This window comes from Strix aluco, chromosome 1, assembly GCF_031877795.1.
Source record: "Strix aluco isolate bStrAlu1 chromosome 1, bStrAlu1.hap1, whole genome shotgun sequence".
In the NCBI taxonomy this organism is placed as follows: domain Eukaryota; kingdom Metazoa; phylum Chordata; class Aves; order Strigiformes; family Strigidae; genus Strix; species Strix aluco.
Genome location: NC_133931.1, coordinates 34,836,621 through 35,084,441, shown reverse-complemented (window position 1 = coordinate 35,084,441; position 247,821 = coordinate 34,836,621). Strand labels below are relative to the sequence as shown.

Here is a 247,821-nt window from a genome sequence, read left to right as displayed (position 1 = left end):
TTAACACATTGGAATAGTCTTGACTTGTGCAATAAAAGTGCAATAAGGAACAGGAGAAGATACAGAGGTTTCCCCTTGTGTCTGTCTGTCTAAGCCACCAGGGGGGACTCATTCCTCATCTATATCATTTACTGCAGCAAGTATCTGAAAAAAACACCTATTCTTGAAGAGGGTGAGAAAGTCACAGAGTTCAGCAGGGAGCTTGTCTTCATTTCTGTTAAAAAAACTTTTATATAAAATCTTGTAAATCTGCAGTGCTCTTTCCAGTCTGCCCATAAGTACATCAGCCACACAACACTGTGCAGCAAAGCAAGTGCAAGTCCGGCCGCAGAGGGACAGACCCACTTTCAGATGGGTAATCGTATATATCAATAGGGTACAGTCAGTGCCATCTCATGCCTACTACTTCAAACTGACCTATGACTTTCGCTAAATCTATTGGACTGACAGAAACTCAGTGGGGAGCCTGGCTTGGCTTCTTGCTGATTAGACTTGCTCCATCCACATCAGTGGCCATGGCTTTGTGGTTGAAAGTAACCTTTTTTTGACTGTACATACACAAGGTAGCTCTTCTTTCAGTGGCTGATTCATCACTCCTTAGTGACTATCTCATTACTCCATTTCTTTTTTCCAACTATTACAGCCTTCCCAATTTATCTCAATTTCTCTACATATTTCAATATTTTTAAGCAAAACTTGGCCATTTGGAAACAGAACTTATCGCTATGACCACAGAGGGTTTGTATGTTTTATAGCATCCTATTAAACAACAGCAAAAATTTGTGTGATGTATGTACTCTGGAGATCTGTCAGGACAGTTGTATCATTTTGATTTCCCACTTAAAAGCCAAATGTTAGAAGTTTCTTTCAGTCTTGAACTCTGTCAGGCCAGTGGGACGCTTCTTGTGGTCTGTAGAAAGATTTGGAAATACTGAAAATAATTCTTTAGCCATATTAAATTTTCAAATTTCTATCTTATTTTGTGAATTATTACATGTATTAGCTCATTAGTTGGTACTTCTAGATACTTTTAATTGAATTCTCATCTTCTTTAACTAGTCTGTGAACTCTTCCCATCTTCTGGGCACAATCAGTCATGTTTTTGTGCATGTCGCTACTCTTAAATTATGTTTTGTGTTACATATTCAGACTTATGAAAGCCAATTTCTTAATCTTTTGCTACTTTACATTTATAATATGTAAAATATTACCCTGACATGCACAGAATTTGTGAGAATAAAAGCTTTTAGACATTGTGATGGGGAGTAGGAAGAGTCAGAACAATTGATTAAGTTATATTTATTGTAAGTAATTTTTATTGAGTTTCCTGCTTAGCACAAAACCGAACACCTGTCTCTACTGCTTATTTTTTGTAAAAAATACAATTTCTGATCTAAGAGGAGCCTGCAAGCATACATGCAAATCAAGAAGGTAACTCATGAGGAAATAATTTGATTAAGTTCTGTAAATCATTCTTCCATAAATTCAGTAAGTTTCCATATTTTACTATATTCAGAAGAAAAAATGTAATTGTGTTTCCTGTCAGTTAGATGGTGTTCTCTTAAATGAGGTATTAGACTTTTTTGGATTTGTTTCTGTAGTTGGGACTAGCAATACTGATGGGGTTTGTACAGTAAAAGCTGACCCAGTATAATCCACAGAATTGATATAGCAGATACAGGCAAAATATATTCTTTATGAATTGCACTAACAGAACTAATGGGGTGTATAATACCAAAAGTCCTTTAAGAGCTTTCATTTCAGTGTTTCAAACCTGACCACCAAAATCTGCAACCTGGACTGTTTTCAACATCCCAGGTTAAAATCTTCAATTGTGACACTGAAATAGCGTGGCCAGCAGGGACAGGGAAGTGGTCTTACCCCTGTACACGGCACTGGTAAGGCCGCACCTCGATTACTGTGTTCAGTTTTGGGCCCCTCACTACAAAAAGGACATTGAATTACTCGAGCGTGTCCAGAGAAGGGCAACGAAGCTGGTGAAGGGTCTGGAGCACATGTCGTATGAGGAGCGGCTGAGGGAACTGGGGTTGTTTAGTCTGGAGAAGAGGAGGCTGAGGGGAGACCTCATCACCCTCTACAACTACCTGAAAGGAGGTTGCAGAGAGCTGGGGATGAGCCTCTTTAACCAAGTAATAAGCAATAGGACAAGAGGGAATGGCCTCAAGTTGCACCAGGGAAGGTTTAGACTGGATATTAGGAAGCATTTCTTTACAGAACGAGTTGTTAGGTGTTGGAATGGGCTGCCCAGGGAGGTGGTGGAGTCCCCATCCCTGGAGGTGTTTAAGAGTAGGGTTGACATAGCGCTGAGGGATATGGTGTAGTTGGGAACTGTCAGTGCTAGGTTAACAGTTGGACTAGATGATCTTCAAGGTCCTTTCCAACATAGATGATTCTGTGATTCTGTGATTCTGTGACACGTAGATTCTGTGTTCTTATAGAAACATCTCAGTCAAAATTTGACACCTTTCGTTGTTTATTGTCTTCTGTTTGGTGTCCGCCTGGACCCATGCCTGTGCACTGTACTGGCACATCAGTCAGGGGTTGGGCTCTATGCTCTTGGGCAAATTGTGCACCGCAGCTTCTCCAGCAGAGACTGTGGGAAAGAGCACCAGAGAAGGTCACAGAGGGAGACTGGGAGGCGGACATGGGACTTCTCAGTTCTGATTTTATGGATTTTTAAGATTGCTTTCACTAAGAATTGTAACTGTGATGGATACAGCTTTGAAGATGGTAGCCGACATCATGCAGGACATCAGTGGTTCTACTCAATAGCATGTTAGAGGATTGCATTCAGCTGTCCCTTTGGAAATACATCACCTAATTACACTCCTCCAGAATGCCTGTGTGTTCTTAAAGCACTGTGAGCTTTGTAAGAAATTAATTCTGAAAACTTGTCGGAGTTATTGACTACCATATAAATAAAAGAGTGGACTTGTTTTTCATCATTTGTGGATTTTTCTCTTCTTTAGGATGTACAGGAAACTCTGTGAGTGTTTGAAATTATGCCTTAACAAATGTTACATCTGATGAGTCAAATAAACTTGCCCTTTACATGCTTCTGGTAATCATCATTTTACTTCTCCCCACTTCCCCATTTCACACAGTTTTTTCTTTCATTTTTCATTCATGGTTTGAGCTGCGTTGTCTGGGGAAAATGTAACAATAAAGGCAGAAATTATTTTTCTTCACAAAATTTATTGTGATGATAACTGATAGTGTTGTGGTAGGATTAATTAAGATTGCAGAGAATTTGACAAAATAACCAAATATTCCCTGAAGACATGTGACTGAGGATGACTGTGCTGAATTTTTGTTCCTCTTTCCACAAAAGAAGGTTTTATTCCATCGAATACTGAGCAAAATAAGTGACTATGTTTGGACTTTTGTTTTTCATTTTATTCACCCCTGGAGTCAGTGAATTTCTTTGTACGTCATCAGATCTAGAACTGTCATATACTTTCTGTGGTAAGTAAAAATAGCTTATTCTTTTCTTACTGGTGTTTGCACAGCAATTACTGTAGTCTGAGGAAATGTGAACTTTCTTTCAAATTTGTTTCTTTGATTAATACAGAAAAAAAAAGTTCAGCTGGAGTATATTTCTGTTATTAATTACCCTATTATAAAAATTATACTGCATAGGCATAAATATTACCACAATGCTGGTAAGAGAGAAGTTTACTCCCAAGTAAACAAGGTATGTTTTGATTCAGGAAATATTAGAAGATAAGGGTTTTAAATTTGTTTTGCAAGTACTGTATTGTATAAATTATCCACATTGATTTAACTGATATATTAAAATGAAAAGCTTGAAGTATATGGAATAAAAGAGGGAATGTGATATTCTTCCAGGCTGGAGGATCAGTCAGGCTCTGGGAGAACATGACATGTCTCTTCTTGCTGTGTCTGTGTTATAGGCCACTGGATCTATGTAGTTCACTGAGTTTTTTGGTCAATTCTGCAAGAACTTGGCACCTCCCTGATGTCCATGTTGAACAGGCTCAGTGTGCCCATGCAGACTGAGTGGCCAGAAGGTGGGCTTTTGAGGAGATATTTTGCAAGGAAAGACCCATGTCTTTTGAAAGTCTGTGCGCATTACTAGGCTATATCACCCGTAAAATAAATTGAGGCTCAGGATTTTTATTTTGGGTGATCTGCTTGACGTTAATACTTACATTAAAAATTTAACAAGGGTAAAGGTGATGGTACTTAAGCTCACAAACCAAACCTTCGAGATCATGGTGAGTTTTGTTTGCCCTTTTCCCTGTCGTAATTTCCTGTGCGTGATTGTATCCGAGATCAGAAGCTGACTGCTGGTTCTCGACAGTCAGACACTTTCTTTTTGCACGCCCCTTGCTTCAATCCCTGAAACACAAGACGGAACCCTTCACTGCAAATCACTCTGCCATCCTGTTTGCTGGCTGGGTTAGGAGGGGGAGCACCCCTGCTCTACCCTGCCACCGGGTCTGCGGAGAGCAGGGCACTTCTTCAGCCTGAGCACAGTAGGGAGAGCAGAAGCAAGCTGAATTGGACAGACTTCTTTCCTAAAATTAAACTAAAAATCAAAATACTGACTGGAAATCCTTTCAAAGACTATCACTGAATGATTTTTTAAAAAATTAAAGTATCAGCTAATGGACTCTAAATTTGCTTAGGTACAGGTTGTATGATGCTTTATCACACTGCATCTGACACAGTGCATTGTACAATGATAGGTGGGTCATTCACAAAGCAAATCCACTCAAAGGCTCATTTACACTATCCTGGAAAATACACTGGTATGTTAAAAACATTTTTAGCTGTTGTCAGCAACTTTATATAGATTCCATGATTAGCATAAGTAGGGATATTTTCAGCAGAGGACCATGCTGGCTTAATGCTAATAAAAAGTTTGTGTAACTTCAAAAGAGAATTAAAGATACTGTTGCCTCTGAGTTTTGTGTGCAAAATACCACCAACCAAACAATTGACTTTTCTTGCTATTTAAAGAAATATGATTTTTTTCCCTATAAGTATATAAAAAACATAATTTAAAATACATATTTAATATTTACTGTGGATATTCATAGTAGACAATTTTATAGTATATACCTTATATTAAATACATTTTCAAATGTGTATGTGTTTATTGTGAGTGTGTGTATGTATATTTTTATTATTTTCCTAGAGAAGCCTATTCACACTACCAATATGCAATACTTTTTTCCTGTAGATTCTACAGCTCATACTTTCAAGTTTAATGTGACACCTTGCAGCATGAACAAATCTGTCTGGAAGGCTTCTCTTACCTGGATTCCAAGTGAGTCTCTCTTGACTAGACAATTATATTCTGCAAATGCAAAAAAATGAATACAAGCAAAAAGCTGACACTTTATACTAAATGCCAAATGATTTAAGAGATCAGTTACTGTGATTAAAAATGGAATAGATAAACTATACTGATGGACAGAAATGATGATTTCTGGAAATAAGCGTGTTTGAGTTTTCCTTGTTGGAGTACAGTTGGAGTAGCTCTGCATGCTAACTGGCACTGTACATGCAAATCTGAGACTGTTTAGGTGCATGTGCATTTGTCTGGAAGAAGCAAACAAGATTTGCAGCACACAAGCTCTTCTGGCCTGAAAAAGATGCAAGTCTTTTTAAAGAGAGAGAATATCATTAGGCTATCCAAGTATGGCAGGACTTCTACTGAGAATAAGCATGTTCCAGAAGCTGGAAATGGTACTGGACTGTTTATGCAGGCCCAACTTTAATCTTTAACGCAGGTTTAAGCTGACAAGCTGAGTTACTCATGAAATAGCTGTATCATAAACTTCACCTTCTGAGTAAAAACACTGGAGCTGGACTAAGTTTGCTTCCCTAGAAAGATCTTTATGAAGACTACCAGCATTCAGGACAGCTTGTTTGCAATGCTTACTTAAAACTAGAGAGTCCTCAACTGAGTATTTATTTCGGAGAGCTGTGGAGCTGAGTGAACTTTGTTATCTCTGTTGAAGAAATTAAAAAAGATTTTTAAACTGTTCACTCAAATATTTTTTAAGGCTGTTCTTTTTGTTGAAAACCAGCTTTTTGTTTTTCTGGAAGTAGCAGTTTTCAAGATATGTATTTTTGTTAGTTTTGGGGGGAGTCTTTAAAAAATATTGTATTTCAGCGAAAACTAGATTTATCTAAATAGCATGTCTGCATATATGTTTTTCCTTCCCACCAGCTGCCATTTTCTTACATGCAATGTCTTAACTAGGAAGTGACATCACCTTTTTGAAGATTGTCTTCAACGTCTGGTACGAAGGTGCCAAAGCATTATACTGGAAAGAAGTCCTTTGCAGTGGATCCGATGATGAATACTCAGTGTGCGGAACACTGAAAGGAGGTTGGTGGGGAAAATATATGGTGCCTTTCCCTTGCTTGTCAGGTTCCTTCAACAAGAGCACGATATCCTGCCAGCCCTTTTTCACCACTAAGCAGATTTCTTAAAAGACTAATTGATCAACCCATGCAGAGAGACTTTGCTCTCCACAATCTAGAGTGATTCACCTTGCTGAGCAGGCAGCAGACTTCAGAGCAGGCAGTTCTCCAGTGCCAGAACCCCACTAAAATAGAGAATTCCAAATTCTGTGCTTTAAAATCCTTGTGCTGCAGTTTCCATCTCTATAAATTAGGATTACTAATATCCTTCATCTCATTATGACAGTTTTGTTGTTAATATCTCTAAAATGACATGGAAAGATTACATTTGACTGGACTGAACAGAAAACTTGAGAGGAGCTAGGGGCACTACTAGTATCCAGAACAGAGTTTATTTAGATAAGTGTCTGGATGGGTTTTTAAAGAGATTCTCTGCATCTGTGTATAATGCTCTTTTTATTACAGACGAATCAGTCCTGTTGTAGGGACTAACCAACATTAACATGACACAGGCTCAGATCCAGAGAATTCTGGCAGGATATCAGACTAAAGCCCAAAAAGACCTGTAAGGAAGTCAAAATACGCAATCCATGTTTTCTTTTCTTTAAAAAATGAATATCAGCTCTCTTTATCATTCATCTGAATTACTATTACAAGTTAAATTATTGGTGTTATTACAGTAGTATGGGTCTGTAGGAGATCTTACAGAAGCATTGTGGTTAATTTCTATTTTCTAACGTGGTTTAGACAAATAGGCAGAGCTCTGGGAGAAGAAACAGGTGAGGGTTTTATCACTGGAAAAGTAAATGACATTGGCACTGCTGCTGAGAGATATGCCATATTGCTTTGAAGTTATTTAGGAAGTTTGATGGCATTATGATTAAGTATCCATTTATATTATAATTATCTCTGTTTTACAGAAACATTTGCAACAGAATTTGACATTAAAGGTTTAAGAACACCGTTTCCAAAGGTACTTTTCAGTATTTTATATAAAGAAATAACAATAGTAAAATCACATACTTACGGTGTATATATTTTCTGAAAAGAGATGTTTACCCAAACTATAGAAAACAGCAAAAGGAAATGTCAGAAAACTTTCTCATGCTTGAAGTGATGATTGCAGAATGGTAACATCTCTGAAATGCTAGATGTCCTCAGATTATTCTTCTATTATTCTTCCTTTATTTTATAAAAGACCAAAGATAATAGCTAATATCACCTTAATCATTCCATTTTGTTTGGTAAATTGTTGTCTTTCCTTTTACCTGTTTGAGTAAATCCATCCATATTCTTTCTGCTCATTTTGTTCTTTATTTTATGTTCTCTTCACACACTTGTCTGTTCCTCCCTGAAACCCTCTTCAAAGATTTGAAGAGGGATAACAGTATCCAAAAATGAAAGCAATGTTCCAGTGTTAAACCAGGAGCAGCACCGGTCCTCATGTTAGCCCACTCTCATCCAACATCTGCCTCATCAGCTGCCTGAGCCTTCCCAAGACCCTCATTGAACGTATTAATCCCACAAATGTCACTAAGTAGCTCCTACTGGTACAAAATCTCCAGCCTCCCCTTAAATCAAAGCTCATGGGCCAATAACAGTGTTTAACTCCATCTGGCCCAGCATCTCTTCTAGCCCCACACCTGGTAGTAGACAAGAACGTCCTCTGCCATAAGGAGTCTTCCTATAGATGAGGTGCTTATGGCAGGCCTGACACTTCCCAATGGGACTCTGCCAGACCAGGAACTAACCCTAATCATAGCCTTTGCTGTAAACTAGAAACTCTTGCAAGCCTCCCAGTCTTTAGATTAGTCCTGAGAGCCCTTCAGCTCCCAAGTGTGCATCCCTAGTTTGCCATGCTAGAAGAAGAAGATGACAGATGTCAAAGAAGGTGGAGTAACACCTGGATTCAGTAGGGGCCACCAAGCTGTCTTCTGTCCTGGTGCCTACAAAAGTCTGTGCAAGGGTGTGAAGATGGGTAGCTAGACAACAGCTAAACATGGGGTGATGCTGCTTTATGGATCACACTGCTGGATGTGGATGAGCAAAGCAGTGGGTCTGGAAGGAATGCTGAGCTGACACGAGGACCGGTATTGCTTAGAGCTGGGCTTATGGCTAAGGTTCAGGCAAGCAGTATCCTGCTAGTCGAGGAACAGATGCTCCATGCAGGGAGGTGAGCTGGACACTGACGGAGCGGTTTAAGCAGGTGGCTTGAGACCTCACAGTAGGAGAAGTGCTGGCTATACTTCGATTAGGGAACTAAAGAATGACTACAGCACTCTTCTCACATGAGTCCTTCCTCCTACTCTCTTCTCTTTAGTGTACTTCATTCTAATCTTGCCATCATGTCCAAACTCAGGACAAACTTTTTGCCACCAATAATAGTATGAGGTTGCTTTAGATTTCATCAAGCAGACATTTGATGTCACATTGTATATTCAATATAAGTTGATGAATTTTGGTAAACACCACTGAGGCTGAATAACAGTTAAATATCCAATACGTGATTATAGTTGAAAGCAAAAAGATGGACTGTCCAGTACAACAAACTCTATTAAAAGACTGGTCACAAGGTGTGTGGTATGGACTGCCTGTAAAATACAGAGGCTGTTGTTGCAACTACCTACGGTGTGTGTATGGGTACTGGGGCAAGAAGGTGGCAGAATGTCAACAGAAAATGGAAGCGTTGATAGGACTGAATCCTTGCTGGATGTAAGCTACAAGAGCTAATAAGGTTACTGCCTCGTGGTGGGGACAAAAAAGACCATTGCTGCTGAATGCAGCCTGGTGTATCAACTCATTTAATTCCTGTTTGTGGAATCAGAAACATTGCTCAAGAGAACAGCTCTGGAAGGGGGAGCAGGTGCCCTCAGGAGCACAGGACTCTGATTTGAGAGAGAACCCTGAGAAGTGCAAGCTGGATCACAGCCTACTGCTAATCCTTAGTACCCTGGTCATGAGAAGAAAGTTGAGCACAATTTTTTTTATGTACACATATATCTGAATATACCTATGATAACAGTCCCTGATAGGAATCTTTCTTTTTTTCAGTCCTAACAGAAATCACCCTAACCATTCCAAACAGCTACTTAGACAAGAGCGGGCAGCATCATGCACTAATTTTCTTTTTTCTTTTTTTTCTTACTTGGTTTAGGGCAATTATAACATTATTTTCGAAGGTTTCTCTGATGACTCTGACAATAATATACTCATGTGCTTGAATTTCACAATGATAGTAAAACAAGACCCTTTCTGAATGCAACAAATGTTTCAAATGATTCTAGAACACGGAGGTCACTTCTACAAGCAACTGGAATCCGAGCTGTGAAATAATAAGCACACTAATTTTCCTGAGGTAGAATACATCATGTACTGTCTGGAAAGCTACATGATGGATGGTCTTACCCATTTATAGCACTGCTGTAATCAGATGCTCAGCCAATGTGCACAAAATCTCTGGGAATCAGGAATCCTGATTAATCCACGGAATAACCCAGACGGGCTGCCAGGCCGAGGACTGCATTTTGGTTCTGAGCCTTGAGTTATAAAAAAGCTGAGTCCTTCAGACTGTGCTAAACTAATACAAGAAGTTTTGAAGTTTTGAAGTGCAAGAATCAGAAGTTTGCCAGTACTCAATTTAAAATAAACCATCAGTTGAATCTGAGAACCCTGTCGTGGATTTTTTTTTCTTTTAACAATAAAACTTGTTTGTACAATCAATTTGAGAAATGTTTTTTATTCTGAGTTATCAAAAGCATGTCTAAAGCTTTTGCTGTGGCTTCTGCCTCTTGGGCAGCCTGACATTCAGTATCCACCTTCTGTCTCTGCTGTGCCTCCATACCTAAGACCTTCAGTAAGATTTGGATGGAGTATAAGATTTGGTCCCCCGGAAGAGAGTTGGCATCCTTTCAGGCTTCATGGTGCTTTGGTGCTACTGCATGGTGAAAGACAGCTGACTGGTGCAGTGTACGTATTCTTCCTGCCCTCAGGCAGATACCCTCCTTATGACATAAGGATGCCATGTCCTCTTTTGCCCTCAGCCCCCAGCCAGTTGTTGCTTAGTGGGTTCAGACACTTTTCCCTAATGAATGGGCTGGTGTTGAAGCTGCACATTGAGCTGGCCGCTAGGCCATGATGTGTCTAGCAGATTGCTTCCAAGTGCCTGAAAAAAATGAAAAAACAGAATAAACCAACCCTTTTTCAGGCTGCTAAATGCCAAGCATGAAAATTAGCAGAAGTGAAGCTTTTAATTGCACTTTGCATGTAAAGATATTTTTCAAATTGGGTGTTAGAAAACTCAACCCCCCCCCCCCCCACACCCAAGTATGTAGATACTCCATTTAAAAATTGGTTTCAGTATAGTTAGTTTGGCAATCTAAAGCAAAATCATCAAGAGTCAATAAAAATATAAGAAGTAGAACTACATCATGGCTGGAGACAAGAAGCCATGATTACATCCAAGTGGCAATGACAAAGCATCTGTTCTTGTGCTCAGCTCACAAACCATTCCAGTAGCAGTCCATGATGGAGTTGCACAGCAGCTCCTGATTAAATTTGAACCAAGTTACTAGAGTCCCAGTCAGTTTCCTCTTAATCTAAAATGTCAGTCAAAATATCAGCTGGAGAGACTGATAACCAATACCTGCTTTTTGCTCGTTTCAAATAGTATTACTGCTCTAGGGAACAGTCTTACTGTAAGATGTCCCTGTGTACCCATTTCACAGTGACCAGCAACCACTATGTGAATCCTCAAAACAGTTTTTAGTGGTAAAGTGTTTTTTGCTGCCCTGAATTTTTTGGGGTGTTAGAAGAAATGTTTTGTTTATTAAGCAGCAAGTACCACAGGTAGGAGAGAATAAGATCTCCTGGAAATCAAGGACATTCACATACTGTATTTTTCATAAGCACACATTTTAATGCCTTATAGATGTCACAGAAAATTTACAGTGTATGTAAAGGTAGAAATAGAATTTCTGTATCTAAATAGGGACATTTACAGATAAACATATGTATTTAGTAACTTGCATTGCAGACTTTTATAGTGTAGATCTTCAGCTGAAGGGTTATGATTACACATGCCAGCAGATAGGATTGCGAGGCAGAACGCAGGAGCCACAACTTTATAAAGCAAAGACCTTTCAAAGGCCTCAAGCTCTCTCCTGCGCATGACAGAAGGTTTCCACTTATTGCAGTGCTGGTGGCTGTTGTGCCATGTTCCCCCATGGACAAGGAGAGGAGACAGATTTTTGTAAGGCATAAGATCACGCAAAGACCTTACCCTGAAATTGCCGTGATACCGTAGGGTGAAGGGCACAGCTGAAGGCAGAGTTTTGCTCTGCATGTCTTGTTCCCTGGATAGAGCTTGTAACAGGCTTTCCTTTCTTCTGCTGTTGTCCAGAATTGACAACAGTCATCATTTAACTTTTTTCCTTTCCAAACTTTCCTGAGCCCATACTCAGGGCTCTACAGCAAAGAAGAGTCTACTTAGGATGAGTACTTGGACTTGGTAAAGACTGATCTGAATATTTCCCTTTTCTTCAATTTATTGGGTCAGTAAACTTTGATCCATTTTTTACCTTCATTTCCTGGCTCTGTCCAGAGTTTGAATGGTGTGAATGCTGTGAAGTAAACCATTCACTAAGTATGTCTTGCTTAAAATGTTCAGCGAGACCTACACGTCCTGAGATACCTGTATCTTGCCAAGAATTCCAGTGGGCAGTGCAAAGCCCCCTCCCCTGCAAACTGAAATAAATCAAGGCAGGCCTTGCATGTGGCATACTTATCTGAAACTAATAGCTAAAGCCTTCACAAATATCTCTTTCGCTCTCCCTCATTACTGTTGTTTTTAAGTGGCTGTCAGGATTTGCTGCAGATGGGAAAATAGCTTTTCTTCACCCCCTCACCCTCTGTCGCCAAATACGTAATTATCAGAAGAAGCAGTTCCTGTAAAATGTGTTTTCCAATAAGAGCGCACACTTTTTGAGCTGTGTTATTACAGTTTCATTTGATAAAAACAGTAAAGCATGCATAATTTCAAATGAGAGAAACCCTGCTGATTGCAATAACATATACATTTGCTGGCTGAAATTGTAACATCATTTGAGATAGTCACACAAAGAAAATTCCACATAATTCAGGTATTATGACAGCATATCTTGTTTCCAGAGATGTACTGGCAGGCATAAGCAATCCCTCAGTCACCAGTTAGCTTAGCTGGTAAAAAGCACACATACTCATACTGAACAAATAAACTACATGGTGCCTGCAGCAAGAAAGAGTTGGGCTTGATGATGCTGGAGATGCATCCTGATCTGTGTAACAGGCATCAAAAGAGAAACATAGCAGCATTAATTCCTTTTGCACCGTATTTTTCTCAGCAGAAAATGCTAGTAATTGCTTTTGAAGTGTCGATGTAGCACATTATGCTGAATGACTTCAGCTGCTTCGTTCTGCCTGTGTGTTCCTGCCAGCACAGGGAGTTCAGGGGCAGCAGATGGGGATAGTGACATTTCTAACGGGAAGAGATGGGGAGGGAGGGAAGGGAGGGCAGATCATGCCTGCAGAGATCAGGAGAGAGAGGACAGGAGAAAGGAAATTCGGAAACTCTCCTTGCCGGCGTTAGAAATGGCTGGACTTTGGAAATCCCAGAAAATAGTCACTGTGCACACGTACTTTTCTGTTGGATCCCAGACACAGGGGCCTTGCTTCATGGCTGCTCTAGATGGGTATGTCCATAACCTCTTTTCTTCAAGATACATTTTACTACTGGCAAAGAGAGACCTTTTATATATATATATTAATATATATATATAAATATATATATATTTAAAATATATGCATATACATATATATATGGATTTGGCCAGATAATTTTTAACAGCTTCCCAAAGCTTCTGTCTGCAAAAAAAGCCATTTTTTCCCCCCCAGGCTTTAGCCTAAATATCTGCCTTACCTGCAGGTGTTGTGTTTTTAAATTTCAATTTCTTACTAACATAATTTCTTACTGACATAACTAAGAAAGAAAAACTTTTAATAGCAAACCTGGCTCTTTGATCGCAGGAGGGAATGGTCACTCATTCTGAGTATTAAGGTCCCTGTCTGCACATTTTCCTGCCCTGCACAAAACCTTCACGTACTACAGAGTAGCTGATAATTTTTTCTTAAATTGTAACTTCTGCTAACTGGGCGCATCCACTCTGTTTTTATTCCCCAGGAGGTTTGGCATCTCTCCTGAAGGACTACCTCAATATTGATTATGAAGTTGGACTAATTCTTATATACATTCTGTTCAGTCAGATTTGATTTAGACTTTTTACTGTATTACCCATATTTGTTGTATTTTTAATATGGTAGCATAGTTTAACAATTTCAGTAACGTAAATTAAAAAAAAACAAACCCACAACCCTACAGTAAATAAAGGTAAATAAGATAAATACAGACAAGCAAAATTTTAACATTAGTCCTCTGAAAACAGTAGAATTGAAAAATCTGCCCTTCACTTATGTGATGCATAAAAGAGGAAATAATCAAACAAGAAATAATGCATACAAGAGTGAGCTATTGTTCACTTTGACCCTAAATTAATTTGACTTTATTTCACATCTGAATATCAGCTGAACAGACTGGTAGTTATCTTTTGTAATCATATATTGCACTGAAGCAATCTGCCCTGTGTCAGTGGACATTGCATGTAGTGGAATTTTCCTTATATCTTTAAAGCATTAATGATGCTTTAATAACATAGGTATAACATACGTAGAACAATGAACATCATTAATGAAAGTTTCACATATGACTGTCAGAAAAACAGACTGTCAGCATCAATATGTCTTTCTTGTTCCTCAAACTACCTTTCTAGATATACAGTTTCTCTAATGTGTAAAAGTTCTAGCAATTTTAATATTCTAATTATGGAGGAAAGGGGTTCCTAAAAAATTCTAAATTAATTGCTTATCTAGGACAATCCAAAATAGTAAACTAAAGTATTCTCGGGTGAGTAATAAGGAAAAAAAAAGTCATTGAACGAAAGAAATAATTTCAGAATGTTGTGTATTTGTTTTGACCAAGTAACTTAAAAATCACAGTCTTCAACTCACTTAAATTTGAGATGCTTCAGCAAATAAGAAATATTTTTCTGCTTTTTGATTTTGACAAATTGGCATTATTCATGGAAAGACCATGATGCCACAAAATCATTGTGATTCTGCTGATAAGCCAGGAGTCAAGTTGCAACAGTCAGTTGCTTTTATGGTAACAGTACTCATATTAGTATCTACTTGACAATCTGAGTTGTCCTATAGGGTACAAGTCCACAGCCCAGTTCTAAATGACTTTATATACCTTCTTCTGGAATTGATATACAAAGGGCAACATTAAGACTTTACAAATAATACAACAGGAAGCAAGATGTTGGGGGAAGCTGATCAAACCATATGTTTTAACTTTGTAAGTTATATTTTTCTTTTAGTAGTTTTGGTTTTATAAAAAGCAAATGCTATAACAAATAGAACAAATAAACAGAACAATATGACTCCTCCTTATGCACCTTTAGGAGTATATGGCTAGGGTAACCAAAATTTAGAATAGAATAGAATAGAATAGAATAGAATAGAATAGAATAGAATAGAATAGAATAGAATAGAATAGAATAGAATAGAATAGAATAGTTGGAAGGGACCCTACAATGGTCATCTAGTCCAACTGCCTGATCACATCAGGGCTTACTAAAAGCATATTTTAGTGACATCCTGGACCTGACTGGGCAACTTCTGATAAGCCCTACTAGAGGTGTTGAGTGTCTCCAAATCTTACTGAAGCTGAGAGCTGGACATATTCAGCAACATATATTTTCATATATTGCAATCTTAGCATAGTCATAATGCAAATAATTATACTTAAGTGTAGATGAGAAGTCTGTGATAAAATAAAGAAACAATATTTCCTTCCAGACTGGTATTGGTTCTACAGCAAATGTTTTATGCAAAAATTACTTGGTTCAAGATGCCGAGCCTGGATGTCTGCGAGTGGGACAAGGGAGCAGCACAGGAGGGAATGCTTTCTTCTGGCCTCACTGGAGGGGCAGTGCTCTGCAAAGTCCACAGTCTCTGTCACTGCTGGTGATGGGAGCGGAAACACAGCTGCTCCCTGTTTTACTGCTGCTCTATCTATAGGTCAACCAATCCTTGTGATAGTCCACTTTTTCACCCCAAAATCACAGTGTTCTAGGGAGAAAATGTGGAATAAAATGATAAATATAATTTCAGTTTTGAAAATGTGGAAAAAAACAAGGAAGAAAGTATAGGTGGCGTAAACAGTTACATAAAATATACAATCAAACGCAAGAGGTTTGAAATATTTATAGAAAAAACATTGCAATATCAGTGAGTCAGGCACTAATATTACATTTATTTGAAAGAGAAGACTTTCTCCAAACCTTCTGTCAATACAACAAGGATGACTAAGACACCATAATTCTGTGAGAAGAGCTAAAATTCACCATAAGCTCAAGGTATTCAGCAATTACAATTATAACAATCTGTTTTTTTTAATACTTGGATTGCAGTGGTGCCTTCTGTAAGTAGCTTGTAATCAGGAATGTTGCTTCCCTGCTGCGTACTGTATAAATATTTGTGAAATTAGTGAAATAATATTTTAAGGGTCCTTTGAAATGTGAATCACGGCCAGATCCAAAACACCTACTAGTCATCTAGCCCCAAGAGGGTGACCCAGAATCCCTTTATTCTGCAGTGAGATTGTTTGACATCTCCAAAGGCAACCCATAAATCCTATGCAATGAGGGGACTGATTCGGTGCAGTGCAAGATAGTTTTTTGCTGAGGATGGCAGACAAACTGAATAAATTCTTATTTTCCAATGCAATTCATATTTCAAAACATTAAGAGCCTGAAAAGCATGTATTATGACACAGTAAAGTATATACCAGAATCTAAGCACAAGGGTTTTGCTGGAATACCAAGCTGAAAATAGAGCCAGATACCTAACTGTGATTGGTCTTGACCATATGCATTATTTGAAGGTTTAAATTGATGTTACATGGATTTGACATCAAATTCAGCATTTTTTGCAATGATTTCACATGTTTCCAAAGGACATCACATTGACCACAGTTCTGTGAAATATAAGATGGTAGGCAAATTAAACTACCTTGTTTTCCACCACAATAAATTATGTGGCTGTGTTATCAGAAAGGTCCTAACACAAGAAGAACATTGTTCCAATCTCTAGAACAAATCACTGATCTTTTCTGTGATTGGTTCTCTATTATTAGGTTCTATCTGAAGATTGAGAAACTAAGAAAAAAGCAATATATTTTGAGGCGCATTGCCCTGATGTTCTCTGTAGTCAGGTGGAAACCTTTCAGTCTGTTGTCTCTTTCTGGGACTAAATGGTTTTCCAGTTTCCCAGAGGTCATTCACAGGAGCCACAGTAGATTTGTGGACCTGAGGAACAACAGTGTCACTCCTCAGTGGACTGGAATGGCTACTGCCAGCCAACACCAAGCACCTTCTTCTCTGGAGGGTTGTGAGTCTTCACCACGGTATGGGTCTGAAGTAGTCTGGTCTTGTAAATCAATCTGATTTCCCTAAACTCACCATGGAATTGGTTCATCATGTGCACAGTAACACATAGGGAATCTAGCAGTTCCATGGTCACCTCAACTTTCTACACATGATAAATTTTTCTATCAAGAAGATATAAATATCAAAGGGTTAAACCCCAAGATGACTCTCATCTTGCTAGGCTACTACATTTTCTAAGTTCTTGATCTTAAATCTACTACATGAAGTGTGAGTATTTCCTCCTTCCCTTAAAACTGTGAAGCAATTTGCACACTTGGAGTGAAGGCCTCCCCATTGGGTGAGGTTTCTGCCCTGTTACTGGAGGTGCATTTTAATTACTGCAGAACAGCAGGGTTTTTCACACAAGCCAGGAACCTCTACATTATAAAGGCATATATGCTAAATAATGAAATCTATCATATCCTACAGGGTACATTTTTTGAGTTGTCAAGAGATCGTTATTCCCTTTAGGATATCTTGATGCACATGAAAGCAAACTGCATAATGTTGCCTGCATGCTTCATATTGGTTTTACTCTGTTCTTTTCTGCTGGAAAATTTGACTCTTTAAATGGGTGAGATAAATACTAAAATGTTCAGGAAATAAATGGAATATGTGCTGTTTAGGCTTTAAATTCTTAATAACTTTTCCAAAGTTGGTATCAAGCCCAGAATAAAGGAGGAGGTTGTCTGCAAGTTAGTGCCTCACTTTATAAAATCAACAACTGCTCTCTGAATTACAGTGCTAGGAGAGCTTATTCTTGCTGATGACTGACAGGCTATTATCTTGCTGAATAAAAAATGAGCAATCAAATGTGAAAGGAAGCTCTGTACTTGGAACCAAATTCTACACATCCTTAAGCATGACACAAGCTTGCTTAAGTCAATGAAGCCATTTTTTAGAAGGATTTTTATGGCTTGGCCCTTGATAAGATAAGTGCCTACACATAATATGCACTTGTCACTATGCTCGTGAATTAATCAAAAGACTAGTAACGTGGCAGAAAGCCTTTCACCTGTAGACTGTCAGTTTGAATCTGTCAAGCAACCAAAAGACCCTGCTGCAGGAAATTTTATGCAAAAATTCCAAGTAGTGCTAGGAGAATATTAAGGCTGCACATATAGTTATATACTCAAATTGGGAAGAGTTGTCACTCATTTTTAATGTGCCCCTTTCTGCTACAGCCTTACAATTCAGTCTTTAATAACCCAAACACATATGACGTTTTGAGCAGTGCAGTACAGGCATTTTCCCCAAATCTGAAGAAATCTTTGCTTTGATGAACAGAAATCTGTATTCAGTTTCTGAACACCCAGTAAGCTTATCACAGTTTAAGTGAAGGAACACAAAAATAAGCACACATTTGAGTGGCAGGACACATCACGGTCACTGTCATCATCAAAGTTTAGTTGTACTGAAAATGTCTTTCCTGAAAATTGATTGAGTTAAAATACCAAAGCTAAACGGAGGAATACATGTTTCAACTAAGTGGAAATGGGTCCCTTAAATGATCAGGAATATTAGTGATTGCTAGTTATAGATTAAATAATTTTTGTCTTCTGGGATATCATTTCATTTCATCAAATGATATTCAAGAGATCTAAATGCTCCTTCAGATTTTCCATAGGAAAATCTGACTCCTTTCAGCTTTACACCTGAAAGAATCTCTCCTAAAGACAAGTGCTGTTACCTTAATTTCTCCAAGAACCTCACCCTTTGAAGGCCTCCTGTTTCTTGAAGATCTCTCCACGTATTAGTGAATTTCCCTACCTTCCCTTACTAAAAGACCTACTGCATAAAAATCTCCCACAACACGGAGGGGTTTTTGTTAGTCAAGTGACTCAGGGTCACTCAACTCCATGCACAGGCTACAGTTTTGAAGAAGGTTTTGTTGGAGGATTGGCCACTGGCTGAATCAGCATCTTTCTACCCTCTCTATGAAAAGAAACCTAAATGAAGATCATAATTCACGTAGTGGTCACTTGTGTTTCTTCTGCTGCAGCAGGCAGAGTTTTTCTCTGAATGGTTGCATAGTGAAACTGCCTGCAATGTCATGGGTATACTTTGAGGAAAATATGGGTTGAGAGCCCTGAAAAATCCTGTGAAGCCTGGAATAGACAAAGCTGGGAAGTCTTTATAGCATTATGATTTGTTGGGATTCTAACTCCTGGTCAACACTTGCAGCAGATTCACTATCAGGTCAAGTGTTTTGGGAGCTGTTGGGCTGGAGGCAAAACTCAGATATAGTCATACAGTAGTGAAATTAAGAGAACTATTTTTTTTTGCTTAAAATGAGGTATTAATTGTCCTACTAATTGAAAGCAGACTAATTAACTCAGAGAGTGACTGACATCACACAAGTAGAGTTGTAAAAAAGAGCAGTAGCAGTGATGCTGAGCCACTGAAGAAACATGCAGCAGAGTGCGGCCAAGGATCCCTTGTCCACAGAAGGGTACTTGGTTTGTATGCTAACTAACTGTGGCAAAAACTGCCCGTGATTGCTCAAGCACCTCCACAGCTTGATGCTGAGCCTTCCAGGGAGCTGACTAACTTGGCTACAATGGTGTGTCTTGCCACGGAGGTCAGAGAAGTCCTATGCTGCATGCCCCACTGGCATGCTGGAGGTGACCCTGAGCTTCTTCTGCACCCACCGGATTTGGTCTGGTCTCCCTAACACCTCTCTCCTTCTCCCCATTCCGTTTGCACTGAAGGAGGAAGAGAAGTCTGTCTCATCCGTTGTCTGTATGGAAATGGAGAGTCATGTGGATCTAGCAACAGCTGTGAGCACCTCTACCCATAATTCAGCATCAGCCTGAAAGTAAGGCTGGGAAATATTATTATTCAGTGGAAGGGAAGTGAACAGCTTCTGTTGCCTTGGAGCTATTGTTTCTCTCTCTATCAGGGCTGCTTTGAATATTAAAGAAACTAATAGCGATTCAAATTAAATACTGTGATTAACATTATGTACCAGCCTAGTGTGCTTATGCTGTGAGAAAGCAAGAGATAATAGAAAACGATCCAAAGCCTGTCTTGCAAAAGCGAACAAGTTCATTAAGTTGTACGGTGGCTGCTTCAATAAAGGTATTTTATAGGGTAAAGTGACTCCTATGTCGGCATTTGGCATAAAGCTACTGTTCTGGTGAAAGCAGAAGACATATCTTCTTTAATTTTAATTAATAATTTAATTTAACAGGAAGCACATTTTCTTTAATTTTTCGGCTTGTGGTTTTTTGTTGTTGCTGTTGTTGTTGTTGCCTGGAACACTACTGTGAATATATCCTGCAATGGCATGTCCATGAATATTATTTTTAGATGCATCTTTGCCATTCTTTTTTACAGGTCTAGCAGTAATTTTAAACATTTTTTCTTGCTTCTGCTGCTATCTTCAGTTGCCACCCCCATACCAGCCACATGCCCTCATGAATTCTTTCAATTTTTCTTTTCAAGACATGCTCTGGCTATTCTATTTAAATGTCTTCTTTAAATTTTATTTAAAACAGCTAAACTAAATTTATTCTGCATACAGCTTTTGCATATGATACATATGGCTAAGAATGATAGTTCTTCTCATCAACAGATGCTAGAAATGTTTATTCATAATGAAAAACAGAAATAAAGACAATAGCTGATTGAAGAAATAATGTGTGTGTTAGTATGAGTATATATATGTATATATAAAAGCTTTAGCAGCAGACGTAGCAAAGGGGTTGGAACTTCTTTCTAGCACTAGCTGAAGCAGCTCAAGCTCCTACACAGCCTAATATATTCACCTTGCTGCACGTGTTTCCTTCACTCTCCCCGTTTGTGTCAGGGCTGCAACTACCCTTACAGCGTGAATAAGTTGAGTATTATTAGGGTGGAAGCCATTTTTGTGCTAAAGACCCTCAATAGATCTTTCCATTTCCCTTCTGTACATGTATGGATCTCACTCACAATGATAAAAGGTCACCTGAATCTTTTCTGAATTCCATAAAAAGCAGACACACAAAAAAATCCCGAACACCTCTGACCTGGGGAAATTGGGCACAAGTTATTTCTCCTTGCAAGCTGTACCTTGTGTTAAGACGTGTTAAGCAGCCACAGCTTAGAGTATTACAACATTCAAAGTGCTAAAAAGTCCAGTGATAATATGAAGTCAGTTTATCTGAACTGGCTCTTTAGAGGTTCTCAGAGTTGGCTCCTGCCTCAGGTTTTATTGGTCACGGTCTGTTCAAAACTGAAGCAAGCACCCTTCTTCTATTGTTTTACAACTATTGGATGAATTCCACGTGGTGAAATTGATACCAACCCACTAACTTTATTTAGAGCCAGAAAGTCTTTGCAACAGTTATGGCGAGGCCATTTGACACAGTGCAGTTTGAACAGGTTTTTTTAAGTATTAAAAATTAATCTAAACTTATGCTTCTAATAGCAGTCCTACAGCAATAGGACTTTTCATCTCCTAGCTTTGAAATACACTCACTAATAGGCTATGTAATTGCTGATGAGCAGGTATGGGACCTCAAGAATATTTCTATTAGAGTTGTAGAGTGTATATCCCATGCAATGAGAAGGAAACATCCCCATATTTGTCACTGAAGTGCTGAGAATAGCTAAATGTTTATTCAAATCTGAAACAAGAAGATCCATAAACTCAAACAGTGATTTTCCAAAGGTGATGTCTTCGGTTTTGGGATGATAACTTTCTGCTGTCACCGCTGTCAGTTGTGACTGAGAGTGGTCCTTCAGATTTGCTGATAAAGGCACCCTGTGCTACTGACGGAATTTGGCTGCCAAGTGTAGGTCTGCGGTAGGACATGACAGGAGAACAGAGGGGCGGTGCTCCTGCTAGAGCTGAAGTGTCCACAAATGCAGAATTCTTCTACTAGGTCTCCAGTCATGTTGTCCTGAAATGGGTTTCACTGGAAACCTGGCTCCGTATGATGGCCATGCAAAGAGAGCTGCAGAACGTGGAGATCTCAATTTCATTTCCCAGCTGGCTGAACTGAGGAGTCACTGATCTCAAGCATGTTTGGCAGACCAGAATGCTGTGCCTGGGAGAGGACTCTGACCATACCAGGCCAGGCACAGAAACTAAACTCTGCCCCTGACTAGCTGGATAAAAGCACGTGTGGTTGAGTCTCCTCCTAACAGAATAACAGGTAACCCAGCAAGACTGGATATTCATTTAAATTTAGAGACTTCAATACCTTGTCGTCCTCCACTTTCTTTTAACGGAAGTTTTATATCTCCAGGGGTCAGCGTTAAAACTGAATGTAATATTTATTCTCACTTGTATGCCAAGAAATAAAGAATTACTGTCCTGTGGGTTGAATGTGTCTTCAAATTTGGAGACTGTTCAGCAAATAGGAAATCCTTATTCTACAAAATGTAAAGTAGTCTTTTCACTGGGTTCAGAAAATACTGCACAGCAGTGTTAGTGACACAAAGTTAAGTGTTTAATGATGAAGGTGTTGATGCTAGCAAATATAATAAAGAGAGAAAGTGGTTTATTAGACTTAACAGGTTAGCACTTCATTTACAGAACATTGATTTAATAGCCAGCAGTGATGAGACTGTTGATTTCATATCTTACTAAAGTGTTTTGCCTTTTTCTGGCTACTCCATGGAATGTGAATTTAGGTCTAACCTGAAGAAAGATGTTCCACACAGTAATATTTTGCTATCACTTATGGATAAAAACATTCGCTTAGGTTTATGCACACATGAGAGGAGGAGAGTGTTTTGACTCGAATGGACTATTTAATGACTGATGAAAGCTTAGGGACAAAAGTAGAATGTAGTGAAATCTACAGCCTTAGGGTGGACTCAAGTCCAGATTACCCCATCCAGCTGTTACCTTCTAGAGTAGCTTTGCAGCTCCCTCATGGGTTAAGATAAGGACAGGGAGATCACTCAGCACTTATTGAGGGCAAAATAGACTTGACTTATGGAAATTAGTTTAATTTATTACCAATCAAATCAGAGTAAGGAAATGAGGAATAAAACCAAATCTTAAAAACATCTTTCCCACACCCCTCCCTTCTTCCCAGGCTTAACTTTACTCCCAATTTTCTCTACCTCCTTCGCCCCGAGTAGCGCAGGGGGACAGGGAATAGGGGTTGCGGTCAGTTCATCACATATTGTCTCTGCCACTCCTTCCTCCTCAGGAAGAGAGCTCCTCACACTCTTCCCGTACTCCAGTGTGGGTCCTCCACGGGGTTACAAGTCCTGCCAGTAAACCTGCTCCAGTGTGGGCTCCTCTCTCTATGGGGCCACAGGTCCTGTCAGGACCCTGCTCCAGTGCAGGCTTCCCACGGGGACACAGCCTCCTTCGGGCATCCACCTGCTCTGGCGTGGGGTCCTCCACAGGCTGCAGGTGGAGATCTGCTCCACCGTTAACCTCCCTGGGCTGCAGGGGCACAGCCTGCCTCACCATGGGCTGCACCACAGGCTGCAGGGGAATCTCTGCTCTGGCACCTGGAGCGCTGCCTTTCCCTCCTTCTTCACTGACCTTGGTGTCTGCAGAGTTGCTTCTCTCACATATTCTCACTCCTCTCTCTCACTGCTCTTTTGTGCCAAAGTTTTTTTCCCCTTTCTTAAATATGTTATCACAGAGGTGCTATCACCGTCGCTGATGGGCTTGGCCTTGGTCAGTGATGGGTCCATCTTGGAGCTGGCTGGCATTGGCTCTGTCGGACATAGGAGAAGATTCTAGCAGCTTCTCACAAGAAGCCACCCCTGTAGCAACCCCGCTACCAAAACCTTGCCATGCAAACCCAGTACAGCAGTCAATCACACAAGTGATACTCAGATAATGTGTGACGTTTTAAAAATAAAATAGTCCAAGAATGATATCTCAAGCATGGAGTTAAGCACACTTCCACTTACTTTATCAACCTTTGAGTAATGGTATAGTAGAAAGATGGAATGGGTTGCTTAAATAAGAACTCAAATTGGCAAAATGGTGATGCTGACTGGGAAAGAAACTTATGGCAGGATGTGTGAGCACTGAAATCCTAACAGACTCCTACCAGTAGTCCACTATACAGAAGTTTTGAAGAATCCCCTGTGATGAATCAACACCAGCAGGATGCTTTGAACACCTGGTTGTGGTATGTAGGAGATCAGGTAAGAGTTCAACACTCATCACTTGGAAGACACCGTTACTTTGCAGCATTTCTGAGGGAAAGGAATATGGAAAACTGTTGATACTGTGGGAGTGAAATTAATCATTGCTGAGGCTTGGATATGATCCAAGACCTAAGACTTCTTTCTCCCTCCCTAGGAACTGCTGACCTCCTGGATGAATAGGCAAAAGTCATTGTTCAACCCACATACTATAGAAAGTGTCCATCTAGAGAGTACACGACGTGTGCTCTGAACTTTGTTATGGAACAACTAGAATAAAACATATAATTTCTGTCCGAGAGTGCTGGTGCAATGTAATGTCACTAGAGACCTGTGGACAACTTTGCAGAGACCATAAAGCTAACCTCACATCAGTGCTGGTTGAATACTAGACTATAACTTGCACCCAACTGGTCCCTTAGGATCAATATGGGACATAGTATATTCTCAAATTGAGGAACTGGAAACTTTAATTACCAAATATAAAAAGGCTATTATTTGTCAAAAACAGGTGACCATTGCTATCAAACATGATACTGGCTGGATTGTCAGAATTGCAACAGAAATAGAACAAACTGCTGGACATCATTGGTATGACTTTTTTATGAGATATGCGCCATCTGCAAATGGCATATCGCATCTTATGTTACATCCTATGATCATTGTATTATTGTGCTGTATTTTATTAGTTTTGCTATTAATATGTTTTTATATCTATGTTTATCACTTATCTCACCGTGTTGAAAGCATGCATCACCAGTTGTTACCTGATTTGGGCTTAAGTGAGTGCCCAAATCTTCACCCTGCTCTCACCCCCAGCGAGGCAAGAGGTGTAACAGTACCTCCACTTGCTGCGGTGTTTGGTCTACACCAAGGGGCAAGTGTGACTGTTCACTCAGCTTCTGTTTTAGCCCAACACACAGCTCGTGCCATGGCCTGACATGTGCTGGAGCTGCCATCGGGGCACAGCGAGAGCAGTGCATGGACAGGACACAGTGGGAAGGAGAGATAAGGGCACTCTGCAGCCATTGTCACCTGCAGCCTGCTGTCCCCTGCAGCTCCCACCTCCCGCAGAGGAACCGTCTGTCGGTTTCTTCAGAATCCACTAACCTATGGAAATTTATAAACCAGCCTCCCAAGCTGGAAGGTAGAAATACGCCAGTTTACCCAGACAGCCTCTGGGATGGCTCTGTCAGCAGCCGAACCACTGCTGGCACAAGGATCCCTGCACTGCGAGGGAGGAGGAAGGGTGAGCATGCTCACCATCAGCCGGTAGCTGCTTTGCCTGTAGGTTTGCAAGCTAGAGAGTTTGTGAGCTAGAGAATTTGTGAGTTAATGAAGTGATTAATTAGAGAACTCATGTGTTACACTAGTCTGCACAAAGGGCATTGAGCCTACACTTGTTTTTTTTTTTTTAACTTAATGAACTCCTGAAATAAAGTTTAACTTCCTGAGTATGTTGCCCTGTACATTTTAGAGATCCAAACAGACAGTGACATTTTGACGTGCAGCAGAGGTAAAAAACTGTCAGAGAAAGTGAAAACTGGCAGATTCCTTCTTTGAATTGATGTGTCGCTCTGATGACTAAAGTTTATTCAGTTTAGACGTGGGATGGATACACCATGTGTAGTGTAAGATACCTGTAAATCATTGGGGATTTAGACATTTCTTAAGTAACAATACTGTTTATCTTTTAAAAAGAGAGAGAGCTCTGTTCTGATCTCTCAGAATGAGAAAAATCTTTGCTGAATCATCTAAGTCTTTCAGATAAGAGTTAAAGATTCTCCCTTTTCTTTGTCTGTCACTATTTCTGTAGGTGTTAGAAGATCTGCCTCGAGACATGCCTTGATCTAGAAAGACTGGGGTGAAGTAGGGTTGTTTGCATTTGTGTTTGTGAGGGTTTACTTTAGGCACAATTATCCAAGTTCAGATGCTTAAACGTTTCCTCTTTCTCTTGTTTTAGCTTAAAGAGAATTATTCTTACCCATAAAAGAGAAGACCTTAGCTTTCTCTAAGACCTTTGCTGCAGTAAGATTTTTTAGTCAGTTCCTCCTTCTCTTCCCTACCGTTGTTCTTATCTAGGGAATTTTCCTTTGCCAGAGGAGACTACAAAGCTTACAGCATGCCATGCATATCTTACATACTGTCCTGGGAGTCAGCTGCAGAGTCACCACTTCTGTCTGTTGTCCAGTCAATGAAAATAGATTCTCCGTCCTACAATTACAAATCACAACACAGGCCCTGGCTGCTTTGCCTGACTTTGCTTTATATGAACAAAAAGGAAGATGGAAGGGGCAAGGTTTTCAAAGAAAAAGGCTATGCCATTAGCTAGTTACTGAGTCAAATAATCTAATTCCGAAGCCACTCAGTGGATTTCAGTGGAAAACTTTCTTTCCCTTCTAAAAAGAAACTGTACGATCCTTTGGTGTTCGGCAAGAAAACAGACTGGCTCAAAGTGTTCTGGAAAAGCTGCTTCTCAGCTCTCTGACAGCAAGTGTTTGCTCATTAGTAGGTGGTGTTTGCTAGAACTGACTCCACCAGCCTCTCAACTACTGTCAGTCAGCGACTTTGATTGCTGGGGATTTCTCAAAGCAAGCGACAAATGCTTCCTTTCACCTGATGCGGCTGAGAAAACTGGCAATTACCAAAACATTACATCTTGCTGTTTAAGCCTCTTGGCTTCTGTGTGTAAGGCCAATTGCCACTCTCTGAGATTAAGAGTGGTTCACTTTGATGTATAGGGGTGTACAAGCATTCATGTTCCACTGTTACTCCTGTATTTGTATCAGGATTACATCAGCCACAGTTTAGAGTGGGCATGGGGGAAAGCTCAGGGAACTTGCAAAATTGTAACCTCTGTTACACAAAACTAGAGGTTTGATTCAAAGGCATGTTGAGCCCAACACTTCTTTGATGTCTGACACTGGTATATTGCCCATAATAACGTCACTGTTGAGGGTAAATGAATGTGGAATTCACCTGCATTTCCCTCTTACATTTTATTGCCTGTTCCTTTAGAAGTTCAGTAATTATTTGTCAGAGAGCCTGGCAGCTTGAACAGAAAGTGTATATTGAAAGTTTGGTCACTATATTCAGTTTCTTTGCTCATGAGTAAACAGCATATATAAGAAGCAATTTGTAGTCCAGTGAGAAAATGGCATTTTTAATAGCAAACAAGTAGTCAATTAAGTAAACCCAGTTCTGCAAAGACGTGGCAAAAGAATAACAACAATATCTGCTGTGGAGACATCTTTGAGGTCTTTAAGGTCTGTCCATTCCAAGGCCTGACAGCCCTTTGCACCCTGCAATGCTGCATTGGCACTGACTGCAGAAGCTGAGGCTGGGCACATCTCTTTTGCTGACTCTGCCATGGGATGGTTATCTCTGACAGAGAAAGCTGCTGAGGTCAGAAATCCTGGAATGGCTCAGGGACACTTGCCAGGTTTCATCTCTCAACGCTGTTGCTTTTCTATTGCATGGCTCCACCATGAAGATCCATGGGAAGTGGCTAATGAAAGTCTTCAAGTTTCAATTAGCAGTCTGGCAAGAGAAGAGAAATACCTGGACACAACTGTTCTCATCCGCTTGCAAAAAAAAAAAAAAAAAAAAAAAATGGGGACCACTCTGTGGTCCTTGTGAGGAGTAACGAAAGTGTGGGGAGGGTCTGTTCTAACATGTGGTTTGCATTGCTGCAAGCCACGTCTGTACATCCTTCCCAGTGGGCTGAGGTGACCTGAGGGTGTTCAGAGCTTTGGCTGTGGTTTGTCACAGCTTTAAGTGACAGTTCTTTTAAGTTTTGTTTTTTTTCTTGTTGCTGGTGTCACAAATAGTTTACATAATAGTCATCAGTGAGCAAGTGTGAAGTACAAAAGTATAATTTATTATCCTCGGGAAAGATAGGCTAATGTTGAGGCACTTTCTCAGGGCTCAGGAGGAGCAGATTCAATTCCTTTGCTCTGCCCAGAGCTTCCACAAGAGTGACTCTACCTGGGCTGTTTTACACACAGAAATCCTAGACAAGCTGGTGAATGTCACTTCCCATCTCATGTCTATAGCACCGCAGATGTGTTTGGCTGGTCGGGCAGCCCCAGGGCAGTGGGTCCTGTTCATCCCATATGTGATGGATGCACTGTGCACGTGCTACATAGTGGATGTATGTCTGGTTCTTCTGGGGGCTGCACACCCTGGGCGGAAGCAGACTTCTGGGTTCACGGGCAGATGTGATGGTCTCGATAAGGAGACAAAGGATTTGAGACTGAGTGTGAAATGACCTTGGACACTCTCATTTGATTTTTGTTGTGTTCAAGAAAAAGGATTTTGTAGTGTCTTGGCAAAGAAATGGACTGCAACAACAGAACAGCAGACACCATCCTCAGTCTGAACAAAAAAGGGTGCAAAATTCTGATTTTTTTTGGTCATTTACATTAAAATGTAGCAAAACACAAGAATTAATCAAGTGCGGGTAGTGATGATGTAAATATTTAAGCTTTATTATCTCATCTGTATAGCACTCACCAAGGCCAGTTAGCTGACCAGTCTGCATAGGACTGAGTCAGAGAGGAGTCCCCAAACACATATCAACTACATCTTAACCGAGTACACAATGTTGATATTTCAGCAAGTATCTGTTTGAGGAGAACATTTAACTGCCAGTAAAACTCTTTTCATGAATGTCACACAGAGGAACTAAGCTGAATGAATAATTCACAACACTGGAGATTTGCTGTGAATTTAGCTTGGGCTCATGAGCTTTTTACAAGTAACACGCAACTTTCTATGCATTATTTGTTATTCAATCTGAATCAAGTAGGGCCTTAACTTCTCCTTAACTCCTTAACTCCTATGGCAGAATCTGACCCTGTATTAATCTCTATGTTGTTTTCTCTCCCCAAGCAATGGAATTATAAATAGTCCAAGAAGAAGCATTGACTACTGAGTGTATGACTGCAAGTAGACCATGTGTGTTGCATTTTGGTACATGATGTACCTGGTAGATGTCTTGAACTCTGGTAGTCGGAGAGAGCCTCAAGTCTTCCCTTGTGATTTTGCATTTTCTCAAGAGGCAGGGAGCATGTTAGGGTGAGAAGACAGATGGTAAAATTCATAGTGGTTCAGAAAATGTTAAATGTGTATTTTCTGGGCTAAGGACATCTTGCCCAAGTGATATTCTTGAGTAAAATTCTAATAAGAGGTGTTAAGTGGCTTCAGTTTCTCTCAAGTCAATATAGTTTCAGATGTAAAATATTTCACAATGTTTTTGTCTGACAAATTACATTTCTTCTGTGCTGGGATGCTGCTGATACCTTTTGGGAGTTCTGTCTCTCCACTTTCTGGAAAAAAAAAAAGACTTAAGTTGCTTAGGAACACAGGTTTCATTGATTTTCCAAGAACATTAATGGAAGGCATATGTCACAGGCTCAGGCAGAGTTCACTGGTTGTCATGCCATAGAAGAAATTTCTCTGGGGCTTTTATATTGCTTCCTACCTAAGCACTTCAAAGGGTTTGGTTGATTAGTTGGTTTGGGGTTTGTTTTGTTTTCTTTTTCTTTTTTTTTTTTTTTTCCTAAATAGGCAAATTTGAATGGTGCTGCAGGGGTATGACAAGCTGGGGCTGGAAAAATACAAAAATGCTGATGCAGAACTGTGCAGAGCTGTTATGTCAAAAGGATATCTGCTTCTGGATTCTAGCGGGGCAGCTAGTATTTGCTTTGCTTCTTTGCTGCTTCTCCTTCCAGGCCTAGAGGGGCCCCAGAGAAAGTGGAGAGGGTTTGTATGTCTTCAACCTCTTAATACAGACATATCCAAAGAGATTTGCTTAGTGTTCATGGCACTGCAGTGGAGTGAACCCAAACTGCCCTGCTTGCACCCTCAACATTTTCTGCCTGGACAAGAAGAGAGAAAGCCATCAGCAGTGACAGTACATTCAGTTTCAAGTTCTGCCTTGGAGACACTGGGGTCATAAATGGGATATGTGCTCTGCTTCAGAAAAGACAGCACCTAGTAGAAAGCTGAGATTCTTTTTCTTCAGCCTGCCCAGGTAGGAATTTGGGCTTGGATCTTGCACTCAATCCCTCTTCTCTACCCAGGCGGCTTTGCAGTGGTATTTGTCACGCCTCAGGGTAACAGAGAAACTTGTTTATCTGCTGCAAAGAGCCCTGCTGAGTCTTCAGAGGAGTGGAATTACATTCTGGATGGTAATTTGGGCTGCAGCCACATTACTGAACATTGTCTAAAATTTCTCCTGGTTGTTGCCCTCACTTTAGCCCCCATCAGTGGTAACAATGTTGGGAGTAATAACACAGAAAAATCTGCAGAAGCTGTTGGCATTTTATCCACTGTGTCATCTTGTTGTCTTCAGCTGGATGACACGGTGCTGCAAATATTGTAAATATTAACCTGTGCTCATGTTACTTTCCCTGTTGTTGTCCTGGTAAAGCTTGGGTTCATTTTTATTGAAAGTGTGGGTAGGACAACAAACCCTTCTACTCCTATCCAGCAGCAGGTGACTGCCATTTATTTAAAATTTATCTTAAAAAAGAAATCAAACACAGTGTCTGGATTATTGGAGTTTTCAGTGTTTCGTTTTGGAGGCTAGTGAGGAAGACCACCATGTTACTAGTTTAATAGTAGCTGCAACTTTTGCTGGTGCAGCTCTGAGCAGGGTAGCTCAGACTAGGGGTGTGCAGGGTGAAGAGCAGCTACAGAGAACAGAGAGGGGCTGCCTACCTGCAGACAAGGATGTGGTGGATTTTAGTCTTGTTTTCATAATGTGAGTTGGAAAACTTCTGTTTAACCAGGTTTAGGGACTGGGAGTTGGGTGTACTGTCTGTAAACGTAGTAATAACTTCGCATGTCCCCTCTGTGGTGTTCCCATGGTCTTCAGGAGATTACACAGTCTGATGTCCTGCCATTCATGCCATGTGTAATTTGTCTCATCAGGCTAATCGTTTGGACAGAGGAAGAGATTTTAATTAGGAGGATAGAATTCCTTCAGGATAAAAATGGCTATATATTAGTGTCACACTGTTTCTTCTCAGCACTGCAAAAGAGAGGATGTGGATTAAATATTTAATGTGAAATAAGAGAGATTATTTAGCTAAATAAAAATAGATATATTTCTGTTGGTACATTGAAGTCAATCACTTTCTGGGAATTTGCAAACCCACACCTCTCTCACTCACACATGCACAACGCCCACCCTCCTGCCTCCAGTGAGTCCTCACAAGTCCTGGAACTTGCAAGAATGGACCCTGGAAGTGGGCATGTCGGGTGAGAACAGTTCCTTTCAGTCACTAGCCTACTGTATAACAACTGCTGTGGACACTCACTAAACCTTGTCCATCACACCATGGCCCTGGATTTTTTAAAGCAGGTGCTAAAAAAAGACACAAGGGTGGAATATGGAACATGATCCCCTATGCCATCCATTCCCTTGGAGATGGTAAGAGACACTCGGGGAACTAAAGTGTAAATAGAGCTTCTTTGCATTGCCACAGTTAATGAGTCTGTACAATAAAAGGGGGATGAAAAAGGGGAAGGAGGTATGCAAAGCTGATACTGATGGAAACCCTGTTACTTAGGCAATGTTATTCAAGAACAATTTATCTGTGAGAAAATATGACACTTGTAATTTAGCCAAGTCCTTTGCAAGCTGTAGAGCCAGCTGCATGGGCTTGCCTGAGGCACTGAGTATGCCATCTGAGCAAGTTACAAGGAAATCTCTATTTAAATAAAAAGGAAAAAAAGTAGTTCATGAATATTAGGCACTCTGTGTCCTGCCAGAATGTTCTCATCTCATATCAAGGGTCTGATTCTTCAGAAGAAGTAGTGTTTTGTCCTCTTTCAGACTGCTGGCCGATTCAGTGGAGAGGTAGTGTAGGAAGTAAAAATCATACTCATCCACGAAGTGTCTCTGAAACAGAGCTTTCTGGATTGTCCTGTATTCAAAGACTCATTCATGGGTACATGGTGTGTGATTCAGCCACAAGCAGAATGAGATTCCTCTTGTCAAACTGCAGACATCTGCAATGTCTCCATCTGAACAATCTGTCAACCCACCATATAATAATCAATGGAGAGAAATAAGTAGCTACACGGAACTGCTACTTCTAAAGTGTTTTGGATATCAATGTAATATAAGGTGATTCATGCCTGAGGAGTGCCTACTTCTTTCCCCTGACAGTAGAGACATATTTGGATGCCCACTGTAAAGTTAAGGGAAATGAATCCCCGCATGAGAGTATGCATCATTTAAAAAAGATTAGCTCAGGTTTTCTGGATTACTACAAGGCATCCACATCTTGCCTTATCAGCTTTTCTCTTTTACACTGTCTGTGAGAGATTCTCAGTTTCCACTTAAATCCCTCCTTTCCATCAAAGCACCATCATCTTTTATCAAACTTTTCTCTCATACTACCTGCAGGCTGCAGACAGCACAACACCCCTTGATAGTACTCAGCAGCCTCCTAAACTACAGGCATCCTACATACCATGAGGTGAGCTCTTCTGTGAAGTCTCAGTGTGTTGGGTGTTGATAAATTGGGATAACAGTGCAGCTGGTTGGGATTTTTGGATGAATATTTGTTGTTAGAAAATGACAGTTCACAGAAGCAAAAAGGACCAGTAGGGGCACACTGGTTCCAAACAAATTTTCCCAGTGCAGCCTTTTGCTTTGTGATACTGCAAGGCACAGAGCAAGCTTGATAGGCTACTAGGAATAACCTGGGTTCATGTCCTGGGAGTACTCTAGTTACATTTGGAGGTTGAACTTCTCCCTCCCACACATGAAGTATCCACTATCAGCTCTCTAGTGAGCGTGGAAAAAGGAAGAGAGATGTCTTGCATTTTGTGGAAAACTTTGAGAGGTGTCAGCATAATTTGGATCCGATATGAGAACACATGTTTCCTCTAAAAATGTGAAAGAGAAAACTATTCTTGCCTAGGAGAGCTCAGGAAAGAGACTAACAAATATAAATGCGTCTCATGCTTGTTAATAAAAGAGATGAGCAGTGGATTTTTAACTGACTTATATGAACCAATCACCTTTAAAAAGTCCAGTTGTTTTAATAAAAAATTATGATGGGATCCAGACAGATTCAATTTTAGGTGAAATACAGTTTGCACTGTTACTTTCCTTGCAGCAAATGCATGCTGCTCAATTATTCTCTGAAAGCTTTCATGAATGCAACAGAAATGACACTGGAAAAGTAAAGTAAAGACTGAAATAATTTCAAAGCTTTTTTATTTTCCAAGGTGAGGATGCATACTGTGTCTAGCACACACTAAGCCTTGCAGCAAGTTCCTGCTTAGCTGGAGGTGCACACAAATGCTGGCAATGCTTCCCGTTGCTAGAGGTGTGCCCAACTGTAGATGACAGGGACAACTGAGTTTGTATTTAAAACACTGCCTTGCCACAAGTAATCCAAGTGTTGTGCCTTGCCTTTGAACTAGATGAGGTGAAATACTATAACAATGCAAGATTTAGAGTTGTTTGGAATTTTTTTGTAAACGTGCTAGTGACCTTATTGTGAGTGGTAGGTAGACAATAGCCACTTCAGTGAGCATTCAGTGCTATAATTAGCTATAAAGAGTTTTGACAGGATCAATAATTCACCCATTGATCTTTTACATTCATTATTTTGCATCTGAAGGGTGCCTAAGAATTAACTGGCAAGTTATTTACTTAGATGGTATCCTGTGAGACAACTGCCTGCTTCCTAAAAGGTGAGGGAAGGAGATATTGCATGGATTTTAGGTGAGTTACTTGTCACGCCTTGTCTGTGGCTGGCAGGTCCTGGTGGCAGGGAAATGCATGCTACCCTCATCACCATTGATTGCAGCCAGTGCTGTGCTCTCTTTAGGCACCCGCTGATCTGTATAAATCTCCAGGGTTGACCTACACCGTTCTCTGCTTAAAGGCTTTTGGCAAGATCACATATGTCTTTCAGAGAGCTTTGTTTGCAGGACGGTGTGGGAGAACGGGGGGTGCAGGAGAACAGTGTCTGTTGCACCACGTGCGTAAATAGTCCAGATGAAGGACAAAAGGCAGGTGGCAAATTAGGACATGAACTTTTGTCTGTGGGAGCAGCAGCCAGTTCCCTGTATGGCCAAATGACACAGATAATCATCAGGAATTTGTACCCTCTCCATCCTCTCTCCTTGGCTGGCACCCACCCACAGTCTGCCTGCATGTTTGCAAGGCATTCACACCATTTCTCCTGGTCCATCTCTAACATAGTCAGTGCCATTAAGTATAGAAATGTCTGAATGCAATGACAAAAGGCCTGTGAAGAGAGATGAACAGCAAAGCAGCTAGGAGTGCAGCAGGGGCTGCAGCCTCCTGCCACCTTCAATACACAGGCTGATCCCAGCCTGGGGAATGGCAGCTGCTGCCAGTAACCCCAGAGCTGGACTGTCTGAAGGCACCCCACCCCAATCTAGATTTTATCTACCTTGCTGCATGCTTGATTAAGGAAAGCAGCTTCCACGCTACTATCTCCGTGCCAGTTCATGCTGTACAGTGATTTTCTCCAGCTAAGAAAGATGGCTGTGTTCTTCTGAACCAACTTTTAGTCACCGTGAAAACCCTTGTTTCCCCACACCCCTTCCTTCTCCAAGCTTAAATAAGTAGGAAGGTAGTTAATAAGAAAAAATAAATACGAAGCTAGGAAATACGTTAAGGAAAAATAACTGAACAGCAATTCCAACTGTAGCATGTCTGTATTTCTGTCCTGCCTTCTTTCCAAACACTTTTGGAAACATGCCTGCTTCATGCAAGCTGGATTTGTATTTCAGGGAATGCATGTACGCTACTACTATGCTATAAATAAACATCTGCTGTACCAGGTCCTCTGGCTAAGTTCATCCAACTTCTCTGAAGCCTCCTACCTATACTGTTTGCCTTTGGCTTTACACTGTCTGACCAGAGCAAAGAGCCCAACCAGAGCTAAACTTACCTGCCCTGCGTCTCAGAGATAACAAGATTGAAGTCTTGCCATATTTTTGTTGTTTAAGTAATGCTGTAATCTGGTGCCAATTAAAATGGAAAGAGTTTTTTGTGGGTTTTAGACTGATTTACATCACTTCAGGTTGTGTCTGTAATTAATCTGAAACACGCTTGCACACTTGCAAGTTGTTGGCTTAAGTAGATCAGTTTCAGGAAAGCTGATGTGACTTCTGTGTGTAGACATGGCCTAAAGCTCTGAGGGGACATAAGAGGGAAGAGATTGCAGAGACACAAGCTGACAATACTGTGTCATGGCTCCTTTCCCACCTCCTCTTTCTAGTCTCACACTGCAGATTAACAGCATAAACATCTAATGTGTGGCATCCTGCACCTATGCCTAACAAAGCTACTCTGATTATACTTCCCCAGCTTTTCATAGGAATCAAATGTTTGTTCTGGGGTTGATGGTGAAAATCTCTTTTCAGGGCAGATCAAAGCCAGCCTTGGAAAAAACATCCTGGTTTTGTTGCAAGGATGAATTCAGTTTTATTACTGCAACAAATTTATTGTCAGTTTTTTAACTGAAATTTAAATGATGTTTAAAGGGAGTAGCACAAGTAAACTTCATGTTTTCCTGGAATTTTTTTAAGCATTTTTATTGTCCAGGTTGGGTTCCCTTTTGTGCTCCCTCATCTTGAATATTTTTGTATTGTTGTAATATTCAGGTACATTCTTTATATTTGAAAGTAGAAATATTCACTTAGGTGGCCATTCCTGAATTGTCAGTAAAAAAGTTCAAACTCATTTTGTTGACTACCCTACAGTCTGGAGACTGGATTTGATAATCACAAGATCTTGCATTAGAAACCTAATTCTTGAGCCATGCAAAGCATGCTGCTTCAGATATCTTCTCTCCAAATCTGCAGCTTTGGACAGAAGTTGTACTGAAACTTGGCTGAAGGTGAAGACAGATTCAGGCAAATATGTGCTCCATTAAAATTTGCACAGTCTGATTATATGGCATGGCAAAAAATGTTTACATTAAAGTTAAGCTACGTATATTTTGATCCAATACTCATATATTTTTTAACTTCCTTGGGGATGTTATGCAGCAATTATTTCTGTAAATCTACAGAGATTAAGAAGTTCAGTTTCATTAATTTAAACTTCTCCAAACTTTGAGAGACTTAGATTTTGAATCGGAATCGTGTGCTTTGGACCCATTTCTGTTCTACATAATTAATACCATGATTAATTCCCAGGGAATGTAATGCCAACGTAGCAGGCTCTTGTATTACCATCGCCATAATCTCAGTGCAGGGGATGTACAAAGAAGTCACTGAGAAGCAACTATTCTGAGTGCCCTTCCCTGGTAGTCAGGCTTTTGTAACGTTACTTGTTGAGAAATCCTGAATCAGCTGCCCCGCAGCTGTAAACTTTTCCTGAGCAAAGACTACAGCTCTGACTACTTCCTTGTCTTTATTTCTAACTTTATTCAAGGAAAATAATGAGATATTTAGCTGAGGCAAAAACTCTCATATGCTTCTTCTATTGTTCTAGAAGAAATAGTTTGAGTGGGTGTTTTGGAGACCAGAATATTTCCTCCTTTTCCCAATCTCCCCAAAACAATCTAACAGGTCTCCTCTTGCAGTGGACAAGGAGAAGAACTGTGTGTCAACCCTCTCTTTTACTCTCTGTTCCAATGTCCACTCAGATCCTGGGGCAAATATTTGCTTCACCAACCCTATTTTATTTCCGAATTCCAGGGTAGACACTAATGCTGGTGCAGAGGCAGTAAGGTTTCTTAGGTTTTTTCTGAGCTATTCTGCAATTGTTAAATAATATCTAGTTCTTTTTTTCCTGTTAAGAGCAGAAATTCTGTATTATTACAGCTAAATTTCTGTATCCTGAGCTGTTTCAAGAAGTCATTATTTCAAGAGTCAAGAGATATTTCATCTCCATGTTATGTTTTGGATCATGAACAAGATGATTTGTGATTTGATGGGAATGCTTCCTCTCTTCAAAGATGGTTTTGAGGATGTTAATGCTTGGAGTGGCAGAAAAATTGAATTTATCACTGATGTCAACTTGTGTTTGCACTGAACTTTGGAAAACAATGGGGCTTATTTTCTGGCTCTTGCGTTCAGCATGGAGCAGCAGCACAGCAAAAAATGTGGGGTTTAACAGCTTGCGCTACTCTCTGTGCATTAAGTTTTCCAGTTTGTGATGGTTTAGTCCCTGCTGCGGTCTGAGACCACGCGGCTGCTGCCCCTCCCCCACAAAGGGAGTGAAATACAAAGCCCCGGGGCTGAGATAAGGAGAGGTTTAATAGAACAGTGTGACAGCAACACAACAAACGACAACAATAACAATAAGAATAACAGTGATAACAATGAACAGAGCAAAATATCTACCAATACAGCAGTGAGAACCGAGCAATGGCATAACACACGTGTTAACCCATCCTCTCGCTTCGACGCCAGGATGTGACGTCCGCATGGTATCTGAATAACCCAGCTAGAGCTCCCCCACTACTGCTGGGGAAACTTAACCCTATCCTGGCTAAACCAGGACACAGTTTCAAGAAGAAAATCAAGTCTAGCTGTTCTCCAGACAAATAATATTTCACAGTTCTTACTTTTGTAATCAGCAGTTGTTTGTAGGGTGGAATATGAATAAAAGGTAAGAGTTAATTTAGTCACATGCTTGTATTATGTGCAAAGGCAGAATGGTGTCCATGCATGACAGATCTGTTAAATATCCAAGAGAAGTTGCATCATGCCAGTTTTGAGCCAAAGTTTAGATGTTTAGCCTGTAAAATCCTCAAGATAGGGGGTTTTCAAGATTTTCTTTGAAATCGTGTTTAAATAGTTTATTTCAAAATGATCCCTCTAAGTATTTACAACACAAGAACTGCAATGTAGGTTTACTGCCTGACAACAGAACTGACTGAAGTACAAATGAAACTGTCACCATTCAAGTTGAGCGAAACATAAAAAGGAAGAAAATGACACAAATGATGAAAACTAGTTTATCATTTAAAGAGGTTCCATTATTGTTAATCTAAGATGCTGTTAATCCAGGCAGTTTACAGCACCTTGCATTCTCCATCTTTCCGTACATATTTGATGCTTCTTATCTTTAAAATCCTTGTTTCAATGATCACCTTTCTGCATTTATGTAGCACCCTGCACAGCTGGGTCCTGGTCCAGGTCTGATGTTATTGCAAATTGTAGTGATGTATCTAACAGTAATAATTACTTGTGCAAGACATAGTGGGAAGCGTGTTCTCATGTGCATTTTATAAAAAAAAACCCCTCTTATCCTCAATCAGTTTATGATAGTACTTGTGAAAACTATTCACAGAGAAGATAGCAATGAGGTAATTTCAGTGACAAATCCCTTCAAAGACAAGTAGGTTTTAAGGCAGGAAATAAAAAGAGAAACGTGGCACATATGAGCCCAGTACAAAAAGCGGTGTAAATCCAGAATGAAAAAGGAAAAAGTCATTGCTAACTAGCAACAAAAGGCACACTGAAGAAAGCTGTCTGAGTGATAGGGGTTACAAGATGAAAACTGAGCATGCAGGCAAGCAGGAGCAACACTGTGTGAATCGTTTGCTCTTAAATTTACTTTGGTTTACCACTGTTGGAAGTAGTAATGGTGACAACAGCAACAACTCTGAAGTTTCACTTTATGGTGTACCAGAGGAGGCAATCAGCTCTTCAGGCAGTGCTTGCAGCTTGATGTACTCTAGCAAACATCACACATACATGAACCACAATTTGGTGAAGCTTGGTGCTTTAATTTTGGGAATAACATACCAATCTAAGTGAGGGGGGATGAAGGACTAGAGAAGGGATATTAGAAGTAGTTATTATAGTCCTGGAAGGAGTTGAAGCACACAAAAAAATTGTTCTAGGTAACTACAGAGTTGCTACTCTGACCTTACAGTGTACAAGGAGTTGTGCAAGATGATAGCAGATGCAGTCTTCTGGGAGTTATGCTTAAAAGCTTCAACTTCTGAGCAGAATAACAGAGTTATTCACCAATATGATTTTGATCCGATAAAAGGGAATGCTGTTTCTGTTTGCTTTCGTGACCAGCAAGGAAATTATAGAGAAGCTCTTTTTGCTCAACCAACAAGCCTTGATATCAACTGGGGAAAGGAACTCAAAGACTTCAGCATGGAGGAGACTTGGAATTTCATTACATCAACAACTGTCTTGAGAAAATGCTTTGGGAGGACCCATGTTAGCCCTTCTGAAGGGTAGGGAGAAAGGGCACAAGGAGCCTTGATGAGCTCCTTGCCATCAGTGCAGGCAGAAGTGAGTTTTCCACGATGTGGTAGAGAGGTTAGTTACATCCATGAGGCTGGTTTGATGAATCTCTCAGGCACTTTTTCTACCAAGTCACTGGAAAACAGCTGAAGCCCTTACTCTTAGGACAGACTGGAGGTCTCTTTGAAGTGGGGCTCCAAAGGGGCTGCAGCCCCACTCCTGTAGGAGCTTTACTGTTTTTCTTTCCTAAACCTCACCCTTACCATCACCTAGATTATGCTACTCTGTTTTCAAGTTATGCAAGGATTTAACAGACATTTTGAAGGAAATATTTAAATAAAGGGATGAAAACAAATTCTAAAGGGATAAAATTCAGTGATAGACATGGGCAAATTTAGCTAGATATCTGCCTTTGATAACCTTTGTTAGATAAGACAGTACCTAGCCCCTATTGCCTGCACTGAAGCCTTTGATATAGGACCACAGGAGAAGTCATTTCAGTTGGAGAAAAGGGCTGAAGGACCCGCTACAGGGAGACAACTGTGGGTTGTGCTGAAAGGGTCCCTGTCAGACTGGGAAGAGGTCATGATTGTAGCTCTGGCTCCAGTCCTGTTTTATGTGTTTGTTAATGACCTTGTCACAGAGAGTACTTGTTTTCTAATGGAATTTGCTGACAACATGGTTTTAGGACAGAGAGGATTCCTACAAGAAAAAAGGGAATGAATGTGATAAATAAATAAATAATAGAAACAGGATTAGATCTAACACTACAAAGTGCAAGCTCATGTGTTTAGGGAAGAATAACAGCACTTTCCTGCAATATGACAGGAGTTATCTGTCAAAAATTACAGAGAAAAAAAGTCAGAAACATCTATAGTAGTAATGGAGAAAAAAATCACTTAGGATACTAAAATACATCAAAGGTTTCACTTCCATTTCATTTCCATAGGGATTAGCTCCACTATAGGGATAAATTCCACTATATACACTCCTCTGCAAGGCACTGGTGAGACCTATCCTGGGTGTTGTCTTGGTCGTGCATAATCAAGTATTATGAACTCACATGATAATATTTGCAGAAAACAGTATTACCATGACATCAATGATGCTTTAGAACATACTAAAAATATATTACTTTGCCCAGCAAAATGAATTGCTTTCTAGGAATGCCTCAAGGGTACAAAGGCCAGGGAGGGAAGGAACTACTTAAACTAAAGACCAATGCTGTCATTGTAATAAATGTATGTCTAGAATAGAAAGAAGTTCCTAGCAGAGAAATGAGGATTCAGATCTTCTAGTTAGAGTGGTAGGGCCAAAAAATCTTACCTCTTCCTCCTCAATAGCAGTGTTTGACAGAGATGGGCGAAAAGCTGCAATGATTAAAAAGCAGACTGATCTGCACAGAATAAAGATTTAGTCACGAAATATCAAATGTGATTTCATTATGGTTCTATTGCAATAGCTGTCCTGTCAGTTCATGGCTGGTTTTGCCACTGAACTATCACCTGAATGGGATGTCTCAGAGAGGTCTAAGAAGGGTGGTCTTCCCAACACTATAACCCACTGGAATTTCATGACGAAAACAGGGACAGGAGTGACGTTCATATGCCAAAACTCAAATGCAGTGCCCAATTACATGAATAAGTGATGTGTTGATGGAGCTACACCCACCTAAACCAGCTGGGAACTTCTGTTAGCTGTTAGCAGCACAATGCCCAGGACACGGAGCATGCTGGGATGTGATTCTGCCCAGTAAAGGGCAATACAGTGTGGGGATACACAGCACACCTTGCCTCACAGAAGTGTTTTCAGGAGTCTTTTGCTGGAAACTGAGGCATGAGCTATTAGCTATCTTCAAGGTTTCAACAGGATCTAGGTTTTTAATCTAGCCAGCTTGTCTCCTCTTTACTAAGAAAACAAGCAAAAAGGATCTCTTCATCATGTCTAAGGTTGGACCCCTCCAGACATCCTGCCTTTCTTAAAATAACTCTTGTTGTACCCTGATTAAGGAAGTTTATCTTCTCCAGATCCTATTACACATGGTGCTTGTGTAACCCAAAGCACAAAGGTGTATTATTCTTTATTTTTGTGTACACACCGGAGTGTGAGTATGTGTGCATACTAACCTTTTCAACAATTTTGTTTGATTTACAAAGTCTTTACTAGTAATTAATTATATACATGATATATCAGTAGCTGAATTCAGCCAAGTAAGCAGGCTTGAGAAAACGATGGAAAGGTAGAAAGGCCATACATTCAGATGTCTTTTGACTCAATGGATTCACTGAATTCCCCATTTCTGGTCAACAAGTACTAATCTACCTACATGAATCTACCTAAATGAAGACATAGCCTTCATTTCCAACCAGAAGCTGTTAGGGAATAGCAGAAACAAATACCTGTTTCAATATTGCTCGGTTTTCTTGGGGTCAGAGGTAGGGTTATCAGTGTGACTGAAGGAGTACATGCACGCTATGTGGTTGTGTGTTGGAAAGAAAAGGGAAGTTATTATGGTGCAGAAATTGCTCTATTTTTGAGTGTTTTGAGGTTTGGCTGGCATGAGTTATGAATTGAGATACTTCCTACAAGTAGTCTCCTCAATATATTTTTCTTACATTTTTATTTTGATAGAAAAAGTTTAAGCAACTTTACCTTCATGAAGAATGCCACCTGGGAGAAGTAATGGAAATACTTTTATTTTTGGATGTTATTATGAACTTACATGAACTTACAGGTACATAGATAATTTAACAGTTTAGGATGAATAATTATTCTGATTAATTTAGATATTAAAATGAACTTGTACAAGATAGATGGCATTATTAATTGCTAGATCAAGGGCTTTGAGGAAGATTCATTTATGTAGTCCATTGACATAGATTTACTGGATGATTCTTGAAGTATTTTAGGAACTCTGTGTTAGCATTTCAGCTTATAAAACTTATATGTAAGGAGATATGCTTTATGGAAATACTGCAAGACAATGTTTACAAAGTATTGTGTGCTTTTTGTTGGTTTTGTTTTTGTTTTTTTTTTTTCTACAGAGAAGTTGTTCTGGAAGTAAAAAGCAAAATAATAAATCTAATTTCAAGCTCTTTGAAATTACAGGATTTCTTTCAAGGCTTGTTCACTGCTTTTTGTTTTCTTTTCCTTGTCTCTTCTTTTATGTTTTATAGTAAAAAAAAAGAAGTTTAAAAACTTGAATAGAGTGAAGAAGATATATAGCAATTTCATTTCAATTATTACACTTTTTTCCAAGACTAAAGGGTAAAAATTTGTACTGGGAAATGTCACATTTACTAAAATTATTAGCTCTGAAGTATTTATTTGCCTCAATTGTTAACTCATGATTACTGGAGGGGTGACTGTGTAAGTACAGTTTGCTCCATCTACCGCAATGTAATACTACTCAATCTGTTTCACAGTTCCTAAGAAGTCACTAATAAAAATATGCAGCTGCCTCAAATTTTACTATTTTCAAATAGCAAATTTAGCCCTCAGAGTTTTTGCAAGCAAACAGAAGGCGTATCTATTCTAAGGGAGTCAACAGTCTAGCACTAATGTGTTTGAAAATGCTTTACATCTGCATGGCTGTGTTTGCCATTTGCTGTGATGCAGCAGGAATAAAACTTCTTTTGCAGAGCTGCGATGCTGGGTGCTGGTCACTTGCTATATGCTACCATTCGCAGCTGTGCTGCCTGAGAACGGGGGAAGAATTCTCCTCATTTTATACCTTATACATCACTTGCTTATTTAGCCTAAAGTACCCCTCCTTCCCATCTGGGAGGTTGCATATGTCTAAGGTCAGTTAAGGGAATTCTGTTCCTTATTAACGAAAGCTGTTTTAAAATAAACCCACCACGTGTAAAAAAAAAGAGAGTTAGGCAAGGCTATAAAATCTCAAAATGGATATTCATTCCTTTTTTCCACCCTAGAGTGAAAAAAATGTTTTGTAAAGAGGGTTTTTTCTTCCTGGGACTTTGTTGCTCACATCATAAAGCCCAAATTAAGATTGCACTTTGCTGTATAGGTGAAAAGCTGTATCTTCAGATGACGTAGATTATGAAGCAACTCAGCACTCTCCAGATTTAATTCTGACAGGCAGGAGCAGGTGGATGTCATGCAGTGTAACCTTGGAAAGATGACCCCACACGACTATTAATTTACATTTGATAGTTGTAAGATAAAGTAAGGGTTAATTAAGGAACTTCTAGAAAGGGCACAGGATGTTCAGGTGAAAGGTGGAGCAAGGAATGTGCTGACCCAGAAATAGGCTGGCTGGTTTATGTTATTATTTTATTTTTTCCTAAGACCTTCAAGTGATTGTAAATCTCTACAGTAAAATGTTCTCTGTGATAACCCGAGTATAATGTGTCTTTCAAACTCCTGAGTGACTGAGGCACTGGTTTACCATAGCATGCTGTAAGAGTACTGGAGGCTAGGATGGTGCCATGTAGACAGAGAGCAAAGCAGGCACACTTTGCAGTATTTTGTTATGAACCTTTGAAAAAAATTCTTTTCACTGCAGGCAAGCTTGAAAAAATGGGCAGGACCCAAAAAACCTTTAATGACACTTTTCTTCCATTCTTTTTCTGCCATTTTGTTTTCTGCTAGAGATCATCCACATTTCTCAGTACCAGGGTAAAGAAGACTAAACATTCTTGCTCTTAGTAAGAATCTTGCTGTTGCAGCTTGTCTGTTGTACATCATATCTGTTAGTTTAATTTGCTGTTAGCAGTAATACTGTATTAATGTATTTTATCTTTTCCTGTCCCCTTGCTTTCTCTTTGTCAGACTGTTGATTTTGCGTTGCTAAAGTCTGGTGCCAAAATTAAATGCAGATGCAGATGAGTTATTGTATCATCAGCCAAAGATCCTATATTGGGAAAGGAAGAGTTTGCTTTGACCCCATCTACTTTTTCTGGCTGATGAATTAAGTTAGCAAGAATGTAAAAAAGCAGTAAGCCCTGGTGCAGAAGAGACATTTCTGTTTGCAATATTTTGTGGCTGTGTGGTTTTATTGTTTTCTGTTAAGAATCCAAACTAACTGCACCTTCCCAGGAAGTGGGAAAGACTGTTCTCATTAGCCAGTGAGTAGGACAGCTCTTTTATTGAGAACAAGCCTTGGATCTTCCAGGCTGTGGTTTCCTCCTTTCTGATAAATATCTCCTACCCTTTCTCATTAGTTCTCAGGCATTGCAGCCCTCCACATTGCACCATCTGTGCTGCAGACACTGATTCATGTCATTGGAAGTAAGAGAGACCCTTGCTGTTATGGGGAGAACTACATTTTATAGCCCTTTCAGTCATCTCTGAGTGCATCTCTCAGGTGACATCTCTGCTCCTCTGTTTCACCTCCCTGGTGGAAGTTCATAATCCATCCAGTAAGATGGATTGGTTGGCTCGGTTTTGATCTTCTAGCCATGGTATTGTAACAGGCACAGCACAGTTTTGCACTTGAAAATCTTCATTCCCTGGGGATCTTTGAAGGTGCTGGGAGTGGCTCAAATCCCATCTGAATCACAGTTAAAAGGAAGCTTATAATTATACTTCCTCTCATTTAAACCTACATCTTTCCACACAGGCTTTATTAAGAAAGCCAGACCTGTTACCTCCGCCTCTGGACCAGAGGCAGCAGACTGCTCTGCTGCACTTCCTCCTTCCCCTTTCTCCTCCCAGGGGACCACTGATTGCCACTGTATTTACTCCCAGCCTGACCACTGTTCACCTACCTCGGTCACTCGCACGCCTCTTCAAAGCTCTTTGCAATAATTAACGAAACAGTAATTTCCTGTCCCCTTGCTCTCTCTTTGTCAGACTGTTGATTTTGCATTGTAAAAGTTTGGTGCCAAAACTAAATTAATGTATTTATGTGTATGTTTTCATTATCTCCATGTTGCTCACATTCAGGTAGTGAGGCAGGCTGATGGGTACTCTGAGTATCCAGACACCCAGACCAGATAGCCCATACCTCCAAAGAATTTGAGAGAGCAGGAACATCAGCACTTCATCAGTTCCCCAGTTATCTGTATTGTCTTCTTCTCTGGGACATGGTGGGCAACGACATTCATCTTACTTATGCTGAGTACTGAAGTAAAAACATTGCATTGGAATCATACTAACCAACATTTCTCTATGTCATTGTCCTCCACAGCAGACAGTACTTAGTACTGAAGCATTATGGATCTCCAACTCATGTATGATACATTGGACGTATATGGGACTTTTTCAGTCTTTTGATATCTCCAGATTTGCTTAGTTATAAAGTAACTAACCATGAAAATTCACAGCCATGAAAATTCATCATGTGACTGAACTTCCCTACCTGCCAATAATACAACATTATATAGCACCAAATTTTTCTAGCATTCTTTTATCATCCTTAACTCATGAATGACAAACACCTTTGTTACAAAGTGACACAGTTCAGTAAAGTTCCTTAATGACAGGTCTGTTTTTCTATCTATAAAAAGTTCCCATAATACAAGACTTAAATATTCAGGCCTGTTTATTAATTCAAGGCGTGGATCTAGTGGATGCCTTTGCATCAGCTACTGGTAAAAGGTTACACTCTAATTTTGTGTTTGGTTGTTTTGGAATTATTCAAAGATTTAAAGTAACTTCTTTTTTTTTTTTTTTTTTTTTAAATATAAATAATAAATAAAAAAATCTGTGTGCCAGAACAGCAGGCTTGAAACTATATGACTCCTATATGTTGGAGAAGTGGCATTCTGGAATAGTCTTACAAACAGATTTTAGAGACAGAAATAAGAATGTTAGCATGGAGTTCCCTCAGCTGATGAAAGGGATTATGTGATGTGATTGCCTGTGATATCCTGGGACTGAAGAGATCCCTTCTGGTCTTATGCTTAGTGAAGAGGAAAAGGAAAAATACCTTTAGTTGCGGTTAACCATCGTATCTAGACACCTTCATCAGGAGTTTATTTTATGCAGGAAGATGCAGTGATAGATTTTGAAACATCGGTCCAAAAAATCCAGTGTTCATATAACACAGTCAAAGAAAAATGGCTCAGTCAGGTCGGGGGGAATCGTCCCTGTAGAAGTGAATGAAACACAAGGACACTTGGTTGGCTTGAGGAACCCCTTGGCATCCAGGTGAGCAAAGTTCAGAGAGTCTCTGTGCCTGGGCTTGTAGGTAAAGATTAGCAGTCACAGATCTTCCCCCTGTGCACGTCATGTGGTATGTTCGTGTAAGACGCCCAGGCTTCAGCCCTCACCACCTTGGCAGCCCCCTGAAAGGCTGATGGAGTACAGGACAGGGGAGCACAGGGGCCTCTGTGCACACCACCCTCCACCAGGCTAGGGGGAAATTTCCTGATGCGGATTTTTTAGGAACGGAACTCTTTTTCTCATTCGCATACGACATTTCACCCTGCGGCATGAAACCCAAGGAAGACTCAGGAGCGAAACATAAGCCTTTCCTAGACCTGGTGGAGGGAGGGGTAGCATCGGGACTGCAATTTCCATCTGTCCTAGCATCAGTATTGTACAAATGAGCATTTTCATGGTATATTTTTAGCCAGTATTGAAAAGTGTCATAACTTTTGATACCATATGGAGTCAGTGAGTTATTTCTAGAGAAATTGGCTTTTCTGATCTTTGAAATTATTTTATTTTTCTTATTTATTGGGTGGGTTTTTTGCTTTTTTTTGTTTTTGTTTTTTAATCTTTAGATCCTTAATCCTGAGATTAAGATCCTTAATCCTGAGATTATTAATTATTAAACCTGAGAAACAACTCAACCAGATAAATAAATCCAATGGTAAAGCAGAATTTGACTCTGAGAATGCAAGTCCACAAAGTAATCGGCCTGCAGGTAACTTAAAACACTACTGTCTGGATATGTCTGTCTTGCAGTGGATGAACTGCAGTAAATCTGACAGGAAAGAGAGAGGCAATATTAATATTTTGCCAGCAATATATTTAAAGATGAAACCTAGCTGTATGAAAAAAGCAATGTATTTGCAGGAACAAGAAAAGATATTACCACTATATCTTTTAACTTTAAAAAGAGTGGTTTTAATTATCAGATGTTGAATTTGATGATATATTTTGGAAGTAATTTAAATTGGCATTTAAATTATCAATGATTTTCTCTATTTCAGAATTTGTCTTAAAATTCCTAAATTCTAGTAACTGATATGAGTCTTTTAAAACATTAAAAGAATTATAATCAGCTAACAAAATCTTTGAAATATTTCAAAAATCCTGGAAAGATGTGGAATAATGTAATAATTTAGGAAGAGATTGGTTTTAGTCTTCATAATCCAGACAAGGCATGGAAAGCTTCTCCTTTTTGATCTCAAGCTAACAAAGAATTTAAGCATATATGAAGAGGATTAAGCTGAGTATAAAATGAACACATGAATATGAACATAAATATAATTGTATAAATACAACATTATAAATATATGAGTATAGACTTTACGCATTGGAAAAAATCTGAAATTGAAAAAAGATATTTTAATAAGGATAAAAACTATAGTAATCTGAACATGCAGGGAAATGTCCAAAGAAAGAAAGATTTAACTTAATAAAGACTAAAAATAGCCTCATAAATTATTGTTTTGATCCTGGAGAAAATTAAGAATGTTTAAAAATTATGTTTATCGAACAGTTGTATCATAGAATCAAGGTACTAATTTTTTGTTGAAAAATATCTTCAAAGTGTATAGAAGAGCAAGGTCTTAAATTCAGTGACAAGTGAATTAGGAAAGCCTTGGCATGCTATTTGTTTGAGGAATATCAATAGTGTAAGCTAGAAGTGGGCAAACAGTGCAATAACAAAAAGCGTCTCAAGGGAGACAGGATGTTTGTCTTTGATGGGAAAAGAAAAAGGAAAAAGAGATTTGGGCACATAACAGAAAAAGGAGATCTTTTAAAAGTCTTCCTGGAAAGCAAACACATTCTTTCATTTTCTCTGCAACTTTGTCAAACATGTGAAAGGTTTGATACCCTGAGAGTTTGAAAGTCCTGCTCTCTTTGGTGCTCCTGAGCCCAGGGAATTTTGTGGCCCCTTGTGCATCCCTTAATGTCAGGTTACAGATGAAGGCAATCAAAGTAATACTGATTTATGTGGTGGGAGAAAGTAATGAAGGCAGCAATACGTGCATGGATTCCTGCAAAGCAGCGTCAGAGAAGCCAGAGAGAGCTGGTGCCAGTGGTTATTGATTCAGGAATAGGATATCTCAAGGACAGGGCTTGTCATGTGGGAACTGCAATGGGATAGCAAAATGCACTGTCCGGCCCTGACAAAAATGGGCTTAGCTAGAGAGGTCAGCATGCTTAAACAAGGTTTTTGCTACTTGATATTATTCTCTGTGGTGCTATCCCCTGTCATTCTTCAATTGTGTGTAATGCTTAATTTCCTCTCTAAAATAAAAGATGGATTTACCGAAATGCCCTCTCCAGCTGAGCAGGCCATTGCCCCAGCACTGACATCTCCACCTGTCTGCACCTTGCACACAGACACATCCACGGACTCACCTGGGTCACAAGGATTCACAAAAGATTTATGTGAGAAGCTACACAGAAGTGGTCACTGCACAGGAGAACTGCGTTACTTGGATCTCCTTAAGGTAAATTTAATCTGACCTGTTGAAAGCAGAATCAGTGGAAAACAACCTTCACAATCTTTAATTATTTTGCATGTACATTTTTCTGAAATTCAGTTATTACCATGACTACTACCACTCAGCTAGAACAAGCCAAACTGCAATGAGTGGTGCTTTGTGAACAAAACAGAAACAGCACAGAAGTGACTGATAGCAGACTGCCAGAGTCCCTTTCTGAAGATTCACAGAGGAGCTGGAATAGAGGATGTCCTGTACCCCAGTGGCTTCCTGGACTTCATGGTGACCTGCAGGCTGGCTTCTCTGTGGGGATGTGAGTGCCTAGTGCACAGGTTCCGTTGTAGGGTGTCTCAGACTCAGGCACCCCCACTGAAGGGAAAGTTGATGAAAGTGCTCAAGAGACTCTCCAAATTCCTCTTTGTTGCAGTTTGTCCTGCTTAGCTGAGTGAAAATTTGCCACTCTTGGAAAATAAACTGCTTAGGTACCTGTCATCTTAACATGTCCTTTTTCAGGAGTTAGAAATAGCCCCGGTAACCACCTGAAAGACCTGGACCTTAATTAAAGAAATGGCTTTGGATGGAAGGTAGACAATTGTTTTTATACTTGTAAGACCAGCAGCAGATCATTTGCAGCATTGCTACTGAGCTACAGGTAGAGAAAGTTTCATGCAGAAGACCTGAGAAATATGATTTAGTGAGGTTTTAGACTTCCACATTCATAGACTTGAGCAAGGCATGGAAAGAAAGCCTGGTTTTGGTTATTTGTCCAGCTTTCTTGGAACATAGCTGCTGGTAATGACTCTGCAGCTGGAGGAGATGGTGGAAGAGTGTTCATGAGGAGTGCTGCAAATTCATCCCTCTTAGCTTTTACAGAGGGGATAAAGTGTCGGTAAGATGAGCTTTCAAATTGCAAGCTCACAGTTTTTCATGCTGTCAGTATTATGATACTACAACTCCCCAGAGCACGTGGAGGTTTGAGTGAGAAGTTTCAAAAGCTAGGCTGGGTATCGCTGAGTGTCCTGAGAGTGCCAAGGCTCCTGCGCACGTGGGAGAGAGGTGCTGGATGAGCATGTCAAGGTTTTCTGGCTCTCCCTCCGCAGCCAGCTGCTTCATTTGCTCACAGATATTCAAAAGATGTTATTTTTATGCAAAGTAAATAAGACCATAATTCTTGATGTGCTGTGAGAGCAAGTGTATTGTTTCTGTTATTGACCAAGAGCTGCAGCTCTAGGGCAGGACTGGGCTCTGCCAGGAGCTGTACATTGGACAGGAGCTTCCACCCTGTCTGGATGATGAAAAAATGGGTGGCTTCGGGTGGAGGAGGATGAGGAAGCTTGGAGTCAGTGGTGACATCTTCACACACTGTGAACTGAGCATATTAGTGTTTTTCCTTACATCATGTTCTTACTCTTCTTATCACGTGAATGAAAAATACAGGACTTGGATGACATTTAAGCCAGCAACTTAACCATCCACTCACATAAAACCAGCCTGTATTTCCACAGGAGGTGTCAGTGTAGTGCCCCAATTAATTTAATTTTTCATCATTAAAATGTAAATAAAGGTAATACAGCAAGCATAACATAACATGACAGAAGTAGGAAATAGGGCAAAATAGATCATATTAATCTCAACTCATGTGATCCTTCTATGCCCTGAGTCAGAGGGACAGCAATGGTTCATTAATTGTGTGAGGGGCTGTGGCCTGGAGAGAGATGGTCAACAGACATGTTCTTGTCCTGGCAGTCCCTTTATTTGGACTTATATATATTTTCAAAATATATATATTTTGAGAATATATGTGATTACTGGGTAAAATCAGAGTTGTCTAGAAATACTAGCACTGTAGGAATTGCCTTCTTCTTCCATTAAAATAAATGCAGGAAAGATGTTTAAGCATTTGCATGGTAGTGATGAGTGATTTAGCATCATTATGTATGAATTAATGTGGTTTTGCTACTCCTTAATGGATTTCTCTGCTGCCCAGACTATCCTTCTCTGTGTCTGGAGACTTACCCTTCAGCAGGCAGCCTCAACCTGTGGGCTACGGCTGGTCTTCCTCTAAGAGGTCAGTCAAAGGCAACTGTGAGGCTATTGTGGGTACGTTTAAATCTGTGAGACTGGAAACCATAACAAAACCACTGGGCACATATTAACATCTTGCAAATCAAACCAGCTTGAGTATTGCTGTTGCCAGTCTAAATAACTACTCAGGTAGGTACAAGAACGAGCATTAAGCACAGATGTCAGCTGTATTTTGATGCAACCAAGGCTCTGTTTCTCAGATTTGCCCTCCTGTACATCAGCCTCACTTGCTTGAAGCTGAAAATATCTTGTAATTAGCCTAGACCTGCAGACTATTAAAATGTGTTTCCTCCTCCTTTTTCTCTGCCATTTGCTCAGTGTCTTTTCCTGATTTAGCTAGCTTTGTGCAGGTATTTACTTTATAAATATATACTTCATAAAGTATATATGTAAATATATACTTTATAAGTATATATTCCAGAGAGATCTTACAGCAGCCTTCCAGTACTTGAAGGGGGCCTACAGGAAAGGTGGGGAGGGACTCTTTATCAGGGAGTGTAGTGATAGGAGGAGGGGTAATGGTTTTAAACTGAGAGAGGGTAGATTTAGATTAGGTGTAAGGAAGAAATTCTTTACTGTGAGGATGGTGAGGCACTGGAACAGGTTTCCCAGAGAAGCTGTGGCTGCCCCCTCGCTGGAAGTGTTCAAGGCCAGGTTGGACGGGGCTTTGAGCAACCTGGTCTAGTGGAAGGTGTCCCTGCCCGTGGCACGGGGGTTGGAACTAGATGATCTTTAAAGTCCCTTCCAACACAAACCATTCTATGATTCTATACAACTGAAATTTCTATAAACTTGGGGAGTTTTAAACCTCCTTTTTTTTCCTTCCTCCTTGCCCAGTGCTTTTTGTGGACTCTCTGCCTTTGTTGCTTGTGTTTTTTCTGGCTGTCATTAATTTAGCTGTCCACACTTCCTCCAAATCCATGTCAGGATGTAAACCTGTCAAGTTTAAGCTCTTTGGATTGATCTCAGAATACTCTATATATGGATTTTAAGGAATTTCCTTTGACACATATACAAATATATACACTTTGGAGCTGACAAGGTGATCCTCTCACAGAATAGACTGAAACAGTGCTACTGGCTTGGAAAAGGAGATATCATCTTCCTAGATCTCATTACTTGGTTCAAAAAAAAAAAAAAATCCCACCAGAGACAATTTTGTCTTTGCTGTTTCTCTGTACTTTTTCTGGAACCACTGTTAGGAATATGTTTTAATTTTACTGGTTAGGAGTAGTGTTATAATAAATCCTGATTTATAATATAGCACATTTTTCCTTATCTTAAATTTAAATACAGTTAAAACCAAATGTTAGTGTCTGGTCCAAGTTAGAAGTTACAGTAAAGGGTGTTAACTAACATCTACTAAAGCATGGCCAGCCTCTCTGTGTGACTGCATCCACCACAGTGAAAAGGTTATGCTCTTGGAAAAAACAGGCTTTGAAATGAAAACTAAGAAAGGAGCATAGGCCTGAGCAATGTGGGAAAAGGCAATGAGCTCAGGAACTGTCTTTAAGAAGCTCTGTGCTCTGGGAAGCTCTTAAAATGGTCCAGCTGAGTGCTTTTAAACATAAAAGCTGCAAAATTTACTTTTGGAAAAGGCACTTCTTAGAAAATATGTATGGACCTTGTCCTCACTACTCTCTCCCCTTCTATTTTTTGGCAAAAAAAGAAAAAGAAAACCCACACTTTTTTAAAATGTCAGTTTTGAAGTATCAGTCATGAAGTTTTAAGCTGTACTCCCTATGGTCTCCTAAGGAATAGCTTTCAAGGTCATGAAATTAGTAAAAAGTCTCCACTTCTCAAAATGAAGCTTTTATGCTTGCCTTTCAGATTTAGAAACTGCCCCTCCATGTGTCCAGGATTTGTGGGCTGAAGCTTGATAGCTGCTGTTCTAGAGGACAAACAAAGCCTCTATTACAAAAAAAAAACCCGTGCAGAGTGTGGTCCTGCCTGTCAGTCACCTGTAATTTCTTTTGTTGGCAACCCAAAGAGATAAGAACAGAGCAGCCTTAGCCCAGCAACTGTTCCCAAGCAAAGGACCCTGCAAAAGATGGGTGATGGGAGAAGGTTTGTTGTGACTAATGCAAACTGATAGTCCTTGCAAGGGGATGGCAGCGCCCGGGGGCTGTTCGCCTCCTGTTGTTTCAAGGGAGCCTGTGGAAAGCAGCCGGGGTCAGGAAGAGCTGTTAATATTCCCTCTCTGGAAAAGCAAATGAGTGCTGGCATTAATGAGCGTGGAAAAATTCTGTGATAGTGCCCCTGTGTATTTCAAAGGCGTAGATCAGGGTTGAAAGTAATCTTTGCTTTTTTAATCTTTTCTTTTTGAATTTAAGGCAGCTAAATAATAAATATGCAGAGATAAGAACTTTTGTATTAGGATGTACAGGGTGTTTTCAGTGACACTGCTTGCTAGAAGGGGCTGAAATAGGGGAAATTTCCCTTTTGGTGTATATTTTTTATATATTCATATTTTTTAAGACGGTTATTTATTTACCACCATCTCCCTTATTTCCCTAGCTTTTCCTGTGACTGGCCCTTGATGTTCCTTCTGACGCATTTTTTTGCTCTCTTTATATTGTTTCTCAAAAAGAACTTATAACGCTGTAAATGAACCATTACCAAACATATTACCTTCTTCTGAATTAAAAAACTCTTTATCAGATGCTGGCCACAGTTTTTGGGTCCTTTGTCCTGCATTGTTTTGAATGCTGTCTTGAGATTCCCAGTTGGGAAGAGAAGACAGAGCTTTTCCTTTGCTTTCTCCCCAGCCCGTTCCTTCTTCTCTGGCTGTCAAATGTCAGATGCGATTATGCTGTCCTAAAGAGAGAGATCTTTGCTCTGGCACCATAAGAAACCATGTAATTGACAGTCATGTGGGGGTAGTGGGAAGCAGGATTGGCCGGTCTTGGGCACGAGTGATAATCTAGCCTGGTTTTACACGCCCAGAGCCCTAGCCAGACTCACAGTTTAAACTGCAAATGATGGTAAGAGGATGATAATAATAATAAGGCATCAGCGTGGGTGATGCCACTCCTGCTGTGAATAGCCAGGAAGCCGGCGGTGCTCCTCGAGGGCCGGGGTGACCTCAGGTGCCCTTCAGCGGCAAGATGCTTTGATGGCAAAGCGAAGCCAACTCTTCATGAGCCTGCTAGCACAATTTAGAGAATAGGAGGATGTGTGAGCTTGAGGAGGGAGGGGAGGAAGCTGCAGAGAACCTTTTAGGCTCCTTTTAATGAGGCTTTGCAGGAATAATTATGAATAAGGATGGCTAATAAAAACTTGGTACGCAGCATGGGTTTTCAGCAGAGTGGGGAAACTATAGGGTACTGAAATATTTCTGCTGTATTTCGATAACAAACTGGTAATAAACCAAGAGAAAACCTTTATGGAGCCATAATAGGAAACCCACCTCCAATTAAAGTCTCAGCATGATGGATAGCAAGTCCTTGTGCAAAAAGGGGAATTGTGGTTCAAACACGTTTCCCATCATGCAGCAAAACAACTGGATGAAGAAAGGTAGGTGGGTACAGCAGGTTATTGCCAGGTTGGACCTCCTGGCCAGGCAGAAAATGGCCACAGCTGGGGTAGCTGGCACTGCCCGGGGCACAGTGACATTGAGGAGCAGCCTGTGAAAAGGAGCATTGGAGAAATGGGAGAGATGAGATCCAGTGCCCTGTGCCACTGTTCAGCAAGGGGACTTGTGTTGCTGCTGCTGCTTTGCACTTGCTACTGCTATTTCTGTTCAAGTACACAAGTACCTGTGAATGAAGTGGTCTGGGAGTTCAGGCAGTGGTGAAATGGCTGAAATGGCTCTTAAATGGAGGAGTTTGAATTTAGTCAGCCAAATGCATTTATTTAAATGCAAATAAGAAGCCAATATAAATTAAATCTGCAGCCAGAATGGTGGCTGTTGGGAAAATTTTATATAAAAATAATAAATTAACTCTGCAATAAATTTCATATCCTCAATTCCTTCAAAATATAGTCTAGTTTTTCAGAAATTTTTCTCACGAGTGTTGGTAAAATCAGTGGAAGAGGAAGATACTCCATGCTTTTGGAAATAGATCTGTATGGATATAACAAAAAATAAGTTCAATGAATATTGATGATCTACATCCTTTGTCATTTTCCTGACTACCTTTGCTGTTCAGAAGTCTTGATTGTTTTGCTTGAAGTGAACAACCCCAAGCCCCATGGGCCTTCATTGCTGCAAGAGAAGCTGACTTGATGATTTGAAAAGCCTGAAATGATGAAATAATAATATGTGGTTAGGAGATAACTAGTCTAGGAGGTAAATGTACAGATGGAATAACCTAAGTTAGAATGAAATGTGTATGTAAAGAGATTATTTCTTTAGAGATCTTAGTAAAATAATTCATCAATTAAAATTAGTGGGCAGGGCTAGCTAATGTTTGGCTTTGTTTTAAATCAATTTACTAAATTAGTGAGCATACTGTTTGGAAGCAGGACTTTATGAATAACTGGAAAAAAGATTGCAGATTAAAGGATTTGGGCTAGAGAAAGGTATGTAACTGATTACTTCAATGTATAAAACTCAGGAATAGCAACAGCTATTTTATATAAGTGTCTTTAAAAATCTTTCTTTGGTAAATGACTTCAGAGAGAAGCAGTGCTTTTCAGAAACGTGTATCTGAAATTGTCAGTGGAAAAGTTAGATTCTTAGGCCAAAAAAAAAAAAAAAAAGAAAAAAAGAGAGAGAGCCTAAAATTTAGAGCTTCAGATAAAGAGAAGATCTGGCAACGCTGCCATGACACTACCATTATGGCAGACCCATCATCTCTGTGATGAATCACCAGTTTCCTATATTTTCTTTCAAGAAAAGTTTTGCCACTTATTTTTGAATCACACCTACTGATTCTTTTTTTTTAAGATATATAGTTTGGTATTTTGATAAAGAAGTTATTTATCAAAAGTGTTTTGGTAAGACTGTATACATTGCAAATGTTAAAAATAATTCAAGTTGATCAAATTATAGAATTATTGCTACCATACTGTAAATGTCACTGTGACAGAATAACAAATTTTAAAATACTGAGCCATAGACATCTGTTAGTTTCTGAACTGTTACCATTATTTTGCTGCAGTGAATATGATTCTCATTTTTCTGTACCATTTTTAGGTTGTTTTTGTGCCATATGGGCATTTTTTGATATTTGGGAAAAACTTAGAATAGAGTCACTTTGATGCACAAAACCTGAATTTGAATGAATTCTTTGTTCTCCCTTTATTCCTAATTTGCATGGAGTATGGTCCATGCATGCAGAGGGAGGACAGAAAGTAGGCAGTGCCTTTGTCTGTTCTATATAAGGCACTGGCTTCTGTTGCACCCTTGTGAAATATTTTTAAGATCTCCCTCCAAATTTCATTCATTTGCAACCTGTCAGTACTGCTGCCTTCAGACATGATAGAGATTGTATTTTGGTGCCAGGTCACAGTCCCTCCTGTAGACTGCCTACTGCTCCTTCAACAGAGGAGAAAAAAGAAATTCCACAAAATAATCAAGAATCTCTGTTGCCCTGGCAGTAGTGCAAAAAGGTCTTTCTCTGAGCTGTACTGCTACAAGGAGTGCTCCTCCTGCTATCGTCATCTCCAGTGCCTAGCAGCACACCAGAACAGGTTTAAATAATGTCACTTCTCCTGGTGCCATGAAGTGATGACTAGAAAAAGCTCCTTCTTTCTTGACTGACAGAAAATGTTAGACAAGAAGCTCCCAGCCAGATCCTGGGCTGGTATTAGTCAGCACATATACATCAGCTGAAATATACACATCTTCCTTCTTGTCCTCAGCAATTAGCTCTTCTTATGGAAATACCTTATCATAAATACAAATAGTTGGTTCATTCTCACCTCTGCCATGAAAGAATCAGCAGAAGTTGTGTGTGGGGAGAAATTGAGAAGGATCTTGGACCCCGAGGCGTCTTCTGCAACAATCACTCACACTCGTGTCAGCCCATGTGAACAGGGGGCATCAAACGTTGGGGACTGGTGTCATGGGGATGACCACTGGTTGCCCAGCTCTTGTGAGGAGGTCAAGCCAATGGCCTGATGGACATGTGTGCTGTGCATTGGTCTTGCCGGGGTTGGAGGGCAAGGGTAGGACTTGTGCACACAGTGCTGCCCAAAACAAGCTCTGGCCCCTCAGTACCATGTCTCAGTTTTTCTCCCCTGCTGTGTGCTTGTTGTGTGTGTCGCACAGGTCAGGCTTACAACTGGAGCGCCATGATCAGAGGTGCATAAGCCACATCATCTAATAGCTACTAAATTGCAGTGTTTACTTTCAAAAATAGTGGTAATGTTCAGGAGTGACTGAAAGGACAATTTGTTCTTCCAAAGACTCAGTGCAACTCTTTGGTTAAATCTAGTTTGTTTTTCTAGAATTTATAGTGTTAAATTCTCAGGAAGACATTTTCTCCTATATTTTAAGCCTAAGCAGAGAGCTCTGGCTTATTTTTTCACACAGAAATGTGCTTGCTAGAATGCTAATTTAATGCACTCAGTTCATCAATGATTTCCAGTTCTCTGATTCATATGATGGAATCAAATTCCACTGGAGTAAGTGAACTGCAAAGCGTAGCCTTCTTCCTACAACATGTATCTCCAGGCATTAGAAATGTACTGATACTGAAACAAAAATAAGTGTAAGCCCATTGTGAATGGGGAAGAAGCCAAGCATGTTTTTGTTCAACTGACAAGCTTGGGAAGTCAAGAGACAACTTAATTGAACAATTGGTTCATCGACTGGATGAAGTCTTAAGTTACATGAATGACAACACTATCAATTATTTTAAAAAAAGTACATGGTATTTCTTGCAGCAGAAACAGCATGTAGTAATTAGGGGTTGGGTTTTCTTGCTTTTACAGCTCAAGAGAAGGACTAGACTCCAATTCCAACTGACACAGCATAAATTAATTGTACTTTCTCATAATGTAGCTTTAGAAATTTTTTGCATTTCACGTGTCACTTTATATTTTTCATAGTTTATAAAGAACAGTTTCAAAAGAATAGCTGTCTTACACCTGACAGAAAAAATATCTCAGTCCTCCCCTCCATCCCCCCTTTCCTCCTTATCTTTCTTCTTTGCTTGGTTTTCTCTATGGCTGGTGGGCAGGTTGCTGGTGAACATATCAGGTAAATCCCGAGCAGAGCTAGCAGACAGCAGCTGAAGTCCAGCAATGGGTTGTTACAAGAGTGATGCTTTCTGAATTCCTATGTGCTGCCTTGAAAAACAAGACTCCCAGACTTTACAGAAAAACCCAGGAAAAGAAGGATTGGGAAGGTACTGAGAAGGAGACTGGAAGTGTGACATCTGCTCTCAGCTCTGTCACCGACCTTCTGAGCTTCTGCAAGTTACTGTAGAGCTCCATCCCTCCCATGTGTTTATTTGTCCCTAGTGCTTCTGACAGTTCAAACACCGTAATCCCAGAGATGAGTTTTAAACCAAATGAGAACTTTTCTTTCATTCTGCAGGTTTCTCCTTATCTACCTAAACTTATCTCCTCTGTCTACTCAGTGCTACCACTAGCTATTTTTAAGGGTGAATAGAAATCCTAGCCCTTTATTCTGTCTTTTGATTTATGCTGTACAAGGGCCCTCAAATAGGCCTATTATATTTAGCTTTTTATCCCCTTGATATTTCCCAGTGTTGGGTCAGACTTCATAAAGTAAACACTACTGAAAATAATCCTTTCAGACCCCTTGGCAGCAGTCTTTGAGCTCCCAGGTGTTGGTGGACAGCAAGTTAAGAACCACCAACTATGTTCAGTGAGCTCTTGGTCTTGTTAATGCTATGAGCCCCATGGTAAAGGAAATTCCAACATTTTTCTCTTTAAATCTTGCCATAAATACAGGGAGACCTGTCTCTCATCTCTTGGCATGCTCTGTATTCTGGTGATAATATCTAAAGAAGAGCATTTGCAAGTTTGTGAACATAAATGAGACAGAGCAGAAAAGCATTTTTTTGTGAACAGGAAAAACCTTGAAATTTACAGCAACCTCCCATTTGCTTCCTAGTCTTATATTCTTCTCAGTTTCAAAACTTCACCAGTTGTGGTGGGTTGACCCTGGCGGGACGCCAGGTGCCCACCAAAGCCGCTCTATCACTCCCCTCCCCAGCTAGACAGGGGAGAGAAAATATAATGAAAGGCTCATGGGTTGGGATAAGGACAGGGAGATCACTCAGCAATTACTGTCATGGGCAAAACAGACTTGTCTTGGGGAATTTGGTTTAATTTATTGCCAATCAAATCAGAGTAGGATAATGAGAAATAACCAAAAAAACCCCCAAATCTTGAAACACCTTCCTCCCACCCCTCCCTTCTTCCCGGGATTAACTTCACTCCTGATTTTCTCTACCTCCTCCCCCTGAGAGGCGCAGGGGGATGGGGAATGGGGGTTGCGGTCAGTTCATCACATATTGTCTCTGCCACTCTTTCCTCCTCAGGGAGAGAACTCCTCACACCCTTCCCCTGCTCCAGCATGGGGTCCCTCCCACAGGAGACAGTCCTCCACAAACTTCCTCCATCATGAGTCCTTCCCACAGGCTGCAGTTCTTCACAAACTGCTCCGGTGTGGTTCGCTTCCACAGGGCGCAGTCCTTCAGGAACAGACTGCTCCAGTGTGGGTCCCGCATGGGGTCACAAGTCCTGCCAGGAACCTGCGCCAGCATGGGCTTCCCATGGGATCACAGCCTCCTTCAAGCATCCACCTGCTCTGGCATGGGGTCCTCCACTGGCTGCAGGTGGAGATCTGCTCCACCGTTAACCTCCCTGGGCTTCAGGGGCACAGCCTGCCTCACCATGGGCTGCACCACGGGCTGCAGGGGAATCTCTGCTCTGGCACCTGGAGCGCTGCCTTTCCCTCCTTCTTCACCGACCTTGGTGTCTGCAGAGTTGCTTCTCTCACATATTCTCACTCCTCTCTTCAGCTGCAAATGGTTAGGGCTTTTTTCCTCCTTCGTAAACGTGTTATCCCAGAGGCGTTACCACCATCGCTGGTCGGCCTTGGCCAGTGGAAGGTCCATCTAGAAGCCGGCTGGCATTGGCTCTGTCAGACATAGGGGAAATTTTTAGCAGCTTCTCACAGAAGCCACCCCTGTAGCCTCCCCGCTACCAAAATCTTGTATGCAAACCCAATACACCAGTTATCATGGATTTGGGGAACAGACAGACAGACCAAAGAGAGCACCACATCTTTATCAGTTTACTAGCAAGTAACTTCTGATTCTCTCTTTGGTGAAAAAAAAAAATTAAATTTAGGATGCAGAGACTATGTAGACAACCACTTTATACAGTGAAGGCAGCTCACCGGTGGGACACCACTAGGACCTCAATATATTCTTAAATTTATGAGAAAATGGAGACAATAGCAGTGATAATGGTTGGAAAAGATACAAAACTATCCAGAATATTCTAAAAAATTTATTATGAAGAACTCCAGCAAGATCTCACAGCAAGAAGTCAGAAAAGGCAGATGAAATTCAGTGCTGACAAGAGCAAAATATGGACATGGGGAAAAGGAAGTTAAACTACATCCATACATCATATTTGCATAACCTACTAGAAAGAGATTTTTGGGGAAGCTGCTATGATCTTGCAAAGTGTCAGCTCAGGCCTCAGCGGTGATGCAAAAGATAAGAGAGATTATCAGGAATCTTGAAAGTACTATTGAAAGACAGGCTTCTTTCTTTATTATTAAGTTGCAGAACTCTGTTTTGTACTGCTGGGGATGCAAATAAAGTGCAGGACATTTGTGTATTCTGAAGCTCAGGAGCTCTGAAATAAGAAGACCAAAGTAAAGCAGTATCATTTTTGCTCTTTGAAATGTTAATAGAAATCTGATTTTGTTGACATACTGACTCTGAAATCTCCAGATAAAATATAATTTTATGTCAAAGTTCTGGGAAATTGTAATACAGAAAAAAAATTTCTCTTTTTGGAATAAAGAGGTAGGGGCTTTTAGTATTTTAAGTGTTAAGTTCTCAAGAAAGACCGCAGTCCTCTAAAAAAAAGGAAAACGGGGGATTTAAACACTTGAGCTCAGTTGTGAAACCACTTTGGTTTTTTGCTGGTCTTATTGACATCTTTGGGAGTTCTACATCAGCCTTAAAAACAATAAGTCAGTGGAATTAAGAAATAAATACAGTATTTGACATTTTAATTACTGGTAGGAAGTTATGAGACATGAACATAATGTATTACGAAGTGAAAGCTGAATTCAGGATGCACTCCTTGTTTAGGTCAGAGTTGCACTGGTCTGACAGCAAAATATGAACAGAGACACTGTTTCCACATTTTTTAAAGAAACATATTAAGTGTTCTTTTTAGTTGATTAAATTGGTTTCTTTTCAGATGTACAGCCTGCGAGCTAGAAGTCTGTATTTACATTAGAGAATTGCCATCCCTAGACATTCAAAATGCGTGAATCAGAACATTAAAATGACATTTCGAAATACACTAAAATCCTGGATTTTTTTCTTTCCTGGATTTTGAGCTTAAAAATGCCATGTTTTCTGTCTGTTCTTTGTAACCACAAGAGAGAAACAACTTTTCTTTTTTTTTTTTAGATGCAATTGAGTGGCTTCAGGAGTTGAATTCTCACTGTCTAGTGTCTAGTCCTAGCAGATATGAATAAAATAGCTGTGAATATGAAATATTCCAAGACCTGTAACAGGAAAATGCTAACTGACAGCTGGATGGTTGACGTATAGGTAGTGCAAAAAAGCTGGAGTCTAAAGCCTTATTCTCAGGGCTGTGCCTGTGAGGTTGATGTGGGGTTTGATGGCTGGATTTCTTCAGCCACCTCCAGGCAAGGCGCAGGGTACCAAGCTCCCAAAGACACAGTGCTGAGCGCTCCATTAGCAGCCATGACCTCAGCATGCTGCCCTAGCCGTTCTCCTACAAGCTTCTCCTAAAAGTTCATATTTAATTCCAGAAAATTGTGCCTACAATAGTAATCAAGGATGAGAATTTGTATTCTAAATGTTGGGTTTGTTTCAACCTCTGCAGTCAGGAGATGGTTTACATTTTGCTGTGGATGGATGCTTCCAGAGAGATTAACTGTGTTTAAGCACAAACTTATGGGAGAGACGCATCCAGAGTGTTTCACGCCATCCTGAGGAAGGTGGTTTGAATTCTTAGAATGAGTTGTCTGATGGAGAGTCCTCTCTTTTCTCCTTTGTGTCTACGGAAGGACCACTGACACCTCGCTCGGCCATGTTTGCTTGGGCTGTGGTGCCGTGGACAGCTGACCAGACCTGGAGAGGGGAGGAACTGCTTTCCCCCATAAATTCTGTTACTTTTCCTTGAGCCTAAAATAAAGCTGGTCCTGTTCTTCTCTAGTATTTGGGATTCAAAGATGAACACATTGCGCTATCATCAGGAGATTCTGCCTCTCGGAATTAGATTGAGAAAAATCTCCCCTTTCTGTTGAATTGTTCCTATTAGTTTCCAGAAAGCCAGTAATGTAAATACTTTTGTAGAAAGCTGGCAGTGTGCACCTAGAAATCAATCTGACATTAATTTACTTTGCCAAACAATATTCACTCTCTATTCTTTTTTGGTTGATGGGTGTTATTTTTGAGTTATTTCAAGAGAGTTATGAAAATCCTGCAACTCCCCACATATCAGCAAATGATCATGTCTCAGATCATTAAAGTGACCTGTAAATCTGATCACATTGCCATAAAGTGGGGGCATGCCTACATGCTGTCTCACTCAGAGAGTTAATTTAGTTCACCAATGCAATTTTCAAAGCGACTGTGGAAGGTGCTGTAGTAAAATGGGTTGTTTAATGGTTGTGTGCACACTGACAGGCCTGGGGTATGTATGCGTTTTCTCTAGAATGCCTGCTTAGTAGATGTGATTTTTGTAGAGGTTTCTATTCTAGATGTGGAGGTAAATTTCTATTTTAAAACATAGCATTTGTGAAGGAGACTAAAAATATATAGCTTTGAGGAACTGCTTTATTTCGTGGATACACTCTATCTTACTAAAAAAAATTGTACTACCGAAGATGGGCCTAGAAAAGTTTCAGTATAAATACTCAATACAAGTCTGCCAAAGAGGCTAGTTTGCTGATGCCAGTTAGCAACGCTGGCATTGAATTAATTTCTCTGGTACTGTTTTGAGCATGAAAGCATCAGCCTGGCAATACTGGGATTTTGATTCTTCTTGGTTCAGTGATCAACTACTTGTGCCCCCCGGTGTGCCGTTGAACGAGGACTACACATTTTCATCTGGATTGGTCGTAAAGTGACAATGTGCTGCACTTTGTGGGAAGAGCATGCCTGTGATTTGGGTGTACAGAAAGGTTTCACAGTGGGCATTCGGCACCGCCCAGTTATGAGACTGATTCATTCAGATTTCTGCCTTTATTTGTCTATCCCTTATGCCTATCACTTAAATACACCCACTTCCAGAAAGAAATGCATCAACAGATTGAAAGCTCACAGCATCCTACGTAACAGTCTCTGTCAGAAAGCAACAAATATCATATTAAGTCAAAACCACTGCTAGAATATCACTAATGTTACGTACAGAAAAATTTCAGCTAACATGTTTACACTCCATTTTGGGAGCAGCATCATGAGATCTATATTGATGACAACTGTCAGACGTCAGTTAGGAGTGATTGAGACTTTGTATCTTCAGCATCTGTTCCCCTTTCTTCCTATGAAGTATTTTCATTTAAAATAAGACATGAAGCTCTGAAATATTTTATTAAGTAGTTCGCTTTTTGCATTCTATAGAATAACTCTATGAATATAGAAAGAAAATGTTAAGAAGTTGAAGTCCTTAGGGGAAAATAAATTTCTCAAAGTGCAGGTCCGGAATAAATCTGGATCAACATTTTGCCAAATTTCTCAGTCAGGGTTCTGTCACAAGGTACAGAATAGATAATACATGTGACCTTTCTCTAAGAACCTCCTGTTCACTGTACCATGCAACCTGCTGGCAATGCATCATCCTCAGACAGGCATTTTTTACCCATCTTTAGCACATGCCTGCTTATGAGAATGTATCTAAACCATCTTTCATCTTGGACTGGTCATGGATTTTCTGAAATTTACTCTGCTTTAGTGTTCGCTCCGGTGAATTTGAAGTAATCTCATCTGAAATGTGTGAACATCATGCATTTAGACATTACAAACAGTTTTTTTCCACATAGGACTTTCTGAGCAGGCTGCCTAATGAGGTAGGGGAATTTGCATCCCTGGAGAGGTTTGGGACCAGGCTGAGCAGACGGCCTGAGAGCAGCGTAGGCCCTGCTGGTGCCATGTAGCTGTAGCTGCCAGACAGGGGCATGAACCTCTTGAGCTTACCCCTTGAGATCCTTTGCAAACTGGTTTTCTGTAGGCACCTTGACGGCATGACTTGATGAGCTAAGAGATAGTAGCTTTCCGTTGAACCTGTCCTGGGTTCCTGGCAGAAATCTCCATGTTGTACAGGGAAAGGCACCTGTGATGGCTGTAAGTCTAATTATGTTTCATGCTAGACTGATTTGAAACAGAGTTCAAACCACAAAACTCATAGTTCTTTAAGATAATAGCATCTACCATGGATGAACCATAACATCAGGAAGAGTTTATCTAGGACCTGGTCATTTCTATAGCTACAATAAAAATCTGTTATTTAATTCATATAGCAGCACTTTTATTTGCTGCAGCTCAATACATACTACTTCTTAAATAATTAATGCATAGACAGATTGCATTTTTTGAGCTGAGACTGAAGAACACACTAAAATATGTTCAGATTGATTAGCTGACTCTCATTTAGGAGAAGATCACATAGATATTAACTTAGATGTGAATATATGTTTGATGAGATGGTCACTGTCAAAATGATAAGGGGTTTTACATTCATTCAGTCTTAGGATGTACGTGACAGTCAACAGTCAATCAATAGGGAAAGATTTGGTAGGTTTTGAAGGGATTGAAAATTTATGTAGCTGTTGCAGAGTAATTCTTTGCACTTTTTGCTTTCATGGCATAACTTGCTAAATATTATTTTAAAAATGGGCTGATCTCCATTCTCTCTTCTGCTAGCAATGTGAGCTATGTGCTTTTTTTCTGCTGAATATATATCTGAAATGGTTTATGCATATCTCATTTTAAATTATGCTGATATGTTGGAAATATTCAGAGACACCAGAAAATAGCTTCTACTTTAATCACTTCTGTAGCCATTGCCAGGACGACTCAAACCTATTCAGGTATATTTAAAAATCCGGGATGTAGAATATATAATGTGGTCTTTGAATGATAAACTTGGCCCTTTTTTGCATGATAAACTTAGCCCAGTACTTACAGTTCCTTTATGGGTTCAAAAGCTTTTATTGTTAATTTGCAAGTAGGTCTTTTCAGATCTCTTAGGATTCTCTTTTCACAGCTAGATGGAGATTTACTATGAAAAGAAGAGACCATGTCCAATCATATCAACCAGATCAGCTAACAATTCAATTTCTCATCTCAGTAATGGGGATGCAACTTCTCTGAAGTCTTTTGAGATGAAGAATTGGCTTAACAGACCTGCCTGTGGTTTGGTTTTTTTCCTGAACAGTGCTATGCTATGTCTGGCCCTCAGGATGGCTTGAAGTTAACAAGCAGTATCAATAAAGTAATGATAATTGTAATAGTTATTTAAATTCACTAATTATTCCCGGTTCTAAGTAATTATTTTGCTGAATCTATGTAAACCAGAATGTAATTGGACAACGCCAATTATTTTTTTCCTTCCTACTGTAGGCTGTATTGATACTAATGTAATTCCAAGCAACCATGACTCTGGACAAGCAGAAACAATGGTCAGAACATACAAGTTGTGAACATACAACTCTGGAATGGATATCCTCTCATCTTGTAGAGCCTAAGGTGGAAGATACTTTTCATATTCCCACCATGCCTGCACAAGAATTGAATTCAATTCAATTCAGACAGGTCCTCAAATGGGACTAGAGTCTGTTTCTGAGCTGGATGATCACTGACCAGCACCCTCATGGGTGCACCAGGGAAGCTGTCAACAGGGGACCTGCCAGGGACACGTGTGTGCTCCCAGCTGGGAGCTCCTACAGGGTGTTTTGGATATGCTAAGTACATTTTTTCCGGACAGATAAATCTTATGACAAAAATCTCCTACAAGGTTCCATTATTTCTAAGATGGGAAGTTGTGCTTCCAGACCCCTCAGTGGGAACCCTGAGTGCAGAGATTTCAGAACACCAAAGAGCTCAGATGCTAATTGCAATCTGTAATCTTTCCGGTAGAAGAGCTTCTTGGGTTTGGAAACAATGGTGCCCATTTGCTTAGATCACCAGTTTTGCACTCTCCCCTCTCACTGTCTCACGGCTCCATCTGTTTCCCCAATTTCCTGCTTGCGTGCTCTTCTGGGCTGATCACTAGACCTGCCCCAACCATCCCCACTGGGGAGAGCTCCTTCGGATGTTTCTCTACCTTGGCCTTGCTTTGCAGTAGTGTAGGTTTTGGAGCCATTTCCTGACAGCTTTGCATCCTTCTTGCTCTTGAGGAGTTTCTAAAAGTAGGTAGACTGACAGTCTGCTAACAAAAACATGAATCCTTTGTTTCTCAACTGGAAAAGAATAAAGTAAAATTACACAGGAAAGAAAAAATTGCATCTCCAAATAGACTCTAAATGATGACAACAAAGAAGACAGTATTATTTACTTGTAAGTTCTATGAGTGAAATATACACTGTACAAAATAAAAGTATAAGTCAGTCCCACCTAGTCCCAGCCCAGGAGTTAAAGTACAAAACAATGTGAATTTCTATCTTTCAGTATTTGTCTTTCTCTTTTTAAAATTTATTTTAGAGCACAAGGGGAAAATTTACTGTTGTTTAGCTGGTTAGTAACAGCTGGTGATACTTTATTTTAGTTGTCCTATCATTATTAATATAGCAGATAGTCACTGTAATAACATTCATCAAAATAAATTCATGAAATGTTCCCATCTTATATGCTTTAACTGGAATTTCATTGTAATTTAGCACAACTGACATGTTCATTTGAGTCAAAGTACTGTTAATACCTGAGTTAAACAAAATAATTCTCTTTACACCTGAACTCTGGGATTTTATTTGCACTGGTTGCTCTAAAGTTGCATGGTCCTGAACTAAATATCCCAAAATGTAGAAGAACTTCAAAGGATCATAATGCTCAAGTAATCCAACAAGTATTAACAGTCTCTCCTCCCTAAAAAGAGAATCATTATGTAACTAATTAATTTGCCATAGTAAATAATCTGCTGACATTTATAATAAGCATCCCTATTGGACGTTGAAATAAATATTAAGTTGCACATAAAACTATAAATAGTAAGAATTTTGATGCCAGGCAGTTTCAAAATACTATGGAAAATAGATGAGTGCTGGCTACGTGAAATAAATTTGTGGGTCTCAGCAACATGAGCATGCAAAGAGTGCAGCTATCTGTGAAAATAACCACAAACCAGCCCTGCCCAGCACTCTCCTGTCATGCCAGCGGGGGGCATTGGTCAGTATATCCTATGTCTGACTGAAGTGAAGTGTCCCAAGTTTGTTTTTAATAGCTTTAGCTTGTCTCAGCTGGAGGAAGTCTCTGCATGAAGTCTCCATTTAAAGGCTGAAGCACAGTGTGTGTGGGGCGGAGTCTCCCCCTGCACTGCCATGGATGGCACGGACAACCCCTTGGAGGACAGAGACAGAGATGAGTACTTGGGATAGTGTGAGACCTTCTAGGTAGGGGTGTTGTGCAATTTTGGTTGCTGTCACAGCTGCTGATCTTAGCTGGCCTGTGAGGTTGCTGGCCAAAGCTGCCCATCATGGCCCCTTACCTCAGTGGAGGTTACGAAACCCTTTGGCTGGTTCCATTGCATGGATGGCCTTGTTTTGTTAATGTGCTCTGGGTGCTGGAAGCAGCAGCCTCTTCGCTCAGCTGCAGGGGAGGTGGCAGGACTCACAAAGTGGTTGAAAGTGCCAAGTGTCAAAGCTGCAAGCAGAGAGTGTTTCTGAGCGTGGGGGGATGCCGTGCAAACTCCAGCGCTTTGAGGTGTTGAGTAGTATCGTGCCTTGATCACAAATTACTGTAGGCCCTGTGTAAGTCTGTGTTGATGTGCCTCCTGACTTGTGTGTCTTGCACTTTCAAAACACAGCGAGTCCCAGATTTCTGGAGCACCGAGGATGAGCACCATTTCCTGTGTCACACAAGAAACCCTCTGATTGCTCTTTCACCTCGTCCTAATGCAGAATGACACTGTGTGCTGTCTCAATTTCCAGCTGCCACCATAAACCTATTTTTGTTTTGGGCAGAAGATGGGGACTAGGCAGGCCCAAGGCTTGACTTCCACATACCAGATCCTGAGCAGCACATGGACCTAGATGAAGGTCTGCAACAGGGATCCACCTTGACCAAATCTCAACTTGTCATCCTTTTTCTCACAAAAAAAATAGCATTTTTGTAAGCCTTGTTGCATATTATTTTCTTATGGTTCATAATTATGCCTCATATATACAGATGTAAAGATAAGTGAGAGAGAGCATTATTATACTTATTTTTTTCACAGACTTTTGATGAACATTCCCTGTGATCCCTGTTCTTGGCAGAACGACCAAAGACCAAAATCAGGACATGTAACTGGACTCTGGTCCCACAGAGGTTTGAAAATGGAGCCCTGCAGTCCTGCAGCTCAGAATGGTTTAATCGACCCAGAATGGTTTAATTGACCCAGAATGGTGTCAATTAACAGACTAAAAGAGGAAAGGCAGGAATCAGAAGATGCAGCTAAATCAGCATGATGTAACTGGAGGAGGCTTTGGGGGTACGGGGAGCTAAGCAAGCTGTGTAGTGAGCAGCATGTGTGAAAGGAATGTTTTGGCTGAGAAATGAAAGCTGGAGGCTGACATTAGAATAAGTCAGATCCCTGGGAGGTGTAGCACAGGTCACAAAGGAGAAGGTTGTATCGCAACAGGAAGGGGATAGAGAATAGTTTTGAACATACTGGTGTTTAATACTGGTCAGCAGTGATAATACTAAGTAAAAAAAGATACTGTAGCTTTGAATGGAAGTGGTACATGGAGTTCCTCTGGGAAGGACCATTTCTATAGGTACTTTGTTAATATACAGGATGATGAAGGATCCCAGGCAGAAGCAGACGCCGACATAGTGTTAGAAAATCGGGATACTGCTTTGAAGTTTCATGTTTGACTACACTGACATTGGCACAGACCCTATTACTATGAAAAGGTGTAAAATCTGCAAAAGTACCTACTCAGGAATTGAAATATCATCAGTATTACATATTTTTAAATGACACAAACATGTAAAAGCTCATGTTCCTCTCCCTTCAGTGAAATATAGGTCCCTTTGCAAATGCTATCCCAAATTTGTTAGCAGAAAGGCTTCTGTTTCTACTTCAAGGATGAGCATCCCAATGTTTACCACAGTGTCTGTCCAGAGTTGTGGATTCTGCAAAGCCCTACTTGAATTCTACTGAATGTTTAGGAGCAGATTTCTTAAGGATTTATTTTCCAAAGGTAGTGAAATAATAAAATTTGAGAGATTTAATTTAATTTCATTGTTTAATCTTGATTGAGATAATCTTTAAGCAAACAAGCTGAAAATGTCATGCATATGTCCCTTCCTTCCCAAAAGAGAGCATTCCTACATTTGGATGAATGTTTGTTTATTCATTTGTTGTGGTAACACTATGATTAAGCAGATGTTAATTACATCCTTAGTGCAATTGAATTAATGTAATAAATGATCATCTATCTTTTTATTAGATTCTAAGTGGTTATTTACACCCTCATCATACTCTGATTTTGTTTACATGGTATGAAAGCTTAAATTTCCTATTATTTCTGGTGAAAACTCTAAATTTGTCAGTGGAAGAAGGTAAGTCACCTAATGTTTTCGTCTACATGAACTTTTCATGTGAATGGGTATTCATTTTGAAGTCATATGATCCTGACAAGAATAGTGTCTCTGAAGTCAAGGAGAAACAACGTCTAGCATCTCGGTGTCCTTAAACAAGCTGTACATTTCGGTAAATATGAGAGATTTATTGGTGAGCCAGAGGGAGATGAAGGAAAGGCTAAGGTTAAGACTACCATTTGTAACTTTCAAATCACTAATGAGCAGGATGAAAATTTAGCCCTTTGAAGTCTCCCAGGCTGAATGGTGTGAATGTTTACTATCAACCCCTTCTGCTGCTTCTCTTTGGAGCTGTGCCAGCGAAGCACAGTTTGCACCCATGTCCTAAGTGAAATTTGTCTCTCAGTAGTTAAAAGGAAAATGGGTGCAGAGTGGAACCTCTTGCATATTCAGTAATAAAATGTTACATTTTGCATTGCTGATTCACATTAATTTTAAAGACTAAAAGGTCAAATGTGTGAATCTCTGAAGAATATGGAAAAACTCAGGAAACTGAGGTGAGACAGGTAGACCTTAACGTGTCAGGAGGAAATAGGTAGCTCGTGTTTCTGGTCTGGCTTTTCTACTTGTGCCATTCACCCAAAGTCACTAGTCAACATTCTTTCAAAATCAAATAATTTTTCCTTGTAGAAAGCAAATCACCTTGTAAGAGCTCCTATGTAGCTATAGAGTAACTCTTGTTTACTGCAACTGCATCTTCTACAGTTTATAAAAGGAACTGGTTAATCACTGTTACCACTGAATTAGAATATTAACTTTCTCTCTTATGTGATTTGAATAATGCAACAGAGTTAGGTAAAAATGGGCTCTCTAATGCGGATGCACCATGAGCAGCACCTGTATCTCCCAGGAACAAAGTCTCTTCTTCAGGAAAGACTCAAGTGTCTTCCTTAAGAGACACAGATCACTAAGGATTTAAAGGTCATTCTGGAGCAATGTGTGCCAGACTGCTGCATTAGATCTGATCTTATGCTTGACTTCGATTACTTCTGCCATGGTGAGTATTAAGGTTAGACATACTGGAGTGGCATTTAAGAAAAGCAAGAAGGAACTGTTAAGGGTGGAGGAGAGCAGGGCTTATCCCATTCCTAGTTAAAGCAGCTCTCTAAACAACAGTGGTAGCTCAGGTTTGCAAAATTCATTCATGTTTCATAAATTCTGGAAATAACAGAGTTATATCAAATGGGTTCAAGGATTCCTGTTATGAAAAGTGAATAATACATTTTACTTGTTAGGCTCTGAGCACTGAGAGAAATGCAGGAGGATGCAATCATACAGCCACTATGGACAGCAGAATGACAGTTTTCACATTTTCTTACCCTAGCTTTTCTCAGCTTTTCCTAGTGTCTCCACAGTGTGTATTCCAGAAGTATTTCAGGTCTCCACTGCTGTTATTATTTGGGATAATACCCTATATGTAATTCTACTCATTAAATATGTTAATAAAATAAATATACTGTAAATACATCTGTAACTATCCCCCTTGGAATATTTGATGTGCTCTGAAACAAGCTTGTGTTTAGTCCCCTGATACAATGACAAGGTCTAGAAGAATAGGAAATAACAACACAGCCTGCAAACTCATGTCATGCCAGCTATTTTGTGCCAAATGTTGTTCTCAAGCACCTGGCAAGCACAATTCATTCATTTTCCAAATGTCAGTGGCCAGCCAGCTCCTCAGGACATTCCCTCCCAACACAGGGACACTCGACAGGCGCAATCGGGCAGCTTTTGGCTGCCAGCCTTGTTCTCGAGTCATGTGCGCAAACTGTAAGGACGGAAGCGCCTCTGTTTCTGTTTTTGTCTTGCAAGTGGCAACTTTTTCTGTTATCCTTCCTGCTTATTTTACTCCACCATCATATTCCACAGTATTTCAACAGGGCTTTGATAGACGCGTAGTTGGAATACTGAAAATACCCCATAGGTGCCTAGAGGAAACAACTGGTTTCTGCTGTAATATGCAAAATATTAATGGTATGCTCCAAGCACCTAGCTTTCGGGGGCCGGCACAGCTGTGGGAGTTGGGCACGTGTGGGGATCTGCTGTATGTGCCATTATTCATCACTGCCCTCTCCAGGATACAGTACTCCAGACCCAGCACTGGTGGGGCAAAAGTAGGTGTTAGGAAGCCTCTGCCCGCCAGCAGCTGAGCCCAGGGCGCTGCTCCACTACCTCCTGCTTTCCAGCTATAGGTCACATAGCAAGTCCTCTACCCTAAAGCTCGTACCTACAGTCAGCTAGCAGATGTAATGTCATCTGAATAGCAAACTGAAAGCAGCCTTGTCACCACACAGAGGATGTCCTCAGTAGGGTATTCGTGTACAGCCTGACTAGCCAGCCTCTGAGACCCAGGCTTGACTTCAGTGCCCACAATCGGACTGTGTACAAATGGTCTTTGAGGTTCTCTGACTCATAAATATAACCTAAAAGCACTTGTCATTTCCATCCAAAATAAATTCAAATACTGTTTCTTCCTATGCCTGAAAATACATTTTCTTCAATGTTTTCAATATCTCTCATTTTATTGTGAAGAATGTGAGATGGATGAACACAGGGTTTTGAAATGTCAACCAATTGGCTAGTAGTCATAAGGCAAATTGAAAATGTTTTTCCTTCTTTTTTTTTTCTTCATAAAACAGCATCTCACATATCTAAACACATAGCAGTCCATATCTCTGGCAGCTGAAGCTATCCTTTTATTTTTTGCATCAATCACTACAGACTTGCAATTTAAAGAGCTATTAAAAACACTTTGATGCTTAAAGTAAAAAAATATTCGTAAAAGTGGCCAGAAGCATTAATGATAGACTTTACAGCTAGCTATATGCTCTACACATCCAGTATTTTTACCTATCTGGCAGCAATGGACTATAGAAGTGCTCAGTCTCCTGAGTAAAGGATGAAGCTCACATGTCCACGCTGAGTCTCTGAAATGTCTTTGCTGCCTTCAGGCTGCTCGATCAAGAGAAACGGCCACAGTTACTGGCAGGAAATAGTAAAACTGCTGTTTCTTGCTGTCTGAGAGGAAAGGACACTGTGTGCGTGTGTGTGTGTAAACAAAACCCCAAACCCCAACACTGCTTCCCTCCCTCACCTTCCATGAAGAGGTGGTGATTGGATGAAGCCCTAAATCCTCAAAGGCATGCAGGTGTCCACACAGCCTTTTGGGGACCTGGCATAAACTAATTAGCACTCAGGTAAATCAGAGGAGATTGAGTGAAGTCTTGTTTACTGGAAGGAGTCCCTGGCTAAAAGTTGTCCTCAATCCTGCTTTTGCTCACCTTTAGGGAAAAGCTCATCTTTCCTCTCAGCATGGTCAGGAGGAGACGGGCTGAAAGGTACATGGTCAGAGAGGGAATGCTGATACTTTGGAGAACTGACATTTGTTTGGAAGGAGGGCTGTATTTATGATCGTGCCTTTTACTGGTCATGTTTTGTAGCCATTCACTCTGTTCATGTTAACATTTGCACTAGTATGTAGCGTGGAGTAGTACTCTGGGTGCAATTAAAACCCCATGCAATAGACAGCTTTGATAAAGATGAGGGGGCAGCAGTACCTGACCACCAGCTCATATGGCCATTGGTGCCAATGGAGCATTATAGTTTACCCTCCAGCTGAGTCATCTCCCCCTGAGGAAGTTGCATGAAAATGACACTTAACAAGGGTGATAAAGACTGTAAAGATAAAAGAGTGAAGAATCTGTTAGCAACATTTCTGTAGCAAGCAGATGACTGAATGTATTTCCAAATGTTACGTAATTTCTTGCGTGACTCACAACAACAACCTATAGAGCATATGCAACATTTGGTACAGCAGCGAATCAGTGTAAATACCAACATTTTTGTAGTCTTAGGAGATGCTCACAGAGAAGTAAATCTGAAAATCTGCATTAATGTTCTTTCAAATGGGGAGCTTGTATGTTTATATAGTGGTTTATTTTTTCTTGTTTTATTACATCTTTATTAATAGCAGGAAAATCCCATTGTATAAAGTATTCTTCTTGTTTTATACAAAGTGTCAATAAAATGTACCGCTACCATGTCTGCATTATTGACTTCTTTCAGTGGAACTCAAGTCAGCCTGAGTAACAGCAAGCTGTTGTTTCCTGCAGGTTTTGGACACAGATGTTTTCCTGAACATTTAATAAAAGGAGGCCTCCTGATAACTTCAATTATTCCCACAATTTAAAAATTGTATGAAAATACACTGAATGTCTTCTGCTGAGAAAATGAAGGAGATGGACACCTGTGCTGTCATTTGAAAACCTGATGCTTCCTTGGTGTTGCTGCTTGGGCCTTCTTTGTGCTCCTAAGCCATCTTTGCTGTGCTTCAGTGTGGTGTTCTTGCAGGACTACCTGAAGCTTCCCTGACCACTCTTGCTTGTACTCCTTCCTGTATCACACACCCTCTTCAGTTTAGCATTTATAGATTGTGGCCAATTATCCCTTCCACTCATGTGTGCATTCAGTCAAAATCCTCACATTCTTCTTGATTCTCTATCACTCACGTTTTCTTCTTCCTACCATCTGTCTTGTCCTTACATCCTCCTACCTTATTTTTGCAGTACACCCTCCTTTTAAGTTTCTCTTCCCCCTGTATAATTTATGTGTTCCTGTAAAGAAGGGCTCATTCTCCAGTTCCCCAGCTCTTTCCCCTCACTACCTAACACCCAGATTCCATCACAATTAGTACAGAATCACATAAAATAGATCACAAGGGACACTCAGCACTCCTTCAATCTGTAACCTTGTCCACAGTAAAAATATACCACATCTGAAATCCTACTGTTTCTGTAGTAATCTAATTCAGATACATCATTCTTTCTATCAGAACATTTTTCTTCATGCCTAACTTGGATCTCAATTTTCATGCAATTTAAGTCCATCTAGTTTTGTCTTAATCCTCATGGTCATGGAAAGCAGCTTTCTAGAGCAGCTGTTTGTGTACTGAGGATGGTCACTTCTCAGTCTTCTACCCTCTTCGTATTGCTATTTAACAAACTGCAGTTTCTTCTGTGTTTTATATAATTCATTTTCTTCACATTTCTTCTCTCCATAAACAGCCCTTTTCCCTCTCTTTAACACATATGGATCACCCATGGCTTCTCCTTTCCCTTCACCTTCTTCCCTTTCCCCATACCTCCTACTCTCTTCTGCTTTCAATGTGTCTATACCTCCTTGCTCCTAAATATTAATTCCCAATCCTTCTGACAATGCCTGTTCTGCTGTATATCCTGGGTGCATGTGGAGGCTTGTTGCAATCTATGCCAGGAATGTGTTGCCTTGGTATGGCGGGAATGCATGGAAGCCATCCGCTGTGATGTAAATGTCTTTCAATTACCTTTCCTTTGCAAAATGTCTTTTCTAGTTCTAGCCCCTGTGAAATGCTGCTGGTGCTCTTCTGCCTTCACTGTTTCCATGGTAGCTGATCCTATCCTTTCCTGACTTTCTCATCAGTGGCCTAAACAAAATCTAGAACTGTCATAATTAAAATGGAACGCAGTTTACAACATTTCTGAAGACTGGGTGGTATTACATGATAAAAGTACTTTGCAGCTAAAAATGGGTACGTAATTAAGCACCATTATCTTATAATACTTTCAGAGGTATTCTGTGGAACATGTCGCAAATATAGTAAAATTGCAATGTTAAATACAGTTAATGACACTGTTCCAGAAGTACAGAACGTAATGGTTTAATTAACCCAGAGTTACTGCAGCCTGATTTTAACTAACTTTCCCCCTCCCCTTCCTTAAAAGCATTCCCAGTTCAAGCATTTCAGCTGTGTGCTCTCAGAATCAGACCTGGATTCGGATTCTGACTGAAATTCCTAAATTAGAGCCTGTAGCTGCAATAGCTGATCCAAAATCCAGATCTAAATACTTTCAACCTTTGGCATATTTGTAGGCCAGATTCAACATTTTCACAGGCTGCAGTTTTCAGTGTAATACCTGATTTCTTCCTGCTTCCCCCCTTCCCCTCCCCGCAAATGTCTTTGAATAATAACTGTGAGGTATGCAGGAGCTGGAAAATTTTTAAATGTAGGTCATTAAGTGTAGAGTAAGAACTTTAAATATAGGCAGCCATTCTCAAAAACCTTGGTCGAGATCTGTCTTTTGTGCTCTAATAGTGTCTGCCAAGCTGCCATTCAGTGAACCACAATTTTGAAATTTGAGAAAGACGTCTCCTCTCTCAAATTCATGTATTGATCTCAAAGGAGTTCAGGTACTGTCATGGATTAACACACACATTATTATTGTGAAAGACAACACCTGGAATTTTACTTTGACTATATTCTGTATTTTCTTCTAACTTGGATAAATCAGCATTAAAAAAAGCAGAGTTCAAAACCTATGGCTTAAAGCTCAAAATTCACCTGTCATTTATTGCCCTCTACTTAATTCACATTGAAGCCACTTATGAAAGTAAAACCGAGTCCTTGTCTAAATGTGTTGCTCCAATTTCCAGAGAGCTGTCTGATTAATCAGTATAAGACATGGATGGAGACAAATGAAAGCTCAGGTAAGTGAGCAAAACCAAATTTTCAACAGAAGTTGTATTTTATTCCATCTAATAACACACAGGTTTGTATATCAAGTCCAGAAATCATCCTACCACACTGTCCCAGTAAATCACAACCCTCAGTGGGACTCCTTGGTCTTCTGGGTTGGGAATCAACTTCAGCTGTATGGCCAGTCTTTTTCAGTCTTACTGTGGACATTTGTAGTGGAGTTCGTAACCCAGTTGATACCAGATTTTCTTCTCAACGATGACAGCATTATGTTGGTTTCTATGAATTACGAAGAGCCATTAGAAATCTCTGTGTATAGTGTTTTCAGTCTTTTTCTTTTCTCTTCAATTCCCACATACCGTGTTTAAATCACTGTCCTGATACTGGAGACGCTGAGTGTAGATTTGAAATTAAAATACAGTTGCATAAACCAGCATCAATAGTATGCAGAAAACTGGACCAAATGAAAATTGTGACATGACACATGCGGTCTGGTGTAGGACCAACTGCAAGAGAGATGGCTTCCACAGCCATAGAGAGCTAAACTCGCTGCTTAAACAAGTGTGCCCAATAGAAAAAGTATGAGTTACTGGAGTAAGTGGCTGAAATGGGGGGGCAAAGGGCTGTGTGTGGGGAAAAGGAGAGTAAGTTGAATTTGCTAGAGTTGGGGGGTGGGTGGGCAGTGAAGGATAAAAGATCATTAAAAAAATAGTGGAAGCACAGAAAAAATACAACCAAACCCATTTCAAGCTTGATAAGGAAAATCCATTCCATCACTGAAAAAAAATCAAAACCTTCCTCTCAGAGAAATGGCACTCAATATACTGCCAGTTTGCACTTAAGGTCTCCTAGATAACCAGTCCCAAGTGATTGTGAAGAACATTAGCTGAAACAAACACATATTGACATGAAGAAATTTAGATTATCGGGTTAAAAAAAGTTGTTTGTTTCCTGATTTTTTCCCCACTCTTTCTAACAAACAAAAGGAAGAAACATAAGATATTTCAACAAATCCTGTTACCAGTTTCATTTTTGCTATTGGTTTTATGGGGGAGGAGGATTTGTTCAGCTGTTACAGTGATGTTCATAACATAAACTGTTTAGATAGATGAAGTTTTTACTTTTTCCTCCTAGTCTAAAAGCCATTGACATTATAGACAGTTTTGCTTAAAGATATTGTGTATGGAAATTATATTTACCTCCTACAATGGTAGGAGGTGTAATGTCTCTTATTTTGCAGTTTCTGCATCCAGCAGAAAAAAAAATTGGTGGATACTGTAGATGGCTCAGCTACAGCATGTTGGCATACGCAACTTCTTCCTTAGACTTAACATAATTTCTATTTTCTCCTGTTTCTGTGAATATTAAATGAGAGAATGAGAAGACTACTTCATTTGAAAGGCTTATTTAATTTCCCTTCTCTTCATTTGCCTTTATTTACTGAATTACATTTCCATAGGAAAACGGTATGTAGAACTGTCTCCCCTGACTAAACAGTTCAAATGAGCTATGAGTAAAATCATTTAGATAAAAGTCACAGCCACAATTTATTAAAAACAACTAAGAATGTCACTGTAGCTCAATATGTAGTGAATTTCTGCAGGCTCTTATCGTTGCATCCACAGTATCGTCAGAATCTTTTAATATTGTGTAACTGTATCTTAACAGAGCTTTTAATGTAACGTGTCATCAAAATTTATGTAAATAACTATTTCAAGACTTTTAATCAAACGCTCATAAAGAGGCATTTACTCCTTTTAAAGTCGGCACTCAGTTATATTAATGATTTATTTAACATACGTCTGTATCTGAAAGGCAAGTTGTAGTTGTATGTCATGAAATTTCTGCTTTCAAACCGAATCCCCCCTTTTGGAAAGCAAATGCAAAAGATTCCACACTCTTTGTGTTCCTTAGCTTTTCTGATAGTAAGGACTACATATACAAAGTAAAGAAAGGACTAGATACACTAAAAAGCAATTATAACAGATGACGTTTTTTCTTCAGCCTTTGGCACCTCAACATCATTCATTTGCTGTTTTTCTGTGTACACTATATATATTGTTTAATCAGACAAATGGAGTTGCCCAAGAAACCAGATCTCAAATTCAAAGGTGAGAGCTCACTGCCTATTGGCATCTGTGGGCAAACACACAACTGTGCCAGGAGAAACTACTTTGCCTGGGAAAAAATTTCCTTGCACTGAAGTGGGGTAAAATTTTCCATGCCAGAGCAAATCTTGGAGAATTAAGTTGCACTGTGTGTCCATGGGGATTTTTTTCCCTTAGGCATAGCAGATGGCTATTTGTAAACCCATGTGTAAGTTTACAACTGATATAAACAACTGGTAGAAACATCCCAGAGGAAAAATGTCCATCTGCTTTCAGATACCACAGGAAAAATATTGTTGTATTTCTACATACACATTGACTTTTGAGAATTACGAACACTGATGGGCAGGGAAAGATGTCATATTTCTCAGCTGATTATGAAAACGTTTTTTTTATTTCTGGGCAAATCCCTTGCTTGTTGCTGTTAAGATTTATATATGCTTGACTATATTATCACATTCATAGAACTTAAGAAATATTTCATGTCAACTTTACTTTCATTATTGAAGATATTATACAATTAGATCACAAAATGTCAGAGAAGAGATGCCTCAGTGAACTCTACTTTTAAATTTTCTGGCATTATAGTTATTTCTGTTTATTTTTCTTGAGAATGTATTTTTCTGTGCTTGAAGAGCCCAAACTTTCTTTAGGAACTGGGTTATTGTGTAGAAAATACAAATTCTTAAAGTTATGCTGGTAGAATTATTTTAAAGAATAAGACAGTAACAATTACTTCCTAAAAATATGTTTCTATTGAATAGGAACTATTAAGAAAACCTGTTCTCCTTTTCAATTAAAAATTACAATTTCAGTACAGTTGGCTAGTAATCTGAACTGGAATCACAGAAAATAAAATTCTCAGCTGATTTACTAGTTCAGCAAATGTGGTGACTTTAAGACGGTTCTAATTGTGAATTTTCTCTGTGTAAAATATTAGCTCATAAACTTCATGTTAATTTTGAACCTATGAAGACCTCGAGAAGGAGGGAAGTCTAAAAAAGTTGTTGATTCACTTACAGCTGTTAATGGACCAGTCACTCACTGATTAAAACAAGGCTGATTAAACCATCCCTGTAGTGGGAATATAATTTAAGATACTAAATTTATCAAGATACAAAAATCTTCTATCAGAAGATAAAAGAAGACACATAAGGAAACTTGACTTTTTTTTTTTTTTTTAAACTTTTAATTGTTTCCCAGAATAATTTTGTTGAAAACTGTAACTCACAATGATTTCAAAGGGGCCAGGACTTCAACCATTTTCCTGCTTCACTCCTCGTTTATTGAATTTGTTAGAAAAATTGTTTCCAGAGAGTTAACAAAGTAATTCATAAACAGGAAAAACTAGTCTGAAACTATTAATAACCAACTTATTTTTATTAGAGCAAATACAGTTGTGAAAACTGTACATTGTACATTTTGGGTCAAGAATTATAAATAGAGAAACTCATAGATAAAGAGTTCATTCTTTGACAGCAAGAAACTTTAAATAGACAAAATGACATTATTAAGTACATTGGCAGGCTCTGTTGTGCTGTCCAAAATGTAGTGTACAGTATAACAACCAATTATAAATAGCCTTTCATGTAAAATACAGCTGTGCACATTTTAGAAAAATACCAACAATTTGTTTGAGCTTTGTTTTAAAAAAGCTTATAAATCATACATATTTATAAATGGTACTAACATGCTTACTTAAATTTATAAACATTTTCATAAGCTTTGTTACCCATTATTTCCAGAGCATAAAGTATTTTAAATAAACATTTAATAGGAATTAAATACGTCAGTTACAAAATTACCTCTCCATGTAAGGAGACAGGGGGTGATTTCACTGTTGGATGGAACGTTTTGTCCATTATGTCAAGGCTTACACAGTAACTTTTAAAATTTTATTCTTATTTAAAAATTACTTTCCTAAATTTAAAACACAATTTAAACTTTTTTAAAAAATAAATATACAAGTTTTATTTTCATTTGCTCTCTTTCTGCTTTCTTCTTTATCCATACTGGTCAATAAACAGGATTCTCAACATACTTCTGTAAAAAACACCACGGTGTTACTGCCCTGCTCGGAGCTGCTTCGCTGTACAATATTCAGTCCATACCTACATTACTTTAATATGCTGCATCAAAAGATAGCTAATGTACTTTGTAAGAATGTTGCCCATTAAACCATGCAAACACTTAGAAAGTTTACAAACAGGTTCAAAAACTATACTGTATGAAAGATTTTCTAATAGAGATAAAATAAACCATAATACAAGCCCTTTGCTTTTTATAGCTTTAAATTAAAATATTTACTTGCCAAATGATCACACCACATATTTTCAGTAAATAAGCATGCTTTTGATTAATATAGGGTACAATAATTACAGTATAATGGCACATAAAAAGAAACATGATCACATCATTTGAACAAAGGGCTGTGAAACTACTTAAGACAAAATTTCCAAATGAAAAATTTTGAGGCTTTTTTAATGCTGAGGTAAAATTATAAATGGACTTTAAAGACACTGAAGGCATCAAATCGATAAACAATCACTTAACATCTCTAAATGCTCTACCTGAATGTATTCAACACAAATCTAGTATTTTAAAATTATGATAATTTATTATGAGCATTAGCTAGCTTAACTGTCATTGGTATTAATGTGCACTCAGACAAGACTTTATTTTAACCGCTGGCAAAATACCTCAGTGTTGAAACATAATAATTCAAATCACCAATTACCACAGCACCAGAATAAAAAAAAAAAAAAAGGAAAAAAGTTAACATGCAAACCCTGTATCTCGTCTTTCTTGACTTATTCTGATATTCCACATCCTGTTTAGAATGTGCTGATATCAACTTAAGATTCTTAATCTTTTAGTATTAAAAATTTTGCTTGCTATTGGCATAAGCATTTGAGCACTTTTCGGAGTTGCTCAACATTAAATTTTGCAGTCATGGTATGTTACTTACTAAACCTTAAAGCAAAACAGCTCTTCAGGTTTAGGGAAATGAATTTAAGAATTTTGTCTTCGGATCAGAAAAAGAGATTTCATTTTCTGCTTCTGCTGCTAGGCAGAACTGGTAGCTTTCTCCAGGTTGGACTAGACACTATGTTATGGCTATACATCAAATTTCATAAACAACGAATGAACAGAATCATGCACAGGCAAATGAAATTCGATCTCCCAGAACACTGCAGGAGATGTTAAAAGCAGCAGGTAATGGAATAAGACTGGTGACTGATGCTGCTAACTATTTCTTCTAATGAGATAGGAGTGAACGCTGGAATCACTTCCACAGCAACAGAATCCTCTGACCACATTCCTCTGGCAGTCGTTTTCCCATCTCCCCACTAAAAACATCAGACGTAAAATAGTAAGGCAGCTGTTAGCTTCCATCAACAAAAAGTGCAGCTCCGTACATTTCCAGTTTAGTCACACTCTGCTGGAACAGATGGAGAAGCCAACGCACTTCACTGGCGGGGCTGCTTCAGCAGATTATTTTGTTTGTTTTCCAACATGGCTGCTTGCTTCAGCTTTCAGAGGACCCCAAAGCCACGAGCCATCAGCAGAGAAACTGATCTGGGCCCCTGGCTGAATTTTCCAAGTTTCATCTCTCTTGCGTCCCATCCTAATTCCAAGCCTCCTTCCCTGTGTCTGAGTATGACAGGTGCCATTTAAAAGGCTGATGACACAACTGCAGAGAACTGTGGGCTAACACCACTAGTTGTCATGACTTCACTGAAGGGTCAAAACAGTTACATTATTAAATAACTATGTTGAATCACATTCAGGCATAGCTAAAATTAAGTAGGGAACATTAAAAGTATGCAAAGAAATTAAATCTTTATTGTTTGAGGTGGGGAGGATATGGTGATTTTATATGAAAACAAGACCTTTCTTACCTTTCCTAATTCCAATCAAGTTAGAAAATGGACAAAAAGAATGGCTAAACCAATATTCAACAGCATTACCAAGGCGATCATGACTGAGTTAGGGCCCTGAAAATAAAATAAAGATATCAGAATTAATGTAACCTTCCACATAGTGCACAGCAATGAACATGACCCGACTTTATAGTTTCTATTGTTTTTGACCTTGCTCTGAAGGATTACCTAAATATTAAAGATACAGATTCTGCTCCTGAAACGTAGCCATTACCCTTGGTATTCACATGAGCTAAATATCATCTGTGTGAAAATGAGCTGGATAAATACAGGTGAGAGCATATTATTACACTGTTCTCAATCACACTGAGATTAAACCATCTGAAAAATATGACTGCATAAACAATGAAAATAAACCCATCAACACAAAACCAATATCAGCTTAAAATAGAGCAAAACAAAGAACTTGAACTATTTTAGGAAAGCCGGAATGCTGCTCTTCATCCATACAGTAGGTTCCTTCTCTAATTCCAACCCATTTCAAAACAGACATGTTTTATGAAAAGAATAACATTTTTTTGATAACCAAAGGGAGAAAAAGTTACTTACCATTGCACTCACATACCTAGCAATGTTTCCATTACAAATTAAAAAACAATTTTACACCTGCAAAATTAAACTTGTTTTGATTTACATTGACGCTTATCTTACAGAGCGATGTACGGAATAAACGAAAAGTCAAAATACTCCTTCCCTTCCTAGCTAGAGCTTAACTTGGTTAGAAAACTTAATCATTACATAAAGTTAGTATTTCTGTGAACCCAGAGAACAAAGTTTTTAATTCTTTTCAGCTATTGTGGATAAATTTTTTTAAACATGGATGCTTTCTAATGAGCAACTTGAAATAAGGTCCTGATGGAAAGAATTTCCAGATGAAAATTCTCAGTTCTTCTGTTCTCCTCTTAACATATTTGGTTTACTACAACATGTTTTCACAAAAAATTGTATGCCTTATATTTTAAGGTTGCACATTTACTGTAAGTAGAAACAGAAAAACTCTTCACTGAGACAATACCTTACTAAATCACAAAAAACCTCACCAAAAAATCTCTGCAGAAAACTATCTTCTGAGCTACAGAAGGTTCACTGGCTTGCATGAGAAGGTGTATATTTCATTAAAAAGGACATTTTTTTTTTTTCACTTTTCACATGAGGCATGCCTTGCAGAGTTCATTATGCTTCATATGACAATGCTAACATTAGCTATATAATTTCTGGAATGCTAAGGTGTAAGAGCTTGCTATTATTAATTTGCTGCAGCAGTGTAACTGGGAAGCTATTGAACAATACTTGTGTCATTATATCACATGGTTTCATCCTGAAACAGTCTTATTAAACACTTTTTACCAGAACACACCTTTACACAGTAGTTAAGATGGCAGGCCATCAGTTAGATGTACTCCTTAAATCTCTGGGAAGTCTACTCCCAATCAGCACCTCTATCCATAACAGCCATAAAGTTTCTGTTGCACATATTCAGAGGTATCTGTTCACATGCTGAGGAACTAGGTGTCCAAGTTCAAACAACGACTGAGACTATCAGGATGCTAGTTAAATGTTGCCATAAGGGTAATGGTTATTGGCAGCAACATTAAGCTTTTGTTTGATGTCAGAATGTCTAAAATATTCACTAGGAAATCGAAGATTAGGTTTAAGGTCACCTTAGTTAAAGGTATTTTGAATAACAAGTTCCCACTTACCAGTGGTATGTTTTAACCATAGGGTCACAGAACAGAAGTGGAACCATGTTCCTTCCTTCTTACTGGAAGTGAGCCACTATGTGCCAAAGAATATGAGACACTTGGTGACAGAGAACAGGCATAAAAGGAAAGCATGACTCCAGATATGGTTACATTTCTGACCACAGCACTGTAAGCAGCCTCGCTGTAGTAGCATGTAACTCAAGGTTAATTTCTTTTTTCTCTTTCTGGCATGGTCACAATTGTGCTAGCTTGGGTACTTCTATGCTTTTCTGCTGTGAAGTAAATCCAAGTTCCCATCAGGATTCCCACCAAACGCATTTGGCAATTGTGAGATTCATGCATGAAAGCCATACTGGAAGACTTTGAGCAATAAAACATATTTTACTGGAAACAACAGCTACTTTGAGAATCTCAGTTTTGTTGTCTTGGAATGTCAGTGACAACACCCTTAGAGTGAACCTTCCATGTAATGAGTTCTTTAGAAAAAAAAAATTCCCAGAATCTCATGGACAAACAAGAATAGTACATACATACTAATGTTACATATCTCACTACAGGAAATGTGATTACACTATTAATCTCCACTAAGATTTGGATGTAGCATCCTTCTCTCTGGTGCAGAGACACTGGAACAGTTGCCCAGAGAAGTTGTGGATGCCTCATCATTGGAAGCGTTCAAAGTCAGGTTGCATGGGGCTTTGAGCAACCTGCTCTAGTGAAAGATGTCCCTGCCCATGGCAGGGGGAATGGACTAGATGATCTTTAAATGTCCCTTCCAACCCAAACTATTCCATGATTCTATGTTTATAACAGGGACTTCCTGTGTGATCAAAATGAGGTCAATAGTTCCTTTATAGTTTGGGATCCCACCTAAAGATTTTAGAGTTATGTTGCACCAGGAATTGCAAGGGACTGAAGGGATTGTTGTCTAATACCATTAAAATTCACCAGGATTTGTCCGTCTAATGCTCTGCATATTTGAAAATAACATCCATGGAAATAAAGTTGATTTACTACTATTGAAGAAAAATTTGGACCTATGGGGACTTCACAGGAGCCAGGAACTCACTCATTACCTGAAATATATCCTGAAACGGCATCCTGATAGCCGCAAGACAGCTTTTGACTGAATGACAAGTTGGGACTGCAGCTCAAACAGCAACTCGGTATTGTCAGTGCATAGTCTTACAGAATTCAGCTTGGTGGAGGGGACTTCTCTATTGATGCATCAGTCAGTCAGGTTAGGTATAACAATCTCACCATCATAACATTAGATAAATTAGGCTAAAAAAAACTAAGGGCTATGGTTTGAATCAAGAAATCTCATCTACAAAGACAGAAGAAAGTGACACCTTAAGAACTGGGTTGTTGATTTTATATGAAGATCAAAGAAAAATGTGTTATCTATTTATGATAATAAGTCTATGCTTTATATAAAGAAGTAAATCTCATCTTCTTTGGTCTGCTGTATGTATTTTGTTTCCTCTTCTGATAACTACAACTTTCAGCCCAAAGAAGAATTTCCTGATATACTAAAAAATGATCGAACAATATTTGTGGAGCACATGGTTATTATGCAATATGCTACCTGTTTCGACTACACCTATGAAATAAGCATTTAATGCTTTAAGACAAATGCCATAAATAAGACTTTAGTGTCCTGCAAGGGCTTAAAATAGCAAAAGCCAAAATTAGCCTGCACAATCCAAGAGTGACTAGAACAGGTGCACTAAAGAAGCTGTAGTAGAAAAACTCCAGTCCTGCTTAAAAACTGCCCTTTCAGCTTCTACCAAGTCAGAGACTTATGCAGTTAAAAATATAATTATACGATTAGTTTTCATTTGAGGAGGGAAGAAAGTTATTTTCCTAAAATGTAGTGCCAGGAAGTATTAATATTAAAACCAGTCTTGTAATCCCATTGCATCAGGAATGTCCATTAAATTTAGCATAAAGTTCTTGCTCAGAGGTTTTTTTAGGATCAGGCAAATACTGATCTATTTTTCTAACATCATGGTAGTTCTATCCCTTACTAACTGGGTGTTAAGTGAACAAAGAGATTAGAGTAGAAGCACACTGGGTAACATTCAGCAAAATGTAATGATTTTAGATACAGGTAAAAACCAGGCTAAACACTCTGTGTGGCTTAAAACCTACAAAACAAAAAAATTACAATAGAGTAGAACACTTGTGCCTGGGCTTGTACTTGACCTAGGACAACACATGGACACATATCAGGCAAATAAAATGTGTACTGATGAATGTACACTACAATAGTATTTTTTGCAATTCAACCCCACTTTTTACCCAAATCCAAACCAATCTCAAATTAGCTCATATTCAAGGTGGGATAGCAGCATACAAGCTGATATTGGGGCTAGAGGCTGCTAATGAGCAATTAGAAACAACAGTACCGGTTTGTGCTCAAGTGTCTCTGTGCACACTTCACACTTGTGGTAAATACAAGTTACTCTGAAGGTGCCTAATTCTCAGTTGAAAAAGGATGATGTACCTCTCATTTAGGGTAAACGCCTGGAAACAGACAGCTCCTTTGGAGCAGCTGACGAACAATGACTTTGTCATCGTGCCTTATTCATGTTTTCACCTTGATAAAACTGTGACTCTTTCTTATGAGCTCTGAAATGATTTTAAACTTTGATTTTTGAACACTGGAAAATAATTACATAGGGAAACAGATTCATACGTATGGCATAAGAAGTACGTGCTGATATTTTTCAAGTATAATGCCAGAACTGGGTATGTCTAGAGAATCAATACTGTTTCTACAACTAACTTATTGCAGAGATGATATTCAATGGCATTCTTAAGGATGTGACAGATTCACAGAAAATAAGAAACATGAATTTGATTACTAAAACAGCTGCTGCAGACTCTTCTGTAAATAAAGTTGTTTAAAGTTCTTAATCCAAATTAAAGTTTGTGTTTCATTCAGATGTAAGAAATGGCTTTAATTTAGATACATGGAAGGAAGAACTTAAAATCTTACATTTTGTATCTATGTTCTTAATGCATTATCACTGGAACTTAGAAAAAGCACAGCCTAATTTTATATAGCACTTTTGAATAATCTAATGAAAGTACTCAATAAATGTTATAGATTCGTTTTTGCATTCCACAACCATGTTTTTTCTTCTCTTTTCATGAGTGTTATTTTCTCTTTATATTCTTTAACAAATATATTTTTAAACTTTTATGAAGTATCTAAAGCAGATTTACTTTCAAATCCCAACAAAATCATTTGTCAAGATGACCATAAAGCAATTCCAATTACTGACTAAAACAAAATAATTCCCCAATGCAGCCCTAAAATTCTGAAATCTCTCAACATTCTGAAGTGTTTGGGATAAAGAGAAGTACACTAATCTGGCTTCTCCTCAGTAACTGTGCACTCTTGGGTTAGCCACTGTGTAACTCCAGCACATGACTGAGCTCAGTCCAGGAACACTGCAGAACAGGTTACTGTTTTTCTGAAGTTGAAAGGTGATAGAAAAAATTAAAAAGAAAAGTCTCCAGGCAATGTTAGCAGTCACTCCGTACTAAGTCTCTCCCTCAGTCTGGCAGGCCAGCAGGCTACTCCTTTCTGCTTAAATTTTTTAAGAATTTTTACTCATTTCAGCATTTTAAAGAAATAAGCATGTAGGAATTCTATTTTATAAGGGAAAATTTATAGATATATATGGAAGACATCTTTGAAAAAACACATCTACATATGTATTAAATGCTGTTACATTAAAAATGAGTTCCTAAACTCTACCCTCCTTCCTTATTAAAATGCTGATAATAAGAATAATGCAATTAGATTGCTCCAAATGAAGCAGAGGGACAGTTCCCAGATGACCTGTAATATCAGTAAACAAACAGTAGCTAATGTACAATATCTGATACAATTTGCTGATAACAAGCTATAGGTTCATAGTCCTTATCCTGATTATTCTAGACGGTCAATAAACTGCTGTTTAGGTGCCCTACTTGGTTTCTTAAGGTGAAGACTCCCTCAGCTCCAAACCATTATTTGGTTTGGATGGAATGTAGGAAAAATAAGGACTATTTCTAGCCACTTATTTTCCCCAGAGCTAAACAAAAAAGTCCAATTCAGGCTAAAATTCTGTGCCTGCTCACTCAACATTTACAAGCCTGACAGCTTTGTGCTACCCTACATAGGAGTCATATCTGTGAGATTTGAAAGGTTAAAGGGTTGATATCAGCTGTAATACAGATTTTCAGATTACAAAACCACTGTGAACATCTACTTTGATCCGCACAAAATAGAATATAAACTCCCTGCTGAACTAGAGGATATCATCTTGGCAAAATGCTCATTATTGAACTATTCAGTGACAGCTCCAAAAACTCAGCATCTGAAAACTGATGTTACATTTAATTAATACCATTAAAAGCAACTTAAAACAAGACTTTTATCTAAATCTGTCCATCTGTTGGATCTTCTTACACATTTGCCTGTTAGCTTGGGGAACTATTTTATAAAGTGTACTTACAGTGTACTTACTTAAGTGACTTATTGTGTCAGATTTTTTTGCCTTGAAACTTTGATTGTAAGATATGTTTTAATCATTCTTGCAGCTCTTTGTGCGACTTTCCCTTAAGGTTTTTTTCATTTTAAATCCCTGATTTATGGACGCTGTATTTTATTTCAGAAGTGGTTGCACCAGTGCCAAAAAAAGATAAAACAGACTCCCATGTACTCTTGCTTAATCTTTCCTGTTGATAAATCTAAGGATTACATTAACTTCTCTGAACAACAGCAGGAGACTGGGAGCTTCATGCTCAGTTGCCTCTCTTGCTCCTGATCCACCAACCTTTTCCAGTTCCATTCCTGCATGACCAGGCTCTATTAACTGTTGTTCAATATACAATCTTATATTTTGCTGCTGCACATGGATAATTATACTTGCAAAGTACAAGAAAGATCCTAGCAGGTGATTTGGATCAGCTTGTATTACTGATCCGTTGTCTTCATTATCAGTTTCCTGATCACTGTGTCTTCTGTAAATTTCATGGGTAATACTTTTATGTCCTCTTCCATGTCATTAATAAGAATGTTCATAAAATAGGGCAGCAGAATTAATCCAAGAATGACCTCACCAGAATAGTACTAAATTACCAATGTTTTTCTAATTACTTTTTGAGAACCAGCAGTCAGTTTTTTAAAAATTATTTTGATGTGACATTTAGCCTTTGCATTACTCTGGCTTCCTTGTCAGAATACATAACTGTGTAAAAGCAAATCAAATGACCTTCTTGATTGAGGATATGATTCCTCTGTCACTTCTGAAGATGTCAAACTTGTTTGACAAGATCTTTTACAATGCATGTTAGTTGTAAATTCTTACACCTCTTTATTTTTAAATTCTTTATTAACAAAGTCTGGTTCAATTATTCAACTGTTTTGCCTGAGATCAGTGCTAGGCTATCTGGATCTCATTAAATGGGTCATTCTGTTTATCCCATCAATAATGACACACTGTTTTTTTTCAACTGGAGTATCAGAAACAATTCAAAGAAACAATGCTTATAAAAAAGAAATATTATGACAATTATCTAGATCTCTTCATTCGCTAAAGGTTAACTTTAGGATCTACAACTAACATTTTCCTGAGTTTCTCTTGGCCCAGATACAATTTTATCATCATCATAGATTCTGAATTTGATAACCTGGCTGCTTCTTCTAACATGAAATAGAAATGCTATTAGTCATCTCTCCTTTTCTGCATAACTATTGATAGTTCTATTATTTCTAAATAATAATGAGATTCAGATTCACACTGATCTGAATGTATAGTTTTAAAACTCCTTCTCCATTTCCTGACAAAAAAGAAAGTACAAATTTTCACATCACTGTAAAACACAAGCATTGCTAGAAGTATTAATTTTAAAACAGTTAATATTTTTAAGCAAATTGCCTGTTTTTAGAGCCTACCATCAACACAGAGAAGAAAATGAAAATAGGAGGTGGTCTGGACTGGGTCAGATCACAGGCCAGCATCCTGCCTCCAACAGCAGTCAAAAGTAGACCTTGGGGGAAGAGCTAGAGTGTAAGTCCCAGTACTGCCCAATTAGCCACTGAAGTACAACAAACATTGGTTTTTGGAGGGGGGGAATATATATATATGTATATCTGCAAACATGTATCTAAACGCACGTATATATACACATACATACACTAATACACTTTTGTGTTTATGGATGCAATAGCGATTCATGTTTCAGAAGTCTGTCAGTAGCTGGCTATCAACTATCCCTTCCTAGTTTTCAAAAAGGATAATATAAAGGACTGGAATATTTGTTCCTCGCTCCAGTCTGGTGTACTGAGTTCTAGCTAGCAGATTGTATCCAGATGAAGATTTGACAGAAGTGAGCTTTGCGTGTCTTTAGGTTGCAAAACTCAGTACCAGGAGGCAAAAGGGCAGTGAAAGTGAAAAGGTTTCTTGCAGTACTCACCGAGCTGTTTTCTACTTCTTTTTCCACAGCTGAATGTGACTCATTATTAGCTGGGTTCTTTGGTGCAGCAAATTCTGATTTCTTAATTTTTGTGTCAGGTTTGTTTTCTTTGGCATCTGGCTTACCCCCAGATCTAGCAGGACTTGGCTTCTGTGAGGGTGGTATCCGTGCAAGTGTTGACGGTGAGGGGTTGACATATTCATCTTCTTCCCTGAGCTCCTGTGGAAGCACTGTTGGATTCATTTTTACATAATAGCCATGGTAGTGACCATGAAGCTCCCCATTCTCTGTGCTGATGGGATTGTGATGGGCTGAAAACTTTGTCTGGTGTTTCACAGCTACTTCCTCCTTCATTGGTGCTTTTGAATATAAAGGCTTGTTAATTGTGGGTGTTATATTCTCACTGGCTAAAAGCTTTTTTTCTTGACTGAGTCTTGCCCCAGAAGTGGAGTTTTGCTTTTTCAGTTGTTTTGAAGGAGAAGGCTCAGAAGAAAGAGGAGGACTATGCCTTGGACTTGCTTCTGGGGTTCGAGGGGGTGTAGTACCTTTTCGATAAAAGTGAGGTGACTCTTTTGGGGTAGTTGGCTTTTCCTGAACTTTTTCTTCAGATTTTTCTTTCACCTCCATTCCTTCTTGAAATTTTTGTTTGATATAATCAGGGCCTGAAAAATAGTGTAATAGAAATATTATGATTAAAACAAAAATAAAACTTCACAGTAAAACTATTGCATTGGGATGCCAGACTGGACTGCCTTGCTAAAATGATGGCAGGGGCTGGTGTTACCAAAAATTCACTGACATCCACAGTGAGTTACTCTAAATCGCTCAGTAGCTGAAGTTACTGTACTTTCTGGTAACTGTTGGGACTACTTACTAATTTGGTTCACTTTATGTCTTCAGCTTTGCAAAGGGTCATAGGACATAAATTGTTTCTGAGTGAAGTCTGAGGGACTGAAGATGGACTTAACTTACATAACCATCATTCTTTCTTTTTCTGAGGCATGTTTTGAGGTATGTTTTGCTTAATTACCCAAATCTGTTTAACTTCAACCCTCATCATCATAGTATCTGTTTGACATGGAAGTAATTAACCATCATAATGAAACGTCTCTTCTGCCCTTATAACCTACAGTAAATAGGGCTTGAATCACTTTTTTTCCCTTTGTGCATGTTAGCTTGTTTTATATACATATATATGTGCCTTGAACTCTCACACACTGGCTTTGTCTTCCTAATCCGATCACTTACCATATGAAGAACCATCTTAACCACTCTAGCCGGTAACACAATTCCTGTTTAGAAGCTAGGGAGACAAATTCACATTCACTAGGGAAATACAGAGCAGCCAGTATGAAGAATATCCTCCCCCCAAATCCTAGCTAAACACCCATGAGCACATTCACCACTAAGACTCACTTATCAAGGCGCATTTCTATGCAGCTGTTTACATAAAGACAAGCCGGCTGAGATGCTTTGCTCCAGGTTTTGGTTGTCTGATTTAACAAATCAATGCTAAGACTTGAGGAAACACTCTGTTGAAGAAACAAAATTGCTGTAAATCTGTATTGTGGGCAGCATTTTCTATTTTTCTTCCTAAAGGCCACATCCCAGATTCCAGGATCAGGTCCCGTAAGAAGTCAGAAGCTGGGGAGCTCTGTGAACAAAGAACTGTAACGACCTTTCTGTATGTTTAATAATGGCTTCTGCCAAACACATAGCAACTGTTTCTCCACTTCTATCTTTGCTAGCACCACTACTTTCCTTTGATTTTTTAATCTTCTGTAAGTGAGGTTTATCTGCGCTTTATGTCATAGAGAATTTCTGTGCCCAGAGAAGCATGTCTGCACACATTTTTCTGCCTTTGAGTTTAAAGGAGGCTCTAGCTGTGTTAGGCAGATACAGTGTTTTTACAGATGCCAGAAGCATATGCATCACTACACAGCGCTAAGATGAGAGGAAGGAAGAGCAGCATGAAGTTTTTGGAAGTTACTGAGTCATCTGGTAAGTAAGCATTGCTGAGAAGAAGAATTACTGGGCATGCAACATCTTTTGAGCAGGAAAATCACAACATTTTTGGCACATCTGAAAACCAGGGGTGGAAATAGGGAGCTGTTGAGAAAGAAGGCTGGACGCAGACAAGTCAGGATTTGTTCTCAAATGACATTTGAGGAGGAAGCTTTGAGGAGTTAAGCCTGCACAGAAGGAGAGGACTAGAGGCTTGGTTCTTATGGCTTTTTATAATCTTCCTGGTAAAAGGGAAAGGCAGCGCAACACAAATTAAAAGTTGCCATATATAAAGTTACAATGATGATCACCATTCACAAAATTGTCTGTCATGTAGGGGATTTCCTTCCATCTTTGCTGAGATGCATAAGGTCATGCTGAGGGTTTTAACATGCATAAACTTCAGTTTTCTTCTCTTTTCACATGGGATACAACTAGGGGTGTAAAAAGAAAAGGATAGCTAAAAGAGCTCTTCCTAACCTTTAAGCCCAAGCCATGGAGCTGTCAAATTGCAGTGACTGTTTATTATGGACACATCCACATTCACATCAGCTTGCTCCTTATGACTGCTGTGGTGAAAGCATCCTGACTGGAATACTATCTCTTCAGCCTTACAATGCTGCTCAAATGGTACCTGACTTGTTCCTCACCTATCTAGAAAATTCACATCCTGTGACAGCTCTCCATTGCCCAATATCTGTAAAGATAATGACTTTTACTACTATCTGATGGCGCTTGACGGACTGAAGGGACTTTCATAAGGAACACATCTGGGCCTCAGAAATGTCACCCTTCTCCACTGTTTCCTGTGATCAACTAAAAGCCTCCCAAGGCTGGCCAGAGGCACTCTCTCTCCTCCCGAGACCTCCAACTGTGTTGGAATTTCTGAAACAAGAGAGAAGCCAGGTCTTGGCTGCCAATGTCTCCATGAGAGACTGGTAGAGTGAAAAACAAAAAACTTAAACCAAAACAAAAGTCTCATCTTTAACTGGAGCTTCCCAAAGAAGTTAAGTGTCAACAGGCTAACAATGCTGTATTTTTATTGGGCATCTGGCAATACTGGATGCTGAGTGACACTGAGACCCACCAGAGAAAGCTGTAGCCATCTGCGTCCAAGTAACATCTGAGAGTGTCTGACCAGACATTCAGCAATTGCCTTTACGTAACACAGCAGCCCTCTGTCCCACCCCCCAGTACATCACATATGGCTATCAGAGATATATCCCTTGCCTCCCATCTTGCCAGGCAGGTCTTTCCAACACTCAAATTCTTGGCTCTACACTGAAATTAGCTTTGGAGATTGTCCAAGGACTTTTTTTACATCTGTTCACTGTATTCAGTACAATCAGATTATGCACCTGTCTGAACCACTGACACCAAGCAGCCAGAACACAGTTCCCACTCCCTTCTGAGGACTAAGAATACTTGTCAGGACTTACCTGTCCCCTTTCTTAAAAGGCATTAACTATCACTACAGACATGGGCAACAGCATCCTTTTTCTTCAACGTAAGAGCACTCTACAGCACAACTTTAAAGGAACCAGGACCACAGGAATTTGGAAAGGGAGTCACTAACATCTGATCCTACAAGATTTCTCAGCTGCCTGATCTTAATGAGGAAGAGAACAGGATTTGAGGGTGGAAAGAAGGTAAAGTGGGACTATCTGTCTAGGAAATAAACACAGAGTCTGTTCTTCAGTTTGTGGTTCAAGCAACCAGTAGATATATTCCTAGACATGATATGTCTGAGTGCCGAAGGAGAACCTGCTCTAGAAAGCAGAACCAAGAAATGTTTTCTAACCAAGTAAAGATAAGTTTTCTTTGAGGATAAACCTGTGTGTTTTCTTATGGTGACATACTGGCCCTGCTACTGTTGGTTCAGAATTGATGTACCTTTGCTGGCTGAAGGTCAGCCATGGGGCGGTTTTGGCTCACACAGCTGTTTTGATGCTAGCAGCTGGATGGCACCATTAAAGTGTGAGTTAGACAGTATCTGGGGGGAATAGCCTCTGAAAGCCAAAGGACTGTGTGGATGTGTGTGATGTCTCATACTGTCTGCTGGTCAGCTTGAACAGCATTTCATTGATGGCTGTGGGGTGAAGGAAGCTTTGGTTTGGTTGCAGACACATTCATAGTTGCTCTAAATCTAGAATTTCTTGTGGAGTTCTTGTGCAACATGTTCTTCCTCCTGGAAGGGCTCCAGTAAGTGACGTGACAGCATGGCCAGTGCTATAAATGAGAAGAGAAGGGTGCCCTGGTTCTGCCACAGCATTTTTAGAGAGGTGACGGCTGCATGCTTTCTCCCATGGCCTAGTGAGGTATACATATTGGCAGCATGGGGCTGTTTCAGGATGGTGACTCAAGCAGTATCTGAAAATGTCATCTTGCAGAACACTGTAAATGCAGCCAGTGTTTCCCAAGAAGGCTAAGAAGAGACCTTGTACCTCATTAACTAAGGATGAAATCTGAAGCTTGAGAAGTATTGCAGATGCATCTAGGATAGTGAGGAAAAAGGTGGAGATATGTATTTATATATACAATCTTCAGGTCATACTCCTGCCTATTCAATCTAGCCAGTTTCAGGTATTATGGACTCGTTGTGAAAGAGAAAAGATGAGGATATGGGAAAAGGGTGGGACTGAATGAGGATGAGCTCAGGAAGTGCCAAAGGCACTGAGATTCCTTACAGGAGGGCTGGTGATTCTTCGAGGAGCAATTCTGAATTCCACAGTTAATATGCATAACTGAGTAACCTGCAATAAATCTCATTTCCATAATTTAATGAGCTTTTTCCTCATTTTAGTATAACGATTTCTATATTCCCAAAATTATTAAGTTAATACTTCTTTTAACTGGCAAAAAGGACTTCTGTAGTAACACTGATGTTTTGTGGCAGGACTGCAGGAAAATGCATTTTCAAGTAATACAAGAACAATTCTGTAGTATTCTAATATTATTAAGTAACAGTAATTAGTAATTTACACAATTAAAATATACTAGAATATTTAATTAAAAATAGTACTATGTAAACTAAAATATATTCTAGTACATTTTAGTTCTGTATGGCACTATTTTCTTTAAGAGTTAATTCACTGCATCCTACTCTTTTGCAACTTTCCATGTACTCTTGCATAACCTTGGACATCTTACTTGTTATAACATTATAACTTGTTAAAACTTGTTATAACATGTAAAAAGAAAGTATTCAGTGGACACTCATGTTTAAAAGCTTTTCCCTGAACCAAAATTGTTTAAAACAGGGAATTCTGTTGATATCAACAAACAGTTCCCACAGGGAACATTTTCACAGTGCCAGACACATTCCTTTGTAGAGGGAATGTTGTAAGAAAATCCACTAGGACTCTGCTAGAAACTCCACTCTCTGGGAGCAGCAAAAAAGTTTTGGGAAGGTAGGTTTCTCTGAGCTAAGCTTGAGACACAAAGTATTACAGATGAGGGCCTCTCACCATACATGACAGAAAACGCCTATTCTGCAGCCCTGGACTCATATGTGACTGAAGTAGGTTCCTGTAAGACCCTATAGGTAAGCACAGGTTATAGGAATGTAGCAGCCTTGTCACCTGCGTGACTGCGGTTCCCATGATGGATTGGTACGCCCAGTTGTAAACTGGTTGGCTGATGCACAAGAAGTGAGGATCCTCCTTCCCCTTCCCCCCTTCCAATTTGTGAAGGCCCACCCACAACCTTTAAATCAGTTAAAAGTGATTTGGATGGAAGGTGCTGTACATATATACCCTGTGCATAAATGCTAATTTGGGAATTATGTTGCATTACCAATGAGACTGTGCTTAATTAGGTCATCATAACTTGCAAAACTGTATTTAAAACCTAGAAGTTGATGTGTTCTTTACTGTAGAGACCAATTTTGATCTTCAGACATGTCCTCTCTATTTGCTTTTCAGAGGAAGATGAAAAACACAGCAAAACTACCTTCTTAATATATGGAAATGGCATTTAGACTCTTACTCTGTTCAATTTTACAGTAACAAAGAAAAAAAAAAGAAAAAAAAGACAGCTTCTCCTGAAGAAAAAAACCCCAACTTATCAATACTTTTATAAAGATCTTACAATTTCTTCATGATACTTCTTCCACTCTTTTGTCCCCACAGCCTTACCATTCTTACAATTCAGGAAAAAACAAGCACTTCATATTACAATTTTATAGTCTTCTGAAAGCAAATAAAAGATTGCAATGCCACTAATGCAGGCTCTAGAATATAATATTTACAGAATATAATATTTAAAGTACTGTTGATGCTGAAATGATGGGATTCAATTTCAAGGTATATTAGAAGTCATTATTAGGTAATCTTGGGCTTATTTCTGCTTTTAAACTAGAGTACACACTATGTGATGTAACCTATCTATCTTTAGTGCTACATAAAGAGTATATAGTGCTATATAAAGAGTAATCCAGGGAACAAATGACATTATAATTTCATGATTACAAGAAAATTTATGTTGCACTTAATAGACAAATTCCACCCATGAAGCAGATACTTCACTCCCTAGTTTTGTTTACACATATGAATCGTTAGCGGAAAGACTCTCAATCTTCACTGCAAGGTTTACTGATTGTCTGTGGGGTAATGGTGACACGATCAAAGCTATTTGCTCAGTCAGGACACTGCAGTCTATATGCAAAGCTTCCAAGAACAGAGGCCCCCTTTTCACTAAACTACTGAACTCTTCCATAAAAGAGAGAATTCCTGCTCTCAAAAGTTCACAAGCTCTAAGTACAATACAGAAGACAGCAAAAAGGTTATACCAATAGCCCATTTTACAGATGGGGGAGCTAAACCAAAGGGAAATCATGACCCAAAGCACATGCTTCATCTAAATAATCTCTCTGAATTCAGTAGTCTGTTGTCAATAAAGCACTGTCATGGCCAAAGCTTTGCTAAATCTTTGGTAAAGCGATAGCCTAAAGCTGCACAGGAAGCCTTTGTCAAAACTAGGAATGGAGTACAAGTCTTCTGAGTAATCAAAAGCCAACACAACATTCTAGCCACAAGTTTGTCACATATCTTCATAAATGTCACCTTCCTGGAGAAGCTGAGAACTGTCCATTGAATCAGAATTCAAAAATCGGGAGAAGGAAATAGTAAATAATGAGTAAGTTTCTTACTGCACATTATATCCTAGTACAAATACAGAGCATGATATTGTTGAAGCAAAAGCTGAAGTCTTTTGTGTTTAAATGCACCGTACTAAAAAAAGAAAATAGATAGTTTGGTGTTGGTACTACAGGTTGCTATATACTGTTCGAGAAATGAGCCAGTGAAAACCATCTGGTTTGTTAACTTCTGATGTAATCAATGGCTTTCTGTATCACCGTTGGCAACAATATCTATGCTTTCATAATAAGATTTATTATCAACATTAATAAAACTTGGAAAGCCTGGTGACCCGTTAGAGGATCAATTAATATAGGATCTTTTTTCCTGCAAGCATCAAAACTGCTCTTATGTTAGGATTTCTCAGGATAGGACATCTATTTTATAATAATTCCTCAGCATTCAGGATGGTAACTGTAGGTGAAGGAAATAAAAATAATAATTTATCAGTCTGCTAAAAGAAGTGATTCAATGAGTCATTACGAATGTGCAAATAACTATACTCAGTAAATTTTAGAAAGATAGGGTTTATTATTATTGCTTCATTGTGAAGTTGTGTAGGGGGGGAAGAACTGTAATTAATGTCATTAGTACTTCCTCTGTTTTATTCTTATTTTTCTGAAGGTTACACTGGTAACAGGGAAAAAAGGCTTTTAACTGCTACGCTGCTGGCTTGAATTCAGCCCAAATGAATGGAGGGCTGTGCTATGTCATGTGTAGAATGTGTTGGTGAACTCAGCAGAGCAGAGATATGGTTATGGTTTTAGTAATGTTTGGCAGTCCTGTCTGCCATCTTGGCAGACTGAACTGGGACTGAATAGGGCTGGAAATTAAGGGGTGAGGATTACAGCCATAGAGAAATTGACAGATATAAGGCAAGGTGCTTAAAGAGGCATAGGGCTCTGAGAGATCACTTCTGCGAATAGAATAGAATAGAATAGAATAGAATAGAATAGAATAGAATAGAATAGAATAGAATAGAATAGAATAGAATAGAATAGAATAGAATAGAATATTTCAGTTGGAAGGGACCTACAATGATCATCTTGTCCAACTGACCGCTTCAGGGCTGACCAAAAGTTAAATCATCTCATCAAGGGCATTGTCCAAATGCCATTTAAGCACTGACAGGCTTGGGCACTGACCACTTTCTAGGAAGCCTGTTCCAGGGTTTCACCACCCTCTTGGTAAAGAAATGCTTCCTAATGGTGGTTTAAGAGGTTATCACCCCAGGTGTCTGAAGTACCCTTCTGATGGATACAGTGCCCCAGCAATAGAGCATGGAACGGTGCAGTTGTGTCATGCCTGGGTCAATGTGCAGCAAGGTATGTAAGATTTCTAACCCCCAGACAGTAAGATGGCACTTCACTTGATCACCAAAGGTGGGATTTCCCTAGAAAGAAATGCCCTACTCCTAGTGATGGATATATATGTTATTTAATAATTCCTTAATTCAAAATGAGATATGTAGGCCCTGTTGCCCTGTTTCGGCTGCATTTAAAGTTGGTTACGCCAGCTGGAATAATGGCTCTCCTTAATTGTACTTGAGAATGCTTTAGAGAAAAAAAATCACACATTTACTAAAGTTTAAAAATAAAGTGTGTCACAAAAGAGAGAGAAGAACTGAAATGGAAAGGATTGTTGACACTATCTGGCGAGATGTAAAAGAAACCCAAGTCTGAATGCCTGCTTTAACTTTTAGCCTCTGATGGCAACTGCATTTTGGTGAGGTATGATCAACACATTAAATGCTAGTAATCATCTTCCCTAGCAAGGAGCAAATAAAAAATTTTGTCTGAATTAATCTTTAAATTCCATTTGGCTGCCTTAAAATACTTTCTTTTTTTCTGGACTTAATACTACTAGCATGAAAGTACCATGGCTGCCTAGGAAAGCAAACTATAAGGTAAATAAGAGGGAGAAGAGTGCATATTTTGAATAATTCAAAAATACTCTAAAATGTAATATTTACTATTTGGAATGCTTTGTAATCTTTCTTAATTCACTTTTACTCCCAAATGCTCATTTCCTCCTCTTCCTCTCTTGAAAATACCTTCCCTTTGCTGAAATTTTCTCCAGCTTACACTTCTAGGACTTCTCAATCTGTTGTTAGCATTGCTGCTTCCTTGAGCAGTACTCCTGGTAGTCTTTCTTCTCCTACTGCACCGGAGCTAACACTGAAACTAGCATGTGTCAACAGTTACTCACTCAATAGATCCATGAACATCATGGAGCATGATGCCTACATGTATTTATTTTATGGAACTGTTGTGATCTGATCTGGCAGCCTGCTGTCCTTCAAACCATGTACTACCGACATGACCTAAAAATATTACACAAGGATAGCACATAACGTGATATTATACTATTGCCACAACCTGACAAAGGAACATCATCATTCATCATTCAGTGATGTAAAAGTTAGAATACACAAACCTTCCACCTAGGACTAACTTTAAAAAGTAGCACCCCTGAATACAAGCAGGTTTTAATGCAGCCTTAAACACAACATTCCCTTCTTGCTAAGTAAAGATAAGCACCTACAATAGGTAATCACTGGTAGAAATGGCTTATTGTTTTGTGGTACTGTCTTCTACAGCCTCTCAACTACTTTCTCTATCTCTGCTCAGGAAGCAGTTTTGTGCAGTATCAGAAACAACTTCCAAGCAGTTTTGCTAGAATACTTACGTACTATCTTTAAAATATCTGCCAGTACTTTATTTTCCTGGTTTTGACGGCGCCTTCTCAAAACCCACATCAAATGCTTCCTGTCATGAACTAGACAAAGATCAAGAGTGCTGAGTTACTTATTTACTAGCCACACATACAGAGACACGCATACACTTTGGTCAAACCCAAGGCTAGTCCTTGTGCCTCTGTGTTTACTCTGCTCTGATGTTTACACAGCACAAGAGAGCTATTGGTGTGGCCTGCAAACTGACTACTTTGCTGCTAGTCTCTCTGCATTTCACACAGGTATTTGTTGAGAAGTATATGGCACTATGTTATCTTACAATGTTTCCTGAAAATATCAAAACATCTACTCAAGCACACAGACTTGAGTTGCTATCAACAGCAATGGCAACAAGAAAGGAAATGGACTTTTACCAGACGATCCAAACCATATGCAACATCACAAACTTGTGAGCTAGCAGTAGGATGACAAAACAGAGGTGTTAATGCAATTCCAATCTGTATGAAACTCAGACTGCCTCTTCTTTCCTTTTTTATTAATTCCTCCAAATCTGAAATTAATTGAGTCATCCTACCATTAACATACCTGAATATAATACATAAACAGTATTTTTGTATTTTGCATTTTTGTATCTCCAATAAATAACTAAAAAATAATTAAGGATAGAAGACTACCTAAAAGTAAGCTTTTCTTCCTCAAAAAGGTTCTAAATGTATCATTACAGAGTAGACATATACACATTGAAAGATCTGAAGGCAGGGAAGAATAGACTAATGAATCTCAAAAACTGCCTGCAGCCAGCACCACGTAAGAACAATGTATTTATTGTTACTGTAAATCCAACTTCTGCTCCATTTCTGTGGCTGATTTAGTAGGTGACTGAAGTAGCTGTGACATTTGCAAAACAGGGCACAAAATTCATAATTGTATTTGCATAGTAGATTACAGTGTGTAGGCCCTTATACTTCTGGATTCAGTACTATCAGACAAATGTAACAGATTTATCCTACCTGACAGCATTATTAGTGCTGTGCAGCTCTCTCTTAACACCTCACTGGGACATCAGCTTATAAACACAGAAATTGCTCATGACCAGCGATCTTAATTATGGCTTCATTTACTTACCCTAACTCTCTGTTGATGAGTACTGACAGAATTTCAAAAAATATTTGACAAGATTGTCAAATATTTTGATATGGTGTTGTATATGGCTCCTGTATATAGGGCAGGCTTAATTTTTCCAGGCTAGCTAATATACAGACATTGTATTTAATGTGAATGCTCCTGGCTAAATAACACATGTACTATAATCCACTTGAATGCTTCTGAGCCTGCAGGCTGCTAATATGAGATAACTGAGAAGGTAAGTTTTTAGCTTTTTCACAGAACATCTAGAGCCTACTTTACTTCAGCTGAGCTGCACTGGGGCATGAGGCAGATGAAGCCTAGCGTCAGTGTATGTTTTACTGCTATTATTAAGAACAGGTAGTGGTTTAACATGAGCCTCTGATCATAGGAACATTGTTCTGAAAACTAGAAAAAAATCCACTAGAAAATTTAGCAGATGTTAACTGCAGCAGTAGTGTTCTTTAGGCTCCTTTATATCTATCATAAAGGACAGGCAGAAGTGAAAGGCTGTAATTCTGTTCTCATCACAACTGCATATCCTCTGAAAAGATTCATTTTATATATATAAAGAGCCTGTTAATGGGGCATAATAGCTGCCTTTACCCAGAAGAATCCACACTTCTTTACATTTCTCCCAGCATGTCCACATCTTTCTGATATGACGATGCCCAAAGTTATACACAGTATTTCAGATTCAGTGTGACTGGGATCATGGAGAGAAGGGACCATTACCCTTCTTCTCCATGACGTGCTTCTTCTGTATATACAGCCTGGAAGAGTATTAGCTGCTTCTCCTGCCGTATCACATTTCAAGTGCATGGCTATCATCCTGCTCCATGGGACTTTGGCAACTGACCTCAACAGGAGCAGGTTCACATGTCATCTCCAAATGGCTGAGTCAGCCCTTAAGGGCTTCTCATAGCACTTTTGAGGAGCATGTCACTGTCTTCAGTTAAATACTAGGTCTGACAATTCTACGAACTAGCTTGATGGGTGATCGCTGCTGTAAATAGTAGCATTCACTTTCAGCTATATGTGGAATGTTACTGAGAACTTTGTTTTTCATAGAATCACAGAATCATTTAGGTTGGAAAAGACCTTTAAGATCACTGAGTCCAACCATAAACCTAACACTGCCAAGTCGTTCACTAAACCAAGTCCCTAAGCACCACATCTACACATCTATGCATCTACCACATCTACATTTAGTCTTTTAAACACCTCCAGGGATGGTGACTCAACCACTTCCCTGGGGAGCCTGCTTCAGTGCTCGACAACCCTTTCAGTGAATAAATTTTTCCTAATAGCCAAACTAAACCTCCCCTGGTGCAACTTGAGGTCATCTCCTCTCGTCCTATCACTTGTTACAGTTTTTCTGTGTTCCGGCTTCTGTTTGCAACATACCACTTCACTGTTACCTGCTGATTTAAATAATATGCTGTTCATCATATTATACAACTATGCAACATATCACCCAGTTATTAGTGAAGATTCCGGTGTGATGATTACCAATTTCCTTGTCACTTTATCAGGCTTCTCTCTCCCTGCCATTTTTCACTTCCACTTATTATTTATTTTCTCATCAACAACCTCCAGTATTCCTATTGCAATTGGACAGGAAAACTATCTAAATACATTTGATCCTCCTTTTGGAAACATTACAGATTAGTAACTGTCATGTCTTGTCTTTTAGCTAAACAGGAAAATACACTGTATTTGATGAAGTTCAGGATCAAAACTGAAACTAATTTGGCAGCTATGCTTTACATTAAAACCAAAATACTTATGGCTCTTAATACTTATTGTTCTCTTAGTATATTCTCTCCTCTTGCAAAGCAGTCTTGTGTTTACCTTTCTATTCCACATCAAAACTTTCCACATAAGCATCCCAGTTCCCAGGGAGACTCCATTAATAGACTGTAAAGTTGGATTAGATACATTGCCTCTTGGGTCACATGCGATGGCGAAGGAAGCAGTAGGTTTTTCTTCCTTGCATTTGATTGTCTTTGCAGAATTTGATATTATATACCAAGAACAATTTTAAACAAATTTTCTTACATATATCAACCCTCAAGCTCCTGGTCCATCTGTCCATACATGCAAGTTTGTTACACAGATATTAGAAATTACTGAAATTCTAGTAGCTGCTCTGCTGATATGGATCAATCAACTTCAGGTTAAAACTGTGACTACTGCCACAAGCAACTTGAAATAACCACAAAATAACATGATACAGAGATTTTAGGAGGAGAAAATTATCATTCGTATCTGTCAGATGCTTTTCAATACAATGGCATTGCCTTGTTACATTTACTAAAGAGTAAATGTAACAACTGAGTGAAATTTTTGCCGAAACCTCTTCTAACTCTGGGGTCTTTTAAAACCCTTGACAAAGAAACAGTGTCTGCAGTTTTTCTCTGAACGCCCTTCCACTAAAGAAAAAAGCAGAGCCTAGGATAAGCACCCAGGGCTTAGGTTCTAGATGTCAGCTCTTCCTATGTCAGTGGAGTATGTGCCAGTAAGGCTCAATACTGGGAAGACATGAAATATATGTATGTCACCAAACAACTGAAATTACATTTGAATGGTTTAGATGGGCAAAGTAACGTGGAAATAACCAGACAGTTTTATACTCCACTGATTCTAATCACAGATTTAGATATGAATTACTGCCTTTACTTAAACTCTAGATAATTCAAAAGGATTCATCATTATATGATAATGCTAGACTTCATTTTTTTAGAAGTTTCTTTTATCCCCTTGTGTTTATAGAAAAAGCACTTGAAATTATGAACCTGAAGGATGCAAAAGCAGGAGTAAAATAAAGAGAACCAAAATTTACTGCTTTTAGAATATATGGCTTTATGAATTTTCTTGGAGGGTAGAGTGTTAATACAGTGCTTTTCAATATTCAGAAACAGTATTCGTTAAGCTGTGTCACATTTCTAGCAAAATTAATTTCTTGTATCTAGCAATGGAATCAATTAAGAAGCTTAAGAGTCTTGAAGTGGGCTAACAGAACTGAGTGCTGCACTGCAAATGCCAGAACTACAGAAATACAACAATCATTTTAATTCTGATAAATCTAGGGCATGTGATCTGCTTAGTCTTCCATCCTATTCTGTCTTCTTTCCCAACATATTCTTGATTTTTTGTATTTTAAGAGAATCCCCAGTCATTCTGCCACCCACCATGCTGACCTCACATGGTGTCATTTCTCCCCCTTCACCTCAGCACTCTAAGCTTTCATTTCCAAATTCTAAGTTTGCAATATCCATTTACTGCTCCTTTTCTCCAAATCTATCCCATACTCTTCACAGTTTGGCAATTCTCCCTGACAAAATACCTTCTGCTCTTCATCTGATACTTTTTGAGGAGCCTCTGCTGATTTCTTAGTCATATCTCAGTATCAGTAGTCTATTCTCATCCTCTTTTGACACAGCTGGCCATTCTCCTCTTTGGAACAATTTTCCTCTGTTAATGCACATGATTCATCCTTTTATTTCCCGCTCATTTTTCTTCCCCTTTTTAACTATACTTTCAAGGAAGATACTCTCAGATTACTCCATTCTTGGTCACTCTACCTGCTCTTTTTACAATGTTCATCCTGTTTAATCTCACCATACCAAAAAAATCAACTACCAATTCCATGCTGGTTGTGTTTCAGTTCCAGGTTTGACTCCTGTTCAGATTATGATCTGAGTGAATAACTTAAAGACTAATAGGTAGAAATCTTCATCTCCTCCAAATTCTCAGCATGATCTTCTACATCATACTGAACAATACTATCTTACTTTATGTCACTCAGGTCTATAAGCTGAATAATATCTTTCTTTTTCAGATCTCTCTCTACTTCTAAGTAAGTCTTAAGTTCTGCAGACTTTCTTGGAATAAATTGCCATGTATATTAGCCATCTATTTCTCTGGCCTTGACAAACATAGAATGCAGCTGTGATGATTATTTTTCTCTAATGTTCTACCCTTTCCTCTGGTATACATCTCTTGTTCCCCATTTCCTATAAAAACAACAGCAAAAAAGCCCACAGCAAGTGTTAACTGCTTATGGTCAAACAGTACATGGCACTGTAAGCAGCATAATTGTAGAGATGTGCTAATGTAACCCATATTACATGTTAAAAAAACCATGAGAAACCTAACCTTTTCCAACATAAGTTAAGCCTTCACTAGTATAATAAAATCCTTTCAAAATAAATCACCGTACTCTAGTGAAAATTAGCACTGAAAGGAAAGTTCTCACAGTAAAGACCTTGTTAGCTGAACTTCAACGTGGAACAAATGGTTATGACGCAGTTATAAATAGGATTTATAATGGAAATGTTGACACTGTGATAATACTCCCATGTGATAGACCCTACTTCATCTTGTCCTTGGCTGATGGACACTGCGACAGACCAATATAGAAATTTGCTGGAGCAGGCCAACAGTGAGCAGGTTCTGTGTCCTGGAAGGAATGGTTCTTTTTTGGAGCCAATGAATAATTTTGAACAGGCGAAAGGAGGCAATTAAAACTCTAAGGAAACACTGACTTCTTTCTCTCAGATTATACCTGTAATTAACACTCCCATTGTGGCACCTCTGACAGGTATACCTAAACTAGAATTCAAGAAGCTACTTCAAGATAGCAATATAGCAGGGACAACACTGAAGCTAGTCCAGGCTAGCTGCCTGACTACCTAGTTAGCTTCATAGTCAGATCCTGTAGCATTTACTAGGCAACCACAAGTTGTATCTAGATGCAAATTATCTAGCTCAGTACTTAATGGAAGCCTGTGAAAATTACAGTGGTTGTAACAGCTTTATCTCTCTACAGGAAACTGGTTCTCTGTTATTAGTTTTAAAAGTTAATTTGCTCAAAACTAATTATGCTCATTTTTTTCTAAGCAAATCATTTGATTATGTGACTCAAAAGTATCTTAGAGAGATTGAGAAAGCATCCTGAAGAATTAAGGCTACTCCTTTGTAACCTCTCATTCTTTTGCCTTCTTCCAAGCATCCTCTCTTGTCCCAGATGAATGCAGGAACAGTGCAGAGTGGGTTGAGCCAGCATACGTGTATGGCAGTGGGGCAGAACGGGTGCAGACTACCAGCAAGCTGGATGGGCCTCACACTGGGCAAGAGGAAACATGTGGAAGGGTGGAGGCATCTGTACCTAGGGCTTGGTGAGACTGGCGATAAAATCGTCAGTGAAGACTGGTATGACAAGAGTTATAAAAAGAAAGGGGAGAACAAGAATAAAGCTTGAAACTGACACCTTTTCTTTTAATGCACCTTCTTTCTTTGATTACTAGATACAACAGAAGTGTCTTAGGATACTTCTAGAGGCTTTGGCTTCTCCAGAGTTGTCTAGAAAGAGGAAGGAAGCAACAAATTGTAGAGAAAAGATGCCATAGAAAGAATCCCGACAACAGTTGTGTGAGGATGATGAAGCCGTATGTTGAATAATTTCAGAAAACACGCTCTTGTATGACTAAGAATAACTAGTGAGCTTCCATACGCTTTAAGGCACAAACTGATGGCATGGCTGGTAATTCTAATCAGGCAAAATGCTCATTGTAATTGGCTTTTTAAATAAAAATATCTGGTCTGGTCCACATGCATTTAACCAGTACATTCCAGTTAATTAGCATCAGGCAGAAATCTCCCTTTCCTGTCCATATGGAGTTTGTATTTTGTGAACTGGAGGAGGTGGAGATGGCAGAGATGAGGAAGATGGGAGGGATGTGTTTTCTTCTGAGGCTACAGACATCCACCACTGGTCAGAAGAGGATGTAAAACACAGTTGCTCTTCAAGGCATTAGAGGCCATTAGAAATTGCCTTACCATAAGCTTAAAATGCTTATATCTGAAACTAGTCATGTTCAGCATGTTAATACTGATGCTGTAACAGCAACCAAACATTACAGGAAAAAATACTGGTAAAACCTGACAAGTTCTTATTCTCTTCATTAGAAACCCTTTGTTCTCCACTCATGTATTTCACCTAAAGAAATTTTGTCCATCTCTTCAGAGAGTATTAATTGATAAATTGTTCCTTGATTTCTCTCATGCCTTGTTTAGGAGGTCAAAGGCTGGATGAATTGTTCTGGTGAGCCACATATGTTCATCTGGCAGCTGGATGGCCTGATAAATAATCTGCCATAAAACAATCCAGATTGGCATTTCCAGACCCTAAAGTGCCCCAACTGCTCTTACTCTGCAGCAAAGTAGTTTTACTCCTCTTTCATTTAATCAAATATTATTCATTCAAACTGAATGAAAGAGCAGTATCCATTTGCTGCAGGATATATATGCACACAGACAATTAAGGCTTAGCTGTCCAGACTGTGCAAGTTCCTACTTTAGTTTACCTCCTGATAGTGTGTTTACAAGACTGTATCCTAGAGACAGCCTGTGGAATTTAGAATGAATGGGTAAGTCAAAGCACCCATTAACCTTGTGCAAGACTAGAACAATATTCCCCCTTTTTACTGGGTGTCAAAAGCCTTTCCTTTCTATTACACCTTTGATACAGCACTCCCATTTTGCCCTTTTCTAGGTTTTAACAATTTGCCCTTCTCTAAGTTTTAACAAGAGGCACAAAACAGCATTTATTGTTTTTCCCTAAGCAAAGACAATCTCAAACTGTCCCTGGATGACTCCCTTGAATGAGGATGTGACTCAGGTTTCATTTGTTTCCTGTCCTGGTATGCTCTCTTTTGACACATCTGCAAGTTCCGTGATTCCTGGAGGAAACAAACAGGTTAGAGCTTGGATTTTCCAAAATTAGTTTTATTTGGTGATAAAAAGACCTGCAAAGGCCTCTATAAAGACTGCAACATTTGTTAAATCTACAAAACGTACAGCCTTGTGGGTAGGGCTCTGCAAAGATATACCATCCTCATAGCTATTAATCACTAGCCAAATCTCTGCTACAGCAAAAGTAGAAGCAGGGTCTTGCCTGAGACTACCGTGAACAAGCTTAGGGAAAACAGCTCCCTGTAACCTTGTAAGTTCTTACACCACGGCACTGACCTTTCCAATCATACTTGCATTCCATATACGCAAATACTAAGGTAGTCAATTACTGGGAAAGCTAAATCTCAAGATTTCTATGGTACTTCAATATTCCTGATTCAGACTGACATTATTATTCTTACCTGCTGGATGCTACTTTGCTTCCTACCGCTTTATTCTCCTTTCAATCTCCTTTTAAACTACAGTACAAAGCTAGAACCTCTTGGCAGCTTCTGATGAATGTCTTAATGAACATAAAATTGAAACGTGAGAGAAAGTAATTGGGAAGTAAGAACTGTCACGGTACGATGAGTGATGAATATTCACTGTAATTATAAATTGTGTGTAATACTAGGCTATACGGCCCAGAAGGTTACTTTTTAAGAATTTGAAATTTAAGACTTTTATCAAAAGATTTCAAATATTTAAATGGACTCAGGACACAGGTAATGCACAGATCACTCATTAAGACAGAAAAAACGCTTAACTGTTGTTTACAGAGAGGTATTTGTATTTCACTTCTTTCGTCTCTCTTTCAAGAGACTTGTTGATATACTACGCACATTTATTAATTGCTGACAGCATGCTTGCCTACTGTACTAAGCAGTTCAAGTAATGAGAGAAAAATTACACTTTCCCACAATAACTTAGTTTCAAGACAATTTAGCACAATGGAAAGCTTTCTCTTAACTATAGTTTCAGAGACTGAAACACAATACTTATCATTACCTTTTAGTAGCACTAACAGAAACTTACAAAGGTATTGTAAAAATACAAAGCTCAAGCAACAGAAGAAAACTGAGAAGTTGATATCAGAAAGCAATAATGGTTACCTTGTTTTCATTCAAACATTAAAAATGCAATTTAAAAAGCAGATATTTACTGCTGTTTGCGTGAATGAATGTAAATACTTAAAAATACTTTATCTATTTTATTACTATAAATGACAAAAGCTAATGATAACATTGTCCAGTAACTCACAGCATGATACTTAGGAAATACTTAAAGAAGCAAATATGTGTACAGGTAAGTCTCAGGGTTAACTGGTACCACTCAGAAAGAATGTATCTGAAAAAGGCATCATGACCACTTAGGATGAATCTTTGACATGATAGTATTTGAAAGGATCACAATGATGTAAGAATCTGGTGTTTTGCTGCAGCTTATTTGGAGTAACTGAAATTAAGCTAAGATCTTGGCATCTTGAAGTTACTTAAGCAATAGGAATAGCAATTTTTTTTAAAATGTGTACAAATATGCTCTATTTGGCCATCTTGAAAATAATGAAGAAATTTAAAATTTAGACTCCAAAAGAGATATTTGTCTTTTGATAGGTAGCTAGCTAACTGATAGACATTTCCAGACAAAGAATATTGTAAGTAGACTTTGAGAAATGTTTTGTTACATCACTGTACACATATGCAGCTGCATTTGGGGAAGAGATACAAACTCATCTCTTCTGTAATGGAATAAAAGTTTTAAAGGAGAAGAAAATAAGAATCCCACACCTTCTCTTCCCAAATCTCAGCCAATTTGTTAGCAATGCTACTTCACATCCTGTGGCAGGAAGTAAAAAAAGACACCTAACAAATTCTTGATCTGGGGGATTTCTTGGTGTCAAATTTCACACCATCAGATGTTTGCATTTTCTCTTGAGTACTCTAGCCATTTCTTTATTTCAAGGGTTTGGCAGCTTTGAGATACTTTCATTCCAAATGCTTTAATTCCCTCTTACTTCTATTCTCTATCAAGCTTTCCTTTGACAGGGTCACTGTTATTAGTTCTTTGCATGGCTAAGCTTATGACCTCTTAACTTATGACTGATAAAATGAACTGCTGCTATAAATTGAGAGAGTTCATCAGTTGATGGAAAAATGAAATAATGAAAAAAGAAAATGAGTTGGGTATCATAGGAGTAAGTATGGGCTACTAATATAAGTCCACAGGAGAGGTTGTATTGAGGTCATTTGCAACAGTGAAAGGTACTTACTGATTTTAAAGCTAGTAAAGTTTTACTACTGGAAATAGTTCTGTTGTGCTTTGCCTACAGCTCTGGACTGCCATGTTCAAGAAAGATGAATTTATATCAGGATGTGTACAAAGAAAGTTTGCAAGACTGATAAGGGAAATGGAGATTCTAACCTGCACAAGGTGACCAGCCCTTGACTTATGCACTAAACAAATAAACAAGAGCACCCTAAACCTTCCAACCCCAAAACACACAGATGGCTCTCTACAATCAAATACTTAGGAATAAAGAAAAAAACAAGTATTCTTTAAGCTAACTGACAGTAACAATTTAGTAATGTTATATATAGTGGTCACTTTTACTAAAAATTGAAGAAAGTAAGCAGATTGTTAGAAAATGTTGAAGAATGTTGTTGTTCTTTGATTTTGCGGGTCATGATATTAGCCTGCATTCACCACATTGGTACATTTAAGAATAAACGGGTTTATATCTGAAACGAGGACGTGCAGAAGACGACAGTGAGCGAAAATGAATCTCAGAGCTATAATCTATATTAATGCAAGCAAGTCCTTGAAAATTAATAACAAGATATGACTCGACTCATTTGACAGGTGAAAGAAAGGACAGACTTATGAAAAGACATTAAATTGTCAAATGGAGTTCCATTTTATCTATCTAGTCTTAAGCTAAAGAGAGTACATAAAAATACTAACCTCATGGAAAGACATCAGAAAAATAAAGCAAAACCCACTTTGCTTCTTTCTATAGCAACTTTCCACACCATGTGACAGGTGAAAATGGGTTGCAATGTTGATATAGGTGACACAGACAACTCTATGGTATCTTGAATATGGGACTAATGTTCCACAGAGCACCACAGGCATAACAGAGGAAGATTCCCTCACAGGTTACATATGTGTAATGGTAAAGCATTCTCCAGAATTCAGGCCTTAGCTAATCAAGACCGTCATGAATTCCCTTGGATAGTAAAAAAGCTAAGGATCTTTCCCCTAATAAACACATTATAGAAATAACCCAATTTCTGTTGATTTATGTTCTCTGAAGTCTGTCTTTGACACTGTCCTGAAGAAGCTATTAATTTGAGGCAGAGTTGTATGCTTGATGCTGACTTTCTGACACTCCACTGTTTTTATACAAAGCAATAGTCACCAAATGATTAAAAAATGAAACCAAAATCTCCTTGAGCAATGTACACTCTTCATGATTTACACATGACGGTTGTTTCTGTATAAATGGCAACATTCAAAATGAAATCAACTTTTAAACTTAACACAGAACCTTTTCATTGCAATAAAAAAAAGCCCTAACCACAAAAAAACCCCAATCTATAATTACCTGGTTGGTAGAAATTTGGTGAAAGTTCTCTGGCAACTGCTCTTGCAATATCACATTCCTGGCGAGCAGCCTGAGCAGCCTGATCCGCAGCATCAGCTTTAGCTCTTGCATGTGCAGTTCTGTACAGAGTAGAAAACAGTTTATATGCAGCGGAATCTTTCCTGAGTTGCATCAATAATATGAGAGCAAAAGACTACTGCTCCCAGCTATCACACACTGTACTGTATAGTGCACTCTTATGCTCACTGCAAATCAAAGTATTTCAGAATCAGCACATTATTCCTCTCAGTTCTTCAGTCCTGCTCATCCTTGTATCACATTTCCTTGTAGGTACTAAATTTACAGCCCTATCTCATAATTAAAATTTCCAAATAGAAAAAAAATAGTATCTGACTGAAAGCTGGGATTATGATTTTAATACATGTTACCAGAATCTGTACAGACTGAGCTATCACACTGACCCTTAAACAGGGGTCTGTGAGACCAGGACACACGGTGTTCAAGGGGATTGTGGAATGCTATTACCTTTACAACATTTCAAAGTTAATGCTCAATGTTAGGTGCCATGTAAAATTTTTTGAAGGGCAAAATTGAGGTACGTTGGCCCAAAAAATTGAGAAATGTTTTCCACAATCAGACCCTGCTGAAAAGGAGAGGGATGGAAAATGTGTTTGATGCTTCAGTTTGTATAAATGGGGATCTAACAGTTTTAAATTCTTGTAACTCACTGAACTTCAAATCCAAAACAATCTGAAAAGGCAACTTTTCTGAAGTCAAGACAACAGTCTGGGATACTTTCATAAAGTAATCTGCCCTCTGCTTCCACTTTTTTCCTTCTGCTATTTCTTAAAAGAACAGCTTGTGCAAGTGCCTCTGATTCCAGACTGTGCAAACTGATAGTTGTGTTACTGCAGGATTGCATCACTGTTTGTCCCATCTTCCCTCCCCACTTCATTTTTTAAACAGTCATCTGTTTAAAAATTCCTGATGGCAGTGATCTCTGTGCCTCTACAGCATTAGTACATAGCCTAGAGCTATGAAATGGTTCATTAGAATGGAGGGGAAGCTAAACATAGAAAACTGGCAGAGTTTTTTGAGCCTCCAGAGATTAATAACATTGACATATTAAATTTCATAATCTCAGAAATTTTCTTGTAACATTCTAGTAGAAAAATGACACTTAAGTAGGAAAAAAATTAGTTAAGAGGGCAACAGCAGCAACAACTTTTATCCCATGTGTCTGGTGATACTAATCAACAGCAACCAACTAAATGAAAGCTTTTAACAATTTCACTGTAAAAATTCAGTTTTATTTTCAAGGCATAAAGAAGAGTTCTATGTGTTTTAGACAAACCAAGAATTAAATGTTAGCATTAACCAGAATGAGCACCAAGAGATTAACAGTATGGCAGACTTTGCATTTCTAAAAGGATGTTTAATCCCGTAGGGTACTAGTATAAACACAGACATAAAAAACCACGTAGACAGTTTCATCTGTGGTGCCTGGAGAAGATTTATTTAAGTTACATCCTCCCTAAAATGTGTGCGGGGATAAATGTTGAATGTTATTTCAAAGCTTAGCTTGTCATAATTTATTGGATAAATATCAGCCCATGCTGCCTTCTCGCAGGTCCCTCTAGGTCTCTGAGAAAAAAGATAATGAGCAAATATACAGTAACACCTTCGACTTGTACTCAGGATGGGGGAAAGAAACTGTTAATCAAAACAAATACACTGTATAATCCCATATGTGTGTTCCATGCAGTTCATGAATGGTTGTACGGTATGTGCTTGCTTAGTAACAGTAATCAAACTCGTTCTTTCTCTATAATCATTACTTTCAATTAGATGAGCTATTCTTAGCTCCTGCATAATTATGTCTATGTAGCATAAACTTAATGAAGCAATCCTATCACTGGGACTTTGTTTTGCGAGATAATAATGTAGTCTGCACATAGATAAACTAGACACTGATCATCCTTTTGTGATGAGAGAACAACCAGACTATTCCCATATAAAAATAGTCTAATACTATTGCCACTGTTACAACAGGCATTTTAAAAGCTAATATACTAAATGACCAGCATCAGGAAAACACTGCCAGGATAGTAGTTACTTATTGATGCCCTGTGAATTTTCTATATTGTTATATCCATGAAGCAACTCACATATCCTGTCCTAACATACAGTATCAATTAGTTAAGGAATTAAATGGTGACATGAGTAATAAGCTGGTGAAACTTTGTCACATGAAGCTGGGCAAAGCAAGTCACAGCAGGAAGAAGCCAATGGAACAGAAGGTAAATGAGCACTGCTTTCCTTGGCTGCCTTATCTCACACCTTTTTTTTTTCAATTCGCACTTCCTGCTATTCTGCCCCTTTTGTACTCACAGTCAGGAGTTCCAGCAGACCAGAACAGGAGCGACTGTTCAGACACAAATGCTGCCAAGGCATGTCTCAGTGACACACTTGAGCAGAGCCTCAGTGCTGTACTGTCCCTGAGAGACGACGCAGCAAGAGGAACTAAATAGGCACAGGAGTGTAAGGCACAAGAACAGTGTTTATGCTCCTGAGCAGGCCTTCGACCAGCCAAACGTAAGTGTGTGCACATGGCTGTGCTGAGACACTTCCCCAACAGCCTCTTCAGCAGGCATTGTTGATGACATATGGCAAATGTGAAAAGAACAGGAGAAACCAGCAGAGCCAGTGCTTCACCTGTGAACACAGGCTCTTCATTATTTGCATTATTTGTTATTTATCACCTTGACATTTGGATGCTTTACTGGCTAACTTCAGCAATGTGTACTTTATTATCTCAATTTGCAACTGTATATTCAGACATTTCTTTCACTTCCTGCACACTTATTTGCAAGTGTCAGACTCAAATAATTTTTCTGTTGCTATTTAACTTCGTGGGTTTTTTTATTCTGACTTCCACACTTGATTTGTCTGTATGTTTTCCAAATTACCTGCTTACAGTTACTGCTGCTTGGCACTATATTTTTTTTGTACTTGTTTTATTTTGTCTTACACTGACCCCACACTATCAGAGTGTTATTATCAGAAACTATGGAGAAATATGTTAGTTTTGAATGACAACATTTATAAGGGAGAGTTATCAAAGCAGGGTATCTCCACTGAAATACAATCCATTTGTTCCATTTATGCTTTACAGAGTTTGGGAAAGCCTTCCTTACCTTTTGTTCCTGGAGTAATTTTGCCACTGTAAAGTCTTGAAGTTTTGTTTATTACTCACAGAAATTTAAGTCTATTATATACCAAGCCAAATGACCCACATTTGAATGACCACCATCTACTTGAGAATTGCTTTTTTCCCCAGAGCGCTCTACATCTTTTGCCACAACAAGAAACCTTTATGAGAACTTCTGAAAGAGAAAACTCAAAAAAGTCTCCTTTCGCCTCCCCCAGTCAAGAAGACGGCTGCAGTAGGCTTTGCATGCTGTTCCACACATTCCCCAGGAAGGGTCAATCTTAAGTTTCAGCAGCAAAATAGAAACTATGCATGGAAGTAGGCAGCAATCCACAGACTGCAAAACAGTATGGGAAAATAATGAGTGATCTGCTTTGCAATGCTGCATTCAGGTTTTAACCCACAGCAAAGGACCTAAAATCGTTAGATTTTTCTTTTAGGTGATCAGGCAGTCCTTTCATTCTCAGCAACTGTACACAATACACATGACTAACTTTTGAACTGCCATGTGTTTTTACATGTCTATCTACTTGAAAGTATCATCCTACCTTTAATATTCCACATGATGTCTCAAACACTGCTTGAAAGCTTTCAAACCAATATAAAAGTATTTAAAACAAAACCAATTCATATTTAGAAGGACAGTCTATCACTTAGCTAATGAGTCCACAGTGGTGGTAAAGGCAATCAAGACAGGGACAAAATTAAATTCTATCTGTAGCAGGATCATTAAATTACATTACATTAAAAAGGAACTCACAGCTGTAGCTCATGCACAGTGTAGGTACCAGGTGACAGTCTCTGTTGTCAGTGAGTAAGGGCTGGAGGACCGATGGTTAACTGAAAAACTTTGCTATTGTTAGAAATTTTTTTTTGACTCATATCAGGGTCTGATTTGGAAGGAAGTCTAAGCTTTCTAGACTGTGGGACAACTGATATTCCTACTGACAACTTTCTTTCCTATATTTGCTTGGGTAGGTAAACTTATACACATCATTTTAGCTACACTCAAGAGATTATAAGCAGAGAGTCAGGGGTTTCTCACAAGCGGTCTCCCCTTCCAGCGATACTGCAATCAGATTTCTATCCTCTTATGTCTGAAAATTAACTTGAAGGAGAAGTACTGTGGGCTGAAGACATTAAACAACATTATCTAGCATTCTGCAGCAACAATGCTTACATATAATGCCATGTGTCTGGAATGCATTATGTAATGTTTATCTAAATTTAAACCCATTTAGAACTGTCCATTACCCTCCAGATTATTTTGTATTTCCATGGTATCCTTCAACGCACTTGTAATGCTGCCTCACTCTGAGTCAACTAAAACTGTAAGCAACATATGCTTACTTTGTTTCACTTTTCAGCCTTTATTAAACACAGTGATCGCAGCATAAAGCTTTCCAGGAGCTTGCTTTGTGTATCTCAAAATGATACAAATAATTTTCTGTTTTCTATTTGCCAAATACATGAAACACAATTACGTTCCTATCAAATTATACTAAATTAATAATCTTAACAATGTTATTAACAGATTTCCATATTGTAAAAAAAAAAAAATCAGCAAAGGCTAAACCTAATGAAGTTCTGAGAGATGTATTTAATTATGACAACTACCAGGTTCGTCTCAGTAAGATTTCATACTGTGGGTTACTACCCATTTCATTCATTTTGAAACTGGAATTCTCTAAAAAATAATCCCACCTTCCTAAATTCTAAAATTCAGTGATTTTTCTAGAAAGCAAGAATATTCTGTTGGGTTTTTTTCCAGGTATGAAACTTTCCAACTTTTTCACATTTCTTTCTATCTGCTGGAGGCTCAATTCTGCAAAACCAAGCTCTGACAAAATTGCTTCAGAGATCAAGAGCACTTCCAGGAAAAGAGGGGCTGGAGAGGAAGAGGAAAGCTTTAAGGAATTATTCTTTAGTAATTTAATTTTCTTCTTGTCTCCATTTTATTTCCACATTCTTCTGATATTATATATCATTAATGAATGCTAGATAATTATCTAGCATCTATGCATTTTTTAACACCACAAGTGAGAGACTGGCATTTATGAAGTGTGCTAGTCATCCTCCTCAGCTCCTTTCAGTGATAACACTGAGTGAAAAACAATATTCTGCTATGGTAGGATTAAAAATACATATGTGCAGAACCATGTAGAGCTACCTAAAAACTCTTGGCTTCATCTCTCAGCAACTCATTGCTGTAATATACCTCAGAAGTGGTAGAGCTAGAGACCATCAGAGGGTAGGTCACTGAATACCAGCAAGAAATGGGAGTCTCAGAGCAAAATAGACAGAGGAAAAAGACAGACTTACAGATACCGCAATACGAGAGCTTCACGTCAGTGAGAAACTTGGAAGTATTTAATTGACCAAATGAGATATATGTCCTCAATCAAGAATTCTAAACTTAAAAACTCTTCAAGGTGCTTTACTTCATCAATCTGCTTTGTGCTTTGCTAGATTTTAGTTTCAACCATCTGCTCCTTCTTCATGAACTGACTTGACTCAGGAACTGGACTACCTTGCTACTACCTGTAAACTCTCATGTAGTGAAGCATAAGCAGATCTATTACATACACACTGCTGGCACATTGATCTGTATCATCTTACCTAATGGATTTTGTTTCTGAAAACTCCTCCTTCCCAGTCTAAATATATTTCTCAGGCTTTTTTCAGTCCTAACTCATATTAGAACTTCAAAAATACTAACCTTTAGTTAACAACTCCTGAAAAACTGAGGAAATTCCTTACAATTGGTAAATGGCCAAACTGATTTTGCAAAAAATAACCTGGGGGTAATGACTGGTTAGCCAGATGTCAGTTTTGGGCATAAATAGCAGCATAAATAAACTGGGTCTACATCCATAAAGATTTACAGGCTAATATTATACTGTGCCAGACATAATGCTTTAACAAAGAGTATTTTGCCAAAGACTTCATACACATGTAAAGATTATGGGTCCTACACCTTATCTAGATTGCCTTGATTTAACATACTTGGATTGTTTTCAAGGTTTCTGATTTTGTACCCTATGGCAACATAATTAAACAGCAGCATAAATTACATGGAATTAATAAGGCGCATCAAAATGGATTAAACGCTAACTCTCTGACATATCTCAAAGCTTAATGCAGAAGACATCAAAGAAAAGAGTTGCTATGTACATTTTACCTTAGGAATTGTTTTTTGCTCCAGAGCTGTTTAATGTTTTACTTTTATAATGTCTCAATACCAGCTAAAACATACTATGGTAGAGTTGGCAGATTACACAACTTCTGGATTCCAAAAAATCCCAAGAGGACAATTTACTGAAACCTACTGTAACCTGAAGTTTACTGTAATTTACAGTTCAATGATAATAATTTCAAAACTCATTACATTTAACTGTACTAAAACAGAACACTGGAAAACAAAAACTCTAGCCAATATGGGAGACCATCATGGAAAGCAGCACAGAAGGAGTATGAGATTACACTGGCTAGTCCCACACACTGCAGCAAAAGGAAGTCTTAATGTAGTCTTCATACATGTAGAGATGAAAATCAAGTATAAACAGGAATTTGTTCTTGCTGTACTACATAATCCAGAATCCATAAAACCCCTAATGGAGCGATGCCCAGTTCATCTGCGTATCAAGAAGGAAAAAGAAATGTCAGGACCACGAAGAAACGAGGTTCTAAAAAGACTAGCTTTTTAACTTAAACTTCTTGAGCCTCATATCTACTCATTGAAGAAACACTGAGAAGCTACTTATCATGGTGTGCAAATGGATATCCGAAAGTAGAAAATGGGGAAGACAAAATGGAGAAGACAAGGGCTTCAGATAAAGACATAACCGATCCAACAATGAGAAGCTGAATTTGGGCATAGTCAACCTTGAAATGTTTTGGGTGTATTTCATAGAGAAAAAGATGGATCTTTCTAAGTCTTCAAAATTATATTAGGCAGTGTACTAAAAGTCCTCTTTAATCCATTTTCTGAGAAAGAAATGACATGGTCTCTTGTTTACAGGAAGTGAGATTAGATGATTTAGGGACTGTTTACATTAGGTATTTCAAACATCTGACATAAGGGCTCCAATCATCTCACTGGAGGCACCCCTCTTACTCCATTAAAAATAAGAAACTTGAACTATTTACAGTTTGGTTCTCTGAACTGCGTGGATGTTAGACTCCTGCAGTGGTCAGCATGAACATGCTCTGCTGTGCCAATGAATATATGAATAGTCTTACAGCAAACACCAATCTGTGTACTTGAGGAATCAGCTGTCTTCTTATGCCAAGATTCAGAAACTGTTTGCATTCGCCTTTAGACCTCTATGGTCCACATCAATAAATCCAGAACTACTCAGCAACTCAGGGGTGCACATTTCTGCAACTTACACTAGTCACATGTGTACTCAGCAGTTCAGAAAGATTTTAGGTGAATAAAGGCTAGCATCCCAAAAAAAGGAGGCATTTCTGAAAATTCACTTTTAACAATTGAGATAAATTAGTTCAATTTCCCTAGTCTGTCTTTCAGGCCCTCACTGTTGCTCATCTGTTTGGAAAAAGACTCACATGCAGATGTCTGAATTTAAAAAGTGGTTTTAAATTGCTGTTAAGCATCACTAGAGAAGTTGCATTTAAACGGTACTTTCCCTAACCTTAGGTGTCCCACTAGCCTGGCATTACTTATGTGCATGACAGATAATCTGCCCCTGGATAATGGAGCTGGCTCTTCATGTGATGTATTTGATTTTATCCATCATTCTGTCAGGAGCTTGAATGAATGAAGTTTTTCTTTCTTATTGATTGTACTTGACCCTAGCACTGGCACAGAAATCTTGAAGATGGCACAATGTCAGCAAGATAAGCAGCATCATTTCAAGCAGAAAGCAAGTTTTCTTGTGGGGAAATTTACACTTTGGGCAAAATATACTTCTGTACACTATGCTCATAGGGGTTTTCCTCCATTTTTGCCAATGGTGATTCACTGCCAATATCTTTTCATGTCACTAAGTGCTAAGTATATCTAGAGAAAAGTATAAATCTTGATGTGCATTTCTCTATCCTACTTTATAGGATAGGCTATATCCTACCCTACTTTATAGGACAGACTATATCCTATCCCATTTATCACCAACTCTCCTTAGTAAGCAATATTTTCTTCCAGTTCCCTGGCCCCATAATGTTAATTCCTGCAGACAGAAGGTTTTTTTGGAAAGGGGTAAAGGAATATCTGCAAACAATTTGTTGTTTCCGGTCACCAAAGCCAAAATTATATTGGTTGACTGAAGAGAACTTCTGAATCTAGCTGGAAGCATAAAAAAATAGATGCACACTTGAGCTTCAGCTGCTCTTTATGACATAGTTAAGTGAAGAAAAAAAAAAGAGATAAATGTTTCTCTTGCCTTCATCATAAAATATGAGCTTCAAGGAGAAAGAACCCCACATAATAAGGATTCTGCACAGAGAAGGTGACCCTGCTCAAGGAAATGGGAACACATGGACTGTTGTGATCATCTGCTTAGAGAATTTCTAAGGTACATTTAGTGCATTGCACTTCCCCCCGCCACACTTTTTTTTTTTTTTTAAACTGTTCTCTACCTGGGACAAATGAAATAAATAGTAAGTATGATGACTGCTATCATCAACACCAATATCTGTCAGCTATTCTAGACTCCGCGTGTAAGAAAGCAACAACAAATCATTATCCCAGGGATACAGCTAGATGAAAAATAAGAACAGCTTACAGGAAGAGACTAGGAATTATTTTTGTATCAAAATGGTCAGTTTTTTTCAATCTAAAACATTATCCTAATATTTTTCAGTGTTCTACTGATTTTTACCACTTTGAGTTACTTGTAAAAATAAAAAAAACCTCCAGAAGATATGAAGCCAAATGTCAATTTTTAGAAAACAACAGATTTTTAATTATTTTTTGTTGGAATAATTGTAGTTAGAAAACTTTTGGAAGCTCTATTAATCAGTAAACTTATTCAGGAAAACCATGTCAAATGTCATCCTTCACAATGTCTTCATTTCTTAATCTCTCCTCTATACAGAGTTGATGCATTGTTTTAAGGATAAGATTTTTTAAATTTTAGGCCAAAGAATTCTAGTCTTAGTAAAGAATACTGAAGCATTAGTAAAGCAAAACACATAATAGAAAAACAGTATCTGATCTGTCTTTGCATCATAATGTATATAACTTGCAACACACTGGTTGCATGAAAATTACATTACAGGAAACTACAGGAAAAATGTGAAAATTTAAAATTCTGTGGGTTTTGCTGGCTTCAAAAAATGAAAATACTTCTAGGAGAGGAGTATGCTTCATGCTTTTCCAAAGAGACTTTGGCAGTCTGTAACTCATTAGATTATAGTCCTAGTAGCTGAATCCAAAGACTTCATTACCATGCTTGATGGAGGAAAACATACCAAGAAAAAAGTCACAACTACAGGCTTAGTGGCTTGGTGCTTATTTGTCTTTCTCTCTTCCAAAATCTGTAGCACACACATTTATTTCTGCCATTTTCTCAAAATAATAATAACATGGAATTGAAATCTTCATAACAAATGAGAACAGAAAGGATACACTGACCATGGAATAAAGTTTTAATCTAAAACAGTTTTGGGGAGGCTTGAAAAAGTATCTAGACCATAATGGCAAACAAAATTATTCTTCATGAGATATAATAGTGCAAGTTATGTATTTATAACTAAAAAAAGAATGTGGTGCAATTAAGCATTTTAAATAACAAACATTGACATGAATTCAAATAATCTGTGGCAGCATTAATGTTTTTTTAACATTAGTTTTAATGTCTTTGGACATTAAAATCTAGTGGGGAAACAAAACTGCAGTATTTTCATCCTTTTAAAGGCATTAACTGCATGTGTTTAAATTTAATCTTTGTGTCCTTAGCAGTCTGACAGCCAAAACTGAATTGGGCTTATCTCTCTTTGCATGGTTCATTTCTGTTCCCCGATCAGGTGTCAGATGTCTAGAAAAATAGTATTGATAGAAAAAGGTCTAGCAAACCATTCTGGGATTAGTTCTTCCATTTTCAGTTGTTACAAATTCTCTGACACGTTTAAACATAGCTGTTAAAAAAAAATCACAGAAATACTTGAATAGCAGAAAACACAGATAGGTTATATCTGAAGAGCTTAATTAGCGAAAGGCCTAAGCTCTCCACGGAAGACAAGTGCTCAAGCGTATGTGATTTGACTTTTCTCCAGGCTGGCAGATATGAATCAAGCTGCTCGTATTATACATTAAACATAAAGAGACTGAACAGTATAAACAAGCAAAGGAAAGACTTTGATGATGCTTCCATCTGTAAACATGCAATTCCTCTTAACTGAAGAGCACTGCAGATTGAAAATAATGTCAGATCATTTCAGACATAGAGCAGGTGACAGCTATTTCACAGGTTTTATCATCTCCAGCATGAAGGAACGCAAAACCTGGGTTTATGACGAACGCAGTTGACAGCTTTTAAATAATCCTCTCTTATATACATACCCCCCCAAAATAAACATATATGTATATATTTACCCTCTGTAGCTACCTACAACACTACCATTAACACACAATTTGAATAAACAACCAGCATGTCCTATCAGCTACCAGAAAAACTGAAAAACCAGGAACGTTCCTCCCTGCTGGTTCCCACAGGGCTGATGATCTTGCCTAGAGGCCCAAAAGGCTTTTGTGGCATCCAGAGACTCCTGAAAGAATGTTCACAGCAGCCTATTTATTCCTGCTTAGAAAGGTCCTTGACTGCTTTGTTCAGCTGAAGTCATGCAGATCTTTACGGTAAGGTTGAGGATTCATCGTTGTATTCTTACATATTTAGCAGTAACCACTTGTGAGAGTAACAATTATTGCAGACTCATGAAGTCTACTGTTTTGAGACCCTCTGAACAGAGCTAGTCATGGTCTATTTGCTCCTTTATTTTCCTTACTACAGTCCTTGTCTGGGAGCCCTGACATTCTCCTCCAGCCTCTTCTAGAAAGCAAGCATTCTCTTTTCTGAGTCACTAATAGCAAAATTTTAGTGTAAATACTACTGCATGCCATGAAGGAGGGAGTAAGTCCCAAAATAATCAGTCCTAATGTCTTGTTGTCCTCGCTTCACACAAACACAGATTTATTAGACTTTCCAGTTCTATCTAAAGGTTGATGGGTTTTACTGACCATCATGACTGTGACACTGAAGAAGCTCTTAAGACAAGAATCTCCTATTAAGCAATATCATGCACTCCCTCTCCCACCAAAAAGCTGTTCCTACTAAGGCCCAATCTTGAAACCCGGTGCCCTGATAGGCAGGCAATTCATGAGCCTCAAAAATTACTCTCCTAATAAAGCATCTTAAATAAGTTACCTTCCTAAACTGCAGATCTCTCAGCTTTTACAAGTATCAGAGAAGAGTCACATGCTGAATACTCTCACTTTTGCATAGCAGGGCTACCATAGCTTGCCCAAAGCACTGGATCTGCTCTGACTGCACTGAATGATGCTGCTGCACACACATGAAGTATTTTCCAGATGTGCTGGACATTACTACATACATACCTGACCAAGTTCTGCACTCTTCATGTCCTCAATAACATGACAGGAGTAACTGCTACTACAGCAGCAATTTATGTTGCTGGCAGCCAGTGGTAACTGCATGGGTCTGAACACCTGCAAGTGACAGGAAAATATTTTTGCCTGCTATTTTTCCTGAGGATGTTAAAGGACCCTCAACATGTAAAGGGCATGTACCATGGCAGGGAAAGTGATCATAAATCCTGGGAGAGGCAGTGTCCTGGAACAAGCCTGTGGGCTGGACAAATTATTTTAGAATCATAGAATGGTTTGGTTTGGAAGGGACCTTAAAGATCATCTAGTTCCAACCCCCCTGCTATGAACAGGGACATCTTTCACATCTTTGATCAGGTTGCTTAAAGCCCCGTCCAACCTGGCCTTGAACACTTCCAGAGAGGGGTCATCCAAAACTTCTCTGGGTCACCTGTTCCAGCATCTCACCACTCTCACAGTAAAGAATTTCTTCCTAATATCTAATGTAAATCTACTCTCTCTGTTTAAAACCATTACCCCTCATCCTATCACTACACTGATAAAGAGTCCCTTGCCATCTCTCCTGTAGGCCTCCTAAAGTACTGGAAGGTTGCTGTAAGGTCTACCTAGAGCCTTCTCTTTTCTGGGCTAAACAACCCCAACAACAACTTATTTTTTCAGGTTGCATATCAAGATAAGATGATCTTTCCTAGAGTCCATACAGATCCATCTTCACCTGAATATGTACCTTATTTTATGAATCCTGTGAGGAAACATGAAAGTCAGCAACAGAGAAGGCCTCAGTCTTGCCTCAGTTCTTCTGCTGAAGCCTACATTGCTGGGGGCTTAAAGGAGGAATGGAGGATATTCTTGAAGAACCACTGGAAGAGCAGGGAAAGTAAACACATGCTTCCTTGAAGAATTTGATAATTCAAGACAATCAGTGCAAGGTAATTCAAATATTATCCCATTTTACTTAATTAGCAAAATAATAACAATAATAAAAATCTCTCCCCCAACAAATGATAGTCAGAATTTCAGCTATATCTATCAATGAACTGTATGTCTACTGAACATGGAATCTGACCTCACATTATGCTTAGCTGACAATATTTAATAAAATGTGAGGGTTTGTTCCATGTAGCAGTCTTGCTGCTTCAAGACGAGCATGCTCTGGCAGCAAGTGGATATATATGGAATATGATGTCTCACTGGAAAGGAGAAGTCACTTAATAACAAGTAGAGACTTACTCTGTAATCCTATTAAATAAATAACATTTTTCATTCTCTGTGAGACAGATGTGCAGTGAAAGGCCTGCTGAGACAAAGTTTTGCTACAAAGTACAGTGCTGAAAAGACGGTAATGGGTTAGTTTGCAAGGAATTCTGTGGAGGGCCTTCAACATAAGTTGAAATGTGTTTTTCATAGTTTCTTTTTCCAACTCTTGTACAAGTGAGTCCAGCTTATAAAGTCTTGTAATTCACTCTTTTTCTTCAATGGCTAACCTGTCTAGTAGCAAAGTACTGTTTTGAGTATTCAAATTGTTGTTGAGAAAATAGGATACAAAAGGACCTCTTTTTGAAGGATCAACACGGAAACTAGATATTTCTACCTGACAATCAAGGTGAAATTCCACAGAATGGGAAAAAATACAAAGAAAGCTTTTAGGAGTTCTTAGGTCTAGGATTTTCATGTACTTTAATCAGAGTTCATACGTGCAGAAATTCAACCTCTCTGTAAGTTTGTTAAAAGAGCCATCACTGGGGAGAAGGATGATACCCTTTTCTCATGTTTAATGGGTTTGAATAGCAATTGAAACTGCATGGGTGTTCAGTTCTGTAATACCTGGACAGAAAACATACAGGTCACAACACGAATCACTGCACTACAGTTTTTTCTCATCACCTGGCTGTCCAGGTAATAACAGAAGTGAGTTCCTTATTTTAAACACAACATATATTTATACAGAGTGAGACCATCACAGAAAAGTTCAAGATGCAGCAGTCTTTATTGATAATTTCAGGTACATCATGCATTAGTTCCATAGAAATGCCAGAAACAATGAATCAATCTTATACTTTAAACATGATATGATAAAATCAAGTATTACCAGGCTACAAGTGAGATAGCATGGGGACAATTTTCGATTTTTTTTAGGATGAGAAATAAATGGCCTTTCTTATCTACCTTGAGAAAATACAGTTTCCAGTGCCAAGAAAGCAGGAACCTCATCTATAGAACGTACATGAAGCAAAAAGGTCAATTTTGTTTGAAAAAGGCTTCACAGAGAAAAAAATCTTTGGAGAAGGAAAGGAAATAAAAGCCGTCTCTGGCATGGAGGATTGAAACTGAATGGGCTGGTCAGGAAAAATTGTATTTAAGGACCCAGCCATCTGAGATCCTAACAATTAGTCTTGAGGGAACGGGGCAAGATAGAATCTGAAGGGTTGTACTTTCTAACCTGGGTTAAAAAGAGATCTCTGCTTTCCTGTTAAATCTATGGTGTTATCTCAGAAGCAAGAATACTGTCAAAGAAAAAGGAAGGCTGATTCCCATGGCAGTATCTCAGAAACATTTGGCATAAGACTCTGTGATGCTGGGACAATTTGTTTGGCAATTGCACAGTCTGTGTTAAGAGAGCAGATGTGTCAGTCCCCCACTGCACTGCGTAAGAGGTTCCAGTTCTTTTGGTGAGTATACGCCACCAAATCTACATGCTGAAGACCATAAATAAACTTCTAAAAAGGTTCCACTTTGTCCAGAGCACCTGAAGTTACACAGCTACACACTCCAGGCCATAAATGGTCAGGATATCCAATATGTCCCATTTTTTCCTTAAAAGCTGCTTGGCTAACAGTGGACCCTTTTGTTTCACTAAAATTGAGCTCTCTGTTCTCATGAGAACAAGGTGTCACCCCACCCTATATGAAAAGATGATTCCTTGCCAGCAAGACCTGGCAGTCAGCTAAACACCTGTAGCAAAGCTGAGGTATAGTTTCCTCATGGAAAGGTCAAGTCATTTGGGGTCTTTGTCCTTAGGTGTGCTTTTGCTTGACAGAATACCTCTGTACAACTAATACCACTTATGAGACTCAATTGGAGTCACTGTAAAAATATTCAAGCTCTTGCGCTTGCCTCTCTCTATAAATTAGTCACATCTTTCTTTGTCTGGTGTCCACTACAGTGTTTTCATTGAATTTAGCAGTCACTCATTAATGTGGAAGATGACCCTGCATGAATAACAGTCAGTGTTAGGTTAGGTTAATGGTTGGACTAGATTATCTTCAAGGTCTTTTCCAACCGAGGTGATTCTGTGATTAAGAAGCTGACATGACATAACTTCAGATGTTAACATGTGCCTCAGTCTTTTGAATCTCCAGACACACTAACAATGTGCCATGAGACCCAATGCTTCCACATACACACTCCTCAATGGTAAGGCCTCAGATCATGACAGGAAAAAGATTCTCATCTCTCGTTAGTGCAGACCAATATCTAAAAGACAGTGCCTGAAAAAAGTGAGATAGCAGTTGACTGAAAGGCAGTTGAATTGGCCACTCTAAGGCAATCCTGTGTATCACTCACAAGATGCTCCCATAAGATGCCAAATAGACTGGAGTCGGGTAGAACACTGAGCCCAGGGAAACGGCCCCCAGTTCAGTGAGGAGGGGAGAACCAAACCTCTTCCAGGAATGTCGTATAGATATAAAGTGCACTTGATGCTGCAATTTGTATTTAGGCTAAGTGCTATCTCAAAACCAGTGATGGACCTGGTTAAGTGCCTCTATCTCATTATCTGTAACTGGGATCAAAATTGAGACCCATACTGGAGTAACTATGGCTCTAATGTCCATGTTGGGAGAATCAGTGGTGCTGTCATTCTAAAATTTTTATCTTCGCAGGGTGTAAGAGCATCAGTATGTTGCTAACTCTTTATTATTCTGTGACATTTTGCTATGGCAGTTGGGCATTAGTCTGCTCAGTGGTGTACTGAATGGACACTAATTGCTTACAATAGAAATGCTGGAGCTTACTTTAAGGTTTGATGAAGCCATGAGCTGCTGCAGAAAATAAAGTTTCAGTCATGAATCTCACATATTGTGCATTCTATCAGATAAGGGTGGGCATATGAAATATGTGAACATACAGTCTCCCTTGCAAAAGAATCATTGACTTTATCTTGTGCACGTAAATTGCAAGGTGGACTAAATTTGAAGCATACAGATTCTTATCTGCTCAGTTTAGGAATCTCTGGGCAGGGGCATCTGAACCAGAGAATACTAGATCAGGACAGAGACAGAATTCTGGATATTCTAGAAGGTTTTGGCAATGTTTGAGCTGAAAACAAATATTTTCCATACCCACCACATTCTCTCACTGACAGTGAGAGAGAAATAAGGCAGTTCCTTCTATGCTATCCTTCTACATGGAAGCCTTATACATCTTACACCATGCTATCCTCCATGAAAGCGTGAAAAGGCTAAACTAAGTGTAGGTCCAGAAAGTATGCTGCTATTAAAAACAGACAAAACAACTCCCTAGTCTAACCTGCCCGAAGTGTATACACATCTGAAGAAGAAATGCCATCTGGTGAGACTGGAGCATAATGTACTGCAGTGCTGCAACTGAATGTTGCTTCTGTGTGAATGAGATTTTTGCCAGTGTATGTCAGAGCTGAATTTAGCCCTGCTGGAGATGGGATAATTAAGCAAAGAAGAGTCCACCTCCAGCTAATTACTTTTCCTCCTACAATATCTCTGCATTAAAGTGTATGAATTATATCTAACACAAGCTTTAAAAACTTCGACTATGTGAAGTTTGGAATTCAGAAACTTAAATACCCTTATCTTTTAGGGTTTTTTTGTTTATTTGGTATCCGTCTGTCCTCAAAGTAAACTAAAGAAAAAACGGTGTGTTATTTGGGTCAATTAACATGGCATAATATCTAATAATAAATGCAAACGTCACTACTTTTCTCTTAGTACTGACAATGTCACAACTAAAATTACTCAAAAGATTTCTTTGCGGGTTACACCTACTTTCTCTTAAAGTCCTTTCAAGTAAATCAACATATTATCTCTAAACATTTCTACAGTCCAGTGCTCTTCATGGTAACTACAGTACTGATGCTATCGATCTAGCCTCTTCAGTGTTCTCTTTTCCTACACAGGAAAATAATTCCAGAATAAGATTTGTTTTACATGTAAAATCTAAAAGTTAGTTTGCAGTGAACCCACGAAGCCAAACAGCTTCTGCATCAAGCACTTTCAAATCACACTAGGAAAAGGCACTGTTAGGCTGAAAGTGCACGAGAGAATTTTCAATAGTTAGCCCAGAATATTTTATATATAGAAAATTTTACACAACTAAAAAGTAATTTAGCTAAGGAGAACAATCTCTACATTGGTGTTGTCTGTTGATTACTACAATCAGATTTTTTTTTTTTTAAATTAAAACACTTTTTTTTCTCTTATTATAACGCTTTTTAGATGGAGCAAATCATGTTTCTCATAATTTGCTGGGATGAAAGGCTGTGGGACACAGAAGCAGTGTCACTAATCTCAAATGAAAATATTTATGAAAGGTCTGACAGTTTTCCCCTCTATTATCCTTCAGATGGCATTTTTTCAGAGTGCTTAAGAGGAACAAAGCACATGTTGTTTAAGTAAGTTCCCTGAACAATGGTATTGCCTCTTAACAGTGTCAGGCTTATGCCAGAGAACAGAAATGTTAAAAGGCAAGAAGCCAAACAGGTTAATAAGAAAATAAAATATGCTCAGCAGCAATTAAGCTGTGAAAGCAGCTAGCTGCTACACAGTAGAAAGAGAGAAAAATTAAAGTATTTGAGAGTATCTGTAGAGAAACTGAGTCATGGTGAAGAAAATAAAATTACAAACAGGAAAAATGTATCTTCAGATAAATTTAAAAATAAATCTAAAAACCAAACAATACAACTTATAAAATTCCTTGGTACCCATATGATCTTTTATATGGGCCATTTTTGTCTTTTTCCTTGTGAATGATGAGGTCAAGAAAAGCATTAAGGATAGTCTCTGAATTCAGGGATGGAACTACATTCACTCAGACAAAATATTACACCCTTGTCACTTATGGTAGAAGACAGAATTTCAGTTCTTGACCAGGTCCAGAGGAACCCAGAGAGAAAGAGGTTTTTTCTTTGTTTGTTTGGTGTTTTTTTGTTTGTTTGTTTGTTTTGATTTGGTTTTGTTTTTAAAGCAGTATTTATTATTTCTAGCTTAAATTGTTTTTTACGCTATACGTTTCAATCTATAGCAACACATATTCTCTGTCAGCTTCTTTGTCTATCTTTCCTTATATGAGTGGTAATGAGGGAACACTGTCTCCTTCCCAGCACATTCATACTTCAGATGATTGAAACTGTAAATTATTTTTTAATTTGTATTTTTGCACAAATAATAAATTAAAATATGGAACCTGTTCATCATTGTAGCTGTATTTTCTAATCTGCTTCAACACCACAAATAACAGAATTATTATTTTTTACATATCATAGCCACAAAGTCTGTTTACCACTACATGCAGAAGAAGTTAGACTAGTTAGTCAAATTAATGGATGGTAAACAGAATACTGGCTACAGAAAACAAGTAGAATTTAGCAAGATTAAACAGGGCAACCTGTGCACACTTTCACACGTTCAGGTGGAATGAAGAACAGTTATCTTACGGACTTTTATGTGGGAAATGTGACTTTGGTTTTATTTTAGGTTTGTGTTTTATTGAACTATTTTTGTATTATATAAATGGCCTCAGAAACAATAGCAACTGAAGCATTAAAAAAACCCCAACAATTACTATAAAGGGAAATAATACATAAAGAAATAGCAGATCCCATGTGCACAGTCCTACTGTTCAGAGGATTCTCTCCTCTGGCTGGCATTTAGCCTGAATACATTTTTTCCAGGTCATCAAATTCCCGATTAACCTCATACAATAAAGAAACACACTAGATCCCTTCAAGGGGCTGTGGGACAAAAAATCCAGGTAAAGCAAGGCTATGTTTAAATCTGAGGAAGAGCACAGTTGAAAGGAACCATCTCCTCTTCCCTCAGTCTCTGCCAGTCAGTCCTGCACTCAGATCAGTCCTTGTCACATGTTTGCAGCTGATTCCTGGTACTGGTTTATTGGTACTGCAGGCTAAAAAAACGTATTTGAAACTACAGGCTTCAGGAAAGACGTAAGGAAGTGAGAAGGTTGAGTAAATAAAGAGCTCAGTATAAAGACTACTCAACTATTTTTTTGGCACTGGGGATACTGAGCCTTGGGTCACTCTGCTCTTGTTCAGAGGAATTATTTCTGGTTTTGTAGGAAATGTTACTCAGGAAAATGTGACAATAAAACATGGAGCAGCTGCTTCTCTTTCACAAACAGTTTTTGCTCCAAATGCTGGAATTGTTTGTAGCCCTCTGCCAACAAAAAAGGATCAGTATGTGATAACAAAGTCTTTCTGTGGTCTATTCTCGTGATTGTGAAACGCGTGCAAGGACTTTGTGCCTTGCATGGTTTGGTATATTCTTTTGCAGGTGCTCAATTCATACTATCATACAGATTCGGTGAGGGGCAATTATGCAATGTCTCATTAGCTCATGAAACTAAGATGAGCAGATTTGCAAACTAAAATACCATACCTGAAGAAGTTAGGCAAAGCCAACAGATACTACAAGAACACTGTAATGGTTGCTTTAGCTCAGGCAACATTACAATACGCTTTCTCAGCAATTTACTTCTCACCCTCTGCAGCTAGAAGGAACTATGGCATTCCTCACTTTCATGGAGTACTTTCTGTCAGGCTACCCAGTGAACTGTGTTTTGGCCAAAAGGATTAATCCTTTGGTAGTCATGCAGTAACTACTTCCAAAAGATCTAAGCAATTCAGTAATTCAAGATGACTTCCTCTACACTTAAAAAGTGCAATGATATCCTTCTTACCTGAAACATCAATCCAATTCTTAGTTTGCCTCCAGAGGTAATGCACTTATGTTTGTACTATAACTCTCACCATATCCTTTAAGAGACTGCTCTACTTTGACATTATTTAGCAAAACATCCCTCACTGAAAATACAGGTCAGGAACATCTAATGGGAAATCTGCCTATGGCAGCACAATATTTTGAGACATGAAAAATACTGTTTCATATACAGAACCCGAAAAGACTACTAACAAAGAAATCAAGATTCTTATTTACATTTTCATATATGATAATTAGGATGCTTTTATATGAAATGGTAGACTTGAGTGCAGTCTTTGAGAACATTTCTCTATTGTGCAGGTCCTCTTGTGGACCATAAAACAGCTAATAAATAGAAAACTTAATTTGAGACAGCTATGATCTTGCTCCTTTATTAATCATGACACACAATTTAAAACAGGCACAAGTAATGCAGATAAAATGTAGGGGAAAAAGTTCCCTACCAAAAAAAATATTTTTAAATATACTGGAACATGACTAAAATCAGAAACAGAGAGTTGCTCATATGCTGTCTACTAATGCAGGACACAACTTAATATGGCTACATTTTTAAATGCTTCAAACTTTACATGAAAAGGAAAAACTGATTGTAATGAACAATACATAAATGAGTTTAGACAAATACTATATTTCAAAAGCATCAATTTAAGTTAAAAGAGGTTATTTAAAAATTCATGTTTATTGTGCTATACCACAGTGTCCCACCTATGGCTCCAAGGCTTGCCATAACATCTGGCCCATTTCCTGAGAAACCCTGTGGTGGTGCTGAGAGAGGGTATCTCTAGCTACAGGGCAGTATTTTGATGCCCACATGCTCATTTTGCCATTTTTCTTGACACAAATCTGTTGTGTATATGCATAGGACCACATCCAGACCATATTCATCTGTTTTGCCCTTTGGTGACCCTACAACAGGTCACCTAGCTTACTCTCACCACAGTGCAGGCACCTCTCTGCATCTGAACCATGCATACCAATTTACACTGCAAGAAAATAAAGCTGTCCTGTGAAATTTTACTACAACTATCCTGTTTTCATCACCTTAGCTAACAAACAACAAATTGCTTAACAGAGACCTTATTCAGAGATTTACCAAGTTTTTGACACATTTACTACAAGAGCTTATAGTCTTTCAAACAATGAAAAAAAATATCAACTCTACACACTAAAAATAAGATTCCTTTAAGAAATCCACTTAAAGTTCTTGGCAGCTACATGATGATTGTTTTAATGAGTGCACAGATTTATGTACTACAAAATTAGAACTATCTTGCTTACATTCACTGCATCTTGATGCTGACATTAAGTCCCAAGACAATAACTATGTAGCAAAGCAATATTAACGAATATAAAAAAAATTAATAAAGATCATGCTTTGCTTGCAGCTATTCACTTGATGTGGAAAACCAGGTTATAGCTGATGAGATGGAAAGAACGATCACCATAGCAACAATTTACCACTTAACAATGAAGGGGGAAGGGTGCATCATCTCTTCCTACTTGCACATGTAAACAGTATTAGTGCAAAATTCTCAAGTTCAGCTACGTATTCTGTTCTTTCAGCAAGATATGCAGTGAAAAAATAGTATTAGCACTACAGCATTAGATTCAGCATCATATGTTAGTCCTATTGGCAATGACAAGAAATTCAGGACCAGTAAAAGAAAACAATGGTATTTTAAATTAAAAATCCTCCTTAGTAGCATAACCCATCGTGGAAAAACTTCTCTCGCTGAGAAATAAAATATCCCAGTGACATGGTAATGAATCAAAAATATAAATTTCTTGTTTTCAGCAACATAATTCATGTACTAAAACCTAAATGGTATTATCAAGTTACTTTAAAATAAATCTTTTGGTTAAAAGAAATAAAGATTAGGTATGCATCAACACAACATTATCTATTACTTCTCTGGCTAATTTAAAAATATGATTAAGTGTGCTTTCCTAATCTTTTTTCGAATTGTCATGTGTCATAGAAAGGATGTGTATAATAAAAATACACTTTAACTGTTTTTCCTGTGTCTGCTTCCCCCTCCTCCTCCTCGCTGTGCACACAAGAACACCTCAACATCCGTAACTTGCATCACTTTGAAGTTTACTTCAATCATCTTCAGTATTGTCCATACTGTTCAGAAACATCAAGATGAAGAGAGCTCAGGGAACTAACTGTTCAGCAGCCACTGAAGTAAACTGAATGACAGTGGAGTCTTCATTAGCTGTTTTGGGTACTCAGCCTTTGAGGCAGGCACTAAGCTCATCGACCCACACATTATTTTACAGGGATACTTTTACCCCATCTCTGCAGCACGTACACTTTATCCTCAAAGTGCCTTGGTAAAATAGGGAAATTTAAATTGCTCACATTTTACATTATATGGGGATCAGGAGCAAAGCATTATGAAGCTCAGCAATGCTGTGTTTAGGTATGAGGAGTGAAAATCCTAATGCTTAGAAATAATGCTTAGATCATCTCATTGTGAATGGGAGAGAATCTGATGTACACATTAGGTACTGGACAGCACGTTAAACACCAGGAAGCTTAAACTTGCCTAAAGGAAATGCTCAGAGACATATTCAAAATACATTCTCTCATCTGGACTTAAGTGACTCCGTAATAATGAGTTTCAGGTCATAAAAATTTTCAAGAATGTAAGCTCTAAATTCATGCATTTAAATACGGATGAGTGGCTTATGGTCAGTATTCAGAAAACATTGCCAAAGGCAGAATTTGCAGTACTGTACATCCTTTGTGACTCTGTTGGTAATTAGGACACTGAATTGGGAAGTGTGAAACCTGAATGGAGGGTGCCTGTTCCCAGTCTGAATCTGTACTACCTACATACCAGGAGACCGACTTAAGCTGCCAAACTGTCAACTACCTTTTTGGTTGAAGGTGGGCCACTCTGCTGCCAGGACTGTAAAAACAGTTGGTCCAAAAAGAAAGGAAGAAAGAAGGGAATGTGACTTGACTTTACATTAATGTACATAACTTGGGAGAAAAACAGACAAACGAAACAAGTAAAAAAAAAAAAAAAAAAAACAACCCAATGCTGCAACAGAAATACGCAGCATCTACACAAAGCAACACTGTGGGGCACTAACAAATATATGAGATCACTTACGCTTTTTTTCCCCAGCAAATTTTTACTGCACCACATACTATATCTAGGACATGTGACTAAACTGAGCAGTGAAAGAAACATTCCCAACACTGTGCTTAAAATATTGTGCTGCAACAGAATGAATGGTTTTAGGTAAATCACCAGCATAAGAGAGATTTCAGAGGAAGTGTGCAGAACAGTAGAGCTTTTGACAGAAAGTTATTCATGATAGTTATACCTAAAAATGATTCAAAACCAGTAAAAAAGTCTTTTAACATTACATATGATACACAGGGAGTATAACTTGAAATTCAGTTACAAGAGAATATAAATCTGCGTAGAGCTGGTTAATTACTCCGGAGACAGCTCAAAAGAGTCAGAAATGATGCACCCAAGTACAGCAAAAATGGTAAAGGAATTCTTAAAGCAATTTCCCTACAAGAAGGAGGTGCCAGACTAGTCCTGCTGATCAAAGGCCTTAAGAAGAGGGAAAAAAAAAAAAAGCTAGCTAGCAGTACTATGACAGGAACATAAAGAGGATTTTCATGTACAGAGGATTTAATCACTTTCAGAAGCTAAACAAAACACTACAGAAAAGAGACAACATAAAGCACTCATGAGTGTCCCTAGCATGGCTGCATGAAAGTGCCCCAGGGGAAAAGAGATCAATGGTGCTCATGTTGCCACACGAAAACTGCATGCGAATAAGTCATTATCTGTCACAGCACTCATATCCAGAACACCATAGATATGGCTACAGCGTAACAGGGGAGATCTTCCAGAATAAGCACAGTCGCATTAGCTATGCTGGAAGCCCATTCTTCCTTTCAGGCAGATCTGCCCAGCTGCAGGAAGGCACAGCACTGCACCTGGCCAAAGGACACAGCAGGGCCTCCTCTACCTATGCAGACGTGGTTCCTTCGGGCCTGGCAACAACCTGCTGCCCATCACTTGATATTCAGGAAGACGGGGAATGGAAAGGTGGAGGAAAATGCTTCTCCTACAGCTGCTAAGTGACCGTCTCTGCCATAGAGTAATGGTGTCTAAATGCCCCGCCGTGGCAGGGCAGGGATCATGTCACCAAGGCACCTGGCAGTAGTGGCCCCTCACTTCACTAGTCCACTGGATACACAGAGGTAGACGGTGCACAACACACACGCTCATCCCGTCTGATGTTTCCCGTCTGCATTATTTCCATCCAGTAAATCCCTACCCACTCTCAGCTGTGTTTGAGAATCCTCAGGAGTCAGGAGTGGGCTGCTGTCAGCAAGACAATCCATCCAGCCTACTCCCAAGCCCTCCTGTTCAAGGACACTGAGGAGCCAGCTGCAGACGGGCTGAATGGTCACCCCCACTCCCAAGTATGTTCTTAACAACTTCTAGGTTTTGCATCGCCAAGACTTCAGCACATGATCTTACAGTGACAAAGGTAAAAACTTGAAAGTGAAATACAACCCCGAAAGAGAAATTCCTGTGGCAGATCTTCTTTCCCTCACCCCTTCTCACCCTTCGTTTTCATGAAAGGACAAGATGCAAAAGAGGAGAAAGATTTAGAGGAACAGGTGCACATCACAGTACCAATCCTACTCAGGGTCTACAAATAAGCTAACAGAAATAGTGACAGAAACAGAATGACAATGCAACAAATCATTCAAAATGAACAAATTTAGGACAGTGTAAGCAAGCATCTCCCCAGTTCCCTTGGTTATTTAAAACCTCTACAGTAGAGACAACTTGCAAAATAGCCAGCTGCCACCCACCAAGGCTGGACAGGACTACAGCAGACAGGTGAGGAAGTATGGCTCCATAAAGGAAATGTCACTCTCAAAAATATTACCTTATAGAAAAAGCACTGGATTAAACATGGAAAAGAAATAATTAGAAACTGTTGCATGTGTGTGAAATGCCAGGACAGAGCAGCAAAAAACCCTGCAATAGTTTGTCATACACTTAGCAAAGCCCAGCAGCAACTAACACAGCCACAAGCATAATTACTAGATGGTGCTGCAGCTGTTTAAGTGCTAAAAAATTGCTCAGAGACACAGGGAAAGAAACAGAGCCGAGGAGCAGATTATGAATCTAATGCTCCTACTCAGCAGAAACATCAGTACCTTTAATTGTGGCTTATTCGTTGGGGATGGGAGCAAAGAGGGAATGTACTGTGTTGGTATACAATGAGGCAATGGTGAGAGGAGCAGGAAGCAACTAAGCTTCCTAGTAACCCAGGATGTGTCAAGTGCAGTTGCTGACATTGCACGGCCTCTGAAATAAATATTTGCTTAGTATATTGTAACTTGAGCATAGGAGAGAAAAAGTATCCCTCTGTATTAGCACACTATAGACAACCATCACAAACGTCACGTACTTTTCATGGCACAAGAGAGAAGAATATTGGTCTTTCTCTTAGGAGGAATAGGTTCTCCATAGAGAATACCTCTCCTGTATACATTTAAAAGAACTACCCAAGTTTCTTAAAAATTTTCCCTCACAGTCCCTACAAAAAATACCAGGAAGTTCACCTCACAACAAGAACTACTCCAAGGAAGCCAGTATTTACATAAGTTTATGGTTTTTATCACAAAAGCAATGAAATTCCTTCCAGTAAATTCAGCATTACCAGAAACAGAGGATATATTTCAAATTAAGACAGTTTATATGAGAAAATGAGGACAAATCACCATAGAACTGGAGTAATAAAAGTACAGATTTGCACAAAGAAAACAGTCCTTGGCCTTTTTATTACACAGGCTATACACTCAGGACCTGTCACTCTCATTTACAAGAAGATGTAGTTTGCAATATATGCAGCAAAATATTCCACTTCCAGGTCTTAGGCCTAGTTACACAAAGTAACAGTTGGGTATCTATAAGAAATGCTTTGGTGCCCAAAAGCAGAATTTATATTTACAACCTGAAAACTGCATTCACCAAGCTTGAAAGTTTCATCAGAGACAACAAGGTACTTGGGCAGGTGGTAAAACGTGTTGAAAGAGATTCTTTTCCATCAAATTTATTTTAGTTGTTCTATGCAAAAGATAAAAGAACATGAACTACAGTTTTGGAAGTAAAAATCTATTTTTAAAATAGATTTTAGTATGAAAGCTTTCAAATTGTTTGATTTTAAGAAGATGAAGTCACATCTGCACATCACATATTCTCTGCTTCTGGAGTTGCAGAATGAGCAGTAAACATTGGAGCCTGATGAAGCAAATTCTGAATGGATGAACTACCACACATATGGGATGTCACTTCATTACATATAATATGATCCAAAAGATAAATCATAGCTAATGAACAGTAATGTTAAAATCACCTAAGAAAAGTCTGAATTTAGAAGTGATTATAAGCATGAACTGCATAAAAGTACAGAATAAATTTAATGAGGTGTTGAAAACACAGCCTCGTCATAGCAAAGTTAGGTTTTTCATCTCAGCATAAAAACGTCTTCCCACGATTAACAACTCCCATTGTTTCTTATTATGGGTATCATACTCTGCCAATAACTTTCAAATTCTAATCGTCCCAGCAGAGGGACTGAAAGTTGGGGTTTTTTTGAAAATTAAATCATTCTTGGATATTTCCAAATATACTTTGGCTTTTTAGCCAAAGCATTTATATTTAATTCTGAAGTGATTATTAAAAAGAAAATAAGATAGTGTGGGTGGGGTCAGGTAGATCATCTTAGATGACTAAACCTCCTTCTCAGAAGCATTTATTTTTTAGTTACTGTTCAATACAAAATGAGTGAATACATCTCTAAACCACATTAAAGTTAAGCTCTTTTTTTATCAGTCCTTGATGTATGCTAAACACATCTGCCACAAAATGCACTGAAAGTTGACACAGGATGAAAATTTGTAACTAAGTACAGCTTCTAACCCAAGAAAATGTTTTTCTTAAACTTCAGCATAGACATGATTAACCAAACTTCTACAAAAACTAATCATGTTGTCTCATTTAGCAATTAAAAAGACAGCTATTGAATGGGCTATTCTTTAAAGTTCAAGTATTATTGATTAAGGTTTAGTTTCTATGATAAATTAATAGTATATAATATAATAATATAGCTTGCCAAACTCTTGCTGTTATATATGAACAGCTGTTCAGGTGCTACAAGGCATGTTTTGCAGAGCCCTGAACTGCTTCAAACTTTTGGTTTTTTTTGTTTGTTTGTTTTTTGAAGTGAGACAGCCTTCAGTACAGAGTCAGTAAATTTTTGCAGTGTGAAAACAACATGATAAAATATTTATAAAGACTACAATATCTTTAAAATAACCAGAAAATCTGAAATTATAAGTCTACATAATTAATATGGTTACAACAATTAAAGTATTAAAAAACTTATTTTCAGAAATTAAAAAGATAAAATTCATTCATAAAATTCCTTGAAATAAAGCATCCCTGAATGACTAAAGAATTTTAATGGCTTTACCATTCTTTCCAGCATAGTCACTGCACTTAAAATTCAGGGCTATACAGTTTCTGTATCTCTATGGACATATCACATTGCTTTCCGTGCAGATCGCGCAGGTGTACGATATTGCATCCAGCTCAATACTGGGGGTTTGCATACACAGTCTAGAACAGAGTTAGTTATCTGCTGGCCTGACAAGTAGTCACAAGAGGTATGCTGCCTTCCAGGAGCTAAGGTCCAAGATGCTGCCGAGAGGGTGCCACAACTTGTCAAGAGCACAGACTACTATCCATTGATACTCTTTCTTTTACTGGAGGAAGGTTAATGTCACCCCCACTACAAGGGCTTAAAGGAGGATCCAGGAAATTATAGGCCCATCAGTCATACTTCAGTCCCTGGGAAAATTATGGAACAAATCCTCCTGGGGGCTATCACAAGTCAAATGAAGCACCTGATTGGGAAAAGCCAGCATGGATTCACTAAGGGCAAATTGTGCTTAACAGACCTGTAGAAAACCTTCTACAACAAAGTAACCTGCTCAGTTGATGTGGGGCAAGCGGTGGATGTTGTCTACCTGGATTCCTCTAAGGCTTTTGATACAGATTCCCACAGACTCCTCCTAAAGAAACTGATGCATTACTGTCTAGACAAGTGGTCTGTGCTGTGGGTGGGGAACTGGCTGACAGGCTGCACCCAGAGGATGGTGCTAAATAGCTCCTTTTCAAACTGGCAGCCTGTCACAAGTGGGGTCCCCCAGGGATCGATATTGGGCCCAGTGCTGTTTAATATCTTCACAGGTGATCTGGTTGATGGGATCAAGTGTACCCTGATGAAGTTTGCCAATGATACCAAATTGAGTGGGGAAGTGGACGCTTCTGAAGGGAGAGACACCCTGCAGCCACCTGGATAGGCTGGAAGAGTGGGCTAACAAGAACATTATGAAGTTCAACAAGGACAAGTACAACATCTTGTACCTGGGAAAACATAATCCAGGAGTGCAGCACAGGCTGGGATCTACCCAGCTGGGGAGTAGCTCTGTGGAAAGGGACCTGGGGGTCCTGGTGAACAACAAGCTCAATATGAGTGAACAGTGTGCTGCAGTGGCAAAGAAAGCCAACAGGATGCTGGGTTGCATCAACAAGGGCATCACCAGCAGAGATAAAGAAGTCATTATCCCACTCTACTCAGTGCTTGTCAGGCCATGCCTGGAATACTGTGTTCAGTTTTGGTCCCCATTATACAAAAAAGATGCGAACAGGCTGGAGAAGGTCCAGAGAAGGGCCACAAAGATGATCGCGGGACTGGGAAGCCTCCCATATGAGGAAAGGCTGAGGGAACTGGGTTTGTTCAGCCTTGAGAAGAGGCTTAGGGGAGAGACCTTATCACCATGTCCCAGTATTTAAAGGGTGGCTACAAAGAAGATGGGAGATTCCCTTTTTACAAGGAGTAACATGGAAAAGATGAGGGGTAATGGGTATCTCCTGGGGAGATTCTGATTGGACACAAGGAAAATTTTTCACAATGAGAACAATCAGCCATTGGAATAATCTCCCCAGGGAAGTGGTGGATTCCTCAACTTTGGACATATTTAAGATTCAGCTGGACAGGGTGCTTTTGCCAAGAAAGGTTGGACCAGATGATCCTTGAGGTCCCTTCCAACCTCGTATTCTATGACTCTATTTTGGGCACAACAGAAGAGTGTCAAAACGGCAGCATGAATGTGTCCTTACACTATGCATCTACCACACATGCTCTAACGGCAAGTTGATTGAGAATCAACTGCTTATTCTTTCAGTACCATTATCAGAGATGGATTCAGAGGACAGAAAGACATCTCTGTTAAATATATTGCATACAACAATGCTACTGAATTGTGAATTCACATTAGGACATTTAAGACAGGCTACTGAATTGAAGAAGATGGATCTCTTAAGTAAAATTGCAGGGTTTGTTTTTTTTAAGCACTGCATTGGGTATGATGAAAAGTCACTTTGAAAACAACCAACTTTGGAAAAAGCAAATAGCGCTTGCAGGGCCAATATGCATCACTCCCAATCAGGAATTGGTGTATTTTATTCTTTTGTGACATTAAGTGGTGCATGAGAAACTAACACCTCCACCAAATACCCAGTTAGAGTGTACACAGGTAAGCATTCTTTCCACCACAGAGATTCAAGTCCGTTCTTTGTCCTGACAGGAAAGTAATTTTTGAAGGAAAGAAACCTGACTCTTCTTTCTAAACTTAGGGAAGAAAAAGGAAAAAAACAAATCAAAAGAAAAAGCCTCACTGTGGTTTTTTTCAGATTTATCTGTTCTGCTTCCCTAGGACTATGACTGATCCAAATCAGAAGACTCTTCCCTAATAGAAGTTCTAGTCTTTCTCTGTACCATTTTGCATACAGTATAATGAACAACTTCTACAAAATGTGAGGTTCACATATAACAATCTTTGAACTTTCTGAATGCTCTCAGAAGGATGCCAAGCACTCTCCATTCCTCAGCTACCTTCCAGTACAGAAGAGGACAAGGGGCAGGGGTGAACACTGACAAATGCTGTTGTGAGAACAGGAAGACAGTAATGATGGAATATGGAAGACTAAATAAGCAAGATACTGACTTGCCAAGTACTGGGTGGCAGAAAGTATATACAATGTATGGTGAAAAGGCAGAAGTACACTGAATTATATGGAGAAGTTGATAATGTCTACTTTGCATTTACAGAATAACTGTAAATTTATCAAGACTACTTCTAGCTGCATGTGTAAAAAATCAATTTGGGGTACACATCTGAGCTCAAGACAGATGTAAAAGGATTAATATGAAAAGACTAAAGTCAGGGCAACAAATTAAAAAAGGAAAAAGGTACATCATCCATCCATTTATCTGTCCATCCCTGCCTTCCTCCATCCCTGCCTTCCTCCCTCCCTGACTTGAGAAGATAGTAGAGAAAGACAGTCAAGAGGAACAAGAAATGAAAGGCATGCTATAGAGGAGTGAAGGGCATTTTTTGCTATTGTCTTAAATTCCCACTCAGTGTAAAAGGTATTTATCACTTTGGGTAACAGAAACTTTTGCCAATAATTCAACATCCTTGGCCTTGCAGTTTAATAACTTGAACTCACAAGAAAAGGAGGGATTCCAAAATCATGATTTGTCTTCATAAGAAGGAATAATAAGAATTTAATGTCTGATATTTTTCAGAAATCCCTTAAAAAAGGCCATATATGCACAGACATTTACATTCATTCCCAGTATCAAAAAATCTATGCAGGTCACCAGTTTGACTGTTTTGGGACATTCTGTAGCAGGCCAGGTGCTGCTGCATCAGATCTTAAAGATTATTTATTGACCTAATAACTTTATTCATAAAAATATTCAAAAATCTGACAATGAAACTCAGTTTAACAGGAAAACCGATACTGAAACAATGCTAAGGGTATTTTACTCTCGAATTTTTTAAAAGCACCTACAAACATGCAAAGTGTAACACTATTCCCAGAAAGGTCACTGGGAGCTTTGCCACTCATTTGAGGTGTATCTGACCCTCAGAGTAAGGAAGGCAAAAACACTCAGGACTTGCTTTCATAATGTTATGGACACTTTTTACAAGCATTTTTTAGTGCACAGCAGTACCATAAGGGCACGCATATGCATGAGGTTTCCTGGTTTTTTTATATTATCAAACAATATTCACTCACTCTAGACTATTTGGTGGGAGAAGAAACAGAAGGGACAGTACACTTCTTCTCTAAACTTTGGAAGCTGATGACTCCACATACATTTTTACATAAATACAAATATAAATAAATTTGGCTTTCTGAGGGTTTCAGCTCACTTGTATAACTTCTGGCATAAACTAACTGAAAAGGTGAAAGACTAAGTTTTGAGCATAATCAGCAACTGAGCAGACAATAAACATACATCTCTGTGCAGCGTAGAGAGCCGATGATAGCACAGAAAAGATGGGCTACTGTATCTATCAGCTGTTAGCAGACTATATTCCTGTCAAACGCTGATAAGCTCTACTCATGCATTGCCTTATTTAGTCAGACTTCTCTGCTGACACACCAATGCACAGTAAGAAGTGCGTATGATGTTTCCAATACACAAAGGCTTCAGCTCCTTCTTTTACTAAAAGCATAACAAATATTAAATGGCTCAGTGTCATTTTCTAAGGCATACTGAAAAAGTCTGATTTGCTCATTTAAGAACACACTGCCAGTAATGAAACTGCATTCTTAATAGTACTTACTGTAGAAACACAATGTAGCCCAAAAAAACCTGGTCATAAAAAAATTGTAGACTTTTTAATAATGGAGATATTTACTATCTATTTTGAAGACTAAGGAATTTACTGGAACATATGAGAAGATGTTCAATGAGCCTGTAGTTTGGGCATCACTGTTTCAAGAATGAGCATAAGTTAGCAGTTTGGTGCTCTAGAAGTAATTCAACCTAAAGATAAAACTTTTCATACACTTTTCACCTACATATATACCTGCATACTACTACTGTGCTAGTCAGGATAACTTTTTCCGAAGAACCTTTAGCTACATTTATTCTATGAAAAGACACATATGAGAAAAGAACATTCTTACTAATGCTAAAAAACATCTGTTACCTTCAGAACCACTTCACTGGTCTCACACTCTCATAACTAGTAGATTCACCCTGTTTCCTTGAAGATATTTAATAATAGGCTGCTGTACTGCAGTGTCATTTCAAGAAATCATCATTGCTTTCATTAATGATACTACTCTCCATTAACTCATATATTGCAAATATATTTACAGCTAAACTGCTACTATCTAACTGTTACAGTGTGCTTCTCTGAAGTTTTGTCATCATGTTTCACTTACTCGCTAAGTTGTAAAATCAAGTAATCAGTGATGGGTCTCAAGTCATTAGCATGAATTAACAAGATTCTGCTGTATATTATTTCATAGCTTCTGCCAAAAGGTCAGCTCTTGAATACAGGAGGTCCACTGAATGTCACACACTTAGTTTCCTTTGGAACTATGATAATATATTCTATTAAAGCTCACTCTGTATTGCACAATGCCATTAATCATGTTAGCTTAAGCACCCCGTTCATATCCTACTTTTTTTAGTAGAGGCTATATAGACTTCACTGATGCAGATGTATACCAGTATTCATCAGATTTTATCCTTAGTCCAGACCAGCTAGATTAGGCAGTACTTTTCTTTGTACACATGGAGATTCTGCTCACAAGCTTGACTGAAGAATATATACAACATACAATGAAACGCTGAACAGGTCTGCTCCAGAGCTGGAAGTGGTACAGTTGTATCAGCAGAGTACTGGGCCTGAGCTAGCTACCTCGGCTGCTAAGAGCTGGGAGAAGTAAGGATGGTTTTCCACAATACAGTGAAAGTGCGACAGGGTCACAGCCTTGGACAGAACCTGAGCTTCTATGCTCGCTGTCTATCCCTGTTCTCAGAGAGACCTAACAGAGTACTCGTTGCCAGGTCACATATCTCTAGCATGGTGCCTCACCATAACTAATTTGCTGAAAGGTCACACTGAAGGCATGCCTGGAAAGTAAACTCACATAATCAAGTTCTGCTGTGCACCAGATCCATTGGACAAATGTCCAGCCTGTGGCCTCAGAGAATACGCAGCTCACTAGGCCAATTCACCAAACCCTGGGCTGGCTCTTGGCTGGACAAATACCTGGGGAAGAGCAGCACACAGGCAGATTGCTGACTGAATTATTCTGGAAGTAATAGCAGCCCTCTCCTGATCACTGCCTTTCCCAGAGCTGCTGCCTCTATCACAAGGCTGTCTGGCTGCCACTACCAGAATTTCACAGCACATTCCATGCCCGCTCCTAAAGATCCTTTGGGAAAAAGCACAGACGGGAGCCAGCTGTCTGAATGGCTCCAGCACCCTCTTTTCCTTGGAAGCCTCTGTCGTATCGCACATGCAATAAGCCACCTAGCATTCCCTGCCACTAGGTAAGTGGCACATGCACCTAGCCAGGGAAGTTTGGCACCATGATCTAGATGACCTTCCAGAAACATGTGCCAAACAAGCAAAGCTGAGGAAAAAAAATCATGCTTGAGAAAATGCTTTTATCTGGTTAACTAGTACACTGAGGACCTTTGCAATACAAATGCAGCTGCACTGCAAGATGAAGTAAGAAGCAGTAACCTGTATAATCAGCTATTTCCACTGCAAACCCATGTAATCTGTTAATAATTTTTCTCACATATGTGTAAATCCAGAAACCACATTCTCTACTAAAGCAATAAAACACACCAGATTCTTACTAAAGTAATAAAACACAAAACTGCATCTTCAGTTAAGCTTTTCAAAGCACACACCCCACCCCCACCCCCCCCACCCCGATTTCCAGAAATATGGATATCCTCAGCAACAGAGCTGACCTATCTTTCTAGAATAAATTCTGTCTGTCACTCTTACTCATATTGAGATCTGTACCATATTCAAATCTCGGAGTTTTTTGGGACACTGTGTAGAATGGCACAGCTTTCAGCATGAGCAACAGCAGACAGAAAGTGACATATGGATTCATTACAGAAGCTTCATTGTTTGCAAAGGGAAAGAACTAAATCTCAGAAAGTTCTATTCGTTCCTTCGCAATAAGACCAGAATGTTAGTTTTTCTGGGAATTATGAAGAATGGACACCTAACAGCATATTGAGAACCTGAAGGTTTCCTTCAGTGGTAACTGGACTGTCTCTGTACTTGATTATCCCTTATGGTCCGGCTGGGAACTTCTAGTATCTTGGCTTTGGCCTTTTAACTGCCTGTGACTCCCACAAAACATGCAACTCACAAAGAACACTGTTCCATCACTGGTATCCTGCTATCACTGGAAGCAGTGGGAGTTTTGCTGTTGCTGTCAGCATGGCCAACATTTAATAATTCACCAATGGATTATGTGAAGAATAAATTAAAAACCTCCCACGTTCAGCTCACACTTTTATCTTCCAAAGCTACAGGGTAAATGGACTATAAGCCATTTATCTGTTCTTTGATTAAAACTTTGTCTGCTCCTAAAGAGAGTAACAGGAAGTATGAGAGTAACATCAGAGGAAGTATTTTAATAATAAGATGATTTTTTTTAAAAACTCTTGACCAACTTTTTTCCCCTTCATCTGCTGAGCAGCAAGCTGTATGCTCCTCTCCAGCTTCCCTTCACCTCAGAATTAGCCAAGTAACAGCAATGATGAGTTGCTGATCAGAGTATGTAAAGTCAGCTCATTCCTTCAGCATGAAAGGTACAATAAAAAGCAGCAAAACAAGCACCTTACATTACTACCATAGCCTCATTATAATTTTTTGCATAATTGACATCTAGGATTAATAAAGTACATTTTAAGGTGTCCTTCAGGGTCATGAAAGGGCAGGTTATTTCAAATTATAATATGGAAGCATTTGAGTCTTTTCATATTAAAATTCCACAAAATTGTCTCTATTCTGATTGTAATTTTTAGATAAATTTAATAAGAAAAGAATTTTCTCATATTAATAATATTAATGCACTTCTATGCATGACAAGGATCCCCCCCATTGAAACTCCCCTGCTTTCACTTAAAAATACCGAAATCTGAATCACACCAATCTTTCCTTGTTCTTGCTATTGAAGAATGTAGGCCTTCCATTTTAAAATGCTTGTGATTGAACTCACTGCTTTATTCATTAAGTTCAACATAATGGTCTTATCTATTTATTTTTTTTTTTAATTATAAAAATACGCGACTGTTTTCTTTGGCATAAAAATTAAGCCATATTTCAGCAGTAGAAAGGCAGAATAGAAAGCCATAATGCCTTGATACTATTCTCTCTAGTGGCTAACAACAATTGCATACACCCCAACATCCACAGGCAGAGATTAATTATTTCCTTTTGAGAAGAAACTAGAAACTTGAACACTAGAAGTCTGTGATTTCTTTCCTGGTAAGTCACAGGGAAAAGAGTGAGTGAAAAAACCTTGTTTATTCTTACCAGCACAGTGCTTTTGGAGATGATATTCTTGGATTTAAACATAACAACAGAGTTCTAAAAAACCCCCACAGGAAATCATCTTCTCATTGCTCCTGTTGTTATTAGCGCATATATTTGCTAACGCTTGCATAATGACAAGTAGACTAGGTTCTACTATTTCAGTCATTTAAAACATATATAATGAACAGGCCCCAGAGTCCGTACAACTTAAATGATGAGATGAAACATGTGGAGACAAATATTCCAGACAGAATGGAGTGAGAGCGAATAGAAGAGCAATAGTAAGTTGTTCAATCAGAAACAAATAGTAGCAACTTCAGCTCTCTACTCGTACTCTACAAGACACATGACTGCAGAGATGAACTCTGAGAAGGGTCTGAAAAAAGCATAGGCTTCTCCCACTCACTTGTAAAGAACATCATGGGTGAAAGCACAAAAAAGCTTGCTGAGGAAAGTTTAAACTCTTTGTGTACATACTCTTCCAGAAGTAGTACATAAACAATAGTAGCTTTAAAGATGATGCAGTATACTACGATAACTGCATTTTTTGGCACTGAGTAAAGGGAGAAACGCCTAGTATTGTGCCTCTGTCTATAGGCATTGTTTCTGAGCAACAGTGAACAAGTTAATGGGATGTATCAGAGTATTTCTACAAAAGGTGCCCAATTACCTTTCAGGATGTTCTCATGCCCTTTAGTCAGCTGATTATACGTAGAGTCTTTTCCCTTACATGCAAAGTGATTGCTCAGATGGCATCATTTCCTTTTTTCATGCATTCAGTTTTTTCTTTTTCATTACAGCTACACAATAGAAAAACAAACAGCAGGAAAGTATTTAACTGCAGACTAAGGTGACACTTGGTTGACCTTAGGATACAAGCAGACTTGTCTTGTCACATTTGCAAAAAACAAAATCTTGCAGCCCTATCGCAGGGAACCCAACCACAGGCAAGAGTCCCATTGGAATACAACATGATCTTTTTGCCATAAAGAAATTAAAAAAAGGCATCAGTCTACAGAGTTATCTCATCACAAACATTTTTGATGAGCATGTCAGTCTTCATCTACATGCTTAAATTGAGCCTCTTTCTTGTTCATTCACCAATGCAAAGAGAATTTGAGTTATAGCATCAATTTACTACTAGGTCTGTTTATACAGTCAAGTACTGGAATAGTGTACTGAGAGATAAAGCACTCTAGAACTTTAAGATAGAGAAATATCTTGAAATTACAAAGATTTAATTAATCGAAGGGAAGATTAACAATTTTCCTCTTGCTCTCTCCTTACAGAGGTCTCTGGAATAGATTAACAAGAAAATCCTTTATTTCAAATGATACAGAGAGTGTAGAAAAAAAGATGACGCTTAGCTCCTCAACTGGTCATTGTGACCAAATCTGCTCTTGCATATATAAAGAGCTTTTCAGAAAAATTACTTATCTTATTTCAAAGTACCATGGCCCTCAGCAGTGGATCAGATCCAAATTAGTATTCATTAAAAAATACCTCCCTACCAAAACAAACAACAAACGGCCAAAGACAAACCCAAAGAAAACATCAGACATACTGCCCTAGAGTGAGGAAAAAAGGAATATATTGTATAAAAGCAGCAGCATTTTCAAATTTTGAAGGTGACAATAGTTATCAGAAGCTTTCAGTAAATCCTACTTTTAACCTTTTGAATGAAAAATGATAAAAAAATAAAAGATATATTTGAAACTCTGAAAGAAGATCTGATGTAAACCAAAAACTTTTTTCAACTGATGTGCTGTAAAATGCAGATTTCTAAAATGCACCACAGCATGTGACCAGCAGCCAACAGAAATCGGATGGTTATATAATTTGATGGTTAAGCAAAGATATTTTTAGTGCTTTGCTAATCCATCTAATGCATTTCTTTCGAAGAGAAGAAAATGCATTACGCTGATAGCAATAACAGGGTCAAACATGGGGATACTGACAAGGAATTTACATTTTCTAGAAAATAAAAAAGTATCTGAAATTATTCTTAACAGTGTCCATTCCTAAGCAAGGCTTATCAGTGATAGGGAATAAATGACAATACATAAAGAACTGAACCGAAGAGCTAAAACAAAGAAGGAAAACTTTCACAAAAACGCTTCAAACAGCAATCCCATAACGCAAAACAAGCTGATGACACCTCAAGATAACCACACAAATAGAAAATTAAATGTGTATGCAATTTTTCAGTGGCATATGAAGTTTATACTACATGGGAATCCTGAAGCAATTTCTACTGTTTCGAAAAAAATTCAGTACTTTTTGGAAAATGGACAGTAAAGCAACCATAAAGAGATACTAATATAATTTTATAATACCTTTAAAATTCAAGACTTCCATTTTTTCTTTCAGCTCCTTTTTACTACAGTGTTGCTGCATTAATGTTAAATGCTTATTATGTTAAGTAATAAATTCTTGATACCATATTTAAAATATTTCACAGAAAAATATGACTATGAAAACTAAGAAAAAGTGGGTTTACAATGCTTTCTATTGGGGATATTAACAGAATCTTTCTATTAATTTCCCCTTATATTCTACTTCATATTAACCTTGGAAGGAACAAAACATATTTAAACTGAAATCATGGGAATATGAGGGGCAAACCACACCAGAAGTATTTTTTAAACTGGTTCAAAATGTCCTATATCGAAAGGATTTCAGTCTGGCTTTATCCTTGCTGGAAAACAGCAAAAATCTAGGTGTACAACAAAGCGTCAGAGATTTCTGACAGCCTACATATTTGTACTGTATTCCAAGTTTCTTGAAAGAGACATCAGCTCTTTCATACTGTCCACTCACCACTAAGGTCCACAGCCAAAGTTCATCATGTTATGCAGGGACTATATCCGTCAGCAGTTCACTCACAATTTAACTATTATACAGACCTCAAGACCACTTCTACAGCTTTTTAATCATCATAAGTGCAAGGAGCAGATGAATTTAAATCTCAAGTATCCATTGTATCTTGAAGTTGGAACTTACGAGTGAACTGTTAAAAGCCATTTAGAGCATATTCTGATCAACTAAAATTTGATGAAAATATCAAATCATATTTAGCACAAACTCCTTGGTGAACTTATTCAGAACCATAATTGTGACTAATTGCTCTCTGCATTCATTGTCCACAGACCCAGCAAAGCTAAAAGCTAAGTGTTATTCACTTTTCTAATCCTTCTGCTAATAAATGTTCATCCCAGGAGATTAAATAAGCAGTTTCTCCATCAGAAATGCATTGCATCTGTGCATATCACAGTTACAGACTTTGATGTGAAAATGCTCTGTGTCTTTTCTTCATAACAAGTAGTAGTACAGAAAATTGTAATTTTTATAAAGTTCAGTTATGAACAAGTAATATGACTAGATTCTTTTGCAGGTGATGTAAATTTTGAGCATATAAAATATAAACTAATTTTTATTTGTCCTATTTCGGTCTTTAAACAAAACCTATTTCTGAAACGGGCATAAACTCTACATTAGAAAAACCCCAGACTCTTCACTGATATGGCATACCCTAACAAACATCGCTTGGGATTGTAAAACATCCAGTATGATTTTTTTCTGATAATTCATTATCAAATGCGAATATAACCCAATCAATATTCCTACTTGTATACTGCACCATTAAGAAACTCTGAATGCCTGGCAACATTAGATCTGCCAACATGAATTAGTTTTGGACAAGGAATCTAGCCACCATAAGAAAGGCAAATCCCCTTCACCAGAAACTATCAACTATTTCTTCAACAGATCCATACAAATCAAACATTTTTGAATATCAGAAAAGGTCACCAGCTGATCTATTCTGTTGATATTTATAGAACTGATAAATGCCATTCCTATCTTTGTTGCTTATCTGTAATTTCCAGAAACATACTGTTCTCTGAAGCACAAAACAATGCTATGAGTGGTGATACATTTACAAATGTTCCAGAATGCCCATAACTACCAGATTTTTAGTAAAACCAAAATTAAGCCCTTGGTCAAGATATGTTAAGGTAAAAGCAGGACTCCAGGTAGCAAATTTAAGAAAAAGACACCTAAATGCTTCAGGTGGTTCACCACTGCATCTGCACAAAGCATTCTGACAACTGGCATCTGCTGACTCACACTCTTAACTTTTGGTTCCCTTATTATTCCTGAAATACATTTTGTATCTTACTGCTTGGCAATATGTTGTCCTCAAGGTATTCCTAAAATGCTTATACAATTGACATCATAAATTCCTATAAGTGATGGAGCTTAAAAAGTGAACTTGGGCTGAATACACACACAGAGCCAGTTCCTATGAAGTCACTTTAGCTTAGTCATAACTAAGATTTCTTGGTGTTAGTTCTTTTCCCTATGGAAATCAAGTTTCTAACCATGATGTATGTCCGCATCAGCCAAAAGACCACCTCTACAATGGAAATCTTTGAGTCTTGCTTGTTTCCACATTTGGATTTTAAGTCCTTCTGAGTAGCTGTAATATTGACATAATCCAACAGATTTATTTATGAAGTGGTCTGAAAATTCAGAAAAGAAAGATCTTTGAAATTACTCACCCCAAAACCCGAAACCAAAGTAAAAGCAGCAATAAAATGACCTCTCCAACATCTTATATATGCCAGTAAACTCAGGCAAGCACAAAGTGGAGGTGATGCATTATAGCAGTAAGGTAACTAAATAGGACTTAGTAGCCGCCTACCAGATTCAGAGTGGTAAGAGAAAAGAGAAATATATGCCTTTCTTCTTAAACTCCCAGAACAAAAGAGCTGAGAACTTGCATTTAACTGATTTCATATTGGCCAGATGCTAATAAGGAAATTTCTGGCTTTCAAGTCGAAAACAGTAATACCATATTTTCCCATTAATCCCTGCTTTTAATGTAGTAGGACCAAAGTGTAGCATTCCTCACCAGAAACTCTTTGGAAACTAAGTGGAGAAAATTAAGATAAAAAAGAGAAGAAATGCTTAAAGTGAATAAAAAATTAGTTCAGAAACAGAATATAATGGGATAGATTTTTTTTTTTCCCAACTGAGAAGGTTCACTGCTGGATATCCACAAGGCTCACAGCTGAGAACCCATGACACTCATAAAGGTTGGAGAAAAGGTGTGAACAGTTAAGTGGCAGAACTTGTGAACGTCAGTGTTACAGAAGTCTGAGGGACAACTGCAAAGAAGTGCTGCATAAAACTCACTGATCACTCTTAAACGGAAAATGAAGTTCAATTTAAGTGTAAGAGTGATGTGCAACCCTAACTTCATAAATAAAGTAAGTGGCTTTCAGGTGACCTCAGAAATAAGCTCTTCGTTGTTTCATCTGATCGTTGTTTCAGATGTTAAACGCTCACATGGGCTTGAGGGGAGAGAAGCTTATAAGAAGAAACTGGATACTAGCCACAAAGAGACTGTGCCGCTGCCTCCCTAGACAATGAGAGCAGAGAATTGTGGAAGAATAAAGTAATAAAAGAGGAAAAGCATAGTGAGGAGGGCAAAAGCAAGCAAGTCAGTGTATGTAAATATGTAGCAACGTCTATTAGATGTATAAAACAGAAAAATGTATTAATCACCAGAAAAATGAACTGAAATTCTATGTATCACTGATCAATCAGTATTCAAACAAACAGCATCACTCATTGAACTACACCAGTTTTCAGAAAACTAATCAATTATTATTTGGAAAATACACAATTAGATCAACATAGGAGGAATTAACTAAATCATTTAAATGACTATGTTTCTGCTGTAGCTGTTCACTGGAAAACATCCTACATCCTAAATGTAGAATACTGATCATCAATGTTACAGTTAGATGACAGCACATTTCCTTATTTCTCTGAAGAAAGAAACTGGGAAGATTCTGTATTAATTGGTTAAATCTTTGAGCAAAACACCAAGTAAATTATTCAGGCCCTGAGTAGTGCTACTAGCCATATGTATGTAGTTGTACTAAATACAGTGGAAATATAAAATTTTTTGGTTTTTGAGAATATTTTTATAACAATCAATAAGTCCAATAGTTTTACACTAAGGTTCACATGTGACTAACCAGTACAAACAATCCAGATCGTTTTTGAAATGGAGATTTATTTCCATCTCAGAAACTCTCCTGAAAGTCAGCAGAGACAGATGTTGTTTGTGGCTTAGCTTTTGAACAATTGTTGTAATACAGATCAAAAAGGAGATATTGTGTAAAAACTAAGGCAAGAATCTGCATAACAGCTCATCTTCTTTGACTACAAAAAAAAATATTAGTCTTTTGCTGGTGTATCTTAGTATCATCCAAAAAAAGCATTAGCGTTTTCACATACATCTGTTGGGCTGCCACTGTAAAGATTCAGCTCCTAAAAACTGGGCAAAAAATCCTTACTCATCTGAACATTTCAAAAAGGTTTGCATATTAAAAAAAGGCTTTCTTAGATAGTTATTTAAAAAGCAGTGGTACAGTGTTGGTTCATTTATGTTTTGAAAGCAGAGAATATTTTCGATCTTATATTAGCTATCTCCAACAAGTTAGAAAAGCAACTCTGGGATAACAATTCTATGTCTAATACAAACGCAAAGTAAGATTGGCTATACTCCAGAACTACCTTTTTTAAAAAAAAAAAAAATCCCTGTTCAGACTTACAGCTGTAGGTAGGTGTATCTGGATATAGGTAATTTGATGAAAAAGTTAAATATTTGAGGCTTTCTTAATTTCCAGCTGAGGGATAGTACAGGAGTAATTTTGCATATTTTCAGCCACGTAATCTTACTGCATTAAATACTAAGAAATCAAATCTGTGTAGCAATGTTTATAGTATTTGTATATTTCAAACAGATGTACTATTCATTCCCCAGAAAATAACAGAGGAAGAGTCCAAGACTATATTCTTTTACCAAGAAGTTGTTTGTGAAATCTGAGTGAAAATGTGCCCCACTGAAGTTGGTGGTATAACTCCCACAGCATTCAAGGAACATATGGTTTCCTCTAAAGAATGCAAAATTAACATTAAAATTACTATCCATAGTAGCTGAAGACTTATTTTAAGTTTTACTACAGCATTTTATTTGTTATCTTCAAATAGACTATGTAGTAAAATGATTAAAACGGCTTTTGTTTTGAACCTAAGGCAGCAGTTTGTATTAAAGCAAGCAGTCTTATATAAATACCTTTGGTATTTGTTGGATCCTATTCCTAAACACAATGTTCATATTTCAGCTATAATAAGTAAAGCATCTCAAAGACGTGTGAAGCACTAGTCTTGCAAGTGTCCAGTTTAGTTTCTTGAGTGAAGCGAGATTGGTAGAGTCAGCTAAATCCATCATGGAAAGCTGTGTGTGGTGCACAGAATTTAGTGCCATTTGGAATGATTGGCAGCTGCCATCTAGTGTGGACACAAACTATACTACCACATGGATATAATTCCAGCTCTCCCTAGAAATCACAGTTTGTTCAGGTCAAGCTGAGAGCACTGGTCACACAAGGCAATGAACGCAACTAAGCAACTGGCTACTAAACCATTCAGTACTCCTTCCTGACCATGCCACACACTCCACGTAAACCCACCAAATGCAGCACAGCACAGTGAAATTTACTCTGAATTAAGGTTATGAAAAAATATAAGCACTGGTTTCTTATCTATACGCTGTACTGTGAACACTCATGCCCTGGGGCGGACACTGGAACTGTGCTGCTCAGAAGCAGGTGCTGCCCAGTGACTTGAAGCCAACGCTAAGCACCCAGGCCCAGACTGGGGCAGCGCCAGGCCCGTCCTCAGGGTAAATCAGAGCACTCTAAATCATCCTCAGTGTCGAACATTACACAAGCCAGCTACTGGTTCCAGGAGGCCACTATGACAGTGAGGGAGAGCAGGGACCCAAGAAAGTCCAGGGTGTGGCAGCGGACTCCCAAATGAAATCAAAATTGTTATACTGGGTCACCGCTACCAAGTCAATCCTCCTGCACTTTCCTCCTGCGGCCCCTTCACAAACTCGAGGCTCCTTCGCAACTGTGCAGAACAAAGCAGGCTGCTCATGACACAGGATCACAACCAGAGTTTCGGTAGTTTCTACTAAAAAAAAAAAAAAAGGCTGAAGCTAAGCCATAGCATCTGTGGACTTGGACACAAATGTTTAATATAAAATTGAGCTGTCTAAAAAAGCTACTCTGAAAAGGAAACGGCTGCAGAAAAGACACCAGTTAATCTCCCTTCAGCGCTCCCCTTAAAAGGTCTTCCTGACTAGAAGCTTGCGAGTCACTGTTATCTCAGCACAGACAGCTAATTAACAAGAAGGAACTGCTTTATGTTATTAGTTGCAAGATATTAATTTTACTGTTATCTTGATCTTGGGTCCTTTCAATCTGTTGCCAGTTTCTTTCCATTTGTTGGGTACTGCCATTTTCCCAGGCTGCAAGGTCTCTAGACAGGGTAATTTGTTTGTGCAGTGCCTAATACAAAGGCACCATTATCCTTCACCAAACCTCAGGTGCTCATGTAATGAAAACTCATTACAAAATTGTTTTTAAGGTGGTCAAAAATTCTCACAGCATATTATGACAGTATACCTTACTTAAAACTCACTCACAACTTCGGAGTAATGAAAAATATTTAGCTTCTGTGGAAAAGAGAATAAAAAAAGAAGATACAATTCTTTAACTTGCTTGTTTTATGACCTGAAAGATCAGTGGAGTATAAGGAGAATATCAACAAGGAAATATTTTTTCTTTTGATTACTTGTTCCCTTTTCCTCCACACACTATCTTCTGATAATATTTCTTACTCTTACTATACTTTTATCTTGTCCCTCTGTGTCCTTACAAAGTTTTTTTCCTCAGTCAAGACTTAAAGGAGAATTTCTAGTTGAGCATTAGCTAGAAAAAATCTGAAGGGAGAAAACCAAAAAAGGCCTAGCTCCAAGAGCTCAATTCTGAACCCATAATATTGACTTTTCTACAAAGAACCTGGTATATGCAGCTTTGTAGCTAAACAAACATCACTCCTTCTGCTTCCATTGCTACATATTTACTTACAGGACTGATACATTTAAAAACACCCAGTGATACTGAGTATTAGAAGCTAAGTTTATGTTCAAACTCTGAATATTCATTCCAAAAATGTTACAGTTTATACCATAGTAAGTATTGATGGAGGCAAAGTTAATATAATAAACAGATCCTCTAATAAGAGCTTAAGTGATTTTCATACTAGGAAAGAAGTGCTCTAATTCCAGTTCATATTGAACTGCAGAGGGATACCTCCTTTGAGTAAGACATGACAGCGATGAAGAGAGGTTCAAAATCCCTACAGTGACAATTATTTGATATCCTCAAAACAAGCTTCTATTTGACTCTTGGTTGAATAGACATTTGAGGCTTTTTAACATCTTCCAAAAGGCTCTTCCAAATGTACATCTTCTAGCATTTGCGGCATTGCATATGTGCTTGAAGTAACATAGAAAAGAATTTATTACAAATTTCTGGAAGGCAGCTTTTCCTTTTAGACACCAAGACCCAAAAAAGGCATATAGAGTAAACCTGACTGCTTTTAGCACAAATGGGTTAAAGACTAATTTGACCTAATTACTGCCTAAAATAATGATTAAAAAAAACTCCCAACCTTTTAATATTTTAAAAAGGAAAAACATTGAACATTTTTCTCAAATTCCTCAAGTTCTGTGATTTTTATATTTATGCCTTAATATTTTGTCTTAAATACAGCTAGTAAAACTACAATACACAATCAAGACTGTTAAGCTGTGCTATCATTTTAAGAGCATTTTTATTCACTGTTGATTTATAATCTGTTTTGGATATATATCTGTGTAGCAGAGGCCGGTAACTATTTCCCTGATACAGCAACTTTCATATACATCACATGGTTTTGTGATCTGACATATTTTGAGAAATGCTATCTAAAACACCTCAATACAAACGCCTCAAAAACCCAAAGGCTGAGTCAGGTGAGACAATGTAAATTCAGGTTCAGAGAAGCACTATTAACCCCAGCTTTTAGATTTTTCTTTGTACATCAAACTGTCATTTTAGATAAAGGAAGACTACACAGATTATTAAGGCGGGCTTTTAGACATAAAAAGACATCGGGAATATAAAGTAAAACAGTGGTTGGTCTTGTTGATGACTGTGTGGACATCTGTCACAGGTCAAACCATCAGCCAAACCTGTCATGACCAGCAGGGAGCTATGAAGAGGAGTATGGTCTGGTTTCATTTGGCTGAGCAAACGTTTTGGGAATAAGCAATACAGGAAGAAAAGCATACAACTCAAAGCTGTGTTGAAAAGGAAGGTATCTGGCTGAGAGTCACGGTTTGTAGCTCTCTGGAATGGAAACCTAGATATTTGATGCTTTTTGGGGTAAGAAAAGGTCTATCTAGAGAATTCTTCCATTAATGGAATGGAAATCTACAGTAAGCCCACACTGTTGTTGACATCTACCAGGTCTGAAACACAGATGGTTTTACGGGCCACTGTGCGGTGAGGTTATGCCACATGGGCAGAACCATCTTTGTATTGCACACTAGAGAAATGGCAAAAGGCACTCCTTCGGGACTTTTTTGTGTAGTAGTGATTGTTAGGAAATGGACAAGACCACCATCCTCACATTCATCTAAGACACTGCAGGAATGCCATTGTCTGAAGGATTAATATATTATTAATATATCAGTTTGGCAAAAAAGTAGTCACAAACCAGTACTGGTCCTCAAGTTTCAGTGGGACAGAAGCAAGTTCTTTCGTCCTGAAACCGTACCAATCTGGTCAGCCTAGAATTTAGCAGCTGTTTGAAGTGGAAGTTTCTTCCTCGACGCTCTTCTAGATGATCTGGCTCTTACAGAGTCAGCACTACTGACTCTGTCAGTATGACAGTCCCTTAGTTCACATAATGCCATGGCCTTGCTCCTACTGGTTGAGACTAAAGGCAGTTCTGAAAACTTGAGAGATAGGAAGGGTCGTGTCATCCTTACTAGGTGAGTCCAACACGCACTCACAAGTGAAGTCAATGTAATCTTTATGTCTGATGTTGCCTGACTACGTGTCAGGTCTCATTGCCTTTGACTCAGTGCCAGTACAGTTAGTGCCCAGGCTACTAAAAGAAAGGAAACATGAATTTGAAGTGTTGCTATCCATACTGGTAGTCATGGGACTGTTTCAGAGAGATTCTCAGCTGAAAAACCAAAGGAATGGCCCACAGTCACAGCCACACTGCAACTGATGCCTTCTGTTGTTGCACTTTCAAAAACATTTTTTCAAGAAATAAACATTGTTTTCATGGACTGTTCCAAAAGAAGCAATTTGAACTCTGTCCTTCACCTAAAATTGAAGGGAAGGAACAGCAAACAAAACACTTCAGAGAGATATTCCTTCTTAAAGAGGAAGTGTGTACACTCTGCCTTGTAACCTAATGGTCTCTGACTACAGATTTTAATAGCTTTATACGGACTCAAAATGGTGACTCCTATCCACACATCCCATCACCTCAATTTTTTCCGAACTAGGGTGTATTATGTACTGACAGAACATGAAAGGGATCCAGTAATTTCTTAAAGCTAGCTATTACTGATCTGCTTTGCTAATATGGTATGCTGTCATATAATGCCTTACATATATTTATAGAATTGAGTATATGCTAACCTCTAGTTACTTAGGTGACCAGTGCTCAGAAACATTCTTTAACGGTATGCTAAATTCTTTATGTTTGTGTCTCAACTACTTTTCAGTATGAGCCATCCATGTATTCGAGCTTTCCCACTTACGCAGTTTTCGGTCTTTTCTGTATTCTTTATGACTGCCAGAAAAAGGATAGTCACTGAGCACACACTAGTGACCACACTAAATCAGGAATCAGTTGTTCAGCTCTAAGTGTAATGTGACATCCTCTTTCTAAAATAGCATGAAGATTTTCTTTCATGCACATTTCTGGGCTCTTTTCTGGTCCACAGCGTATTTCAAGAAAAGCCTGCCTGAGGAAACAAACTAAAAGCAACAACAGAGAAACTGCCACAGAAACTTATTGGAAGGCATTAAAAATTAAATAGCTTTTTAAAGAGCTCTCAGACTTAATAGTAAAACCTATTAAAATTGTCTATACTGATTTAATTTGTAAAATTCCATTTCAAACAACTCTGCTTTGTTGATGGTTAGGAATTCAAAATGAAAATGACATTTTTTCCCTGCTACTAATACCCATACACTTCTCGCCCATCTTGAACACATGGTGGGGGGGGGGGAGGGGAGGGGGGAGAGGACAACCACCACAATTTGAAGTGGTAATCATAAGATCCAGATGAATTCACACTGCAGGAGAAGTATGCTCCAAAACGAAGGAGTCCTCCTACAGAACTCTTTTCGCAGATATTGTTCTGGCTACCGAATCAACAGCCTCTAAGCACAAGAGCCTTGACCATTATTCTTATGCTGTTCATATCACAGTCTCTCAGATAAACAGATGAATCTTAAGATGCTCAGTGTCAAACTGGCAACTTCAGTGAGTCTCAGATGCTGCCCCAAAAATCAACACGTTAAGCGTAACTAGAGCACGCTTATGGGAAGACATTCAATCCTCACCTCGCATCCCCCAAACCAGTCTCTACATTTCCTTGCTCGTTTTATATTTCAAACAGTTTTAAAGGCATAATGTAGCAGCTCGAGTGAAAACAGAAATGTATGAGGATGGAAGTTTACTGTCACAGTATATTATGGAACATAATATGAACATCTTTACTCAAATGAGCAGAAGTTCTAAGTTTCCTATGTGTAATGCCACTAAGGTCAGTGGAGTTACAGATGTGAAACTGAAAGGTAAGTACTCACTAAAGACAACATTTACACCCTTGCACTTTCTGAGTCTTTAGTCAACAATAAGAGCTCACACACAGTGTAACACACTTTTGTTTCTGAAAACTCAGTGATGAACAAATATATTTTGCAATAACGTACCTTGAAGTTGCAATTTCCACTTTGGTTCTTGCCATGGCAGCTGCTCGCTGTGCACCCTCTATTGCTCTATCCACCTTTTCTCTAGTTTTTGTGTTTCGTATTGGTATAAGTTGCTTTCTTATTCCACGGACCAAAACGTTATTTTTATATTTTCCCTCTTCTTTGGTGCCATCTGGAAACATGGTACATCCATATCCATGCCTCCTGTTATTTAGCCATTCTCCTTCATATTTCATACCATTTGAACGCTCACTAATACCAAACCCACTGCGCTTGTCATTCTTCCATTCACCCATATATGTTTCTGTAGTGGTGGCATCAACATGGTCTTCCATAGGGCAATAATCACAGTCACCGTCTCCAAAACTAATTGTAGAGTTGGCATCGCTAGAACTAATTCTGCTCATAGCAGCATCACTCCTGACGGAGCTCCGTTTGCTAGATATCGATGACCTAGATTCAGATTTTCTAAGTTTTATACTACCAAGAAGGGATCCTCTTCTGAACAAGCCTCCTTTTTTCTTAATGCCCATGGCTTCTGGATCACTGTGAAAATTGAGCACAAAACCTCCTCTTGTTCCAGCTGGACTGTCTGAAGTGACGTCATGCAGAACAGTGCCGTTGCTCTGCTCACTTCGAAGAGAAGCTAGAGACGTTCGGAGGGGTGAACGGATCACGGTTGCCATGCCATAGGGTACACTCTGACGTACACCATATCCATGTCGCATCCCTCCTGTCCATTGCCCCTGGTATGTACCTTTTAAAGTAATAAGGAGAAATTAAATTTAGGAAGCTGTAGAAGACCTAGCACTCTTCATTCAGTATGCTACAGGCAACACTATGTTGTCAGCTCTGTCTGGTAAACAAAAATGAAGAAAAAAAAAAAAATCACAGTCCATGACACAGTAGACAACTACTTCTGTTACTTGTTTTTCTTATAAATTATTTTTCTGCTTAACAAATCCTTCACTTTCCCAGCTGAAATAATTTATTTTCGCAACTAAAACACAGTAGCTATAATTGCAAGCATTTTTTTAATGGATCTGTCCAGAGAAAAAATTTCAAGAGAAATTTCTAAAGCAGGACTCCGTCAACATTTTTTTTAAGGTGGAGAGGTCAGCAGAAGCAGAGCCCCATTATATGTAGTAAGCTGAGGAGGGAGACAGGGATGGAGGGGAGAGAGGGAACAGGACACTCACGGCTCTTGCCTCCAGCTGCTCACAGAAAGAGCATGTAGGAGCAGTATATGTCCCATTATCCTGGGTTTAAGGTGACTACAGATCTCTCCTTGTCATGACATATTTGACAATCCACTAAATTGTCTTATCTTCAGATGGGCCTTGGATCCACTGTTATAAACCTCTATTGTAAAATTAAATATTTTAAAGTTTTTGCATGCACTTGAATGGAAGAAAGAAACCTCGGTGTATCTTAGTCTTTATGAACTCTTGATATCAACACTTTTTGGTATCCCCAGTATTGTAAACATGGCACTGCATTCTGCATTACGTTGTGACAGAAACACCAGAAACATGAATCCTTTAGCACTTTTTTTGTCTTTCATTTGTTCTACAGTATGTGAGAAAGACAAGGCAGTAATAAACAGAATATTGCACACCATTCTATCATAAACACATTACATTGTTGCAATCATAACTATTTTTGCTTTTTTTTTTTTAAACAGCAATCTAAGGAAGAGCAACATGGTATTTAATATGAGAAGTCATGGACATCTATGCAAAGCTGTATCTAAGCCACAAATCAGCAGTATCAGATTATTACTGCAGATAGTTTTTTTCACGTATTCTTGAAAGGCATTTGCTTTTTGACCAGATACGTACTGCAGCGTCTGGTCTCTGAGAGCCATTTGTACCAGATATTCCAAAGGAAGGTGCCAGGAACCCCACAACTGGCAAATATAAGATAATTTGCTTTTTAAGTTCATTTCACTCTAATTCCCATTGAACTGCTTTAAGCTCCTCAAAATTAAGTCTCTCGCCCACCTAGCGCTGCTTCTTTTTTTTTAAAAAAGCTATTTTGAGTCTGAATATTCTTACAGAGGGATGAATAAGCAATCTTTAAAATACCTTTCTTTGATTTTGATCTGCTTTAATTGGAGCACCTATTAAAAACTATTCTTCAGAGAACTAAATATCAAACGTCAAATTCAGTGACTGACTAAATTTCTGTGAAAATATTTGTGAAACACCTGCAGTTTCAGATGTAGCTTACAGCTTCATTTGCTTTGAGATTTGATCTCCTTTGTATAAGCATACTATTTTGGTCACATACGTGTCAATTATCTATCAATTACTGCTTTACTGTATTACCTCTTCTGCTAAGTTATATTTCAATGTTTACATGCAATTAAATTTGCCAAGTGTGCTTTCTTTATTATATAATACTAGATAGGTTCCATAACATAACTATTCTGTATTGGTAGAAAATTCTACCAAGTGGAAGGTTTTTCTTTTAACAGATGGCTGCTGACACAAACAAACAACTTTCTTAGTTTCTTTCTCATTCTCTGTATCCTGGATACCTACCGCTGCACTGGTTGTAAGGGTGCTGAATCTAGAAACATGATTATTTTAAAAAACTCAGCATATGGAGAAGAACAAATAGAAACATGAGCACAAAGCACTGGTACGACGTATTCCATAAATACTGCAAAAATACAACCACATTGTAATTTTTCTCTTTATTAAACAGACATTTCCCAGAAATATATTAATATTTTATGAGCTTAAATAACTACATTTTGTCCATAGTTATATCTGGGATCCCCCTAGTATCGTAATGATATGCTAGAGCTAAGAATCTGGCTACGTATACTTACTGCTACATACAACAATCTGTCTAACATTCTGAACCAGTTAATCTCATTTAAAAATAATAAATCTAATTCTGATTATACCACAATATTATATTAGAGCAGCAACTCATAATTATGCTATTTGAGTGGCAGACTCAAAGCAGAATCAACTCATTTCAGTATGGAATATTATAAAAGTACACAAGGTCAGCCTCTTTTCTTACCAATATTTTGTTTTAATTAATAAACATGGAAAGCTCAAAAATACTTAACTCATTTAGGACTTGTGTTTTTCACTGCTCTCTAGAAAGAATTGGAAGTGGTCACTGTTGCCCATACAGGCACTAAAACAAGGACAATTGATGTGCTGCCTACTCACTTGTCTGATTTTTCTTTCTACTGGGGAAATACAACCAATGCCAGCTTCTTCTAAAGAGAAAACAGTCAATGAGAAAATGGAAGATTCATACTGAATTGGTCCTTAGAAAGTATCAAAGATGTTTAGTTGGAATTTTGTGCAGTCTTGCTGGTAACAACTATCTCTTCTGTCATTACAAATCCATTAAGGGAAGGGCTTCTGATATAAGTGCTAGAAATCTGACTCATTTTCTTTGATTTTTCAACTTACATTTTAAAGGAAAAATATTTTAATGGCATATGGAGGGAGGTGTCCAGAATGCAGATACAAGAGACTTGTACAGTAATTTGACTGATGATATCAGTCTTAACTGTATCATCTTCTTCAACAAAAGAAATTTTAGAAAACTTTAAATGAGCAAGATAAGGTATGTTAATATTGCAATATAATTAAATACTACAGCATAAGACATGATAAAAAAGCTTTTCCCATATAGGAAGATACAAATGTATGCAGTATTTACCTATCTCTCTATATAGATATAAATATGAATGATATATCAATAAGCACACCTTGTCCTGCCTCACGTTATACTATAGGTGACTGTTCAAAGCAGTTCCTGCAAGGGTCAGCTGTTAAAATTTTAATTAAGACTGTAATTACCAAGCTAATTTAAAACTGTATTTGGCCATAAACCAATAACATTGTTCAGCATTAATTTTCCAAAAGCTAGGGTTGGTATCTTTTGTAACTGAAGAAGCATTCAGCCACAACTTCTACTGACCGTCCATCTGGTGTTTAATTGGTTTCCTTGAAAAGGCGTTCATATTTTGAACCTGAGAGCTATTAGAAAGTATATTTTTCCCTTTTAATTTTGTTGGCAACTTGCTGTAAGGTATACTTTCATAACCTGTCTCCTTAGAGTTACATTGTGCTATCCCTCCCAAAAAACCCTCAGTATATCTTACAGCTCTAAATGTCATTGCCTACTTGTGGCTAAAATATTAAACTATGCTGGGTGAAAAAACGGAGAGGCCAAGGACCTATTTAACTACTCCACTTGCTCTTATCCTTTACTCACACCTTCTGTGGCTTAACAAATTAGTTGTTACATCACGATTTTTGCATGCTTTTCAGACTCAAGTGTGAGATAAGCACACACCTAGAAAGAAGACTACTTAGAAATCAACAAACATATGTACTAGAGATGACCTTTGTTTAGGATGCATTTGCCACTGACCTCTGTGGAATAACAATGCACAACCTTACAGCACGATGCCTGTTATTGCTATTGTTGGCAGGACTGTAAGGTGCTAACTAATTTACACATACTGAAGTTTCAAATCTGGCCTTAGTACCTCCATAAAAAATGCTCCGGTAGGCTTGCAGATTCACACAGATTCAACAAAATCTAGGGAGTTTAAAGGAGGCACCAAAGTCCAGATTGTTGTAGGGAACAATCTGACAGGCAACTTGAAGGCCCAGCATAAGCACGTGCAATGAATGGAGGATCATGGTTTATAATTCACGATGTTTTCCTCAGAGATTTGACTGAGTGACAATTTCAAGCATTTAAACACAGCATGACATATTACTCATGTCGTGCAAAGTGTTGTGTGCAGAAACCCCGAGGAACACTGTCAAGGCTTATGTTCCTTTTCCCTCTCTCAACTACATCTCCTAATACCACCGATACATTTTAAAACAACATATTGGGGAAAGAAAAAAAAGAAGAAAAAAAATAGCAGCAAAGAGGCCTGGTGTTTAGCGAGTTTGAAAACAAACTGGCAGTTGGCATAGTCTAAACAGTTATTTCCCTATGCTGGTATTCTCAGGTCATAATAAAGGAAGAGCTTTCCTTCAAATATTTCACAGTATGTTAAAGACACATATGTAAATCTGGTTTCCTTGTAAAAACATTTCAGACATTCTTCTGGTGTACAAATACGGCTATTGTTCCCAGGGCACGAAAACAAAAACACATCTGCAAACATCTATGACGTACTGCTTTGCTTCATTCATGAGTACTTTCATGAAAATCAATGGGACTTCACACCCTCTGTTCATATGAACTGCAACACGTAGAAGACTGGGGCCATGGTAACAGATCTCAGTTACTAGGGCTAAAAATCTTGCAGCGTGAACTGCGCACTTCATATGCTGTTTTGGACAAAGGATTTCCTGTGGGGTCTAAGTCTCAAAATTTAGAGAATTTACCTCCAAGTATCAATATTATATTGAGATTTTTTAAATTCCACAAGAACCCTAAAGAAAAAAGATAAAAGGAACTTCAGTCTGAGAAAATCACTTCTAGAAAATCTATTGGAATGGCAATTAGGAAGGAAGGAAGGAAGGAAGGAAGGAAGGAAGGAAGGAAGGAAGGAAGGAAGGAAGGAAGCCACTACAAATTCAGCTATTCTTCAGCTTCTAATTTACTAGCCAAAACAAATATAATAAAAATTGAAAAGTCTATTGTGTGGTGAAACTAAAATTCTGATCTCTTTCACATTTTGTTTTTTCATTTTTTAAATACCCAAACACATACTTTGGCTGACTTTGAGCATCAGAACTTTCCACACCAGGAACCAATTTTCAGTCAGCTACAAATATGTATAAACAAGGGGATTAAAAGAGTTCAAGGTACAAAAACCACAGTACATTTCATTTTCTGAAGGAAATTAATCTTCCCCAACTCACTACATTCTGTATTTCAGATGGGGAAAAAAAAGGACCCCAACTGTAAAGGTGTCTTCTGCTTAATACAAAAATACCTATTCTCTGAGATGATTCTTAAAAGTTTGACCACAAATCTCTTACTAAAATTCCTTGAAGAAACCAGCAACAGCATCAATCAAGATATCTGATATATGGGTTAGTCCTTTAGTCGCATCATGTGAACACTACCTCTGATTTTGGTATATTCTATTTCTTGCATGTTACCTAAGCATGTTGCTCATAGCTGAAGCGAGCGGCATTTCTGTAAAAAAACCCCAGCAACTCTCTAGCCCTAAAAGTGAGACCAGTTTTTCCCATTACAATGGAGCAAACCAGGCTGAAGAGCAACTCTGCAGAAGTTGCAGGTGGCACAACCATCACTTCCACTGATGCCAATGACATTACAGCAGCAAAGAATGAATTAAAGAAGTATCAGGCTTATTTGTCATGCAGAGCACGAAATGACAGAGATATAATAGCTGTAACTGACCAAATAAGCTCCAGCCCTAAGTGACCTTACTGAACCTTGACTTCTTGACTGCTCCTAACTTATAGAGGAGGGCAGACTGCCCAGTCCCCTGAACACGCCTACCGGAGCTCAGCCCTAGGAACATTTGCTTTTCTGCGGTGAAAGGTGTGAGAGGCAGGCCTGTGTAATTTCACAACTCAGCTTGTACTTAGAGCAGCGTGTTTAATTGTACACCATATTTTAATAAAATATGAGTTATGACGTGAGGGCGGACCTAAGTTTCATTGATTTTATGGAAGTTGTGTACCCACTTCATTACCTTCAGTGTCCTGTTTTACAAGCCGAGCGTATCGAGTGTATAACGCTACCCTGCTAGCAAAGTAACACGGCACAAGGGCTCGCTTATTAAGTTCTTGCCGTTTCGCCAGGAAAACAGTGCCAAGGGAGGGGGGGACGGCGAGCGAGCTCGCCTGCTCTCTCTCTCTCTCCGAGACAAGCGCTGCCGGCCCCGGCTATCGTTATCGCGGGCGGGGAGCCCGGCAGCCGCCTCAGCAGAGAGAAAGGAACGCTGTCTGCAGGCGGTCGTAATGCGGATTTCTACCAGCTGGCCGCGAGAAAGCGCCGAGCCCGGCCCGCGTCCCGCCGCGGCCGTTCCCGCTGGCCCGGGGCCGGGCGGCTCCTCGCGGAGCCGGGGCGGGGCGGGCGCCGGGCACCTGTGGCGCTCCCCGACCGCCAGCGGGGCCTGCGGGGCGGCGAGGCCGACCGCTGGGGACCGCGCTCCGCGCCCGAGCGCGGCGCAGGGACCCGGGCAGCGGAGAGAGGGAAGACCCCCGCCGCGCTGCGGGGCCGCGGGGCCCGGGCCCGGTGTGAGGGCGGTGGCTGGGCTGGGGGGTGCGGGGCTGGGGGGAGGGGCCCTGCCCGCGGCGCGCGCGCCCACGCAGGCGCGCCCCCCGCCCGCCCCCCGGCGCCGCCGCGCGCGGGGCGCCCCCCGCCGGCGCCCACCTCCGTCCCCGTAGGTCTCGACGCCGTATCCGTCCTGCAGCCCGTTGCTCCAGGTGCCCTCGTAGCGGGCCGGCGTGCTGAGGCTCTGCCGCACCCCGTAGCGCCCCTTGAAGCCGTGGGACCACTCGCCGCGGTACATCCACCTGCCCTTCGTCTCCACGCCCAGCCCGTGGCGCTTGCCCTGCGCCCAGTAGCCCTGGTAGGTGTTGCCGCTGGGCCAGGTGTAGCCGCCCGCCACCTCGAAGCCGTGGGACCAGGAGCCGGCGTACTCGCCCTGCCCCTTGGGCCCGGTGCAGATGCCGTGCCCGTGGGCTTTCCCGTCCTCCCAGCCGCCGCAGTAGGTGCCGCCATCGTCGAAGTCGAACCGGCCGCCCGTCATCCAGGGCAGCGGGGCGAGCGCGGCGCCGCCGCCGCCCGCCTCCCGCCCGCCTGCCTTCCCTGCCCTGCCCTGCCCTGCCTTCCCTTCCCGCCCGCCCCGGCGCTCCCCGCGACTGCGAGCGCTCCGCCGGCCGCCCGCCCGCGCCCAGCCCAGCCGCAGCCCCGCGGCGGCAAGCGGCGCCCGCCCCCCGCTCCTCCCTGCCCGCCCCTCCGCCCCCCGCCCGACACCGGCACCGCCCCCGGCCGGGGCCGCCGCTGCCGCGGGGGGCCGGTGCGCGCCCCGTGGGCCGGCTGGGGGCTGCGCCCGCCATCGCGCGCGGGCGGGCTCTGTCCCCGGGAGCGGCCGGGAGCGGGCGGGCGCCCCCCGGGGAGAGTCTCCGTGTGTGCCCCCCGCGCTCGGGGACGCGCGTGTCTCGGGGCGGGGCAAGGCCGGGGCGCGCGCAAACCGCGCCGGGGTCCCCGCGGCGTGTGTGGGACCCGCGGGGCGGCGGGGCCCGGCCCGGGCGGGCGGCTCCGCGCTCCAGCCGTGCCGTGCCGTGGCTCAGCGCTGCCCGTGCCCTGTGTGCCCGGACGGGCGGCGGCGCCTGCACCTGCCAGCCCGTGCAACAAGTAGGCGAAAAGAAAGTGCTTTCAGGCGGTTCCTGCCGATTTTTTAATTTTAGTTTTTTGTTTTCGCTTTCTCTGAGCTTTAAAACCGGTTTTAAGCTGGAGTTGCTGCCGCAGGGCACGCCCGAGTTGTGTTTTGTCCCGTTTCCAAGCCGTGATCGGAGCCCACCTCCCCGGAGGGGCAGTCCCACGGTGGAGAAACGGGGGGGCACCAGGAAGGTGAGTGGTATCAGGGCCCTTCAAGGACAGCGGTGCTGGGAACTCGGTGAGGAGCCTCTCACTGTGCCTTCGGCCCCATGGCCGTTGGGTGACTTGAATGGTTCTAAATCCTGCCAAGTACTCCTTTGCCAGATATTTGATAATCAGATAAAAATATAAGGGCAAATGACAGGAGAAACACGGAGGCGTAGGAATAGCAGGGAGAATAGTGGAGAAGGGATTGAAAGCTGTAGTCATAGGGCATCTTAGCTTTTTGTTCTTACGCAGCTGTAGACCACGACTGGAAGAAATTCTCAAAGAAAATGTTCCTCTTCAATGGGGATTTTGTTAAGAGCATAAATCATACTTATTAATCGTGAGGAGTGGTACTATCTGGACACAGTTGATTTGGAAAAGTGGGGAAATAGCAATGGCTATGTTGATAGCAGTGAGTAACAGCAGAAACTTAATTGCAAGTGAAAGATTTGAACACAAACCGTGAGAAGTTGAAACAGTTAAGCTTCAGAAATTTATGCCAAATTCACCCTAGTTATAAGCAGTTTTGACCTAAACAAAAGTGAAATACTGCATATACTAAACATACCCATTTAACTTGGATAAATTTTCATGTTTTGTGCTTCACAGGCCACTGTTCTATGTACATTTTTATGCCATGTTCACACAGTTCAGTGCCAAAGTATCTGTTCTTTCCAGAAGAGAGTTAAGCGCCACATAACTGATACATGCCCCTGTTGTCTCCTCTCTTACCAGAGGAAATGTGCGCTATAAAGCCTTGTTCCTGTTCCGGTAAGGGGCTTTGGGATTTCTAGTTCTGCCTGAGCACGTGTAGGTAGAAGACTCTGCACACATTTGGACACATGCATCCAAAGAGAAAAAGACAAGATCAAAGACTTGTGCCTTGTCCATGAGAAGACGGGGAAGCTTTCGATGACCCTTGGTGCTCTGGGAATTTTGTTCCATGGTTTTGGAGTGTAGAAAACCAGACTAGAATGTTGCTTGTGTAGCACAGACGTTATGCAGTCTTTCACGATTCTTTGGACAAGGCTGTATAGTGCACTGAAGTTAAGGACTTGAGACCTCCACTGTCATGTGAGCTTTTGTGGAAAGCCGTTGTCAAGAATGGAGGAGAAGTCGGAAAAGGGTGTCGTAGCTGGGACTGCTGAAGAAGGTGTGGTTCAGTATCCTCTGAGTATTTCTTGAGCCGATCAGGTTTTATGCCCTACACATCCTGAATTTCTGAAGAAAAAGATGGGAAACAATAGTGATGATGGCACGTGTGCTTTGAGGAGTTTGCTATTTTCACTCTTGTCAGTCTCTCTTTTCTGTTTTCTTTCCTCTGACGCAAGATAAAGCCCTGTTATGTTTTAACAGAATTTCAGAAGAGTGAAATGGTTTATATGGGTGTGGGGAACTACCAGTTGGAAGTCAGCATGCCTATAGCTGATATTGGTATACAATTAAACTAGTAATTGAAGCCCCTGCTTACAATTGCGTGTTATTCTATGAGCAGGTTTTTATGCAGTACATGAGTTGTCATGGTTGAACTGGAGATGCTGAGCATTGGTTTAATCTGTTGCGGGGCTAGTATTGCCTTTCATGGTGTTTCCAGGTGCTCTGTGCACAATGGAGGTGTAAGGCCTTACATGACACTTCTGTGCCCCGTGCACACCAGGGACAGGGCTGGCACAGAGGGGAGCAGAGGTGGGGTGGGGTGACTGGTTAGCAAGTCCAGACAGTGCTTCCGTGACTCAGCAATGGAAGAGGTGGGTCTGATGAGGGAGCGTGAGATTCCCCCAGCCCCTCTGTGAGTCTGAGCTGCTCCTCTGAAGAAGCAGCTGTGCCCTGCTGCCTGACGGCCTGGCTGATAACCACGGTTGTGCAAGTCCTTGCCTGCCCTGGGTATTATGCTTGGCTCAGTATTGGTGAATTACTGGATTTGCTGTCATTTCCACCCGAGTAATTGTACTACTGAATAACTGGATTTGCCGTAGTAATGACCTGGGTAATTGCGCTACTGACGTATATGTGTTACTGTACTGTTACTTGGAGATATTCCTTTAGGGAGTTTATCCCTAATGCTGTTGATCTGGTGTCTGTTATTGTATCCCAAACCTGTAACTAATTGGGGCTGCCTTAAGTTCTTGCATCTGTACACTAGAAGATGTTGTACCATTGCATTAATGAAATAAGCATCTGCCTGTTAGTCCTTTGTTTTGCCCCTTTGATTTAAATTTTACACATTTTAATATTAGCCCAGATGAACCCACAAGATTGGGTGGGCCAGATGAAAATTTTAGGAAGAAATCATATAAATTCTCTTCTGTTACTACAAGTGTGTCAGTGGGTTTTTTTTTTAGTGACCTGCAAATGATGCTAAAATGAACGGTAATTTTGCATGTGGTTTATATTTCCAGGTGTATTCATTTAAATGAAGTAATCAATTTAAATGAAGTTGACGCTTGATGACAAGATGAATTCATCACTGCCAGCCTTCTTTTATTATGTTTTCAGCAGGGGATAAATTTTGATAGATGTGAGGGTAGAAGTGCTTTTCAGAGAACTCTTAGCATCACTCAGACAGGTCTTGATGATGTAAGAAGTCAGAAGTGTCTCATTGCTGATCAGGTTGTAGATGTCTTTTTTTTTTCTTCTGCCAGATGTTGCATTGACGAGCCTCAACTTTAGTTCATGCCACTTTGTGTTTGCTTCTGGTCAGGGTGTAGCTAATGATCATACACAATGTGTAGCATGTATGTGTTAAGTACCTTAGATGCACAGATTTTGTTTCCTTGGACTCTTCTGCCCAGTATCAAGTTAAAATTTGTTCTAAAATTCCACAGATGCAAGAAGTAAGCAGTTATAGGTAGATGAATGAGTTTGCCTGTTTTGTCCAAAATAAATGTAATTACTTCCACTATTTTTAAAATCTGCCTTACAAGAAGTCTCTTCTGAAGTCTTTGATACATGTAATATTCAGAAAGTACAAGGTCCAGGTGCAGTTTGTTTATCATTTACAAAAAAGTGTGATTTTTGATGTGTATTGGCCAAATAGAGAAAGTTTACCTTGAGTAGTTCTGTTGCTGTGTAAGTCATCACAGCACTAGGTCTGATGATGCTGTATGTATGCAAATCATGAGTGCCTAATGACACTGTATGTATGCAAAAAATGTGCTGCAGTGTTATATTTAAAAAGGTCCTTGGTGCAGGGATGGTAGATGCAGCAGGTGAAGATATTAAACTCCAGAAATTTAATATTAACTAGATACAAAACTGCTGAGTTTAAACTATCAGGCTATAGATATCTGATGCATGAATAAAAATTAGGCACATTTATTCTTACCGTTAAAAGCCTGATTCAGCAGGGAATTACTTTAAGTACTTTAGTAATCCCATTTATTTCAGTGGGACTACACATGAGCTTTAAATTAAACATCTGCAAGATATCTGTGCTCAAATAAAGCAAAGCTCCCAAGAATGTTCTCAAGTGCTTTGCAGAACAGAGGCAGGATGCTTAACTGATGAGCTCCATGAGCTGCACACATTGTATTGGATGAGTTCGCACACAGGATTGCTGTGTGGGAGGCAGAAACAGAGGAGTGAAGGTAGTACGAAAGCCACAGTGTAGAAATTTGAAAGGCAAGTAGGTCTTTCCTGGCTCCATATGAACAGCCATAACTTTTATGCCAATTTTTATGCCTTGAGTCTAAATTAACATTTATAAACATTGGTCTGTATAACTTTAACATAAATTATGTTGTCTGACTTCTAGAACAGGAACATACCACTTTTTCTTACTATACTGTAAATTCACATAAGTTACTGTGAATGCTGGAATGGTAATTGTACAGAATTTTTTGAAAAAAATGTTGCTATAATATTTGAGAAACATTGTGTTATCAAACTACTCTCCTAGCTGCATTGGTGTCAGTTCTACCTTGCACTTGAAGATGGGACCTAGCCAGTAAGATAGTATATTTAATTCCAGAGATGTTATGCTTACTCAGTGAATACAGTTATTATTTTCTTTGCAAAAATGCTGGTAAAGCTTATAAAAACAAAAATACAGATTCTTTTCTAACTTGAAAACAAGATGAGTATGTTCTGTACCAGGACGTCTATTTTCAGCGTTGTTCTCAGCAACTGAATTAGATTTTTAAATAAAAATGAAGGTTTTTTTTTTTTAAAAAAAAAGAAATACAGCATTTATGTTGATCTTCTTTGTTTCTGAAGTGATTTAACAGCAACAGAACTGTCCATACAAGTAAGATACAGCGTGTTGGAATTACATATATATTTTTTAAATGTATAAAGATATTGGGTTATCTTATAATGATGGTATGCAATAGTGTTATGGTTATAAGTACCTACGAATTATGGAAAAAATAGGAAATATTGTTTCTGGGTCTTGTCAACATGTAGTGGTTTTGTTGTGGGTTTGTTAAGTTTTGGGTTTTTTTTTTTAACATGTCTGCAGAGAAAAAATGAGTGTATCACTATACCTTAATCCACTTAAAAAATATTAACTTCAAATGTGTTCACTTTTATAATTCTTGATTTCAAGAGAAGTGTAACATCATAATGATTATCCTAAACTACCACCCAAATCATATAGGTGGAGAAGATGTACAAAATCAGATTTATCCCTAGCAAGTTTTTCCTAAATGGTGATCTTAATCCTGCAACTGCTGCAGTTCAAGTCTTGCTTCCTCTGGAAAGATGGAAATGGGTTTATTTCTTTCCTCTCTGCAGCAAATTCATAAGTGAAGATGGCTTGTCATGTCTTGCTTTAGCCCTTTTCTTTAGCCTAAGCAGGCTGTATCTTTCCATTATTTCTCCTAGAGCTTGTGATTGTCACTGTTGCTGTTGTCTGGACTTTCTCCAATTATGTTAGGTATTTGTTAAAGACTGACTTTGAAAACAAAACACATTATTTGGCTAATATTGTGCCATATTAAAGTAGCATAATTCCGTGTGACTCCAAGACAGTCCTATTCTTTTACACTGGTGCCAGGAATAAATGGTGTGATGAGTCCTTCCCCCTTCCCCCCCCCCCAAAAAAAACCCAAACCCAAACCAACAAGATGATGTGTAACAACTCCTCTTCAATGTGTGATTTGCTGTTGTCCTAATCCTCTCCCACAGAATATTGTGTAGCTAGTTGCTTCCCACTTCGTATTAGTGATGTTGAGTTTCACTCAGCAGGTATTCCCTTGCACGCTTTTTCTTCCCCTTAAGATTACTTCCTCGGGTTAAGTTCATTTTGAATTTTAATCTCATATTGCAGTTCCTTTCCTAGTTTCTAACAGTTTGCACATTTGCACATGCAATAACAGAACTCTTCCAAGATCAAAGTTATTAATGAACGTATTGAATGTTAAAGGATTTGGTACAGATTTAGCATTTGATACATCCTTCAGCCTTGGGACTTAATTAATAATTAGTAACTGTAAACAGTGTGTACTCTCTTACCACAACTTTGCCTAGATCACCTTTACCTAACATCAGCAGCTTTGCTGAAGTCAAAATACACAGTATCTCTTCTAGGGAAGGCTGAAAAGTGTTTAAGGTACTGGTTTATTTCAGTGATGCATCTGACAGCTTTCCCTCCCCACTGAGCAGTGGCACAGCCATTCCCTTCGTCCTCCTCCTCCTCCTATGGGGCTGTCTCATTTCCTTTTCTGTTTCTTCCTAACCAGGTTTCAATCTGTGATTTGGCCTTTCTGATTTTTCCCCTACATACTTGCAGTCTTCCCTAATATTCTTCCTTTAGTAATTTGACCTACTTTCTACTTGCGTATACTTCCTTCTAGTGTTTCAGGATCATTGAAGAGCTCTAGATTTAGTCAAGTTTGTCTTGTGATACTCATCTTATTTTCCAATCACATTGAGGTAGTTTGTGTTTATGTTCTTCACATTATTTCTTTAAGGAAACAGATTTCTCTTTTTGGAGTTTATAATAAAATAAAGCCTAGTAGAGTGCAAATCTAAGTTTGTGGTTTTTACAAGGCAGTCTTGGCCAATACTGGCTTGAGATATTCTTGTGCCCCCAGCCATCCATGCTGCCAGCACAACTGTTTCTTCAGTGGGCTGTGATTTGGATCAGGGAACCAGTCCAGTTTAAAAATAATCCAGCAAAAAGATTTATTTTTATTTTGCTTTTAAAACTGAATCATTTGCTCTGTTTGCAGAGCATCTATACAAACAATGCAATTGAAAGCATCCAGAAAAGTTGGCAGCTTTACAGTTTACCTCATTTGTTTTAATTCCATTGTCTTTTTCATAGGAAATACAAATAGTATTTTCCCATAATCTTTCAACCAAGTTGCCTGGAGTCTTGCATTTTCAGTTTATCCCTCGTTGGTTAAAAGGAAAAGTATTCGAGATTTACTGCTGAGTAAAAAAACTTTTCCCTGTAACATGGTGCTGTAATTGCGCTGTAGTACCTTCCCAGCAGGTCCCTCTGTTGTTGAAGTCCCCCATCTTCACCATGTTCTGTGCTTTGAAGAACTAGCAGCAGTACCCAAAGCTCTCGAGTCCTGCTCAGTACTGCTGTACAGATTTTCCAGGTGCCTGAGGAGGTGCAAGACCTGATGGAGCTTTTCTTACTGTTTGGAGGGTTTGTATTAGCTCTCACATCAGGTAAGAACTGGGATTGTTTCACGTTTTTTAGTGATGTGCAAAGCATCTCTCCCTCCTACCTGGATATGCATTTTGTTGCCTGGCTTTGTTCTAACTTGTAGAAATGTCATACCTTCGAGATCTTAATTCCTCTGGTAATTTTCATGTAAATTAGAGAAGGAGTTAAATAATTTTCATACATGTTGCTTTAATACTGTAGGGGAAAAAAAGTTCAGCAGCCTTACTCACTGCTCACTGAGCTGCCATTTTTCTGAATACCTCTATTGAGAGCCATGTACATCTTCCCAGAGATCTAGGCCTTTTGCCATGCTTTAGGCCACCTATTCATTGAAAATCCTCCTTCATTAGTTAGCAATTTCATCACCAGTGATTACAGACTTCACAGAGGTTTTGGTAAAAGAGAATTTCTTCATCAGACAGGCGGTTCCTGCTCTGCAGTTTGCATCTCCTGCAGCATGACTCTGGTGAAGGAGACCAGAGTTCTGTGGGTCATGCCAGGCCACATCTGCAACAGTGAGTGCACCTCGAGAAGGCACCCATCCCAACTTCTGTAGGGATTGCACCTCTCCAGCTGCTCCCAGGGCCTTACAGTTCCGTATGATCTGCCTGGATTTTATCTGGCAGATTTTATCAGACATAGGGATGAGGTCTGTCTGCATTCATACCTAATTCTGTCTTAACATGGGGTCTTTCTTGTGAATTTCTTTGGTTTTTCTTCTTATAAAAATTGAGGTGCCTTTTTTTTTTTTTTTCTTTAAAGAGGGGTAAGTTAATGTTAAAGTGGCAATTAGATATTTCTAATTTTAAAAGACATGTTGATGGCCACAGTTACTAGCACGCACTCTGGGTGCCAGAGCAGAACAAAACCTTTGTTGCATTTCACCAGTGAACTAGTGTTGGTGCTGCTTATACCTTGGATAGTTGATTAACTTAATGTAAAAATCTGTTCTGAGTGAATCCATTTGTGAAATGGATTCAAAGTCATTGTCATTCTGAGTTATAGGTACAAACTTGGTAGTTTTCGTTTTGGTTTTTTTTTCAGATGATGGAGAAAACAAGGCAAATACTACTGAGCTTTTAGCTCTTTGATGATGAATCTAATATGGATATTTTTATGCAGCATGTAGTCTCTTTTGAGATTTGTTTTTATTAACGAAGTCCTCAATAAAGGAACTGAGCTTTAGAGGATGCTACCAAGGGGCTAAGCAGGCTGCACTGCAGAGGCCTTTAATAGAAAGCCATTCCCTCAATCTGCTTAAACTTTGGTGAGGATAATACGGCTTACTCTAACTGATTTTTGATAAAACAGTAAAAGACAAACAGATGCTTATTATGCCTTAGCTGATAAATGCATCCTATTGCTAAGTTTCTTGTGCTTATTGAGGAATATTTGCCCTGGAAGAAAAAATTGTTCTCACCACAGCTAACATGAAACTTAAACAACTAAACATATCCTGATGTTTAATTTTACGTGAAAAAATACAGCAAGGGTTAGTGCATCTTAATCAGCTTAACCAATGAATTAAAACGCCCAGCTGATACAAGATTTCATTTATTCTTGATTTGCTTCTATTCTGTTGGCTTTTTTGAATGCTGGTAACATAATATCATGATGGTTTTGTATGATGAAGAAACCTGTTCACCATGTGGATTACAATATTAGCCTGTTTCTCAACCTGAAAACCAGCTTTCTTAGCAAAGACACTTAATGTAATATTGCATAATAGTTTTCTATTTGTCTGCTGAAATTGCAGCTTAAATATTAGATTCTGCTGTTTGGAAGACATAACTACCAAAGCAGAATTTTGGATGGTGCTCTGTATTCTGCAGGTGCAGTACAGTTTTTATGCTCTTCTTTTGATGAAGTCACATGAATTTGCGTTTGCAGCTCTACATGTGAATACATTATATATATCTATGCTTCTGGAAAGTATGAGACGGACATTGGACAGATTAGTATTTGCATTATTTTTTTTTCTAAAGACAAACTGTATGATTTGGGAAGGTTTTGAGCCTTTTTTTTTCCAGTAGAAAATACCTCATGTTACATGTAGTCTAAATCAGATTTCCTAATGTTTATCAAAGCATCATCCTTTGGTAACTGCAGTCGTTATAGTAAACAAAATCCTTTTATGTAAAAGTTTATAATCTTGTTGCAATAGGTTCTTTATGAAAAAGTAGCCATTATTTGAGTTTTTGTAACCAAAATATACTGCATATTCAGCATGTAACATGAAATTTAAGCTGTTTCATACATAATATAAAAATACCCCTTCTCTGATGATGTCTGCTCTAACCATGAAATGTATATCTTCCTAATAATGCAGTGTGTTTGAAAAAAAATTACATGATGTTCTATTATGCATCATGTCTGAATGCATAATAAATGTATTTGATTTATAGAAGAATCATAGAAAAGTTGGCTTTCTGGGCTCTGAGCGTACATTAGCTGGCTCATAGTCAGTTTTCCATCCACTAATACCCCCCCAAGTCCTTCTCCACAGGGCTCCTCTCAATCCACTCATTGCCCAGCCTTTGTGCATAGGATTGCCTTGACCCATGTGCAGGACCTTGCACTTGGCCTTGTTGAATTTCATGAGGTTTGCATGGTCCCACCTCTCAAGCCTGTCAAGGTCCCTCTGGATGGAATCCCTTCTCTCCAGTTTATTGACTGCATCACACAGATTGGTGTCGTCGGCAAACTTGCCAAGGGTGCACTCAATCCCACTGTCCGTGTCGCCAACAAAGATGTTAAACATCACTGGCCCCAACACTGACCCCTGAGGAACACCACTCGTCACTGCTCTCCATTTGGGCGTCAAGCTGTTGAGACCACAACTCTTTGAGTGCGACCATCCAGCCAATTCCTTATCCACCGAGTGGTCCATCCATCAAATCCATGTCTCTCCAATGTAGAGACAAGGATGTCGTGTGGGACAGTGTCAAAAGCTTTGCACAAGTCCAGGTAGATGATATCAGTTGCTCCTCCTTTATTCACAAACACTGTAAGAAGGCCACCAAATTTGTCAGGCACGATTTACCCTTAGTGAATTCACGTTGGCTGTCACTAATCACCTCCTTATTTTCCATGTGCCCTAGCATGGTTTCCAGAAGGATTCACTCCATGATCTTGCTGGGCACAGAGGTGAGACTGACTGGCCTGTAGTTCCCTGGGTCTTCCTTTTTTCCCTTTTCAAAAATGGGAGTTTTGCTTCCCCTTTTCGAGTCAGCAGGAACTTTGCCTGATTGCCACAAGTTCTCAATATGATGGATACTGGCTTTGCCACTTCCTCCACCAGTTCCCTCAGGACCTGCAGATGCATCTCATCAACTATATTCAGCTAGGCATGTCAATCTTTCACTTGTAGGTATGCCTAAAACCAGATGTGCTATGAAGTCTGTGGTAGCGATCACCTTAGTTCATGTTTTAGTTTATTATAAATTTTAAAATTTGACAATGTCATTAACCTGCATGATATTTCAGTACGTTAGGTACAAAGTTTATTTCAGTTGATTTAGGAACTAAAATTAATTTTGAAATTCACTTGTTTCATATGACAACATTGCAAAATTTTGTTAATTCACCCATTGTTAAATCAGTGGTATTTTTGCTCATGTGAGGTTCTGTCATTAAAATAAAAAATGTGATAGAGCTGGAGGACTGCAGTTCTGTCATATGGCATGGTAAAGTTAGAAGTAGGGGGTTGCAGGTTTTTTTCATGTATAAAGGGATATGGTTTTGGTTTTGTGTAAGTTTGAGACTGCAGTTTTTGTCTAATGAAACTTTTAATGAGATTTGTTTTTTAACAGCCGGTTGCTCAGTATATTTGGAAAATTGAGACCAATAAAATATTTAAGAAATGTCAGCCATTTTTGAAAATTCATTATATCAGGATTTTTCCTATGCAAAATTTCAGTATCCAGAAGTGAATAAATTGGGCCCTATGCAACTTTGTGATTCTCCAGTTTTAGTGCTGAAAATTTATTTGTATAGGTTTAAGAGAAGAAAAAAAATGGTGATCTTTTCTGTGCCATATGGTGTCAGTGGTATGTTTCTAGATTTTTTTTTTGTTTAAATATATTAATATTGGCAAAATGATAACATTTGAAGTGTGAAAAGTGTGTGTCATTTTAATATGAAATTTTGTTGTTTTTTTTTTCCCTCCTCTCTGTTACAAAGTGTAGTACAGATCTTGTGCTAAGTTGAGTTTAATCAGTTACTGGGAGTGCTTGGCTCATTCTGCTGGCTACTGAGTGAGTTTCGGCTTGTATACTTAAACTACTTGCCTTATTTTGGAAGAGGTGATCCAGTGTGCATGATTGCTTCAAGAAATGCAGTATTTCCCCCCCCTATTTTCTCAGTTTTTGGGAAACACAGCTGCTGTCCACATTTGGAAGTGGTGTGCAGAGCTGGAGCTACTGTGTTACGACAAACCTGAGTTAAGATTTAATTTATGGGGACAAATAGGCTTGTGCCTCCATACTAATTTGAATTGTTTTATATAGTGATACTTTATCTTCTTACGGTTTGATTTTTTAAAAAATGTAACCTAAATGTCTAATCTACCTAGACAACAAAATGTTTAACATGATTATTGAAATAAGCATATGTGTGTGTATTGATGAAGTTGTTAAAATGGAAATCTTCAATATGCAAGTAAGCTTGCTACTAGTAAATTTTATTTTATTTCATCCTGTCATGCTTGGAGTGAGTGTTGAAAGACGAACGGGCAAGCATTGCTCAGCCAGAGGGGAGAAGCACGTCATACAGCCCCCAGAATAGCATCAGCAGTAAATATGGTCATGCTGTTCTTCCCCAAGATAGACCCAGAGCACATTCGTAGCACCCACCAGGTCTGCTGGTTACCAGACGTTCAGGACCTTTGATGAAACATTTACAAATGCAGCTGCAGTTTGGAGGGATCTTCTGCCAGCAGTGAAGAAGCTGACATCAAGAAAATGGGAGGAAACAGGATCACAAGCCAGGGAGTTCAAACAAAGCACAATTTAGGGGGAATATAAATTTAATCACAGTATTAAAACACTGCTCCAAGATGTGAACTGTGTTCTTGTTAGACTCCCTTTTTCATGTTAACTTGATTATGTTTTCCAGTGACTCAGAACCACTAAAGTGTGAAGCTTTTGTAGAGGAGGAAAGGTGGACTGAAAAATAGCTCTTTGTTCAACTGTCTTAAATCATACACAGTGTCAAAACTGGAATTAGAATGTATTATAAAGTGAAGTTAGAGGCTGAGGTTAAAGTTTTTTCCAGTTTTTTCTCACTTTGTGCAATATATTGAAATAAACTAAGATAGCCCTGAAGGAAGTAAGATAGCCCTGCTAGATAGGCAGTGTCCTATCTAGCATGTTAGAGGGAAAATTCTAATTATGCAAGGTCAAGAAGAAACCCTGTTAATTTCTTCATGTTGAAAAGATAGATTATCCCCTCTGGGCCAAAATGATGTTCTCAATTCCTTGTCCCAGAGCTCTGTTCATGTTGACTCTTCTATTAATAATAGCTTTTGTATTTTTTTAATGTTTGTATTTTGCTCCGAGGACTGTAACACACAAGTCAAATTCTACCTTTGTGTTCTGGCCACTGGACTTGATAGGACATTACAGGAATTAAGACGAGGCATTGTGTCTTCCTCCACCCCCCCGCCAGTTTATCTATCTCTGTAAAATTTGAAAAGCTCGCTTCAGCTTCTGCAGCTTCTCTCCTCTGGCTTTGCCTCCGCACCCGGTGCATTAGCTGGGGTGTTAGTGGAAAGGGTTTGTTATTTCAGACACATACCATCGCCTGCTGCACTCGCTTCTCCCCTGCACTTGCACAGGGCACGGTGACAACTTCATACTTTCATTTGTATCAGTTACACACACAGGATTTAAATTCATCCCTTTCTCTGTATAGCCTTTTTATTTTTTGGGTCAGATAACCCAGTAAATGCTAAAAAGCAAGTATTCCTGCCTTCAGCTGGCACTAATATACTACATCTGTTTTTCTTAAGAAAATTTCATTGAGCTAAACGTGATGAGGGAAGTGTGTTTTCAGAGCAGTAGCTCTGGTATTTGTTCTCTATTCGTGAGTGACGTTATGCAGTTGAGAAAAAATTATGCCAGCATGTTTCAGTTAGTGCCAAAAGAACATAGACAGCGATTCAGTGCCCAGATCTATTGCTGCCCAAAACTGTATCTTGTCCTATTTATACTTTCACAAACGAGGGTCTTGCTTACAAGAGGAGTTAGGTGAATATTGTGTTTGTGTGCTATTTGATAATGAATTTGTCCATCTGTTTTACATTCTGCTGTTGAAAATTTAAGGTTTTAAGTGGCACAGATAGTTTGTAACAGTCAAGTCAAAGAATCCCAGTTTCTTAATGTTACTTGTGTTGGAGTTAACTTCACTGAAAATACCTGGGTATCACAAAATACCTTTGTCTACAAAGCGAGTTGACCATTTCTTGCTGAAACACAAATATTGGTTACTAAACTCTTAAACTATGTTTAAGGTTACTAAACTCTTACACTATGTTTAAGAAATAAGGCTCATCTACAGATTAAAAGAATAATATAAATTAAAGTGCAATCATTTTGGTTCAGGACTCAAGTTTGGAGTTTACTAATTGGTATCAACTAACAGTCCAATTCTTTTGTGCTTTTTCATCAACACTTGCCAAGGGGCTGAAAAAGAGCAATTATCAATCAAATGTGGAGTAGCAGTTTCGTCAGAGAAAACAGGAGAAGAAATTTAAATCTATCTGAAGGCCTAACAAAATAGTATTCTGATGTCTGACCAGGGAGAGTGGAAGTTGTGTAACGGGAACGCTGAGACACCCTTTGTCAAGTGCAGAAATGAGAGGTGGTACTGGAAGTCATGCACATGGAGGGCCCTCCACTGGGAAACAGCAGGAATAAAAATTCTAGTTGGCTAATATGAATGGAACTTAAGGAAAATTTCTTCAGCTTTCAAAATTCAGTAAATATAAGAAGTTGATATATCAAAATTGACCACTACAGTTTCCTTTGTGTTTCTGCCATACTATAATTTGAGAAAACACTGCAATACTGGTGCATAATTTACATGATTTAGATTGGAAAATAAGAATGTTACTCAGGAAGAGAAAATACTGTGCCCATGCTTATGTCCCTCACCTCTCCACAAGCAATCATGAGCCAGGTCACCCAGCCAGCCCTGATGACTTTCCTTTGGTGGCGTGGAGCCCACGGATGGCACAGGGCAGAACAGACTTCATCCCTGTTGCTGTGCTGGCGCAGGGTGCTCTGGAACAGAGAGTGACCTAAGCTTTTGAAAGCACTTTTTCGTACTTCCATCTAACGTGGATGTCTGATTATGTCATGAAGTGAGATTTCAAGGAGGTTAATTGAAATATTTTGCCTGATACTGTTTGGTTTTTAGTCCAGGCTTGCACAAAGGTAATGAGCAAACAGCAAGAATTGAGGCTGAAGAAATAAAAATTTCCTAAGTTAAATGAGAACTATGTTTTTGTGTTGTCTTAATGAATAATGTTAAAAGTAATGGCTCTTCCTCAGTGGCAGCTATTTTTTTACTTGTCAATGAAAATGTTCGGAAGTACCAGATAACCCTTTAAAGTATTTCAAAACTATTTTTGTGAGCAGTTGGCTGAAAAAGACCAAATGTTTAGTTTAAACTCATTTACAAATTAACTTATAAAAGTTTTCACAACATTGTCAATAAAAAGTGTAACGTAAGATTTTCAGAATTTTTGAAAATGGTTAAACTTTGGGCTCGTTTCAGGGATGGAAAGAATGTGATTTCTGTAATTTTTCAGGAAAGATATTTTAAAATTATTTTCCAGTCAAATAAAATACTGCATGAGACTTCAAAGGACATTTTACAAAATTGTATTTAACCCCTTAGATTTCCTTAAGGCTTTCTGTGCTTGGTTGTTATCCTAGTTACTGGATTTTTATATTTTGCAGTGTGATTGTAGTAGAATTTGAACAGGTTGAAGACCTGATACATGACCCATTGAAGTCAGTACAAATCACCCACTGATTTTGGTGGACTGTTTCAGCGTCTAAATAATTTATTTTGCTAGCTCAAAGTTGCATGGTTGTTTTTTGGCCACAGGCAATAGCTGGAAGATACTATGTTTTACATTCATTGTTTGTGCTGTGGTAATATGTGAATTTTAATCTTCAGCCAAAACCAAATGTGCTAGACAGTGCTGTGCAAACAGGTAACATGATGGCAGTCTTTGCTCAACAAAATGTCATCACTGTTAGATTAAAACCAGTACAAAAATCAACACCTGGATGTTGTGCACAGAGGTGCAGAGCCCAGGAGAACTTTTTAATAGAATTTTTACTCATGTGAGTTACACATCTAAGTTAATGTGAGGGAAGATAAGCATGTTAAGGGATGATACAGAATTGTTCCTGATAGCTCAGCAATGATCAAGTTCCTTAGACAGCATATTATACATATGCACAGAGACAACAAACACAGGCAAGTACATAAAAACATGTTTTAGATCTTTTAAATTTGGCTGATACATTAGATTTTATAATTTGAAGGTATTGTTTGTGTAAAAGCTTGAGGAGTGATAGACTGGATAAAGCTGTAATGATAATACCTAGATTTTAAGGTTTATAGCTAAGAAATTGTCCTTTGTGCACCTTATGTAAATATATTAAATGCATTTCTATGCTTGATTACAAAGCCTGATATTTCAGGAGTATCTATTCCAATCATCAAAACTATTGAAGTTTTTATAGCATTAGAACAATGAATATTTTTGTTATATCTCAAGAACTAGAAATGTATGCAATCACTACTATTTTGAAATAGACTTACTACAAAACTACTAAGAATAATTTTATATAGAAAAATTATTAAGCAATATTTATGAAGTATTGACATATGAAACTCCTTCTGCACAGAACGGGTTGGACTATGGTATTTAGGGAAAATTTTGGCAGAGTTTTGTGGTGAAATCCCTGAAGAAAACCTAGTATAATATGATAAGTAACTTTGAAAGTGACTAAATAAGTTCTATTAATAGGTGGATTTTGTTGGATGTAAACCGCTAACTCAGTAATTATATTTCTTGAGAATATGCATCAGCTATCTAGAATTACTTAGGTTGGCATCCCTCCATGGTTTTATACACAGATAAATTAGGGCATAGATAGTCTCAGCTGTGACTGTCAAGATGTAACTTTGCTCTTGCTGTTTCTGAAGCATTGCATATCTAATTCATCAGTCATATTAAAGACAGTTCCTGTGTCGATATTAAATCTCACCTGTGTATCTGAATTCAATGCTGTGGGTTTTTTTGACTCATGTCATTCATTGCAAGTAGTGCACTGTCTGCAACTGGAATTTAGCCAATAACGATTGATGACAGAATGTCCAGAATAGAACCTGTCTTGCTTTCTGAATCAGTAATAACTCCTGCACCACTCTCAGTTAGGCTAGTTCTGCACTTGGAACTGAACCAGTGCATCTGTTAATGATGCATACAAACAATTCAGCTAATTTTCAGCTATAATGGCTCTGGCTGCATAGAAAAAAAGCAAAAGATTATTTTTCCCCTGTAATCGAATCAAACTTGGTTTTAAATATGCACAAAGAATTGATCTGCTAAGAAAGAAATTGTCATTTTTTACTTGCAGCTTCTATGACACATAAATGTTTCCTGACAATATCATGGAGTGGTGAAGTAAGGAAGAAAACCATCAGAATAGTGATTTCCAGATCTTCGACCGAATTTATACATCAGCTTATTAAGTTGATTTGGTACTGCTTATCTATTAGTAATACCTGTAAATGTTATTTTCTTTCCATGATGTAAAAATACGTGCATTAAAAAAACACTAGCTTGTAGAGGGGTGTATATATATATATATTTGTAAACACGTACAGGATGCTAAAAAAGGTCCAAGAGAGGCCATGTAGATAAACAGAGCAAGAATATCAGTATGCTAAGAAAAGTGGTTTATCAGACAGGGCTAGGAGTCTGCTTGCTATGGCAACATGTCACCATGCTGGTCAGATTTGCAGTTGTGTGGCTTTGTGCCTTGCACTGTTTTTGTATTCGTGACATCTACACATTATAAAGTACCTTTACAGAGATTAACTTTAATTTCAGTTTTGTAAAGCTTCATGTAAATGCATTTGGAACAAGGTTTTCCAGGATGCAGTTAGCTTTTTCTGGCCCTTTTGCTTGCTTTTCTTCATGTATGAGAAGGTAGAGGGGCTGGCTAAGTGCTCGTCCTGAAGAAAAAGGCATTAGCCCCTTTTTTTCAGCATTTCTGGAGGGAGAAGGTACTTCGCATCGTATTTCTGGAAAAGGGGGGCCTCGTGTGGTCAGCCGGGAGAACAGCTGCCCGTCGGGCTCGGGGGAGCCCCCGTTTCAGCGGAGCTGCTGTTAGGCCAGCCAGGCTGGTAAACATGGCCATGCTGATGGTGTTTCATAGCAATACTGATGACTAGATTAAAGGAAGAAGAAGCACCCGAGTATGATTGCAGCTGATCTGTTATCGAACAGGTCTGAAGTAGGAAATACGATTCTCACTGATCCTTTTTTCCTTATTGTATTAGAAGATTTCATTGCTTTTCTAGGCATCTAAAACAAGTAACAAAATGTAACTCAAACTCAGAAGTCTATGTGTGATATTAAATTAATTAGTTGAACAAGAGAATGGAAGTGGAGCTGTGGTCTGTCAGGTAACTGACCAAATGACAACATTTTGATTCAAGCGCAAAATTAAGAAAAAATCCCCAAAACCTGAAAAAGTGTCTAGTACATGTACCTTTAAGATGATAATGTCTGAGGTATCCAATGCTCAGTTCTTTGCCTTGAGAGGTTGTAATATCTAGCTGTGAGGAACTGCACAGCAACCCAGGTAGAGGCCTCTGAGAATTCCCGTGTATCAGCCATGCGTAGGTTAAAGGCCTAGTGCACGAGAGGGTACTCCAGCACTCTTACCTTAGATACATATCTTGGAGAGAAATAAGTCCAGTTGTAATGTATTTATCTCATTCCATTGACTGCATTCTTATTCTCCATTCTAAGCACATTCTCCAACTTCTTGAAGAATTACAATTCCCAAAAATATAGGATTTACCATCAGTAACACACTGACTGGTATCAGCTGGGATTTGTGAGAAGCCTCTCATCGTGCCTGCCCTTCTGCAGAGATTACTTCTGTTTGTGACTTTAGCAGGGAGTAGTCTCTGGGGAAGGCATGGGGCTGCTCTTGTGCCCACACATGTGAACAGTGACGGGCTGGAAACTGGCTCTTTGTTTGTTCCTGTTTGATTTATAACATTTGTCCATTGTCTTGTCTTTTTCAGTGACTTAAATCCATTCCCTTTCTTAACATTAGTCAAAATTTCCCTTAAAATCAAATGTACTTGTGGTTTGGATGTAGCTCTCAACATACTAGGTTCAGGTCTTCAGGATACTAATGGTGGGATTCATCTGCTACATAGAAATTGCATGTGGGAGTGGGTTATATCAGGTTCACCTCAAGCAGCCACCTTTATTGCACATTGAGCAGTCAGGGTGAAGAGAACAGTATTCTGGACTCTGTAATCTCACCATGGTTTTTTAGTTTGCTTATCTCCTCGATGCAGCAGATAGTGTCTAATGGATGTACTATCAGCAATTGCATCTTCTAAACTATCTCCAGGGTGAGATGCAGAGGAAGCATTCTCTGATGATGGAAGCTAGTGTTTATTATCAAATGCTTTCCAAGACCTTACTTCCCACAGGGAAAAAAACCCTGCAAAACTGTTCAATTTTCTAATTTTGTCTACAAAAAAACTAATTGAGAAGTGTTGCCTCTTGAGATTGAAAGAACACATGTGGAGGCAAAAGAAGTGTGTATTATTCTAAAGCTTTATTTTTTTCTTGCTACAACTGAAGTGCATTTTGCAATAGAATATTTATACCCATAGGGTCCAATTCAGGATGTCTTCTGGTAATATTTATCGTTTTTTCCCAAGAGCGTGATGCCAATGTCTCTGAAATTCATAGTGGAAGTGCTTGTTCAAGGGGAAAAAAAACACAGAAAAACCAGGGGAAATCCTGCCATGTGACCTTTTTACCTGCGCATCCATCTTCTGCGCCTCCCTAGGGGATGCTGTAGATGGCCTTGCAGGCGGTTTCCCGGTAGGAAGGGCCGTCCTCTGAGCAGTGCGGGGCAGGAAGAAGGGGGCGTTCGCCGCTCCGCCGGGCACCCCCTTCTTTTCATTGCCAGCAGCAGGCCGCGGCGGGGCGGGCACAGCCGCCGCTGCGCGCCCGCGCAAGGCCGCCTGTTCCGCCCGGCGCCGCTCCCCGCCGTGCCGTGCCGTGCCGTGCCGTGCCGCTCCCCGCCGTGCCGCCGGGCATGGCGCCGCTGGTGCTGTACCACTGGACGCAGTCCTTCTCCTCGCAGAAGGTGAGGGGGGCGGCGGGGGCGCGGCGCGGCGGCCTGCAGGCCCCGGAGTGCCTCCTCCCGGCGTGCCGGCAGCCCCTGCCTGCCCGCGGCGGGCGCCGGGCGGGGGCCGGGGCGGCGGCGGCGGCGGCCTGCACCCGCGGCGGGGCCGGGCGGGGAGCGGGCCCGGGGCGGCTCGGCAGAGCGGAGAGCGGTGCCCCGGGAGTGCTTCCCCTGGGGTAACCCGGGTGCTGCCGTTGCAGGTGCGCCTGGCGATAGCCGAAAAAGCCCTGAAGTGCGAAGAGCACGATGTAAACCTGCCGCTGAGCGAGCACAACGAACCGTGGTTCATGCGCTTAAATTCCTCTGGAGAAGTGCCGGTCCTGATCCACGGGGAAAACATCATTTGTGAGGCAACGCAGATTATCGACTACCTTGAAGCAACGTTTGTAGACGGTAATCCCACTGGCGTTTTGGTGTGAAATCCTTCCCCCCGCACCCCCAGCAGTGGTGGGGTCAAGCTCCCTGTCACCACACATTGGTTTGTTCAGGACCCGAAAATGTTTAAAGCCTCACAAGTAAATGGGCTCCCCTAATAGTTGGTGGTATGGCGTAAAAACACGTTCCTTTAAAATGAACTGAAGGCCTTCCAGCACCTTTACAAGGAGCTGTAAGTAAAAACCTACCACTGCCTCCTTACCCCCTCAGGAAAGGCAGAGAAGTCAGTAGAGGCAGCACTGCGCTGAGCTAACCCGGAGCTGAGGCAGCCGCCACAAGTAGCGCGTTGGACGGAGAGCTCCACCGCTGCTGTGTCGGTCAGGCAGGTCCTGCTTCCCTGCAAGAAAAAGAGATGCTTAATTCCAGAATAATCTTGGGCGGAAAAGGGAAGTAAAATGAGTAAATTGGTTTCGGAGCCAAAATGGAGTGAAGAGTTTAAAAAGTAGGAAGAAGAAACTCAGAAGTGATCACGTGCAGGCTTTTGAATTCTTTGTATCACCAAAAAAGACGGCCTCAATTTTTGAAGGAAATGCAGAGTTGTCTTTTTTTAGGTGTGAAGAGGCAGCATTTTGTGTTTCAGGGGTTTAGTGCTGTGATTTCTAAGGCATGAAGAAAACTTAATTGTTGAGTGAACATAATATGTATTTAATGCTGGCGTTTTCACTGAATGAGGAGTCAGGGCCCAGGTGGATTGAGGGCAGAGTAGAACTCAGTGGTGTACAGGAATACTTCTGATCATGCATTGAGTAGGATTCCAGTACTGTAATTTTTACGCATTGCAGCTGTAGTAATGTTTCAGCCGTAACAATTTACTAGAACCTCAGTTGTGCCCTGCTGTGAGAGGGCTGAAGAGTTGTCTGCCATGGTTGCCCAAGTACAAAATAGATGCTGAATCCAGTTTTTGGATTTGAAGGCCTCTTAAATACATGTTTATGTGGGCTGCTGCATAGTAATTGGAATTATTCAAATGTTTTAAAATGAAGTATGTGTATATATGTTTCTCTGAGCTGTGATAACACTATTGAGTTATGGTGGGGAACCAGTGAAGCTTTCTTAACTGTGGCTGTGTCATCTGTGCTGGTTGGACATAACCAAAGTAACTTTGGAAATACCGCTCTTCGTCAATTATATGGTTCTACTTTTCTTAACTTTAACTTTTATTGCAGAGGAAGTACCAAGATTAATGCCAGAAGAAGGGAGCATGTATTATCCAAGGGTACAACACTATAGAGAGCTTTTAGACTCCTTGCCTATGGATGCCTACACGCACGGCTGCATCCTGCACCCCGAGTTAACAGTGGACTCCATGATTCCAGCCTATGCTACCAGCAGAATTCGTAGTATGTACTGGTATAGCTCTGAATGCCTATCAGTTGATAGGATGATGCATTACGTTCACCTCGTGTCTTCAGTGCACCTTAAGCAGAATATATTGATCACAGATTTCCAATTTTAGTTGCAGTCCTTGATAATTTGTGCATATACTTTTTATTTATTGTGTAGTCTGTTATGATTTGAAAACAGGAAAGAGGTGTCTGTGGAATTAATTTTCCTAATGATCGAAAATGTGCTTCTTGTGCATAACAGAAAATGGCAGCTGTGACAGCTGTGAGTATTTTATCTTCTGATTTGCTGTTTATGCTTATAAAGCAATTTCTAGGGAACAGCTCTATTACTGCTCACACCAAACCACTACACTGAAGGAAACGCATTTTTTTTTGTGATTGTAAACTTGTAATAAGTTTACCTATTAAATAAAAGTAATTGCTTTCCTCTCAAAGTGCTACAAATGCAGATGAGCCTCAATGAAACAGAGTCCGTTTATCTAATAGAATCATCAGACCCTTTTTGTCTGAGGAGTGGTGTCAGCTTGGTACCGGGGTTAGGAAGGAAAAAAAAAAGTGTAAAGAAGCGAGTAGCTTGGGTTCATCAGACCGATGGAAATTGTTAAAGCACAATTTAAATCAAAATCCTGGGTGCAAATGATGCAACAATATAGAATCAGGATAAAGGATGAACTGGTGGTCTGATAGAATGAATGGTAAAATGTCCTTTGACTTCCTTGGGATTGGTATTTTACCTGGTGGACTTCTATATACATGCCAGTTTCCCATGAAAAAATATGTTAAGGGCAGAGGAAATAACTGTAGATTATGTTGCCCAGTCCCCTTTATAACTAAGAATCTCCTGAAATGAACTCCTGTTTCAAATCCAATAGTTTGCAGAAATAGTTAGTTTAAACAACGTTCAGTGATATTCAGAAAAATCCTTGGGAAATAATCTTTCAGTTCGTAGCTCTTTTTTTTCTTTCTTTTTTTTTTTTTTTTTTCCTGGGATGCCAGAACTGGACAGCAGATTCTGTTCACTTTGGTATCAGATAGGGAGATACATATTTAATTCTTTATTCTTGTTTTTTCATTGTATGCATGTTCAAGGACTCCAGTGTTACTTTCAGCCACAGAACTGCACTGGGAATCCTTGTTCAGCTGGTCGTGGATCATGACCTCAGTCTGTCTATCCGGAATTGCTTGCAAACTTACAGCCCTTACAGCCAAGAAACATGGCCTGTATCTTTTGCTTCAGTTTATATTTTACATTGGACTGTGTTGAAACATAGATTGGTTGCTTAGGCCCAGTTTATCAACCAGTCCAGACCACTGTGTATCTGTGCCACCTTTTTTCTTGATTTATGTCTCTTCTAGTCTTTGTATCATGGCAAACTTTAATTAATGCTTTTATGTTTCCTTCTAAGTATTATGAAAGAACTAAATAGTTCTAGGACAAGGATCAAATCCCAAGAACACAGCTGGATGATGATTCTCTGTTTACAGTTATGTTCTGAGATCTCTGATTTTTTTTTGGTCAATGTCAGTGCTTTATATCGTGTTGATTTTTTTGGTATGATATTTTAGAATGCTCTATAGAGGAAAGTCAAATACTGTGACTATACTATTACCAAATTCATAACATCATAAAAGATGATACTGTGTTATTTTGAGAAGTTCAAGACACTCTGTTATCATCCTCCTTAAAATTTTTGGCAAGTCGATTCTCTTATTAGTCACACCATTACGTTGTCAGAAGTGAAGTCAGGCAGTTAGTTTTTCTTACAGTTGCATGACTTATCCTTTCTTTCTGTCTGCTGGAAACTTCTTGAGCATTGCAAAGTATTTAGAAGTCAGTGTTGCTGATCCAATGATCAATTGTTATTTAAAAATAAATTTGTTATAAAAAGTATCTGGAGAGATTTAGAATGGGTAATTTCAGCAAGAGTAATTAGCATTTTTTTTTTTACTGAAGTAACAAATTATTGTCTATATCATTGTACTTCTTTTTTTAAATATCAGTGTACTTTGTTATATCAGTATATTTTGGTTTTGTTTTCCCCAAATGTGGATGCTAACTGTTACTGAACAATTGTACTTTATTCATAGGCATTACTGATAGTTTTTCTGTTTTCACATGGTAATAGTCAGTGCTTTTATTACGGTTCACTTTACAATGTTGTCTTGCATTCTGCTGACCGTATGTATTCTCCCCCTCTAGCTTCTAGTTGGTATAGATTGTTGTCAGTTTACACACATGTTCATATTGGTAGAGCTAAAATTACTACTTGTCTAAACTGGGATGTTTTCTTTTTATACTTAAAGCATAGCCTGCTTTCTTGATTTGAGGCATTTTTTTTAATAGCTTGTGAATGTTCCTAAAAAATTCCTTTGCTTGTTCAAACTTCTGGATGGTTTAGTTTTCAGCTTTGAAAAGCTGATCTTTTTCAGAGTGCTAGATATAATAAGCCAGCAGCCAGTTATATATCATGTTTATGTATACCAAATCCAATTAAGTAATTAATTGCATATGTAAGATTTTAGTTGTGGGATTACATCCTTCAATCTCTTCATATACTATATTGAAAGATGGCTTTCCTAGTCATGTCAGGTTGAAACAAAGAATACATAAAACAGTGAGTTCATTATTCTCTAGCAAGAATTTTTTATTAGTTTAATATATAAGGCTTAATTGGAACTAATCTTAATTATCAAGTACAAGTGAGAGGTGATTCATGCCCTATAATTACTCTTTTGTTTTCAGTTTATTACTAGAAATACTTATTTTTGGAAGATAACTTGTTCACTGTCTTCTGATATTCTAGGTCTGTAAGTATGGCATTTTCAAGCAAAATCCCTTTTTAAGGAGAGAAAAGGCTATACACGTGTAGTAGAAATCAGTAAAATTATCTTAATTTTTTCACTTAATTCCTTAAGTCATGCAGTGAATGTTTTTCTGGAACATCCATACACAACATTTCCAAAAGGGATCACAGATTTTGGTGTCACATTTTAGCTAACTCAAAACACCTTGGTACCATATTCAGTGGTATTTAGGCTTTTGCTGTGGAATTATGCACGTGACCTACAGAAAATCTCAGTATGGGCCTATCAGCACTTTCACAGCATGGGAAGTGTGCTCGGAACCTGGGAACTGAAGTACAAAAACATCAGAGACCTAAGGTATTTGTAGTAGAATTTCATGGATTTAGCACAGTTTTGGGCAGCAAAATGGTTTTATCTGAAGAAGATAAAAATATTAATAAGAATTCCTATTTCTTGCCTGGCAGATCACCACTTTGTAGAGTTCATTGCAAACTGATAAGCAGAAGGTGTGGTGGGGTCAATTTATGCAGAAGTCAAGTTTTGCAGAACATGATTTTGAATCCTAACTTGATAGTGATGCTTCATCGAAGTACCACTTGCCATTTCTTTGGTGTGTTGATTGCATGATGGGTATATTTGGGTATCTAATGTCATTCCTTTGGGTTTTTTTGTATCAGGTCAAATAAGTAACACAGAATCAGAGTTGAAGAAACTTGCGGAAGAAAATCCAGACCTTCAGGATGCCTACATAGCAAAACAGAAGCGCCTTAAAGTAAGCAAACTCTTTGTATTCCCCCCCTTTATTATGAGCTTGTTAGTGTCAGATTTTTTCTGTCACGATGTAAACATTTGTTTCACCTGTCATTACCAGTAATGTCATGCAGTGGTTTAACCCTACAAGGCATGAAGCAGTCTGTCCCCCAGATCAGCTACACACTTCACGTGTGTGCTGAAGTGTTGGATTGGTCCCACTGACTTCAAAGGTAAGTACACATCAGTGCTAGTGTTGGGCTGTTGAGCACCCTGCAGGGTGAGGCAAACCTCAATATCTAGCATCTCTAATGCTTTTCTTCTGTTATCTGAATTGTCACCAGTGTCCAAATGGTATTCAGCTATGTGGAGAAAATAATCGCGTTTTATGAACAAGCACTGTAGTATCTCAGTAAAAGTTTCTCTGATAAAAGTATAAACTCTGTACAATGATTAAAACACTAACCTGTATCTATATTTAGTCTAAACTGCTGGATCATGATAATATAAAATACCTAAAGAAAATACTGGATGAACTGGAAAAAGTTTTGGATCAGGTTGAGACTGAATTGCAGCGGCGAAATGAGGAAACGCCGGGTAAGGAATTATTCTTGCTAAATGCTGTTGATGCTTATGTTTTGGGAGACTGAGTAAACTTGTTGACAGCACCATTATAGAGCTGGTTTTAATGTATCTGATTTGATACTTTTGGCATATACTGATCTGACATCGCAGAAGAGATCAGTGTTGTTTTAAATACTAGCTTAGTTTACTGCTGCTGTCAGTGAGTTCTCACTGTCTTATGAGAGTGCTTGATCATATTTTCAGCATAGCGAGTATAATTCGCTGCACAATTTTGCAGTATTTTATCAAGAAAATAAGAAAAACCTTAACTACAGGTTGTTATTCTTGATGTTGTAGTTGTAGGCCTCAGTTCACTATAATGATCATTACCTTAATGGTTAACACAGGTTTATTACAATCTTGTGTAAATGCTGTGCTGATATTTGTGATATATGCAGAATTAGCAATCTGGATAAGTGCTCTTGATCACTAATCAACCCCTCTCCTCCACCCTCCTGGAAAGCAGTGGTGTTTACCTGCTGTCCACCCAAATGAAGGTCAAATTTTGTTTAAATGGGATTAGTATTGTGCATATTCAGAGTCTGGTCCAGCTCCCAGTGGTGCTAATAGGAATCCTTCTTCTGACTTCACTGGGAGCTGCATGAAGCATCAGTCAATATCAACTGCATCTGCTCAAATCAGTAACTCTTTGCATTTGGCTCTATAAATAGCTGTTGTAATAATTATCGGTTATTATGAAGACAGTAGATTTGAACCAGTGATTGAAAATCTAGGCTAAATTTTCTACTGACTCAGCAGCCAAAGAGTTACAGAAAATGTTTTAACTTGCAAAGGATGGTAGGATTTTGTTTGGCAGACTTAAGTCTGTCACCATTTCCAGCAGCCGCTTTGCTTTCTCTGCTAAATTGATACAGTGTTGATGAGCTTATGAAAACTGCCAGGACCACAGGATTTAGTAAAACACATGGCTATTACCTGCCTCTTGGAATTTTGTCTGACATATTCACGTTTTTGAGGTTTGTGAACAGTGCTTCTCTAGGTCCTGGTTAACCAGCTTCTGCTTCTCTTATTACTGCTCAAATTCCGCATTCACTTACTGCTGCTGCTACTGCAGTCATCTTTCTTTCACACACGTTAGCTTCTTTGGTCTTCCTTTCCATCATCTTAATTAATGCACTGGATGAATCCCCAGGTATTGTTTCAGCAACATAGGGTACCCTCGTTCCTGTAGAGGCTGTTCTTCCAGACCTGCATAACCAGTCGACATAGACTGGTACCAGCGGTGTGCCAAACTGTTGCTTCCTTCTGGTGGCAGATGAGTTGAAAGGGACATTGCAGAATTTCGCTGTTTCCACAGAGGTGCTGCTGAACATTCATGCCAACGTTTTTGCGTGCCTGTTGTATGGGAAGAACTGCAGAAGGTTGCAAATGAGGAGGGAACAGCATAGACCTGTTTGAGATCTAGGCTAGAGCAGAGTACTCATGCTGGCAGCTGCGCTGACTACCAAATTACATATCCTGGGTTTTCTGAAACTCGGTGTAGTCGATACTGGTCAGCCCTTTCAGGTGGTGGTGGTTCTGAAGGTAGAGGTGTGATGCTGCCTGGCAGTGTATGCTCTGACCCATCCCAGGAAGATTCACCTCTTGCCTTTGGCTGGAGAGGGAGCCTGGGGTCTCCATCTGTGCTCCTGATTAATGGTGGGCAGTGTGAATATCTATCGCTTCTCAAAATTCTCAGTGTAAAAACCCCATGGTTTGAGGTCTAGGAGGTAGAAAGGAAGGACGGGTAGACAAACTGTCTTCTTGCTGAGCTGGTGTGTTTGCTACAGGTTAGTCATCTGATCTGTTTCTTTTTGACTTGAAAGTCTCCAGCAAATTAGCAGTTCTTGAGTAAATGCCATAGAGCTGATTGACACAGGCAAGATGATAAATTCTTCAGGCAAGTGGTAGCTTTTCTGTAAAAGCTAAACTGCTTTTGCCTTTTCACTGCTGTGTAATTTAATCCAGATTTGAGAAATGTAGTTGAGGAAAATGTTTACTGTGGATTTTAATTTATGAATCTGAAATGTGGCTCTTTTTTCCTTAACAAATGTAGGCCAGGCTGCTGAGCCTAAGACTTTACAATATTGTGTGAAGAATGAACAGGGATTAGTAAAGTGTTCGTTGATTAAAGTCATATCTTACCTGAGGTGTTGGTGGTGTTCATTAGACAGCATTGTGAAATAGCACTAAACTAAATCTAAGCCCATGGAGGCTTCTACGTGTGCTTGTATTCCATTAGCTCCTAATTCTTTATGTTTTATCTCTGCTTAGAAGATGAAAATCAACCTTGGCTCTGTGGTGATTTCTTCAGTCTGGCAGATGTATCGCTTGCTGTCACTTTACATCGCCTGAAGTTTCTGGGATTAGCAAGAAGAAACTGGGGAAACGGAAAGCGGCCCAACTTGGAAGCCTATTATGAGCGTGTCCTGAAGAGAAAAGCGTTTTACAAAGTTTTAGGACACGTCAACAATATATTAATCTCTGCTGTTCTGCCAACAGCATTCCGTGTGGCCAAGAAAAGGGCTCCCAGGGTTCTCGGCACCACCCTGCTGGTCAGCATGCTGGCGGGAATGGGTTATCTTGTTTTCACGTGTTTTCGGAAGAGGTTTGCCAACATGATGTTATCAATTAGAACCAGGCAAAATTATTTTTAGACCCGTCTGTCCCTGGTGGTGAGTGGAGGGCATCTCTACCCCCCAAGAAAATATCCCCAATAAAATATAAACGTAGAAGAAAGGTTATGTCTGTGAATTAGAACATGAGTCACACAGTAATCGTCCCCTGCTGTTGTATAATTGGATTGGCAATGCTGAAATATTTGTGGAAAATATATGTTGGGGGGACAACAAAGGAAAGAAGAGACTTTTTTTTTCAGACGAGGACCTATAAGGGATGTGACAGTGCTTTGTTAAAGTGGTTATTGTCTCCTTTACCCAGTAGCTGACCTAATTATAATGCTTTTATTTAGTAGATATGCAGCAATGTGACAGCTTTTCACTGTGGGTGAAATGCATTACTGTGCAGAAACCAGCATTGTTGAAATACTGAAAATAGCACTTCAAATTCTCAGAGTAGGATTGAAGTGGAACATAGGCTCTGTGCCTGTTGTGTACAGGAGTGTCTCTGTGCTGATTAACGTCTACTGTTTTGCAGTTGGACCTTTAGGAATGTGTTAAAAAGTAGTCTTGTGGAGCCACTATTGTCACTGTATGTTCATGCAGCAGTACAGGAAGAGACCTGAAACACATATGAACATCGGTGATTTGTGGGCCACACGAGTGAAATTCTCCAGAGGCATCAGCGGTCAACAGATGCTAGACTTCTGCTGAAATACAAATGGGAGTGAAAAACCTGGCACTTGTCTTCTGAAAGCCTTTTGGGTAGCCCTTGGCCCAGCCAGGTGTCCAGCTCAGCTGTAAGCCCTGGCTGAGTCAAACCAAACTATCTCAGTGCACATTTCCTGCTTTCATTGAGGTGGCTTGATACAGTTGTCTCCATATTAGTGTCCCATGTACCCTTTCTTGTTTCCACTCTGAGCACTGGCTATCTTTTGCACACTACTTGGCTACATTAGCAATTGCATGTGCCTCTGAAATGTTTGCCCACAGCAGCCAACTAGGAAATGTATGCACAGCAATGCGTTTTGTAAAAGTGATTTAAAATAATTCACTATATTTCAATCTGGTTACGTAGCCTAGATTGAAGGTGAAACTGTAATATAGCAATCTGTTTACTTATTGGTGGTAAGTGAAAAATATAGGCCAGTTTGAAGACACATGATTTGTACTGCAGATTTTTTGCAGAGCTGCACTCTTGTAGCATGTAGGAAAGGTGTAGAAAAACACTGTGATTACTTCCTACTACTCAGCAGATGCTGAGAGTTTTATTAGATTTGAACTGAGCTCCTGTTTCGATGAGAAATAAACAGTTACCTGAAAGGAGACTTTGCAGCAAGAAAGCAATTGGGAAGGGCTGAAAATTCTCATGACAGTTTAGTAAGATTTTTGTATTTTTGATGAATGTCTGAAAGCCTCAGAGTTTTGTTTACAAGCTATAGATAACTACAACAAGCAAAACATAGCTTTAAATGTTTGCCTATCACAACCAGTGCTAACAAGCCTAAGTACGTTTTTAGATCCAGTGCTGGTGGCTGTGGTCTCTCTGCGCAGTTGCTTTTGAGCACTAAGAAGATCTGCCCTCAAGTTTGCTGGAGAGAACTGAGGCAGACTCACTGTCTAGGAGATATCAAAATGGATACAACTGTTGAATACTGCTTATAATTTAATATGTAGTAGTTGTCTAGCAAAAGAAGATCTAAATCTCATTGCTCCTTTTCAGAAATAAGAAACATCTTACCTAGGAAACAATGCTTTTTTTTTATTTGTCAGAAATACAGTTTTACATAATTCTATTTCATGACCCAGTTCTCAAGAACTAGTTGAATTAAATGTGCTCTATTTAGAAAGGCTTTATTATCTTTAGAGTACGTTTAATCCAACAATACTATTAATGTGCTGGCAGCTTTAACTGAGTTTGTTTGTATATTGCAGTTCATCTGCATTTACTTGTAACCAACAAATTCCACTAAGCTAATAAACACAGAGTAAGGCCTGCAACTTAATGCCTCTCTGGCGTGTATTTCTGTCAGGCCATCTGTAAAACATAATCCGATCAAGTCATGGTAGAATTCAATATATATGATTTAGCTTTCTTTAGAATTAGTTTATATTTTACTTTTTCCTTTCTCTTTTTTTTTTTTAATGTGTTCATTCCAGGTAAGACCACTTATGTTCCCAGAGGTGTGTCCGTTTAGTTCACAGTAGTAGCCCAGCGGGCTCTGATACGGTGGCTAATTATTGAGGAAGCAGTTTTACTTTCCCCCAGACCTCGCTTCAGCCTGTGCTCGTCGCCTGCCAGGAGCTGCCTGTACTGTTGGGAAGGACTGAAGTGACCACCAGATGTCAGTGGTCCTCCAGGGCTGCACTTCGACATGCCTCTGAGATGTGCAGGAAAAGTTTTTACAAACTAGTTTTCACAAACAAAACGTTTGTGATCTCAGCATATTATGGATGTGAGCATCCTTATCAGACTAGCAGTCTCTCAGGAGCTCTTGAAACAACTGCTTTGGTCTACTGCAGGTTGGTTCTCTGATACCTATCATTTGTGCTTATGTGTAGTTTCTACACTGGATAAATAAGTGGGCAAAGTTGAAATAATATTTCACGTTAATTGCTGTTCAGTAACATTCATTTTAAACTTACCGTCTGCAGGAATGAATGTGGATAAAACTTTTACTGCAGAAAAGTTTGGATCCCTAGTTTAATTCATGTCTGTTAATTCAACTATTTGATAGCCAGTTATTTTCACTACCCTGAAGTACTCTGTGCAACACTGATTTCTGTACAGGTGGCAGCAAAAGGCTTATTCGTGATTAAATTCCTCAAAATAGGATGAGATTTAGAAGCACATATGCTGTATATGGCTCTTTGTGCAGGATAGCTTTTGTGTGGTGCTTGTAAAGTTTCTTTTCAGCCTGGCTTATTTTCTTTGTTCTGGTACCTCTGGACACTATATAGATTGGAAACACAAGCAATCTTCTGGTTTTCATTTACTATTTGCTCTCATATCACACATCAGGTATATTTCATATGATACCTTTGTATGTGAGGCCTGCTCAATAAACATTGATTCTAAGATCACTTTCTAAACTGGTTTATGTCTTCTGTGTCAGTAAAACAAAGCACATTTGAGGATCACACAGTATTGCTGTAAAGAGTCTGATGCTGTTCAATGAGAGAAGCCTCTGGTATTTCAGTTTAGAAGGTGTTCAGCAGATTATCTTGCATGTATCCGGAAACAGCAGTTACAATGATAGTTTTCTTTGGTTGTCTGTCTGAGCTGTATATGCATGAGGCTTGACAGAAGCCATTTAATGATGTTAAAAACCCATGTAAGGAAGGAGAGCAAGCAGTTTTTGTGTTTTCAATTAATCCATACCAAAAAAAAGCTTCCCTCCTGAGTGTGACTGTTTCTTTTTTTACATTGTTGAGCTGCAGAAGCTGGGACTCCTTTGACTCCTTTCTGTAAGGTGCATGACAAGCACATAAGCTCTGTCCACACTGATGATTAATGAGACCAAACAATGTGCCCTGACCAGTGTTATCTGGCCATAAGCTTTTTTTTTTTTTTTTGTCTTGCACTATAACAGTCTGTATTGGACTTCCTTTTAAGCAGAGGAAGAGAAAACACTACTTGAGGCTTGCATGCATTTCCTCTCAGTATTCTTAAGTCAGCAGAGCTGCTAGGATCAGATAGACAGCTGGTAGGGTTTGAGTTTCAGGAGATCATGACACCTATGGTCTGTAGACCAACTCTGAGGTGGCACTGATGTTTAGTATTAATCGGAAGTATACACAGAGACCTTGCTGTGAAAAGCTTATGTCTAAATACAAGAGGAGCGAGAGTGAATGGGAAGGTAAGTATGATTCACATAGCCACACATCTGCTTTTCTATATCAGATTTTTAAAGGTGTTTTTTTAATAAAGTCTTAATTTTATGAGAACAAGGATCTACTAAGTGTGGCATGCCCTAATTTGTGAGGATTAGAGATAGCAGGAGACAGTAGGTGAAAAGTAGTGGATCTAGCTAACTGGAGCACGCTGTGCTCTGCAGTAAGGCATATGACATTATTCTTTATGGAGGCCTCCTTACTAAGTTTATCTCTCTGTTTAGCTGACGTTAGACAAAGAGGTGTAAGGCTGTGCTTAGGCAATTTATAAGATGTGCTAAGGAAGTCAAAAGCATGTAGAAAAATCCCAAACAAAATATGGTTTTTTTCCTCTCCTTTCTTAAAAAAGAAATTTTTACTTTTGGTGGAGAACCAAGACAAAAAGTCAGGCACTCAAACCTCAGGAAATTCCAGAAGCTCGATACTATTAACTCACACAGTACTTCAGTAGCATTTTTATTTCTATTTTTCTTTTTAAGTTACAATCATGGTGCTTTATTTAATGTGAAGTTAAAAATGTTGCACTGTAAAATATTTAAGCTGTGGATAAGCTTAGTGTTGTGGGAGGAATCTGTTGGAATTTGCAGAGTTGAAGTCCTAGCTATTTCCATATTAGATTTACAGCAGCTTTTATTGTTATTACAGTTTAAAATACTCATAAATAATTATATACAAGTGTACTGTTTAACCTAATACATAGTAGCATTTATGAGTATTATTCTACTTTATTAATGTATACTAACCTCCATTTTATATATTCTATATAATACCTCTATTTATCCCTTCCATATTTCTTCTGCTAAAAGTGGCTGATTGACAATAAATATAAGTAATATTACTATATTATTTATATTTATAAAATCCAGCTTTAAAGCTAAAATTGTGAAAATTTGGTAGATTTATTTCAAATTAACACAATGAGAATCATCCTTTATGGTTCAAATTCAGTGCTTTACTATGTGCAATTTTCGAGATCCTTTGTAGGACTGAAGACATTGTTTAAATCCCGCTGTGAAGGCAGGTATAGTCCCTGCCAGCATCCTGTAAGGGAGCAAAGAAGAGGTTCTTCGTGTGCCTGGCTATGGCTAAAAAACCAAAGAGAAACAGCTTCTCTAAAGGAAATTGCTTTTCAGCCAGAACTGGAGAGCACATGGAGAGGGAACGAGTCAGACTGTTTGTAACACCGGCATATTTTTGTGTGGGGATGTGTTCCCCTGCAGTGTTTCTACATGAAACAGCAGCTGCTGTCTGTCCTTATTTACTTTGATAGCATTATAGTAGTATTTGATAACATCAGTAACATCATGAATGTAGGGACTTGAGAATATACATTAATGTATTTGGTGCTTCTTGTTAGTTGATCATCCAGATCAGAAGCTGAATGCTACTGCATTTGGACTGGACTATAGACTTAGCTATTGAGAAACAGTTGCCATCCGGAAAATTTCTCATTTAAGGATTGTTTCAGAAAGCTTACCTAACTTCAAGCACTTAAGCAGGTGGTGCCTGTGTTTTCTTATGTATCAGAAAATAGAGCATTCGTGGGGCCAGAGCAGGCGTGAGGAGATCACTGGTGCTGTCAGCTGCTGGCTGAGGCATTCACCTTACAGAAAGTGAAGTCCTTCTCCCCCACTTGGTATTGAAGTTGGTAAAACTCAGAGAAAAAAACTTCCCCCTCGTAGATATGTGCCCGATGCAGTAGGTTGCAGAGTCAGGCTCCCTCTTTATCAGTCCAAAACATACCAGTCTGCAGAAATCAGAGGCACTTTGTTTGACAAAAGGTAGTTTGAACACGTGGAGGGCCGAGACTGCCCGTCACCCAGCAACTTTATGGAGAGCAGGGCCTGCCACACAGCATCCTCTGCCAGCTCTGTTTAAAAGCCAGCAGTTAGCAAATGCTGACCTCTTGGGAAGAATATATTTAGATGTGTAACACAGATTTGGTGAAATTTCAGGGGCTGGAGCCCAAATGAACCAGAGAAGAAAGTGTCCAGAGAAGCTCCATCACTGTTTCTTCTGGTCCAGCTCTGGGTGGCTCTTCTGAGGATGGAGAGAGGCTTTTGGATTGTCACTTTACAGGATGTATTTGTTCTATCTCACTTCAACTATTTAATTTAAATCAGTGGAGGGAAACACTATGAAGGAATATCTGTCTGTGTTGAATGCATGGTGAAGCCAGCTTCCTAATACAGATGTTTAAGTTGGACCACTGTTCAGAAAGGTACTGTGAAAACACATGCTTTGAACTGTGTAATGCCCCCCAGGCACCTTGTCACAAGGCTAGACACCAAACTAGAGGTCTGGATTGCACTCCAGAGCCAGGGCTGGTAAAAGTAGAAGGACCTATTGCTTAGATTTTCAGATCTTTTAATAGAAAGAGCTCCAGAGACAAAGATCTCAGAGGAAGTCTGTACCAGATGGGGCCAGATGCAGTTTGTCCAAATCTGGTGCCTTAAGAAGTTGTACACCCTTCCATTGTGCTGAATTTTAGACAGCTCTAAAACTCAGAGATAGAAGCCACTAAAAGTTACAGAGGAAAAAAAATTGGCCGATGTTGCAGTAACGGAGATACCAAGATTTCAGTTTCTAACAAAGAGCCGGATTCAGATCTGCTATGAGTCACTGTTACAAAAAAATTAGTGGTGCATCTACTTACATCGTATCTGAATTTGATTTTAAAGTCATTATGCCATGAATCATATTTTAAGACTTTGCCTTGAAAAGTTTTGTTTTAATCAACCTATTTGTTACAGAGACAATGAAAGCTGCACAATACCTTTCTGAAACAAAGGATATATGCAGAGCTTAAGCTTTTAAAAGCTATTTAAGCTTTTAATATGGGCAGCACATACTGAATCAAAAATTTTGGAATATGGAGTTATTTCTAGAATAAAGAATTCTTTTAAAACAAGTCCAAGAATGTATGTTTAGGACTGATTCCAGAACAGCATCATAAATTTTTTATTCTTTGGATCTGAAAGAGAACCAAAAAGCTATAGCTGACTTCATTTTTCTGTAGTTAACAGCGAATTGTGACCACAGTACAAGGAAGCTCCAGCAAATAGAAAGATAACAGATTTCTCTTTTATGTGTATATATATTTAAAAAAAAAAAAAAAGTAAAAATAACTGTGCTTAGTTAATTTTCCTAGGAATATCGTACTGGGTAAGAGTTCTGCCCATTCTTGCATGTTATAAGAAATTCTCCGGATCGTTTTGTGCAAAGGGAAAGATGCAAATATTCCCAAAATGGCTGGCAGAACAGCAACATGAGCAACATCAGCTGAGGCTGTGGTTCCACATCTGTAGCAGCACATGAAGGTGGAAGTTCAGCAGCAACTGAAAGAAGTTCATTGCCATCCACCAGCCTTGTATGACGTGGGAGGAGAAACAAAGCAAGCTTCGAACCCAGCACAAGTGGAAGTGCTTAAAGTCAAAAATCCCTCAAGCTGGTTGCACAGCTAGATGCCCAATGAGTCCCTAACATCTCTATCTAATTTGGAATGAGAGGATACCTGGGTGTTTACACAGACTGTATTGTCAGTGGCTGTATCAGTTATCAGTCCAGGGAAGCTCAGGTGAAGGCCTACATATGGAGACCTGGAATCAGGAAAAAGTTTGTATGTTGTGCTTATATTTGTGTAGAGAATGGCTTGAAGATGTGTTTATGAAGAAAAGCGTATTCATATCTTACTTTTAAAGACAGAAAGAAAAAAGGATGTTCATGATTTTAGAGCCAGTGTTGTAAGTTTACGTTTGAAATTCTCAAGGCAGCCCAAAGACAGCCTCTGCAGAGCAAGGGCAACAGGGACAAGATGCTGGTCAGATCAACCATGAAGTTTCTTTCATGCATCTTTAAGTAAAGAAGGAGGTACTATTATTTAAAGACTGGAGATCTCTCTTCTCCTCAGTCTAACTATCTTGAAGAAAGACTGGAAACCTTTTGTTAGGTGTTGAAAGTGTGGGAAAAGCAAAACAATGAAAAATCTGCAAAACACACATTTCCTTGACACAGGATGGGATGAAGATCCAGTGATTTGTGTTTGCTGTGACAGCAAGGAAGAATGAGAAGCGAGGTGGAGGCTGTGCGGTCCCATTCTTTCACTTATGTCCTCTCAAGGACTGTTTTGCAGTAGTCTGACACCTTGTCTCTCACCCTTCCTCTTCTCCCACAAAAAACAGCGCACCCCTCACACCAAGGAATGTGCTGTGTCATTATTCAAGAGATAATGGCTTGACCACAGTTCCACCCACTCACACGTACATGCTGTGATAAATACTACCGCAAGTTTGTTCCTAACTGGGGAGGGGAGGACAATAATCTGACACCAAATCGGAGGGACAGATCGATGGGTTTGTGCTCTTGCCCCGCCCCCCCCCCCCCCCGAAGGGATGCCTTTTGGTCAGATTCCCTCGGCTATGCCGAGTGAACTAAGTGCGTGTGTGATTGCAATCGTTTTCCTTTTTGTGTGTAGTGTTATATAACCAACCTGCAGTTTGTGCTTTTATTGCAGGCAATCTTAAAGAATCCATAAATGCTGCATAAAAAATAAACCGTACTATTCGTGAACCTGACTGCTTGCCTTGAATGCAACCAGACCTACAGCATACAGGCTGTTTGTGCATCTGGTGTCAGGCCTATAGTCACAGCCCCAATGGGCATACCTATTAAGAGATAAATCCAGCCGCCCCTAGCCCCTCTAATCTCTGAGGATCGGCTAGAACGCAAGGGGATTAATCTCTTACCAAATTTATCCTCACCTTAAACGCAACACCTTTCCTTGGTCTTCCAAACTGTAAAAGGTCTTTTGGTCCTTACAGAAGATTATGTTGCATAAAAGAAACACCAAAAGAGCTTTCTCTGGAAGACAGGCAGTAAAAGAGTGGCAAAAGTCTTACCTTAGCAAGAATTAGTTCTGAAATGCAGGCTTTAGCTTAACATTTCACACTGACATGCTTCAGCATCATTTTGTTATGGGAGAGAAAAGGGATGGGGAAGAGAATAATGGAGACTCAGAAAGAAGACCTGAAATGGTAAGTTATATTAGCAGACTGATAACCCAAAGGTTTATGCTGTTTGTATTTTGTTTTGTTTTGGTTTGTTTTTTTTAATGAAGAATAAATCCACACCTGATCGAGTGCTACACCGCAGTGTGTGCAATACTGTTGTGAGGGAGATGCAATCACAGGGTGTAGTCTGTTGATGAATGGTAGAAACTTTGCTTACGGTGTGTGAGAGCTTATCTGAACACCTCTTTGTTGAGGGTTCAACGTGCAAGGAAACAAGTAGTATTATTACAGGGTTCATTGCCTCATTTGATAATTATTCTGTTTGATGAAATACCCTGTATTTCACCCACAGTTTAAAACACTAATTCAAGATAGCAGTAATTAATTTCTCTGCTTACCGCCATTAATGATTTATTAGGTATTAACAAATTTTATGTTTTTGCATGTATTATAATTAATCTCACCACAGGACCTTGCCTCAAAAGTAGTTTTGTTCTGCTACACTGCAGTCTTTCATCTTGTATTTGTTTGTACAGGAGGGGTTCTAATCTGGGCTGTTTGCCCTGTAACCTGCAGTTCCCCAGGCTCCTGCTGGCTGTGGGCACTTTGTGTAATGTTGCATCTTGTTGACATTCAACCACAGAATTGGATTTTGGAGCAGGAGGCTGACATTGTCTAATGTTACTGTGTGACAATTATATGTTGTACTTCTATAGTGCTGGGTATTTGGCAGCCTGAAGGTGCTTAACAAAAGTAAATGAGATGATAGATACACTAACACAGTAATAGTGTAATATTACAATAGTGTTATGTTAATAACTAGTGTCACAAATAGGAAAAACATACCCAGAATGCTTTCTTATTTTAACAATTTTACCAGAACTGGTGGAGTCCCAGCTTTGACTATGGGAATAGGGAAAATGGGAGGGGGTTGGTGTCCCTTTAAGAAAAGAATAAGGGGCAAAACCTTAGGCAGACTTCTATTTTTTAATGAAATAATTATCTATTTTAGTGTTGCCTATTATATCAGTGCTGCCACAAATTGTATTTACAGTGCTTTGTGCGAGGACATTTGGCATTGCACATACTGACACTGGCTGCCAAAATGGTTTAATTTAAAGGAATTGCTTGCTGAGCTTAAGAAAGCAAGGAATTTATCAAGCTTTATATGCTCTGAAGCAATGTTCTTGGTAATAATAGCTGCTTGGCATTAGCTGTAATTGATATGACAGATACTTTTGGTATTTCCTAGCTTTCCATGAGGAAAATACATACATATTTCTAACTTTACCTTTCTTCAACACTCTGTGCTCCGTTTCCATCACTTATAAATATAACTGAAAGTTTCTTGCAGTAATCTGCAAGGGAGAATGCCAGTTCTCCAGACCTTAAATGACAGAGATCCATTTAATACTGTGAATACTTCATCTGTAACACAATCATCTTTTCGTGACTGCCGGTGAGAATATATCAGTTCAATTCTCAAAGATACTGGGAATTTACAGTTCCCATCTAACTCAGTAAGACCATGGGCAGTTAGGGCCTCTGAAATCAGGCCCACAGTTGATATTCATGTTATCACATATAATGAGGTTCATATGAGAGAAACGTATGCAGGTAAGGTTGAGAAACAGGTCCTTTTCACATGTAAAATTCCCTAAATTGATTGCATGTAATGGGAATATCTGAGAGAGGATGGTGTGATGGTGATCAATCTGATGGATTGGCAATTTACCCAAAAGCAGAAGTTTCACTTTACAAAAGTTTGTGGAAACTTTTCTTTCTTTTATAGTTGCACTAACATTTTCTGTGTTTTATCTTTTGAGACTCATATTCAGATAATCTAAAAATTAGATTGAACTTTTGACAGACAATTCACTGGGTGCCAATTGTAAATTCACTGAGTTTACTCATGGCAGTGGCCTGATTAGGTTCATTCAGTGAGACTTCTGAAGTATTTTAAAATACTTGGTAATAGTTTTGCAATCTGACTGCCACTGTTCCAGAACATCACCAGGTGGAAAGCTCAACAGAAGTGCAAGTGCTTATTTCTGTAGTTTGTACATTAAGACTTTTAATTTCTATGCTTACAAAGAAATATTGAACACAGGAGAGATTTAAAAAAAAAAAAAAAAAGAGCTAGTTAGCTGTTTGGGAACATGAATTGCCTCATTCCAAACTGGAGAAAAGGCCAGTAAGTACCTACATGTATTATTTAATCAGCTGTCTTAATCTTCTCTGTGCTACATGGGAGACAACTAGATTTCAGATGAGTGCAAATGGTGGAATTTTCCTTTCTAGCCCAGCTGTGCCAAATGTTTATGGGGTTTACATGCCTACACTTCAATTTTTGCTGATGAAGTGTAGCCACTGTGCTTCGTCGAAAGGAGCTCAGTACAAGTACATGGTTTATGGTCAGCAGTGTTTGGGTAAGACATTTGCATAATTTTCTCAAGTGGCAATGACTCCACACTGTCTGCTCAAGTAGCTTTAAGAAAACACTAGATAGTTTTCCAGATGGTAGTACCTCTGTTTGAATATGAACCTTGATGGCCGTGTTTAAAACAGAGAGTTTTTATATGTGATAAATTATTTTTCCTTTAGTCTCTGGAGTCTGTCTGATATGGTGTATGTAGGAAGGATGAGGACATATGATTTCTGAAAAACTCTTCTCCAGATTTATAACAGAAGAGGCGCAACAGAGAATGCTGAATAAATAGTCTCTGATTCATATTTCAGCTAACACCATCTTCTGATAACATTTGACATAATGCAAGCAAGAGACATTTTATTCTGAATTGGGCCTATATCCTTAAGCTATTAATTAATACTGGTAGTAATTTGGCTTTATTCGGGTGCTTTCTTGTATTTTGAGGATACTAGAGAGGTTTTAATCTGCCTAGAGAGATCTTGATACGTTTTCTTTCTTCTTCCTCATTGCAATAGTTGATATCCTTAGCATAGACTATTTAAGAAACTGTCAGCTCTTTTGAACTCCTCTTTTTCCTATGTTAATTTCCAGGGAAAATATAATATACACTATGAAGGTCCTGAAATGTGCTTCCTTAAATTCCCATCTTTGTGTTTTCCTTTCTTCTTTTCCTAAGAAACATGAACCTTCATTTTTATTGTTTAGCCTTACTGAAATTGCTAATTCATGTTCACCATTTAATGATCGGTTGTAACCAAGTGTAAGAGAGCATCCTTATTGTTGCTTACTTCACTCTCTGGAGTAAAAAATACATCCTAAAAACTTGCCTAAATTTGTTCTGCTTTGAGATGTATCTGAGAGGCCTTCTCTCAGATTGCGCCACAGTTGATTTGCAAAAAGCCCAGTCTTTCTGATCTTCTGGATTTAGAGATCTATAAAGAGACCCTGAGTTTCAGAGCACTGCTTCCCCTGTTTATCATTACAACAAGAATTTCAACAAGTCTGTTTCTGTTTCCCCTCCTCACCTAAGACATAGTACAAAGTGAACATAATTAACAGCAGGTTCATCATTAACAAGGCACATTTTATCAAGTACTTTGTTGCTTTTCCAGTTTTTTAACTTACATTTCTTGTCTGCCCTGAAACTTCTCTGTTTCCCTCTCCTTTACACAAGTCTTTGAACCAGTACTTTTAAAATGTCCATTTCAAGGTCATCCCCAAGTTCTCATTTGGGTGCGGAGATCAAGGGCTTGAAGACAGAGCCTCCTAGTTCATACTCAGAACAGTCCTGGCCCTTTTAACCACATGTTGTGCTTCTTTAAACTGTAAACTACTACCATGGAAAAACCCCATTTCATTCATCATGTAAAACTGTGCCTTCTTCTTCAAGATACCTCTTCTATTTGTCAAACTTTTCTATCAGTTTGTGTCTTAAAATAAGTTTGGTTTTTTTCCTCCCCATCATTGCAAAGCTAGAGCAGAACCTCAGTTCTCCGATGGTTAAAATTTCTAACCTAAGCTTATTTCCAGCTGTCATAGCTCAGTCATACCCAAGTGTCCTTGTACCAGTAATGTCATTACAACTTAAGCAGGTTTTCTTTCTTCCTGGGATATATACCCATAATGTATCTAATGTGCAATAATCAGTCTATAAAAAAAATAGCAGAACAAAATAGTAGAGTAGAACTATTATACTGGTGTATTTTACAGAAGGAGAAAAGAAAATTTCCACAGGATGCCTTACCCCATAAAATTTCTCCAAAAGGTAAGATTATAAGCAAATATCAGTACTCGGAACCCTTATTTTCACAGCGTTTTTGCTAGCTAAAAGTGTCTTACACTGAAGGAGACAACAAGTGAGAGCAGTATTCAGTGCAAAGCCAGTATTTTCAGCAACATGGTAATAAAGTTAAAATGCTTGCAAAAAAACCCCAACACAAAACAAAATAAAACCAACCCGCAAAACCCTTAAAAACCCTTTTGGAAAATCAGTTCAGTCCAAATGAATTCTGTTAGTACTGATAAATAAATAGTGATTTCATGACACTGTTTATTTACTGTCATTGAGATTTTATCTTGGAGCAAAGTATGTAAACAAATACACAACTCCAACAGTTTTGGAATTAAATACAGGACTGGTATTAAAATTATAATTCCCGTTGATTCAGAGTACAGTCCAGCCAGAAACTTAAATTAAGGTCGAATCACAAGTCATCTGCACTCTATAAACAACCTTGCTGTATGCAAAAACCCAGTCACAAAAGAATACTCCTTGTTCAATACTGGTTTTTGTTAGAAAAGCACATTTATTCATCCCACTTATTGGACATTGTTTTAATTACACCAGCAATGTTATCAATCAAAAAGGCATTCTCGACCATGAAGAAAACTGTGATGAATTATTAAAATAAAAATTGTCGTTTCAGAGTCTACTTCAAAACACTTCCCTCTTGCCAAGAAGTTGACATCATATGACACTGGCAGCTTTGGAATATTGTACATCAGCCATGACCAAATAGTTTCTGTCCTAGTTTAAGAATAACTATTAGTAATATGTAATTACTTTCTAGGTTTCCAGATTATCAAAAAACATTAACAAATCCTCATAGCAACCTCTCCTGAGGCTGTGGGTCATCAGCTGGGACCACTGAATAAGCCTGAGCTGCTCAGGGTGCTTGGAGCACAGGCTGTGGAGAGTCCCTGCAAAAACAAAGCAGGAGCTGGGCGACCACAGGAGAACCAGGAGCACTGGCTCACGAGTCCACCCCGACTCGTGTCCTTTTGCTTGAGCCCTCCATTAAGAAAACTGTGATTTTTCTTTTGCTCTTCAATTCAGCCATTTGACAGGGGCTTTGCTGGCCATGAGCATCAGGGTCTGGGCAGCAGGAGACTGCGGGGATAACAGGAGCAGGAGGTGACCATGGACCACCCTGTGCTGTCCGCAGATGGTTCCCAACAGCTGTGGCACCAGCATGAGTACCCCAGTGTGCGCCAGAACTTTGGACAGTTGGAGGACCCCACAGGCCCCTCAGCAAATGCATTTAGGAAACAGGTTTGGGTGCTGCTGAGGGTCTGTGGCTGTGGACTACCCAGGCTGGGGCAGGGCCACCCCTGAGGAACTGCCATCAGCACAACGGAGCTCTGCAGGAGATGGCCATAGCTGCATTTCTCTCTGGCGAGGGGATTTCTGTTTCCACAGTCGTGCAGGTGCTGTGCCCAATGACTCCGGTGTGCATGTCCCCCGCAGCCAGCACACCAGTTGAAGATCACGTTGTCCCAGTCTCCACTGGCCTGGCATTGTGTGTGCTGACAGGGGAACTAGCCATGGCACAAGTTGCTTGCTTTGACAGAGAGCACTGTTTAGGCCAGTGGATCAGAAATGCTGCCTTTCAAGCAAACAAAGCAAACCACAATATATTGATGCACGTGCCTATGAGCTTTGCAGTGAAGTTACTGCAGTGGGTTAAAAAATATAGGTCAGACACACAAGAAGAGAGGTGGCTGGCAGGGAGCTGGTAGTAAGAAAATGGTTATCACTGTTAAGTGTATGGATGAATAGCAAATTAGACAGTGCTGCCCCACTTCTTTTGTGGTGCCAAACAGTTGCCTCTTGACTGTATAGAGGAAAAATGCTTTTCCCTAAAAAATACTTTCAGAGTGACAAATATACACAGCACAGCTTCATCTCTGATGTAAATGAATGTTTTCACTGATCTATGCCATTCTGTCTCTAATTTTACTTCTTTATTGTGCTAACTCTTTAAATTTCCATTCTCATTTTCTTCTTTTGCAGCTCTGACAACCAGGCTTTTCTCCAGGTCTCCACCCACCTTTATATAGTTCCTTTTTTTCCTCACCAACAGTTTGATTCACACTGGTTTTCTCTCCTATTTTGTGTAGCTTGTCTCCCTACGTTCCCATTTTTTTTTTCACTTTTCACTTTTCACCACGAAAATAGTATATATTTATAGTGTATATATATAGTGGATGAAATATTCTACAGGCATTTAGGAGAAATCTCACGATCGCTTGCCCTTGTTCTTGTGGGAGACTTTAACTTCCTAGACATCTGCTGGAAGTACAACACAGCAGAGCGGGACCAGTCCCGGAGATTCCTGGAATGTGTGGGAGACAACTTCCTGATGCAGCTGGTGAGTGAACCGACCAGAGAAGGTGCCCTGCTGGATCTCCTCTTTGTGATCAGAGAAGGACTGGTGGATGATGTGGTGGTTGGAGGCCGACTAGGGCACAGCGGTCATGAAATAATAGAGTTCTCTATTCTTAGAGAGGTCAGGATTGGGGACCGCAGAACTGCCATCCTGGACTTCCAAAGGGCTGACTTTGTCTTGTTTAGATCCCTTGAGAGACGATCCTGAAGGGTATAGGGGTCCAGGAATGCTGGGCACTCTTTAAGAAGGAAGTCTTAATGGCTCAGGAGCAGGCTGTCCCCAGGTGCTCTAAGAGAAGCCGGCGTCAGAGAAGCCCACCCTGGCTGAACAGGGAGCTTTGGCTGCAACTCAGGGAGAAAAGGAGAGTTTACAGCCTTTGGAAGAAGGGGCTAGCGACTCACAATGATTACAAAGAGGCTGTGAGGCTATGCAGGGCAGAAATCAGGAGGTCTAAAGCCCAGCTGGAAATTAATCTGGCTTCAGCAATCAAGGATAACAAGAAATGTTTCTATAAGTATGTGAGCAGCAAAAGAAAGACCAGGGAGAACCTCCATCCCCTGCTAGATGCAGGAGGAAACATGGTAACAAGTGATGAGGAAAAGGCTGAGGTGCTTAATGCCTTCTTTGCCTCAGTCTTTAATAGCAAGACTAGTTGTATTGAGGGAATCCAGCCTCCTCTGCCAGAAGACAGAGACTGGGAGAACGACCCCCCACATTCCAGGAGGAGATAGTCAGTGACCTACTGCATCACATAGACATACACAAGTCTATGGGACCAGACAGGATACACCCGAGGGTGCTGAAGGAGCTGGCTGGGGTGGTCGCCAAGCCGCTTTCCATCATTTACCAGCAGTCCTGGCTGACCGGGGAGGTCCCGACAGATTGGAAGTTGGCCAATGTGATGCCCATATATAAGAAGGGTTGGAAGGGTGATCCGAGAAATTACAGGCCTGTCAGCTTGACGTCGGTGCCCGGAAAGCTGATGGAGCAGCTCATCCTGAGTACCATCCCACAACACATGCGGGACAACCAGATGATCAGGCCCAGTCAGCGTGCGTTTATGAAAGGCATAGCCAGCTGAACATGAGCCAGCAGTGTGCCCAGGTGGCCAAGAAGGCCAATGGTATCCTGGCTTGTATCAGAAATAGCGTGGCCAGCAGGGACAGGGAAGTGATCTTACCCCTGTACTCGGCACTGGTGAGGCTGCTCCTTGATTACTGTGTTCAGTTTTGGGCCCCTCACTACAAAAAGGACATTGAATTACTCGAGCGTGTCCAGAGAAGGGCAACGAAGCTGGTGCAGGGTCTGGAGCACATGTCGTATGAGGAGTGGCTGAGGGAACTGGGGTTGTTTAGTCTGGAGAAGAGGAGGCTGAGGGGAGACCTCATCGCCCTCTACAACTACCTGAAAGGAGGTTGCAGAGAGCTGGGGATGAGCCTCTTTAACCAAGTAATAAGTGATAGAACAAGAAGGAATGGCCTCAAGTTGCACCAGGGAAGGTTTAGACTAGATATTAGGAAGCATTTCTTTACAGAACGGGTTGTTAGGCTTTGGAATGGGCTGCCCAGGGAGGTGGTGGAGTCCTCATCCCTGGAGGTGTTTAAGAGTCAACATAGCACTTAGGGATATGGTGTAGTCAGGAACTGTCAATGTTAGGTTAACGGTTGGACTAGATGATCTTCAAGGTCTTTTCCAACCTAGGTGTTTTCTGGTTATAATTTTTCTAGCTATAATTTTGTTTCTCTCTCTTCAACATGTTTTCTCTTTCTCTCTTCTTTCCCACTATACTTTATTTGCTTCTTTATTGTTTAATCTCTTTGACCCAGTCTCTCCAGGTTTATCTCTAGTTACTCTTTCCATTTCTTTGACATTTATATTATTCTTGAAAATGCTAAATATTCCTGCTAGATGCTGAACAGGCTCCAAATTCAGCTGAGTTCGGTGGATGGTGGATGGCATTCCCCATCTCACAGAGAGTGACTCTCTCTGTGTTGCTCTCCTGCATCTGTCCTCGTGCTTTCCATCACACATTTTTCCTTTATTTTTTTGAGTTGTTTGCTACTCACCCTTCTTCATTCTCCCTAGGTAATTTTTTCTTTTCCTCCTCCTCCCCAGCCTCCATTTCTTTCTTCACCTTTACTCTTCTATTGCTCATCCTTCATGAATCTTTGTGGTAATTAATTTAATTTGCCTGACACTTAAGTAGGCCCAATTTAATTTGATGCCCACCTTGTACAACGTGTGAGGCAATGCAGTCCGTGGTGGGTCCATTCCTTCAATGTATCTCTGCTAGTTTACCGCAGCTGAGCATCTGGCCCCAGGTATGTACTTCCCCTCCATCAGATCTGGATTCCTTTGTCTACCCACACTATACACTGCGCTTGATAAATGTTTTCAAATTATTTCCTTCCAAATGTTTTGTGTCAATTTATTCTATTGTATGTTTTATCCTTCGTAATTTTGCCATTACGTTTCATAAATAATATGAGTTTAAGAATACTGATAATAATTAATTTAATAAAATATAAATATGTTTTGTAACAAATTATAATAACAGGTATGTATCATATATAAGAAAATAAACACAATGTTATGAGTTATTTTTTATATAAGGTGTTAAATACAATGTTTAAGGTTTAATAAAATACAGTCTGTACAACATTACAGAGTAGGTATAAATATCTTTTTCAATATATGAATGTTTTGGAATACCTGCCACTGAATTAGATTGCACTTCAAAGCCTATTGTAATTAAATATTTTCAGCAATGGAGATTGTGGAATATTTTTATTTTCACTGTTTTAGAAAAATTTATCATATATTTAACAGTAGAACGTAAGAAAATAGTCTTTGGGTTGTCTTTGATAAGTGTCTTAATTTTATTTCCTTTTTGGTTTCTAGAACTGTAGCCATACATGTAATCCTTCTCTTCAGAAAGAAAACTAATATTTCATTGTAGCGATATATAATTAAATCCTGTAACCTACTATTAAAACCCAATTTATGTCTTTATTTCCATTATGCAGTATTTATTACTGCATATTGTGCCATTTTCTCTGCATTTCGTGCAGAGGTAGGTTGCTGCTGCTTTTCACTAGCTGTGAAAATGTTCATGACAACACCCAAATCTTCCTTTACTTGAAAGAATTGTTTTGCTTTGGGCCTCCCAAAATAAGTTTGAAAGCATCCTGGAAGTGCAGCAAGAGTGATAAGTAGCGTGCCAAAACTTTCCTGCTATTGCACCATTGACTTCTTAGAGAGTAGTTACAGAGAAATGGCTTCTCTGAAGACATGCAACTATCCTAGCATTTAACCCAAATACAACGGTTACTTATAGTCACCCCTGGAAGATCTCTAATGCTTTGAGAATGGAAATGCTGTTGAAAGGGATAAGTAGCATATTAAAACTTCTTTATCATTGAACTTTATCATTGAACTCTGAATCATACTAGTTTTGCTGTCTGACAGCTAAAAAGTAGGAAAAGTCTGAAAGTGTAACATGTCAAATGGATTCTGTCTCAGTCCTGTAGGTTCAGAGACCTATAGTAGCTATGTGGTAAATCTGATCTATTGTAGAGGTGGAGCATGAGGGAAGCCTACAGCACTTTTTGTCTATTTATGTACAAATCACAGCAAAGATTTGACTTCTGAAATTCTGGTGGATATAAAGTAGTTATTGTGATCTATTGCTTCTTCTTGAGAGGGTTATAAATTTTGAAGTGGAGTATGTAAATTGTAACTTAAAGATAAAATTTACGCGAGAATATTTGCAGTCTATATGTAATACTCTACTATGAAGCAGGAAAGAGAGGTGTGTAGGTAGTTGTTTGTTTAGTTCTTGCACTAAAAAAATCCAGTTAAGAAAATCCAATCAAAAGTAGTCACGTGTATTTGAAAGTGAATTCAGAGTTTATAAAAGGTTCTGCCATGACAGTAACAAGGACTGAAGTCTTTGACTTGACCTCACCAGTTTACAGCAGGCATAGAAAAATATTTTATTCTTTGTTCAGTAACAAGCTTCCTCCTATTCTAAATGTTAAAACACAGTCCTTCTGTTTTCCTGCAGCTGAACTATTAATTCTGCAAACTGGTGTATAGGCAATCCTTTGAGATTAATTCTTCTACCAGCCAAAGAATTGCCAAGTTGTATGATCTTCCATGCACCTTATGGATTTGAAACACGCATGGAAAGGAAAAGGTAGGCAAAGAGGGTAAGAAAAGACATGACACCTCCCCATAGAATCTAGAGATAAAAGTTTTTTTATCCTCTGTGACTTTTAAGTCTTACTCTTCAAATCCTTCTGCTACTTGGCACATGACTTGCCTCTTTCCCTGAGTCCTGGGTGCCTGGATGACACCAGACCCTGGGATACGGAGCTGTGTCCCTGGGCCCTCTCAGTTCAGTGCAGTGTTAGTTCTAGTTCTGCTATGGCTGGAGCAGTCCCCTTGCTGAGGAAGGATGATCTGCCTCCTCATGCAAAAATTTAAGAACAAGTATTGAAGAGTGTTGCAGCTGCAAAATCACTTACAGTAAAAATACAAAAATGTGGCTTTTCATTGTAAGCATTTCAAAACTGTATTTGACAACAACAATTACAGAAAACTCCACAATGCAAGGAAAATATAAACAGTTGGAAACCCCCCCATCATTACATGAGGAATTATCTCCAGCATTGCAGTTATTTTATTAGACTTGACAGGTAGTGAAGAGGGATTTTGTTGTAAAAAAATACATCTATAATAAGATGTATTGTTTCTGAGATCAAGTATGGTTACAGCTGCTGCTTGAAAATGCATAAACACTGAAGTGTTTGAATCAAGAACTGCAGGGCAAGTAAATGTCAAATTATTGGAAAATATTTAAAAACATCATTATGGAAAATGAAAAAGAAATATCTTTGGAGTCATGTATAAAAGGTAGACCAGACACTATGTAAATGATGAATCTATTATCAGAGCAGTTATTTAACAGGAGATTAAAAAGAACTGTGAAGAAGATAAGTAAAAGCAAAATGGAAATCTAGAGGAAGAAATCATATCTCCTCTCTTATTTCACAGTTGGTTTTACCAATTTATGTAATCTGATGGCATTTTTAACAACTTTTATGAATGATACAAGTCATCATGTTTAATATGGAATCACTAGATGAATGCTCCACTGGAACAAGGCTTTGAAATCAGGGAGACTTTCATACACCAGAAAGTATCATTTTGATATCACCTATAGCATAACAGAAAGTATCAACTTTCTTACCCCCTTCATCACTTTCCTCCAAGTCAGACTTCGGTCTCATTGAATAACATGTTTGAGTAAACTATACCTGTCACCGTACCTGTTTACCCTGGCATAAAATTTCCAGGAAACAGACAGTCCCTTACTTCCTTTGTTAGCCTGTTTCAGGAGTTAATTGCATTTCTTGTTAAAAATGAAGACCTGAATCAATGTATTTGAAGTGTGTTTCAGATTATATCTGTCACATTTTAATAAGCCCAGCTGTGCTTATCATCACTTCAAGTTAACTCAGTTGAATGAACATTAAACCAAACAGATGCTTGTCCTTAAAGACAATGGCTTCCATGTCCAGGTCAGGCTCTAATATCCACAGTGATGGATGAGGAACTGCTAAAATAGTTAATGAATACATTATGTTGACATGACCGTTGGGTTGTCTGTTGGACTATTTATTTAGTTAAACACTGGGCTGTAAGAAAAGCAAACGAGAAGAATAGTCAGAGATAAGCTATATCTTGGTAAACACTTAAGGACAGTTACACAACCAAGGCAGAACCAGGGCTTGACCTCTCATTTAGCTCCTTCTAAGAAAAGAAAAGCCCAGAAACTGAAAAGAGGCTGGACTTAGAAGGTATCTCACTTGATCTACAGACTTGGTAAGTCTTGGGGAGGGGGAAGAACCAGGACATGACATAAGCATCTGTTCCAGTATTTGTTGTTTTAAAGCCCATTTTATACTTTGCATATGAAAACAAGGCAATGAGCATCACAGAAGAGAGACTGTATTAGATCACTCTTGTCTTGAACAATGGCCTGAAGCAAATGCTTAGGAAAGAAGATAAGGTTAGAGGAATCTACAATGACAATTCTTCTGAGAAAAGTCTCAGCTGACAGTGGTTTGTGGCACAGGGACTTCCTGAGGTAGAAATGGTTTCTGTGTGTTTAGGACCCCCTGTGTATTTCTTTTCAATGTATTTGTCAGTGTCTTTCTAAACCTGTATACACTTTTAGCAGTCACAATCCTGTGTCAAGGAGTTTCATAACTTGTACAGTATGTATAAAAACTGTGTCTTTTTGTTTGTTTAGAATGTCCCACTTGCTGGTTTTGAATGCCCTTCACACTTGCATGGAAAAAAGCAGTGAAAAAATATTTCAACATCTATTGACAGTCACTTCAAATACTGAAAATAACTTTAAAGAAGTGTTTCTGTCCTTCTGAGGGCCTCCAGGCACTATGCAGGTACACAGACAAAAGACAGAGCTGCAGCTTTTGTATCAAGTGAGACCTGCTGATTAAACTTAATTGATACATAAAATACTGTAATTTTGGGCTACTCACAGACCTGCAAATTTCTTTTCCAGGGTCAGTAAAGACCTGAGACCTGGCACACAAAGAGATACCCACTGAGAGATCCTCAAGAGACAGAGGCTTTGAGAACCATTTTGAGAACCAATATTTAAGAAGCATTTAGATTGGAGTTCTTCAACGAATGAAATTTATTTATTTATTTATTTATAAATTTATTTTTTAAATTTAAATTAAGTTAAATTTAATTGAGTACTTTAATGAACCCCATCACGATATCATCACCTGTAGATAAAAACCAAATCCATCATTAACATTGGCAAAGGAGAGAGAATTCTCAATATTTACTGTTTGTTTCTATTGCTAAAGTTAAATTTTAACCTAGTCTTTGGTATCAGTTGAAGCCCATGGTTTAGGTGTAGGGGAGAACTTTGTAGAGTAGGGCTGATGGTTGGACTTGATGATCCCAAGGGTCTTTTCCAACCTGAATGATTCTGTGATTCTGTTTATGGTGTCAGTGACTGATAAAAATAACAGGCTGCTCTCCTTCTTATAACGTGCCCTCTAACTCAGGTAGGCAGCCAGTGGCTCTTGGGTATGCAAGTATAACTTTACAAAACTCTGTGAAATTAGCCCAGATTTCTGCTAATAAAACTGAATTGGTATCGCCAGTTGTCTTTGCTCATATTCTTTTACTCTAGTGTCAAGGCATCACCTTATCTTAAACTTTAATTAGAGACAGGATTTTCCAACAGCTCTTTTCAAACTGTGGAATCATTTAACAGGCTGGTTAATCAGGTATTCAGACAGCAGCTGCCACTTCCATTTGCAGTAAAGATCTGACATCCCTTTATGCTAGTTTTAGTCTAAGTTCCTAAACTCTCTAATGTCACCTACAGCTGCAGCAATCAAGTCCTGTGCTGATTATAAGGAAACAGCTCCTTGTTTATTTTGTGGGTGATACCTTTAGCCCTTATATGTTTTTTTTTTCCATGACAGCTTAAATGAGTCAATGTAACCTATAATAATTTCACTGAATTGTGTTTCTCCATGCCTGAATATTAACATTATAACAAACAAAAGCCAAAATATACTTTATTAAGTGCAATTTCCTCCATCCTGTGGAAAATATACTAGTGTGGCATGATACTGTTTTATGAGCATGTGTTGCCTTTATCCTGTTTTCTGCCAGTGCTTATGAATTGAATGATAGTTGGATTTTCAGTAGAAATTTAAGAATATATACCCTATTGTCAGTCACTAAGGCTTGTGTTCCCACTGTATTCTGGCACCAGAAAAATATAATCACAGTGCTTTAGTAATTATTTCTGCCATGACATGTAAGAATAACACTACTTTATACTTCTTGCTCTTCTCCCTTTCTCAAAAGGGTGATGTGGATCTTTTGTTTTATTTTTCTCATTAACTTACATCCTATTTAAAGGGAAAGAAAGATATAATTCTTGTTCTTTTGCCATTCTGGAATGAGTTCATCAGCACTTGATTCCCTTCAGTCAACCTGATAGCAAGTAACACTGACAATTGGCAATAAACTTGAGTATGTCTATTTCCTTGGAGATAGTTAATGATAGACTTAACTGCAGGTGAGAGTAAGGCTCATTAATGCTCAGCTCATGCTGTTAAATTAAAAAACGACATCACCTGTACTTTCTGCACCTTTTTTTTTTTTTTTTTTTTTGTGGGTGTGTGTACATTTTGAAGCATATCAAGAGTCTAAGGTGACATGGGAAAAAGATAGTTTGCTATTGATGGGGGTGACTGCAAACAGTTCTTTCACCTGCCTTCTTGTTTCTTTGTTTTCAGTCTAAAGAATCCCTTTTCTACCTCTGATCAACCAAAGAATGAGGCAAACAAGTGAAAGTGCAAGTGATGCATTTATTTTAAGAATTCTTTTAAAGAATTCCTTTTCTTAAGTTGGACATTGACTGTTTCTGAGCTGAAACCAGGGTGTGTAATCAAAAGAAAGGATCATGCTGCGAATGAAATAGCCTTGCTCAATACTGCAAGTTCAGCAATACACATTAAAAAAGATACATTTTTTTCAGAATTGTTACAATGTCACTGAGTTCCCTTTCAAGCTGCAGGTATCCCATGGACAGTAAATGTTTTCTGTCTTCACTTCTTCAGCTTTAAGATGTTTCCCTCACAGAAAGGGAAAATTTAAGTAAGCTTAAATGTTCTAAGGTCTGAGATCCTGACCTGAAAGATGCTATGAGAAGGTATAGAACACTTATCTTTGCAGTGCAATCTTTGTCAGCTTAGATCATGTTTTTGAATTGAAGTTATCCTTGATGAAACAAAGCTTTGGTTTAGAAAAACATATTTTCAGAGCAGAGAGTAGGAACATGTGGTGTTCGAAAGCAGTCAAGTTCTCTGATACTTATCAACAGCTACAGTTTCTTGGAGAGAAACATGATAAATGAAAATTCTGCACTGCCTTCCAGGAAGGGTTCAGCTCCTCCAAAGAGGAACACAAGTTGAGAAGGAATCACTGATGAGCCAAGGGAAACAGCTGTGGTTAGTTAACACAGTAAGGATTAAACAGAATAATTGCAAGATGATGATAGTACAACTAAATGATTTAAAACCTGCATTTTAATGAAATTCATTATAGCAAAAGACTTGCAACTTTATAATCTTGCAATGTGTAAGAAAACAAAGGTGAAAAAGAAAGAAAGAACAGATGAGGGATTTTCTCAGTTAATTTCTTAGTTCATTATTGACACATTTGAAGTTTGTACGTACATACATAGTAACTAAAGGCCAATGTACTGGAGATACGAGTTTCCTAAAATCTCTCCCTAGAAGGACCAATGTGTAGTTCAGCATTTTGTACACCCAGCCCACTATAATCCTGTCTAAGGGCTCATCTTTTGTTCCATTTAAATCATGTATCTAATGCACAAAAAACTTTACCCCTGGGAAAAGTATTTTTCTTTTTATTCCCTATTTTGTTGTTGTCCATCTCAGTCTCCATTCTTGGCAGCTAAGCAAATTCAGTGTTCTGGTGTTTGTAGAGCAGAAACTCTGGACAAATTGTGATATATTTTTGAAGACAATGCCAGGAAACATAAATGCCATATTTATAAAACCTATTATGGTAGGAATTTGGCAAAGAATGTTCTGCAGAACTGTTCTAGTTAGTGCTATCGAGTTGCAGGAATATCTCTGTAGCCAGTGTTTTTAGTAGCCAGACATTCTAAAGGGCCTTTTGGTCATGATGACATCTTAATTGATATGGCATCAATGTCTGCAGTAGACCTTGCTGAAAACTTGCACTTAAATGTCACAAATCCTGCATGTAAATTTAACAACTTAGTAAAAATCTTAGCGAAAACAGAGACATCAAACTTGTTTGGATGTAAACAGTCATGACCTTGAGTTGGAGGCAGAGCTAAAAATCAAAAGAATGCTTAGGCTAATGTGATATAAGACATGAAAAGTATTGCAGAATGGTTTACCTCATGTGCTCTGGTTAGTTGTAAATACTAGCACTTCTTAATTCTGCATTTAAATTCCAACTATTTGCAAACAACTCCATTTCCTTCATAAGTCATATTTTTTCCATGCAGTGAAATAACATGAGGTGTGAATTTAAAGCACAGCATCCTTCCATGCTTGATATGCTCTTCTATGCCTTTTTTTATAAAACACTACCAGAGTAGGTTAAAAGGCATCAGTGTCAAAGGGAACAAACATATCTGAGCTTCTTCTGCCTTGTGATTTGGTTTGGAAGATGAGTAGCCACACTAAGTGTCAGCAAATATATGTCCCCTATTTTATGCTTCAGCAGAAGGGAGGGTGGGCAACAGAAACATAGACAGAAACAGGGGAAAAAGGGTTAAAAGGGAAGGCAACAATAAACCTGTGATTATCACTTTGAAGCTTTCATGCCTTCATCTCCTCAAACATCATTAACTTTGTAGCCACTGAGGCTCACCCAGGTTCGTTTCCTTCATTTTGACAGCTTCCCTGGAGAGAGACAAGCCCACCTGTGTGCACAGATGCAGCCTGCTTCCCGGTTCCTCATACTCTGCTTTACTTCACTCAGCTGCACCTGCTGGTGCTCTGTGCCTGTCCCCCTCCTGATAGTTTGTACCCACATGGCTTCCCACCGTATGGACTTTCACCTGGCATATGCTCTCCAAGGAGGCTGGAGGAGATGCAGGGTGGTGGTGGGGAGAAAATATGGAAGAAAATACTCTAGGGATGGAGGGAGCATAGCTGTGGGAACAGCATCACTTCTGCCTCAGTGTGCTCTTGTTACTCCCATAATGCTCCCTTGTGATGCCCAGGATACATTCTGAATACCTCCTCAACTTTGAGAGGAAAAAACCCACCCAATAAACAGTAAAATAGCAACTGTTCTGTGTTTTGTTACTCATTTCAGGCAGTTTAGGCTTTTCTGGCTTTTGGTATGCTCAGAGAGTGGCACTTCTGCTGCAGCTAGGGAGACAAAATACTGAACTTGAAGTGTGGTAATTTTTGCTGCTGGAAATGGTTGAATGATTGAAAGCAGAGTTGAAACCATCTATATTAAGAAGATTTATGTTCTGATAAATATTTTCAGAATTTTCAAAAAGCGGTGTCTTCCTTTATGCTAGCTTTTCAGTACTTATTTTGAAAGGAAATTGAACATTCGTATTTATCAGTGTTTCTGTCTTAAAAATGAGGCAGACTTTGCTGAACTGCAAGCACTAGGTCAAAATGACAAGTGCCTTATACATAATGAAAAAAATTGTGTAGCCCTTAACACCCAAGTATCTGAGAGGTCAGATAATAAACAAAGATTAATTTAATAATAAATATTCTTTCTTGACTTGGGTTAGTTTGGTGTTGTTATGTTGGGTATTTTTTTAAGCATACTGTCCCTTCTACTCTTTCTTTATAGAATCTATTCCTCTTTCACAAGATTTGGGATTGAAGTATTTTCCTAATGGCTTCATTTGGGCTAGATTTTAGCCCTCTTTTGTACCCTCCCCCAGTTAAATCATCAAAAATTCCAATTTGTACCATATAACTGATGGGATGTTTTGGGATTTATCCATCTGCAAATAGGCTGACTCATACCAGTTACAGACATGCAATTTGTATTATTTCTGAATTTTCCCCAAGTGTGAGCAAAGATTGCACAGCAGGTCACTGATGGGAGTGGGAGTGAGCACTAGAAGACTTGGCTCTCCACACTCTCTCTAATCTCTGTCTAACTCTGTATTCTCTTAAGAGGAAACACCTTTCTGTACTCAAAGTTCAGAAATATTGCCACTAGTTTGGCATACTTAATCTGAGATGTGGAAGTGGCAATCTCCTTGGGCTGTTACTGTACAAGAGCTAAATGTAACTTCTTCTGTGTACAGGGTTTTTTTTGCTTGTCATACTCTTGCTTTACATACATATTGATCTTTCCTCTAGTTTTGTCTGCTCTTTTTAATTCTCCTTTCCTATATCCTTCAAGTTCAACAATCATGGTTTGCTGGGGTTTTTGCAAACAGTTGAGTGATGGTTCATGTCCCAGAGCATCCAGGACTCAAGATGGATGGAGTTACATTTGCTTGCATCAGCAGAATGGTGATAACCATTTGGGGGAATGCTCCTAGCCCATTGCAAATGCAAAGTAAAAAATGCTGTCAGACTGCGATGAAAGGTGTTCAAGTGCACACATTTTAGTTGTTACAAGATAGAGTTTGAAAGTTGTTCCTGGCTTGTTCCTGCAGCTCAGCTGAGGCACTGTATTTCATTGATTGGTGGTAACTGAACTTGGTGTTTGAATCTTATGACAAAGAACGTGAGACTCAGATGGAATAAGAATAGTCCATCTGTTTCTCCAGCAGACTTTCTTACTTGTCAAACCACAGTACCTAATATGAGGGTGAGCTGAGGACATTTCTGAATAGTGCATTTGTCAATTCACGTAGTGTTTGCATCAGAATTCCCATTTGTTCATCCTTCTCAGAAAATCCTTGAAAGTTCTGTTATTTTCTTATCATTTAATGGAAGGCTGTGCAGTACTGCATGTCCCTGTGTGTCCTTCACTTTGATAAAACTATCATGCTGGCAATGGCAAATTTTCTCAACAGATCATCAGTAACAGATAAAGGTCTCCTAGGAGGAAATACAATTTGGGTGTAGCATAACTGCAATTACATCAGTCTTTTTTTGGTTCATGCATTTGGATGGTACTAAAAGACATGGTTTACAGGACAGATGTAAACACTCATTTGAACTTGCCCATAACATGGCTGTTGTGCATTTTCTGATGAACATGCTTGTGGACAATGGAAGTGGATTCCTCATTTATTTGTGCATAACATTAACTTGTTATGTGATTTTTTTTATAGTAATTGACTTATTTGTGACAGCTTTGAATTTCATTCCTTTGAGTATTGCTGTTTGTTAAATCATCCCTTTGTTAGAAATCTTGTGAGGGAACACAACATTCAGGAAAGAACTAACTAGCTAAAAGACTCAGTCTTGTCTTTGTTGACTATTGGGCCTAAGTTTGTGCTGCACTACTGAATGAAATAAATACTTGAAATACTCAGCCTGCTACTTTGAGGTACTGTATGCAGCTCAGGCGAGTAAAATCTAGTATCTTTCATGTGGCAGATGCCATCTAAATGCCTTATTCTTAAGGACAAGGGGGCTGTCAGAGTGTGATTCTATGTCCCTTGCTATGTGGCTGCATTTAGGTATGTAGTTTTGAATTGTTGTCTGTTCTCTGATACATCCATGTGATTTTTGATACTGAGATACTACATTAAAAGGAGTGTGAATATGGATGCAATGAATATAAAGCACAATAGTGTTACCTGAAAAATTAGTGAAGTGACTGTATAGATCTGGAGAAGCATGAATCTATCATTCGATGAAGGACAGGAAAAGCAAATCCAACCTCTCTTTTCCATCCAATGTTACATGAAAGCATGAGAATCCCAGAACAGGTCTGCATTCCTATTGTTTTAAAAACCAACAATTTCTGTTGCTCCTGTGCTCTTCCTCTAACCATCTCTGCATCCTTGGCTGTGGCCCTGAGCATGTAGCTCAAGGTTATGGAGCATGCAGGGAAGGTTATGGAACAGATCATCTTGAGCGCCATCACACGGCACGTACAGGACAACCAGGTGATCAGGTCCAGCCAACATGACTTTATGAAAGGCAGGTTTTTCTTGACTAACCTGATCTCCTTCTATGACAAGGTGACCTGCTTAGCGGATGAGGGAAAGGCTGTGGGTGTTGTCTACCTGGATTTTAATAAAGCCTTTGACACTGTTTCCCACAGCATTCTCCTGGAGAAACTGACTGCTCATGGCTTGGACAAGCATACTGAGTGAAAAACTGGTTAGCTGGCTGGGCCCAAAGAGTTGTGGGGAATGGAGTTAGTTCTAGTTGGCTGCCAATCACAAGTGGTGTTATCCAGGGCTCATTACTGGGTCCAGTTCTGCTTAATACCTTTATTAATGAACTGGATGAGGGGATCGAGTGTACCCTCAGTAAGTTTGCAGGCAACACCAAGTTGGGCAGGAGTGTTGATCTGCTTGAGAGGGTAGGAAAGCCGTACAGAGGGATCTGGACAGGCTGGATTGATGGGCAGAGGACAACTGTAAGAAGATCAACAAGGCTAAGCGCCAGGTCCTGCACTTGGGTCACAACAACACCATGCAACATTACAGGTCTGGGGAAGAATGGCTGGAAAGCTGCCCAGTGGAAAAGAACCTGGGCGTGTTGATCAACAGCTGGCTGAATATGAGCCAGCAGTGTGCCCAGGTGGCCAAGAAGGCCAATAGAATACTGAGGCTTGTATCAGAAATAGTGTGGCCTGCAGGACTAGGGACATGACTGTCTCCCTGTGCTTGGCACTGCTGAGGCTGCACTTCAAATACTGTGTTCAGTTTGGGGTCCCTCACTACAAGAAAGACATTGAGGTACTGGAGCGTGTCAAAGAAGAACAAAGAAGATGGTGAACTGTGCCCAGCGGCACTAGCTGGGATGTTGCATGGGCCAGATGTGACCATATTCATAGCTGGCTCCAGAACAAGCTCAGGTATTTTGGCACTGCACTCTGAAGACTTTATTTGTAGTTATGAAAATAACACTCATACTGAAATAAATTATTGCATTTAATTTATGTATGTATTTTGAAAAAAAAATACCTGAAGGCTTGAGAACAAATCTCAGTAATGTACTGATATTATTGATATTTGTACTCCAGGAGTATGAAAACCAGAATCTTTGATGCAAGCAGTGCAGCTAGTTGCCTACTGATGACCTGCCCCTGATCACTGCAAGGTAATGATTCTTGTTTAGCTTCACTTGTTAATCTGTATATATAATTAAATATTAAGATGACCAAGATTTATTTTTATGCCAACATCTAATCAATTTATTTTGCTTTGTTCTATTTGTAGCTCCTCATGTGAAAAATAATTCCAGATAGAAGTGAAAGAAACTGCATTTTGTGTCAAAGAAAATAGAAGACCAAGTAATGCTGACAATCCTGGCCAGGACAGGATAGTCTTTGGCACTTGATGGTTGAGTTTAATTCAGCAAATCCATTATTAAACTTTCATTAACCCACAAGGAATACATAGATTTGCAGGGGAAACTGCAATTTTTCTGTCATTTTATTAAATTTGTAGGTTCTGATAAGTGTGGTATTTTTTGCTATTATATTTGTTGCTCTACTTCTGGTGCAACATAGTTGTATGCAATGCTATCAAGAATTGAGACAAATGACTTCTTTCCTTTCACATTTCCTCCTATACTTGCGCATGAAGTCTATTTTGATCTGCTCCCCACAACTGATGAGAACTAAACTCGGGTGAGAGTGGTTGGAAGTGCTCAAAGCAATCTGGAAAAAGCAGATGACCCTGAGGGTCAACAGGGGTTTTCTAAGCTTTGTTGTATCTCTCCTTCTTTCTATTCTGCAGCACTCCTTTCTTCTCTAATCTTCCCTGTGGTGACTGTGACAGTAAGGTCCTGTCTTTAACAGGAAACGAAGACACACATTATTTGTGGTCTTATGGATGAAATAAGGCCTAAGAGTCAAAGCAGAGAACTGAGAGTAAAGGCTCTGAAGGCAAGTATGGCCTAATGCCACAAACATGAATGTTTATGGCCATTTGAGATCCTATTGGGTAATTTGTCTCATCCACCTTCAGCTTCAGAAAGGAATGGATCTTCTCTAGACCCCATAGTCCCCCAGGGACATGTTGAGCAAGTGGCCAACTCTAGGGCACCCTTAATGGCACTAAGGGCCAACTGAATCCCACTCTATCCTCTGACAAGGGGGGGCAAAACTTGGTCTCTGAAATCTTGTCTAGAGGTGTAAAGTGTTATATTTGAGTTTTAGACTATGCTAATTTGTTATTATATCTATTTTCTATCCAAGGTTTTCTGAAAAGAACTGCCTTTCTTGGTTTTTAAAAAGACCTATTTATTCTCTCTGTTATGGCACAAAACACTCAAGTAAAACCATGAAATCAGTGCACAAATGTTTTATCAGATCTCATAGCAATGTCTACTTTAGTGATTATGGTAGATAAAACAAATCTTTGGCCTAATATGGTTAAGATGACAGTAGCCATCTTGCATTAGTGCACTTGCTTCAGTGTGGCAGGTCCACCTACCTGATGAAAATAGGGCTTCTTGGCTGCTGAAGTGTAGCAGCTATTGATTTCCTTTTTCCATGCCCTTGTTCTCAGGACTTTACAGCATTTGGAGGCTTTGGCCAATGGGAGCCACTATTGACCACAGATCATATTTGGCTGGGTATAAATGGAGTCCCCTGGGGGAGACATTTTGATCTAGTCTCTCCCTGGAGCAACACGCTGCAGTCAAGGACTCTCCCCTTGGGTTGGGATGCCACCCAAGGAAACTCCTTGAGGTTCCTATGGGTCGGGATGCTGCCTGAGAAGGTCCTCGAGGTTGAGAGTCCTCATTTTTTAGGTGAGTGATAGAGCGTTTTGGGTTGTTGTTAAACCCTAGGAAGTGGTGTTTTGTTCTCTTCTCATGGGCATTCAAATCTGATGTTGAATGGTTGTGGAGGGCCAGTTAGTTGTGTTGATAATAAATTTTTAGTTTTCGGTTGTTGTTTGTTTATTTGAAAGCCTCCATAACATATTAATCAACGTAGTCGGCAGGATGTTGATGGAGGAGTTATTACAGAAGTATAGTTATGTCCCTTCTCCCCCAGATGTACAGTGGGTGAAGAAGTGGTTTGATCTGGTGACAGTTGTGAGAAAGTTGGAACAGAGCCACAGGAGCTTTTGGAATGATGGAAGTGAAGGAAAAATATGTGCTATTTTAGGTGCCTGTTTGATTCAGGTGCAGGATTACTTTGTAGTAGTGAAGAAAAATAATTTGGAGAAGAGACTGGAAATTGATTGGTTGAAGACAGAATTGTTACAAGAAGGAGAGAAAAGGTGGTTACTGGAAAAAAACCCAACTATATTGGCACAAGCAAAAAAACCTCCTAGTATTGTTCAGATTTGAAAGTTAGTTATGAGTATAGATTTTGAGGAGTGAGATGGGGACATCTGGGGAGAGTCTGATGAAAGTAGTTTGAAGAAAATGGAGGAATTGGAGGAAAGAAGTGTGCAACCTCTCATTAAAACAGAAAGGCATATAGGTCCACAAGGTGGGAACCCCTGAAACACCATCTGTATGACCCCCTGGACAGGACCCAAGCTTATGGAACTTCAGGTTAAGTTTTCACATAAGCCTGGTGAAACTGAAGCTGAGTATTTGTGGAGGGTTTCTTTAATGGGAGGAGGATCGAATTCTGTTGTATGGTGTTGAGGCAGGAGGGTTCTGTGGTCCCAGAGTGTTTTTAAATGATGGACTGGTGGATAACCAGTTGATAACATCTCGAGTGGCTTACTGGGCTGGGAGAGTGGACCCTAAGGAGAAGGCGGAACCTGTTACCATTAAGGTGAAGGGATTGTTGAAATTGACAGAGGGAGTACAAAAGGTGGCTTGCATTCAGGCGATGTATGAGATGGGGCGGTATGGAATACCAACTGCCGCACCAGTGGATCCCAGCCACCTTAGACCTCTTATTAGAGAACTGCCAGATGCCTTAAAGATACATGTCCAGTCCCTTAGAGAAAGGGTGCAAAGAGCTATTGAATGCAACCAGCAAAACTCCCCTGCCCCTCATGTGCACTTGTTAACGTGGGCAGAAGTGTCACATGATCTGGTTGTTTATGGGCATGAGATGGTATGGACTGACCTGGGTAGTGGCATGGAAGGAAATTGGAAGGTTTGGCAAGTTAGCTGGAAACTCCACCCTGAGCAGCCTCCTCTTAGAGAGTTTGAACCATCCCAGAATAGGTCAGGTCGATCTTATAATTCAGGAAGGAATGATCTTTGGTGGAAGGTGTTGGCACTGGAGGCACCCAAATTGACTATAGATTCAGATACACAAGGAGTGTCATTCACTGATGCATCTGCCTGTCAAGTGGAATTAAAATGGCAATATAAAGAAGTAGCTTTGGAAATTGATCCTGGTAAAACGATTATAGAGGAGGGAGAAGGTAGTGTGCAGGTGGGAGTGTTGCGTGCTCTTTTGCTAACAGCAGAGAATGGTGCCACCGTGATTTATTTGCGTGACTCCTACACAACTTATAAGGGTGCTACAGAGTGGATATGCCAATGGGAATCCAATCAGTGGCAGGTGGGCCATACAAAAGTTTGGAGACCTGAGGACTGGCAATGATTTTTAGAAATAAGTAGATCGTGATCCCTAAAGGTGGGGTGGGTAAAGAACCATACCAGAGATGGGACCCCTGCTGCGAGATGGAATCAGCGGGTAGATCATTTGAACCAAATTAGGGTAGCTGACAGTGATAAAGAAGATCAGGATTGCTTGGCCAAGTGGCTACATATTAAGTGAGGTCACTCAGGGAAAACAGATCTTTGTTGTAAGTGTTGGTCCCAGAGATGGCACGGGTCGATGAAGATGTGTGAAGTAGTTCTTATGACTTGTCCACAATGTTGAATGAGGCTTAAGGTTAACTATCCAAATCAAGCCTCAGCCAAGCATATTAAACAAGGTAAGGTGCACTGGAGCACCTGACAAGTTGATTATATGGGTCATTTTAAGCCATCTTATGGAAGGAGATATATCTTGTTAGGAGAAGTGTTATGAAGGTTAATCATGGTTAAAGCTGTTAGCACAGCGACTGGAGACCAAACAATCCGAGTCTTGTGAGGATGGTTTAGTATCTGTTGTGGTTTGAACTCAACTGGTAGCAAATGCCACGTGGCCAGTTTTTTACTTCCCAGTCGCCCGCCCCCACCCCCCCACCCCCAGGGAAATAGGGGAGGGACAAAAGAAGAAATTTGTAGGTTGAATAAAAAAAAAAATTAGTAATACTAGCAAAAACAGCAGTACCAATAGTAAGTCCAAAACAAGTAAAATGCAGTAGTGGCTCACCGAGCGGCGATCGGTACACAGCCTGTCCCAGCAGCGATCCAAACGCACCGGAGAATCCCACCCCGCCAATCCGGAAGCCGAAAACAAAGAACAGGCGTGAGAGAGCACGCGCCCGCCTATATGCTGAGCTTGACATCACATGACATGGAATGTTCCAATGATCGATCAAGACTCGGCCCTTCAGCTGTGCTCCCTCTCAGCCCAAGGAAAGTTAACTCTATCCTGGCCGAAACCAGGACAGTATCTTGCCCATCCCTGAATGTATTCAAAGTGATAGTGGATCACATTTCACAGCCACAATGGTGCAAGACTGGGCATGAGGAGAAGGTATCAAGTGAGTGTTTCATACACCGTATTATCCTCAGGCTAATGGCACAGTCAAATGAATTAATGGTTTGATCAAGAGACATGCCAGTGTCTCATGACCTAACTAGGACATATGGCTATCACAAGCAGTTTTTATTTTTAATAAGCTCTGGGGAAATTATGGGAACCCAAAGATACAAGCATTTTGCCCTGTGGGGTTATTGGTTGGTGATACTCCTATATTTGATAATCATAAGGGCCAGTTCCCATTGAAAATATATGTGGGCAAACCTGTCATGGTGAAGTTACTTTTGACTGGCATTATGCCTATGACCTTAGTAAAACATGCGGGTTTACGGGCTCAAGAGGCCTTAGATAAAGTGGAAAAGCTCACCGTATTAGTGCTCAATGAATACTCCCTGACTTTTAACTTGATGCCTGGGTTCTAATCTGAGGCCTAGTTCTGTTTTTTTAGGACCTTGGAGAAACAGATGGCTTCAACATCCTGTTTGGCAATGGTGATAGCGATCCGTAAGGACAATCGAGACTTGGATGACAGTGTGGTGGTGAATGAATCTCATGAACTTAGCACCTTTCAGAAGAATATGATTGAACTTGGTTTATTTGAGAGCCTCTGTAGCTAAATTCAGCTCAGAAAATTTAATCATAAACACATATTTATATCACACCCATTGTGTGTGTGCAATGTGATAAACATCAGCGTCCCTATTGACAATAAGGAAATTGGTGGGCAAAACACCTCAGAGTGGAAATCTAGATGTCTCAAGTGTTAACCCTTCCAGAATAGTTCCTAAGCTTTAATACATATGTTCAAAGATAGATGCCATAGCTATCTAATATGAAAGTCAAACATTTGAGTGCCTTTTTGTGGCCTGTACCATAAGGAAACACAGAGCCCTTCTAGCAAACCTTTATTCTCAAGCTCTTTTTTCTTCAGAAGTTTAGGTGGTCATCAGCATAGTGAGATAGAAGTTTAATCATATAGCCTGTAGCTGGATCTGCATACAATATTGATACTCTGCTTATAAAATAATGTATTGAATGTGTATACAGCTTTCTAGGTTTGTGGTTTGGGTTTTTTTTTTAGTTTTGTGTTTTTTTTTTTTTTTCTGTGGATACTATAGTGCTGCATAGGGCTGTCTGAAAAACAAGAAAACTATTTCTTGGAAAAATAGTACAATTTCAAAGAAAAAAAAATATTTAGGTGTGGTATTAAACAGATCTTTAAAATTTATTATTGAAAAAAAGGAGAAGACCTTTTTTTCTGCTCAAGACTGCTCAGGTGCACTCCTGTGAGTGATATCCTAAAAGCCTTTTCTGAACTGAGTCAGACTTGGACTTGTTCAGTGGGAAACCGTGATTAGCTCACAGTTGGAGTGCATTAGAGTGGATCTCTCACATTAGAAATTCCATCCTGGACATTCAAGGTCTTCCTAATTCTTCCTTTCTTTCTTTCTTTAAATAGATAATTTGAAACCACTGTGTCTCACCATCTTGTTTTATGCAGATGTGTGTTTTATGACTCTCCTTCACAAAAAAAACTCCAAACAACAACAAAAAAGTAATGTTTCCTAAGCTGCCTAGAACTGACTGCATACACAGGTCTGCTTTAATTTCTTCACAATAGCGTGCTGACCTCCTAGGCAATGCTGATGGAGTAATTCTTCTTCTTCTTCTTGGGTGGTTCAAGTTCATTGACTAAATTTTATAATACCACCTGAGGCATACAGTAATCATACCAACATGCACTGTCTGGAGTGTATTATTCCTTGATTGCTGTATTTTTGTTGTATAGCTGGAAAATCAACAAATCAGAATCTGTTCCAAAGAATTATAACTCATCTTGAAATGTTTTTTTTAATTATTTTTAATTTTTGAAGGTAATGAAGTCCTGGGTCTTACTAGTGAGAACACTTTTGTTATGAAAAATATTTTTTATTCTTAGTCCCTGCAAGGACTAGTAATATTAAAATATCATACAGTAACAGCAACAGTCATTTGGGAATACAAACCTCAACATGGCACTTGGAATAAAATCCACAAATAACTGTAGAATAATAGATTTATTTTTGAGTGTTTGTTGTGTCTGAAGGGACACAGTGATGTTTTTAAACTTCGTTGAAGCTCTGAGATAGAAAATCTGAGAATAGAGAAATTAGAAATAAGTTTTTATTGTGCTAGGATTCTAGTGTCTAGTGAAATAGGTGCTTTTATGAGTTTAATGTGACTTTAATGGAGAAGAGGTTACTGGAATGCACATTATGTTTTCATAGCATGAGGTATTCCTGAACAGCCCTGTAGATCAGCAGTCATCTCTAGTGAGACCTGGATGAAGGCTGGGCTGATAGGTTCATGCTATGCATCCTACAGTGAATGAAAAATAAATGAAGCAGTGTAGGAGAATTTTGTGGTATGCCTGTAGAGGGGCAGAGAATAGGAAAAACAGTAACAGCACCTGGGAGAGATTATAAGAGGGGGAAACCAGCACATTTAGCCGGAAGGTCTGTCTAGTTGTGAATATAATTTTATTTTAAAGATACAATTTCAAATGGAAACTTTGAATTTGGAGGAGGCAGTTGATTTTGTGGTAGGGGCTTGGTTGAAAGTGTTTTTCATAAAACTGGCAGTGTTTTCATTCAATAAGTGGCTGTTACAGAGCAACAAACTTTTACACTGAAGCTTAGATGAGGAGGAACTTCTTAGGCTGAACACATAGTGAAAAGATCAGAGGAGAATTTGAAAGTCAAGTTTCTTCTCTGAGGAAGGGTCTGAAAACCTGAAGAAAAATAAGAGAGACACAGGCATTATTAAAATCTTGTTCAGATCTTTGTCTCTGAAGCCTGCAAGAGTAAATTTGGAACTGTTAAATTTAGGGGGGAGAGCCATTAGAAGGCAGAATGGTGAACTGTGAGTTCCTTCTATGTTCTCCTTGTTGACTTTCAAGTGCTTTTTCCCCAGTAAGTTTCTAACAGAATTGAAAGATGATTGGTTGAAAATTGGAAATAATGAGAAACACCCCACCTCAGATCTCGTTAGTAAAATTCTGTTTATATAAAATGTCCAAAAAGAATACAGGATCTGTTAATGCCAGCTTCTGTGCTCACTGCTGAGCTAAAACTCCATAGGTTAAATGCTAGAAATCCTCATGGTTTAGAGAAGCAAATGCTAACTTGGGGAAAAAAAATTCTCTAGAGGAGGATTATGTCATGAATACCGTTAGGAGTCTTTACATTGCAGTGTATAGTACTGACCACTGACAGAGATAAGCTGGAGGAAAAGTAGTTCCTTCTGTGGTCTAAGTCAGTCCCATCCCAAGGCTTTCAAGGCTACTCGTGAAAATTCTCTTTGCCTTAAAAATTTGCTAGCTGCCACTTCCTTGGAAAATTATATAATTTGATCCAGTAGTCTCTAAGGATGAGCTTGTGCGGATATTACATCTGCAGATGAGTTTTTTCTTTCACTTTGCTGTAGAGCATCTCCCCATAGGCTCTGACTGCTATTACATTTTTATTTGCGGTACAGATGAGACAAACTCTTTGTAAAAAGAACCTCATAAAGCACAACAAAAAAAGAAATAATCCTGATTCTGTACCCTGAAAACTCCTGGGAGGATCTCCAAAGAGACTGAATTACAAAGATGGGACTTTCCACTCATGCATTGCACCTCATAATTTCCAGAGCAACCAAGCCAAGCCTTTATGTTGACCTGCTTACTTTCTTCAGGTGATTTGTTACTGAAACAGCCCAGTACAAAATTCTTGCTCATTTTCTAAAATGAAATAAGTCTAACAGACTCTTTTGTGTACAATAAAGTATTGTATCCAAAATGTTAAACCCATAATATTGCAGCGTCAACCCACACAAATTAAGACAGTTTGTTCAGCCTTCATTTGCCTCTTGTGTGTATGGACAAAATAATCTTTATTAATTTAATCATGTAAGCTCCCAACCAGGAAGCCCTATCCTGATTCCACAGCAGCTTTCGACTCTCTTCTGCCAAAGTATCAGAGAGGCAGCACATGGCAGTTGTATTATCACCAGAAAATCTGATGACTATTGAAAAGTAGAGTATTATCAGCTTCACAAGAATAATAATGATAATTATTCTTGATAATCATGCGAGACAGCACTGAAGGCAAATACAGCCCTCGCAGATACACCGGTTTGTGCTCACAGTTACGCCCAACCTAAGCCTCCACTCTTTGAGTAGAGCTGGCTTTGAGTCTGTCTTGGAGCTCCCTCTAGTGCTTCAATGGTCTAGTGCAATTAATATTTAAAGTAACGGGAGATGTCAAGAGGAGTTAGAGTCTCAGTAAATAGAGGTAACTACAACAAAAAGACTTTGCGTCCTCAGATTTCAGTTATTTTACGTGAAAGCTATGTTAAAAATTAAAATAAAAAGCGTCTTTAAAAAAAATTTTGCTTGGCAACCACCTGTTATTTTCAGGTAAAACAATGAAACTTTTAATCTCGAACTGTAGTATTGGTAGCTGAAGCTATACTAGAACAGTTTCAACTTGGACCTGATAGTTATAGTACTGAAGACAAACATTCATCTTTTAAGTTGTGTTCAGTTTTATGTCCCTCACTACAAGGAAGATATTGAGGTGCTGGAGTGGGTCAAAGAAAATCAATGAAGCTGCTGAAAGGTCTAGAGCACAAGTCTTATGAGGAGCATCTGTGGGCAATAGGGTTGTTCAGCCTGGAGAAAAGGAGGCTCAGGGGAGACATTATCGCTCTCTACAACTACCAGAAAGGAGGTTGTAGTGAGGTGGGTGTTGGTCTCTTTTCCCCAAGTAACAAGTGAAAAAACAAGAGGAAGAGCCTCAAGTTGCATGAGGGGAGGTTTAGATTGTATATTAGGAAAAATTTTTTCACTGAAAGGGTTATCAAGCATTGGAAGAGGCTCCCCAGGGAAGTGGTTGCATCACAATCCCTGGAGTTATTTAAAAGACTTGTAGATGTGGTGCTTAGAGATGTGGTTAAACAGTGGACTTGGCAGTGTTAGGTTAATGGTTGGACTCGATGATCCTAAGGGTCTTTTCTGACTAAATGATTCTATGATTCTGTGATTAGAAGAAGAAATATTTAAAATAAATTATTGGGATTGCTTTGCTCTACTTTCATGGTTTCTTCTCTTTGTACTCTTCTTGTACTTCTTTGTTGATTCCATAAAACTGCTGAATTCTGAAAGGCTCTTGTTTGATACTGATGGCTATGGGATAACTGCAAAGCCATCCTCTGTAAGGAGCCACATTGTAGAAAGTCTGAGGACACTAAGCAAGATATTTCAAACTGCATTAACCTGAGATCAGCTGGTCTTCAGTTAGGCATTAAGATGTCTTTTGATTTCTCTTTGTGTACCATAATCTGCATTCAATCAGTGTCGCAAATCATCTGGCTTTGTTGATAGACAAGGACAGGCTTCTATGAAGAGTGCAGAAGCTTGCTTTTTATTTGCTTTTTGCCTCTTGGAAACTGTCCAGTTTTTCCAGTTTGATGTTAAAGAAAGAGATCATTTGCAACCTTTCCAGCCGAATATGCCACCATTTGATGGATGAAAAAAGAATTTTGCTGCATGTTATGGGACTAAACACTTTATGCAAGTATCAGTTGACTCAAATGGGACCATGTATTGTGAACTGATGTTTGGAGCAAAACTCATTTGTACTTATTTGTTTATTTTCTTTGGGAACATTAAACATAAAGTATCTGTTGGTTCAGACTTTGGCTGCACGTGTTAGTGATAGTTGGAAAATTGAAAATCTCTTGCCAAGGTAAATAGTTTTCACCAAAGTGAATTGTTATCCAGGAATCTGAACCAGCAAATTCTTTGTGCTAGCATTCTAGCATTCTTGGGGAACAACAGTGAAACCTGCATGCTGAAGGAAAACAAAAAAGAAAAAAAAATATGAGCATGATGCTTTTGGCACTTCAGTTTGTAATTTATTATTCTCTTGCCAGCTTGAACCTGTAGATATTCCTGTCAGCATGCTGGTATGGGGCTCCACATTCAGTCTGTCAAGTCTCCTGCATTTCAACAACAGCTTTCATAGTGCTGACCATATGTTTGGATCCCACCTGCAAAACTTCAGTTAAATAAAGAATGGTCTCTTGAGAGATAATTGTCTGCCACATTATGAATGTTAGGCCAAATACAGTGTAACTCCATTGTATTTGCAATACAATCTTATGCTATAATATTAAGTATAAGACATGCTGTAACTCATGTTATTATTGAGGAAATAATGCATTTTGAATAATCCTGAATTTTAACAATAAAATACCCATATAAAACTTTTCCTGCTATATATTACCGTGGACCAAACAAATGTAATGAGTTGATCACAAGACAGGGTAACTTCTGTGTCCTCCCTCCCATGCTAATTCTACTCCATCAGAAGGGCTGTGAGAAGGACAAAAACCTCTTTGTCTGCATAATCATTTTGTCTGGTCTTCATTGCTGACGTATAAGTGTGCTTGCCCCCTCTGCATCAGAGAGTCTTGTAGCTCACCAAGCAGACAATCTACAATGTTTTTTGCAGAGTCACAACAGGTATCTTTACTTGTAGATTTCAGCTGCTGGTTGGAAGTAGACTTCTGCTTTTTCTATCTTGCCAACTGAATGGGGAAGCCACAGAACAGCTCAGGTGTTAAAAAAAGTAAAATAAAACTAATCTGAAACAGTTCCTACTAGAGAGGAAAAAAAGTAACATGCCTTGAAACGAAGGCTGGCAGAAATCTGGAACCCTGCTGCCAGAGCTGGAAAGGGTACAAGCCTGCTCTGGGAGGGAAGTATGGAAGCTGGGGTTGAGGCTGAATTCGGATGTTTCTGAGGAGCCTTGCTTGGAACTGAGAGGTAAATACTTTGCTGCTGGCAGAATAGCAGTCTTATCCTGTAGGGTGCAGAATGCAGCGTGCAGCATTTGGGAATGATCAGATTGCAAATCCATCCATGGACTGACCAGTCATTTTCTTTATATGCAGTATTTTTTGTTTGTGACTTTCTTAACATATTTCTGCGTCACTGTTAGGTGAGTGGAAGCATACAAGTTGCTAATTAAGGCAAGTCTGACTTGCAGTAACTTTTCAAGCTGACATTTTGAATTATATCCAGTAAAATTATATTCATGAAATCTTTTTCTCATGTTTTGGCTTCTATGCTGACCATAGGCTAGCAAGAATTGTCATGTTGTTTGTCCTGATCTGCTGTTTCAAATTTTATGTATCTGTAAAGTAAAAACTGGAACATGGTAAAGTTCATTATGGGGAACTTTAAGAAAACAATTGAACAGTGCTTCCATTTGATGCCTACTGCATTCTTTCTTGACTATTAAATATTTCTGGTTCAAGTTCTTCTGAAAGGAAAGACTTCTGTCTTTATCAGATGTTGCTGAAAAGAATTACAATTGAAATTGTAATAGCTTTATTGGACATGGTTGCAAGAAAATGGTTGTATTTCAAGAATTTAATGACATCATCTGTCACACAAGATGCTATCCTGTCTTGTAATGTTTCAAGCTTGTTCTAAAGATTGTTCTCCTTCCTATTACCTGTAAGATTTCCCATTTCCTTTTCACATAATGGAGAGAAGTGGGCACTTTTGGTATGTAACTCCTCTGACCTATTTCAGATCTTTATTTTAGGGTAAGATGAGCATGCCATTGCTTCTGATTGCTTAGAGTCCATTCACTTTGTTGAGTGTTACATTAAATAACATAGAATCACAGAATGGTTTGGGTCTGAAGCAACCTTAAAGATCATCTAGTTCCAATCTCTCTGCCATGGGCAGAGACACCTTCCACTAGATTGGATTGCTCAGAGCCCCATCCAACCTGGCATCTATAATGTCTCCCCAGAGCCTTCTCTTCTCCAGGCTGAACAGCTCTAACTCTCTCAGCCTGTCCTCATAAGGAAGGTGCTCAAGCCCCTTGCTCATTTTTGTGGCCTCCTCTGGACCCCCTCAAGCATGTCCATGTCTTTCTGATGTTAGGGGCCTGAGCGTTGGGCACAGAACTCCAGGTGGGGTCTCATGAGAGCAGAGTAGAGGGGAGAATCACCTCCCTTGACCTGCTGCCCATACTTCTCTTGATGTGGCCCAGGATACGGTTGGCTTTCTGGGCTGCAAGCACACATTGCTGGCTCATAGTCAGTTTTCCATTCACTACTACCCCAAGCCCTTCTCCACAGGGCTGCTCTCAATCCACTCATCACCCAGCCTGTCTTTGTGCTTGGGATTGCCTCAACCCATCTGCAGGACCTTGCACTTGGCTTGTTGAGCTTCATGAGTTTTTAATGGGCCCACCTCTCAAGCCTGTCCAGGTCCCTCTGGATGGCATCTCTTCCCTCCAGCAGGTCAAGCGCACCACACAGCTTGGTGTCATTGGCAAACTTGTCGAGGGTGCACTCAATCTCACTGCCCATGCCTTCACAAAGATGCTAGACAGCACCAGTCCCGACACTAACCCCTGAGGAACTCCACTCATCACTGGTCTCCACCTGTACATTGAGCCATTGACCGCAACTCTTTGAGTGTGACCATCCAGTCAATTCCTTATCCACCGAGTGGTCCATCCATCAAATCCATGTCTCTCCAGTTTAGAGACAAGGGTGTCTTGTGGGACAGTGTCAAAAGCTTTGCACAAGTCCAGGTAGATGATGTCAGCTGCTTTTCCCTTATCCACCAATGTTGTAACCCCACAATAGAAGGCCACCAAATTCATCAGGCACAATCTGTGTGTCCAGTATAAATTAGCAATACAAAACACATTAGCTGTACCCAAACACATTATAGGACCCACTGAATTCAAGTTTGTCTAGGACTTTTATCTGGAAAAAATTTTATTTTAGGCTCAACATCAATATTTCAGTAGTATGTCTCCATCTCATCTCTATTGCTCTTAAGCAGTTTGCATTTTTAAATAGTGGAATGCAGTTTGTGTAGTGACATTGAAGGACAACTTTCCATGGTTGTGTACTATACATTTTTTGTCTAATTACTTAGAATTTAAAGGAGATGTTTGCATTTTGGTTCTTTGGAATAGTTTTGCTTCACATGCGTGTTCCTAACATTGTTTACAAATGTTATATTGAGACGGGCTAGAATATGGGAATGCACCTCTCCCAAATTTCCTAAACAAGTGTGTAAAACCATGTTTTCTGTTGCTTCTTCTCTTTCTGACCTTGTGAATCTTGAGGTTTGCCTGTTGTATAGTCTAAATGCAATGGAAGAGTTGGGAACAACTTCTTGTAAAACACTGTATGTAGTCTGATTTTCATCAAGACAACATTGTAAATAGTAATGACATTGGGTAATAATTCATGTTGTTTTATTCCCCCCCACCCCCCCCACCCCAGAGTAGTGATGGCAGTAATGGTAATTTCCATGATAACTATGTTATCCCATGATAACATGTATACAGAACATTTTGAGATGATATGTCAGGTGCTAAAGTTGATGTTTCTAGTGCTTAGCCAGCAAGGACGACTAGAGAAAGGATGTTGAAAGTTATCCTTTTCTTAAGCAGTAAAGGGAAGTAGTGGCACAAGGGACATTTTAATCTCTTATTGCCAGCAATGTGCCCCTGCAGCAAAGAAGACCAACAACCATTCCAACCTCAATGATTCTGTGATTCATTCAGATCATCTATAACAGATATCGTTTTGGTTGTATTGCAATGGGTTGTTAGGCATTGGAGTGGGCTGCCCAGGGAGGTGGTGGAGTCCCCATCCCTGGAGGTGTTTAAGAGTAGGGTCGACATAGCGCTGAGGGATATGGTGTAGTTGGGAACTGTCAGTGTTGGATTAATGGTTGGACTAGAAGATCTTCAAGGTCCTTTCCAACCTAGATGATTCTGTGATTCTCTATGATATATGCATCATTTACCTTTAAGCACAGATACAGACAATGGCAAACATATACAACTATATGTGTATGAATGAAGAAATAATCACACAGATGCATACAAGCTGGTCAGATTTACTTCAGGAAATTATTTTGGAATAGCAGAAAAGCTTTCAAATCATAAAACATCCCCAAAAATCCAACAACTCCAAAAACAAAGTATAAACTGACTCTTTCCACAGTGACTTAGATCTCAGATTTAAAAACAAATTATCCAAAGTGAAAACTTATAAATGGAATAAAGGCTAAAGAAGAAGTTTAACTGGGGGTAAAAGAGACAGTCAGCTGGGGGTGGTTCAGTCTTTCAGAATAACAGACCATCAGCCACATTTTCTGTGTGTATGAGATGCAAGGAATGATAGTTTTAATGCCTCAGTCTACTTATTGACCAAGCTGTTTATTATTACTTATCTTAAACTTTTGCTTCTGGGATTTCCTTAACCTCTGTTAGCAAATATAATCCAGAATTAATCATTTGTACATCATTGTCTCAGAGAACGCCTCAGGATAGTGATCATGTATCTGTAATCACAGCAAGGGCGGATGGGGCTGTGTGTACACACACCAAGTAGTCTCTGCAGCTGTGTATTTCTTTTCCTGTGGCTGGAACTGTGATAGATTTTTAATCCCATAATAGATTTATGTGTGGTTAAATGCCAACTAATCATTAAGCACAGTATGTGCTTCCTCCTTGATTGCCAAGTAGTGCATTTCCTTTGAAACACACCCTCATGATGCACATATTATTCATGTACAATGGTGCAGGACAGAACAAGTCAAAAGCTGAAAGAGAATAAGGAGTTTTTTTAGCAACAGACTTAGCAGAGCTGAGCAGAAAACCCAAGGCTTTCCACAGCTGTTGTAAGTGTCCCACTCTTTCTGGGCTAAAAATATGGAAGTAGGGAGTCATTGTAATGCAGGCTAGCAAGGCTTCTTGTGATCCAGTAACTGTCACTTACAGTGACACAGAAAACACTATCATATAAATCCTTTCATGATCACAAGTATGACAGAGGAATTGCCATAGAACTGGGAAATGAAAGAGCTTTGTCAAATCTGTGGGCTTTAAATCTGAGAAAATATTTTTGCTGCTTTCCACTCTCTCTGATTTTAATGTGACATTTTGTGGACAAAGGTGTATACGATCTATAGGAACCTTTTCTCCAAAGCAAATTAAGACACTTTAAACCAGTTATCCCATGGCTTAAATGCCAAGGATTTCTGGAATGCAATGCTTGAATAAATAAATTCAGAAAACTGGAAATAATTTGGAGATATTTGAAATGTAACCATAGCTTCTGAGCAAAAGGTCAGCAAGGTGGTGAGAATTCTTCCTAAGTCCATGAAACTGCCCGATCTTATCCATAAAGCTGATCCTGCTTGCTTAGCATATTAAATAACTTCAAACAAACCACCCCTGTCAACCTAGATTGACCATGACCAACAAGGATTGAACTAAGTTTTCAATTTAAGAAAAATTACTAATGCGTGTGATAGGATATCCCCTCAGAGTACTTCACTACAGCCCACAATATTCAAGACAAGGCAGTTCAGCCAAGGTACCTGCATGACAGCCCTGCTTGGGGGAATGCTTATTAGCAGATGGTTGAATGGTATTAGCAAATGGACAGATAAGCACTTTCTCCTCTTTAATAAATGCTGTGAGAGTGCTATCAATCAATATTTAAGCAGCAGTAGCTTTGAGCTTACCTTCTTATCTATCCATTCCTGATCTATAGGCCAGATATCTGTAGACTTGCTTTATGTGAAAAATGAAACCTCCTGAGACTCTGAAATGCTGCCCTTGGTCTTGACCAAAATTGTCAGCGTTCTAATAAGCCCTAAATGAACAGTCAGCTAATTACTGAATTACATCAAATTTCAGTTGTGTCTGGTCAAAACATTAGATACAGCCACATAAGTAACATGGAAGGTTTTGGAATCTGCAAAACATAGATTTGGAGAGGGACAAAATGCAAGGTTTGAAACCATCCCTCTGAAATATATGTAAAGTTCAGTTGAATCTCAGATTCATTTTTAGGCAGTCTGTTGCTTGCCAGTTTCTTCCTCCCTTGCCTTTCATTGTTTAAAATTCTTAAGAAAGAAAAATACCTGTCTCAGTATTAAAATGCTTCCTGTGTTAGAAGGGAGCTAAAGGGACTTTAACGGATTTCAGAAATACCTGAAAATAAGACAGCAGCTCTTGAACTGTATTGGAGCTAGTCCATCTGCAGTTGGATGCAATATGCTGTTATATGGATGCCAAAAAAAGGCAAAAGTTCCCAACATAAACCAGAGGTGAGTGCCAATATTCCAAAATGAAGCAAGCTGCATGAAACATTTAAAGTGCATTTTTTGAGACATGGTGTCAAAGGGAGATCTCATTTCAAACGAGGATAGGCAAACAAAAGAGGCTCAGTTTCATTCGGTAAAGGCAAAATATTTACAAGCAAACACTCTGCCATTGTGAAATGTGGAGCTCGTAATGATTTCAATATCTTTCTGCTTTATAGCAATATTTCCCTTAAATTTCAGATTGAAAAACTGAATGTTTACAGGAAAATATCTCATTCACCAGAGGCTTATATCACATAAAATTCATCCTGTGTGGTAGGACAATTGCTGGCATAGATAATGGGTGTAGTCAGGAAGACTGGAGAAGACATCAAGCCTGGGAAAATCACGGGAAAACAAATGGATCAATGACCTGTCTGTCTAATATTTACAGTGTGGACTTTTTTTACCTTAACACAGTAGGAGATCTGGCCCATTACCAATGGATACAGATATCAGTGGGCCTTCACTGTGATCCGTTGTACTCTCTGTTAATTTTCTTAGTACAGAAAGAATCTCTGAGTGCTACTAAGCTTTAAGTTACAGATCTCCTGCTGTCAAGTAGAATGGAAAAGGAAGGAAATATGTCCATGGTTACACTTGTTTGGTTGCTGATTATTTGGGTTGGATTTTGAAGTAGCAGAGACATGGTTTGGATCAGTCCTAAACCTCAGCTCAATACTTGGGATCATAATCAGTTCCTCCTGACATATAACAGAGCTGAAAAGCTACAAAGGTGATATTTACCTACATATCCTGGACTTTGAACTAAATAGCTTGGCTGGGCCTGAGAAATGAGTGGAAGGCTGGAGACGCAAGCAGGTGCTGAATGATGAAGGGCTGTTTGAGTAAGGATTAGGATCTTAAACTTTCTCCATGATCTTAAAAGCCAAATAACAAACAGGCAATCCTTAACATAGAGAAGGAAAACCTTACAACAGTGTTTAAAGCAGGTATAAGCTGTCCAAACCCCATCTCCACAATGCATGGTAAAATGAGTGCAAAAATATTTTGATAATTGCAGAAAGGGGCAAACGAAATTTGCCAAAGAATAAAAAAGAAATCAATACTTTAGACAGCAAGATGAGTCACAATATCTATAAGCATTTCTTTTTTTTCTGAAAGGAAAGGAAGGACAAAGTTCTGAAATATAAAGTGAGGTAAGACTAGGTTGGATCACTACTTGCAAGTGAAGAACTAGGGCTGAGAAAAAGGGAGAATGCCATGGAAAATACAAGGAGTAATTGTGTTGACTATTGTATCACAGAGAGTTTCCACTAATAAGCCTTGATGGATAGGCTTTGGGAAGAGAAAGTGTCCATGATCAATATTTGAGAATACAGCGTAGGTAGGTATTTGTGCCAGAAAGGATTGGGGAACATAAAAATTTTAGAGCAGAATATTTTATATATTTGTTGGGTTTATAAACTTCTAACTTCATTTGTTAAGAAGGCTCAGTGAGGCAAAGTTAAATTTTCAAGATCCTTGCAGCTCTCCAAAACCATATTCTACTGTCTACTAAAAATTTTGGGCTGAGTTTGGTTGTCCAAGCAGAATCATCTAGTTCTATTAGAGTATGCTGTCTGGCTCCCAGCTGTTGGTTTGGATCTCCTGTGTCTTCTATGTGTTATAATTTTGTGAAGATGTCCCAGACACTTTAGGGAGTATCAAATGGTTGTAGATAACTCTTTAGGCAAACTAACTGAACTGTTCCTCTTTCACACCCTTTTTGGTCTTTCCTTGGCATTCTCCTCCATGTTAAACTTGTTTGTCACTGTTCTGCCTGTTTCTCATTTCCCCAGCTTCTCAGTCTTACGGTGTATTCCTAAATGCTGTCTTTCTTTAAAATTTGTCTTCTTTTAGTTGCATCTTCTATTCTGCTGCACTTGGAAAGTCTCTCACTCTGTGGGCATCACCATGTTACATCGTCAATGTCCAACCACTGAGATGCTGCTTCTGCAAAGTCTTCTGGTGAAAATGCCCCTAAATATCTAGTCCATATCCCGTCATTGTGTTATGTTGTGTTTGGCACCTAGTCGCCCTGCTTCTACTCCGTCCTGCAACAAATGGTCAGTATTGTAATTAAATGGGTTTGGATACATAATTCTCAACAAACAGTGCTGTTAAATAAGTTCTCAAGAAATAAAGTAACTCCCAGCCGATTCTGGAAACTTTAAGAGCAGCTGAGGATGGTGTCAAATCATGCACAGGCATGCATAAAAAAAACCCCAGAGACACTCTTCAGAGTTTTTAAGACTCATTATATTTGAGTTTTCCCTCGAGAGAAATATACCACTTTGTTTATACAATAGATATACACTAGAATGACTTATATACATTTGTATTGACACAGTGTCCTAATACCTTAGCAGTCACTAGTATGGACTCTTAAATTTTAACAATAAAAGCAACATATAATAATTACCACTCTGTTATATGGACACACTGTGAGTTTCTAGGGAAATGATGAAGGAGAACCTACAGAAACAAGTCATGCACACACATCATCCCTTTAATGTCTGAATCTTTTGTTTACATTTGGCATGTGACTATAGTTTGCATTTTGTAGGCAGGTTGCTATAATTTCTGCATAGTACTGAATCTGGCCATTAGAGTAATTGCCCTGTACTGGAAAAATTCATACAGGATATGGTAATAGCTATACCTGCCATGGAATTATTCAATATTTCAAAGTGCATTTAAAATGGGAAGTGAAGGTTACCAAATATTCTTTAAATATACACAGTTTGACTGTTAAGTGGAAGGAGAAGGTCAGTCTGAGGAGTGGACAACACCTTCCCAGATCCTTGCTAACCTCTCCCTATTTATAAAATGGTCTTATGGAGAGAAAATAATTCTGTGTTTTTAATATCTTACCCAAAGGGCAACACTTGTAGCAGTGTAGTGCCCCTAAGCAATTGATGTGTAGTGGGTATTTTATCTAAATGGGAAATTACCACTTCTAGGATAATCCAAATGACCTCTTACAAGTTTAGACATTTCCCTAGGATTTTACTTTCCCTCATTTGCCAAGCTAATAAAATGACAGCTTGAGGAGACTGTTAACTTGCCATACGTACTCCTAGACTATTTCTTGCATATTTATTTTATTTCTACATTTGAGAATGAAAAAATAGGCCAATAAATCATTCTAATGTACACAGATGTGACTAAGATTACATCCCCTTCTTTACTATTTCTTTGAATACTCTGATCTGGAATTATTTGGACTGGAATTTTTACTTATTGCAAGTGGTTTAGGGGAAAGTCTATGTCCTCACATGTGTTTGTGTGGTTCCTAGAACAACAGAACTCTAAATGTGAATAGAGCCTTAGGGCACTTTTGCAGACTAACTATGGACTTCTCCAGTCAAACTAATGTACTTTGAAAAAATGGGTAAGCAGCGAAGAAGGGGTTAACGTTTGGGGTGCTATTTTCAAAAAATAAACAAGAAACAATCCCCTCCCCCCAAAAAAATTAGCATGAAAAAGATACCAAGAGGAGGATTTTTCTCTGTGTAAGCAAATCCATTGGAAGCAATTCTGCCTGGATTGTTCTGTGGAGAAATTAGGTCACATTTGGCTAACATCACTTTACTGTCAGGGTAACCTGCTCCTTTGGCCCCTCCCGCTTAGAAGCATGTGTGTGTGTTTGTGTGTACTTTCTCACAAAGCCTCACTAACAGCCTATGTTGAGAATCCTGCAAAGGAGCTGATTTTTATTTTTGTCTTCCTATATCACTGCAGGCACTTTAGAAAGATATGGGCCAAAAGGTTACTGAATGTTTAAGCTTCTTTGATCTTGGCATTCATTTTGGTTTCTTTTTCAAGAAAACCTATTTCCAGTATAAAAGGTTGAGAACTGCTAGGCTGTTTTGCAGACTCTGAAGTCTGTAGAAAACAGCTTTCCAATAATAATAACTGTACAAAGTAATTTCAAAGTAACCTCCTGTTATCTAGTCAATAAGGAACAAAGAACAAGACCATTTGTTTTGTTTTTTTGTTTCTTATATCTGAAAGAAATTCTGAATTTAAGAGCTCTTTGGCCTTATCAGGAACAACAAGTTCACATGTGATTTAGTCATATGGCTGCCATAAAGTTGTGGTAGTGTGCTTTCTTAAGAGCTCTGTTACCAGTCTGATATTAAAAATATCGAAGCTAATGTTGTAGTGTTATGTATTATTCCAAGATCTACACACAGCTTCAGAGGATGTCAATTTTTCCTATATACTCACACTTGTATGAGTGCTGTCAACTTACAATTATT

The 247,821-nt window shown here is 39.1% G+C and overlaps 3 protein-coding genes across 8 annotated transcripts; 2 read left to right on the top strand and 1 right to left on the bottom strand.

The window, feature by feature from the left end:
- Positions 1–3,176: 3,176 nt before the first annotated feature.
- On the top strand, positions 3,177–10,143 carry LY96 (lymphocyte antigen 96). Of its 2 annotated transcripts, none has more exons than XM_074847169.1 (5): positions 3,177–3,486; positions 5,231–5,317; positions 6,260–6,388; positions 7,344–7,396; positions 9,708–10,143. In XM_074847169.1, exons 1-5 carry the CDS (start codon positions 3,393–3,395, stop codon positions 9,780–9,782), a joined length of 438 nt encoding a protein of 145 aa, XP_074703270.1. In that variant the 5' UTR covers positions 3,177–3,392; the 3' UTR covers positions 9,783–10,143. The 2 variants fall into 2 exon arrangements, with proteins under 2 accessions (XP_074703270.1, XP_074703264.1); XM_074847163.1 differs by having other exon boundaries at positions 9,578–10,143.
- Positions 10,144–76,501: 66,358 nt separating this feature from the next.
- Positions 76,502–168,043, bottom strand: JPH1 (junctophilin 1). 3 transcript variants are annotated; one of them, XM_074817261.1, is made up of 6 exons: positions 167,599–168,043; positions 160,240–160,996; positions 112,008–112,126; positions 90,704–91,365; positions 82,482–82,577; positions 76,502–82,317 (listed from the first exon to the last, which is right to left on the bottom strand). In XM_074817261.1, exons 1-5 carry the CDS (start codon positions 167,975–167,977, stop codon positions 82,497–82,499), a joined length of 1,998 nt encoding a protein of 665 aa, XP_074673362.1. In that variant the 5' UTR covers positions 167,978–168,043; the 3' UTR covers positions 76,502–82,317; positions 82,482–82,496. The 3 variants fall into 3 exon arrangements, with proteins under 3 accessions (XP_074673362.1, XP_074673370.1, XP_074673379.1); XM_074817269.1 differs by having other exon boundaries at positions 76,502–80,622; XM_074817278.1 differs by having other exon boundaries at positions 76,502–76,750.
- A 322-nt stretch (positions 168,044–168,365) lies between these two features.
- GDAP1 (ganglioside induced differentiation associated protein 1) lies at positions 168,366–199,582 on the top strand. Of its 3 annotated transcripts, XR_012622349.1 has the most exons (7): positions 187,615–187,872; positions 188,112–188,304; positions 189,513–189,686; positions 193,175–193,269; positions 193,730–193,844; positions 196,146–196,787; positions 198,650–199,582. XR_012622349.1 is itself a non-coding variant. In XM_074817249.1 (6 exons), the coding sequence occupies exons 2-6, from the start codon at positions 188,199–188,201 to the stop codon at positions 196,526–196,528; spliced, it is 873 nt and encodes a 290-aa protein (XP_074673350.1). In that variant the 5' UTR covers positions 168,366–168,801; positions 188,112–188,198; the 3' UTR covers positions 196,529–199,582. The 3 variants fall into 3 exon arrangements, 2 of the variants coding, with proteins under 2 accessions (XP_074673350.1, XP_074673337.1); XM_074817249.1 differs by lacking the exon at positions 187,615–187,872 and adding an exon at positions 168,366–168,801 and having other exon boundaries at positions 196,146–199,582; XM_074817236.1 differs by having other exon boundaries at positions 196,146–199,582.
- The last annotated feature ends 48,239 nt before the right edge of the window (positions 199,583–247,821 follow it).

What these genes read in the sequence shown, in the direction of transcription:
- LY96 (XM_074847163.1), top strand. Translation starts at nt 3,393, where the DNA reads ATGTTTGGACTTTTGTTTTTCATTTTATTCACCCCTGGAGTCAGTGAA. An exon ending in ACTGTCATATACTTTCTGTG is followed by an intron (nt 3,487 to 5,230) that starts GTAAGTAAAAAT and finishes TTTTTCCTGTAG; the next exon opens with ATTCTACAGCTCATACTTTC. An exon ending in GTGCGGAACACTGAAAGGAG is followed by an intron (nt 6,389 to 7,343) that starts GTTGGTGGGGAA and finishes TCTGTTTTACAG; the next exon opens with AAACATTTGCAACAGAATTT.
- JPH1 (XM_074817261.1), bottom strand. Translation starts at nt 167,977, where the DNA reads ATGACGGGCGGCCGGTTCGACTTCGACGATGGCGGCACCTACTGCGGC. An exon ending in CGAGACCTACGGGGACGGAG is followed by an intron (nt 160,997 to 167,598) that starts GTGGGCGCCGGC and finishes TTACTTTAAAAG; the next exon opens with GTACATACCAGGGGCAATGG. An exon ending in ACCAAATTTCTACCAACCAG is followed by an intron (nt 91,366 to 112,007) that starts GTAATTATAGAT and finishes ACTATTTTTCAG; the next exon opens with GCCCTGATTATATCAAACAA.
- GDAP1 (XM_074817236.1), top strand. Translation starts at nt 187,822, where the DNA reads ATGGCGCCGCTGGTGCTGTACCACTGGACGCAGTCCTTCTCCTCGCAG. An exon ending in TGAAGCAACGTTTGTAGACG is followed by an intron (nt 188,305 to 189,512) that starts GTAATCCCACTG and finishes CTTTTATTGCAG; the next exon opens with AGGAAGTACCAAGATTAATG. An exon ending in CAAAACAGAAGCGCCTTAAA is followed by an intron (nt 193,270 to 193,729) that starts GTAAGCAAACTC and finishes ATCTATATTTAG; the next exon opens with TCTAAACTGCTGGATCATGA.